The sequence below is a fragment of the Gymnogyps californianus genome, chromosome 3 (genome assembly GCF_018139145.2).
Source record: "Gymnogyps californianus isolate 813 chromosome 3, ASM1813914v2, whole genome shotgun sequence".
Lineage (NCBI taxonomy): Eukaryota > Metazoa > Chordata > Aves > Accipitriformes > Cathartidae > Gymnogyps > Gymnogyps californianus.
This window is the reverse complement of record NC_059473.1, coordinates 68,763,887-69,052,244: the sequence shown is the minus strand read 5'-3', so window position 1 is coordinate 69,052,244 and position 288,358 is coordinate 68,763,887. Positions and strand designations below refer to the sequence as shown.

Here is a 288,358-nt window from a genome sequence, read left to right as displayed (position 1 = left end):
GCACACCCTTATTTCACCCCATTTCACCCCCATGCTGCCCTTCACCACGTCCTCACCCCCTGCATGACCCCGTCCCTTTGCTGGCAGCCTCACGGGGGTCTGAGTGGCTCATCCCTGACTTTGGAGCCAAAATACATCAGGGGCACAGTGAAGGGTGCTGCCTTTTGTTTAATTTCTGTTCCACAAGTAAGCAGGAAGCTTTATAACATCATGCTGTAGCACAGATACTTAGTTTGTAAACTCCTGCCCCATGTTCATACAGTGCCTGCCCATCAGGAGGTCCAGCCCATAATAACAACCATACCGAAACCCATATGGACATTGCAAAATACGTCTGCGTGCAGAGTGAGGATACTGGAGCTGTAGAAAATGTTATATCGCTTCGAGAGATGAGTTGGGCAGCTTGCATAGCTCCTTGTGTGATGAGCAGAGTGAATTCCCTGCCCAGATGTCAGGAGGGTCTGACTGAAGTCTGAGTTCAGCAAGGAGAAGCTAAGAAGGACGCAGCAACGTATGACAGCAGGGCGCTGCAAAAAGCATTGCTCGTGAATGCACACCAAGTAGTTTTTACCCTCTTTCTCACAGCTGCCAGCTCATTTAGGTATATGGCTTCATCCTGCTCTATTAAATCAAGGCTTCGCTTTTCCTTTTGCCAGGAAGACAAGCTCAGCATTGTTTTTTCCTCAGACATGCTATCCAGCTGTCTTTCTGGTTATTTGACATAGTCTCGTTTCCACAGTCACTGCATTTAGCAAGGAAGTATCACCCCCATTTTACAGGTGTGAATGTGAGGCACAGAGTATGCTGAGAGACATCACCATGCAAGGAACTTTCTTCTGTTTCACCAGCTCTCTTCAATCTGTTAGATTGCTCTTCCTAAAAGCAAGAGGGGATGCTAAACTTCAGAGGCAGTGGGCACGGAAGGGAGTGAGAAAAGAGGAGAATAAAGGAAGCTGTGGCATTGACTGAATGCCTATTGCTTGCCACGCTTTGTTGTGCGTTAGCTTTTATTTAGAGGAAGCTACTGAGGCTGTCAGTCCAGACTGTCAGAAAGTGATGGAAAAAAGTGCATGATAATCTACAGGGGAAAAAGCCTCAGTCAGAAGGTCACTGATGGAATCACTCCAAGTGAGCACACATGGTTCACCCCGCATCTGCCACAATTTATACCATAAACAGGTGCAAGACTCATTTTCCCATGCACATCCCTTCAGCAGAGACTGTGGGCAGGGGAAGGAGGGACTTGCTCTCCTCTCTCTGCTTCTTGCAGCATTTCTCTTTGCCCTCCTTTCTCTCTCAGTTTATGCAACTAGGTCCTGCTGTGTCCTCACCTTCCTAAAGGGTGAGAGCCTGCTCTGCCCTTTCAGCTGCTGGTTCAGCCTTGACTTTGGGGGGGGCACATTATGCTGTAGCCTGGTCTACAGTCATAGCTAGCTATAGATTTGCCTCCAGTGGAGAAAAGTATTTTAGCTGCTGGGCTTGCAAAAGGCATGCACAGTGAGAGTGTCAGCAGCTCCTCGAATTGCTGCTGAAAGATGAGCTAGCTGGCCCCAGTACATCAGATGCCAAGACTGTGGGGACGATCTGGGAGAGATGAAAGAAAGAGATGGAAAAGTGGGAGGGAAGATTTGCTGTTTCTGTGGAAACCAAGACTTTACTCAAACTCAGGTTTTTGCATCCCTGACCCCAAGGTGACCTGCTGACCTCTCCTCCCAGCCTGACTCCAGCCCAGCTGTTTCTCCTGAAGGAAAGGGGCCAGGCTCACCTCCTGCTCTCTGCTTGACAGAGTGTCCAGGCAGACTCCTTCCTGCCAGAGTAAATACAATTAAAAGAGCATCGTGCACAGGGTTCAGGCCACCTAATACCAAAGAGGTCAACAGGATAGGTGCCCCAGAAAGCCCCAATGTGACAATGCCATCATAACAAGTAAATAACTGCACATGTGCTACCCTTTCGAGTTTGCTGACGGCATAGGTAAGAATTGTTGAATGTGGCTTGTTCTCCACACATATGTAAAAAACTGTAAAATAAAGATCTGAAGCAACCCATGAGGTTATGAATCCAGCTTCCAAAAGATGTTCGCTAATCACTTTCCTAGTCAAAAGGCCCCTAATAAAAAAGTTGCGGCAGCATGTAGCGTGAAGGCTAAACCAGCACAGACTAGCAAAGAAGCGAGAGATGTACGGCGAGCTCCTGACGGGAAAAATTTATTTGAGAGGAAGAAGCAATATTTAAAAAGCAGTAGAGAAATAATCTAGTCCACAGGCAGGACAAAGCAACTACAATTGTGTGCTTGTATTAGGAAGGAACAGTGGTTCCCTTGCTAAACGCCTTCCTCAGGCAAGAGATCAAAGCAAATTACACCCATAAGAAGAATTTCTACAATGCCTTGCTAATTAAATAGCAGTTGGTTCATGTAATATTGAAATCAAAAAACATGTAAACAAACCTTGAGACAGGGTTGAATATTTTCCATGCAGACATGAGCCTGAACAAACTCTATCTTGCACTGTGCCTGAATTTTGGAGAAGTTTGAATCCAGAGATGGATCCAATTTTTGTGCTCCAGACACATCTCCACTTAATATTAAGAAAAGTCAAATCCTTAGCAAGGAAAATACAGTAGCTTGAAGGAAAATGCAGAACACAACCAACGACTGATAACAAAATGTAAAATGAGTCCAACTTCAGTGATGTTTCAAAACTAAAAATGAGACTGACTGGTGTCACATACTTAGATGTAAGTTAGTGTAAGATATTCAGTAGTTTTTAAGCTCCTGTAGTTAAGAAAAGGAATGAGCATTACAGTAACAAAACTAATAGCCGTACCTTCCAATACGACTAAGAACGTTCCCAGCTAGTAGCAAGGCAGCAGCAAAGACCAGCAGCATCCTTCTTTCACCCTCCCCTCTGAGTGAATTTACCTCCAAGAAAGTGGACGAGTGCTGCAACATATGTGGTGCTGGGCTGGTCAGAAAGGGACAAAATAATAACTAGAGCTTGCCACAGCTTTTTATAGCAACACTGCTGAAAGTCTATGAGCCCTGACTCTGTGACACCTACAAATCTCTTCCATCTGACAGAAGCAGAGCCTGTGTTTTGAAGGGGCTATCCCTGCAGCCGCATGTGTTCACCTAAATAAAAAAATGATATCTAAAAACAGGCAGCTGGGGATTTCTTGGCTCTTTTCCATTGTGAGTCTGTAGTGGGAACTTGCAGCATCTCTGGTTTTCATTACCAGTTTCGTCTCTTTGATTTAAGGATTACCTGCAATGCCTTTGTCCGTCAGAGACCCTGCTGGGAACACTGGGAGTGTTTCCCCTCCTTCATGGCAGAGATCTCTCTTCTCCCAAAGCAGCTTCTGCTTTGTGTGTGCCGGTGTTGCTCTGGCTATGTCTGCTCCAGTAAATGCAGCAAGGCCAGGGAAAAGGCTTTAGCCTCCCCTCTGCCATTTGGCTCTCAGCAGACTCCTGGGAGCAGCGCCGATGGCTCCCTCCTAGCCCGCTTGCATTGCTTGGGCATGGTTTGCAAATGCCAAGAACCATTTTCTTACAGCAGAAGTAGCCCTGTAACCTCCCATCCCTCCCAGTCACTGCCCCTTCCCCATATTCAAGGACCATCCCACCTCATCCCTGATTCCCTTCCTGCTAACCCAGGTCTGCACATATACACACAGCGTATTACCACATCCATTGCAATTCCTGTTTTTCACTTTGAATCATAACCCTGGAGCCCTGCATCTCTAGAACGCCAAGTTTCTCTCAGAAAGAAGATTTACAAAATGAGAATTTCCTTCTCAAGAGCTCATCCGCTCAGTCCCCACCTGCACTCCTAATCCTACCAGTGACATCAGGGGGAATGGGCAGACATTTGAATTTTCAGTAAAAGGCAAAAGTGATTGGTCTCATATTCATTTTCTACACCCACACCCATCTGCTCCCAAAAGAGCAAAAGAGAAGTTTAAAAAAAGAGAATAAGCAGAAATAATAGCCGAAAACCCTGCACACCCAGAAATATGACAGAATCACACTATTTCTGAAGCTAACATTTCTGAGTTTCCTGTAACGACAAACTGGATACACAGTTCAAGTACCCTTTGGATGTGGTAACCGGGAGCTGGAACAAGCAGCCAAATGTTCGGCACGGACGTGGCCTCTCGCCAAGGGCAGGGTAGGGGATTCACAGGGGCGATACTTTCTCCCTCCAAAGGCAGAGCGCCAGGAGAGCACGTCTCCCTCCCAGGGAGCCAGGGTGGCCACAGAGCTGGCCCAGCTTCACAGGCAGCCCGAAAAATCCTCCCGTCCTTGAGGTTTCGCCCCGAAAGGACATTCCTTTCCCAGCTCACCTGTGCCAAGCGCTTCCCTCTCGGGGCAGCTCAGAGCTCTGCTACCTACCACAGACATCTGCAGATGGCTGTTCTGCAAACAGCTACTTCTAACCAGCTTAACCTGCCCAGACTTTTGCTTCGCTGCAAAAGGACATCGCTTTTAATTACACGTTTGAAAAGTCCTTGCACACACACATACGCTCACGTATACGCTCACACACACACATTCACATGTACACACACACATTCACACACACACAAGGGGGTACCAGCCGTAGCCTGAGGACAAGTATATTCAGTACTGGCTTAAGGCTTAACTCCACTGCATCCCCTCATTTTGTGAATAAAAACTTAGCAGAAAAATGTCTTGGGAGGAGAAGCCACGGGCTGTTATAGCTTTAACAGACCCTGAGTGCTTATCTCAAGCTGAGAGAGTGATTTCATGGCAATAATTTGTTTAAAGTGTTGCTGATTGCTTCCTATTTCTTCCTAGCAAATGACTTTTACACCTTTCTACTGTTGCTTTTATATGAGCTGCTATGGCAATTATTCTGCGGGAGGCTGTGTAAACATCACACAGACCCTTTTATCTGACTACTAAGGGCCATAGAAGACACTCCTGGGACCTGATAAAAAGTATTTTCATACATTTTTCCCCTTCCTTGAAAAAAATATTGTTACGAAGTTGCTAGCAGAGTTTTCTCTATTCTTACAGAACACATTCAAGTGTACTTCCAAGAGAGACTGACTGATCCCTGTAAGTAGCCTCTTTGAAGGGAACTTCAATAAAGTAATAAATAAAATTACTGAGAGTTCCTGGGGGCAAGGAATCTCCCCTTCTCTGCTAAAAGAAGAATTTCTCTGATAAAATTATTTCAAATCAAGTTGACTCTTTCAGAAGAACCGGGGGTATACAGTGATTAGGGCTGATCAGAGGAATCTCTTTCTGGTTCATCCTTTTATTCTCAAGCGCCAGTGCTAGGTGTCAGCTATCCGTTTCTCCTATTCCTGCTAGGAACAGGTTGATGCAATGATGTTCAGGGTCTGACCAAGGTGCTTTGCATGTTTGACTGGGGCTCCAGCCCAAGGATTTGGTTTGGCCCATGAAAGTTTTCTGCTTTATCCCAACTTCAAAGTCTCTGCATCCTCCACTCTGTGTGTCTCAGAGATCGGAGCCCTGTCAGATCACCTGTGAAGCCCAAGCATCATCACACAACCATATCTCTGTCAGATTAACCAGAGCACACACCACGGAGTCTACGCCAGTTTTAGGCTTTTTTCTGCCAGTTTTATTCTGACTTTAAGAGGGCTTAAAATAGCTGAACCAGCACAAAGTTAGAGCAGCACAGGAAGATAATACAAGATCTGACGTAAATCCTGCTGGTACAAAGTTGGGTTGTCGATGTTTTTTAGCACAGTTATGCTGATGATGTGAGTTCATTCTTGATCAGCGTTTTGTATGATGTGAGTTCGTTCTTGATCAGCGTTTTGTGTCATGTGACCACAGTGGGGTTTTTTTCTCATCAAGAAAATCATTATATTATTCAATGAAGAGTGAGAAAGAAACTCTGATAGCAATTAGTAGAAAGAGAATGACAGAACATTAAACCTTACAGGATGATTAACTCAAGGATTCACTATTGTAGCTAGGATTGTGATACAGGTTCCATTTTAATCCCTGATTTTCAGTTGTTTGGGGGATTTGATAGTTTAACTATAACTTATATAAAAAGAATGATTAAACTCCTACATGCTTACCAGCAGATTATCTTTGAGTTAACTTTCTATGAGTTAATGCAACATAGTCTAATATAAGTAATATGATATTTCTTTCCCCAGTATTCCATATGAATGAGATGTTTCAAATGTCTTATGGATGAAAGCACCAAAACACAAAAGGAAAACTCGTAAGACTTTTACCTGTAGGCAAAATGGGGAAAACATTCCTCAGTGATGTTATCATATATTCTTAATTGTCATTTTCCATTTTGTATATGGTTTGTATTATTACCCCATTTCACCATCTCTGAATTCCTATTTGCTTTGGGACAAGGTAAATTTGAGAGTCAGCACATCAGTTTACTTCCGAAAGCTACCATTTCCAGTCACTCTGTCCCAGGGCTAAAAAGCATACATACAATGTTGTGAGGGTAGCACTCTTAGATTCATCCAGTTGTGTTCTTTACCTTTGGTATAACCAAGGAAAGTTTTCTGAATTGCAGGTAGTATTAATCTTCCAGAGCATTTACTGCCATCCTGGTCCCTCTGCTGCTCTTCCACCCCTACTGATACACCGTTAATAATACACAATGACAGCTTCTTATATTAGTCCCCCACAATAAGTTACGGGTGGTTTTTTCAGTGTTTAAAATGTGGTATCAATACTAGCAGAGAACAGGACTCTGGTAGATACTGGATCAAACTCATGCTCAATAAAGGGAATAAAGGACATTATGCATATCCTTACCTACACATGGAGTTCTCTCTCCTCATTTCTACTTGCACTTCTGGGCAGTGAAATAACTCCCTAGCTTTAAGAGAAGAGCAGGTACTCATCAATAGCCTCTACAACATCTGTTGAAAGACGTGCTGTGTGCAGCATGATGTCAAACAGAGGGAGCGTGAGCTCGTTAGGAAGTTATGAAAGAAGCTTCCTTGTTCCTTGGACTGAAAGCCCATTTCTGGCTCCAGGTGGTAAAAACATTAAAATAAGACCGATTGTGCATTATTCTCAGTGCTTATTTCACACAAGCACGAACTGGTCTGGTGCAAGAACTGTCTGTCAAGTAGGTGAAATGAGATAAGCAGGACTAACACAGTATTATGCACTTAGCGTAACAGTAACTCCTGTAACATTATCTAGATGGCTACATAAATTGCTCTTAAGTACTCCAAGTGTTGTTACGTGCATTTTCTTTACAAACAGGCTTGGTAACATTGTTCTTCCCAGCCTTTGCACACCCATGTACACACTTCTTCAGCCCTTAGAAAGCAAGAACTGTAACTGTGTGAAACAAAAGCTGAAATGATTATTCACAGCAATACTATCTAATTGAAGCAAAAGCCTTCTGAGATCTATTTGCTACATATGTCCATGGGTATATGAAAATACAATGCAATACCGCCCTCTATTAAATGAACATTCATTTGCCCAACATAAGCCAGATAGTGGAAAATCTTGATTCAAGCCCCAAGATTTGTGTAAGAATACCGCTTAGACCAAACAAAGAGGAAACTGTTGTACAGTATCTGATGTTCATTTGCAACCCAACACGGAGCTAAACAATTCATCACTGTTCCTTAATGTTATCAAATTCAATCCTAAAGCCTCACTTGGTGTGAATGGTGGCACTATTCCACCACAAAAACTTGTTTCAGATAAAAAAAATACACACTGTGTCAGTGTCTAGTCGAAGCTGCTTCCCAAATACAATCCCCGTCAAACCATTTTATACCAATGAGACTATTTTTGACCTCTTTAAGTGGAAGAGGAGGAGTACTTAGAAAAATCCCATCTCCCCAGCTAGCTTTAGCAATTTAACTGCCATCTGGTGTGGTTTTACAGCTCCTATAGAGAGAGGCGCAGGGCCCCTAACCTGCCTTACCCACCTAGGGTGCCCTTCTGTCTCCCTTCCTATCGAGGGACCTTAGAGAGAAGATCATTACAAGGGGTTCCCCTTGATTGCCTGCCCATAGACACGGAGAGATGCTGGAGCCCCCCAGGACACTGAAGACAGAGTAGGAGGCTGGCAAGTGGGACTTGTGCTGTCTGGGTCAGCAGCGGGAGCACCCTGGGTGGCACTGCACATCAGTGCCCATGAAGGTGGTCATCTGCTAGTCCCAGGGGAAGCCTTGGGATAGCACAGGCAGGGACAAGAGGAAACGGCCTCAAGTTGCGCCAGGAGAAGTTTAGATTGGATATTAGGAAATATTTCTTCACCGAAAGGGGTATCAAGCATTGGAACAGGCTGCCCAGGGAAGTGGTTGAGTCACCATCCCTGGAGGTATTTAAAACATGTGTAGACGTGGTGCTTAGGGACATGGTTTAGTGGTGGACTCAGCAGTGTTAGCTTTATGGTTGGACTCGATGATCTTAAAGGTCTTTTCCAACCTAAATGGTTCTATGATTCCATGACTCTTCCCACGAGGCAGTAAGGAATGTTTTCGCTGTGCAGACACAAGTTACGCCATGCCACTTACTTCCAAGGGTGGAAAGCAGCCCCTGGTCCATTTTATTTACTGGTGTAGGTGTAACCCTCGGCTTCAACAGTGACATTTCTTGAAGAACTGCACTGTCTACCCAAAAGGAGTGAAATCATGGATACCGAATTGTACCTTACTCTAATACATTAATATTATCATGACTTACTATGAAATAAATATCCAGATGTAAATTATCCAGCCTTCTCCAATCACACCTGAGTAATCACAAATCTCTCCTTAAAAAAAGAAAACAAAACAACACATACACAGAATTAAAATTTGTCTAACATTCCCGTCTAAGCTATTTCTCTCACTTCTCTAAGTTGTTTAGGATTTTCTGTTGCTTGCTTGTCCATCTCTAACTGTCCCTTCAGAAGCTCTGGGAATTCGTGGGACAATAACCCCTGAGAAGTTATTGCCCCCAGGGATCTCCCCACCTCTGCACCCAGCCTGCCTCAGCTGCCTTCTGCCTCGCAGCCTAAACGAATTCGGGTTAACAGAGCTGGCTGGGAGCAGCCAAAGAGTGGCCACATCATCTGTCCTGCCATCCCTGAAAGAAGGGAAGTCACTTCTAACCTAAGAGTGGCCACAGGGAATGCTCATGGGACTTGGGCTCCTAAATCACTGCTGTGAAAACTTGACCCCAAATCTGGAGCATGCTGCATAGCCACTCACTGCAATGTGAGGAGACTTGGATTTCTCTGTTCTTAGTGGTTTGACTTTGGTTCCTTGTTAAAACAAACATTTTAACAAGTTTGTTTCTGGAAGCCTTTGAATTTATTACCCTTGTAATGTTTGTTCTTAAAATGGCCTGTTGCAGAAAACACTTAATATTTCACATTCTTTTTGTATCTGTTAACATATAAACTTCATGCCTATAATCCTATTCTTTAGAGTAATTGTAAATCATTACATCTTCTTTCACACTTCCATTTCTCTAGTACTGCTCAGATAGCAATGGTTATAACCCACAATTTGCAAGATATGTGGAGAAGAGTAGATGACAACCAGTAGAGCCAGCCACATTGCTCCTCACACATCCTTCTAGTCTATGCTCCTCTTCCATTTGAAAATAAGAAGCTGTTGTTCCTTTTTTTTTAATAGATTATTTTGTTAGGTCTGCTCAAATGATGCAGTGATTGCATACAGTCTATCCGTGAACACTTTCCACTGAGACTCCAGGGACCATATGGTCTCCAAATTGTCCATTCTAGGAGATATTTGTCTTATTTTCTATTTCTACAGAAAAACTACAAACCTGAGAATATAAAAGGCAATAACAAATTCTTTTTTTGTTTCCTGTTATATTCAGTATAACAAATTCTCCAATCTAAAAGCAGCTGCTGTAACATTTTATACCACTTTCTACTAGGGTACTTTTCAATTTACTAACTTCAATGTAAGACTTTGTTTTCAGTTTAATTATAGAGATTTGCCGTGTGTTACATGTAAATTTATTTCCCATTGTGTAAGAATTTTTATAACTAAAACTTATTGTCATAGCATCATAGAATCATTTAGGTTGGAAAAGACCTTTAAGATCATCGAGTCCAACCATAAAGCTAACACTGCTGAGTCCACCACTAAACCATGTCCCTAAGCACCACGTCTACACGTTTTAAATACCTCCAGGGACGGTGACTCAACCACTTCCCTGGGCAGCCTGTTCCAATGCTTGATACCCCTTTCGGTGAAGAAATATTTCCTAATATCCAATCTAAACTTCTCCTGGCGCAACTTGAGGCCATTTCCTCTTGTCCTATCACCTGTTACTTGGGAAAAGACACCAACACTCTTAGTGTAGCCATCTTCGTCCTGGAGGGATTCATAAGACTATATGTTTCTGGTCCCTGTAAGCAAAATTATTAGTTCTCTGTCATCTTTAGTCACTTGGTTTCTCACTACATAAATGTTCAGTACAGCTGTCAAAATAGGAGTATTTTCCATATTTCTATGTTTACTTGTGTTCTTTTGTCCCAGTTTTCTCAGGAATGTAAAATCATCCTATAAATCTTTATCTACTGATTATTTCAAAGTCATCACATGCTTTTAAACTGGACCACAGGCAAATGAGAGGTACCTGTTGCACAGAATGACCAAGTTAGTGGCATTCCTTGGAGGAACGATGCTTCATTTCTGTTTAGGAAAATAAAATATAGCAAAGTATTCAATCTGCATATCAATCAAAATGACAACACGATCCTTACCTATATGTAAACGAAGAAACTCCCTAATTTTACATTCTGTGCTGCTCCCCTTTTTGCGTATTGGAAGTGCTTATCAGTTGAGAAAAATGTTTTCTTTCAAAGGCACAAGCTGTAGAGGACTTAGACAATTTGGCACTACGTCTGGCAGCAAACAACATAATACCTATTGTTCTTAAACCTCTTTGAAATATGAATGAAATCCAGCAGAAAATTAGAAACCCGGCTGACTTCACTCATCATCAGTGGTTTCATATAACCAAGCAACAGTCAAAGTCTGAATCCCACTCCTGGAAGGAAATACCAGTTACCAGTATATTACCTTGAGGCAACTCCACTCCTAGCAAAATACAAAGGTCCCTCAGTTGCAATGATGCAAGGTCACAGTGAGTGAAGTTACGGAGAACAGACAAAGAAACTAACTCTTAACTAAAAGAAATGAGGTGGGAATAAAGAAACAAAGAGCAAGTGAAGATTTCTCTGTTATGAGTACAAACTACACAGGTGCCTTAGTTGCCTTTCTTCATGGGAAAGAAGAGGTGGAGGGTGAGCTGGGAGGGTTGGAAACTACATGTTAACAGTAAATGAATTTTTGCCTAGAGTGTAGACAGCTTTGGCCAACACTCAGCCAACACAATGACCTTTATGTTATCGTTCCAGTTGGCTCGGATTGACTCTTGGGCTGCTCTAAATTACATCAGAAGCTGGAACCTATAGGCTTAGGGAAGCACTAAGTTTCTGCAAAGCATCCTGCCTCCATGTTTGCTCTTTACCTCTTCAGCAATCCAGCTCAGTCTATACAAGCTTTTTTGTCTGCTCCTACAGTGCCTCTGACATGTTCAAGCAGGAGATGACAGCCATCACAGCAGCATGTGCCATTTTGTGACAGAATCCGTGTTCACAGACCTTGGCAATTATATTATAGGCCTTCATCTGTTCAGTGTTCAATTTGTGAAACATTGTTCAAATGCAGAGGTGTACTACATGACTCATACCACATGATACAGCAACTTTAGCATCCTACAGTAAGAGTTCCTCTGAGATGGTCCATGACATATTGCCCAAAACATTTACTAAGCTGTTGATAATCTGTATTTCACCACTATCCTATGACTTATATTTTTGGTAACCTAGGCCAGTAACATATTACCGAACCTTACATTCAGAGGAGCCTTCAGCATCCTGTCCCTACATCCGGACAGGAACAGAACTGATTGGCAGTACAGTCCCAGTTACCCTGCCCTCCTCTTGTGCAGCTGGGGAAGAACAGGAAAGTTAACCTCTAGCAGGATAACTCTGAGCCTTCTTTGCTGGAGTTTACCAGAGACATCATTTTTTGAAGTGTAAGAGTCAGTCTCACACAAATATAGAGGCTTTCCCAATTATTTATATGCTAGTATAGCATTTTCAAATGGGTTAATAACAAGTTACTTCTTGCAGGACCTTCACCATAAGCTTTCTCTATGTTTCTGATTGCACAGCTCTGTTAATCAATTTTATGCAACTAATGTTCCTGATCTGCTACCCAAATGTGCCCTAGAGAGTTCATATGATCCGCTGTAAGCCTGATAGTATATTTCTTAAGTTAGTTTGCCTTAGAGGGGAAAAGATGAGGGCCCTGTAGACCTTTGAGTACCTACTTTTAGGTCTTTGCCAGAAGATGTATCTCTTTTATCTCTCTTGCAGAGAAAATTTCTCTCATTTTGTGACACTGGAGGTAATACTTCAAAGCCATCCACTATAAATTGAAGGACAGAAATTTGAATAGTATTAGTTCATGGCAGCCCTGTTATTGGCTCCAGGGAGGAGAACAAATTCTGATACGATCATGGTGCAGCTTTTCTTTGCACTAAATCTGGGTCCGCCTCAGAGGATGTACTGATTTAATTACTTCCACTGTTATTACTTTTGGCATAATGTGCAACAGGTTTTATATCCCAGAATGCTTAGTGCTTTATCTCTGCCTTGAATTTTAAGTTTGCATGGAGATGCAAAATACAAACTGTCACAGATATTTTCTATGGTCAATAAGTTAGAGAGCTAACCATATAATGTGTGCTTTCTGGAACCAATTCTCTCCTGCAGGATACCCCCAGTATTTTAAAGAAACATTTTAATAAAGTTACATTAGCATAAACAGATGCAAAAGAGAAGTGAGCATTTGACTGTATTTTTGCATAAAGGTCCCCATTATCTGGTTCACTTGCAGCTTAATCATAAGTCCTCTGCAGAATAACAAATATTTGTAATGCAATTTATATGTTGCTCTACTTATATTTTTTCCAGAGTTTCTCTAAAAATCTCTGCTGCAGTCCTATTCACGTAAACCTCTATACAGGTACTTTGGAGAAAGCAATATGTCCCTCAAACAAAACAAAACAAAAAACTCAGAGCAAAACCTGTTTTTTCTGTCTCCATGACTTGAAAAGCAGAAGAATTTATCCCAAATATAAAGCAGTCAAAATCATATCTATAGTCTTAATTAAGTACCTATGCCATGTTGTTTACAAATTTACCAACTGTAGAAGCTGCAAACATCCAGTGTAGAAATAAATAAAATGCATTTTAAATCATATTTATAACTACCACAGAGTAAGCAAACAAATTACTTTGTGAAGGTTGACATCTAATTCTGTACTATTCATTTTAGCTTCCTGTAGATTTCTGTTTTAAATTATTTTTAAGATGGTTTTAAATTATTTTTAAGATGGGAATTTACTGGTTGTGATTAACATCAAAATTTCATCTTTTTCACCAGGATGTCCCTCACTTCTGGCAACTTTATTGGAAAGCTAACCCATCTTAATTTAAACAACTCAAGTGACAAACTAAGAGTCTATCATGGTAATGGACAGCCTACGAGGTACACTCATTACATGCCCCCAGATTGTCAAGTAGTGAGATAGATAGCAGCCTTTCTTATCAGTGGGAATACTATATATATTGCCCTGCTGCCAACTTGGGACCCTGAGAAACCGAGTCCAAAATTCTAACTGTTTGAAGGTCTGGCATCCCCTTCTTTCTGCAGTTGTCTTTCTTGATATCCTATCATGAAACAATACTCAACTTGCAAGAATTAATAGTATTAACTATTAACCCCAAGCATCTAATGAAGTTTTCCAATAAACAGATGACATATTCAAGACTCCATCTTATCTTCCTTTGAAATATCTATTATTATGAAGGAATCCCAGATTTCCTTAATATATTTATTATTCCAAAAGATATTTATTATTTCTCAGGAAAACACAAATTTTACTGCACCAAACACTGGTAAGGTATTAGAAAGCCTTTTGGAAATTTTTTTGCTCAAAACTCTTCTGTGCCAGCCTGGATGTGAAAGCTGAAATGAGCAGACCTTGTTCTGCTACTGGTACACCACAGTGACCCAAGAGTATTGTAAAAGTGCCCCAAAGTCCCTGCTTCTGGGCTCTCCACAGGGGTAACTGGGAGGGACTTCAGGAGGACACTGCAGCCAAAATAGTTTTATTCAGTGCTATTATAGACTAAAAAAAAAGAAAATTTGTAAACTAAACCAGAACATTTTACCTATTGATCCATTTACGTTTAAAATGTTTCTGTTCACTTGTAGCTGTCAAAAGTGGTTATGTCCTTCTACTTTTGATGTTTAGATTAGATTTGCATTACAAAATCGACTCTAATGCCTATGTTTAGTATCAGGAATTAAACAAAAATCAATGTGTTTAAGATCATATGAGATTAAGAAAATACTCCCAGGCTTAAAAGCTGTTATTTATTCTCAGATAGTACATTGTTCGCTTCACACGTTTGCCTTATATGTATACAAAATAGCTTTACTCTTAAATATTTTTATACTCTTATACTCCTGTGTTGGCATACAGTTTTTTATCCAGCATTATATGAGAGTTTCTGGCATGCAGTTGCAAGGTACATATCCTCATAGATGCAGTTTTGTCCATCGAGACCACAGACCACATGTGGAAAGTAAAGCACAGTTTTAACAAGAGGGAAGTTCTCTTACTCCCAGTCAATAATGCATCACATATTCTACATAAACTAGCCTTCCTACATTGGAGCAGGCTTTATTGTCTGCACCTGTATCTACAAAAATCCTCCATGTTACCAATTTACAGATGTCTGGGGTTTTTGCCTGTTAATCATATGCTCCTTTACAATGGGTCTTATTAGACTGACACCTACTACCACAGTTCCCACTGAGCCAGGGCAAGCATCAGACAGGGACCATGGGGTGGATCCTTCTCTCATCCCATCCAACACTGGATGACTTGCAGTGCTTCGTAACGTAGCTTCATACCTTGGCATGTTTGGGTACTCCAGTCATTTGTCCTAATTTTTCAGTCCTAACACTGGCTCTGGCATCATGCATCCTATTTTGGGTAATCCAAAAAACAGAGCTTTCTAGCGCCAAGGTTACTTTGAAGACAAGTTGTGGAAACCTGCACTGAAAATCTAGCCACCTGCAAACACGCTGTCTTGTTACTAGCTTTCAGGCTTTTCTGTGATGCATTTTATGTACCTTCCTACAAAGACTCTTAAGACTTTCCATGCTTCACCCTCATGTTTTCTTAAGGCTCTCTTCAAAAGGAAAAGGTATAGGAACTTTAGAATTTAAGATGAAAGCCGTGTCTGCTCCAGTGTGCCCGAATCTGGCTTCTTTGAGAAGGCACTGGTAGGATATCCCATCTAGTACATTGGGACAGTGAAAAACATAAAGGTGGAGCATGATGTTTTATTCCGTTGCATGCAGGTTCTTATGGCACACTCATTACTGTGTGTGCCATTACCACACTCTACACCTTGGAACAGTGCATTTAATGTGGTGAGTGTATATCAGTCATCCTGGGCTGCTTATTTTCTCATCTTCTCCCCAAAGGGACAAGAACCTACAGGGAAGTGTCTTTTTCGATTAGCTTTAGGAAGGTGGAAAAGCTCTCTCTTTTCCTTTAACATATGTACGGTGGTGTGTGTAAAAGAGGGCAGAAGAGAAATGCATTTGAGGCAAAAAAATGGTGACATGAATGATGGCCTTTAGATTTTGGGGAAGTTTAATATAGAATGTCTGATTTGACCCCCAAAGAAATGTATTTTTGTCTCACAAACAATATTTTTTCTCTTTATGCAAACTGTTCTGTTGTATCACAGGCTTTATAAGATAAAACATTAAACTTTTCCTGGGTGAAGCTCACTTTAAACCTCCAAAAATAGCCTCAAACCTTCCATTGGCTTTGAAATGCTAATAGAAAATCAGCATAGAGAGATGAAGGTGCCCACAGGTGCCGTGGCTGCTGGGGAAATGAACTCAGGACTGGTTAAGGTGCAATGCTGGAGCTTCGGGCCCAGCTAAATGATATTTACATCATCAAGGGCAGGCTCCTCAGAGCACAAGAATGGTCTAAGGCAATGATGTGCAGAGAGTTGAGCAAGCATCATGGATGAATATGGTGAATATGATGGATGAAGGCCATCATGGATGAATATGGTAATCCTGACTGAGCCTGTGCACAAAAAGAAAGCACACAGAGACACGAGCAGAGACAGGATACAGAGACATTGGTTGTACATGTAGGGATGGAGTAAGAAAAGCCAAAGCTCAGCTGGAGTTGAAGCTAGCAAGGGGGGTGGAGGACAACAGGAAAGGTTTCCTCCATAAGTACATTGGCAGCAAGAGGAAGGCTAAGGAGAGTGTGGGCCCAGTGCTCAGTGGGGTCAGGAACCTAGTGGCAAGGGAAAGGTGCACCTCTGTGCCTTTTTTGCCCCAGTTTTCACTTGTCCCCAGGCCTCACAGGTCCCTGAGTCTGCTGGCAGAGTCTGTGGGAGTGAGGCCATAGTCACAGGAGACAAGCACAGAGTTAGGGCTCACTTAACCACTTGGACGTGCGCAAGACCTTGGGACCAGCTGGGATGCATCCAAGGGTGCCGGAGGAGCTGGCTGATGTCATTGTGAGGGCAGTCTACATAATTTTCAAAAGGTCATGCCACTTGGGGGAGGCTCCTCAGGACTGGAAAAAGGCAACGTCACACCCATCCTCAAGAAGAGCGAGAAGGAGGATGCGGGGAATTGCAGGCTGGTCAGCCTCGCCCCAGCCTCTGGGAAGGTGATGGAGCAGATGATTGTTTTAGAAACCATTTCCAAACACATGAAGGACAAGAAGGGGGTTGGGAGCAGCAAACATGGGTTTGCCAAGGGCATATTATGCCTGGTCAGTCTCACTGCTTTCTGTGATGACACCCTGCGGACAAGAGGAGGGCAGTGAATGTAATATACCTTGACGTTAGCTAGGTCTTTGACACAGTCTCCCATAGCTTCCTTATCACTGAACTGGTGAGATATGGGCTGTACAAGTGGACAATAAGGTGGGTGAAAAATTGTCAGGGCTGCCAGGCTGAAAGTTGTGATCAGGGGTACAAAGTCCAGCTGGTGGCCAGCTGGGCTCTACAGTTGAAGATCACCGTTAACGATCTGGATGATGGGCTGACAGGAACCTAACGAAGTTCAACAAAAGCAAGTGCATAGTTTTACACCTGGGATGGAATAACCTCCCACACCAGTACAGGCTTGGGGCTGACTGGGACACAGCTCCACAGAAAGGCCTTTTCAGTGAAAATTTAGATACCAGGTTTTAGGTTCAGCAAAGGACTCCAAGAGCTTTTTGAATGGTAGGCTGTATCAGTGTAGGAAAGCTGGCCTGAACTTTTGAGATTCACCAGGAGAGTGTTTTGGGCAGTGTTCACTGTCAGATATTTATTGGTCAAGATTTAGGCTTTCACTGGCTGACATGAACGTAACAAGTACTTAGATGAATAGAAGTAGTCTACGTTTTGCTTCTCAGGGAACAGAAACCACAGCCTATGCCTTCTCATTAATATCTCTATATTGCTTGTTTAGAAAGATAAAGGAATGTTTGCAGGTAAACGCCCTGCCCACTTCCAAGCTCTTTTAGCGATCCCTCCCAAGCACGTCTCTCTGCTCTCTTCTGCTTATTGTTGCTAGAACCTGACCAGGACTTTCCCCTGTAGAGAAACACAAAAGCTCTATACTCTGGTGTTAAAGCTATTCAAGCTTACTCAAACCTATCTCAAATGTCAACAATATTTACAGAGCTATCAAGAAAAAAGGTGGGGCTGGGGCCAGCACCATGCCATGCACGCGTCCCTCCCTCCGCAGGATGAGGGTGCATCCTTTGCCAGCCAGCACTGGGTGGAGAGCACTTTGATTCTCCTTTACCAAGTCCCTATCTCCAGCTAACCTACTCAGTTCCCCTACTCACTATGAAGTAGAGAGGAAGGAGAAAAACTGTTTACTCTTTTTCTCTCTTCGTTATGGTCATGCTTAACAGTTGTTTCTGTGTCATCTAGAGCGCTCCCACGATCTACCAGGTTTTGAGGTGTTGATGTTGCCGCAGGACAGCAGTGTGTTAAAGACTCCTGCTGAGAGGAGAGAAGCTCCTTCTCATTGCTGTCCTCTGTGCCTATGAAGGCAGGGGACAGAGAAGTCTATCTCCTTCCTTCCCAAAAGCTGTGCACTGGTGGGAGAAAGAGAGAAAGGAGGGAAGGTGAAATGGAAAGAGGGGAGAAGAGAGATAAATTGTGAGAGGAAAAACATGGTAAGGAGAGAAAAGCCTTGCATAACCTTTGGTCTTGTTGCAGCCAAGTCACATTTTTTACAGTTGCAAGCTTCCATGTCTTGCTGGGCCGTTCAGAAAATGCTCCCACAACAAAGGGATTTTAACTTCTAAAAAAAGCCTTCATTGTTACTATTTATTGTTACATCCTGATAATTTCCAGGATTTCTGACAACATTCCAGTTTCCAGGGAGCCATAGAAATCCATATAAGAAATTAATAAAACAAGTAGTACATATAAGAAATTAATAAAACACTGGCTGTTTTGCCTTTTGTTTCCTTTGATAAAAGAGGTCATCAGCATCTTTCAGCTAAACAGCTTCCACCCAGTTCCTGCATACGAGAGCACACATCAGCGGCACCTCCATGTGAGACGGATGTATTCATCAAAAACTCTGAAGCAGGCACAGTGCACCGTGGGCTGATACTGCAGACCTCCAAGCCTGCTGAGTGAAAGTTATTTTTTACATCTTGAACAGTAAGCACACATTACAATATTGTCTGTTACATCAATTAAAGGGAGAAGTCCTGATCCTATTTAAAAAAAAAAAAAAAAGCCTACTGCTATTTCAATTGGTGAAACACTATGGAAAGACAACAGTCCCAGATTAAAAATGGCACCTTTAACATAGTTGTTCAGTGCTTGTGATCTGAGGACCTGTAGCCTCCAGAAAGCCACTAACATGCAGAAAAAATGCTTATACCTCAACACTTCAGTGTCACAGCCTCTCAAAGTCAACCTCTTGTCCTCTCCTTTAGTCCTGTCTTTCCTCTATAGCATCTGTTTGTTTGTGTAGAAATAAAAGCAAAGCCATGCCGGATTTTCGTTCCTCCCCCTCCCTTTTTCTTTTTTGATTATGGGCTAAAAGTTTGAGAAAGTTTGATATTTCTTGATCTAGAGCTTTAAGCTTGAGAGAGTGAAACAGAAGGCAACGGGAAGCCCCAGTGAGCACAGATCACCCTATGTAGTCTATGTGTTCGAAGAAAAAAGCAAAGCTGGAGCACAAGCACAGTATGGCGTGCTCTCCCTGTTTGCTCTATAATATCCCAGATTTACTAACAGCACAAAGACAAAGCAGTACCGTATTATTTATAATGTCATTTGTCAAGAATGCAATGTCCCACCCTCTCCCACTCTCAGCTTTAAACCCATTTGATGAACACCAGTTTTCCAGTAAAGACAACATGGTATTTGGCCAGAGTGGTGGAATAAGAAACATGATTCTTTTCATGTTGGACACTTGCATATTTCTCAACATCCAAAGTCGGATTTATGCAGGATTACAGCAATCCTTATATTATTTATGAAAGATGACAGCATGTCGTGTGATAATGTTTAGGTTAGTCATCATGCAACCTATAATAGCCTATGTGGAGGGAAATATGAAATTTTACTTAGCAAAGTGAAACCTTTAATTAATTTCATCTGTCCAACAGTTGCGCTTTTTTTCCCAAGCAGTAAATATCTTCCAATAGATTCACAGAGCAGTGACTTGTCTTGCAGTGACAGCTAAGAAAAATGCTTATTAATGCTCTGAGCCTGCCATGTACGTCTGACACAGCCAGGTTTGTCACGCTGTTGATCTCAGATCTGCGTGAGAAAAACAGATTGCACACAACCCTTTGCAGCTTCTCCAGGCCTGCAAAGGCTTGCGTGGTCTATGCTGGAGAATGGCGTCCTTCTCTGGAAGAGGGAAGGAGAAAACTCTCAGCCCATCGCCATCATCTCCTCCTGTATTGCTGCTACCTTCACCAGGGCGGGTGAGACATCCTTCCAGGGAGAGACAAGGAAACATCAGGGAAAACCACACATGAGACCTGTTGAGATTAACATTTCCAAAAAAATCTCCAGCTGACCCTCTGGGTGCTATCAATAATGTTAATCGTAGATGATCTTCTAAAGGCAGCGATATGAGGCATAGATGGTTTTTATTGCAGTACAACCATAAATAATTAAATACAATGTAATAAATGAGCCTGTCAAAACCAGCTGGCATAAAGTTAGACCTACTAACCTGATCTGACTGCCAAAATCAGCACGCAAGCAAATCTCCGTCTGTGAGCTGACTGCCCAAGGTGCTTAGGGGGCATGTTGTGCATGCCCGTGTCAGCTACCCAGAGCAAAGGTGCTGCTCGGAGGTGCCCCATGATGGCAGATGGACGTCGCATAGGACAGAGGAGTGTGAAGGGCAGTACTTAATGGCTACTGCACATGGGTATGTGCCATAAGTACAGCCTATCACTGGATTTTAAATTTTTTTTTTAGATAGGATAAAATGCTTCAGGGAAAGCTGACTCTCCAGTAAAAGCTTTTTCTTGTATGCACATACACCACTTTTTACCTACATGAACTGTATTAATAAAACGCCTCTGGTTGTGTGAAAATTTACTAAGAGCCAGGAAGTTAAAACTACAGCCTTAACTCAGAGGCTTGAGCATTTATAAAATGTGACTTTTCCCCTCCTTTCATTGTGCTAACAAAAAAAAAAAAGGAAATTAATCTGCAGCTGACCAAAACACACAAAAATGTTTCATAAAAAAATGGCATTTTTAGAAGATGACTATTGGCCACACATTGGTGATGTTATTGGAGTTTTTCCTTCAAGCTCAGACATTTAATCTAAGTATTATTAATGCTTAAATAATTTGCCAATTTTTCCCCTTACTAAGCCTTCTTTTTAAGATAGTTATTGGTTGGTTTCCTTTGAAATTGTGTTTCAAGTGTGATTTTTAATGAAATTTCAATAAAAATATCTCTTTAAAAAGTCAAATACTTTTTTGGGAAATGAAAAATGGCTCTGAACGGAGACCTTGCAAACTCAAATCAGCCTCAATGCTTTCTATGCTGCTTTGTCCTATTTTTGGCTGACTCTCCATTTCATTGAATCTAAAAAACCAAACAGTAAAATATGTGTTTGCTGTGTATGCACACACATACATGTGTAAAAGCACACACGAATACACACACACACGTACATACTATTTGGCTGAGGCCAATTTGAAAAAAAAAAAAAGTTGCTAATGCCTGAAAATGGGGATCTCTGGTGGGAATAATTGTGTGGCTACAGCAGGCATCAGTGCTACCAGGAGTTTGCTCTCTCTGTCTATTTGTGCTTAACATTCAGGGGAGCTTAGAGATGTTGTAATCATAATCTGTCAGATCGAGACGATGATTTCTTGATAGTCTGTTCCTGCTGTAAGGGAAAGCATTCACTTTTTTACTGTGCAGTTGGATGGGTTTTTGAGAGGATCCTCCACCCTGCAGCAAGACAAGAGCTAAAATAGCTGACAAGCATTTCAATGCTTAAATTTTTGTTGACGTTTACACACCCTTGTCTCCCTCTGTCTCTTTTACATGAGGACAATAAAGAGAAGGGGATATTATCCTTGCATGTACTGATACCACACAAATATTTTGAACTTTATCATGTAGATAAGGAAAAATGATCCTGTTTCCACCTCCCTTTTTACATCAAATTTTGCCAACAGCAGCATCATTTAGCTATTGTCAAGCACACTGCATAAAAAAATGCATGTACTCTGAGGGTGGGTTATGCCTGAGTGACGTTAAAGTCAGAGCAAAAGAGTGACAGAATGGATGTGGGTACAGCTAAGGAAGCTGTGAAACTATCATCCAACAGCTTTCAAGGATCTTCGCACTTGTGATCTAATCTCGGTCGCAGGACCTGCGGCTCCAGAAAGGCCTCCAGCCTTGACTTTAGAGACGTCAGGAGATGGGTCCAAGCACCGCATCTCTTGTTTTTCTCCCTCCCCGCTGGTGGCAGGTACCCACGGGCGCTGGGCTGCAGTGCGTGCCGTGGGGCGGCGCACCTCCGCATGCCTGCCAAGCGTCCCCACGGCCCAGTGCCGATAAATACGCCAATAAATCTGCCACCCACCCACGCAGGGCTGCAGGCTGGCACCCACCTCCTCCCTGCCTGCGTTACGTGCTCCTAATCAGTCTTCCTGCAGGAGCAACAATACCGGATCAGACGGCGGCACATTTTTGTGCTGGGTACCTGCCTCAGTGGAGGCCTTTTCTTTTGAATTGCAGCCCGCAGCCAGCTAGACAGAGTGGCAAAGGGGCTGTCGGCGCTCGGTAGGAAAGTCTGGGAGGAAGGCAGCCCCGTGCGGAGAATGGCAGGAAAGCCGCTCCGCTTCCCGGTGGCTCTATCTGCTGGGAGGCAGCGCGGCGCCTGGAGCCTGCCTGCCCTTCAGGCGCTTCCCGGGATTTCCGAGTCGCAGCCACGGCTCCCGCTAACAGCCAAATATTTCACTCTTGAGACATACTACACTTCCTGATATAGGATGCACTTGCATGTCTCCCGGTGACCTTCAACACTAATAAAGGAGTCATAATATGACCTAGACAGGCCTTGAGAGCCAGTCGTAGTGCGAGTGATTGAAGGGGAGGTTGAACGGGTGGGTGTCCTTGTCTGCTCTTTGTTCGGCAGCTTTCGTGTCGTGTTCCTTTCCTTTTGATTATGCGGAGGAAGAGATTTTAAAATACATTCATGTTGCCCTTTTGCCAGCAGCAAAAGTTAATCCACTGTGCTGGGAGAGAAAATCTAAGCATGCTGACAGTCAGGGCTGACCAGTAGCTCCCGTAGCCTTGCTCTTGCACCCCCCAGCTGCGTCCTACCAAAGAAAACAGCGATGCAGTGCAAACACTAATCCTCCTCCACAGTCCCTAATTCCCACTGCCTGCGCAGGCAAGAAACGGTTGTGCATGTGTATCATGGACCTTTTAAGGCCTCTTTGCTGTTGTAAACCAAACAGAGATATCCAGCTCCTGTCCAAATCACAGACTGAAGGAATGGTGGGGTTCTCGATGTTGTTGGACCAGATTTTCTTCTGCTGACAACAGACTTATCTGCATTCAAAACAGCGGAGGACTTAGCCCCTTTGGTGTAAGGAAACACAGCAGCTATCGTTTGCTGCTTCCTGCCACACGTTGAGTTTTGTACTGCCTTGGCCCTACAGGCTAAGCAAGAATAAGCAGAAAGAGGCTAATTTTGGATCATGCTGGCAATCCAGCTATCAACCATAAAATGTGCTCAGACTTGCTAAGTAATGAGTGAATGATGACTTTGTTACCAGCAAAATGGTCAGTGTTACAGAGATCAAATGCAAGTGGAGGAGAAACAAGAGACCACCAGGAAAAGAGGCAGACTTTCTCGTCAGCAGAGAACTGTTTTAACTGTTTTAATAGCTCTAAAAATACTTAATTTGACCATGAACTTACATTATTTAGATCTGTTTATTTGTAAAAGGAAGGATAACAGTCTGTCTTCAACTCTATATTACATAAGATCAGCTGACATTTGCTATGATATCATAGACCAACAAAATGAAATAACTTGCAGAGAAAATATTGACTTTCTTTGTCTGAAATGAAGCCAGCAGACAGAAGAGAGATGAATATGAAATAAAAGAAAATATTAGAGCAATCATATCCAGGCTAAATTTAGATACAAGTGATGCATGACCTAATTCAGGAAAGCTCAAGAAAAAAATCTTAGGCATTATTATCATTAATAAAAAAGCTTTAAGTTTCAGAAACCGATCCTTAGCAAATGAACAATGCAGTGAGACAATTCTCACAACAGATGAAAACTTAAGTGCACCATGATCTCATGGTCCTCCGATACTTTCACATAATTCCCACTGATTTTGACAGGAGCTATGCACACATTTCGGAAAGAGGCTTTTAGTGGCATGGAGAAACAGGAGGCAGAATCTGTACACATGGCAATTCTTAATGCTCGCTGTCACTGCACAGCCCAGCAACTCAAAACATTATAGATCTGCTCTCAGCTAAGACCCTAATCAAGTAACCTCACATCTGACATGCCCTTGGAGTATCAGTCTGCCTTCAAGACTCTTTCCCAGGATCTGACTGACAAGGGCAATTAATCAGGGCTGGGTCCGCTGTAGCCAACAATGTGACACCAGTGCAACATTGGTGAGAAGTCCACACCAGACCTCTTTTTCTGCATCGACTTTATTCTTGACATAGTGCTGTTGCTCACTTACCACCTCATTTTTTAAAGTAAATGTACGTTTTTGAAACTGTTGGTAGGATATGTTTCTCAGTTTGATTCAACTCAGCAGACTTTAACTGCAATTTCTACAAAATCTTATTCACTCATTCCATTTCTGTACAAAGAGAACAAAGCAATGATGACTGTCGTTGAATATTTCTGTCTGTCCCAGCGACCTGTCCAAAATTTCCTCTGTACGTTCAGCACAGTCCCCTGTATAACTCTTCTAGGGTCTGATGTGTCCACTTTGCTATTTTAATTCACCATCATGGCTATGGAAAATGCTTCTCCTGACATTTTCCCAAATTCTTCATTTTTAATCTAATACATCTAAATAACAACTCATTATCTCCCCCTGATCCTAGACTTGGAGGGGATGAAATGCTGTCTCCCATGTGCTCTAGGGTTTTAGAATGGCAGAAGTTTTGAACATTAATCTTTCTTTATAGGAAATGATTCATTACACTACAGCCTAACTCCTGAGGTTACACTCGTGTTCAGAAATCATGCCGGATCAAGAACTGTGTTGAGGATCTGATTCATTCGGTGTCTAACCTGTACATAGTAAAATCAGATTTAAAAGACTTTGGAGACCTTGCCACTTCTTAGAGAATCCTGGATTTTTGTGTTATTTCTGTTTTTTCTGGCATCTTATAAAGCAATACTTTTGTCTCCTGTTAGGCCTTACCAGATCTATGCAAGCAGGATTGTCCAACATCCCCCTCCAATGCTCCAGAGCTCTCCACTCTTTACTTGTCCCCATTGGCCTTTTGCCTGCTGTTTCTGTCGTGTATTTCTGCACAGCATTTCAGTTTCTGTAAATGCACCACTGTTGGAACCTCAGCTGATCTCAATTTGTATGTCACACAAGAAAAAAAAAAGAAAAAAACCGTCTGAAATACCATTTGCTTTTTACTGTTTAAAATGCACCATAAGTTCACCTCATGTCGTATGCGTGTTTCCATTCTCCTTTGCATCAATTTTTCCATGGAAACTTGCACCAGCGTCATGCAGGATAGTAACACCCTGTGTCTGGGCTGCCCATGCGTGAGAGGAGGAGGGGGTTGCTGGGAAGGTAAGTGTGACAGACAGACAAACGGCCTGCGGCTCTTCGGCACATGTGTTTCTCAAACTCCAGTTGTGAGTTGACATGTTTACATTTCAAACCACTCACAGATTGCAGTGGGTGCAAACAGGCATCTTCAATTATTCATGTGGCCTCTTCCCCATAAATAAAATATTAAGAAAGAAAGAAAACTGCCTTCTAGCCTGTTTACTGCCAGGATTTATCCCATCTTGTTGTACTCGAGCAGAGTAACTGCGAGGAACTCCTTGGCTGTCATGGAAATAAGAAGTTATGACAAATAAGCCCAAACAACAGTCAGGTAGATGCACTCCCCCTGGGGCCAGGAGAAAGAGCCCAAATGAAAGGATGGCTCTGCAACAAGGGGGAGGTCAGGGCCCTGACTGACACGCAGGCACACTTCAGTACGTCATCACAGACTTGCTGTCACCCCAAAACAGAGAGCCGTTGGCTGCATCAGCCCTGCTTGCCCTGGAGGTGGGGTGGGATCCGGTGCAACAGCTCTTTCAGCCTCCCCGGCTGCTGCCAGCACTCCCGCCGGTTTTGCATGACAGTTCAGCCCAGGTGACATCTATGTCACATCCAGTTCCTATGTACCCTGCTGAAACTTGGTGCCAAGGGAGCTTCTTTTGGGCCATAATGCACATTTGTTTGTTCAGTCAGACATTGGTCCATGATGGTAACTTGGCACAAACAAGATCATGTGCAGAGGTTATGTCCTATGTGAATCTCACGTAGATTTAGAAATAGCTTCGGTCTAGGTAGTTTTAAAGTGGTATTTTTTAAAGCACCCATTTGAGTTATAATCTAAATGCCATTTTTCAAAGTAACTTTAGGGCCTACCTCCCTTCAGCTTTTGGTGAGGCTAATGGCTTGTCCAAGCTGGCAATTACAGCACTTCACATGAGGTTGGGCTTCACACTTCTTGATTCATAGATATCACCTCCACAATGGACATTCCTGTTTGGCATACGGCAACGTAGACAGGAACGTGTGATCATGGGCCCCGTGCAGGGCACGACGCGACTCCTATGTCTTTGCCCAATGCACAGGTGAAAGCAAGCATTTCAGTTCATGCTGGGCATATTAGCAAAGAGTGCAGGGATAGGTTTTGCCAGTTCCCATTAAATTTTGAACTTTTATAAACTAATGAAAAAGAAATTGATAGGCAAATAAACTAATGAGAGTAGAGAAAATCCACACATTTGGGAAGACCAGTCTCCTGCAATAATCTATGGTTCAACAATATTGAGATAGTTTTCTTTTTCACTATTCCCTAGGAGTTGTAGTCATCCTGCCTTCAAGAACTGGTGCCCCTGCTTAATCAGATTTATAATAAGCCTGATATTTAAGTTCTCAAGAACAATTTGAGATTTCCTTCCAGTGAACATTAGAAAATGGTACTGTGATTAGCCATGATATCTCTCTGACTGAGACTGCTAAACAAAACAAGTGGCTGGCACAACTATTGGATTTGGGAAGAAAGAGAAGCAAGAGTAATGACAGCCAGTTTCCAGGTTTTTATTAGAGGAAATGTTTTTGATACAGAAGTCCCATCCCAGATGTATTTAAGTTCACATACTAAATAACACAAGTTGTTTCTAAAACATGGAAAAGTTCATAAAAGCTGATTAAAATTATTTCTTACAGCCCTCTATTCACTTTTTTCTTTATGTAGCCCCCAAGAGTTAAAAGAATTATGACATAAAAGATAACCAAAGGGTTAATCCTGCCCAAAGATATGGTAGTCAGTAAAGACAAGAGCAGAATTTTGCCCTGCTTTACCTTTGAACCGTAAGGACTTTGTTAGCATAAAAAGAGACAACCTTATTTTTCTGAGGAATATGATGCCACTAGAGCTCTTGAAGAATAAACAAAATCTTTTCCTGCATTGTGCCATACAGTCTTAGAAAAACAGTGAACTGGCTTTCTTCTCACATTTTTTACCACAAGTGATGCACAAGGCAGTAAAAAATTGCCGAGTAGGTTCTGAAATTTCAGGCTGAACTGACAAAAGTTAGAAAAAACTTGCAGATTTAACCACTGTGACACTGAAACAAGTGACAGAACAGAACTGTGCAACTTTACATTTTGGTTTTCCATGGTTCAGTTTAATCTCTCTTAAGAAGAGTAGTCCTAGAACTGACTAGAGGGCTCTTGCTTTTTCTTCATGTTGCAGAAATTCAAATTTCAAAGTGCTTTTTACTCTGGTCTGAAAGTGGTTTAAAAGTAAACATCTGTCTTTCATTGGCTGGATGGCAATTAAAGAAAATCTATCATTAATCCCCCAAGTAACTCTGCAGATTCTGGGTCACTGGGAGCAAGCGATGCTTGGGGCTCTCGGGGGTCCTTGGGTGCAGAGGAACCCAGTGCATCTGTACCTCTTTCTGTGGAGAAGGGAATACGGCATTGGGACTGCCTTTCTGCAATACAGCTGGGAAATAGGAAAAAAGTCAGAAACAGATCCTAAAACAAAACATCACCTACAGTACATGTCTGTTCCTACATGTGTTCCCAATAGCGTCCTGAAGACAGACATGCGTATTTGTTTTTAAAAAATGAGAAAGAGTAGCATCTATTACAACTGAACAAAAAATGTACTTTATGGTATTTTTATGTGTAAAAACACATTCAGTCCTTCCTGTCATTTGCCTTCTCTCATGTTTAGCACCCAGGGCTATCTACTGTTCTCTTCTGAAGCAGCCTTACAAGTTCACTTTCTAGCAAATACTTGAGCACATTCAAGGTGCAGGTCCTTGGCACGCCGGGACATGATCCAATCTGTGAAGCTGGAAGAAAATGCATTTCCTCCTTTCTTTGACATGCCACCTAATATATTTCAGGGAATATGAAACGCAGACGAGAGGAGCCAGTCTGAAATCCCTTACTCAGTGCCTCCAAAGAGGCATTTCCATGTGCTTGGGATGAGTGCTGGATACCATTTCTTCAGAGCGAGCGATGACGCTGAGCTTTATCCCATCCCAAACTGGCTACCCCAGGACGTGGAACATCCAGACTTGACAGCCTCAGGGAATTTAAACTATTACCTGCCAAATGACTTCGTAGCCACTAGGGCAGGGGGTGGTTTGGGTGTTGGTGTCCTCCATCCACTCTGGTGCTTTTCAGCCAGGACAGCAAGATCCCTTTGACCAGCGAGTAAGCCAAAAAGCGATGGTGGTTAGGCTTGGGGAGACCCAGGTGCTGCGACCCGCTGCTAGGACATTGTGTGTGTTGCATCCAGCATTTAACACAACACATAAGCATTCAAGGGACAAATACCTAAGTATGTTTCAGCCTATTCTGTTTTGTTTTACAGGGATTATTGTGCCACGCATATTACCACGGCATCTGAGTGGTGCATTTCCAGTGGTACACAAAGCAGCCTACTTCTAGACCTATTTTAAAAAAAAAGGATTTCAGTTCACAAGTCAACTAGACGCTTTTGAAAATGTTACTCCCAGTCAGACTAAGCTCCTCAGGCTTCCCCCAAAGAAGCAGCTGAGGTGCCTGGGACCTACCAGCACAGAAGCAGTTAATTTCTATGAAGACTCTGAGAAAGAAAAACAGTCTAAGAACAGCCTTGTGTTGGGAGGAGGGCTAGAAAACGAGGCTGTTGCTGTTGTTTTCATTGTGTGCACTCTAATCAGAGAGAGTAAGAACAATAATGCATGTAATGCTGATTTTGGACCGTTTCCATGCAGCTTTTCCCAGGCTAGGCAGCCTTGGGAACCACTGATAGTGTGGCACACCAGGGGCACAGCCTCAATCACCAAGCACAGGGCAGGGCAGCCTTTTCTGCGGATAAAATATGTGAGGGATGACAAGAATCTTCCCAGCATGGGAAGTGGCAATAAAAAAAAAAATATACAAGGGGCTGAAGCTGAGTGCAATATCCACTGCAGAGCGTGCCTGCAGGCAACACTCAGATTTGAAAGGTAGACTGCTATTTTTCATTTCCTCCCCCATTTTGTGTTTGTTTGTTTGTTTGTTTGTTTTCCCTTCTTTCATTAGATGCCCCCCTCCCCCTCTCAGCACCACTTTGAAGCCAAGATGAAAGAAATGCTGTGGCTGCTGGCACGGAGCACACACAGGGAAACTGACTGAAGTGTGCTTTAGTTTAAGATGCCATGGCTTTTTTTTTTCCTAAGTAGGGGAGAGACAGGGGGAGGGGAGAAGAGGAGAAGAAAGTTATTCAGCTAAAAACAATATATTACACTTCATTGAAAAGCATATTGTACAGCTTGGATTGAAACATGGTCCTAATTTTTCAAAGCTTTGCTCTTCAAGGACAGCGGGTTTGGGGTAGCTAAGATGTGGCATCCTCCCAGACAGCAACTGCCCATATTTTATTCATAAAACCTGTCACATCAGTATATGATGAGAATTGACACAACAAGCGGTAGCTTCGTGACCTGTTTTGAATAAGTCGGTCAAATCAATGATGTTTGTCCCTTAGTAGCAGAAATTTATATAGCCACTGTGGGGTGGAAAAAAGTCACTTGCCACCATTTTTGTTCCTGAAACAAAGAGATGCTTTTGAACAGTAACAATAAAAGGCTCAACTTGTTTTCTTTTCTTTTCTCTAGGCAATTGATTCCTTTTGACGTCCACTTTTAAAAAAAAGAAAAATCTGGCAGGGGAAGGGGTAGAATTCACACACCTCTGCCTTGACACTGTAAATACTGGAAGATGCGATGAACTTTGAGTGGCTGAAGAATTCAGATCTTTGCGGAAATCCTGGTGCCAGTGACATCAGCAAGGGATGTGTCAATGACTTCAGCAAATCAGGGAGTTCAAATCCCAGCAAGTTCACTACGTGCCATCCAAGCCTGCAAGAACAAGGCCCTTCCACCAACCCAGACTTGCCCCGATGCTGGGAAAGTTGCGCAAAGACTCTGTAAAATCCAGGGGGAAAGGAAGGTCACCATGGATGGTTGCAATATTTTCTCCTGCCTTCAGCTTCCAGCCCTTGCCCCTATAAAAGTGTCATTCACCACTAGAATTTCATGCTTATTTAATATCTGTTAGTCACTGTTAAACTGCCAACAGCTAGCTAAATTCACACTAATGTTCTTTTAAATATGCAGCAGTCCTACCATTTACAATCATTATGGAATTAAACTGTAGAATTAAACTCTCAGGTCAAATACCTTAGTATATATCTAAAACAGCATTAATTAGCATGTCCAAGGATTTTTTGGAAGCCCTTGAAGAGAGCAATTACAGCAATTGGTGAATATCCTTTGAAGGGTGGATTGCATGCAGCTTAGCAAGTTAGAACTTCTGACTATTAATTTATTTTGAACTAATTCTGACCCTGCTTCTGTCTGCTAACTGCAAGCCAATTTTCAAAGGCCAAGTATACTGGTGTACAAAGTAAGCCAAGTTTTCTGGAGAATAGAGAGCAGTAAGCCGGCTCTCAAAGGGATGGGGCTGGTTCAGTATCAGAGATTAATGGAGAAACAAAAGAATCACCAAACAGGTTCATGACCTGTAACACAGAAAAATAATTTTAGAGCAATATGTTTTGTATATGGAGCAATCCAGGGTCCATGTTAGGAAACAGCACAGCCATTGTAAGAGTTTCTTGTCACACCAGTAACAGAGAGGATTTGTTTCAAACTAAGCAGTTTCCAAGCAAGTAACAAGTGAGGGAACAGATCCATTTGCAATTGTGGCATCGCAAGAGAATCATGAGCAGACCTTTAAACGACAGACGAATTATAGGGCTTAAAGAGGTTTTCTGATTTGACTCCAAGGAAGAACCAGTTATATCTAAACTATTCCAGGCATGTTTATGGAATCTCGTCTTTAAGATCTCAAATGATGGAGATTCCTCAGTTTCCCCAGGTAACATAATTCAGTGTGTAGCTGGCTGCACATTAAAAATAATTCCTAAGACCTTCCCCAGTCTCCTTTATTACTGTTTGGTATGCATGCATCGCATTCTTCTGGAAGGCAAAACGCATTACACATTAGGTTTCCATTTGGGCTGCCTTTATCCTTATCGTTAATAGGTCCGGTCAGGCCCATCTTTCCTCCTAATGGCTCCGGGATGGTGCGATTAAAGCTGTAATATACTCCAGCTCTTTCTTTGCTGCATTTTGTCTAGCCAAATTCTAATTGTAGGACTCCCTTTTGTGAGCACCGTGATACACTTCCTATCGCCATTGTTTTAAAAACACAGGCCCTTTCAGAAGCGTAAGTAGGAGGGGATCAGAAGAGGAAACGTCCAACATTTAAATCAATCGCAGTAAGCGGGTGCCAAGACATTGGGCAGTGAACTTTGCATATCAGACAACCACATGGATCTCCCTCAGTCTGAATTGACAGGTGAATAATATCCCAGAACTGAAGTAATTTTAACTGAAAGATAGAAAGAATCAAACAGAACAATTCTGCATATGATTATTCTCCTGGTACTACACAAAATCCTGCTACAAATCAGAAACAGCAGAGTGAGGAAAAAGCTAGGATCCATAGAGTTATTTTTCAACATGGCGAGATTAACAGAGTTCTCCAAAATTCTCTGTTCTTAAATCAGTGGGTTTGATGTTTTCTTGGGATAATTGTAAAGTAGTGACACAGGAAAAGCACAGCAAGTTGTAATTTTTATGTAGCATCCAAGAAATACTTCAGTTATTGTAACCACCAGAAAGAAGACTTGGGTACCTTCTGGAAGGGCTCAGTAAAAATATCTGTTCAATGTACCTCTGAGAGAGAAAACTCCAGTTGTTAGTGCTTCTGGGAGAGTTAACATTTGAAAAAGAGATTGGGCAATTATGTGAAGAATAAAAATATATGGAGTTATAAAAGATAATGCTGAAAAAAATCCAGAGGAGACATTAAACCTATTACTTCAGGATTTAGATGGCTCTAAATATTAGCGGTAAGGAAGAAATGTGGTGGGGAGGAACACGAATCTGCCTGCCTGTGTAAGGTAAGGTTTTCTCACCGAGTGTCTAGTGCTGACTGGTTTTTAAGGTAGCGTATTGAACAGGACGAACCATATACTGGTCCAGTATTCCTAACAAAAGAGATATTTTTAATAATTCTAGAATCAACCTCAAGGTAGCATCTTTTCCATTTTTACCATCATATCTGGCACAGAAATGTTTGCGAGTGCTGGTCACTCTTTAACATCATTCACTAACTTATTCTTTTTACCAGCTGAGCTCTAAGTGTCAGCTGCAACACTTCACTGCTATACTCCTGGCTTCAGCGTTTTAATTACAGCATCCTTCTCCCACTACACCTGTGTGCTCACCAGCCACGGGAGGCTTTTCCTGGCTGTGTGCCTGACCCCATGAGGCTCTGTGTGCAGAGCCCCATAGAAAAAAGCAGAACCCCCTGCCTCCAGCACCTTTAGTGTAAGTCCCTGTACTGTCCTACAGATGACACAGCAACCACGATTTCTATGAATTCCTGAGCTTTGCCTAGCTTAACTGGCCTAAAACACCAGACAACTGAATTCTGTTGATTAAACCTATTAGTTCTGTCAGTGAACTTTGAGTTTCATTTGGTGTCCAGCAAATGATTTTGGGAAGTCAGTGCTTGTCTCTGCTCCACAACAAAGTCAGGGGCCAGATGCAGCCTGCACGCTTGTTCAGCAGCCTCCTTGAGCTCTGTGAGGATCACTCTTACTAACAAATTCATGGCCGAGTGTCTAACAGGAAAGTATCGGTTGAAGAGATTTTTTGCATTAAATAATTAAACATTCTTCATTAAGTAACACTGAGATACTAAAATACTAAGTTCATTTTTCATGCCTTACAAATGCCTTTGACAGGCAGCAAGTCCACATGAGTTACTGACTGCCTGCAGTACAGGGCAGAGGCTTTTTAAAGGGTTACAGGAGAATCCTGGTATTGGTTAACAAATTTGTCCTCTCCTGTGTATGACTGGTATAATCAAGGGGAAATGGATTACTTGTAAGAAAGAGAGTGGGTGTGGTTTAAAGCACAAATAAGTCTCCACCTTTGCAGTCTCTCAGCAGATTGCAGCAGGAAGATACAAGGTTTATGTCACTACTTGTGAGCTGTTTGTAACCGGCTTGAAAACTTTCCCTCGTAACATTAGTCCAAAGCTAAGGCTTACTAGCCAGAGCAAAACCAGCTATGTTGCCACAACCCACAGCTTTTAAGGGAACAAAACAATTAGTATAGTTATAAATAACTACTTTTGAAGCGCGTAAGTTGTACATTTCAGTTTTTCCTTTGTGTTCCTTATAAACAAAATATCCCCTGAAATAATTGTGTTAAGAGTAAAGACACATGAGATGTATGACTGTGACAAATAATGGCCTCTTGTAAAAATATGGGAGTTGGGGTTTTTTTTACATTCCTAGTATAATAAAGAAGATCATGGGCTTTTTTAAGGAGTGTAACAGCATCTGAGAGGAGGGTATGAATTGCCATTGACGTTTGAATCTCTCAGTCAATTATGTGTAGGCATAATTCATAGTAACGGCTACACTGTCTTCGTCTGACCCTGCCAGTAGCAAAGAGAAGCTCAGAGAGCAGGAAAGCTCAGCCCCCGGCGCCCTGAAGCCGGGACTTGTGCCTCCAGCACAGTGGGAACAGCAGCAAGCAGGGACGGGGAGCAACGTGGAACCGATCTGACACGAAAAAGGTGGCGACGCTGATTTGGTTGAGAGGTCAGATCCTTGCAGTCTTTCCCAACTGCTCTCGCTCACTGAAACTTTTCTGCTTTTGTACTTTTCTGGTGCGGTTTAGTTAGACGTGCTACACCAGCTGGAGTGCTGATCTAATGAAGGCTATTATGCTTTCTGTCACGCTGCTCTCCTTTATCTGAAGCTCCCACCAAAATCACCATGTTATTCTGGAACAAATAAGAGGTCTAATAAAGAGAATAAATATCTGAAGGCAATAATATCATATCTGAACAGATGCTTTCAGCAAAGGAATGCAGATTCAAAACTTAAATAAACTAGCAGGCAGAACTGTGACCCCCTCTCTTGCTGCCTGAGCCACGACAGGGGTGTCACAGAGGTGGAAGGATGGTGCAAGAGACCAGAGCAAGCTCTTTTCCATCAGCAATAAAAGCAAGGATACTGAAAGGATTACTGAAACTGGAACCAGGGAGTTCCTGACATGCACCACAGCCTTACTGAGAAGGGAAGTGAGTAACACCTGGTCTCTGGCTGATTGAAAACTTTCTTTTGGCTCTTTGGGCTTGTTGACTGAAGGAATGAGAGACTCCTGAGCAGGTACTAAAAGACTGCCAGAGTGCTTTCCAACGTGCCCCTGTAACAAAATTATGGGTCTTACCTTGGCTGTAGATGAAACTGCTGCCATCAAGAGCCCCAGCCATAATCCAAACAGGGGATTTTAATAACTTTTTTCTTCATCACTTTTTTCTTCACAGGGCAACAGCTACTGATGCCAGCATGGTGTGAACCAGGGATGCTTTTGTGGGTCCCAAAAGATGATGAATCCTAAGTGCAAGGCAAACCGTGTAACATTGCTGCTGTTTGGAAGCCCCCAGGGCAGAGAGGTTCACTTTAAAAATCTGTCACAGATGTTACAGATTGCTAAACTAGGGGCTTGGCTATGAAGCCCACTTTTCAGCTCATGGAAATAATTTAACTGTCTAGTCTAGCACTAAGTAGCCTACCTCTCCTCTCTTCTGGATAACAGTATAAGGGGGATGTAGCCTTGAACATGGGGAGACTGGGGTTTAATTTTCAGCTCTGACAGAGTCTTCTGGTCTGAATTTGAACATAGCATTTGAATGTGTATCAGAATGACAGGATGGTAAATGTCTCTGCCCTCCAACCCAAGGCTGGTCATGAGATCAGCGACAAAAACATTTGGGCCCAATGCACTTTGCTCGAGCGTGGGTCCCTCACCGTCAGCACATTCCCATTGCAAGGCAACTGCTAAACACCTTGCAAACACGGCTGGCAGCCCTGGGAGGACTCAGCCAGGCTGGAGACCTCTCTGCGAGGCCGGAGATGCATGCTGCTGCCAGAGGGGCTATCGGGACATCCTCGGGCTGCCGTCGAACGAGTCACTCCCTACGGCCATCCGTGGCGGGGTGACTGGTTCGACGGCAGCCTGGGGACATCCCGGCAGCAGCACAATGGGCTGCTCTGCTCGGACCGTGTCTGCTGTCCCTCCTACGCTCTTCCCCGACCTCTCACGTGGAAGCAGCATTGACAGTGGGGACAGCGGCAGATCCTGCTCGGCTCGCTGTAGGTCTGAGAGCAGACAATGCTTGTCTATTTTTATTATACCCTTTGCCATAGTGGGTCTTGGACCACAGACATGGAGTAATTGCTGGAAACATTAATCCCGAAACTATAATGGCTAGCGCCTTGCATAAGAGAGCTCTGTTATTGCCTTCACCCTTAGTATAGATAGATAGCCTCAACAGCAGGGAAGCATCCTCCTGTGCTGGCATGCTGGTGTGTGTTTAACTCTGTCTCTCTCGCATTTTTTTGGCTGTACTGTGAGCAAGAGAGTCGGCGTAGAAGAGAGACTGTGGTTCAAAGGAGAAGAGGTTTTCTGATTCAGTGTCTCTGTCTCTGCCTTTGTCTGTTGCTATCACACAGTGATTGAATTACAGCAGTGCAAAGGAGGCTGTGGGAACGTCTCCATCCGCTGGCCACAGAAATGGAGAGGCCGCCCTGGTGAGAGGTACAGCAGGGATATAGGGCAGCGAAGCAGCCCTCCACCTTTACAAGCCCAGGTAGGCTCTGCAGCAGCTTTTCTACATGACATGCTGTCGTGATTTAACCCCAGCCAGCAGCTAAGCACCACGCAGCTGCTCCCTCACTCCCCCTCCCCGCTCCCAGTGGGATGGGGAGGAGAATCAGGAAAGAAGGTAAAACTTGTGGGTTAAGAACAGTTTAATAACTAAAAAGTAAAATATAATACTAACAATAATAATAATGAAATATAATAATAATAATAATTGTAATGAAAAGGAATATAACAAAAAAAAGAAGAGGGACAAAAAAGGAAAAAAAAACCCAGTGAGGCACAACGCAATTGCTCACCACCTGCTGACTGATGCCCGAGCAGCGATCCCCGCTCCTGGCCAACTCCCCCCTGTTTATATACTGGGCATGACGTTCTATGGTATGGAATACCCCTTTGGCTAGTTCGGGTCAGCTGTCCTGGCTGTGGTCCCTCCCAGCTTCTTGCACACCTGCTTGCTGGCAGAGCATGGGAAGCTGAAAAAATCCTTACCTTAAGAAAGATAAGCGCTACTTAGCAACAACTAAAACATCGGCATGTTATCATCAACATTATTCTCACACTAAATCCAAAACATAGCACTGTACCGGCTACTAAGAAGCGGATTAACTCTATCCCAGCTGAAACCAGGACACACACCATTACTCCCAGCCTTCCTGCCTATGTGACACTACCACACAACACCAAAGTTTTGCCTTTTCCTCCTAAATCTGATTTGCCGCATATCACTTTCGTAAGTAAGTCACATGGATTAAAGTGGCCCTCAGTTTGCTAGTGTCTATGTTAAAATATATTAAAGCAGCCTGATTTTCAAGGAGAAGGTTCTTGAAACTCTTTTGCAATCAGCTCTTCTCCATTCGTCCCCATAAAACTGAGGCACTGAAGATTAGCACTTAGCTAATACAAGGATCCCACCTTGCCCATGGTCCTTCTACAAAGCCTGTAGAGATTGTGTAAAAGCCAGTGATGTTTTGAACTTTAAAAGCATGAGCTACCTTCAACATGGAAATAAAAGCAATTCTATGAGCTGTTCTTTAATTTTTCAGGTATAACTGGCAAGCTACTGGCAAGCTACTCTTGATGCCAAAAGCTACTACAGGTAGGGGCTACCGTATGATTGATATAGGGCTTACTAATAGTAGGGTAATGATCAGGAGAAAATCTGATTACCTGTTATTCAGACACAGCAAAGGGAAGTAGCTGAATTCTATAATACTTATTTCGATAAGTTCTGTTTTGCTGTGTTTACTCTCACCTCTGGCCAAAATGAAGTCCTGATTTTCAACAGATCCTTTGAAAACAGCAGTATGCATGTCAAATAATAAGAACAGGAAGTTGGCTGCATTTAGTTTTTTCCTGGTCATCATTGCTTTAATATTTGAATACTTTACTCTCTCAATACATTTATCCTCACAATTACCCCAGGAGATCTGACATTTGTACAGTACCAACTAAAAGAGGAAATAAGTGTTGTATCATGTTAGCTGAACATGGCTCCCTCAAGCCTTACCTGGCATCCTAATCACCAAACCAATCTTTTTCTGTAAACTAAATACTTGTGTTCTGAACAAGTGTGTTGTAGAGATGATTGTTTCAGTGACTGCAAAGCGATGTTTCAGTGGCACTCCTTTGTGACTCTCCATATATGCATGTGTGGGCATAGAAATCCGTGTGTGAAAACAGAGAAAACCAAGACTCACTTCTTCTAATCTAATCTATCTCTGAATGATTTTACACTCCTTCCTCCCATCTGCTTTCTCTCTGATTTGCTGTGGCTCTCCAAGCTGGTGGGAACTTCTGACAATTTCTGAGATCTTGAGCTACAGCTGAGCCAGCAGTATGGTGATGTGCCATAAAGACTTTCAAAGAGCTGGCTGATGAGAACAGATTGGTGATAGAGCAGTTTTAAACACAAAGATGTGAAATTTGTACAGCGGAAAGATCCCAAAGCTTTTCAAAAAGCTTTTACCAAGGGATTTGCAGGCTAAATACATGAATTGTTTTGACATTTTCACTCGCTATGTCAGGAGAGAGTAAAAGCAAGAGTGAAGGCTAGCCTGGAAAAAGAGTGTACTGCAAACTCATAGGATCACTTCAGCAGAGTGTAACCACCCCAAATTCCGATATGGTCACAATACCAGAGGCATGTCTTCTGGATCTATAATGGCCATGTAGGCAAAACAGAATATCTGAGTCTAAGCGCTGTAGGTTCGGTGGCACAATGTCCAATGCTGAAAGAAGAGAAAGTCCTTATATCTGATCCAGCCTTGGTGCTGCCTTATGCTGGGTAAGCAGTGCCAGAGCATGGTCAATTTATATGGGGAGACTGCAAGAATCCAAAAGTTTTGGTATCTGATATTTCTAGGATTAAAATACTATTCATTCACTTGTTTCATATGGCAGTCCTATAAAAAAAAAAAAAACCGAACAAACAAAAGGAACCATACTACAGAAGCACAAACAACTCAGAGACACACTGTGATTTTTTTAGTTTTCCTGTGATGCAAGGTCTGTTGATCTGCACCCTGGCTGTCATAATTTTCCTCTTGGCAGCATTTATCCCTCTCCCTTAGCTGCTCTGAATTCCTCCTACTTCTCCAAAGTATGTGCTCTCCATCAGCTTTCTCATGGCTTCTTCACCATTTGTATTGTGTCAGCCTAGCCTGAGACTTTCAATTGCAGCACTATGGCCTTATAAACTAGAGAAAAGGCCTTTCTCTCAGCCTAAAACTTCCCTCCCCGTGCTAGGATTGCTCTCTTAGGAAGACAAGAAAAGAAAAGAAAATAAGGGAAGAGGAGAGGAGAGGAGAGGAGAGGGAAGGGGAAGGGGAAGGGGAAGGGGAAGGGAAGGGGAAGGGGAAGGGGAAGGGGAAGGGGAAGGGGAAGGGGAAGGGGAAGGGGAAGGGGAAGGGGAAGGGGAAGGGGAAGGGACGGGATGAGACGAGATGAGAAAAAAGGGAACAAGTCCTTTAAGTACACCCCACAAAACATATTTTCTGGGATCTGCTTAGCACTATCTGTACACATGTTACCATGGGAAATTTCTCACAATGAATTTTGATGTATTGAAAAGGGAGGGGGGGGGGGGGGGAGAGGAAAAAGAAAATAAAAGAAAAAAACCTGTGGCGTAATCCCCATGGGAAGGCCATGTCCAAGAGTGACATTCTTGAGGCTAATCTTCTCATATGTCCTCTCTAACAAGCACGGTATGAAATAATTGCAACCATTCTTGCTCGAGTCACATATGCTGGCAAAAATTATTTCACCAAAAGAGCATTCTTTTGTGTGGGTCCCCGAGCGCCTGCTCAAGGCTGCAAGGCAGCGCTCGCTCACTTGCTCTCCAACATTCCTGCTCTCGAGAGTGTGGCATTCAAGTACGGAGTGGGTTGCGCTTTCTGGTATAGCGAGTAAAGGTGACTCTCGCTGTTACTGTAAATTAACCTGTCAACACTAGCCAGAGAGCCGCAGCCAATAAAAATAATGGGCCTGCTAGTGAAGAGCTGTTGACATAGCATTTCAAAAAGACAAGTTCAGCACTTGAGGCTGCAAGGGCACCAAACGTTTTTGTTTTGGTTTTTTTCCAAGTTTGCTTGGAAAATGCAGAAAAGTGGGGAACGTTCAGCATCATTTCCAGCCTGCTAGTGTGTTAGGGAGGGCATGGATAGCCTGAGGTTTTTCAGCCCCAGAGGCCACCTGAGATTGTGTACTTAGTGTGCATATCTACATTGCATGAGAAAATCAGAAACCAGGGGGTTATATGAGTTGCTAAATCATTTTCAGCCATGATGCTCCTTAAAGTGGGCCTTTAGAACCGATGATTGAAAATTCAGCCCCCAGTGTTCTCAACCATTGCAAAATTATCACATAATTCATGTTCTCTCCTTTGATTGCAGGAGGCACTCATGTATCTCCATATGGAAAGCACTGACATCTTCCTTTTCTCTTAAAACTCCCCTTTGCTGCAGGATCAGAAGTACAGGTAGACTTGAAAGTGGAAAAGCATAAACACTTCTTTGTTCAGAGTGGTTTTTGAGTAGCCATTGGTCTTCAAAGCTGTTTATATTCCAGCAAGTTGCATTACAACTACTATGAAGTGATTTTATAAGTATTGTTTCAGTACTCAGGAACAATTCCTGCTGTGCTCCTCACCATCTTCAATTAAGCCAGTACATGCAGAGCTTGTCCTGCCAGCCGGATTAGGGCAGTCCCTTAACCAAAGGGAGCAAGTACAAAGGACAAAGGAGCCTGTAAGCAAGCTGTGTGGTGGAGTGTGGGAGGGAAAGGAGTAATCCTCTCTGCCCTGGTGGCTGGGACAGAAATTGCCTGTGGAGTGACTGGGACTCAATTCAGTCATTCTTGCTGTTCTAATCGTCCTCTGAGTCTTCCTGACACATGGCCGTATGGTTAGACCACTGATGTTCAGGTGGTTTAGGGTCAGTCCCTGCCTCAGCTAGAGACTAACTGAAATGCTGGATGAGCCAAGAAATCTTACCTGAATGGGATGACAGCTCTTCTGTTTCCCCACCCGGTATCTGCCTTATCTGTGTGTCATAGCTGTGGGTCCTCAGGCCAGGAGTGCCTCTCTCCCTATGTTTACGCGGTGCCTGCCACAGGGACACCAATGTCACTGAGACCCTGTATGGTAGCCCAAAAAAATAAGCAGATAGATGGATGTCCACATATGACTTCCCCTTTTTATCTTTTAACAACAGCTGCTGCCACGCTCAGCTTTATCACTCTGTACCGCCATCCTCTCCGGATAACTACCTGGTATGAGGTAGTACTCTCCTGCCTCTTTTTGATGCCTTCGGTTTCCTCCACCAGAGTTTGGCAGACTCTCCATGACAGGCAGAGGTACTGATTGGTCCGTAGGCCAGAAATACCTTGCACAACTCATTAAGGTTTTACAACTATTTGACTGCAAAAGAGTTGCCTAATACTCACACAGAGCTCTACACCAGTGAGGTGTCATCTGTCGCAGACAGAAACGCAGTAGCATGATTCCCATCTCAAAGAACCTGCTGTCTAACTAGCTAACTCTTTGTACAGTGCTAGCCCTTGCCTGCGCTAACTTGCAGTACAGCTTCCTAAAAAATTATTTTAAATTCAATGTTTGACTCAGAACTATTTTAAGTGATTGTTTTCTGAACCATGATTTGATTTTGGAGAACTTTAACATAAAGAAATTTGGAAATTAAAAGCTAGGTTTACCAAGTGACTTTAATAACCTTGAGAACGTGTTGTGCCCTGAGCCTACATCCTTAATCAGGAAAGTTCATTTGTTGTAGTATTTACCAAGGAGACACAAATTCAACACTCCTCCTTGTGTCTCTACTGCAGAGGACAACACACTTGAATTTGGACCCTTTGCTTCTCAGGAGCTTGTCTCAATACTCTGAAAAGGTGGTCTGGAGTGGAGCTCTCCCAACATTTCTAACTGAAGTTTCATTCCAATTTATAGAAAGCAATTAAAGTAATTAATTACCCACTCAGATAAGTGTTGTAGACACCAAAATATAAGAATGGGTGGCAGGGGAGGGACGTGCAACCATCTCTTTCTTCTCTGCATTGTGAAAGCCACTAAGTCGCCTCATGAATCAAGCCTTCCAAAATTCAATGTTTCCTTCTGAAAATGTCGAAATGAACCAGTTGGGCATTTCCAGAACTTTATTTGTTTGTTAGTTTTTGCATCAGCCAAAATTAGTTGTCCTGCTTGACCCAGTGTCACAAGCCTGAACTTTTTTGGGAGAAGGCTTGATTTATTGGGGAAAAGAGAACAATTGCAAAGCCCTGGTCTGTGCCGCTTCCTTCTAAGCCAGGTCCAACAGCTGGGGAGCAGAGCCCATGCTCCGTCCCGCCTGGGCATAACGGGCAGCCTCTGACCGGCAGCAGGAGGTTAGCTACTTGTGTGGCAGCATGTGGCATTTCTTCTTAATAAAAAAAGAAATCACCAAAGCAAAAACAGATGATAGAGAGTAGCCGTTGCTGAGATACTACAAATAAGTAAACAATCCTTGGGCTTTGTGCTGTTGTTATTTTTCTTTAATGAGGATTGTGGGTGGGAGGCCCTGGCACCTCTTCAGTGCACCCAGCCTAGAAAAAGAGCTCTTTCCTACCCTGATCAGCTTGACGAAGCGACAGGAGTGGTACCTCCTGAGCAACTCAGCTCACAGCTGGGGAGTATTCCTCCACTTTGAAGGTTTCTGTTGCTGACATCAGAATAAAATATGAAAACTCTGTCTCTTCTCCTGGATCAAATCATGCCACGCAGTTCTGCTCCCACGAGAAGAAGCTGCTGTCAGGGACTTGGCAGGCTTCCCAAAGCTCAGCGGTTGAGTGACAAGGAGTAGGGAAGGGCACTGTACCAGGGCTAGTAATGATTTTTTAGCCTATTATTAGGTATTAAAAACTATAGAGAAGATGTCCTCACAGGCGCAAATCATCTCAATTGTAAGCTGATGGTAGAGCGCATAAAATGTCATTTTGAGGACAAGCCAAACTGTACCACATCAGTCACAGGCTTTTTGGGCACACTTGCAAAATATTTTCCTGCACTCTTCTAACCTCATGTTGGTCCACTATGAGACATGTTCAACAAAACATAATGATACCAGTGGGAAGGAGGTACAGAGTTGTCCCTGGAAACACCTTCAGGCTACAACTTCTATATCCAAGTATCCTCGTACTTCAAGAAGCCTCATTCTAATTTTTTGCCAACTGCAATTGCACTTACACATGGGTTTAACAGTTCTGCTGTCTCTGGACCTCCATGTCTACTTCTTTGCACAAAACTGGCCCCGTTACTGGAAAAGAAAAATGAGATGGTTATTTGAGATTCCAGCTGGACACCGAATGGATTGTTCTTCTCCACGATACAAACCCAGCCTCGTGGGAGCCCACAGAAAAGAGGGCAGCATTGCTTTTTTCGCTCCTCCTGTACACTGGGGCACTGCTATTTCTTGTGTGTCTTTCTGCATATACGGCCTGATGTCTTATGGGTTTTTTTTAAAAACTATCAATAATTCTGTTTATGCTCCTGTGGTGAGGGGATAGAGTATTTTGTGCCTAGTTCAGGAGAGGAACTGCACTGGGTAAGGACTGCTTTCCTTGCCAAACATCAGTTTGAATGTAAAGGTCTGTAGCTGCTCCTTTGGAGTCCTATGTAGCCTGTGTAGATTGCTTCCTCTTCCTGATAGCTCAGTAAAACCTGTTGCTATTGCTGCCACTTATTCCTTTCCTTACAAGTAAATGTACAAAAAGTACTAACTGCAAACATTAATGAATGTACCTTTATGTTCGAGGGAAAAGCAAGAACAATGTGGGCTGACAAGACCAGCCGGCTGCTCACAGTCAGCTGCTGCCAAACGAGGTGCAAGGGGGGAAAACTGAAGTGCCCGCCAAACGCATCGCTCTGGGTGCCAGCTCAAAGGGCACGCGGTTTCCCACAGACTTGTGTTTCAAAGCTGGTGTCCAGAGGGGGGTAAAGTTTCTTCTTTGGAAAGCTCTGTCTCCAGTGGATTCTCAGGTGTCTACTAGGGTTTTGCTCCCTCAACAGTGTTTCTCTCAGCTGGGGTGATACAATAGGCTTGTGTGATTTCATGAAGCTTGCGGGAATATCATTAATACCTTGGTGACCCCTACCAACTCCAGCTGGCCAATTGCCAGCCAGTTTGAAAGATATTGAGAGATGTGAATATGAACAAACACACACATGCATACCACATTGGGTAGTATGTTGGGAGCCTTATTTCCTAGAAAACCCAGCTACTAAGTAAAACAAAACCACAAGTAATGTCATTGGCAGTAGTGTCAGCAGTCCCCTTACCTGTCATGGTGCTGAGGGCACTCACAGGCCTTACTGTCCCCAGCCAGCCTCCCTTGGGGTTACCCCTACCCTGCCCACAGCCCAGGACTCCATTTCAGCTCAGCTTGGGGCGGTCAGTCCCTGCCCCAGAGGCACCATAGCAATGCTGGTTTCCAGCCCTATCTCCTGGATGGACTGGACCTACGCCATAGATAGCCTGTCTCCTGGATATACACTGCAGCTTGTCTCCAGTCCTGTCTCTGGCCCTGGATGGACTTTGGACCCATGCTGTGGGCTTGCCCCATCTCCTCTTGCTTCTGACGGCAGCACCTGGATGGTCCCTGGCCCTGGTTTGTCACTTGCCATGTCAGGGTCTGTTGATGGATGCTGTTACAGCCCCCAGATCTGCCCACTGTGATCAGACCCTGTGGGACAGCACCCATTGGTGAGGGCATGACCTGCACTGGGGTCTCCCTCGCCTCTCGGCTCGTCCCCCTTCGGGAGCTGACTCGCTGCACCCTGATGTTACCCGGCAAACAACAAAGCACATGGTGGAGCTCTGAAAGTTATTGGAAGACTTGCATTAAAATAGGCACTATAAAACATGTCTAAGAGACATATCTCAAGAGACTGAGGTGTACAGGAGTCTTTTTTCAGGTCAAATAAACCATCAAGATAATAAAATTACTGTAAATGTTTTTATAGCAGATAAGGAAACCTGATCATCTCTGGCCAGGAGAAAGGGCTCCATCCATCCTGTTAAAGGAGACTTCTAAGAGCCAGATGGCACCCTGACATGTCTAATATGGATCATCAAGCCAGTTAGGGCTAGATCTGTAAATATCACCTCTTAGAAGTGTAAAAACATATGAAGTACATTTATACAACCTTTCAGTAGATAATTTGGGGCTCACAGACTTGGGACTACTGTCACAAGCTTTTGGGGGAGGAGGAATAGTGCAAAAAATGAGCAATGATATCTCTGCTTGTCAAGGATTTATCAATTCATGTGTTCAAAAAGTACAAATACTTGAGATGACCTTAGCCAACAAGCTGATATTCCTTGGGGCATCTTCCCTGGCGAGGAACTACTGATAAAAATTGATTTGTGTGGTGGTGGGGAGCCTTTAACACTAGGAATTATTTCTTATGAAAAAGGCTAAATAGTTCACATGCAAAGTCACAACTCTGTATTTATACAAGTCTTATCAAACTAATTCATGAACAATGGTTTTTTAGCAGAAGTGCTTTAAATAACAAGTACAGCATTGTGGCATGTGTTAGCAAGGAAAATATAATATTAAATAACTCCTACAAGGCTTAAGGCCATGTAATAATCACTGGAAGCTGAACAAGCTTCCCTGAAATGTAGGCATAACAAATATGTTCCTCCTGCTGCAAACAAGATCACAAACACTGGAGTATTCCCAAGAGTTTGTTTATGGTAGCTATCTACATGATGCTTTAGCTTGGCTATCTGGAGCCATGGAGAAAAGGAAGAAGAGCTGAAGTCTACAGCTGGTAGCAAAGAAAATGGGAGGTTAAAATCACAGAACCAGTCTCCAGGGAGTTGAAGATGGAAGGTGAAAGGTGCTAAAGGGTGGCACAAGGAAGTGTAAAGTGCCAGTGAGGGAGTGTTTGTTATCTCAGCCCTGTTATGGGAAAACTTGCAGAGGGACAAGTTGGAGCTCTAGCAGGGGTGTGCCTGGAATAAGCTAAGGCTGCTACCACCCTGAGAAACCAGCACAAGGGCTTTTGCGAGGATAGTGTGGTACTCTTTGGATGATCAGAAGCCAAAATGCGTTGGGATCCTGCAGTGCCCTCATACTCCAGTACTAAAGGTGATGAGCATCTTATTCTATTTTGTTGAGTCAAAATCAGCGAGTTAGTGTTTGATTTTCTCAGTCACTGTGCAAACATTTGGCTGAATGTCCACTGTAGTGCTATTATCACATTTTACAATCTGTTCTTTGATGCTTTATAGGCACATCCTTCAACAGCCCCTAGGTTTTGTCCTCTGTGTCAAAATCGTCTGTAAGACCTATCAAAGTTACCTGTGGGCCAAGCCTAGAGGACAACAGCTTCCCATGACAGCTTCATTCCTGGGGACAATGGAGCTGTCAAGACCCACGAGTCCAAGCCTTGTGCCCGGCTGGCAGGGGCTCCGCAGCAGCCAGACTTCAGCTGCAGCACGTGCTCATCAAAGACAGCAGGAAGACTCAGATATCAACATTCACAGCCTTTGGAAAGAAAATGTAGAAACATAGCATACCATTAATCCTCCATCCACTTAGAGCTCAGAATTAAAAACACACGAGAAAATTTCTCTCAAAAAAGGGAGATGGAGAAAGATGCAGAAATCTCCTTCTGTTCTTGTTTTTTTTTACAAGTTGATGAGCTATTCAAAAAATGACATGATGAGCACAGTAAAAGAAGCCAGCAAATGACTGTCAGGTTATTTTCACAAAATCACAACCAGATCCTGCCTTTCTTTTTGAAAAAGAATTGCTGCTATCATTACCTATAGATGATGAAGTAAATCTGTTCATTTGTGTTTTTAACTGCAAACCTAGGAAGAAAGGTTAAAAAAAGTGTCATGTTCCTTACCTGACATAATGCAGAAAATAATAAAAGGCAATTAATTTTCATCATAAAGGCACGCAGCTTGCACTTACAAATATTTGTATCCAACCAGCCAGATACTTTGTAGTATATACTTGATGGATCTAGTCAATTTTTCTTTCAGTGATCTCAACCTGTAAAAGTCCAAACATCTCCTTCATGCAACAGGACTATAATGGAGTCCCAGTACTCCAGTGAACAGAACGCTGAAACCAGCGCCTAACATGTGAGCACTCTGCTCTGCTCCCTCCTAGTGTAATGTTGAATGGTTAGCTTAAAGCACCTGTGTTTTATGCTGCAAAAACATCATTGCTATTGCTCAGTCCAAATCAGTGCTTTATTGTGATTTTTTTTTCTCTTTTTCCAGCCAGAGCAAACTAGTGATGGCTTAAATGAGGCTCTCTGTCTTTGTCCTGAAGAGGACTAGAGCGTGGTGTGTCCTTTCAAACCAGCATGTCAGGAAGATTAATTTGTGAAACCTTCAACTTCAGTGCTTCTTTAGTTATGTTTTTTACGTGTGCGACTGTTCTCTGTGTAACATGTAAGCACCATACCTTCCAGTACTGCTTTAAGCAACCCACAGCCTTGAGGCTGGGACTCTATAGGTACAACCGCAGTTCCCAGTTCAGGCCTGAGACCTAGCACTGAGGAAGGAGGGAATATGATGATTACTTTCAATAGTACATACTCAAACAAGCACCCAGAGTAGCCGAAAATGAACGCTTCAGCTTCTGCGCTTTCGCAGGCTTGAAGACCTCTGATCAGGAAAGCATTTATGGATGTGTTTAATTAGAAACACATGCTAAAAATATGGACTTCAATTATACTAACTTCAATGCAACTTAATTGAAAATGTGCTTAAATATTTCCTGTTTGAGGCCTAAAAGAACAAGAACACAATTCTTCAAAATATAGGACGTTTCATTGTGTGGAATCTTAAAGGACTTTATGTGCTGCATATGCTGGCATTATTTATCCCTGAAAAGCGGCTGCTTCTAAGGTGGAACATTTTGTGTGCTATAAGAACAAACAGCGACACTGCAACAGCTACAGACAATGAGTATATCATGCCCAAATAAAACCACTGTAGGAAAACAGACAACCAGAACATAATTTCTCAGCTTGAAATTTAGAGGAGACACTAACTGTTACAAAAAGCTCTGACAATGAGCATGGAGGTCTGGAGCCCTTAGCTTCATGCCGCGACACTGATTCATTCCTTACCCCCGGAGAAGAATGACCTCTTCCTTAATGAACTACTGGGAGAGTGTTATTCCTTGTACAGCATTTAGTCTTCCTGCAAGGTGTCCTATCCCAAAGCCATGCTTAGCTTGCAAGACTGTCACACCCTGGCTGTCGTGGCCGTAGGGAAAAGGCTGCCTAGCATTTTAGAAAATGTCATACAAAGTTTTGTCACTGTTTTTTGCTGCTGTTGTTGCCTTCCACTTAGGACACTTAATCCTTTGTATTTATGTCTAAAAACCACTCTGTGCCATCACTTCTTCAACAGTGCTTAAAAATTGATAGCACGGTGTGTTTCATGGCTATGTGCTTTGCTTTACACGTAGCATCTGTCTCGTCTGCTTTCAGCAGCACACGTAGCAGCTGCACAGAAACACAGCCTGGTGCATGTGAGAGGTTCACAGGAATGCAAGGGGCACTGACATGGCTAAGGGTGGGCGCTGCCCTTCCCACACACACAGGATGCAATGCTTTAGCTGTTGTAGTATGGTAAAACCTCCAGATACAGCTCCATTAGCCAGAGAAGTATTTTTGGCAGTATAGCTCTTTCCTACATGGCTAGTATATAATGATGTCAACCGCCTTTATACTGCTTAGCTATATTTGCAGTAGATCCTGTACCAGAACATTCATGCTCTTTCTTTAAATTCACTGCGTTAACTACCACCATATTACAGTCAAAAAAACTATGTGTCTTAGATCTTCAGCTCAAAACAACCTGCTTGCATGATCACAACACAAATTTGTTCTGGAACATATACTCCAAACAGTGTCAGTCTAGAAATATGGAAAAAAAACCCCACCCAAAAAATCAGTTAACACCATTTGAAGTTAAGAAGAACCTCATTTCTTCTCAGTTTTGTCTCAGTTGTTTTTCTTCTTCTATTGCTTGATGCCCTCTTTGAGGAGGGATATAAAAGACTTTTTAAAAGGACATTTGCAGCAGATTAGTCTATGATGTGAATTAATCCCAGTCTGTATTCTTAAAACATTCGACATGTCAGAATTTACAAGGCAGCTATGCAGTAATCATTCAAAATAGATTACTACATGGCTGAAATTATAATTCTACAGCATACACATACCAATAGGCACAAAAGGCAACAAAGGAACATACTCCAATTACATTAGTAGTAAGAGGATGGGAAAAGAGCTGGACCACCATGCAGTGTAGAAGGAATGACACCACTTGATCACACAGGAGAAGGCAAAATATTAAATCTTTGCATCAGCCTTCAATACAAAGATCATGTGCAATCACACAGTTAACACAACCTACATCAGAACTCAGCTCTCAGGCTGAAAGGAAGAAAGGGAATATTTAGAAAAGTTAATTGTTGAGTTGTGTTGTTTCTGAAATAAGCTTCCTGATTAATTTTATCTTGGAGTGTTTAAAGAACTAGCTGAAACCACCTTGCAGGTTCACAGGACTCAGACAGGCAAACACAGAACGGACATTCACGCCACCCAGTGTGGATCATCTGAAAGTCAGGCATCATTAATAACCCACATTGCACAGTCATTGGAGACAAGTGTCTTCTCCAGAAGGTAATTTTCTCATCCTAAAATGGTTCCTAAAATGACTCTCTTGAGGGACCCATCTCTCTCCCATAATTACAGAGCAAACCTTGATAACTATTTTAAACTGGACATCTAATGCTCCAACATCTCACATCATGTAAGCCGAATTGCACTTATATCTTCAGAAAAAGGAGAAGTTATGGGATTGTAGGGCAGTCGTTATCTTTAATGTAGGAAAAATACTAGAATGAAGAATCAAATAAACTCTTTGTAAGTCACTGCAAGATAATGAGGAAAGGAGCACAGTCAAAATGGATTTGTCAAAGCCTCTGTATTTCAAAGCCTCTGTATTTCAAACCTTCCTGGAGAGCACTGTGGCTACTGGGTACAGGCTGCTGTGGGGCAGGTTTTCTCAGTCCATCCCTGTATTTCATATTGCATCTATAGTAAGAGGCTAAAAACTATGTTCCCCACGTGCTCTAACCCAGGAGCAATTTGTGAAAGGATAGCAATGGCAGCTGGCTGTGCAGGGAGCCCTTTTGGCACCCGGGGACTCGCTGGTGCCTGCTTGGGCAACCTCCTTGGTCACCACAGTGCCATACGTCAGAGGTTAGGGGCAGAGAGAGCAGTGACAAGCTGGAGGGAGGACAGTGCTAATGCTGCTGCTCTAACACCTCCTCTCAAATAGCCACATAGATTAGGCAGCCAGCTCTATTTCACCCCCACTGTGGGCTTTGGCTACAGAAACTTAACTTGCTGTTTGGCTGCCTGGAGAAACAACTCGGGCACAGCAGTGGATGGGGCGAGGCCACTGAGAGCTGATACAAGGGGAGAGAAAAGAGTGATGCTTCTGCCAGGGAAGGGTATGAGAGTGGTGTTGTAGGAAACACTTTTTTATACAGCAAGAATACTGTCTGTTATTCAGACTTTTCCTGAGCAACAGCTTGCACGGAATGCCCGTAATTGTTCTCTTCTTCTTAGTCCTTTGATATGGTACCTATTGAAGCCACCTCTGAGCAACTCTTCCTCTGGTCCTGACCCATCACCACATATTCTGGCAAGTCGGGTGCGTGAGGTGCAGACCACTGTGTACGTCTGCTGTGGGAAGCACCCACCAGGGCAGGCCCCGCAGCGTGTACCAAGCAGCAAGGTCGCACATGGCTCTCCACACCCAGGGCCACACAGAATTGCAGGCACTCAGGGAATTTTGCTGGTGGGAATGCAGATTCCTCAGGAATTTAGGTTCTTTTGGCCTCCAGAAGCCTCTGCATGAGAGTCCTATGCAGCTACCTGACAAGCAGATGTCTTTACTTAGCTATCCCACACACAATAAAAAACAGTGTTTTTTTTAAAAAGATAACAGTACAAATGTTTCAAAGCCAAGTATAAAATCACCTATGAAGAGATGTGGTTGAAATAAAACACGTATGGACAAATACCTATGTTTTAACACTGTCACATTGCTACTGATCCTATTTAGAATAACGTATTACCGAAATAAATTTAAATACAGAGTCAGATCCTTGGCTGTTTGAAATCAGCTGGTTGCCTGATCCCTGATGTATTTTCAGCACAATTACTGTAATTGACATTTTCTCAGGCTGCCTGACTTTGATTTCTGTTCCTTTGTGTTCCTGTGCCACAGCCCTCCCTGTGAGGACTGAGGAGCATCTCTCTGCTGTGCAGCAGAGCACAACACACAAAACCCAACACAAGGGTGCACCCAGCATGATGTGCCACAAAAGGGTAGGGCAATCCCATGCAGCCTTCTCTGAATAGATGTGGAAACAGTAATTTATAGAATTACATGGAACTGTGAAAATAATTATTTTCAAATATGTCTTATTGGTACTGAATGACCATATGGGCACTGGTTTTGGACCTGTCAAACTTCCACGGGTCGAGGTCTCTGCACTCAGCGTCTCTGTAACTAGAATACTTCACACCTGGCCCTGACTCAGCCAACCCAGCTTGGGTATTTCCATTCCCACAAGTGGATGTTCCCTGAGCCTCTGGATTTAGAAGTAGTGATGAGTAAAGAATTGAGAGCAGAAGAATATGCTGGCTAACATACACACAGCATTAGCACAAATAACACTAGTTAAATAAGGCAACATCTCCTAGACTCAGCTGTTCTGCAGGCTCCCTGCACGGCAGCCATCAAACACCAGAAGACAATTCAGAAATCGGCATGTTCTGAAAATCTTTTTGTGCTGTACGGCACCTAGCAGGGTGGGGTGCTGGTCCATGTTAGGCTCAGAGGCATGAGTGCAGTGAAAAGAGTGGATCAGTTACCTCAAATGGGGGGGGCAATGCTGCTGTTTACTGAAGCAAATGGTGTCATCCTCACTGACTCTGCCTGTCTTCTAGAGAGGCAAAATGCAGCTGATCAGATGCTTTTTAGATTATGCAGGGGTCTCCAGCTCCACCCTGCCATACATCTTTTTCTCCTCTTCTAGCTGTCTCAGTAAGCAAAACCAAACCAATAACAAGAATGACAATGATGGCAACATGTAAAACTGCAATTTGGTCTTTAACCAGCAGTTAAGCTGTATTGGGCTGGACATAGGACTTGCCCATAGACAAGGTGTGATGGACCAGGTTACCAGGTCTTGCAGCGTACCATCTGCAGAGAACAGAACAAGCTTTTCTTGCCTTCATAGCTCTCAGATGGGGCAGAATGCATGAGCATCTCTCTAACTTTAGGTTAGGGTTTTCCTTAATGATTGTGAGGATGAAACAGAAATTACTAGTTTTACAGAGATACCTAAATACAAATATATGGTGAAGTACTGTGCTACGTAGGATCCTTGGTTCTCTCACAGAGGACACATATAATGATGACTTACACTGTCACGGCTGTGTTAAAATTGCACTGATGATAGATTAAATCAGTGTCTGGCTTTGTTTGATGCTCTTATTTTCAGCACTAACTTTGGAACTTAAATTACCTTTCTGTTCCTTTTGCTTGTGCTTTCCAGTTTCTTGTATTTTCAGTCATGGGTTTATATTTTGGCCAGTCATGCTGCTGTGCAGTTTGCAAGGTACCAGAAGAAAACACTCCAAGTACAGCAGAAGTGACCTGCTTCCAGGATGCTGTGTGTTTTAATTTCATTTTTTAGATTTTCTGTAAACCACATAATTTTCCCACAAGGTGAAACAGATGTAATAAATTTTCAGCACTTGCTTTTGTGAAGGGATTTCACTCTCATAAATTCAGTGCAGTGTCAGGTCAAACATTCCCTGGAGAAACCAGGGCATAGATTACAGTTAAAGCCATCAATGGCACACGCCAACCTATGGGTATACCTCCAGCATTCATTTTGAACGTATGACACCTTGAACTTCAAATAATAGATCATTACAATAGACACAAAAATGAACAGCGAAGAGGGCAGTGAAATACAACACTCACTTCTGCAGTTCTTAGGTACAGGGCCAGCAGTGTTTTCCCACATGATTATAGAAACAAGGAAGTTTTTGTAACAAAAACAAGGAAGTTTTTGTAAACTTAAACGTGGTGGGGAAGCATAGTTACATCTCATTATACACTGAAGAAGGGAAGGATAAGTTTTCTATTAGCTGTGAGTTTTTCCTAGGAGAAACTGAGCTTTTCCCCTTCTTTTCTTTCCCAGAAAGTGGTCAAGTTAAAAAATAAATATATAAGCAAATATAGATGTGTGTGTATAATTTTCTATATATCTTATATGTAATTTTAGAGAAGTTCTACTTTAGCACCTTGCCATCATTGGGGAAATACTCTGTACTTTTGCATTCCAGACAAACCCTCCCAACATCCTCTCCTGTACTTTGATGGGGAAATCCAGTGCTTATAGAGATAATGCATGTTTGTATCCCACGAGCTGCGCTTCCTGCCCACTTGAACCTCTGGTGAAAGCTGCAGGTTCTTCTCTAAAATAACTAGATCGTCCCAGTTCACTAGTTTCTCCCATTCCTGAAAGTACTGCAGAAACTCATGGGTTTAAACAGAGATTAATAACAGTTTTAAAATGTATTATTTTCCCAGTTCTGATAGGGATGCAGCAGCGCAACTGGATTGTTGGCAGAGGAATTCAGAAATAAAATGCTGTAAAGATAGCTGAAAAGTGGCAAGTAAAACCGACATAATGTGATCGGCACCAGGGATACAGGACATTGCACCAGTCAGACAAAAGGGCCTTTAGAAGTGTATTTTAAGCCTCTAGGGTTGATTTAACAGAGACAAAGTTTACTGTGGCGGAGAGAGCACTCTCGCTCCATGGAGGCAGCAGAAAGCAGTCGGCGGGTCCCGCCCAAGCTGCCAGGGGGAAGGAAGGGAGAGAAAAAAAACAGGATCGGTGTATTTTCTGAAATGCTGTCTCTTTCCACTTCTGGTCTTTAGCTAGTTTGTGAAGTTTCACCCCAACAGAAAAAAATTATTTAGAAGGGCAAAAGGCTGCCCTGTGGCTGGTTTCTCCAGTCCCTGAGATAAGCCCTGGGAAGCTGTCCTGGGAATGTGCCGCACTGAACAGCCTGCGAAGGGAAAGGGCTGCCTGAGCGTCCCCCAGCTGCACTGCCACCAGTCTGTGGCTGCCCACCCTCTGGGTCCCTTGTGTCTTTTAGACGTTAGCATCTGTGGGGTTGTCTTGTGACAAATACCAGGATTGGTTCAAGACTAATACAGAAATATGGGGAAATTCAGTATTCCCTCCCTAGGACTATTCCCCACATTACTTATCACATTCAAGTACACCCATACTCCAGAAACAAAGTCTTTAGAAGAGGATGGAGAATGCAAGCATGAACTTCGGGGGGGGGGGGGGGGGGGGGGGGGGGGCGGGCGGGACACGACACAACAAAAAACAAAAAACCCCACTGAAATACAGTGGATAAGGTAAATGGAGTACCCCTCTCACATCTTTATAATGCCTTTGGTAGAGATCTCTCTCTAACTCCCTTTTCCCTAGTGACAGAGACTGTCCCACAGCACCACCACTTCTCACAGACCATATCAATGCAGAGCAGTAGCCCAGGTTTCTCTTGGCAGGTCTACCTCTAGTCCTCGGGGGTCCAGCTGGCTTAGACTACTGTGGGAGCATCACTCCCGTACTCAGACAGTGTCCCAGCCTCCTGGCAGAAGAGGCGAGGAAGGTACTGCTGTCCTGTGTGCCACCTCCCGCTGCAAAGTCCTCCCTACCATCACCCACACTAGCGTTCAGTCCATTGAACAGAGACCCCAGAAATGGGGACCTCTGCAGCAACCTCGACCAGAAAGTCTTGAGAGCATGGAAATGAAGTCTTTGCTACAAGATAACACTTCCGTTTTAAACTCCCACAGCACAAGTGCAACTATGACAAGCTACCTCTTGAATTTCTGTTTTGCAAATGAAGCTCTGCATGACAGCACTTTGCCATTTTTATCAATAGAGGGAGTAGATAGCTTTTTCCTCCCTAAAGCTTCTGGCTGTTGGTTTGCAGGTACTTTACTGACAGTAAGATTATAGCAATCCCTAACACCACAATCTAAAGACAGATGCTGAAGTCTCAGTCAAAGCTGAAATGATTATCTTATGTTGTATATCTTGGCAATCCTTTCATTCCTGGCTTGGTTGTAAGCCATACCATTACAGTGATCACAAGGATCAAAAAGCCAGAACTAAAACCTGTGGAACTAAAACCCAGTGTTCATAAAAGCAGTCAGGTTTGCTCAGCCCTTCACAACATAGCTCATGAAGCGTGACCCAACTTCTCCAGTATGGCAGCAGTGATATTTAAAAGCATGTGGTAGCATGTGGTCAGCCTGTAGACAGAAGTACCACTTTAACTTCCAGCAACTCCTTATGCTTCTAGAGAAAAGGAGAACTTCATCCTTGCCTTTATCCATTAGAAATGTGTAGCATCCTGCATTCAGCCCTACCAAGATGGAGCACTGGAAAAGAAGAATGGGAGAAAGAATGAGTCAAATGTTGCAGCTGTATAGCCACGCTTAAGGCATCACTAGAAGACAGTTGAGTGTCTCTCACCAAGAGAGATATGTAAAAATCTATGTCAAACCAATGAGTCGATCCTGAATCCAGGCAGCCACGGATCACTGACAGCCTGGAGACCATCAGGTACCCCTGTCATCAAGTTCTTAATTCAAAACATCATACAAGTGAGGAGATAGTTCCATAGGCCAACTCCGGACAACAAGGTGTCCACACTTGGTTTGTAAATCAGTGGAATAAGAAAAATGTTAGCTTCCTCAGTATTCATAGCTTTTGCATTCTTTATTTCTTAACCCCAGAATTTTGAAGACAGAAAATCTGTGGGGCTATCCTTATTAAATGAAACCACAAGCAGGTCTCCCCGTGCAGCCAAAAGAGTGGAGTTCAGAAGACATTCCATCCTTAATTACGGCTGAGTCTTCTGCACACACTTATCTGTGAGACAGAGAAACAGATCTGCATTCCTCCAAAAAAAATGGGTATTTCAATGCCTTGCTGCTCATGTACAAATGCAACTATAACCTTATGCTTTTATACTTCTTCTTATCTATCATATCTTTTTTAGATTCCTAAGCATTGAAAATACAATTCTTTGGTCACAATCCTTTGTCTTTATTGCAGCCAAATACCGTTCGAAATATGAGAGATCTGAAGCCCATCCAAACTTCTTCTGACATTGTTTTTCCGAGCATGGCCCAAACTTTGCCATGAATCAAGTGAAGTTTAAGGCATAGTGGTGCTGAACAAAAATAAAGCATCATCCAACAGTTTGCATAATGTAACGATACATGAGATAGAGATGAAATCAGATACTGCAGGGATCAGTAAGGAAGATACATCCATAGCCAAAGTTTCAAGCAACTGACAAAGACCATCAGGATTTTGCAATGGAGAATGATAGCCATGTGTTTTTCAGTGATGTTAAAGATGAAAGAGATTATTATAATTTTCAGCTGTTACTAGTGCAAGCCATTTCACAAACTCATTTCAGCCAGGAAAAGGACCCAAATATGTGCCAAACAATCCCATACAAAGCTTCCCATGTAGCCTGTACATTTATACACGTCTATCAGAAGCACAACATCAGATTATCAGACAGACGATAATTGCATTTGCCGCAGGATATCAGACTCTGTAAATACTCTGTGTGTTTGGCCCAGCCAACCAAAGATAAGGCTTCATTCTGAAGATTTTTCCATCATGGACAGTAAGCAAATCTGATGACCTGCAGCTTGGAGATGGGAATGGGAGGGGTAAACTCAAACCAAAAGAAAAGTTTGTATTAAACTTCAAACAGTAAAGAAAAAAAAAAAAAGTTCTTTAACTATAGGAGGGAAAATACTAAAGTTACAACATGCCAAGTCAACTCTTTGCATACTAATATTGCTGATTCTTTTTAATATGTATTGTTAATGCTTTCTTCATCTTCATCAAATATGTCCTTGTTTTCTCCCATAAAGTCTCAATAGCACTATTACATATTGGTGGCTGTTATGAAGTTGTCTTTGTCTTAATATTCCCAAGATGACTCCATCTCTGTAGCAAGCCTCTCTCACTCTACATTATCCACTGCTAATAACAATCCAAACAACTCCTAGACTTCAAATATTTCTGAAAAATTGGAAGAGCATCCATGGCTCCATTCTGCAGTGGGAAGAACCGCGGCACAGAGAGATAAAATCGTCTGTCCTTGGCGGGAAGCCACTTACAGAATGCTTGCTTTTTGTTTGCTTTTTTCTCCTGCCTTTATATTCCAGATACTTCTTAGATATTTCTTCTTTCTCTTTCTTGCCGGTATTTTGTTTGATTTTTTTTTTTTTTTAACTCTTTGCCTTGTTTATTGAGGTGCCTGTATTTTTAATTACTTCTCCCTACAGACTATTTCATAGGAGAAAACCTCCCCCTGGTTGCACAAAGTCCCTAGTGAAACATTCAGCAGGACCAGGACTAAGCATACCTTGCTCTACTTTTGTCCCACTTTTCTCCGTCCTTTGGATCCGTTTATCCCTAGTTCTATCCATTTTGTGCTAAGCTTCTAACCCTCCTCCCATTCCCTGCCGCCGCCTTCCTATTTTCTTTCTGTCTCCCTCTCCTCTTTTCCCACCAGCTGGACATAAAGGGACCAGGATTTGAAATACCAAACAATAGCTTTTCAGATCTTGGTATGTTTCCTAAGGACTTCACAGGACTGGAGTCTATGGGAGGGGGGAGTAGCCTTTAAAAAAATAAGTAGATGTTCCTAATCATTGCCAGGAGATGCACTAAGGGGAGCCTAAAAGGACTCAGTCACAAAAAGGGAGTGGTATTTTCCTTGCCATGAGCCCAGTATTGCACTAGCCAGCACTCTGAGTCACTGGGGGGAGCTTTGCTGGGGGAAGTCATGCAGGATGTTCAGTCCAAGAAATCAATCTCAGAACAGCCATTGCCCTATTTTGGAGAATATCAAGTATCAACACAGAGTTTCAGGAAGGTTGTTCAAGGTAATCTTCTCATTATGGGGAAAAAGCGGCAGCTATGCCTAAGCAGAACAGTCCTCCTTAACAGTTTCTCCCTGGTATCCCTTATTTCTCTGATGTTAACATGGTCACTGTGACCCAGGGTCATCTGCTTAGTACAGATTGGTGGCATATGTTCAAAATGTCCCTACATTCCTTTAAATAGTTCAAGAAATATTTCCCTGATCTCTATGCATTTTGGAGACACCAGATCATAGCTTAAGTCAGTCCCTGTCCACATACTCCTTTCCCAGCTCCCCGCAGTTGCTCTTATTTGTAACATCAGCATCGTTTATCAATTTCCACAAAAATTACCTAACAAACAAAGATCAGTAAAACTGAAACACCCCGAGGTGTCCCTCTGCGTCCTGCAGCCTGTGACATAGTTGGAAGCTCAGGGAAAAAAATCTTGTTCTCAGAATGCTCCCTTCAACAGAGACAGGAAAGAAGAAAGAGAGGACTATAGAAAATGTTGGGAGGGCTTTTAGCAAACTGGCACAAAAAGTAGGAAATAAACTATGGACATGCTCTTGTCTCAGCTATCTACGATGGATTTCAAATCAAGCATTAACCATGATGTATTTGTATTGGAATAGATGTCCCACAGACATTTGAGACAGGTCCTTTATTGCAAGAAAAGCAGAAAATGAGAGGTAGCTTCCCGAAGACCACCTTGATTTATATTTGTGTATCTTGCATGGAAAATGGAATAATTTGGTACAGAGTCACCATTTGTCACTTTGTCATTTAAAGCGTGATGTGCAAAGAAAGTCACAGAAGAGTGACGTAACAGTGACAAGGACCAGCTTGTCATCTATTGCTTTATATACATACCCTTCATCACTTGCACTGCTGAACCATCACATTAGCTAATCTGTAAAATGTAATGAGAAACAGCACTGTAACCCAGGGCTTCTCTTCATATGCCTCTCTAATCATGGTGAGCCTTTCTGTTTCTGAAATCCACGAGTGGGTTTTCATCTTGTGGTATGAAATGCATATAAATGAAGAGTGGGGAGACTATATGTTTGGTCACACAAAGGGAAAAATGTGGAAAAAAATCTCAATATCAAACATGATGTTGATGAGTTCATTGCTTATTTGACTTTATTTCTGGGTCTGGGGATAAGGTTTTCTAAAGTCTGTCACCAGACCTGCCACAGCTTTGGGCAAAACAGGTGTTTTCTCCATGCTTCTGATGCTCCTCCCTTAAAATGAACTTTACAAACCTAAACTGCCACGAGATGAATTGATACTACACACAGGTGAGAGCCCAGATGATAGCACCAGGCTACGCTGTGGGACCAGCTCCCCAGTCCAGGTCCACACCTGAGGCATGTCCAAACTCCTCACTCTGACTGTGGGGGAAGCCAAAACAAGACCCAGACATACAGCCTGCCTCCCTCCCTCCCTCCCGCCCTTGGTCCCAAGGGAAGGAAAGCCAGATGCATTTGCTGGAGACAGCTCCAGCATTTTCCAACAGATCCCATATCTGATGAACCAACAGACCAGGACAGTGAGGGGAAGGAGAGGACTCCGTACTCAGGCTTCCCTCTCTTCAATGGTAATGTAAAAGAGACCACAAACGCAGCCCTACAATCACATGCAAAAAAAGGCTCTGTGAACTCCTGAAACATAAGCTCACTGGGAGCAATACTTGCCAAGCAATTACTACAGATCTGCCCAGGTGTGTCTTACACTACAGGCGTACAAGATTAATGCAGCTTTCTCAGAATCTTAATAGGAGGATCAGAAAACAACCAAGCTGACCTGACAAAATGTAGACGTAGCAGATAGTATGGCCCAGATAGTATCTCCCTCTATCTAAAGAGGAAGGCATTTGAAAACCTTCTGCTTAGGGAGTGTTGTGTCCTTTTGAAATATCTCAAAGACAGCCTTGTGCAGGCTTTACAATTAGCAAGGGAAAGAGAGGATTGTGAAAAAAAGAAATGAAGGAAATGGAAGGAGAACACGAAGGGCATTTTAAGAGGTTGGAGGCAAACCCCCCCACCATGGAGAGTGGGCAAAAAGGGAGCTAAAAATAGGCAGCACGAGACAGGGCTCTCCGAAAGAGAGCGGGAAGGACACCGTGTTCTGGAAACTGGTGCAACGAACCACAGACGAATGTGCCAAGGCTCTTGTACATTTTGTTGGCAGTTGCTCAAGGCTGGCACGTAATCCGTACCAGGAAAGGTATCACCAAGTAGGCAGTGCCCTTCACTGGGGCATGCATTGCCAGTACAAACTCCTGAGGGGCCAGAGGCAAATGGCTCATCAGTCAGTGACAGAAAATGATAAAATGAAGATCTTCCTGGACTCTCTCTTATCACCAGAGGAACTGATAGAAGCAAAGTTTTATGTACTTACCTAACTCCATCAAAAAATGGGGGTTTTTTTCTACCTACTCACAGTCAGTTTATAGCTATTTGTTCTTGTGCTTACGTTGGCATTTAGTTTCTTTCTAAATTAGCTTTAGTTCACTTATCTTCTCCCCCCACGTGTCACTTGTGATTTTCATCAGCTTATTCCTGTTTTCTATGCCAAGCTCATGAAACAAACATATTAAGTGGCACCAGTGCCAATACAGGGTCTCAAGGCACCTCCTTGCAGCCTGACAGGTTTCTTTTCAGCACAGCACGTTCTCCCTTCCCTTTTATGTGCAACTCAGGTATCTCATATTAATCTCCATCTTCTCCAATCTGACCGTTTCTCAGGTGGTACAATATCAAATACTTCACTAGAGACCAGTAATATCGGACATACTATATTTCCTTTAGCTAGAAACTCACTTATTTTTCCAAAAGAGAAATTTTATGTCAATATGGAATGCTTTATGCAACTGAGGCAACGTTTTGTCCTGTTTTCTATTTACTTCCATTTCCTTAATTATTCTGTATGTCAGCAGTAAGCGGTGCTAAAAATCCTTGCTGCTAGAACTACACTTCTCCGACTGGTCTCACAGGTGAAGATTGTCCAGTGCCTTGACTTGAGTACATCGAGAGGGCTTGGAGACCACATGTTCCTCACTGTCTCTTCCAATCCAAGAGGCAGGAGACATGTTCAAAGCAACCACAAGGACGTTGTTCTTCAATCAAGCTGCAGGTAACCTCTGGAATTTCTTGTCCTGAGATGTTGTATATGATTAAAGTTAACAGAAAACAGATGAGGGGGCACATGAATGAGTCAATGAAAGAGGAAGCAACTGAAGGTTAATAGCTACAACCCTCCCCACGCTTACTCTGGGTATGTAAGTCCCTGGGCCACAAACTGCTGGAGGCTCAAAGACTAATCCTTAATTGGCAAGCATGGCGAGATGGATTTTCAGTCAAACTCAGTGAACTGACTCTTATATAGTTATGTAATCTACCATATCTTATTTGAGTAGCTTATCTGAGTCTTATTTCCATCACACTCATTCTAACATACCTACTCCCATTCACTTGCCCACTTTTTACCTCATGGCCAACATCATCATTATTGAAACCTGAGACACGGTGTTTGTTTAGCTTTTACACAATACTTACATTATCTTTAAACCCTGTAATATCCTTATAGCACAGCAGATGCACTTTTTCTTTTTTCTTTTACGTTTCTTGCTTTGCCTGCTGTTATTTGCTGTAATTTCTTTTTTTAAGTTAAGAGCTCAACTTCTGGAAATTCTCACTTTGTCCCTACATTTTCTAAGATCCAGAAAAAGGTTTATTTCTTGATAAGTCCTTTTTCTATTCCTTGTAGCCTTCAAGTTTCATTCATAAGTTCTTGTTTGACACAACAATTCATTAGGCCACAACTAGACCCCTTTCTGCAAGTTCTTCCTTGTCAAAGATGAAATAGATTTCACACCTTTGAGGTAGATTTTACACCTTTTACACCTAGAGGTAGATTTTACACCTTTGATTTGAGGAATTCCAGCCCTCTGCTGCCTCTCAGTTCTTCACGATCTCTAAGTAATGAAAGTAAGGACAACAGCTCAGGAGAGAATGGAAAGTAGATTTTGTCATCTGAAGCCCCTTCCAAGCGTCTAAGGTACTTACCTTCAACAGTTGCAGCCATCTAGTGGGCAAATACCAGAAACAGTCACTAGTCAGTAAAAATGTGGTCTCCTGTTACTTGCAATTGTTCACTTTCTGAGCAGACTGATATTTCATGGCTAAACCAGGCAATATGAAAAAACATGTCCCAAAATATCTTTATCATAAGCTTGTATTACACCGCAGTTGCCCTGGCCACCCTGCTAAGACCTCAGGAATGACCACGCCTTGCTACTGCTGAACGTTATACCACAAGGAGTCACCTGGGCATACAGATTTATTCTCTTGCATTTCCGATATCACAAAAAAGTTATGACTTTACTAATACTGCTGTGCACTGAGAGTGACAATATATACATAACCAGAATAGTTTCTGCAGTGGGCCACACAACTGGCTCACTTGGATGCTTGACAAGTGAGTGTGGAGTCCGATTTATGTACGTCAAGGCCTTACCTTACAGCTGCGATTCCCAACCTGTGCTACACCTACCTGATTGATGCACCGATGACTCTATCAAAGGGAATGTCAGCAGCTGCTGATTATCCCTGGTGTAAATGCTTGCCATCACAGTAGGTAACTCTGCATAGACAATTACTACTGCACACTCAATTAACTCAGACAGCTAGGTAATGGCAATCCAACAGCAACTGCCTTTTGGGGTATGGGAGGTATGGAAGGAAAATAGATCAGCTGGTGTGCATTTAGTGGAGGAGAGAGTGCAAAGTTGTAGGAAAAGGAGGAAAGGAATGTAGATATGTCTTGACCTGTCAAGAGCCAACTATGGAGCCAGAAGTTGTTGCTATTGCTGCTGTCAGTGGTAATTACCTCTTTCAGCATCAGTTGTGGTGGTATCCATGCACTCTGTGACCACAAACTGCTTTGCTAAAGGGTTTTTTATGCAGATATATCAGTCACAATTTGTACATCATATAAAATAAGGTACTTCCTTAAGACTGACCTTCATTATTTTTTCAAATGACCACATTATCATAGAGTGCATAACACCCAAAATGCTCTTGTGTCAAAAAACCATGCACTTGGCAACATCATTATGATGATGTCCTTCTTTCCCTGCCAAAAGTCATCCTTTAAAATGCTGCTACTTGAGTGCAAGGCATGACTATTCCATTTTGTCAGCTAGGAACTCACCACAATTTTGATGCTGTACCACTGATAAATGCTTCTGAACACACTGAAGAAATGACTTGTTGGAAGCACAGTCATTTCAGTTTTGTTTTAAGTATTACCACAAAACTTAGTTGAACCCTAGTGGTTATTACCAAGATAAAAGACATATGCCCATAAAAGAATTTGCCAAAAACAGAACCCTGCGAACCTAACTGATATACTAAGCAGGTACCATGCAAAAACCTTGCTTTTCCACACCCTGCACCCACATTATGGGTGCTTTCAGGTGTCTTATCATTGTCAGTGTATGCCTGCATTATTTCTGGCTATTTGGAATAAAAAAATTTAAATAGAAATTTTCTAGTGAGATTCAGTTCTTGTAATTCCTTGAGATCACTGTTACGAAGCTGAGTATGAAGAGAATAGACGTGATAGGAGAGGATCAGATCAACACGGATGAGAAAGAAAGTCAGAAACATTCAGCCACTGAAGTTCTCTTTCTGTGCATACAGTGTTTTCCCTCTCTTTCTCTTCATTCAGCTCCCATTTTCCCTTGTCCAAGTGTCTGAACTGATGCACAGAATTTTGTCCGTTTTCTGCTACTCCGTCTCCCAGCAAAGCATTACTGCCAGGTACTCACAGCTGCCTCTGCTTTTTCTGGAGCAGCAGGTATTTGTCTCCAGAGCATGAAGCATGACTGCTCATGGGGACATCTCTGATGTTTCATATTTTATAGGCAGAGCAGTTTCTGTCAAAAAGCAGAAGCAGCTCTGCACCCCTAACCCCCAGGGCAAAGCTGTGAGCATGCAGCAGCACCCAACAGTGCCCAGGTAGGTGGGGGGAGATATGTGCCAGAGGAGATACCATGCTCTCCACAGACCTCCATTGCGTCCAGCACAGCTTCTGCAGCTCCTGGAGCCGGACACCGTTTGGACACTAGTGTAACTAACTACCTGGCTGATTCAACACCAGACCTAAGTAAACTGTTTGTAGCCAACAACATAACAAATCCAGCTCTTTTTCCCATTCATAAACTATTTTTGAGCTCTGCATTTTATCAATTTGTTTTACTTGTAAGAAATTCACTGTAACTCTTAATTGAAGTATATGCTATTCATGTTAGACTTAACTCACACGATATTATTTCTATCGCCAGATCAACTCTCTGAAACCTTTCATCAATAGACAGTGGAACTGAAACAGTCATTTCTGGTTGGATCTTTGAGCAAAGACAGACTTACACACACATACAAAAAAGCAGCAGCCAATGTTTGTTTGTGTGCATGGCCTGGGGCAGCAGTTTTCAGTACTGAAACCCAGTGGTACACAAGAGACAGGAAAGCAGATGTGCTGTGAAGTTCCCACCATCGGCAGAGCATCCTCTGCTACATATTCCAGCGATCAGTCCACCCCAGGGGGGCTGACATCAAACTGATGTTGGATTTATTTCACATTCCATAATAGCGGCAATAATCCTAAATTACATAGGTCTACGCTGGACTTTAGCGCCTGACAGTCGTTTGTCAGCTGCAGTCTTGCTCCACATGTACTCAGTCCCTGCAATATTTTAGCATGTTGCCTTTTGGCAGGATTAGTGTACTGGACGTCCCCTGAGAAAGCCATAGGAAATACATACTGGTCTTGTGGTTAATTTAACAAAGCTCTTGATGTCATTATTATTTAGTTGAAATGTAGTCAAACACTTACTGGGCAGCCAAAATTTAAATAAATTCCCATGTTCTTAAGTGGTCATTTTCAATGTTTGACATAAAATGCACATCTCTGTTTAGGACACATGGCATACGCAGATGAACTTACACACCACTGTGGGTTTTAACATGCTGAAACGATTTGCAACTCTATTTTAAAGTTGCTGGCTTCCAAAACCAATGGTGATAAGTAAAGTGAGATCTGGAACAAATTAATGTATTTCCCAATAACCTGTGGGTTTTTTCAGGACTGCTCATAGTACTTAATGGGCAGCCAGAGCTTCCCATAACAATAACAAAACGTAAAAGAAGAAAAAACCTTATGAACATTGATAAGGTGCAAAGTCAGGCACTTAAAATTTAGGAAGTATAAAAATAAGGTTCTCTGCAAGATGTTAATTTGAGACCCTTGTATACATTTATTCTGATACGAACCTGATATTCAACTTTTTTCCACAGGATTCTTCTGCGGCCGGGACAGACTGGGAAGCTGGGAAGCAGAAGCAAAGGGCTGCTTTCCAAGTAGGACACAGCTGGCTGTCAGCAAATGCCACACCAATACCACCTTCTCTGCTGCAGAGAGAGGACCCCAGAGGACTTATCGGAGGCACGACTGACTGAGGTGCACGTGCTTGTGCAGAGACACTGGGTGTGCAGAAAACAAGTTAACTCCTCCATTTCCCACCTTTCCCAGGAGGCCCTTAAGAGCAGATGTAACCCAGCTGGGTTGCTCAGGAGGGGCAGCCTCATCCTGCTGCCCCCTTCCCTTCCCTTCCCTTCCCTTCCCTTCCCTTCCCTTCCCTTCCCTTCCCTTCCCTTCCCTTCCCTTCCCTTCCCTTCCCTTCCCTTCCCTTCCCTTCCCTGTAACCCCACAGCTGGGTTTCTCACTCGGGCTGGGGGACAGACAGACCCGTACCTGTAGCCAGCGGTCCCTTGAAAAAAGAGGGCAATGAGGAACAGGCGGCCAGAGTTGTTCCATGCGTGCATACATTTCCTTGGCCGTCATCTTTCTAGCCCAGGCATCCGTGGGGAAGCGCCAGGTCGGCTGGGCTGGTTGTGCCCCCGGCTGCAGACCTGTGGTGGGAGAGGAGCTGGCCCCAGCTGGGCACCTCCCAGGAGCCGGTGTGCATCCATGGGAAGCACATATCCGCAAGGCACAGTGCAGGTAACACCCTGCAGACATCCTCAAACCACTTCTAAATGAGCTACTGCAGGGAGAGGGGATTAATCCTGCATTAATGCAATACTGCACCCAGCCTAATGAGCTCTGTTTCTTAAGCCATAAGGCCACCTTACCATTCCTTTCCCCCTCTGCGTTATTCTCTATGTGGCTGCTATATATTGGCCCTTTTTATTACAGCAATTTAAAATGGAGAGAAAAGACTTTACAATTTGCACCCATTTTATTCTGCTTCCTTTTTTTCTTCTTTCCAGAGGAAAAAAAAACCAAAGACCAGCTCTGCCATTCAGCTTGTCCGGTTTTGTACTTGGGCACTACAATGGTTCACATTAACAGCTGTAATATTTTTTATAGGAGGTAACTGGAAGTTCAGAGACACTGAGTGACCTCTCCATGCAGGAAGAAACAAAAGCCTTTATTTCTAGCTTCCTCTTCTAACAGCAAAGCTGCTCTCCCACCCTCCCTACAGTTTACTGAAAACTGTTCCTTCTCTTCAAAATGTTTACTCCAAAATACCACAATTGTGTCTCAGATTCCCACAAAGCTCAGAGTAGCAACACAACAGACCCCAAATCTGTCAACATAGCTTCACCTCAGTGTTGCTGCAGTAGCCAAGGTTTGGATCAATGCACCTCAGACTGCTGCACCACCTATACATAGAGCCCAGCCACTTGTAAAGGATGCACAGTGAGCTATGGGTGACAAACCAGCATACAGATTTAGGGACATACAGGGACTAAGCTTTAAAATGGCAACCTAGGGAGTGAAGAGTAAAAAAAAACTTTTAAAACTACCCCATACCTAAAATGTCAGAGTATTTCTTTCAAAGAAGTCAGACAAAGAGTCTCACTCAAATAATACAGTTGCTTATGACTCAAATTTTCCTCAGCCTCCACATTCCTAAGTACTCAGCTGACTTCAGTATTTTTTAATGTAAAGCCAGCTCAAGGCTTCTCAGCAGCATAGGCAAAAAGCAGTTTTGGAAATGGTGGTAGAACGGGTCCAGGATAGGGAGGACAAAAAATGAGGGGCTTTGGTATATGGTGAAGAACCAGAACAGCCTTTCTTGCACTACAAGAAGCGTGGTTCAAGCAATGTGAGCCTGCTCAGAAGCTGATTTCAGGAAAGCATTTTTGAAATCTTCCAGCTGCTAAAGAGGAGAGAGAAGAAGATTTCTGCCTCTTGGGCAGGAGTGCTTAAAAAGAGACACACAGAGTTGTTCCCCATCTGGAAAAGGCTATTCGCCTAAGAAGGACAGCAGGGCACAGGTTTTCATTGCTCACTGGGTTGAATTTCCTGGCCTTTTGCTAAGACTGGCAGCCAAATAGTTGTGGCACTCACTGTCCCGGTGCAGGGATGGTGCTGCCAGTGCCCGGGCTTCCCGGGGGTGACACAGGGGACCACAGTCACTCCTCACACAGGGTAGGTGTGGGGTGAGTCTGTCCTCACACTTCTCACAGGGTAGGTGATGGGAGGCTCTGCCTCTTGAGGGAATAGCTCACTGAGGCCAAATCTGCAAGACCAGCAATGCCACAGGGTGCTCCTGAGCACTGCATTTTGGTCAGATTTTTGGGTTGGGGTTTTTTTTGTCTTTTACAATCGAAGGAATCTGTTTTGTCCTCCCTCTCAATGCACCTACATGCTGGTTTTGAACACCAGCCTGTGTACATAGGTACGGTGCTAGATGCTCCCTCCACAGACTGATTAGCCTGCTCCCACCTTTACATGATCCTCAGAGGGACATGAATGTGGCACTCAGCACTCAGCTGGGGCAGTCCTCTGAGCCCCAATCAACCTCCTGACTTGTTATGGGAATGCTTCGTAAAAGGGTAATTCATGGCAGTCTGTTTGCAGAGGAGATGTAACGGCTGATCTTCTTTACACAGCCCTTTACTGGTTACCACTTACAGCAATGTGTTCAACGATAGCCCCAAGCAAGCTCAGTGGCTTTGCTGAGGACTGATAATGTCCATGACATCTGCTAGGCACCTACTTGGAGCCCAAGCCCTACTTTCTGAAAGCCATGCATAGATAACTGTGAATGCACAGCACTACAGCTTAGAGGGACTCACAGTATGAAGGTGTACATGGCCTCAAAGACAGGAACGACAGCAATGAGAACGTTTCACGATGCATGGTCTGAATGTATGTTACGCTCATTTCCCTCTCCATCAGATGCTTTTTAATCTGCTTCTTTGGGGACATGGTGATCAAGATGGTGCCATGTTCATGTGCATTTAGCAAGCCTGGGGAGATGGAGGGAGGCTCAAACATGAACCAGTGTATCTACTTTCACCCACTGAGTGCTTGTATATAGAGACTGCCTATTTCAGAGAGTGCTGGTTACTGGTAAGTAATCTGTCTGTTGCCTTTTCTCCTTGCTTCATTCTGTGTAATATTCAGATTAAAAATGTGTTAAGAGCTCCGAGTTGGTTTAGCCAGCTCTTTCAGTGAATCTACAAACTGTATTGTTTTAACATGTCTCAACTTTCTGTTACAATTTAGGATGAAATGAGTTGATTCACTCCATGAAAACTACAAACTCAACCAACTTTTGCTTGTCGTGGATGTAACTTGCCCCAGTGCCCCATCACTCGTGTACTGCAAACCATCATGTGGGAAAGCAGGAAGGAACTTCACTCAAAGGCTGACTGCTAGTCCCTTTCTTGACACTCTGAGGGAGAATGTGATGTCCCCCGGTTGTCAGAAAAAGCAAAGTTAGTCCATTTCTTTTGTCAAATGTGTTTGTTAGTACTCGTGCTGCTGCCCCAGGAAACTCACGATTCCAGGATCACCAGAAATTGCTCAATGAATCATCACAGATCTACAGATTCATAGGTGTTTCTGAATAAAGGTACCCTTCATGCACCGTGTACATGGGGAACTTCTCCTCATGAGGCTTATGCAAGACTCCAAGTCCTTTGCTCATGTCACAGAGTCTTCATGAGGTTAAAGATTAAGTTTTGCATAGCACTAATATGAGCAAATATTTATCATTCTGAGCTGAACTAACATGTAACTGTGCCTACCTCAGTTCAACAAGGATTTTAATCTGCTGCCTGCTTAAAGCAAGCCATAGGCTTAAGCAGCTTCCTGAATAAAAGCCAAAGGGAAGAGACATTGAAAGAAAAGGTTAGGCAGTCATAAATGATTACATAAAGTTTTCAAAAAAACTTGTTTTCCCTTTAATTCTGATGCCTTACTTTTCCTTAAGTGGTATTGCTTTCCTAGTAGAATCTCAATGCAGCTCTCATCTTTACTATAGAAAAGAAAGAAAACTGAAACAAAATTATAGTTTCCCATTTAATTGAGTACCAGTTTTTAATTGGTAGACTCAGGTCCAAACACAGAATTTCTCAGACAGACTCTGAGTTCTTTATTTGCAAATTCCAAAAGCCTTGAGCTGTTCTGCAAATGTTTTATCTTATATTAATTAAATGAAAATCAATCATTTCAATATAATTTCAAATGATACATGGAGCAGACGGGGGTCTTGTAAACATAACAAAACATTACAACATCTGTTATTATTAATGCTCTTTACTTTCTGCCAAGTTTATCCATGGTCCTGTCGAGTGAGGAAATCCCTCCTCGCTGGTAGAGGAATCAGATGATCAGAGCTGGGCTCACTAGGGAAGAGGAGACACAAGGATTCTGATGCATTTCAGGATGGTGTAAAGGACTTGTTCATACTCTTCTTACTGAAGAAGAGGAGTGAAGGAGCTATTGCCTGTGAATATGACTGAAAGGACTGAGTGCCATATGAATCTCCTTACCAATGTGTTGTGATCTCCTGGGCAACCTTAATGTTGGTGGATTTAATGGGGTGCAGTGAAGGTTCATTATTCATTTTCTGTGGCTTGTAAAGAGAGGCACCGTGTCCTGCGTCACCCAGGTTCTGTTTGTCCAACATGCCGCAATTACATATATTTAGCCCAGAGATAGCAGTGTTCAAGTACCCCCTCAGTGGGGATGTTTCAGGCAAGAAAAGTATTTTTTCTGGGTTGAATACCAAAAAGTGGTAAAAACCAAGTAGGGAATCATAGTAATAGTGCAAAATGCCATGGGCAAGATGAGATTGGCAAGCTATTTGCATGTCAATATACAGAAAGCTGGGCTGTAGCATGCCAGCTAACATCTGGAGGAATGAACTGCAAGGTTTGAGCCTCATGTTTCTGAAGGCTCAAAAAATGTTTTCTGTGACATTGATAAAGATTAGGAGAAAAAAAAAATCTTCTCACTGAAATCTCCAGAAAAAAATACATTTGACACAAAAAAATGATTTCCCACAATCTAAATCAGTTCAGACTTATCCCAGAGGGAGCTGCTCATCCTTTCTGCCTATTTCCACTCCATTTGTTTTATGCCATCTCTTTCTAATACAACCGGGGAAACTGATCAAACACATTCTATACATACCACCCAGCCCACAGTCTCAGCATCCCAGCTGTATTCCTAACCTCACAAATTCACAGTGAAACCATCTCCAGGGTTTCAAAAGCATAGCAGCTTTCATGAAGGGGGGCAGTGGGAGCTCTCTTAATTAGCTCAGCTTCTTTGTGCATTTCTAGACACGTCTCCCTCTTTGTTCACCTTCAAGAGTTTAATGCCAGGGTAGAAAGAGAAGATTTCTCCTCTGTAAAGTAGCATCACATTCTTTTGGGTCTTCTTTTTTTCCTAGCAAAGTTTTGGCACTTGGAAAAACAGCTGGGGCCAAGCATCTAAATGGAAAGAGGTGAATTTTAACCAGTCTGCACATTTATTGAGCACTGAGGAAAATTTGGAAGCCCAGCCAGTTAGGTGAGCATTTCATTACCAAGAAGTCCTTCACATGTTGTCCCTACAACTCTGCCAGGGAAAATTCAAACACAAAACCATCATTAATGTAATTCAACCCTTTCTGGAAGTACAACAAAATGAAATTCAGTCTGGATAGCTTAATTCTTTTAATTTTTCCTCTTGAGACATAACTTACTGACCTGACAGTCATTTCTAGAATGCAGGGAAGGCAGCAGGACTGTGAATTTTCTCACCAGTGCTCTAAAGTGCAGGTCTATGCAGAGAAGAGAGTTGGGGATAAAGTCATGGAAAGGTGGGTTCCAACTTTACTGTGTTCCTGATTTCATTATCAAAGGTTTGCAACAAGGAAATCACATGATCCCCTGGCACATTCAGCCTGGGCTGAGAGGTCCTGAGACAACAAATCACTCAAGGATGTGCCTAATCTAAACACAGCAAGTTTTTCTAAGGGGATCCTATGCAGATCAAGTTAGAGAATAATTGAAAATGTTATTACAATTTCTCTCTGGCTACTAATAATAAGGTTTGAAAACTGAGATTCTTCATTAAAATTTGCATGGATCCCAAAATCTGAAGTAGTACATGGCTGGATAAGAGGGAGCAGTCAATTTAAGTTTGTAGCTTCTGAGAATTGTTTTGTCTTACATGCTACAATATTTCTATTGCTGGAGAACTGAAATAAAAAGGTTAAATTCTGGGTGTTGTCTAGTTTTTATGCATTATCATGATGGCTTAAAAGAAAGATGAAAACATGAAAGAAACGGAGAATTTTAAAGCGCGCCAAAAGTGGATCTCCTCCTGAAGGCAAGGCAGCTATGAACACCTATCTATCTCTAGATGTTTCCTCATTGCTATGAAGAGGCCATCTTCCCTACTAAGTAAGCTATATTTAAAGAATTTCATACTAAGCCACTGCAATATAAAGGAATATAAACTAATTCTGGTCTCTACCTCAGCTCTATCTCCCCTTGAAACCCCCCTGGACTGGTACTGGCAGACTGTTGGGATCCATCTCACCAATGTCCTCACCAATTTCCCCTTTGAAACCCTTGCAGATCTCTCCTGATGATTTAAAACACACCTTTCCTGGAAGAAAGGAGGCAATAATCTAATTACAGGCTACTTACCTTTTCAGTACATGCATATGTGCACATCGTACATCTTACTGCATATGTATCCTTTGCTTTTTCAGTGTATTCTGTCATCTCCTTTCTCATAAACAGCAAAGTTTAAGGGGGTGGGTGTTATCCAGAAATACATCAGCATTGCTTTAAAAACCTATAGTAATAAACTGCTTCAATGTCTGAAACAACTGTACAACTCTCACTGTAAGGCCTTTTGTGTTTTATTTTTCCCATGTAAAATATGGTCTTATTTTTATATAAAAAGTTTGAACAAAAGTTACACATGTTAAATTTGGCATACTGTACACAATTCTACTGGTTATAAGGTACCATTCCAAAAGTCACATTTTGGCTATTTGGAGCTTTAATGTCAGTGAACCACTATAACAACCACAAATACATATAGTTAATGCACAAAGTGAAGCAGGTATAATATATTCACACTCATGGAGCCCAAGGGGTAAGTGGTCTCCTCATCCTCAAGCTATTAAGTTTTGCAAATCAGCATCTCAATCCACATTTTAATTTAATTGTAGTTAATATTTAGCTGTTAGGCTGTGTGCTGCAGGGAAGGGGATGAGAAAAGGTCCGCAGGAATATATCCACAGTCAAGTTTAGACAGCTAATCACATCTGTTCCCCCTGGATTCTGCTGTTCATGGTAACTTAACATAGTCCCAAGCCTCATCTCTCAACCATTTTGTTGAACAAAGGTCATAGACTTTGCATTCACCATGGAAAAAAGAGGCTCAATTGAATATGTTGGCCAGCTATTCATTCTCATTTCTTTTCAATGTAATATCTAACATGTTGATGCTATTTAACAAAAATTGAATTTATTAACACATTAGTCAATATACAAATATTGTTTGATGATTAACTTCTTGTTCTTTTTCCCAGGCATAAAGTGATCAAACTAAATCTCAGATGTTTTTTCTTGTTGCTTTACTTTCTCAGCTGTTTTTTTAACTATCATTTTCTGTAGATAATTGGGTAAAAGGAGATGCTTCTGTAATTATTGTCTTTTTGGATGGTCTCTTTTATGTATTCTTATTAGAGCATTTCTGCTGTTTGAAGGGACTGTGGCCATCCCTCCTACTGAAGGGCTATACTCAAAGAAAACAATGGAAAACACAATTCTACAACCGCCATGCACAGACTTCTCTTTATTTGTCTGAATAGAGTTTGGGCTGCAGGATCCTGGAGGATAATTTTATGACTTTTTGGACATAGCCTCACTGTCCTGCCTAAGCACAGCAGACTGTGGGGCACAGCTCAGTTACATCTGTGCTAGCAGACAATGGCTCTGCTCCTGCTTCTGATGTAGTCACTGAGAATTTTGCCATGAACTCATATTACTGTAATTCAGATGTGCTACTGAAATAAACATGATGTATATTTTCCATGATATGATTACTGGCTTCAGTTCTGGTCAATTAAAGCAGCCTGCCCAGGGCTATCAACAGGGTAACGATTAATGTCAATAAGCAACCCTTCCTGGCATCTGCTGGCTGCCTGTAAAAAAAAAAAAGGGACAGTCGCATCAATTTGCTGCCTTCAGCCACGTTCAGACTAAGAATACACAACTGCATGGAGCTGAAGATGTGTATTGTGCCCAGCGAGAAACTGGCAGAGGGAACACATATTGCTAGGAGTGTGTCGAACCTGCCATGGCTGAGGCCCTGGTTCAAGGTGAAGAGTTTGGCTGTAGCACCGTGCACATCACCTGTGAAAGACCGTCCGGCAGCACTCTGCCAGTGCATTACAAGACAGCCGAACTAGACACGAGCCTCGCAGCACAGCAGAAACAGGCACAAAACATAACAGAGGTAAGAGAACTCTGTGTGGGTGCGTGCGCACTTCAGTCGGCACAACTATAACAAAATAGCCCAAGTGCCAACCAGGGCTTTGATGTGCGGCGGGCAGCCCGAGTGCCAGCCCTGCAGAGGACAGCACGAGAGCAGCTGGGCTGGGACCCTGCCACGGAGGGAGAACTTCAAAACAGAGAAGCTCCTGGTGAACTTCCTGTGGGTCCCTGGCTCCCCTTGCTCTCCTTCCAGTTAGCTCCCAGTACACCCACGCTGACCCTCAATGTTTCAGCAAACATGAGACATCTCTTTTTCCATCTTAGCTGGGCCTTCCTAATCATCCAGTGGGTTGCATCTCCGAAACCAAGGCGCTTCCTCGCACTCCAGCTCCTCTCCTAGCTCCTTCTCCCGCGGTTTTGATGCCACCCTAGAGATTGTGCTAAACAGATCCCCCACACTGCAGGGAGAAAAGATGGGCATCTCTCATTCTCCATTGTTTTGAAGCAGGAAATGGCTGCAGAAAAGCCTCTTCTCAGCTCGCCCAGGCTGATGACATGGGACTGGTGGGATCCCTTCTGGTCAGAACGTAACCCTCACTGGAACAATCAGCAATTTGGACATCCGAAAATTATTTTATTAAACAGCAGTTGTTAATCAGTAGGAGGTCTTTTTCCACAGCCATTTCCATGTTTCCTGTAATACTTGTGCTTAGTCACACATTGACAAATACAAGGAAAAAAACTCAGATCTGTATGACAGATTTTTGGAATGGCCAAAATAATCTCTTTGAATTTTGCAGTCACTTGACAGCAGGAGTCCAGGAGGAGAGCATTGAAAACAAAAACTTGTATTTATTCACTGGAGTTTTTACTGCTTTTCTCTCCCAGAAAAGGATACCTATCATATTCTGCTAAAAATACGTTATCAAATAAACAGACCACAGACCCCGTTAAAGTTTAAAAGTTGCCAAGTCCACTTTTTGCTACCCAGCCTGTAAGTCTGACGGAGAGAGAAGGGATGGCCCTTGCAGTTCAGCCAGAATTTAACACACTCAGGTATGGAGACCAAAGGCTCTGCCAGAGGACATCTTCTGCAGAGCATCCTGCCATCTTGCAACTCGCACACTCATATGAGCAAAACATCTCCAGCTGAGTCTGGCCTCCCCTGCTGTCATACATCACAAGAAGAGAGATCCCTATGTCAAAATGCCTCAAAATCTAAATACTTCAGAAGTATTAAGTACTATAATCAAGAGTTATTAGTATTACTCTGTAAATACTTAGAGAAGAATGGTTGTGCTGGTTGGGCAGAAGGCCATGTGTCACTAATCCATGAAACTTTCCTCCTCCACGCCAGGCTGTCAGGAGGCTGGCAGCGGGTCTTGTTCAGAGTGCTGTCCATAGAAAGAGCAGGCCTGCTCATTCATTTTTTTTTACAGTCATCCCAAAAGGCCATGACTTCGATGGAAGCGAAGGTGAATATTCCCTCCCACATCCATCAGTTTTGAGGCATGGAAGGAATAAGCACTGCATCTCTAAGTAGATTTTGAAAGAAAGAGATAAGCCTGGCTGTTTTTCAAAGGACTGGCTCTAGCACAGAGCTGGGACTGGGCGTACGCAGCTGAGGAGGGCCATAGCCTGCTGAGGATAGCAGCCCTGTGGTCTGCTGTGCTGGTGGCACAGGCCTGAGAAACTGGGTTTGCTGCTTGACCTTGCATGACCAGCTCCTGCTGGTGGGATCCTCCCTCCTTCTCTCGCCAGGCGTGCACCCATGAGCAGGAGCAGCAGGCTGGGTTCTCCCCCAGCTCCCTGCCTCAGATTTGGCCTTTCCTTCTCCCCCTTCTCTTTCCAGGGCAAGTCCAGACCCTCCATCACTCACCTCAGGCCAGGCTGGCTGTGTTGCTGAGAACCCTGAGCATGGGATGCTTCCGGGTCTGCCTCCAGGGGAGAGCTTCAGGCTGTGTCCCACAGCAGCCCTGCATCAGTATCAGACATCCAGAAAGGCCTGGGTCTTGGACATATACCCATATTGTGTCCTACTAGCCTGCTAAGCAACATGTAAACATAATTTACATCTACTACACATGCCACTACACATCCCAGAGTGTGACTGCTGTTCAGAGGTACTTCACTCTCCCCATGACATGCCTGCATGTCCTTGGGAGCTCAACTCAAAGGCATGGGTTTCACCAGCCAATGCTGAGAGTCAAAACTTCAGTGTCCCATTGTGAATCTATTCCTTAGCCCATCCCATGCCCATCTGCATAATACGAATAATATTTTTCACCAGATAAAACATCTCTGCAGCTTGGAGGAGTACTGTGAATATAAAGAACATTAAAGTCCATGAGGTGCTTAATTCTTTGTGTCTTTGGGGTCATTCTGCTATATAGCTATAGGTGCTATAGGGAAATGAGCACCCCTGCGCATCACCTTCACAGCATACTCTGAGGTGGCCTTTGTAAATGAAATGAAAAATCAGACTCTCCAACAAATATGGACTGAGAATTGACACTTTATAAAATCACAAATATTGTCTCACAGTAAAGACAGTATTTATGCTAAAGACTGCCTTTTAAATTAATTTTGGCCAGGTGAACATGGTGCTGGCCATGATGGGGTAAAGTCTCCTGGAGAACCAAATAACGGTAGCTGGATGTGCGTGATGGGTGCAGCTGGGCACCACCAAGCCTTCGTGGTGACCTCAGCGGGATGAGTAAGTAGACGCAGTATTTTCCATGCAGCAGAGAACAAATTTTTTTTACTTTGCAGCTTTCTCCTGAGGCTCCCCAGAGAGCAATTCTTTTTTCCAGCCTGTTTCCAACTGCCACAGAGCTTCCCCCAAAATCCCTGTAACTCCTGCCTTATCAATACAAGAAAGGAAGGAAACATAAAATGTTCAGAGTGACAGGTTCAACTGTTTTTCTTCTTAACTAAAAATGTGGGAAATCTGTGGTGGTAGGAGAAAGAGGTGGAAACACGTCAGCGCAGCAAGGTGACGTGTCTTTGCAAGCCTCCTGCCTCCTGCTGCCCTTCCACAGGCGCAACCAGCCATGAACACGGATGCAATAGGAGCAGGCTGTTGCAGATCCCCCGTTTTGCCCCATTATGTCTTCTAGCAGCTCCTCTCGGCGCAGACCCCTTTGATGAGCAATACAGGGAAGGTTAGATCTGAGCTGATACAATAGTTCATTGTGGGACAAGGCACGTTTGGCTCCTGCCTGTCAGTGCAATGTGCCATGTCTGTGGGGCTACTGCATCTGCATAAGAGCGGCCACACTGAGCTCCTGTGATGCACAAAACTCATGTACTGAATTTTCCTTCTTTGCCTCCAGCCATCCCTGTTCTGCTTCTTGCTAAGTCAATTAATATCTACCATACTAGCAGTAAAGGGCCCTTGGGAAAAAGGAAACCAGGGAGTAGGCTGGTTGTTCCCGATCTAGGCTCGCCCTGTGCCAATACAGCATATTTTCTAGAGTGTTTTTTACAATTCAGTTTAAATGACTCAGCTGAGGGGTTTTGTATAACTTCTGACCACAGCCTAACAGTTCTCACAGGAGGTAATATTTCCTAGTGTTTGGCATGAGCTTTTCTCCTTTTCATCTTAGCACTTGTGCTCCTTCAGCAATCCTCACCCACTTCTTTCCTTTCTTCGTGCTTACAGCCTACAACTTTGTAAGTGGTTACTGGATCCCTCAGCTTCCACCGAGCCCTTCACCACGCAGCAAAATATATCACATTCATTACTGTTATGCAAGTACCTAGACAGACAGGCTTTATCTAGCTGTTTTAATCTTTCCCATAAACCAGTCCTTTAAGTCCAACAGTGGTTTGAGTTATTTTATGTGAATTGCCTCCAGTTTGTCAACATCAATCTGCAATGCTCTGATCTTTGAATAACTGGATTGTTGCAGTGCTGACAAGGTGTGACCATTTTCTTTTTGGTAAGTAACCAACCACTCATTTGTTGCATTTTACTAATGGCACTTAATTTTACCTCTGTTTTTTCCCAGTTCCGTTATACTCTCCGTATTACACTTTTTGTGGTAAGCAGCACCAGACACAATCAGATTCCTTAGTCTGTAGCAGCAAAGGTAATCGCCGTAGCTATTTAAACCACAGCAAACTCTGATATATGAAACAATTAAAACCCTTTCAAAAGCATCCTCTCTCCAAACCCATCTCCTGGTAAACTGAATTTAAGTGGCAGCAAAGCAACCAAATCAAAACATTGCCTTTCATTTCTGCTGATGTGAAATATTCTCCCTCTCTGCTCTATGTTCTTGCTCCTCACAGAGTGAGTAGATATTTGATTAGGTACAGATTTAAACACAAAAAGATTTTCCAAGCCTTGGTTCCAAGTTCCAAGCAATTACCCATTTGCTGGGTGTAACTCACTGCAGGGTCGCCCAACTGGAGAGCAGAACAGAGAAGGCTATTTACAAAGAAAAAAAAAAAATATTCCAAGTGTTTCACCTCACAAGGAATTCTTGAAAAATGTGCTTTCCCCCAGAGACCTGGCGTTGTTTGTCTCATTCGAAGGCTGAGTATTTTCCCCTCGCTAGCAGGCTGGCAAAGTGGTGGAGGGCTCATGCTGCACAGTGAGTGAAGAGCTGTCCTGAGCTGACACCGCATTGGCATGGGAGCTCCTGAGGGCTCCACTTGTGTCACCTAACAGTGCTGTCTGCCGGACACAGGACCCTTGCATTTGATCTCAGGTATAGCAAGCAGAATGTACTCACCTTGTCTGCTCTCCAGCAGCACTGGCAGCAAAATAACTTTGCCATCAGCACAAAAAGTCTCAGTCGCATGCCTAGGTCTGCCCCCAAAGCAGCCTTTCTGAGAGGGAATACAGTTGTTAAGGCTGGTGGCCCTGATCGTCCGGTGACCCTGCAATGCTGTCTCTGAGGAGCTCACCTGGAGAGAATAAGAGCTAGTATTGGTCCCCCAGGTCTCAGATAGTCAAGATTAAATGTGATTTTTTTAACGCTAAAACCAAGTCTAGAACAAGAAGCTAACTAACTAGCTCTGACTAGATGACACCAAGTGGTCATAGCAAAATTTACATTTATTATTACTGGAACACTTTGCAAAACTTTCACCCTTTGAACTGGAGTTTTGCAGCTTTGCCATTTGAACAATTTTATTTTTTATGTGGGAGCCACTAAGTCTGGGTATTTTGAGTCTAGAGCGCTTAATCTGTTAAAAAATACAAGGGAAATATTTCAACATGAATTATTGACTTACTGTATATTAACAAGATGCAGATTTTTAAGCACTAGTTATTAATTTAATTAACGGTTAATGAAGTGATTAATAACTAGGCTATGCAATGGTGCTAATATAAAAGTCAATGAAAAAGTTCCTATTACTGAAACATCAGAGGTCTTTGGGTGAGGCGTTGTGTGGACTACTCAAACCTACTGAAGTATAAATTAGCAGCAGATCAGTTACACCGTTATTTCAGAACAAATGTTTATCACTCCCTATGCTCTTAGGGTTATAATATCTCTCACAACAGATATTTGAACATGCCTTTACTGGACAAGATACTTAATGATGTAGGAAATGCGACATCAGTGGTGCATTTTCTCATCCATTACAATTTTGTGTATGATGTAGAGTTGTATGAGCAAATATCAAAATGTATTTTTAAAAGTTAGTCATCTGCTGCAATGTGTTCTGTTAGGATGTTTTCTTTTCTCCCTTAGATGACTCTGTGAAATACTCCCCTAGTCATTTTGCCAGCAACCATGAAATCCCAGCAAAACATCAGCAGTCCAGCCAACCGAAGACTGCAAAACTGGCTACGCTGAAAATTAACTCAACAGGTTCTTCCATTGTTTTTGAAGGGCTTAAATTCTCCCCCACTAAAGAGTCTGAACCTGCGCAGGCACACCTGAAAAAGGAGAGGGGTGGTGATATGAAAGCAAATGCTCTCTATGCCCACAGGGAAGGGGAAGGCGAGAAGCAGGTGTGCGGACAAAACTGTGTGGACACATGCTAGGGATCTCTAGCAATGAAATTCTGTTCTCTTTCTACACAGGGTTATCATCCTCCCTAAATATTTCCCATTTTGACTCTGATCCCTGTACAAGGCATGTTCTGAGTCAAAAAACTGTGACTTGAACGAGAAGGCAAGAACAGCGTGAAACACACAACGGAAGGCAACCCGTGCCATCGTCTTTCTTCCTGAGCTTTCAGAGTGGGCTAAATGGCCTGCTTTTGTCACTGACAGGACAGCAACTCGCTGTACCATGAGGTTTTACTCCCCTGGTACCCGTGCAGGCCTGCCCCACAAGTGCACGACCAGCTGAGCTATGGTGGCCACTTTATAGACTTGCTACGTTATAAATATTCTGTGCCCCTCCGTTCACTGAATGCACCCGTTTCTCATGATCCACCTTGTGCCTTGGGCTGTGTTTCCTGAGCTCTCCAGGTTGCTTTCTGTCATGCCCATGTCCTCACTGCTATTGCAAGGTCTTCTGAATTTTAAATAATCTTATATGCTCCCTTTAGCATCACTCCAGTAGTCTGTTTACTTCCCATTTATAATCAACACAGAAGAAATCAATGGACAAAACAACAATTCCCTCAGGCACTTCTCTCTAGACCGTAAAGCATTGCTGGCATCTCCTCCTTGCATCTGGTCTGTTAGCTGTCTTTCTCTCTTTATAGCAGTGGTTTTATCTGAGATAATCTTAATTAGCAGAAAGTTAAGATTCCTGGAGAAACTCTGCTTGGAAGAGTGGTCCTGAAAATCTAAATACATATTACTTGTCCTATTTTATGTTTTGCTGTATGGAACAAATGAAATATTGGTTCGTTAATAACACAAGTGATGGACTTCAGATGAGCCCATGGACTCACAGAGCACAAGGACTCTGGCCTTTTTGAAACCAGAGCAAAAGCCTCGCTCTAGATGAAACTGCCCTGAGCCCCTGAGCCCTGCAGGGTACCTGGCTTCGGAAGCAGAGCATGAGTGACATATACCCATTGTGTGGGCACTAACCTATTTCAGATAGGCAGGTACTTGGCAACTGCCTCCAGCAGGGCACTTGCTCTGCGTGACAATCCCCTCTCCTTACTCAATACCAGCAAGAAGATTTTCCCTTGTTCTCCTTACTGTCAGACTCCATCTCAGAGCAGGAAGGTTTGCCCAGCACATTTCCTCAGCACAGACTCTGCCTGAGGAAATGTCCTACTCTCTCAGAGGAAATGTCCTACCTCCCTTCACCCTCCCCAGCCCCATGTCCCCACCTGGACCCCCCTCCCCACCCGCAGCTGAGGAAGGGCAGCAACAGGGAGGTTTCTGGAGCTTGTCCCTCTCACCTCCCTCCTCCCTGACAGAGCCAGCGGGCTGCAGCACCGGCTTGGAATTCCCCTATCAGGGAAGAAAAATCCCCCCTGATTGCGGGAACCCAAATCTCCCACAGAGGTGGATGGGTGATGGAGTCCAAGTGCCGTTGCTCTGACATGTCACCTCACAAAAAAAGTCATGCGCGTCGAAGTACCTCGGCGTGGGGCTCCCAGACAGCAGGAGCTCCAAGGCTGAGGGGAACATTTTGGTGGACGTGGACATAGCCAGTAGCCCTGGGGGCACCCGAGATTTACAGTGCCTATGCTTAGGCTCAGAAACAATATAAAGGTAATACAGGAGATAAACTAGCAGTGCTATTGTAATATAACCTGGAAAATACTGCAGCTAGTCTGCACTGGGGAGCATCTTCTGAGCCTGGAAAATCAGTGTGGTGAGTCTGAGCAGATGTCACAGACAACCATCATAGCCCTCATGTTTGGGAGCCCCACGCAACCACCGCTAACCCTGAGCGTGTTTGGAAAATCCACTGAAATGCTTCGGAGACTCTGCATGCACAGGAATGGGGAAGGCAGATAAGTCTGACTTGACCAGACTAGTAGAAGGGAGGAGAGAATATGGTAAGAGAAAAGGCAGGGGTGAGGAAGGGTTGGGGAAGGGCCAAGATGGTGAAGGCAGGGTATTTCAGACAGAGTAGGAATGAGTGAGCCAGAGGGAGTGACAGGAGTGATGTGGCCAGAGCTATTAACCAGAAGGATGAACAGAACAGCTTTTCTAACAGTCCAGAAGCAGAGAGAGGAGATATACTTGGGAAGCCAGGCAGAAGCCTGAACAAAGTTTAGTCTATCTGACAGAAAAGTCAGACTATTCTCTGCTTTTGTCGGAAGACCTGATAGCTGCACTTGGAGACAACCTTCACATCTAAGCAAACAAGAGGGCAGAGAAGGCACCAGCATTATAACACTTTCTCACCAAGGCTGGAAGAACTGATGCCCTCAGCCTTGTCCGAGGAAGCAGAGGAGATGAGAGCTTTAGGAAGGAAGAAGAGAAGTTCAACACTGGCTGTGTAAAGGCCAAAGGTGGGAGAGGGACATAGGAAGAGGGAGAGCCTATCAAAAAAAGACACCACGTAAAAGCCACTTCTGTGACTGGGGAGAAGTCATTGCTAGAAATCGAGTTCTGAGAGCTGCGGTCCATAAGATGTCCTCAGGCTGTTCCCAGAGATGGAGTTGGCAAAAAGGAAGGGAGCAAAGGTGGAGACCTGAGCATGTCTCATGAAGAGCAGTAGAAAATAAAGGGATAATCAGAAGCGGGAAAAGAAGCTAAGGAGCAGGGCTTGCAGAAGGCCAGGGAGGGCAGCTTTCCAAGCAGGAGTGCTGGCCAGAAAGAAGAGAAAGATTCAGAGACTTGAGATTTGGCTCAGAAAAGGAAGCTAAAATCTTCAGTTAAAAAAGCATTCCATGGTCAAAAACAACGCAACAGCGACTAAGGTGGGGGCTGGAGGGAAGAAACATGAAATAACAGTGTCTGTTTTATCCTTAACGCTAGGAGAAAAACACCCGGGGACCTCATGGTGTTTTGGCAGGGGAAGCGTCCATTTGCTGCGGCTCCAGAACGGTCGCAGGCCTGAGGAAGTGGTGCCAGCTGCCTCAGATCCTGTGAGGGACCCCAAAACGGGAACAACATGGGTCCAAAAATGAAACCTCTACTCCTTGCAAAGGTAAGCACCAACACCCACACAGAACCGGCGAGCACCAAAAGCAAAGTGCTCTCTCACAGTAATTGTAAACGTTCTTTGGTTAACATCTGCCATAAAAAATAAAACACAAGAAAACAACTTACCAAGCAAAAGAAAGCATTTAGCGTTTTGGAAAGCCTTCAGTCTGCACAGATTTTTTCATCTCTTGCGCCACAAAGAACAGTGAACACTTTTTAAGTCACTGACAATTAGTCTGACATGTCCTCAGAGCTGCAGAGCTTTCCTCTCGAAGAGAAAGCCTGATCTCTGTTTCCTGTAATATGACATATTTATTTTCAACCGTGTATAAACAAAAAAGATACACAGAATAAAATTAATCAAAGATGTTAAACTAAAATACTACCAAAGTAATATAATATTTTGAAGGAGAGAAAAACGTTTATCACCATAAATCAAAAATACCTTGACAGTATCCTTTTCTTTTAGAAGTGAGAAGAAAATTGGAATTAGGCCCAGCTCCTACAGAGAGCTCTTCAATTTCTTTATTGAAGCAAAAGTCATATTCAGTCAACACAGGTTTTCCTGATTAAGCTCAGCAGGATCAAATGCGATATTAACTAAAGAATCACAAAAATATTTGTTTAAGCACAGGCAGCCGTAAGACACAAGACTGAGCACAACCAAGACAGAGGCAATTTCTCTCCCTTGGAAAATGAGAGTGATTGACAAAATGGAACTTTCAGCAATTTAGAATAACTGTTCTCTGCATGGACACACATTTATGGCAGTATTTAAACTCCCAGTGTGGGGAAAACGAGTTTCTGTCTTTGGCTTAAGATCCTGATCCAAACTCTTCTGTGGTGGAAGACTCTGGCTCTTGACTGGATTTATGCCTGCTTAATTTGGGTACAAATTTTACCAGTTGAGTATTCATTTTGACCCTACGTGGTTTATTGCAGAGATTTGGAAGATGTTTTCATTAATAATTTTCTTTTTCCAGAGATCATAACTTCTACTTACAAGCGGACGTTTAATGTGTCCTTTTACTTACCTAGCTTTACGGGATCTGTAGTTTCACGGTCACTTCCAGGTGCCAACAATGACTACTGTTACTGAGCAAGTTCATTAAAATACCATGGATCTAGCCAGAATATCTGGGGTTGCTTATTTTTATTATATGCATAGTCTATATACAGGAGTATTTTTAGAGCATTAAGTGATGTGCTTTATTACTAACAGCTAGGTTTGAAGCCTGAAGACGATACACTATTTTCTCTCATAAAGAAAACTCGGCTAACGCCACTGCTGTTTCCTTAGCACTGCCGGAAAATTGGTTCCTTCCTAACTCTCTGGAAAGCATCTTGTTTTTTATTTTAAAAGAACAACCAACAACAAAACTCAAATAATGACAATTCTCCAGTTTTTGGCAACCAAAAAGCACAAAAGAAGTCCCATTTGGAGTGAAAACATTCAAGAAAGAAAGAAAGGAAAATGCTGAAGAAAGCTGACTAGGAAGAAGGAACTAAAAATGATAGAATTCCTTTAGTCCAAAACCCACCAAGTTTTGATAAAAAAAATTCAAGAAGGTCCCCATTTTTGACACAGGATGTGTTTCTCTAGCCTTGCCACAGTTACTAGTGAGTCAAACCATGCTTCACCACTGTGAAAATTTATTTAAACAGAAATGAGTTTCAACGAGAAAGCTGTGCTTATGTGCTAATTTTTACAAGTAAGTACTCTATTTCCTTTATAATAGGATAATTTTATTCTTGCTACAGCTCTATGGATTTTAATAGAGCTACCTCTAAAACAGATTGAAGTTCATAATTCGTGTTGTGCAGAAAACCACGAGACTAGGTTCTGTATATTTTAGTGAGGTAATTAAGTGGCCTGATTTCCATTAATAAAGACAGTGCCCTAGTTCCCATTAACACCATTGAAGCCGTTCATTAAGACGACTAAAGTTAGAGAGTTCTTAAATCTTGGCCCATAGTCTTTGAAGAAAACACTGAGCCAAAGCCAAGGAGATGTTCAGTGAAAGTTTAAAATGCTCAATGAGGCCCTAATTCTCCACTGCTGCATGTCTCCTGTGGTCATGTACAGCTGGGTACAGTCCTTGTAAAATACTACCAGGCAAAAATTTTGCACATGTGTAGAAAATCAAGACCTGGCTTTTGCAGAACATATACGCTGAGTATCAGGCAAAATGCTGCAGTTACCAAGACCCTTCGACACAATGACTTTAAAACGTTAGCAGGCAATTACTGTTTCCATTTTACTGATAGGGGACTAAAATAGAGAGACAAAGCAAGCTAGGCTAGATGGAAGTGCCCAGGAAAATTAATAGAGTTAATTTTTAGAGTGGATTAGTTAAACCACAAACAATTCTATGTAGCCATCCATTCAAAACTAAAGCTGCTTTTATTCTATTCAGTGTTATTTTATTCTGAAAGTGAATTAATTTAAATCAAATTGCAGCCAGTTCTGTTGTGAATAAGAGCATGCAAATTGAGGTTCAATACAGTTCACAGACACTTTTAATTTACACCTTTTGTTAATTTAATTAATTGTCCTGAGTGCCTGAGCTCACATAGGAAGCGTGCCAAGGTGCAAAGAGTTAAGGATGAGGCTCTGCAACTGCAGGGTTTGTCCTCTCCAGCAACCCTTCCCTGGGGTGCTGCTCAACCATCCTCATTATCAGCAGATGGCACAGCCCTGGGTCCTTGATTCTGTGGGAGCCAGAGGAGGTATTCCTGTCTTTCCCTGTCACCTACGACGTAGTGACAGCTCTCAGGGAGAGCATTTCATGCATTTAATGGGAGGACCGGACAAACATGCAGCACCTATTGACTAGGGGCCAGGAGGAAGCACTCGACCCAGGAGGGTGCGTTCATTGACCTCTGTAGGCACCGAAAGCAGGGAAGTAGTGTGACACATCACAGGGGACGCGGAGTTATGTCTTCAGTGGTCAGCCTAAAAACCCGATAGTCAGCTTCACTTACTTCACCAAGATCAGATTTACGGAGGTGTAACTCAGTGATAAACATTAAAAGATGTCGCTAAGAAAGATCTATAAATACCCATTGCATCTTCCTTCCTTCCTACTTTTTTTAAAAATCATATTCAGCAAGTCTCTGTGCAATTTTTATACTTCCCAAAACTGAAGTAAGCTGAAGTGATCTACTGGAGTGATTGCATCCACCTCAGGGCAGTGCAATACTATCAGTATCTACGCAGTTGTTGTAGTACCGCAGCAACCACCTATGGATCAGCCCCTACTTTGCCCCATTGGCAAGAGTCCTACAGCCCAGCCAATAGTCAAATACTCCTCCACGATGCAAAAAAGGGTGGAATGCCGTGCATCCACTTCCACCCGTGTGCAGCCACTGTCTAGGCAAAGCCACACGTTTTAAGGTCTCTCCACCTTTTTTGAGCATTATTTCCATCAACATTGTAACGTATGGTTTCCTTAGTTCTCTGCTCTTTCTTCAGTCTGTCAATCCCGCCTTCGTATGAATTTAGCCAGAAATCATCTTAACGTTTTAGTTACAATCACATCAGAGACAAAAAATCAAGAAGGGCTTTTCTCTCGTTTTTCAGCTTTTGCTGGCAGTTAATGATGAGTCCATTAAGAAAAAAAATACAGCTTCATTGCTCGTAGTCCATGAATGCGGATTGTCTTTCTCTACTGTTCTTAGAGCTTCTTAATAGGAGAAAGTAACTTAAAAGTAGTAGAACAGTTATCCCTAAGAGGCTACTTACCGGGTGAAGGAACTGGGATGCAAACGTTTGTTTAAGCGAGGGAGGATAAAGTATAAAAAAACAGCTGTAAGACTAAAAGTTTGAGTGCCTTCTGTGTCCAGTAAAGAAACTCGGGACAATCTTGAGTCCCCTTGAAGAGAGCTGCTGGGTAAAACTTCAGCTGCTTCAGGAGGCCACGCTCATTTTTAAAATGTTCTTTACAACTCCTAACTATTTAATCTTCAACTTCTCACAGCTGCGTAAAAGGGGCAATCCTGAAATCTCGGGGAAATGGCAGATTCATTTTCGGGGAGGGGACGGGACGGGACGGGACGGGACGGGACGGGACGGGGGGGGCAGCGACAAGCGTCGCTTCTCTACGGCAGCCGGCTCTATCGACGTAGCGAGAAATGTCCTGCTTTCCTTATTTCGCAAGCCAACTCTCGAAACGCCCCCACCGTTCAGCCACTCGCGGGGGGCACCGGCCCCACCGGCCCCACCGCGCCCCGGAGCGCCGCCGGCGCCTCCCGGCCGGCCGGGTCTGGCCCCGTGTGACCCACGGGGGCGCGTCCCACCGCCGCCTCCAGGCCCCGGAGCCACACCGAGCTTTTATTCGCACCATGTTTTTCAAAAGGGGAAAAAAAAAAAATAAATAAAAAAAAACAAAAAAACCCCAAAAAAAACCCCAAACAAAACCGAGGGAGGGAAGGAGAGCGAGCTGCCCCGGCGGCGGGACAGGGTGCCTGCGGGCCGGGGAGCCTCCTGCCGAGCCGCTGCCCGCCGGCCGGGGGCTGCCTCTCCCGGGGGGAAAAGCTGTTCGGGGGGCTCCGGGGAGAGGGAAAGTACAGGGGAACGGAGAAAGATGCATTTCTCTGGGCTTCGAATGCATGCCTGTCAACGCTGCTTGCTGCTCGCAGAGCGGGCAATCCCACTGCAGCAAACGCTCCGGGGAGCCACGCTTTACGGGGCCACTGGAGAAAGAGACACGCGAGTCATAGGACATATTTCCACCCGGGACCTAAGCAAAACAAGAGGCTTCGCCCCGCGCCGGCGGCTCCCCGGGCGCGGAGGGCCCGCCGCAGCCCCCGCTCGGCCCGTGGGTCGCGGTGCTGGCCCAGCCCGCGGGGGGCCGTGGAGCCCCCACGGAGCCCCCGTCTGCCGCAGCGCACCTGCCGCGGCGGGCAAGCCCGGGACCTGGCGGGGATGCAAGGGCCTGCCTTCCTAGCTGCGTCCCGGGAAAGCCCGTGATTCTTCCCCTAAGGAGCAGGTAGAGCTAAAAAAAAAAAAAAAGAAAAGAAAAAAATAAAAGAAAAAAAATTAATCTGAGCAAAATGAAAACAGTAATTGCCCGCTGACATTAGGAGCTTCCCGGAGGAGGGACTTCAGCAAGGCTGCCAGGAGGATTTAGTAGCCGGATCCACGAGAAACAACGCTTGACATAAGCCCTAGTCGAGGAGGTAAACATAGGATAGCTCAGGTTTCTGTAGGAGAGCAGCACGGAAGACTTGCGCTCCAGGGAAAAAAAAAAATATCGTAAGGCAGCAGGAACTATTTTCAGAGCGAGCAGAAATTACCAATCCAGCGGCACCGACATGTGACATTAAAGATTTCTGTGCAAAACCCCGAGACAGCTCGGAAACGCACCAATATCCCCGGGTGACTAACGTATTTTAGCGGGGATTCAAACACCCACCCTCGAGCCTGTTGCCCCGTTTCGGAAGTGTTTGCAGCCGCATCTAGAGCAGCCGCAGCCCCGGCGAGGTAACACGGACTTTAACTCAGACCCACCAAATCTCGCCCCCCCTCTGAAAGGCGATTGCTGCGGCGGGGCATTGTTTCCCGGCCGCTCCCGGGGCGTCCCGGCCCGAGGGTCCCGGGCGGCGGCGGGAGCGGGCCCGGCCCTCGCAGGTTCCCCCGTGTCGTTACAGCGCAGACAACGAAGGGAAGTTTTTGGTTTTGTTTTTTTGTTTTGTTTTGTTTTTTGAAATCTAGAAAACCCCACGCCGAGCAGTAAAACTGCTGAGTCTGCTCTCAGATTTCTAAAGCGGTTGTGCTTCAAATCGCAGCCGGGCGCCGCAGGCTGCTCCTGCTATTCGACTTCTCCCGAAAGGTCCCGATACTTTTTGGGGTTTGGTTTTTTTTTTTGGTCAGATCCCATCAAAGGGACCATTGTGGGGAACGCGTCCCAAGTTCCCGGGAACTGCCTTTGCCTTTCCCGCGGGCGCTCGCTTCTGTGGTGCCTAAGCAGCCGCGGAGCTTTTAGTAACTCTGCAAACACGGGCATGAAAAGGATGTCCCGGTAGGGCAATGAGGCATGAAATCCCGCTGTTCCTTTACATAGTAGCAACATCCACATGAAAGAGCAAACACCCGACGTGCCACCAAATATAATTGCATAGAGGGAGGGTATTAGCGGAAAAAAAGAGCTGGCGCCGGTTTCTCTTTCGCCACGGCCCTCTCTCGCACGCACACCCGCAAACGAACCAAACCACCTGTACCTTCAGCAGGATTTAACCGAGTGGAAAACTGAGTCATTGGCACCATCGGCTGCTAAATAGAAGCCAGCCGGGGCAAACTCCGCCCGCGGGCAGAAGCGGCCCCGGCGCTGCCGAGCGGAGCCGCGCCGGGAAGGTGCCCGCTCTCCGCCGCCTGCCCCGAAAGGCAAGCCGGAGCCATCGCCCCCTCTAGCTCTTCTTTCCTTCTCTCCCCGACCCGTCGGTCACCCTCTCCCTCGGGCCGAGGCAGCATCGTGCCGTCGCCCCTCGGCAACCCGGAGAGGCGAGAGCACGGCGGCCCCGGCGCCGCGGTGAGGGTCGCGGGGCCAGGCCGCGCCGACGGGGAGGCCTCCCCGCCACTTCATCGTTTTGCGGCGATCCCGGCGATTGCTTCCCGCGTCTCTCTCCGGCAGGTGCTCTCTGCCGCCGCGCTCCCCGAAGCCCGGGTCGGGCAGCCGCAGCCCCGGGCGGCCAGGCGGGGCGGCGAGGGGGCTGCCCCTGCCGAGCGGCACCGCTCGGCAGGGGCAGCCCCCTCGCCGCTCCGCCTGGCCGCCCGGTTGCCAGTCCTCCGGGCTGCTGAGCCACCCGCGGCACCGTGTGTCCCCCCCCTCCATGGGAGACAGGATAACGCGGCGGTGCCCAGGCTGGTGCCGGCACCGCAGCGCGCCGGCCGCCCCCGGCCCCTCTCGGCCAGCCTCCCGGCAGCAGGGGCGGGAGAAAAACATCCCCAGGAAGGTGACAAAGGGGACGGAGCGGGGACGGGACAGTCACCGAAGGTGAAAGATTAAATTTCTGCGGAGAACGTACCGCTTCGAATGTATTTTGTCAGGAATCCGGAATTAGAAAACACAAGACAAACAAATGGCGGCGGGGGGGAATCCCAAACAAAAGCGAAATAAAACCCGCCTGCTACAGATCCTCCGGTAACCGAGCCGCTAAGCTTCCTCCAAGTCCTTTCCAGCCGGGATTATCGCCGTGCTTGGCTCCCGTCCCTGCAAGTGCCCGCTACCCCTCGGCGCGCCCGTGGGAGCCCTGCGGGACGGAGCCGCTCGCCCGGCCCGGCCGGGATTTATACCTTTCCCGGGATTTACACCTTTCCCGGGATTTACACAACCCTCAAACTCATGCTCGGGTGCCCTACAAGACACCCCGCGGCACCGCAGGAGCGGCGGCCAGGGCTGCCTGCCACGGCGGGGCCTTTGCAAGACGGGGCAGGGGGCTGATCCGGCTCGGGGCTTAGGGGCAGGGGCAGCAAGGCCCCCCCCCCAAATGCCGGCTGGGATAGTGGGGCCGCCCCCTCCCCCTCCCCTCCCCTCCCCCCTCCCCCCTCCGGCGGCATGGGAGGGCTGGGAGCCAGAAGAGCCCCGAGGATGCCCCGGAGCCCCGCGCCCCCCCCGCGCCCCGGCCCCGGCCCCGGCCCCGGCCCCGGCCCCGTGCCGGGAGCATCTGCCCCGCTCCGCTCCCTGCCTGCCGTGGGCCGAGGGCGGCCGGGCCCCCCGCGGGGCGGCCGCCCGCTCCTCCGCGCCGCTCCGCGCCGCTCCGCGCCTCCGCGGTGGGCGGCCCCCCCCCCTCCCCGTCACCCCCGGCGGGGCGGGCCTTGCCGGGGGCGGGCCGTCGGGCTTGAGGCTGTGCCGCGGCGTGGGAAAGCGCCTCAGAGAGGGTTTGCTCTGCTGGCGGTGCGGAGCCGAGCCGTGCCGTGCCGGAGCTCCCCCCCCCACCCCCCCCGGATTTATTTATCTCTGCCCCTACCCCGGCTATAACCTGCGCCGCGTCCTGTGCCCACGATGAAGCGACCTTGCGAGGAAACTACCTCAGACAGCGACATGGACGAGACTATAGACGTGGGGAGTGAGAACAACTACTCGGGGTAAGTGGGGCACCCCCGCCCCCCGGGGCCGCCGTCTCTGCGGGCGGCGGTGGGGGCCGGGATGCGCCCCGGGATGGGGCAGAGCGAGGGGGAAACTCGGCCGCCCCGTCGGGGGGTGGGGGGCTGCCCCCCGAGTGCAAAGCGGGCTGTGGTTTTGTCCCCCTCCAGGTCAGCTAGCAGCTTGTTGATAGCCCCCCAAGAATTTGCCCTGTGGTCTAGCTGCCCGAGCCTTGAAATTAAGCGGAGCACTCGAGCACCTTGTGAGCCACCAGGCTGCAGTTCATTAGCTCCGCTTAATTTGCCATTTTCAATCAGATCTTTGCCAAAATAGCTCCTGAGCAGGCCGAACAACCTAAGGGAATCGGCGCCAGTGGGACATGAGCTGTGGAAAGTAAGCAGGGATCCACAGTAGTTGAATGGGAACTTCAGCAAACCCCGCGTGCAAGCCAAGGGTGAGCCGTGGTGTTTGCCAAAGGAGGGGACGGCCTGGGAGCTCCGCGGGGTCGGCGCTGGTCTTCAGAGCTGGTGTTGCCAATTTAGAGGCACATGCACCGGAGCCCTGTCCTGTCCGCATCAGTAGCTAAATGAGTATTAAAAGCTACTGGATTTTTTTGCTCGCTCATGATGAAATAAAAGCCTTCTCGTACTCGTGGGTAGTGTAGTTTTAAAAGTGGATTTTGAATTTTGCTCCTGATGCGGGACACGCAACACACCTGAGCTGGGTAACTGGGTTTGTACTCGAGCATCTATTGACTCTTGCAGCAATGGGAAGGAATGTCAAAACCTAGCAGGCCAGGCAGAGGTTGTGGCATCAGATACATGCACTTACCACTGCTGTTAGCATATAGAGATGGTTCACATGGTTTTGGACTTGGTTCTTCAGTTTGTATTTGGTAGGCAGGGCTTTATATGCAACGAAAACGAAATCCGCTGCGCTGGACAGTGAACTGTCTCCAGAAAGGGACTTTATTTCCAACAGAGTCAATTGTCAGAATTGTCAACAGTCAATTGTCAACAGAGTCAGAATTCTGTCAATTCAAAATATATGCTGGGGCAATCAAAAATGAAATGTCTCTCTCTTTAAAAATACTGTGCGGTGCAAAGCATATCTTCTAAGCACTGAAAACGGCATGACAGGGACTATGCATACTTAATATGGTGACCTAAGGTGTCTTCAAAGAACAGTGTCAAGTTGTGCAACCCCTGACATACTTTTATTGTTTCACAGGCAAAGTAATAGTTCTGTCATTCGATCAAATTCCCCAACAACAACATCTCAGATTATGGCCAGAAAGAAAAGAAGAGGGGTACGTTGCGTTTAATTCTTTTCCCGTGTGACAATTTGCATGCATGCTGTGATTTTGCCCTTCAACATTTTTTATAAACTTCATGTGTTTTGTTTTTTTGGGAATAGATTATAGAGAAAAGGCGCCGTGATCGTATAAATAACAGTTTATCAGAGCTGAGGCGGCTTGTGCCAACTGCTTTTGAAAAACAAGTAAGCCCTTTTTTTTTTTTTTAATTCTGTATCTCATCTGGCAATGTTAGTTCTCTTGTAAAACTCATTAAAATAATATTGTATGTGTCCTGATCTGGCACAAAGCAGGCATTTCAATAAAATGCTTTCTTGTGGCGAAACTATTAGAAACATAATTCATTATAAGGCTGAAAAACATTTCCATTCTTTGGCTTGTTTTTCCCTTAAGGGTAACTATGTTCATGTTGCCTCTTTTCTTTCGATGAATTCCAGTAGTGGTTTTGTTAAAAATGCGCTTTACTCCAAAAAAAAAGCCAAACCCAACACAACTCCCCCAAACCTGTGTGTCAATTAGCCTTCTGTCTAAATCTTTAAATATAATCTCCTTTGCCCCTAGTTTAAGAAACCTTTATTTTTTAATCTATAGTTTCAGTTGCAAACTAATCAATCCATTTTCCTGAAAAGGGAACAGACAGTCTGGATTATTCACGTTTTAAAATGACTCTTTAGAACCAGGGCATTAGGAGAGGGAATAGGCCCATGTCATGTGAGCTAGTGAAGTCAGTGATACGTTCGAAGACTTTCAGTGAGGAAGTATTCAGTGGGAAGGCTGGAAGGATCCAGCTAACTTTGGTTCAGCTCCCTGGTCATGAAATTACAGACCAAAAGCTTAGAATACAATCTGTCCTGTAAAAGAGGGCATTTTGTTTATGCCATTCAAATTAAATTGTTTATTTACTTTTCCATATCTTGATTTTTATTTTTTGGGCTTTGATTCAGTATTTAGCCTTGTTCCTGTTTTGCTGGATGTATCTGAAGATCTATGGATATGTGCGATGATTGACACTACGTTTCAATAGAAAGGAACCAACTGAAAATAAAGAACCTGACTTCCTTGTAATAGTAAAATAAAAAACAGAAAGTAAAATTTGAGAGCAGGATTGCGAGGTGCTGAATGTCAGTGGTAACTGCGTGGCAAGCGCCACACTGTATTAGGCCTGTTATGTCCCTGGTCTGAACAAAAGCTGGCCAGAAAGAAGTTTTAAGTATTGTAATCATGGTGAGAGCATCACCTGCAATATGCTTTTAATAACTAGTAGTTGCAACTGTGCCCTTGTGTAGGTTCCAGCAAAACAGTGATGGAGGTATTTTCAGCTAGATAAACAGGGGCAAGAGACAACAGTTGTTTGTCCCATTTTATTGTTTACTTCTTGAAAACCACAAACATTATAAAACAAGTCCTACAGAGCCTTTGGAAATTACCCAGTACCATGCAGTTTTTAGCTATTAGTCACTCTCACTGAGGCAGCTTCTACTGTGTCTATGGAAAAGATGAAGTCTGAGAAAACTACAGGATGTAGTCGCATGCAAAATGGGGAATTCTGACCAAAAATTCACACACGCACCAACCTTTGTATGAGGAAAGCGCCGAAAGCAATAAGCAGATTGAAAAAAATGTATTGGTGTGAAAATGACCGCGCGCCGTATTTTGTTCAGAAAGCCCCACCATTTTTTTGCAGTCTGCCAAGGACAAAGTCATCAGTCCTTTTCCAGCTCCTTGACATTCAGCTCACTGAAGTTTCCAAGTTGGAGGTTTAGTTTCACTTCCGCCTCCCTCCCTCCTTCCCTCCCTCCCCAAATCACAGCTCTGCTCTCCAGAGTCCCTCGCAGAGATTAGGGCCGGCGAAGCGGGGCCGTGGAGGAGGGTGTAAGCCTTACCTAACTTGCACGTGTGCAACCTGGGCGAAGCTGGCTGAGGCTGCAGGAGGGCCGATGGCAGTGAGGCGGCCCGGATGATAACCGAGAGAGAAATGTGGCTTGCAGGATGCGATCCACCGGTGGCTGCAGCTTGTTGAGCCCTGGTTTTAACTGATGCCAAGGGATGATCTCTTGCACTGGAATAACATCTGCGTGGTAAACTCAGTCGTCTGGGCATGCTCCAGATATTGAAGGGAATGCTACCATGCAAAATAGTTTTATTTATAGATTAATATATTAGTACTACCTTTTGAGTTGTATTTTATACCTTTCCAGCACCTATTGTAGCTCTGTGAGCCACCCTCAGTAACAGAAAAGATTTTTACTGACAGAGGAGCTAAACTTTCTTTTTCGCAGTAGTTAGCTTCATGTCCCTGCAAACTAGGCCTCTTGCTAACTTAAAATACTGTGGACTGTGCGGTTGTTTTTTCAGCGGAGCATGAGAATAGAATATTCGGCAGCCAAATGACATGTCGAAAATTAACAGGCGATTAAGAAAGAGGAATACTTCTGGGTGTGTGTCCACAGGGACACCTACTGGTAAAAGCAGAAAAAAAAATGTTGCAGCAGGGTCTTCATCGGTAACAGTGCAGACCTGTCCTGCCAGCTCTCCATTTGTGTTTGTTGTTAAAAAGAAAGTCCAGAAAGTTACGTATTTCTCTCATTTCATGAAGATGTAATCTCTACACTATCTTCAAGGCCAGAGCTATGCTGAGCTGTAGCCTTAATAAAGCAAAATTGTGCTGCTGCAGCTTGTATTGCTAGAGAGGAGACGGCATTAGTCCTTAGACAAAGTCTGGGAGGCAGATGCTCACGAAAGAATTAAGCTGAGAATGTCCTAATGATAGGGGAAATTGAAACCATAAGGCTGTGCTCAGTGGAAAGTATATCAAATTAAAGTTTCTAGTACTTGTAAGCCTTTATTTATATGAGTCTCTTATCTCAAAGGGATCTGCCAAATTAGAAAAAGCGGAAATACTGCAAATGACAGTGGATCATCTGAAGATGCTGCAGGCGACGGGAGGTAAAGGTAAGGACCTGACGGTTTCTTTTCTAATATTTGGGGAAATCTCAGCGAAAAAAGTGCTTTGAGGCGCTGTGATAGGCGTTTCCAGATTAAAGGAGTGGAAATCAATGCTAATGGCAGGACTGAACTCGTGGGAAAGAACTACTGGGACAAAAGAAGCACTTGACCCTGGGCTTGTGTTTGCTTTCATAACACTGTGGGAGTAAAGGCTTCATTCACAGGCAGCCCAGTCAGAGATTTGTTTGGGGTTTCCAAAGAGCACTGAAATCTGCACAGGGAGACAAAACAAATACACAAACACCAAACATAAACAGGAGGTTTGTGGCAACAATTGTGTAGCACAAAACCGATGCTAAACCTCATTATCCAGCAGCTATACCGAAGGAAGTGGATGGAGAGGAACTTTCATTATTGTTTATGTATTTTCTTTGTTCTGGAAAGACTTTTAAATGCCAGGTTAGACTGTCTCATTCACCCGAACAAAACCCAGTCTTGCTCTATGCAGCTCCAGGTATCTGATAAAGCAGACAGGCAGACAGCTAGCACTCTGCACTCATATTTATATGCTATATCTGTGTGTCAGAAGTCTGGGTGGCTCCCTGGTAGTGGGTGCTGGCATGACGCAGGGGCTGCACTGGCTGACCCATTAGATCAGCCGGCTGCTGGGAGTTGAGCATACCTCGCTTGTGCAAGCTGACAGTCCCAAGGCTGGAGGCCAAATGATTTCGGCCTCCCACGAGATATGCTGTATAGTCATGATTTTGGAACTTATTGGAGTGCAAAACTTGCTGGCCTGCTGTAAGCACGGTCCCACATCCCGTGCCATTGACTGTGGTTGTGGTTCAAACTGGTGCAATGGAAACCAGCCGATTTTTCATTGACTCATTCTGCCATATAGGTAAAGGCTAGAAAAGACGCGGCTGCTGCTCTCTGTCTTCCTTTTTGATGAAGCTCAAAAGTTTTTAGCCCATGACAGAATTACTGCTCCGCTCTGTACCTTACAGCGACTACAGAATTCAACTTATAATCAGTGCATGCTTAACAACAAATGGTTATAGGAAAGGCTGGTATTCTGTTATTTGTGAAAATTAACACCAAGCTGACATACGTATTTTCTAGGTGTTAAGAGGCTTTTGCTAGGAGTCCATTTAAGCTTAAAATTTATGAGTAATTTGTTCTATAAGAGGTGAAAGGAATTTTGTTGCCCTTCGTATAACAGACATGCCTCTTGATTCCTCGGAAAATGTGCAAAATTAAAAAAAGAAGTAAATTTTTATATCTGAAAACATCCTTTAAAAAGCACTATTGAGTTGGTAAAGCTATGCTCTTGAAAGTTACGAAACGCCAGAATTGATCGTGCTTGTGCAATTTGAATTCAGATCCTCTGTGCGTGCGCGTGATGGTTGCCGTCTTTAATTGCGTGGTTGCGCGCTGGCTTTCCACAAGCTCTGTCTCACTTGGTGCACGGGGCGAGCAACGCTCAGCTGCTGAGGGAAGCGGTGGTTGTTTCACTTCATCCTCCCCGCGCGACGTGCAGCTCAGCTGTCCCAACCTGACCCCCGCTTCACGCTGCACATCGTTCCTCTGAAAAGCTGCAGCAGCTCCCACCCCTCCGATATCTGCACCGACAGCGGGAGGGCCAGGAGGTGAACCCGACGGGAGGCCTAATTGAACAGGAACCCTCCTTCCCCTGCCTCCTCGCCCCAAAAAAGTACGTGGGGGATTATTTTATAATTGGTCAGATCGGGTGGCCCAGCTAGTGCGGCCGGGGACGAAGTGCCTGGGATGGGAGCTGCCAGGCAGAGAGAGGTGTTGGCAGAGCCCCGGCCTCCGGCTGCAGCCGGGCAAGCCGGATTTTGTTAGCAGTCCCAGGTCCTGCGGTCTCTTCCTTGGTCTGCCACCGCCGCCATGCCTCTCCCTGCCCCGGCTGACACCGGCGTGCCTGTGGCTGCCGGAGGGCGGTGCAGCAGAGGATGAAGCGTCGGGGTGCAGGGAGAGGCGATGCTGGCTTGTACCCGCAGCCGCCTTTCACACCATGGTCCGTAGTGGGTGGCACATCAATATAATACCCAGTCACTTCACAAATACTACGACTTTATCTTCTCGTTCTGAACCAGAGATAAGAGTAATCTCATTGCACGGATTAAGAAACTTTAAGAAAAAGAGGTTTGCGAGTTAGTACCGGGCAAAGTTTAAGCCTGCGTTTCCTGCTTGCTTAATGTTTTACTTTGCAACCTAAGTAACAGCTTTAAATATCATTTCTTAGGGTGTTTTTAAGGCAGATGTTTGTTTTATTTGCAAGTGTAGTTATTCCCACTTTGTAACTCCTCTTCTGAGCCAGAAACTTTTTTGGATCAGCAAAAAAAATGCATTCCATCATTTTTCGTATGGGCAAAAGCTATTAGCACAGCAGGGAGAAACGGGTCCTGATACACTTTTGCTCCCCTACATTGAGGGATGGGGAGGGCTCATCCTCTTCCTCCTCACGCAGAAATGGAGGACACCCACGATGGGGAATGCCTGGGGCTGGGCAAGTCGGGGTGGAGTCGGCCACTGCTCTGCGTGCTGAGCCCGAGGTGGGCACAGCGGAAGAAAACCTGACGTGGCTCCTGTCCCTTGTCTGCTTTTCGGAGCTGCCTGGGCAGGCAGGCTGCCGCCTCTGAGGTCCTGTGCAGACTCCGCGTTTCCACCGCCCTGACGCAGGTGCAGGCAATGGTCTCCTGTTCGCATTGAGTTATTATTTTGGCCCGGGGCCAGGGCTTTTTGCTGACCGTGCAAGCGAGCACAGGGGAGGAGCAGTTTGTCAACAGCGAGTCGCTTGCTGGGACCTCGGTGTGGTTTTATTGCAGCTTCACTGCAAATTTAGCTTGGGTGACTGACACCTGGGTCAGCAACATGGGTTAATATAGCTCAAATGACTTAGCCAGTGTCCTGCGTGCAGAGCAGGTGGGTTACCAGGATAGCTGAAGTAAAACCGAGACTTCCCATTTGCTACAAAACACTGGCGTGTGCACGTGTGGGCGGTGGTGGAGCATATTCTTCGGTTTTGGAAAGAAACAAGAAACAACATTTTAAGTCTCTCTCAGAAAAGCAAAGGGGAAACCTGGAACAGATAACCATCAAAATCAAAACATAATCAAGTCTGGGAGTCCCAGCTCTCATCTCCCCTCTGTTTTCATGTCTCGGCCACCATAGGAGACTGAGAGGGAGCCAGGATCACCAAGGCTTTGGGATGGCTTGTCACAGAGCCAGCAGCTCAGACTCAGGGGAAGCTGGTGACAACCACATCCCCCACGTCTCCTCCAGTCCGGAGGGAGGGAGGCCGGGAAGCCCTGGCTTGAGCTGTGCGCTCTCAGGACTCCCAGGCTGGCTGGCTGACTCGTGGCCAGAGCTGGGAGGCGGCGTTGGCTGCACGTCAGCCCCTCTGAAGTCGCAGGAGGTCCTGGAGCCTCCGGCGCGGAGGCAGTCCCCACGCCAGGCCGGCTGGCACCCGAGCAGGTACCCTGCTAGCTTGCCACCACTGGCCTGCCTGGCGTTTGTTTCTTGGGAGTTCACTCAAACTGTGGTGTTTCCACAGATCGCTTGGTTGCAGCGGACCGGGCAGGAAAAAAGCTGCGAGGAGTCAGTGCTTGCTGAGACGAGTCCTCAACCCCTCGTGCTCACCGATCTGCTGGCTGAGACGGCGTTTCTCTCGGGTTTTGTACAGCCTCAGATGAGCAAGGCAGCCTGTGTCAAAATCGCTGTCATAATTTGGCAAGAAAGGGTATATAGCAGGCAGGGGATTTGGGGTGACATCTATAAATATGCCCAAGTTAATTCTATAATGCGGGTGTGCAGCGACAGAAAGGCTCTTTTCTTGCTTGAAAGTCGATAAAAGTGAAAACAACCATCTAAGGTGCTAGCATTTTTCAGAAAGACTGAGATTATTTCATGCCAGAGAGTGCAAGGCCTAATGCAGGTATTGCTGCCACATTCCTCCATAATAAAGGCACTTGATCTTTATATACTAACATACATCATAGTCACGCATACCTAAAAATTTTCACTGAAAGCAAGAGGGAAAAACACCATACCAGCTTGGGAGTGGATAGGACATTATTCCCCAAGGAAACTACTTTTAAACTAAAATAAGAAAATTCAAAAAACTGGAATAGGTTTTTGTGGTTGATGAGCTGCAACTTAAGCGCTAGTTAGATTTGATGCTAGACCCTTTTAGAAAGGGAATATCTTTTCATGTGCATTTAACAAGACAATTTTTTTTTTTTCCAAATGCTTTTTTGTCCCAAGCCTGTGGAGCTCCAGTTGCTGTTTGTTGAAATACCTCATGGGCCATATGACTGTCAGTCTTCCATCTCCAAATTAGCAATGGCATTACATAAAACGTTTTCTCAGTAAAGCTTTTTATTGTGTGTGTGCAGAGTCATGACAAGATGTTTTTAGTTTGTAGTTAAGTAACACCGTATGTCATATTGTCTTAATGACTCTGTGAAGTAGATGGGACCCCGGCAGCAGTTACAACAACTATCTCACAGTGTCGAGAAATAGTTTGAGAGCGTTATGATGAATGTCAGGGCAGGGAAGAAAAGGCAGGGTAGTACATGCAAGCTCTCTGATCTCCAGCCTGTTTCTTTGTGTGGATAAACATCTTGTTCACACACGCGCGCAGGATCAATACTGCACTGCAGCAGCTTGCTGAGGAACTTCAGGAGAGGCATCATGTATCTTTTTAAATATCGCAAGTACTTACGGACTTAATTCTTTTCATTTGTATATTGTCTGCAAAAACAAGTGCAGCCTATTGCATTACAGGGATGGTCACACAAATCATTTACAGATCAGAGAGCAAACTTTTCGCGTTGCAAATCTTAGCCCGTAAATGGGAGATCCGGTGGCTGAGCGAGGACCGGGTTAGCCGTGTCACCTAATGTCGGCTGGGAAGCCGGCTCGACACTCAACGCATCTTTTGCCCTCCCCCTGCAGGTTATTTTGACGCTCATTCCCTGGCCATGGATTTCATGAGCATTGGCTTCCGGGAGTGCTTGACAGAAGTTGCGAGGTACCTGACTTCGGTGGAAGGTCTCGACACGTCCGACCCCCTGCGCGTTAGACTCGTGTCTCACCTGAGCACCTGTGCCTCTCAGAGGGAAGCCGCCGCCATGACCTCCTCCATGGCCCACCACCACCACGCCTTGCACCCTCACCACTGGGCAGCCGCCTTTCACCACCTCCCGGCCGCTTTGCTGCAGCCAAACGGACTCCATGCCTCCGACGCTGCCCCGTGCAGACTCTCCTCGGACGTGCCCCCCCACGGCTCCGCCCTGCTCACGGCCACCTTCGCCCACGCCGACGCCGCCCTCAGAGTCCCCTCCGCTGGCAGCGTCGCTCCCTGCGTCCCTCCTCTCTCTACCTCCCTCTTGTCCCTCTCGGCTACCGTTCACGCCGCAGCGGCGGCAGCTACGGCCGCTGCCCAGAGCTTCCCCCTCTCCTTCACTGGCGCCTTCCCCATGCTTCCCCCAGCGCGGCCGCCGCCGCCGTGGCTGCGGCGACGGCCATCACCCCTCCGTTGGCCGTATCAGCCACCGCCAGCCCTCAGCAGGCTGGCAGCGGGGGCAGCAGTAAACCGTACCGACCCTGGGGGACTGAAGTTGGAGCCTTTTAAGTCCCCCCTCTCCCTTCCCGGTCTGGCTCCCTCCTCTCCCTCGGCACACGCGCGCGTGCACACACAGCCCCACGTGCCCACACGCACCCACACCCACACCCGAGCCTCTGGGACTCGGCGTGTCCTTCCTGCTCAGCCCGGCCGAGCGGCCGCCTTCACCCAAAGGGCCTGAGAGGTGCCGGCAAGCCCGCCGAGGAATGGCACCGCTATCCTCCTTGTTTCAGGCGTCGGAGAGGACACGGGGTGATATCTTCTTCTTCTTCTCCGTTTGTTTTGCTGGAGGCACCTTGAGGGAGCAGCAATGGCTTCCGTAACAGCGTGACCATATCGGCATGTAGAGGTTTCCTGGGAAATACGTAGAAATACGTAGACATTAGAATTAATAATTCTCCAGCTATGCATCCTTGTTTGGCAGAGAGGTGAGGGATCACACCTACCGGGTCTCCCCAGGCTAGAAAAAGAGTTCGAGTTTCATAAGTGCCTGACATATTGAAAAAATAATAAATAAAAAAAAAATTATATATATGTGTGTTCTGCTAAAACAAATAACATTGCACAGGTATGGAAATGGTATGGGAGAGAGGCAAAATCCTGCATTCAACTTCAGAACTGGGATACCTTTCCAGGAAAGAGCATGCCCTTGAAGGGGAGAGGGTTTTTTAGCCAAAAGATTGCCGAGGAAGAATGTTCAATTTGACAGGCCTAGTTCTCGCTTCCTTAGTTCACTTTCTTTGTACAGACTTGCCAAATCGTGACATCTAGCATAGCATTGGTAAAAGCAATTATCTTATCAGTGCTGGGATTAATGAACGTTTCAGCACTGCCTGTGAGCCTTGAGGCACCCTTTTTTATTGCTTAAATATGGTGCTAGCTCGTATCTGCACAAACAGTGAATTTGTCATGCACCCAGAAGTAACCACCTATTTAAAATGTGCACACTTGGATACAGTTGATTCATGCCAATACAAAAGACTCAGTGTTGTAAGAGTTCAAATTAACTTATTTAGCTGTATTTGGACATTTACTTTTATCCAATTCTGTGCAAGATCCCTCTTCTTTTCACTATCAACTTCTGGGAGAACGATCACTCTGGGTATGAATGAAGTTACGGTAGGGACAATTTTTAAATTGGCTATTAACACGCCAACATTGTAATGTGGGTTTGATTCCAAACCAAAATGAATGTATTAAAGGGAATGTGAGTAAATTATTTTGTCAATACCCAGACAACTAGTGCTGCATAAAATGGTTTGCTTTCATTTTTTATTACAGTGACTTAAAATAACCTAAGTATTTTAATACATCCAGTCAAGAACTAGAGATTTTATGTAAAAAAAAGTTAAAAATAAAAATAAAACACAGCATGTATTATTATGCACTTGATTTCTCTGCTGTGTGGAGAAAGCAATAAGCATTGAGAATGTTAAACATTATGCAAAATATACTTTAAAATATTTGTTTTAAAAATACTGTACCTAGTCGGTCTTTTATGCATTACTTTGTTAACCTTTTTTCTATGCAAAAGTCTTTACATATCACTAATTAAACGAAGTCCTTTTTGACTGCGTTTTATGGATGATTTGTTGCAGTTTTTGCTTGCTCTTGAGGAATACTTGTGGACTCAAAGTTAGTTTCTGCCACTGGTAACAAGCCTGTCAGCTCCTCCGTCCTCTTCTGCTCCCCTTGCTCAGCCAGGAAGCCCGTCTCGTGCAGTGTGCTCTGAAATAGGCAGAAAAAAGCAGTCAGTAAAGCAGCATCGGTTTTCAGGCTTGTAAACTGGTTCTGCATTGAGGGTACGCTTAATGATAGAAACCCATCTGTCCATCGTGGAGAGCCCCCAAAATCGTTGGGGTTTCTAGGTTCAGCTTTCCTTCAGATCCTCACTAGGGGCCTGTGTTTAGAAGGGGAAAATTTTAACCCGATGACATCATTAAATATCTGGATTGCGAGAGGGTAGTTTTTCCTTCCAGTTCTGATCTTGTAATTTACTAGTTCTCACTGAGGCAAGAGTTTGTTATTATTTCATCTTAGATCTGCAAAGGCCCTCTGTAGAAGGCGTGTAAAGCTCTGTCCGTAAGGATAAGCACAAAGTCTTACATGTCCGAAAGACGCTAAAAGATTATTATGCCCAAATAACAGCTGACAAGACTGAGGCACAGAAACGGGGTGACCACCCTACAGCCAGACAGAGACTTCATCTGTTGCCGAAATGCAGCCTCAGCTTAGTGGCTCGCTCCCCATCGTCCCATTCTGCCAAATGTTAAACATGTAACCCATCCCCGCCTCCATCAGCCGGTCTCCAGCACCCAGGCGAGAAGGGATTGTGATTTGCCTGAATGGCGTGCTGTCCCATGGAGAAAATGGACAAAAGATGGGGAGGAAGGCTCTCTACCCCTGTGCTGTAAATCATGCTTGATCTTCTTTGAAGTTTTGTTGTTTGTGGGGGAATTAGACATTTTTTTGATTCAGGGGACAAATGCTGTGCTGCTGTGCTGGCATATTTAGCAGCATCTGGTTCGGGTACCGTTCACTTTCCATATGAGCAGTTTCAAGAATAAAGATTACATTAGTGAACTGGCAAGTAGATAAAAAGTGGGCTTTATTTACATGAAAAAGAGCAGGTTGCAACCCTACTTGACTTTAAGCTGTTAACTATTAACCTGCCTTCTAAGAGCCTGGTAGGAGGTCTCCCATGCATCATATCATGTTAAAAATGGGCCACCACTGACTTGGTTCCACCTAAGGGCTTCAATCTAATTAATGTGCCCCAAAACATTACCATTTGTTGCCCCAAACACGACATTTTTGCTTCATTCTAAAAAAAAAGGGAGTTTGAAATCTAAGAGACTGTTTAGATGAAAGTGTAGTTATTTTAGCAGCCTGAAACAACGCATCACAGATGGATTTGTGCAGCCTGTGTGTTTGGGCTTATCCCATTTTCACTCTCGCAAAACAGGCCAAATTCATGGACGCTGAGTTGCTGATGACTCCTCTATTTCTTGTTTTGTTGTCCTTTGTTTCGTTTTGTTTTGTAATCTGAGTCACCTAAAGGGACCAGGACATGAGGCAGGAGCTCAGCCTTCATGCCTGTTTATTCCTAGCCTCCCTTGGGAATGTTACCTCTCTGAGAGTGGATGAAGATTTCCCAAGTGAGAAGTTCATGGAGAAGAAGTGTATTTCACATGTGCTGTTGGAAAGACATCAGAGGGTAATAGATTCTGATGGCTTTGGTTGTAGCTGTGCTAACAGGTCAGAGCTGAAGGGGTCTATGCAATTTTTAAAACAGAGCAAGGGAAAGCTGTTTCCTTGGCATAACCAAGATCCAAAAGGTAGGACTCGTGGCTGTGCACACGCAACCTTACTTCAGCCCTTTTCTATCTTTATTCTGCATTCAATGATGAATGGACCTGGAGGAAGAAGAAAGTTTGTAATTTATATAATTTAGGACTAGATTGTAGCACATAGCACAAGAAGGCAAATCAGGCTGCTTGCTCAACAGTAAGCAGTTGGCTTTGACTAACTTTTCAATGGGTGGGTTTGCAACCTTAAATTCCAGTTATCAAGAGGATCAAAGGAGGTTATGCAATTTCCTAGAATGTTTTTCTTCAGAGGAAAAAACTAAAAACCAATTCTGTCACTCAGCATTAGCAGGCTTGAAACCTTAGCCCTCAGCAGTGCAAATAAAAAGCACTTAGGCTGCTGTAGCTGTGGGACTAACTGTGTCACACAGCACTGAAAGAAGATTATTACCCTAGAGAGGAGACGGGCAATTGAGAGGCGGTGCTGCCTGTCCTCCCTTTGCTCCGGAGGAAATCCGGCATTAGGTATTGCCCCAGAAGAAAAACCGGCTACTGTGGCCGAGGGCTGAATGCATATATTCAAAGCAGAATAATCGTATCCTGGCTGTGACTACATCTGCCTGAACAACTGCCAGGAGATGCCAGTTCATGCTGCTGCCTCGTTAGTGTGAGTCTTCAAGATATTTGTTTGCAGCTATTCTGAAAGATGATACTTCAATCAGGATGTCATGCGATAAGTAAAGGGCATTCACCAAAGCCCGGGACATGGATATTGGCAAATTGTTAGGGCTATTGTAAATGAGAAATTTGTTCTTCATAATAGAAAAAGGTCACAAGTGTCTTTTCATCAGAAGATACTACATCAGAAAATATTACTGAAGGGTGGACTGTTACCAGCTCTGTAGTCACCAGTCTCATTAGTCATCTGCTTCTATAGGCACAGATAGCCTGAGATCACACAAATGAGGACCTGAGTGATATAATAGTCACAGGTAGTTTTGTCCAACATCAAGAAAAGATGAAGAAATGGGTATAGCTTTGTTTGCAAGCTTCATGTGCTCAGCCTCATTTGTGTGAGGCTACTGCCTGAACCTGAGTGTGATTTTACACAATCCTGACATTTTTACTTGTGCTCTGTTCCTCTGTTTCACCATTTTCCACTGGCAAAGACTTGTGTTTTGGAAGATAACGTGTAAAGGTCTCAAAAGGGATGACTGCAGCAACACATCTGACCATGACCAGAAATGATAAGCAGAGGAGCACCAGGCAGGTGCTAGAAATGCCAGGATCTCAACTTGAGGGTAAACCCAAGCTTTCCTGATTTACAAATGAAACAAAATTTTGACAGGTAATTATCTGAAAAGAGGTGGGGTTTTTTGCTTCTGGTACTTGCTACTACTGGAAGTTGTAGTTGCTATTAATGTGTAAATACAATCACTTGGTCTGCATTCAGTTGCCTAAATATTTGCCATGTTCTAAGCTGGGCTCCATCTGTCACTCTGGAAGGTGCAGGTATCCCTTGTGTCCTGTGTCACCTCCTCCAGCCCTGTGCAAACGCCTGGGAAACCCAAGGTTGCTTAAGTGGCACTATATGCATATGGCCAGGCAACTGAATTTCTCCTTCTCTACCTTGCATCATCTGTGGAGAGACAGGATTTGAAGCTTAATAATATTTTCACGTGATCTAATTTCTTCAAAGAATCGGCGTCCTTCTCACCTGAAGAAGCAAAAGAACAGTATCAAAATCATTTGATGATAATGTGTTATTATCATCTATCGATCTTGTAAAACTAAGACCGGTCAACACCTCATTCAACACTAACTTCAGAATTTCTCTTCATGGTCTGGCTGCAGCAGTGGCGGTGATTATAAGATGATGTCAATATAATTTCTTTTTAAAGGGATCTTTTTCTGCATTCATGGTGGCAGTGCAAAGCTGGGACACACGAATTAGTGTTGTACCCTAGAAATTCAAAAATCAGAAGCAAAAGGAAATGAATGTGGGAAATAAAAGGAAATATGTCTGGTTGAATTACTTTCATGGTCTGGAGAGGCAGACTCCTTTTTTACAGCTACAGCTGCTGATATTGCATTCAAGCAAAGCTAAATGTTTTAGACGATGCTTATCTGAACACTGCTATTACTTATTCTACAGGAAAGTCCTTTTGAGGTCTTGACTTAATTTTGCTTTCCACACAGTCCATATGGAGTGTTTTTCTCTCTTACAAAAGGAAGTCTTCAGGATAAAAAAATACCTTGATGCAACATTGAAATTGTGATTGCAGTCGTCTAACAGCTGGGAAATTTCTAACTCTGCCCATGTCTTCATGTATGTTACACTGCAAGACCTCCTTCTACGGAATCAGCACGCTGCCCCAGGAAACAGTATATTACTGGAAGATGTAAAGAAAAGTGTTTTACCTGTAAAGAATACCCATAAAGAGTATTCTGTATTACTGTGTGGTAGGCAAAAATCTAATAAATTACTACAAGGCAATCCATAAACCTAAGGAGACAAAATTATGATTACTTAAAGGCCTACACTTTTTTTTCCCATTAGTTTTGATTTAACTCTGAATGCTGTATTTTTTTTCATATATCAGAGAGCCAAGTAACTTTATTTTTCTTTAGGAGGAGGACTCTCCTTTGGGGAGTTTAAAGCAAAGTGTTATGCATTTAAGGTACACTTTTGCAACTAGATTAACAAGATGAGGTCTGTTGTGTGTGGATAGTTCAAATAGTTTTTAATGACACTTCGCAGCACAACCCTTGGGTTTAATATACAAGCCTTAAAATAAAATAACATTGTTTCTCTCCCCACTCCCTCTCTCTCTGTTGCTTTCTAAATGTATTTTGGTGGAGGAGAAGGGAGTTTATTTTGTTTGGGTTTTCTTGGGTTTGTTTTTCTGAAGAGGCACCAGGGTGGCAAGGGGGAGCGATGGCGGGGCACGCCGGCTCCTTGGGCGCGAGGAGCATCTCCTTTCCTCTGGGTAGGCAAAGCCGCTTCCTCGCCTTTTCCCTCCCCTGCCCTCTTTTTGGGCAGCCGTCCCACCGGGCAGCCCCCTCCCTCCTTTCCCGACAGAAAGGAAAGGCAAACGGGTTGCAACCACAGCAAAGACTGCGGTTTCACCAGGCTGTCCTGGTCTCTCTCACTGCGCTCTCTTCCTTTCGTCGATCACAAAGGCCAAAGTGTGTGTTTTTTGATAATTACCTCAGATCTTCAGCCGTGATCTGCCATAACCAGTGTCTGCTTCCTTCCCTCCTTGTGTTGTCACAAGTCCAACACTTGCCCAGCTACAATGACTTTGTCCCTTCGATTTATTATTGCAGTTAGCAGACACAAATGCTACAAACAGGAATCTCAAAACAAAACAAATAAAAACGTTTCTCGATACTGCTGAAAACTGACCTTCATGTGCCGCCCTGTCCTACTTCAAGGCCTGCTAAACCCACAAGAAAGATTCCCATTAGTAAATCACTATTGGATCATTAAACCTTTTTAAGGCAGTATGTGCCTTACCAAGAGAATGAGGATTACGACACAGCAGTGGCTGCTGCCCACTGACAATCATGGGAACCGACCTCAGTAATAAATCCATTAATTATCTGGCTCACTTTGACCGGTTCTCACGCCAGAGCAGCTCCTTTGATGTGACCGTCAAAACCCAAGGATGCCCGATAGCAGTAGCCACTGACAAAACAATAGAGAAGTAATAATTCAATATAAATATGTAAAACCTGCTTGCCCGTATGCCCAGCTTTTGCAGTGGGGTATTTATGTGCCTGTGGTTGAAATTGGAGACAAAAAAGGGAAATAAAGCGCTTCTTTTTCTGTATATAACCTTTTAAGGGAAGAAAAGCTGGGCATGTTAGAGAGATATTTTTTAGCTACCGTTGATGTGCATGACTTTTTCAGCTAAGGGCGGGAGGGTTCCCTCTTGCTTTTCAAAATCAGTCTGATAGTTCATCACCAATATGCACTTAAGGACTGATCCTGCAGAGGGACTAAGGATGTCCCTCTGAGGGACACAGAGGAACTATTCCTCTTCAGTGGGACTATTTGTATAAATAAAGTTATTCATGCTTTTAAGCCGCTGCAGGACCAAAACTTTAGAGGATGCATTCTGATTTGTCCGATTAGTAAAAATACTTAGGTGTCAAGCTCCTTTTGAGTGTTTAAATACATCAGAAATACAACTGTTTGTTAGTCTGCTTCTTGGCTGCCCACCTGTAAAGTGGGAATAGTGTTATTTAGTTTCTTGTCTCTGATCTTGTCTACTTAGACCACAGACTCCAGGGGAAAGATTGTCTCCAAACTCATGATCATCTTGTGAGCACCCTTAACCAGAGTTTCTGGCCCTTACTGTAAGCCTCCAGTTAATAGAAGATAGTAGCTGTCCTGGAGCCCAGATGCTAGTGAGGGAGGCAAATTTCTGATGGCATAAGGGATGACATGGAAGAAAAATCCCCTTCAAATTGCATGACCAGAGGTGAAGCAGAATTTATTAAATTACTTTTAACCATTCATTTTTTTACTCTTAAAGCAGGATCAGCAAACTAATAAACACTAGGTACAAAAGATTTTTAAGATACCTGATTTTCAAAAGCATTGAAGTACCTGTAAGCATACAAACATGACGGGAATGAATAAGCATAGGACACTACTTCTGGGTATTGCTGTGCTGACCTGTCACGGGGGAATCGCTGCCGTGCTGGGGGTGAGGTGACTCTTGCCTGCCTGTAGGCAGACGGCCGCCCGCTCCCGCTGCCTGCGGCGTGTTTCTCTCATGCTGCCGTGAGTTACCCACTCCAAGCAGCCCAGCAACGGAGTGCAGTCACCAAGAAAGCAGACAGGGCACCTCTTCTAAACCTTTGTGTTTCTGAAGAAGTGCGGCGGTACAGCATGTCGCAGTGAGCTGTTGCATATTGCCTGCATTCACAGCCAGAGCCACCAGCAGCTCCCGTCACTCCTTTCTCACCAAACACAGACTTGGGGAGGTCATGGCGGGAACCCCAAAGGTGAGCACTTCAGAACCGGGTTTGCCATGCACACAAGGGCTCCCTGTGAGCCTTGCGGCAGGCAGGGGAGTCACAGCGATAGGAGCCCGTGCTCGTCGTCTCACGTCCTTCACACTCAGCTTCAGCCTGCTTGCTTAAGGGGAGATGAGTGCAGTATGGTTGGAGGGATGGAAGCCACCCAGCAGGCTACAGCAAAATGCTCCATTTTGATTGACCCAAGGCTATAGTCCAAACAAATCTGAAGCTGAGACTTTATACCCAGCTTGGGGTAGAGAATGAACAAACTGAAGATCATATACTGTAAAACTTCATCCTGATAGAATTAGACAGGTAGTCTCTTACCTGAACAGAGGGGAAGATCATTCCTGTTTCTTTCATTTATTTTGCTGGATCCTTTGCGCAGAACTGCAGCTTGCACAATACCAATTAAGCCACTTAGGAAATACAGAGCTGTCATTTATGTCAAAAAATCCCTTGCAAAGGATGCGGGGCCAGTTTGGGTGCATAGCCGCTCAGCGGCAGAGCTGCAGAAGGCACCCTGCCGTGGCCACGCTCCATCAGCCGCCTTGGCCTCGCCTGGGTCACTGCTATTCCCTGTTACACACAGCGGGCAGCACCACCAGCCAGAGCATGTGTTGTAATATCAATTTATAGTCTGTTATTATTTTCCTGCTTTTGGGGGAAACTGGCACCTCCCGGCTCCGTTTTCCTGCCAGCAAGACAAAGATTAGGCACAGCATAATAACGTTGTCAATGTAGTTTACTAAAGTGTGATTAATCAAAAGAGCACATGGGAAACAAAGCATGGAAAAGCAGAAGGTAATGATTGACTGTAGCCACAAGGCAGTAATAAAAGGGGTCTAGAAAGCAGATTTTCAGCATGTAAGTGACAAAGTTCAGCCTTTGAAAAGGATCAGAGCTTTCATAATTTCATGATCAGAGCACTTCTTAATAGGACATGGCAATTGCTCCTGTAAAAGGACTTTTTGGAAAATGGCCCTTCAATAGAATTATCTAGATCTGCGTGTGGTAGTTAAATCTGCATTGGACTTTCGTTACCATCACCTTAAATAAAATGCCTTGGTTTGGATAAAATAATTTCTCTTAAAACATGATTCAGAGTAAATTTTCCAACTGTAGTTCTGAAGGGACAGTCCTAGCAGGATTTGAAATGAGGTTGTTACAGTTTTTTAGTTTATCTTACAGTCCAGGAGGTGTCCCATATTGATCTGTACCTAGGAAAGAGATTTACAATTATGTTTTAAGACAGCAGTATTTTACAGAAAGGATCTTGGGGAGAGATAATAGGAAGGGGGGGAAAAAAACAGTCTGGAGAAGGGATTGTGTGCCTGACAGCATCTTTTTTTATTTTTCCTTCCATCTCCAGCAGTTTAATAAACACTTTGCCTTGTTTGTGTCCTTTGACTGCCATGGTGACAACAGCACTAATGTCATAGCACAGACTGCTCCCATGGTTCACCAGCCTTGTGTATCCGTGCAGAAGGGAATGAAACCAGACCCTTCTTGTCTCCCCAGGCAGCTAGATGCCCTGGGATCCTGACCCGGGATGCAGACATTCTGGTTCCCTCCTTTGCCTTGGCACAGACTTTCTGCATGATCTTCAGTTCAAAATCTACAGGTGAAAAGCAGAGATGCCACTGGCCCCTGACAGAGCAGCTGTGAGGATGAACACATCCAAGGCCATGTGGCTCTTCCTCACTCTGGTAATGGCATATATCATCAATGTATAAATGCCACGGATAGACTGAGGTGTTGAAGAATCCAAGTCATACTCCTGATAATCCTTTGTAACTTCTCCTTTTGAAATGCTACATTAAGGCTGTTTAAAAGACAGCTTGTAAAGCTTCCATGTACAGCCTTAGACTTAAGGAAGCACGTTGCATATGATTTGGCTTAATAACAGCTTCATCTGTACATGAAGTTGGCTTTATCAACAAATGCAAAGCCTTCATTACTTTATAGCTCATTGGAATTAAACGGGCACAAAGTTAACCTACGGAATTAAAGCTGAAACCTTCAGAGCAGGGACCGTGCTGGGAGGCGCTGGTGGGTGGTGGCAGACGCGGGGCCGGGGTGCCACCTCGTGGCATGTTCAAACGATATTTTTATCAATAAGCAGAGGCTCGTTGCCATGTAGAGGATAGCATGAAGTTGTACTTGTTTATGTCCACAATAAAACAAAAAATAAGGGGATAAGCGGCCACCAGAATGTCCTGGGAACAGAATAAATCCAATGACTGCATGACTGCATGTCCTTCAGATAGAAGTGAAATATGAGGGCAAGTAGAAAATATGCCTTCAGAAAAAAACTGGGAGCTTTCATTTTCTAAAGAGTCTATTGGTTGTAAAAGTCATGCAAAATTTTATGTTCACTCACAGGCAAGATATCTCATACAAGACTGGAAAAAACTTAAGAAGCAGAATTAATGTAGGGTTATAACTTAAAGGAGGTAGCCAGAAAGGAAAGTTAATGCCAGAGATAAAAGATCAAGTTTGGATGTGAAGCTCCTATTCCCGTATTTTCCAATAAAGTATAAAACGTAAGACTTAACAGTCTTAACCAGAAACTCAGCTGCTGGTTTAAATTGATCTACAGTTAAGGTACTGTCTTCCTTACCTTCCTTATTTTTAATGCAGTGCATTCCCATCAACCTTTGCTGTGAGATGGAAGGCAATTGGTCAAGCTTTTGAGGAAGAACAGAAATGAAAGTAAAAATACTTGTGATCCAGTATCTCAGAATATATCACAGTTAGAAGAAAATTCAGCTACCCTTTGAGAATGTGATGTTTCAAGTAGTAATAATAACAATAATAATAGATTGAATTTATATTTGTTTGAAATAAATACCTCCATTCTAGCCTGTGCAGCCATGTGCCAGATCACTTTTGTAATGTGCTTTTGATTGTACTGCCAGTCCTCTGCAAAATAGTCCACCTTTTCTGCGGCTTCAGCATGCCAGTGTCATGAGTTACTTATCATTTAAAACAAAAATATCGACAAAGACTCTAGGAAAGATGCTTCTTCCGGCTGTTAAAAACAAGTACCCTGTTCCTTCCCTCCATCACGTTAATCTAAGGCCCAGGAAACAGGGAGTCAGAAACTGCCGTAATTGTTCAACCCACGCTGAAGGTAAACACTGATCCTGGAGTCTTTTCACCCCACACCAGGACACCTTTAATCACAGTGGGACCTGAAGTGGTAGGACACCAGCAAGAGGACTGGTTCGCACTTGCTCGGTGGCTACTTGTCCTCTGCATGAGGGCAAGTTTCAGGTCTGGCATTGGGCTGAAAAGGGATTGGGAAGGCCATTAGGTAGCCTCTTCAGAGACTATGCTTCCATTCCTAGCAAAATACTGGAAACTGTACTCTTTATTTGTGTGCCAGAGCTATTCTGGTGACTTTTTCCAGGTTTCTAAAATCTTACATATGATTATCCTTTCTCAGATGACTCTAAAGCTGGACTCATGGTGCTAAGAGTGTTCAAACATACTACTACATAATGAGTTAAAACCAAAGGAAATGCTTCTTTGTTCCTATTCTGTAAAACCATACCTTTACCTTTCTGGGAAACTAGTCAACACCTGAGATTCACTTTAGCTGCTTCTAAAATGACCCATCATTTTCTGAGGTAGAAAACAGCAACTTCTTCCACCAACTGAGGCATTTCACTGAGACCAAAGAGAGAAGAGGGAATCTGAGAGCCCTACACAGCTATCTCAGTGCAACTCATGTAAACTGCTAATTATAGGAGAAAGTCCAAGACAAAATAATAAAATTAGGACTTCCAGGACCTTAGGAGACCCACTGAGCTATTCCCCTGGCCCAGTCTGAGACCCTTGATGAGATGCTTGCCTAGCCACTCTTAACAACCTCCAGCCATAGGAATGCAGTAATTCGTTAGGTTACATGCTTTGATCCTTGTGTTTAACTATTATTTGGCACCTTTTCTTAATATCTAACGGGTGACGACAGCCCTTTTGACTGTTTGCTTTCTGCCTTAACACAAAGGTGATCCCATCCCTTTGCACCCCCTTGAAGCTTCTTTATCATAAAAAATACAGTGGAGGACCTTGGGATTTCTCATGAGACACTCCTGTCTGCATTGGAGGGCAGCCCAGACAGCAGTTCACCTCCGGCACACCCTGGGAAAGGCAGCCAAAGCCATTATTTCCAGTGGTGCTTTCACATCAGGGAAAGTACTCCTGCATAAAGCGTGGCCTGCCAGTGTTATGGGTGATGCAAGGGCCGTGGCTTGCTCCTGGCAGCAGGGAGGATCCCTGCTAAAGCATAATCTGCCACGTGTGCTAGCCTCTGTTTTGCAGTCTGTCTAAGCTAACTATTATATTCGTTTATTATCAGTATTTCTTGTTTTACCTGCAGCAGTGTACTGGGTCTGGCTGGGATGGAGTTAATTTTCCCCATAGCAGCCCTCATAGTACTGTGCTTTGTATTTGTAGCTAGAAGGGTGTTGATAATACACCCGTGTTTTGGCTACTGCTGAGCAGTGCTCCCACAGCATCAAGGCTCTCTCTCCAACACTCCCCCCTCCCAAGGCCAGTAGGCTGGGGGGGGAGGAAGGGGGCAATTTGGGAGGGGACACAGCCGGGACAGCTGACCCAAACTGACCAAAGGGGATATTCCCTACCATCTGACTGTCATGCTCAGCAATAAAAGCTAAGAGAAGGCTATGGGGAGGGATTCATTTTTAAGGCTTCCAAAGCACCTGCTATGTGTACTGGGGCCCTGTTTCCCAGAAAGTCAATGGGCATCACCTGCTGATGCAAAGTAGAGAATAAATCTTTTTTTTGCTTTGCTTCCACACGTGGCCGTTGCTTTCTTTCGTTAAACTGCCTTTATCTCAACCCACGAGTTTTTCATCTTATTTTCTCGCCCTGTCCTGCTGAGGAGTGGGGGTGAGAGAGCGGCTGGGCGGGCACCTGGTGGCCAGCCAAGGTCAGCCCACCACGGCACTGCTCCAACATGAAAGAAGAGGTCCTCCCACTGCCCTCTCTCTCACCCCACAAATCATGGGCAGGGCTGGGAGGTGGGGGGCTACAGGTGAAGAAGAGCAGCTCTTGCTGGGGCCCTGGATGCAGGTTTGGATGCGCAGCTGATGTGCTCTGCTACAGGACAGAGCTGGGAGTACCAGGAGGAGGAGGGGAGGCACCCCACTGCCACAGGACTAGAAGAGGCTTTACCCTGTTCTCATCACCTCTCTCCTCCCCACCTGCCAGGGCACCCGCACCGTTTTTAGGAGCTGAGAAGGTGTGGTGAGGGCTTCATTGCAGGAGGGAGCAAGACAGATGCTAATGACATTAAAACTCCCTTTGCCCTCTCCGTTTATTTGTATCCACCTCCCGAAGAATATCTGGGATCTCTCTTGTCCCCCTAACCATTTACCCAAGAACCCTGCATGGTGGGGGCTGTGCAAATACACTGCAAAGAGACCGTCTGTTTGCTCCTCAGGTGAGCAAACACCATGGAGAATTGCAGCCCCCCTCCTGCCAGGAGAGAGATGCAGGGGACAAACCCTTCCCACCTTCTCTGGGGGAAACAACACTCGGTCAGAGAGGCATGCACACACTAGTGACAGCTGAGGGGGTCCCCGCTGCCATGGCTCAAAGATTTGTGACAGCACCAAGTGACCATTCATCTGTGGGGGGAAAGGTGTGGGAACACCCTTAGCTGTCAGGGCAGCCAAAAACACCGGAAAATATGGTATTTCTAAGTGCTGACCAACAGCCCTGCCTGTGCCCCTCTAGGCAGACATTGCTCAGCAGCCCACTGCTCACTCCTAGAAACCCTATGGGTGGGCATGGGGTGCCCATAGGCAGTTTTGTGAAGGGAAAACTTCCAGACAGATGCTAGACCTGGGCAGGCTTCCCCTGCCTGCCTGCACCTGCACAGGGCGCTGAGACTTTGCACACTCTCTTCATGCACGACTCCTCCAAACTGCCAAATGCGTCTTAAAACTCGCTGCTGGGCAGCAACGCCGACGCCTCGGGCTCGCAGAGCAGCCGGCCGGACGCTCCTGGAATTGTACAGGCAGAAAGAGAGGTTCGGGAAGAACACGAAAAAGCAAAAAAAAAAAGACACTTTCCCTGACCGGGAATCGAACCCGGGCCGCGGCGGTGAGAGCGCCGAATCCTAACCACTAGACCACCAGGGATCCGTGTGAACGCTTGCCAACTGCTTCCTCAAGAGCTAACTCCAATACCCACACTCCCTCGCGCCTTACCGTTTCTCCTCTTTCTGCTCCCACCTTCCGGGCAGTACCAAGTTCCGGAGGCAGCTGTGTGTAGGGACGGACGTTCCATTCCACCCCACGGAAGGGGGGGGAGGGGGGCGGCGTGGTGAGGAGAAGGGGCGCCTCAGGCGAGGCGGGTGAGGGCCCCTCGCCGGGGGCGGAAGGCGGAATGGCGGTGGGAGGCCGGGCGGGACAGAGCGCCGGGCCCCGCCGTCAACCCGGCGGTGCAGAAGCGGGAGCAGCCGCTCCCCGCACAGGGCAACAGGCAAGAGCTGCACGGCCGGGGCAGAGGGCGAGTCGTTAGGAGGAAGGCTCCGGAGCGCGGGGCGGGTCGGGTCTCCCTCCTCCCGCCGAGGCCCCTCCCGCCGCCCCAGGCCGCTGGCCGGGGAGCAGCGGGCGGCGGGAGCGGGGCTGTTTTACTTCATTTCGTGTTGCCTGTTCACGCTGTTCCTTACAAGATAGTCTCCCTACGGGGTGTTGCTGTACCGGCTCCAGGCAGGGCCTCGTCAGCCAAGCGCTCTGCACTGCAAATCCCGGCCGGCGGCTCCCGGGAGGGGAGGGACGCGCGTGCTGGTGGCGCTTTCCCCCGCTCCCTCTTCATTGCTCTTCAGGCAGGCTGTGGAAACAAAAAACCCACAGCTTCTCTGGTTTTTGGTATGTGGTCTGCAGGGTAGAGCCGATCAAAAGGCCTGCCTCAAGTGGAAGCCCGTGGCTCCACAGAGGGAAACCAGATTGGCGGTTCGCTTGCCTTGCGCTGCTCGGGCATTCTTACACGATAAATGTGAATCTGTGACTGCTTTTTTTTGGTAAGGTTTCTAGGAGAGGAGTGAAAACTCTGCCATCGATGCAGATGACAGCTGCATAAGCGCTTTTTCCTCTGGCATGTTGATTTCATGAGCAAAGTAGATCTGCAAGCTGTACTAGCAAAAGTAATTTTCCCTATTTAAGCAGTGACCATAATATGAGAGGGTTTGCTCTACACAAGCATATTTCTCTAGTTCTCAAACCCTCTGCCTCTGAAATGCAGTATATAAGAAACCTTTTCCATGTTAAAATAGATAAGCTTCACACTTCATGCTTGTGGACTCTGCAAAATATGCCTTAGCTTATCTTTAAAAGCTTTAGAGTCTGAAAGCAAACTTAAGGAGACCTCTTTCCTCAGGGATGTACTCAGGAGGTTTGGGTGTTTGGTTTCCGTCTCACCAGAATCCCTGTTCAGCCAATGGTTCATTTCATCCCAAACCCTTCACAGTAGCAGGCTTGAACAAAATGTGTATCTTGATTGCGATGGAGCTTTCTTTTGTCCAATGTGAGCAATTTTACTGTGCAATGATGTAGATAACTTATAAAATGTGAGGTTACAATCAGGCCCTATTAGATACAGTCAGATACCTTACATACTGCAAGAACTGCACTTGACATGCGTATAGCGATAGCAACTTCTTTGGTAAGACCATGGCATTTCAGTCCTTGAGGAGACAAAGCTGTGGAGCGCTGGTGGCAGAGCACAGCTCAGACTGAGGCACCACCAGGGCCTGAGGCCACTGCAAACAGGGGGACGTGGTTAGGTGAGAGAGGTCACCTGGTCCCAGCAGGTAATCTGTGCCCCTTGTTGAAGAGCAAGGCAAAGTGGGACCTGGTTTCCCGTAACTCTGAGCCAAGGGAAAAATTGCCAGTCCAAATATAGCGATAATTTCGGCCCCAGAACCTGCAAGGAACACCAACCAAATATGAAGGTGGTTCTATACTGCAGAAACAGCTAGCTTTAAAGGAGTTTGTATGCTTCACAAGCTCTGTGGTCTCATGGTTAAAAGCATAGGCTTCCCCACCCTGGGTGCTTCTCAGGTGGGTTTTGGAGGGGTCCTGATTTCTGTGCTTCCGTGGCTGTGATGCTAGCACCACTTGAGATGGCTAAGTTAAAACTAGGGTAGGTTCATGTCAGCTGCATTTGCAGTGTTGAAGACGTGTGTTACAGAAGGGTCGTTGCCATTGTTGGTTCTTAGAGTGCCTCTGTTGTGTGACACCTCAGAGGAATGCAGGGGTGAGCCTCCCGATTCTTAAGCTGCCTGAGTGATACAGACAAAATATTCCCTCCGACAATTTCAGAAAAGTAGCCGACCCTATGAAAGATGGGATCTCATGGCTGATGGCAGCGCGGGTGAACGTGTTTTGTCCATGTCTTAGGAAACTGTTAGATGTAGAAACAAATAATTCTTGCTCTGTTATCATAGAATCATAGAATCATTTGGGTTGGAAGGGACCTTTAAAGGTCATCTAGTCCAACCCCCCTGCAATGAGCAGGGACATCTTCAACTAGATCAGGTTGCTCAGAGCCCCGTCCACCCTGACCGTGAATGCTTCCAGGGACGGGGCATCGACCACCTCTCTGGGCAACCTGTTCCAGTGTTTCACCACCCTCATTGTAAAGAATGTCTTCCTTATATCTAGTCTAAATCTACCCTCTTTTAGTTTGAAACCATTACCCCTTGTCCTATTGCTACGCTTGACAATTAGCATGTTATTTTCAAGATGTGTAATGTATCGTACTAAATTTCTATTGACCAGTGAAAGGGTCTTATGCCTCTTCTCTGGCTTCCCATATCCAATAGAGAAACACATCAGTGAAACTGTCAGCGATTCAGCCTCCTGCCAGCGCAGAAGCAGCCAGTGCCTGTGCCTGCATCCCTGCGATGCTGGTTGGAGAAGAATGATCTTCCTGAAAGCGCCGGGGAAGGAATGTCAGAGGCTGGTGTTTCTTTTCACTTAACGGAACGGCAGCGTGTCAGTAAAACCAAGTGAGTAACATTCAATATTAGAGGTACTGTATGCCAGCTTTCAGAGTTTGGTATGCAAAGCTGAATTTTGGAACCTGAAAAATCAGAGCGATTACTTTAAATGCAAGCGGTAAAGCAGCATGCAATTAACTTGTCTGTTCCATATGAATATATTACATATTATTATTACTTTAATTTGCCATGTTAATTAATGTGTGACAGTAGGCTTACTATGTAAAAATGAGTAAGAATAACATCAAAGTAATGTGCTAATTTACTGAAAGTATATTATTTGGGTATGTTTCTGCTATGTAATGGTAAGTACAAATTGTCTTTAGTACCTGGGGTACACGCTTCAGCAGTAGTGAAAATCCTCAATTTGCACAGAAGCTGTAAATTATATTTATAACTATGTGTTTATTACTCCTCTCTTTCATCAACTGTGTATTTAATCTGGAAAGTCTTGGCATCAGCTTTTCTTCTTTAATTTAGCCTGGTTTAAAATGTACATCATCTCAGTTTCAGGGAAGTGGAGAGGAGAGGGAAGGAAAAGATGATGCACAGTCTTTTGCTATTTTATGTTTAATTTCCATGTATGGTCAGAATGGTTACTTAACTGTTAGATTATAATGGTTTTCTGGGGGAAAAATACTATTCTGGCTTATATTTCTTATATCTGTTTTCACTATAATAGTGTTTTTATGGAAAGAATCTAAGGAAAATCTCAAAAGGCGTTGTCCAAATGGTACAGCAGTTCTGATACTCCTAGCTCCCAGATCATCTTCCAAGCTGTACAGTGACTTGCTCTATCTTCTTGTAATTTAACGTCAATAGCGCTGGGTGGCAGTATGTGAGAATTTGCAGTGTCATGTCTTGCTACTGCGCAGACTAGTCATTTACTATTTACAGAAAGTATTTTGACGGTCCTGAAGAAATATGGGGGAGTAACCAGCAATATTTTTATGAATAATTTTAAAAGTTCTTGTTCTGTTTTCCTTGATCTTCCGTTCTTCCCCTGACACCGTATTCGATCCAGGAAGACCTGTGTCAGCTTTCTTTCTCTTAGCCTGTGTTAAAATGCACGTGATTCTGAGGTTCGGGATAAGGTGTGGCAGTGGGGTGTCCACTGAGCTCAACGGGATACCTTAGTTGAAACAAACAAGACCTTTTTTTATCATCTTCTCATGTATCTGAGCAAATTCCTTTTCTTTCACAGTCTTTCTTCTGCAGAGCATTTTGGAAGCAACTTCTGGTTTGCTCTACTAGACAGTAGAAACGGGTGCACAGAATCAGTTATTTGTGGAGAACTTCTTATAAAAGTTTCAAGCTGTGGTCTCTTTCTCTTTCGTGTTTGTGAAACTTGTAGAAATTTTCAATACCTCTGTCAAATTGAGTTTTATCTAGACAATCAGTTCAAAGTTACAGGGTTAGTTGGGGACACTCAGAAAATTCATCATTACATAAACTGAAGAAACCAGGCTAAAAATAGCAATGTTTTGTTACAGAAGTTTGAGTGATTTCTTCCCCATGCCAGTAGGCTAGAATATGTATGTGAAATGCTTGGGGCAATGTAAATAATGTAGAAATGTGTAGTTTCTTTGTCTGCCATATGGAATCTATGCATTGTCCACATGGAGCTTTCTACACAATACAGTAGAGGTGCTTGGAATGATGATGGACAGTGAGCTGGTACATTAGGACAGAGACAACTTTTCCTGGAGCTAAAATAAGGTATTAGTCACTGTCATTGTTGTGCAAGTTCAGCTAAGAGATAAGAAGGTTTTCTACACTTTGATGGATAGGGCTGCATATCTTCTACTGCAATTTGGCAAATCCAAAAGAAGTCAAGTAAGTGGTACTATTTTAGGTCTGCAGTTCTCATCCTCTTTTTTCCCAGTTTTGTTACCTAAGCAGTACCAGAAGAGTAACTGAGAGCAGGGCCCCATTCTTCTGTGCTGTGTTAGAGAACCCTTGTGCCAGTGAGGTCTTTGAGATTTTAACCAGTCTAACTTTGGGTTTGCCCATCTTCTGCCTGGGTAATAATATAAATACAACATGTGGTAACTGCAGTTTGCTATCAAAATGTATCCTCTAAGCAGGAGACTATGTTTTAAAGAAAATCTGTATCTTGTAAAATAAACTGTTTTGGAGAAAAAACCAAAGCAAAACAGATGCAAACTTCAGTTTTAGCTGGAAGTACAGCAGCAAGCGTAGTGGAGGAGTCGCGACAGTTACTGTCCCAGTGCTGACACTGAGTGGTAGAAAGCATATGCTACGAGTAGGGTAATGATAGTGGTGGGAGGTGGCTGTGTGTCCATATTGGAGTTGCATTCGGTCCTGAAATCGACATATATGATTTTGAAATGGATCTTTAAGCAGCTGTTAGGTTAAAAAAGTAGGCTGTTGACAGATACCTCTCTTACTTAAAATTAAAGCTGGTTGGATTTGTAACGTTATAACTACTAAGAAGAATGATTCTTATCTTGAGACACATGCGCACCACTTGCTGTTTTATTTTTGCACATTCTTTTAGCATCTGTATGTGTATGTATACACTTGGTGTTTTTATTTATGCAGGTATCTGCCTATCTTCAGGCTTTTGAACTGCAGGATTGGGGGTTTAATGGTGTTACAATACCGTAGGCCTTTTCCTAAGCTTTCCAGTCTTTAGAGCTGGTTACTGGCTGAAGGAGGGAATAGGAAGCTAGAACTTGTTTAGGCTAGCCGCAAACCTCTAGAAGGGTTGGTTACCTGGAGTTATCTCAGGTAAGGGAATGGAGTTTCTGGTACCTATAGCGGGTTTTGTGTTTTGGGGGTTGAGTGAAGAAGCCTGCATGCTGGCAGTGTGGAAACAGCAGATAAAGTTTGCAGGGTTTTCAGTTTCCCATGGCTCTAAAGGCTTTGGTTAACCTCAATTTCCAAAACTGGTTGTTTTGTTTTAGTACTGCCCTTGAGAAAACTCCTCTCCAGAGGCAGAGCCCGGCGCTTGGGCTTTATGAAGAAATACGCCATACTGGGCTTTTTTTTGGCCCCAAAGACAGACCCCTTTCCCCAGGACAGGGCTTGCCGGCGCCACGGCGGGTGGGTGCATCGGCCCGTGAGGCGGCTCGGGAAAAGCGCGCCCTTCTCTCCCCGCCCAGTGCTCCGGTACGGGCCCGTGCGCCCTGCCAGCGCCCACCGACCCCCGGCCCCGGAGTGACCGCGATCCGCTGGGGCCGGGCCGGGCGGGAGGCGGGATCGCCGGGGCGGGGCGGAGCCGCGGGCCGGGCCGGCGCGGGGGAGAGCGGCGGGGTTGGCGCTGACTCTGGCCGAGCGGGGAGCGCTGCAGCCGACGCTCCCGCAGCGACCTCCTGCCGCCGCCCGGCAGCGGGGCCTGGGCGCAGCGCCGCGGGGCCGCCATGCCACCGCCCGCCCGCCCTGCAGGTGCGCGCCGCGGGGGGGGCGGCGGCGCGTTATTTTCCTGTTTACGCCGTGCCGAGCGGGGGGCGGCGCGGCGGGCAGGCGCGTCTGCTCGGCCACGGCCTTCTTCCCTGGCGGGGGGCGGCGGGGCCGGGCCGGGAGCTGAGCCCTGGCGGGGCGGCGGGCAGCACCGGGCCGGTGTCGTGGTGCCGGAGGAGCCGTTTGCCTGCTCGGTTGTTTACAGAGCCAGCCCGGCATCGCAGCACGGGAGGTGAGGGGCGGCCCGGCGCTCGCGCTGTGTTTCTGCTGGCGCGTGCGTGGCCGGGAGGCGCGGGGCGGCTGCGGTGACCTGCGCGCCCGCGGCGGCTCAGCGCGGGCCCGGCCGCCGGCCCAAGCGGCACTGCCTGCGGTGCTGTTCCCGCGAGCCCTGGGTTTCGCCTCTGCTGCCGCCTTTAACGAGCCGGTACAGCTGAGTGGATTGCTTTGTTGGCTTTCACGGCTTCAAACCTCGTTTATTTCCTCCCTCCCCAGATCTTGCATGATTTACTGGAATGTTCCAGGCTCTCTATATATTAATTTACAGTCTCAGATTATCATGATTAAGAAGTGGTGCCGGGTGCCAGAGGTGTGTTAGCAACTGATTTTTGTCTCTCTCATCTGTGCGACGGACTTTCCTCTCTGTACCTCATTGTACACTACTTCACAGTTGGTTTGTGGCTGGAGGGGCTTACCTGTGTGTTGGTGATGTGTGTGCAATATTGTGGTGCTAAAGGATGCAGTAACTGTTTGTCCTCTAGGTGATGAAAAAAGATGATGAACGCTTAGACTTGATAACAGGCTTTTACCATGTGTTTACATGCCACAATTATTGTTCTCCCATTAAGTAGTCATACATTTCTTGTATTAATGCATAATGATGGACTTTTAAGATGGGTATGTGCCCATTAATCGATTATGGTTTGCCTCAAATGCTGTGACCCAGACTAAAGGCCTGTGTTTGGATGATACTTAAAATGCATATTGATGAACTCTCCCAGCATATTGTATCAGCAAGTGTTTACATAGTGTGGAAATCATATTGTGCTAATGTTCTTTTGGATGTGTATGTATACACATGCAAACTTCAGAAAACTAGTGGAGAAGGTAATAGAAAATGCCAAGAGAAGTATGCGTGCATATATACTTTCTGAATGAAAATTACTTTATCAGGAATATATGTCTTTAAATGTAAGTCGTGGTTAAAAGTATATGTCCTAGTGCATTTTAGGCTGCATTCTCTTTCATCCTTTTATCTGGAAAATGTCCATAAATATACACAAAATATTTTAAGGATCTGAACAGGCGAGTAGTGTTGGTCCTGTGAAGAGCTGTATTGAAGCTGATGGGACTGCTTGTAGACAAAATGCTGTCTGATGGTTTTCCTCTTTTTTCTTTTTTTTTTTTTATTTTTTCTATTTTTTAATCATCAAAATCTTGGGCTTGGAAGGAAATTCTGTGCTTCAGTTAAATTCAGTACTTTTTTTTTTCTTGTGTATTATGGTATGAAAAAGAAACACTTCTAGAAAACCTGGTTTGTCTAAGTCAGTTGTGAGGCACGGTCTCTGAGTCTTGCTCCTCACCTTTGCCCAGTGTCCTGTTCTCACTGCGCTGGCAGCCACACTCCCATTTGGATTCGTCATGTCTACTGCCGAAATGATAAATGATTCCCTTTGGAGTTGAAGTGACTTAGAATTGATTGGAACAGTCCTTGTCTTGTTAAGGAATACGGCTTTGTTGCTTTGTGTATCCAGGATTTTGAAAGAGAAGAGTAAAATTGGCTGGGGATTGGCTCTAGTAAATATTTGGCTAGCTTATGGTCCTGACTTCAGTGGACAGCTTGCAAATCCCTTACAGCATTAGGGAATAAGTCCCTCTATTCAAATAGAGGTGAATTCATTGGAGGGTGATTTGAGTTGGAAAATAACATTTCTTCAAAAAGGTTATTAACAAAATTGTGAGAATCCTATAGATGGGTTCTGCAGCCAGAGTGGCTCCCTGCAGTGACCCACCTGGGTGAGTGTTTCAAAGGTGGGAAATTAGTGTGAGCCTCTGCAGCATGATCTGACACAAGAAATTGCTGCTCCAGGCAGCTGGAGATGTTCACAAGTGATAATTATTGGAAGTGAGGGACAAAGGGACTGAATTTTCCTTTGCTTTCCAGTAGGCATTGAAGGAAAGCTGGAACATAACCAACGTCGAGAAAAACGGTAAAACTCCCTGTCTGGCGCCTGGCTTGTGCCCTCTGTGTCTCAGCAGGTGCCCAACACAGCAGCAGGCAGTTGTGGTCTTCAGCTCTACTGGCAGAGTGAATCTAGTGTCATCACCCAAGAAGCAGCAGACTGACAAATCTTTTCCTCCTCGTGATCAGTAAGCCAAAAAAGTCTAAGGCTTTAGGGGTGCAGGTCTTGTTTTAGTGAGGTATCCACTCGCTGCTGTAGTTACTGACAGTGGGGATGGCCGCCTGCCACGAAGTTGGTGGTTTCTTGCTCCCTGCTGCGAGGGAGCTGGGTCTCGGGATCAGTGTCCTCGTGGAGGAAAATGCACGAGTCACGCTGCTGCGAGTTTGTCCTGGGGGTTAAGATCACTTTCCCAAAAAGAGGAAACATAACACTACAGTTGAGGAGTAAAGTCAGCATTAAGAGCACTCACTTAGGTGACCTCCTTTGACCAGGAAGAAGAACAAGGTAGGAGAAACAAGTTTTCAGATTTTATTTTTTTTTTTTTTTTTTAAATCTGACTGGTTTCCTTATTCCCGTGTCATTTTTCCCTAGCTGGATTCATGAAACAGTGAGGCAGTGACAAAATTCACAGCAAGCTAGAGGGATTATATTCCCCCCACAAACATAATGTTTCAGATTGATACATTAAACACATACACAGGTGTATTCTTTTTTTTCCCCTTTTCTTTGCAAACCCTTCTGATTGTAGGTGGAAAGCTATACTTCTTTGTTCTTGATCAAAATGCCAGGCAGGCATGAGCGGCTGTGCTGCTGCTGGAAGGTGTTTGTTATGAACAGTTTGTTCAGTTTTGAGGTGGGCAGCGCGCTGCAGCGGGGCAGGGGGCTGTGGTTGTGCATCTGCAGTCTCTCCTCTGCTTGCCTGCAAGGGCAGGGTGCAGGCAGGCTTCGTGGGGTCTGTCAGTACTTCCCGATGGATTGCAATGCAGAAGGTAGTAGTTAGTGCCAGGAAGGGTGAGTTATTCCAGGTGCAATGCTTTGCTCTCGCACCTGTGCTGCTCCCAGTCTCTGACCAAGCTTGGAGAAATAGTACCAGTATTTCAGCTTGGTACCATACAGCATCCTAGTGACATGCCTGTGCTTACTTGAGACTTAATGACTTGTCGTGGAACCACAGTTTGTCCTTTAAGAAAACTTCTGGCTTAGACTTGGAGCTCTGAATGGATAGAGTACTCATCATAATCTTAATAAGCCTTTCTGATTGTTATTTGTCTTCTTTTTAAGACGTGAGCTGTGCTTTCAGTTGCATGCCTCAAATTCCTTGTGTTGTGTTGTCCTATGGCCTTGTCAGCTAGATGAATCTGTTCCCTGCTTCCAGTTACTCTGTCCCCTGTAGTACTCATGCGTTGTAATTAAGCATTAGGCCTCCTCTGATATGCTACATGTAGATCCTACTGAGGCGCCACTTTTTTCTTTTGTTGCCTTTGTTATGGCTGCTATGTATGTTTTACAGGGGTTTTTTTTTCAACATCCTTTTTGAAATGCAGGCTCTGTGACTACCCATCATATTTCAGTAATGGTAGTATCAACCTGGTTTAGAAGAACAGTAAACATGTAAGCTGAGCAGGGGAGTTATACCTGTTTATACAGGCAAGATTTGCGTTTACCTTTTGGTTACAGTGCCAAATTAGGATTGTTTATGTTTCATTCTGTGTTCACTTAGCAGGATTTAAAAGCCTTTTATTAATAGCTACTGATTTCTAGAAAGGAAATTTTCCTAACAGTAGTCTCACCCATTAGTGACTGGTTTTGGGATCTTCCCATAGTGTTTCCGCAGATATCTGAGAGCCATTTCCCCAAAATCTAAGACTCCCCGGGCAGACAAAGAGCTGTCCCAGTGCACCAGTTAGAGGAAATCACAGCTTTGTTTTACAGAAGTTCACAGTGAGAGCTACTGCTTCCTTGAACTCAGCCTTATCTTAAGAAAAGGTAATTTATTCCCTGACTCATTTTTCAAGTAAATTTAACCTTTTCTAACGGTGCTCTCTGTATCTGCTGCTACTCCTGTCTGGTTTTTTCTGCTTTCTGTCCCACATGCCATCTGTCTTATTTTCTGGTTTGTTTTCTTTTTAAATACTCTAAGCTAATGCAGCACATAGAAAAGAAGTATGAATATTTATGAACCATCACTGCCGCCTTCCTTCTGAGGGAGAGAGGTGTGGATGGCTTCCTGCCAGGTCAGGTGATGCTGTGATTGCAGAAACTAATTGGGATCTGCCTAGGTTGTTACTTGGAGGGGATGCTACAAGGAACAACTCAGTATCGTCAGTGGCTCAGCAGCGCTTGTGTGCTGTGTCAGTAGTCGCTGTGCACAAATAATGTAGTAGGTAACGCTAGTCTATTGCTGTAGTTAACTCTCTCCTGGTCAAGTAATGCCCCAGTCTGGTGGCAAGGGCTTTATTTTACCGTCAGCTTAAGAAGTAGCATTTCTATAATGCTCTTTAAGTAGCTGTACTGATGCCAAAGACCTGGGCACTTCTGATAAAGCTGGATATAATACTGTATACAGGTTTTGGTAGCTGTAACAAGCTCGGCAAAGCTTTGTAGGCCAGAGAGTGGCTTGAGTTTTCCTTTCATACCTTCGCACAAAGGTTCAGATAATTCAAAGAAGCATTGAAGAGTATAGTAAAGTAATTTTACACATTAAGATTATTTGTATGATATTTAGAATATATATTAAAAAGAAATTCTTCACTTGTAATATATAAGCAATGTTCTTGTACTCCCTTTTTTCCATCCTGGTTGCCAGTCAAACCTTTTGCAGTGAAGGTGCTGAAGACTGATGGCTAAAGGTAGCAGCTGTGATAACCCATGACGTCAAATCTAGGCAGTTCCATCTGTCCCAGCTCCAAAAGCTTCTGAAATGCAGGTGTTGTCCAGTAGATGCGTGGTGCGAGTGGTGACATCCTGGTGACAGTGGGTGGAGAACCAAGGAGATAAAACTTTGACTCTTACTTTGTTATGGACGAGTGTGCTGAAATGTGTCCAGGTATGTGTTGAAAGATTGACTTTGCCTGCTGTAAGCCAGTCACTTGTGCAGATACGGCCCAAATGATTAACAGCTGTGCAACAGCTGATCAACATGTAAGTCCCCTTGCCACCTGGATGTGCGGGTCGAGTAGCAAGCAGTCCGAGTAGTCATCAGAGCAGTTAGGAGATGAATTGAGAACCACAAAGGAATGACAAGGGTGGCTTTCTGCCAGTGCGGTGAGTTCTCCAGTCCTTGTGCTTCGGTATCAGCTGAAGAAATTTCATTTGATTTGCAAGTCATTTGTTTTTTGGTTTTGGGTTTTTTGGTTGGGTTTTTTTTTTTTAGTGTATGATGCTGAGCTGTGTTGGTTAGGTATGCCTTGTTGTTAGGGGTGAGTAGATGGTGGGAGGTGGCTGGCATCATCACATCACTGTACAGAGGCTAGGCAGGAACTTGCATGACATTTACATTTGTGTCCTGCTACAGTCATGCTTACTGGATGGGAAGTAAAATGTCCTGTCTTGGGCTGGTGCCGATGTGGTTGCTCATGGGGGCACACTGGTTTCCTTATATACAGGAATTCTGCGTTCCTTAAAATTGAGCCCTGCTGCTTAACTGATCACTCGGTGTTTTTTTTAACCACCAACCCAATTTTTAAGTGGGTTAGTTGTTTTGAAAATTGGATTTCCCTTTGTAATGCATAATTTCTGTTAGTACAAGTAACACATTGGTTGTCATGAAAAGAGATTAAGGAGCTGGAGATTACTTTTCTTTTCTGCTGCTCTGTTGACACTGTGTACTTGACCCTATTGTGTGAGTAGTAAGTTTCAGTGTTTTGTCAACTAGTTGTGTCCTTTTCCTGAGCCCTGCTCAGGTAGTTCCCAGTCCCAGGCTGAGTCTGGCAGGTAACAGGCAGGTTTTACGGGAAGGGGACTAGAGACTGATCTTGAGACCAAAATGGTACAGCAAGTACAAGAAATCCAGAATCTTCTACAGGGAGGGTGGGAAGAGCAAGTAACGTGAACCCCAGGAAACAACCAGACCTTATGCAGTGGTGTGTGTTGGAGAGTTCTCCTCGGCTACATGGGTGGCAAGCTGTGGAAAAAACACTGCACGTAGGAGGGTGGTTCCTAGCCCTTCTGCTCAATTCTGAGTGTGCTTTGGATTAAGCTTGTGAGAAGAGCAAGGAAGGTGCGTTCCCTTGTTTTCCTCCTGGGAAGGAAATGCAGACCCAGACCCAGCAGAGCAGAGGCACGCAGCTCCTTGCAGAACAGGGCCCTGCTCTGCTAGGAGCAAGCCACGATTGAAGAGTGCCATGGGCAGTCTGTGCAAATGCCAGCGGAAAGCCAAGGAGGTTTGCAAAAGGAAAGCTGGCGGAGCTGAAGGGGCCACCTGAGGCACCAAACCTGGTTTTAAGGTGCTTCTGAGAAAACATGTATTTCTTTGTACTTGGTAACTGTAATGTGTTCATTTTGCCATGTGGACCAGTGTAGGATTTGGGATGTAAGGGCTTCAAGTTATAAAATGTATTTCTTGGGCAAAATTATTGTCATCCCTCAGTAAATGGTAACAGGCCTTTAAAAGCCTCTCTTCTGGCTCTATGTTTTTGTGGGGGTTTTTTGTTTTGGTTTTTTTTTTTTTAGTATCTAGAAACTTTGTAAGCAGTCAAACTTCCATGGATGTCACTGAAATCAGGACTTCAGTAATGAGTACAGTTTTCAACTCTTAACTGCTTTGCAGTCAGCATTATATTGCATTTAAAATAGAAATTTTACCTGGTACTGTGTTTTGTAACTGTTGTTTAAGTTTTGATTTCTTCTTAATCCCATGTACTATTTGTTGTGAATTCTATGATGAAAGAGCTGTGGATGATTATTTTCTCGCTGAAAGGCTCTCAGATGACAGCATACTGTGTTATAAATTGGAATTTACTTTATCTGGCCTTGAAACATATCTTTCTTCCTGCTTCTCTTCACTTTTTTTTCTTTTTTACTTCACTGAGTCCAGCAAGCAGATAGCTCAGAAAAGCGATTTTGACCTGTGGAAGCTAGTGCCAGGTATTACCTGCTCATTAGGTTAGCCTAGCCATGTGTTCGAGATTGGAAGTGTGCATTTTAATCCTAGGTCTTATAACAGTTATTGATAAGAACATGAATCTAGCTCTGGGGTAATAAACTTCCCACAGGTAATGCGTCAGTCCTTTTTAACTACAAATCACTAATGCACCTAGATGGGGTAGGTGTAAGCTGCTTTTCCTATTTTTTTTTTTAAGATGTAAGTCTCGACCCAGTTTGGACAGACTTTCAGAGCAACTGTGAAAAGGTCTGAATTGCTCTCTGCCAAATCTTAAGTTTTAACACCAAAACTGGAAGCACTGCAGCCCCCTCAAAAAAAGAGGCTTCAACATGGACCAAAAAACCTGCAAAAATCCTTAATACATGAACTGTTTTGGCTGGCTTCAACTTGAGAAAGGGCAAGCAATTACTTTGATGTAGCTGTAAACAAGTGAAGGCAAGGTTTTGTTTGAAACGTGTTGGGCAATCTGAAACACTAGCCATTACCAGCTGTGTCAGGTGTAACTTGTGGTGGATGGAAGGTTAGCAGCTTTCATCTTTGGGCCGCAATTCTGCAAATGTGTGCTTAGGTATTACAAGCATAACTTGTGTAAGTGAGTAGTCCCTCTGAATGCACTTGGTACATGAGTAGAGAGCACAGCGATGTTGCAGTACCTGGTGATGTGGCTGAGATGGCTTCCATGAAAATGCAGCACTGGAGGAATGAAACTATTTGTAAAATTAGGTCAAATTTTGTGAAGGTTCCCACCCCCCAAAAAAAAGAAATATCTAGCTTCAGAAGTGCTGAGTTACTTTGTTGATACTGTCAGTGTAAGATGTTTGAATTTTAGTTTCAAAATCAGCCTGTTTTGTTCAACAAGAGCACCTCAGTTCAATAATAATGTTTAAAACACGTGAGTAATCTGAAAGTAAAATATATACTGCTCTTGTTTTACCAGAAAATTCTACAGTTCCATTTTTTGTGCAACAGTACTTAACCTTAATTTAAGTATATTTTTTACTTTTTTTTTAACTAAGCCCTGAACCATCTCACTGACTGAACACATCCAGAGTTGAGCAAATAAAGTCCAGATTAGATATGCTGAAAAAAAGGATGGCATATAGCTGTTTTGTATGAACCATTCCATTGTTCTGCCTTTTCTGCATACATAGAAATAGGTTGCTAACTTTATTTACCTGAATAATTTTGAGCAGACACTTAGCTGTGCACAAATGGTTAGAACATAGAAAAGTAGAGAAAACTTATTTTTCTGTTTCTGGGAAGAAGCAAGCAGCTAGTCAGAGAGACTCTCTAATTAGGTAGGTAAATGTAACTGTGCTATGGTATATAGCAAGGGGAATTGAGTTTGAGAGGGGAGTTTTTGCTTTGTATATAGGACAAGGTGACTCGGTGCAAGGCCAGAAACTGTGTGTAGTGTTGTACAGGAATCCAGAGGTGGAGGAAGGAAAAATGGTAAGGTAATAAAGGTTTTAAGGATGTTCCAGAAGAGCAAGAGAACTAAATCATTCTCAGTTACACAATATCTAAAGGAATTTTGCAAGGAGGAAGGAAATAATTCAAAACATTGCTGCTTTTAAAACAGGCTTCAGACTATGCAGCGGGTAGAGGGTATGATTTACTGTCGATCGTTGTAATTTTAATGCACCTAACGCTGCCAGCATCTGAGCACCTATGAAGCTGCATGTGCTGGTGTAATAGAAGGTCACACTCAACAGACTGTAATGCAATAAATGTTGCAGGTTAAGGAATTGAAAAATAAAAAATGAAGGTTTACAGTGTTAATTTTGTACATTACAAATGTACAGGATTTTCTGTTACAATTAAACTGTTCAATATGTTACTTAATGTACAGTGTATGCAATGTGACACAGTTAAGGTTGCTATGGAAACCTGGCATTTTGGTTCTGTTAACGGTGTTTCAGATAGGAGAACATTTGCATTGCATTACTGCGCGACTCCATTCTACCCCCACTCCTGAGCTCCTTTGCTTCTCAGTTGGGAGGTAGGTGACAGAGAAAAAGCCATGGCCTGGAATTCGCATGAGTCAGGATTGATTGAAAAAAGGGATGTTGAGCTGAAACTTAAAAATTATAATTCTACCTTCAAGTAGCTCTTGTGTCTTGAGTTGCTTTTTGAAGTGAGGAAATATTTAAATGTTAATCTTTCACAGTGTAGTGTCAGTGGGCTGTTAATTCGAGGGTCTTTTTCTAAAAACTTGAAAATGATGGGTACTTTCTAAAGAAAAGTTTCCAGTAATTTTCACAGCGTGATTATGAATATTGTTGGAAATGTACTTGACCTAAAAAGCGGTGACCAGTTCTAATACTTCCTGTTAGATTGATGGGTTTATTCGTATTTTAACACTTTCTTGTTGCCCGGTCTTATTCTGTAAAGCATTGAGAACATGTTAACCAAGTCTCATTGAGTACAATGGGAATATTTACAAATATAAGCCTAACTTTATGCTTAAGCATTTTGGGACCTAAACTAATTGTAAGTAGAAGGTGATTTATGGTACCTGTGATGTGCGGTACAGGTATTTGTGCCAAGCATCAAGCTGCATCTTTGTGGTTTAAGTGACTCTTCAAACACCTGTCTCTCTCTGCTCTACCTCTACTTTATTTACTGTCAGTATAAATGTCTTTACTGGGTTGGTGAGAAAAGAGCTGAGAAGTGAGAGAGCAAGTTTGCTTTGAAGCTGAGAACATGCACTTGTCTTTCGTAGTCTCTCATCTCACGAATGCTGGCCGTAGGTCTCAGCAGCACTCACCTTGCAAAGTGTGCGGTTGCTGAGGCCCACCGAACGAAGTCGCTGCTCAAGGAGTTATGTCGATGGATATCTGCCGGAGCTTTCTGCTGCAGGTCCGCCTTCTGTGGCGGAAGTAAGGGTGTGCTTGCAGTTCAGCTGTGTGCAGCGAAGCCCGCTGGAAGTGGGCGTGAGCTGGCATGGCAGGATATAAACTGAACTGCAGATACAGAGCCGCTTCTGCTGACTCTGCTGCAGGTAATTTGTGTGGTAATTTTGGGTGGAGGAGTGGTAGCAAATAGCTGAAGTAGGTGAAAGGGAGGAAGGCAAAGGGCAGTAATACTTCAAACTGGCAGCTGCTTGCTGCATGGACGTATTTTAACAGACTGAGAGAGGTGAGCGAAAGCCCGGTTTCTTTGGCTTGGTACTTCGGCTGGCCAGGGTCCCCTTGATCACTAAAGGACGTTTGCTGTACATCTGTCTGCAGTGGTGCTGCTGTTTCACCAGTGCAAATCCTGCTTGAGCCCTGTGTAAGCTAATTCATAAAAGCAACTCTGATGTATGGCTGGGCCTGGGATGTGTGACACTGTGGATCCAATGGCCCTTAGCAGCATTCTGTGTATGGGATGTAGGACAGTTCTTCTGGTTGCTCACCTGGCATGGAGGTGGCACCAGGCAGTCGGCTGATTTTGTTTGCTAACTGACTTGCTCTCATAACACACTTCTGCATAGGAGTGGTGAGGATGGAGTGACTTTCTGTTCGCTGCTTCTGTCCCTTTGCTTGGTTCAGAGAGGGGAATCTAAGGAGGACTTGATTGTGTCCCTTAAAAACCTGATAGACAACACTTAACTCATTGGCTCTGGGATTGATGTGGTTATCTGTATGCATATGTTTTGACCTCGTCAAAACAGATGTGCAGATTTCCTTTGAAATGTTTCTAAACAGATCACGAAACTAGCAGTTTTTACGAGCAAGGAACATGCTGGTGTCAACTGCCAAATCAGCAAGGTAATGCCAAGGCGATTGTCTAAATGCTAGTTGATGTGCTGAATGTTTATCAATTTTTATTTTTTAGAAAACTGCAAGTGCTTGGTGTTTTAGTTGAACGCTGCTAAGCACATACATAAAAGTCCTTTGTGTGTATGCCTGTGTGCTCCAGGGAGAGGTAAGAGAACAGTGACATCTGTCTTATCCTCTCTGGATATGGTAAACTGCATCCTCCTTGTTCTGTGGTGGTGGAACTATGATGTTGTACATCAGTTTAGGATCTGACTCGGAAATGCAACATAAACTGAGACAGAAATGCCTTAGTATGTAGCGTAAGCACAGACTTCATTTCATTCAGTAGATGTCCCAGGAAAGAAGGGCACAAAGGGTAAGCCATTTGCCTTGCAGTTACAAGATCTGTGGTTTTGTAATAACTTTGCAGAATGACCACAAGGTCCTTCCGGATCTCAGTCTCTCACCTGTAAAATGAAAGCAATGTTCTTGACGAGGAATGTTTGAAAGGCTTAGCTTTTTAAATAAAAGTAGCTAAAATTTACTGGAATCTCAATTAACTGGAACCAGCACCCTGCAAATTCTTGGATGTTTCTGTTGTTTACATGTATGAGGTTTTCTGTATGTCAGTGGCTACAGAATTCATTCTGTTTATCCAAATGCTAATGTTTTTCTGCTGCCTTGTACCTTTTGTTACAGTATTTGGTAGGCAGAGACCAATGTTTTCTGTCAACAGTCCATGAAGATGCAGGATTTGGCATTTAAACTCTGCATACTGCGTATACCTGTACAACGTGAGTGTGAAAGGCTGCAGGGTTCAGAAGGCTTGGGCTTTACACTTAGTTGAACTGGGGTAGGTTGAAACAGGGGCTACAAGAAAATGAAGGTGTTAATTATTTTAAAACTTATGCAGCAATGTTCTTGTTGACTTAAAAATTAAAATCTTCTCAAGTGGCCTGATTTCAAACAGCACCGCACTTTTACATTTGGTATGGCATAGCAGTCTACCTATTAATAGTTTACACTGTGTTTTGTAACCAGTTTCTGTCTAGCAACTGCATCTGAGTTACACAGTAAAATACCTTGTTCCTTATGGAAAATGCATCTGGTGATGTTCAGCTGCCAATGAGGGAAGATTAAATCTGGATGTTTTTCTCTCTTGACAACCCTCACTGGTGATGTGGAATTTCTGGTAGCTCTTTTGCTTCCCCTTATTGTGTGTGAAACATGACAGCCTGAGTTAGCGGATAAAAGTCTCCTCCCAAGCAAGGCAGGAATAATTCATCTGGGGAGTCCACTGGAGCTGAATCGAGTTTTGTTATTGTTCTGTTTCTGAATCAGAAATGTTTCTGTTACATTGATTCTCATTTATTTTATTTGAACTTTGTTCATGTGGACAGGCTGTTGCAGATCCAGTTTGTGAGTTGAAGGTGATCTAAGCTTAGCCTGTTCTAACTGCGTTAGTAGGGAGCAAAAATGCTTGGACTGTTAGCCTACTACACCTCTGTAGTGGGGATAACAACCTCCTAAACATGGCACCCAGTTCCTCAAGAGCAAGGATGTTTGTTTCCTTTGCCTATTTTATCTCCAGATCTTATCTTCACTGTCCTTGAGAGTCCACAGGGTGCAACAGCCACATCGAATCTCTCTCTCTCTCTCCATTTGGACACAGAGAAATTGTGATACTGGTCTGTGTTTAATCTGAACAAGAAGTCCAGAAATTGCTTCTGCATGCAAATTTATTTTCAGTCCCTTAATTTTTGCATTTTAATTATTTGGGGATTTTAAGAGTGCACCCTTGTTACAAGAAACATGACAGGCTTAATACTTTAAAGGTCAGTGGAGTTGTGTGTATAAATAAGGTTTACTCACCTAAGCAAGGGTTGAGTCATCAGCCTCAACTTCACCAGGGTGGAGAAGCTCTCCTAGGTTAGTTTAGCACCCTTCAGTTATGTATAATGGACTGGAACTTCTTTATAGAGTTTATTAATGTTTTAGAAATAACATTACACTTTAAATGGTAATTATAATGTAACTATATAATTGTATTAAAATAATTCCATATTTATCTTAAGATAGCTTTAGAATAAACAATTTTTTGTCCATTCTACTGAATCTAACTTAATGTTATTAGTCTGTGCTGTGTTTTATTGGCTTGTGCTAGTGCTTTCCTGAAAGCTTCCAATCTCACTTTTAGCTAGGTCATTCTTCCTGAAGAAAAGACTAAAAAAGTTGTAACTTATTCTCTTCTTTGCTGGCTGTGCATTTCTGTTGCCTTTCATCTTGAGATGCTGTAGTGTTTATTCTGAAACTTTGATCTTTACTGTTACACCAAATGAAATACACTAGCAGAATATAAAAGCAGTAAAACTCAACCTAGTTAGTCCAGTCAGTGAGGCATTAATGAAATACTGCAAAGTTTAGCATTTCTCATAATGTGCTAATGTGCTTTCACCTTCCTGTTTTTAAAAATGGGATGTCTGTTGAAATGAATGCTAGAGTTGATATTAGTGCTTTGGCTTGTGAAGCCTAATCCTATGCATTTATATGACCCAGTAGCAAATTATAACACGTCTCCTCTTCTGTGTTAACCTGTTTCTGTTGCCTTATGCTTAAAGGTGTTGTGTGTGATGCTATGCTGCAACCTTGTTGGTGTGTGTTTGTATCTATTTGCATCTGCACAGTGCCCTGGAAACTGCTTTGGGCTCACCAGAGGTGCAGGCAGCAACCCCCAAGGGTTCGGTCTCAGATCTAATACACTGAAAATGCTTCCCCTCCATCTGTGATTTGTTCTACAATTTCTTATTCTGCCAGCTTGATAGACATTTTTAATATCACTCTTGAAGTACTACATACATATCTTTCCTTTTTTTGGTCTTAATATTGACTTGTTGGTGTAATCCTTGTCATCTCTCGTGTATTTTTTTAGGGGTCAGAATTGGCACATGTACACAGAAGACTTCTTATTTGTAAGATGACACTCTGCTGCAGAGTTGCAGATCTAAGTAGAATCGTTAGTAATGCTTCATGTCCGAAAATGACCGGTGGCAACATTTGAATGTTCATATTACAGCAGATGATAGTAAGGAAGTATGCAGTGTTATGAGCAGATGTGTGTGCTGTTTGTCTCTAGTCTCAGGGGCAGAGGTAAAATAGAGAAGCAAAAGTAAAAAACTAATGTTGTGTGAGATACTGCACCAGAGAGCCGGTGAGAGCTACGTGGTGTGTCTGGGCAGCATCCTGTTCCCTCGGCACAGTGGGGGTCTCCCTGTTACATCCTTGGCGTGACCATGTCTGCTTGGTTGTCTCACTGGGAGTCTTCTGCCTTATTCTGCTCCATCTTCCTAACTGTGGAAAATTTGTGCTTAGGCTGCTCGCCTTCCCTGCTTGTTTTTCACAGTATGATCACTGCCACCATTGCTTGCCTTGTGGGGCCCCTGCTAATGTACAGGATACTATCGTTGACTTGGTTTCCCTAAAGTCAGTTCACTGCTTTTTTACATATTTCCTGAAGGAGCTGAGAGAGCCACTTAAACATAGATCCTCAGAGGAGTTAGGTTTCTTATTTCCTTTTGTGCATCTGAGCTTTAATTTCTATGCATAGGCCTGCAGAGCCAAATAAAGGTGAGACTGTGCTATTGGTCTCCAAAGCTTGTCAGTTTAAATTTTACACAGAAAATAATAACTGGCTCCTTGTCAAAGTAGTCTCTTCCCTTGTTCTTATTGCTGCTGGTTATTGAGGCTGGTTGGATTAAAGCTAGTGGGAGGATACTTGCACACGTTGCTCTTCCGCTCTCATTTGAGCCTGTGGAAGTACTTCACGTAGTTCAGTTCCTCATTTGCAAAGTCGGGAATTACAGCATTTTCCTACATCATGAAGGGTTGAGTGATATTGACTCTACAGGGTCGTGAAAATATATCTAGAGAATTGTATGATCTTGAATGTTTTTTTCTCTGTATGTCTTTCCAGGACTTGCAGTGGGCACAAATGGCCAGAGACAAGCTATCAAGTCCATTGAATGTTCTAAAAATAATCAGATATTTCATTGGCTTCTGCATTGCTAGTGCTGTTGGATGTGCTGTAGTTCATGTGCATGGTTTTGGAGAGTAATGCTCGCAATTGGAGGATTGATTGTTGATGCTTTAGAGCCAGCAAACAGGATTTCTGGGTGCTTACCCCTCAGTACAGCAAGCAGATCCTTTTGTTGTCTCATGAAAATGTAAATTACTTAAACTGCAAGTAGCAAGATATATTATTCTTCATGCCTGAGAAGGGAGGGAAAAGAAAGGAAAAATAATTTTAAAAAATTGATAAATTTATCAAAGTCTTTAGGGGACTTAAGATGCTCTGTTCACATTTATTTATTTTTAATGTTCCCCTCTAAAATGCAGTTCCCTTCCCCTTTGTTTATCCTCACACTTAGAGCATCTGCTGCTGCTGCTGCTTTGAATGTACCATGACAGGAGGCTACTGTCCGGCAGAGCAGGCAGCAGGAGCTGGAAGCAGCATTTCTGGAGGTCTTGGGAAAGTGGTGGCCGTTGCAGTGGTGTGGGTACCTACAGTCAGGAGTTCAGTCTGTTCCTGTGCTTTTTTTTTTTTTTTTTTTTTTTTTTTTTTTTTTTTTTTTGGCCTTGCTGGAGCATTCCCACCCTCATTACAAACTCCGAGTAGCATCCCCAAAACTCCCTGGCAGAAAGCCTAAACAGACAAAGCAAGTATCCAAAAATATGCTAATATGAATTAAAAAATCCAGAGCAATAGGACTAACAGCAAAAAGTATGGTATATTTTTATGTATTTTGTTCTTTTCTTCATATAATTATCAGGTGCTGACATTGGCCAGATTTGGAGAGTGGCAAATTTTTAACAGGATCCTTACTTAAATGCATTGTTTGTCCATCAGGAATATCTTTCCTCTTTAAATTACCTAATAAAAGAATTAGCATGTTACTGTAGACATGTAATACAAGCATTTTACTGTCTATTTCTGTTTCAGTGTAGAAGGGGTTAAACTGAGCCTGAAATTTCTATAAAATCAGCTTTGTCATCATTTGAGTTTGGACTGTACTCATGATATATGAGTAAGATGTCTGTCTCCCAGCATACAAATATCCCCCAAATATGTACGTTTTTAATAGTCTGCCTGATTCAGTCTTCGTCTCTACCAGAAAGGAGCTACCAGGAAACCAAGATTTGTTTTAATCATATATCCTTAATAACATTTTAAGCAGTTAATAAAGAATACCTGGGATATCTTTCTTGCGAGATATCAAAGGACAGGTAGGGGGGAAGTGTGGAGTAGGATTGCTTTTTTTGATGTAACTTTAAAACATCAATGACAACCTATAAAGTAAATATGACTTTTGTACTGTTACTGCTTAAAGAACTAAAAATTGAAAAGGACCTTTCAGAAATACTAGTTTTCAATAGCAATTACTGCAGGTTATGCTGTGGTCCTCCTAGCTTTCAGGCTTTTTTTTCTTTTTCCTTAAAGCCAACTAGTACATGAAAAATGCCCAACAACAAAAGTAAACTCAGAGGTTATGAAGTCAGCACTCCTAATCAGTTTGCCTTTCCTAGCACTATATTTTCAAAGTATAATTTTCAGACTTAAATATGCCTTCCTAGAACACCACATTGGTTTCTTCTAAGAAGGTGAGCTAAATAAGTTTTAAGTCAACAGAGTGGGACCTGATGTTAAATTATTTTACTGTGGAAATTTTAATTAATTGGTGACTGGATATGAGATCCCTGTGTATTTTTATTAGCAAAAGAAAAAAAAATTCACCTGAATGCCTTTGTTACTTCTGGTCTGTGGATAACATTCCAATTTTCTGAGTGCTCATCTGTTCTAAATATAATTATTTTTTTTTTTAATGTTCTTGATTTATTCCCCCTCACCATGTGAAAGGACTTGGAGTTGCGTTTAGTTAATGTGGGAAGAACAGGCTCCATACCTGCATTGTCATTGCTAGGTTTGTTTAGCGTTGATGAAAGCAAACAGCAAACCTTACACTTGGCGAGCTGAGCAATGCCACGCTGGTTTGGTGCTGGCACCTCCTGCAGCATCTGCAGTTAGGTCTAGGCTTAAGCCCTACCTCTTCTCTCTTTGTGCCCCTCTTTGCTGAAGCAGGGGGTGGCTGCGCTGGCTCTGGGCAAGACAGGGCTGTGGGCAGGCAAGGTTTTCTCCGCCTGGCTCCCTGGACAGCAGCGCTCCCTTCATCTGTCAGCACCGTGCCAGAGCAGGGCTGGTGTTCCCCTGGATGGGGTCGGTAGATCATGGGAGAGGAAGAGAATGAATGGAAGGAGCTTGCCACCGACTCTTGCACGGGGTGAGGCCCTGAGGACAGCTCTCGCTTCCCTCCATCCCAGCTGATCATGTTTCAGTGAGGTGAGAGGGGCTCTCCCCGCTTCCCTCTTCTCGTTCCCGTGGGTCCTGCTGTCCTCGTGGTCGTGGGTTTAATATTATTTCAGTGCTCCGTGGTTATTGGGTAGTTCTTGGTGTCAACATGAGACTCAACTGTGGCCCATCAGTGCCCTTGCACACACATTGAAGAGAGTAGTGAACGCAAAGCAGGCAAAGGGGAAAGAGAGATTCCTCTTTCTTTGAACTCTTTGTAGTTCGCTATAGAGGTTGTAGTTGTATGCTTTGAAAGATTTATTGTAACTGTAAATGCAGTGCTAACAATGCCGCCATTTTTGATCTTCTGAAGATCTAAGGACCTGCCCCAACGGGAAGATAAGGATGCATCGAAATTCTCAGGAAGTATGTGGTATCTTCATACAGACTGGACATCTGAGCAGGACAATTTGTTTTGATGCTATTCTTATGCTACTATCATGTAGGTTTCTGTGTCCGGCTGAAGACTGTGACATGCATTAACTCGCAGAGATAAAATAGTATGCTCTTTATAAAGCCAAAGGTGTCATAGGCAAATTTGCCATTTAAAGAGTGACCATTACTATAAGACTCTACCTGATGCATAAAGATCAGAGAGACTAGATTCTTTTTGATGCACTGGATGTATTCAAAATTAATGAGTAAGAAAAAGTGCATTTTGAAGCAATGGACTTTAATTGCTGTGGACTGATGCTCCGTAAATATGGAGAGAAAATTATGGCAAGTATTTCTGATAGAATCTAGCATGATAGGATCTTGGGCTTTTCAAGTAGATTATTTTTGCTACGTTATCTCTTTTGTTGACATCTGGCATTTTGTAGCTTATGATCTTCTAATGCAGGGGGAAATAATGGGAACTGATTAGGTCCCAGAGGAATTTTTCTTCTTTTGCTATGAATCATAATTTATGTGGCTTCCATTTCTTTGTTATACAGCCCATTAAACTAAAACGTTCAGTTGTAACTTCTGGTTTGAACTTTAATCTGGAATACTGATAAAAACCTCTTAAGAAGTTGACTTATTTTGTGCATGTGCACAAGCCATTGGGGTAGGTTGAATGTGTGTTTGAGAGGGGAAGAGGATAAAACATCTTGGAAGGCAACTGATGTGGTGTATCATTAATTGCAGTAATTGCCAAGCCGTTCTGAAATTCCCAGCTTCTGGTTTCCAAGTATGGCATTCTGCAAAGAGGTAGTGATTTCTGTGTCATAAGCCAGTGTTACTGGTCTCCCTTTTTTTTTTTTTAAACTTCTCAGAAAACCTTCCCTAGTCTTGTCTGTCTCGAGGTGACTGCAATTCATCTGGAGAGCAGCAGGTCCATTGTGTTTCTCCCTACATACTTATTTGAACATGTGTATTGTTCACAACAGTCAAACCTGTGTAAAGAATGTAGAACGCTCTTTTTTTCTTCACATTGTTTTACAACCTTCTTATTTCTCACTATTTTACAGAATTTTTATAAAGTGAACATTATGCGTCTTTCTGGTTGTACTGTTTGTACTGGATATTTCCAAAGCTTCTCTTGGATCTTCCTTTCTATAAAACACATGAAACCAGGAAGATGTTTTGGTATAAACTATTTAACAGCTTGCAAAAGATTTTAATCCTTCCAGGGTTTTAAAACTTGCTACTGCTCTTTGGGTTGCCTGTTTTGCAGTATCTCTCTTCCTCTGCTGGACAAACTGGCTTGAGTGCATTTATTGGTTTTTGTCTCATTGTATACTAAATGGATATCACATGGCAAGCAGTGACTGGTTAAAGTTTTACTTTGCTTTGTCACTGGGTCAATTGCACTTCCACAACCCTGTTGGGTTTTGTAGGTGGTGTTGACATGTTGATTTATGAACTTCCTGTTTTTATATGTTTATATACAGGGGACGCTGTCTGGATATGAGATACTGAGGGGAAAAAGAGCATCACGCTTGGCCGCTCACCTTGCCCATTTGACTGTACATAATGGAGACCAAGGAAGAGAAGAAGGAACGAAGACAAGGCTATTTTGCTCGGTAAGGTTACAGGGTTTATTTCAATGTTAGAATTGAAATTTGAGTTCCAAAATATGGAACTCCTCATTCTGCCTTTTTCCACAAGGCTTTATGATTTTTAAAGTATGTATAAAAATGAAACCCATGCTGCATTATGTATCCAGAAGGTGCTTTCCTTGCTGTGTCCCTAATGTTGGAGTGGTAATTTTTTCCTTTTGGGTAGTGGAGGTAAACTTGAATTATAATTGTTATTTGTAACACAAAACTGTTCTTGGGTACTCAGTTGCAAATTGCAATGTATTTGAGCTTCCAGCATCCAGTTCCTGAAGAGTGTTTATAAAAACAAGCACATCTAAAACATAAATGTGTCTAAACCTTAAGTTTATCTGATTTTAAATAAAGCACAGACTGAGTAGTAGTATCTCATAGGATAAGATCAGCTAAGAAAGGGTAGTTATATACTGATAGGTTAAGCTGCCTAGACTGTATCATCTTTATAAATACAAGCAATGTTTTTTTCAGTCAATCATTTTTACCATTTGGAATTCATGATTGGTGATTTTTAAGAAATAAGTGACGATGACTTCCTAATAACTTGCCTTTGTTAATTTAGCAAGTCTGTAATCATCTCTGAGCTCTGATGTACAAGAAGAACCAAAGCTCACTTACTCTTGGGGGGTTAGGAGGGGGAGGAAATCAGTATAAAAACCATCTTTGACTCAAAGACACCTTCTGCACTGTTGAAGAGGAAAAACATATACTCTCTCCACTCTGTACTAAGTAACTATTACTGGATCTGCACTAAAACACTAGCCTTCGTGCATTACAGACATTAGAGACATGCCTGTCACACCACTTGGAAGTAGTAGCGTGGGGAAAAGTTGCAGCACTTCTTTATTGCTGTTCAGGTGGTATGTAGTGGTGGCTAAAGACTTGAGGAAGTTTTGTGGTGAAGGACATCTGTTAATGGCAGGTAACTTGCTTTCCATTCCGAGAAATGCAATTACGTGGATGTTGGCGGAAAGGAATGTTGCAGTTTGGGATTTTGAGAAGGGGAAATAAACAATGGCACCTATAGCAGAGGAGGTATCAAGTAGGATAAAGCAGAAGTAGGTAAAGAGATTATGCCAAAGAACAAGTGATTTCCTGTTAAGGAAGACTCAGGCTTTGAGAGAGATGTCCGACTAAGATGCTTTAGTATTGAAGAGAGTGTTTTGAGTCCTCTCTAAATGCTGTCTGCTAAACAAAATGGAAAGCCACAAGAGGCTTTCAGCAAAGTTCTTGACGTTTTATTTAATCTGTTTTGCAGCTTTCCTGTGTCATCTGTGGCTATTCTCTTTTAAAAATTCACAGAGGCATTGTGTCTTGTATGGGCACAAGACATTAGGCAAGGATCAAAAAGACCTGAAATCAGTTCTTAGTTCTAGCACTTACCTATGCTATGTAACTTTGGGGAGGTCATCTGTCTCTTTTCCCTCCTGGCTTGCGTCTTTTTTTCTTTATGTAGGTTGCAGGCCCTTAAATGAAGTTCCCTCTCTAAGCAAATCCATGTATGATTTCTACAAGAATGTTCTTGCGGACCCTCAAGTCATGTTTTAATAGAAGCTAAAGTAGGTCAGAAGGTGGTATGCCCAGCTTACCTTCACTTACACTGTCTGTGTGTGCAGTCAGGGACAGAAGCAGAACTGAATTTACATGTCCTTGATTTTAGTCTAGCATCTTAAGTCTAGCATGCTTCCTCTAGTAAACAGGTGTCCCAGCATCTTGCAGATGAATGGTTTGAACGCTTTACACGATGACCCATGTAAATGTCATATGAGTACCTGAAAATAATAAGCACCTTATATTGCCTTTACTACAAAGGCAGTTCTAACAATGTCCCTACCTGTTCTTTTAAACTTTTTAAAATTTAGCTTTTGACTTGATGTAGACAGAAGTTCCCAGCTTAGGTGCCTGATACTGGGACACCGAGGTAGTTTAATCAGGTGCGTGCTTTGATGCTGCTGTCAGTTTTGGTTGTTTTGTGTCTTAGAATCTGTGGACACCTGTTCTGTCCTTAAATTTAAGCACCCAAGTTTATTAAGTTTTGGCCCTCATGCTGTGTTGTGTGCTAATTCAAACACTCTGCTTTTCCTGCCAGCTTGGGCTCATTATTTATTAAGCTAAGAGCAACCTCAGTTGATTCCCTAACACATGCACCCCTCTACCTCCATTACTGTTTTTTTTCCCCTTACCTCTTATTACTGTGTTTTGTGAGCCTAAGATAATAGTAGTATTTACAAAATCTAAATTTATGTGTAGTAAATATTCTTATGAGACAAGGACTCTCCCCCCAACCTTTACCTGGATCTTTTTATTTTTGCCTATGATCAGATATTCACGGGAAAAGACTCTACTGCTAACCAAGGAAGAGAATGGGAAATGGGTTAGACCTTTTGCCAGCAGGAGGTAAAACTCTGCTCCATGTCAGGAGGGTGGGGAAAAGGGCTCTGCTCCACCCAGGGCTGAGAAGAAGGATCCTGCTTATGTCCTGGTTAGAAAGGAGAAAATGTATATATTCAATGCTGATGACATAAAATGTTTTATAGCTACCTTGTGGACTATATTAATGAAAATACACAAATTTTAATAGAAAACCTCACTCTTTAATGTGAGGGGAAAGGTTATTGTGGTATTAATAAGGACAAAGGCATTAACTGAAAAATGGGAGATGATAGCTTTTTCTCTTAAGCTCCTGATAACAGGAACCCAAGTTCTCTGTTGGCAGAGCAAAGGAGCACGTGGGCATGAACAGCCAGACGAGCAGCGGCCTCTCCGCCCTGCCAGCATCCCAAAGTGTCTGACTTCCCATCAGAAGGCGGCTTTTGGCCTTCAGGCTAGTGTAGTCTTGGCCCCTCCTGGACAGCTTTTGGTAGAGGCGGTGCTCAGTGTCTGACTGGTTATGCTAGCAATTGTTGGAAAGGTTAGCTTGAGAACCACAAAATATTTGAAGTGGTTAGCATGGTGGTAGTTATGTGCTGACAAACCAGTTCCTGAACTGCTAGAGAGGAAGCAAGATTAACATGAATTAACTGTCTGCGTCTGTCCCCCAAATTTAGTGTTGTAAATAAGCTGGTTTAAACATTTATCATTTAAAATATTTAAAATTTCTCTATAGAAGAGAGCCACCCAGCCATTGTATCTTTCCACTACAGATCTTCATGGTCTGAGTGCCTCAGTTTTCCCAGGTCTGTTCCCCTCCTTATGGCAAGTAAAGCTGAAACAAAACCCTCACCATCCATTTTTGCTTCTTCCCAAATGCTCCTTTACCCACTGTGTTTTGTGGTAAAGGGCTTATTTTTTGCCTTGGTTGGCAAGAAATAAAACAAGTAACTTTTCGAACAAAGTAGAAGTCTCTACAAAACTTTTTAAAGACCAATTTAGATTCCTTATGCAGATAAGATGTTACAGCTCGTGGGAGTTTAACAGGCAAGAAGTAAAAGTATGAGAGTAACATGCAAGCATAAATTTCTCTTATGCAATAGGTCCTTATTTAAGACTGCTACTCCTACTTAAAGACTATTCTGTGTAGTTAAGTTTTCTTGCCTAATTCTTCAAACCTTGTTTTTAGGCTCTTCTGTTGACTTCTGTGTCATTAGCTCCCAAATGGACCAATATTACTCCAGCTCTTGCAAAGAACTCTGTCTCTTCTTGCTGTGAAGTCTGTCCTGGTATCCAGCAAGTTCAAAAAGAAATGGTACACTGTAATATGGATGTACAGTGGCACATCTATGTGTATTGGGTCCCTGACTCTACTGTAGTGACATTTGGTGCTTTCTATTGTGAGTGTGTGCCTTTGAACCCTGGTACAACTTGCCGTTTCCCTCTGCCTGTGCTTCCTTTATCTTCCCTCTCTCCTTACAGAATGGAGAACCTCTCGATTTTTCCCTGCCCATTGCATAGGGTCAAGTTCAGAGGTATTTAACCTTGAGAAATGAATAGCTATTAAAATTTTAACTTAATTTTAAAAGAAATTACCAAAATGAGTGACATGTGTCACATGGAAAGAATTGCCTTGGATATAAATTGCTAGTCTGGAACGCTGAATGTACAGCTTGAATCTGGAATTGCTTTGCATGCGCTATTGTGTGATACTGGATATATTTGGACAAGAAGTTCTAGGAGATGAGAAATCACAAGGCAAGAGTTTGAGTAGTTTTCTGAAAGAATGACAGAAGGAGCTCTTTTAGTTTCAAGTTTTCTGTGTCCTTAGCCTTCCTCACTGTGAGTTACTTAGCATTTTCCATGCTTTATATGCTCTGTCTATGATCTATGTCAAGTAGCTCTCTACTACTTTCTTAGCAGAGAACAACAAATAAGTAGTGGTTTATTTGAAAAATGTTACTTTTCAACAAGTAGACTGAGATGCTGACATTAATTTTATCCATAGCTATGTCTCCAACTTGTGACCTTAATCTGAAGAATGCTGTATAGAGATGAATGTTAAAACTGATACTTACATTGAATGATTTTTTTTAATAGTTTCCAGGGAACTTAAGAATTTTAGTTCTCAGTCTCGGTTTTTTTGGTCACCACTGAGAGCCAGATTTCTGAAGTCAAAGATGAAGTGCTTGTATTAGGGAAAATATTCTCACTGGGATTTGGGTGCTTTTGTATTTATTGAATTTACATTGGTCTTGTTACCATCATTCTTTTGAAAAAAGTACATAAATGTCTGGGACGTGTTCCAAAGCCCATCTGAGTAGGCAGAGACTTAGCTCCAGATTGCTACTACTCTGTCAGAACCTGAAGCCAGTGGTACAACCTGATGTTCACCTCGTGTTGCCTTATGATGTGAATATTTAAGGGAAATAAAGGAATTCACAGCATCTTTTAATTTAATTTAGATTCTTGACTTGGATACCTTAATTTACATTCATACAGGTTAAGATTTGTACATTAAGCCCAAGATTTACAAAGATATATATGAGTGTTTAGTACGGTTATCATTTACTTGTTACCAGGCTCTAATTTCCAGCTTCTTTCTTCTCCTAATTATTTTTTAATACCTAAAAATAAGTAAAACAAACCATACAACAAACGGTGTACGGTGTTCCAATCACATTAGTTGTTTACAACCTAACCTTAGCTTTCCTTTTAAACATTCACAACCCATGACAGTAGGAATCATTAATACATAGTTGCTGAGCTGTAAACAGCTAGAGTCTGGAAAGCTTAGCTGGAGAAGGAGTCATACATACTTGTCGTATTGTTATGGTCTTTCCCTGGTCCTTGCTTTTGGCTGCTGGTGGAGGCAGCATGTTGGTACGGACCCTTGGTCTGATGCACTATGGTCACTCCTTTGGTCAGTCTTTTGCGTATTACAAACTAACAGGTTTATAAGCATCTCATTTGGAACTTTTCTGGCTTTGTTCTGTTTTATTGCCATATTCAGTATTTGTACGCTTTGTATTTTTTATTCCTGTGGCTATTAAGATGTGGGAAGATGATGAAATGAGAAGAATGCAGCAAGCACAGAGGGAATGTGTGGAAAGAGAGGATATCAGTGGTGGCTAGGAAGGAGGGAAACCCAGATAAGGAGTATATGCACAAACATACTTTCTTGAGGGTATCTCCTATACGTGAGACTTTGTCATAGGTTTTTCTGTTAGGTGCTTTTCTTGTTGGCCAGACTTATTATATCCACGCAACAGGCTTCAAATGTTGGGTGCTCCTCAGATCACTGTTTCGCCAGCAATCATCTTCTTGCGATTGTTCTTGCTCTGCTGAGCCAAAGTGTTGATGTTTATTAAGATTTCCTGTAGCACCCAAAATTTATTTTTTTGCTTTTAGAAGGAAAAGTTTCCACACATTAGTTTTAAAACAAACCATCACAAACGTTTATCTTCGGCGTGAAGAACAATCAAGCTAAGATCCTGGAGATGCTTAAATTCTTTTAAATGACTCTAGGAAATAATACATCATTTCAGCTCATCTGTATAATGGAAACTTCTTAGCTCTGCTTCCACCTATATAAACATTACCTCATAATCCTGTTATTGAAACTAAAAAACAGTATTGCGTTTTACTCGCATTGTTTTGACCAATAACATGTATGCCTGAGGCATTTTATTTTCTAAGAAAAGGCTGAAGATATCACTACTTTAGATTTATGGGGTGCAACGGATATTATTTGCTCTGTTATTTAGGGGTGTATGTGTGAGATAGTTGATTTGCTGCTGGATGCTGAGAGAAGCCATAAAATATTTTCTGGAACATACACTATTGTGATTTGCCTTCCAGTTACTTAAAGTGGAGGAGTTCCAGTGTTTTTTGCAAGCTTTCTGCCTGCTGCTGTGTAGGTTAGTATTGCAGCTGTCCTTTGCAACTGTTGTAGTTTTCAGACATTGAAGAATGTCTAGAATTTCACAGACAGCAGCACGAGGAGCTTTTGAGTGGAGCTTTGGGAGGTTGGTCAGGTCCTTCAGATGCTTGAGAGATACTTGCTGTTCATTGCTCATAAACTTACTGTTGTATATATAAAAAAATACGAAAGTTTTCTTTTTATCATAGATGTAAACCTGGAGAATGAGAGTTGGGGGGAAAATTGAACTTGCTTTTTCAGAAGAGTGTTGCAGTGCAGGGGAAAAGTATGTTGAACAGCTGCTTATCTTGGGAACTGTTTCCTCATCTCACGTTGCTGTTGCTTTCTGGACTCTGAGGTTTTCATATTAGCGGTCTTGTAATTCTGTGGTGCAGGATGAGAGTCAGCAGAAGAGCATGAATTACCATCCTCTACTTAGCCTGTGAATCACAGAATTATTCCCAATGTGACTGCTTCCTCTGGGAAGCATAAACAAGGCAGTGGTTTCTGCAGCCTCGGTTCTTTCCAGTGCTTTCATCCTCAAGAGTAGTGGAGTCACTTAGGATTGAAGAAGAATTTTGTTATTGGATAACAGAGTTAGTGAAAGTATCTAATGGGGCCCTGAGGCTTTCTTCAGGGTTTTTCAAAAATTTCCAGTACCAGAAATGCTATTTATGGAGATACAAAGCTTGCGTAAGACGGGAAGCATGGTTAATCTCCTCACCCGTTCACTTCCCTCTGCATGTGAAGTGAGACTGGGTAACAGTGTGGGCTCTGTATAAAGAGGCTTTTTTTAGGAAAGAGAAGAAAGGCAGAGTTTCATGATGTTCTTGATTTCTTTGAGGGCTATATCACAGAATGTACAGAGAAAAGAGTTTCTGTTTATTTAATCTTCAAACATGCTGTCTCACACCAGCAATTTCAGACTTTTCACTCATCACCTTGCAAGACACGTGTAAGGCTGGCTTGTTAGGCAGCAAGCATACAATGACCTTATATTTGCTTGTCCTGAGGGGACCTTTGGGTGTCTCTTACCAGCCTTTAAAAAGAAACTGTAAAAAAAGAAACTTATATAGGCTCCTTTTTAGAATGTAAATAGTTACACAATAGGCCTTTTGATGTAGGAGTCTGTGCAGTTTTGATAAGAGTTGCTATTAACATAGTTGTAATGTATTTTGTTGTCTTCTCCTTCCCTTCCCTGTTGCCTGTAGTTGCTTTTGCCGGGCACGAGGGGTGTGCTGGAGGCTCCTGGTGGGCTGTGCCATTTACCTTTTTGCTCTTGGAGGAATTTAAAGATGAGACGTATGTTAAAGGCTATAAAATTTGGGGGCTTCAAAAGATGGCTTTCTGGATAGGCGAGATACAGACTTTTTACTGTTGTCTGTAGCAAACTGATATAATTACCTTTTTAAATTACACTGTCTTTCTGTAGTGTCTGCATGTATGGTCTTGTCCCTTCAGCCTCCCAGATGTGTCTTCTCTTCTGCTCTTAGAACCTACTGCATAAAATTCTGCTTGATCCCAGTGAACTGTTTTAAAATTAAGCCTAGCTTAAACGCTTGTGGAAATTTAGCATTAATACTTGGCAGATGTGTGGTTCCACGGTCAATTTTAATGCAATGCTGTGTAAGATGCTACTGGAAGAGGTGGTCCCACTCAGCCTTCTGGTTTTGCTATGTCTCTTATGGATGGCAGAGCTGCTATCAAGGAGCTGCTGTGGCATGAAGGCCCCTTCCAGAAGCAGCTACAGTTTTGTGTAAGTGACAGGGAGGCACACACCTAAAAAGATGCCTAATGGTACTGACTTTTTGGTGGTGCTATTAATCATCTCTTGCTTGTACTCTGAGAAATCCCAGCTGCCTTACCACCTTGTGGCAGCAGTCCTGGTCAGCTCTCCTGTGCTTTGTACCCCGTGGTGGTAGGGAGTGGGGTGTGCAGTATTTTGAGAAGAAGAGTCAGCATCGTGAGATATGTTGGAGTTTGCTGGACTGAAGAAAACCCAGGTTGATAAGAAGCTAGACATGCCCCTTCAGGGAAGGTTGCTGGTGTTTCTGGCCCACAGATGAGGTTGGCTGCCTTGTATCTGCTGTCGTGATTCCAGACTTTTGCCTGTTTGTTTCAGCCATGTGCCATGCTACATTGGATTGTTGGTTTGCATGGTGGGATGGTCTGTTTCTGGTAACAGTGCTGCACGTTTAAAGGGAAAGATATGAATGATAGCTGCAGGAATATGCTTTTGGAGAGAGGCGTTTTTTTCCCCTCTGTCCGAGGGATTGGAAAGCATTATATGGCTAACTAAGGGAATTCTGTCAGTAAGAAAAAAAATGCTGTGGATCCTGTGTGGGGACACTGGATGGTTATCGGCTTGCACTGCATTTGAACTATTAGTTGCATGTTCTGCAGTTTCTGCTGCATGCCAGTGAGCATTGGGCTCCCCACTCCTGCCTCCCCCAGGAAATGAAGCTTTTTCCTTCTTCCCTGGGGCTTTGGACAGGGTAAGAGGCTGTGTGGATATTCCTGATGGCATTAGGTTCCTCGTGGTGCCAGGCTGGTAAGCTCTCATGCCCTCAGCATTAATCCAGCTTCCAGACTGGGTTTGGAAGGGATTTCTCCCCACCCTGCCCCGCTTCTGCCAATCTGATTATGGGCAGGTGGGTTTTAAGTGTAGGTTTGTGGTGGTTTTTTTCTGTCCTACTCTGTAGTCTGGGCGGGGAGTGTTTCCTAGGATCATCTGAAATTTAAGCATGTGTGTTAGCTATGCCCTAAGTCTCACGCTATTCCATTGAGGTCTGTAGGATTTGTCCTGTTGATTTGTGTGAGGGAAAATCCCAAGGAGAGCAGCAGAACTGGTTAGAATATTGGGGAGGAGGGAGAGAATTGTCCTTATGCTGGAAAACCTTTGTAATGTAAATGAGCCATAAATCAGCTGAGTGTCTTAATGCACTGAGTATTTTCCTGTCAGACAGCAGTCTCTGGCACAGAGAACTTGTCTTGTATAGCACTTAATGTACTGATGATAACTCTAGGTTTCTACCACTATTTTCTAGAGTAGCTGTTTTTATCTCAGTAGGTGTAAACTTAACATCTAGCCAATCACAGGTAAACTTAAATTATATTTTATGTTTTAGACATAACAGTGCATTTCTGTCCGCTGCTGGATTTTTGCTTTCAGTAATGCTTCTATAAATACATGGCTTCAAGGTGTTAATCACATGTTTCAATCAGACAATCTTTAAAAATCAAATCTCCTTAAGCAAAAGATTTATCTGTATGTTCAATATCTGTGTTAAGAAGATGATGCTCCTCTTTCCACCTGGACCACAGCAGGAGCTGCATGTAGTTCTGCTTACCTGAGGTTGAGAAGGGTTTTTTGTTATTATAGAAGTGTTTTGTGTTACAAATGCTGCCAACCCCGCCTCACTTCCCTCCCCCCTCCCCCCCCCCCCCCCCCCGAGTCCCACAGAGTGTTTTAAAACTACAGCATATGACTCTGGTCCCGTGAAGTGATGCATTTGAGCAATTTTATGCCTATGAAGAATCATACTGTTAGGTTTCACAGAAAGATGAAAGTTGCTTGTAGGAACAGAGCTGTAGCAAGGGTGGTGGGAGCAGGTCCAAGGCACTGCTGCTGCAGGGTGATATGCTGGGGCACTGGAGGGGAGGGGAGGCCAGCAGCTCCTCACCCACCTGCCATAGCAGGGGTGGGACCCAGAGTTCCAGGAAGCTTTGCTTCCCAGCGCAGAAGGGAATGGGCAAGGTGGGACAGTGGCAGGCAGCAGGACAGGGTGTTGCAGAGCACCTGCCTTATCTGGCTCCAGCTGGGGTTGCTAGAAGGCCGTTGTCCTTGAATGCAGCAGGGGATTGAAGATAGCTGGCCTGCTTCTCCCTGCCACCCTCCTGCTCTGCTTCTGTGGGGAGGAGGCAGCACTTAACCCTGCGGCCGTGCTGCAGCCTGGGTGTGTGTGGTTGCTGCCAGGAGCGAGGCCACTCGGTGTTAAGCAGAGGAGCTGCCTTACAAGATCAAAATCAAGGGCACTGTAACTTTCTGGTTTCCTCAGTTTATTATTCTAGTTTGGCATCTGCCTGAAGTGTGGTGGGACCTTCTGGACTCTCAGAGTCCTGAGAACGTGGAGAGGGAGCAGAACCTCTTGTCCTCCTGTCACCGCCTCTTCCATCATGCTGATGGAGGGCAAGGTTTACTTCTTGCCTTTGTTTTTTCCCCTGCAGTAATTGCTTCTTCCCCTTCCAATCATAAACATTTTGATCACCTGTTTAAAGTTTCAGCTGAAGAGTAGATGAAAAAATTCAAACTATTTTTCAGCCAAAAATATAAGCATAAACAATTTGATGTTTGATATAAAAACCACAGAGAAATTTTAAGGCATAGTAATTAACACACATTTTGTCTCTTACAGTAAACATAATGGAGGACCTGCTGCACTAGTACAATAGTATGGCTACCGAAAAATACCAGACCATGCAAATACTCACGTTAACATAAGGTGTACACATATGAGAAGTTGCATTGGTACATGCATGCCGTGTGACTGTCCCATGGAGACAAGCCATACCCTGTCGTATCATCTTTATACTTATGGTTAATGATCTTTTGAGCATAGTATTAAAAAGGTAGTGCCATGTTATTTTGTTTAGAAGCATTGATGCAAACACCTCCTCTGCGTGGAGGGGGATTATCATTCTCATGAAGTATCCATTGTATGAGACAATATCGCTCCTTATTCCAAATGCTAAAGCTATAGATTCCTCTTTTTCCCACCCATTATCAGCATTGCTGGGTGTTTCTTTGAACTTTAATCCATATAACAGGACTTTCAGTATGCTTGGGCATTTCCTCTTCTGTGCTGAGTGAGTGTCAGTTAATGGGAACTCTGTTCAGGAAGCCCATTAAACTGCTCAACGTGCAAAATAGATAACGAGTTGTTTGGGGACAATGAATGCAAACGCAGAACTGAGACACGCGGTGAGTTGGTTGAGATTTGTTTTTAACAATTACTCTGAAATACTTTAAATAGAACCTTTCTCCACTTGTGTCACGACACTTCGTGCTGTAAATTTGTTGCTGAACGGATGAGTTTGCAACCTGTTTGTAAGCATGTGCACAGCGTCTCTTATGTTATAAGCTCCAAATGTGATTAACAGAATCCTTGAGAAATACATGGCAGCATTTGGATAATTGTTGCGTCATCGTGAAAGTTAGCGTTTAAAACCATTAGTTTGGCTTCTGTCCTGGTTTCGGCTGGGATAGAGTTGATTTTGTTCTTAGTAGCTGGTACAGTGCTGTGTTTTGGGTTTAGTGTGAGAATAATGTTGATAACACACTGGTGTAGTTGTTGCTAAATAGCACTTAAGTTAAGGATTTTTCGGTTTCCCGTGCTCTGCCAGCAAGCAGGTGTACAAGAAGCTGGAAGGGAGCATAGCTAGGACAGCTGACCTGAACTAGCCAAAGGGATATTCCATACTATAGAACGTCATGCCCAGTATATAAACAGGGGGGAGTTGGCCCGGAGGGGTGGATCGCTGCTCAGGCATCGGTCAGCGGGTGGTGAGCAACTGCATTGTGCATCACTGTTTTTTTCCCCACCCCCCCTTCTTTTTTTTTTTTTTGTTTTGTTATATTTCTTTTCATTGCTGCTATTTTTGTTATTATATTTCATTATTGTTATTGGTAGTATTGTATTTTACTTTAGTTATTAAGCTCTTCTTATCTCAACCCACGAGTTTTACCTTCTTTCCCAATTCTCCTCCCCATCCCACTGGGGGCCGGAGGGGCGGAGTGAGGGAGCAGCTGTGTGGTGCTTAGCTGCTGGCTGGGGTTAAACAACGACAGGTTCCTTTTTAGTGCTTTTTTTTCTCATCTTGGTCTTCTCTATTAATAATAAGAAAAGAAGAAGTTGTGTGTTTTTTCTTTGTGTTTTTCTTTTTTAAACTACTTTTTTTTTACATCTGTATTAAATCTGTAGTTTCATGCCATACAGAATGGTGCAATGATGCAGAGAGCCTTGACATTTAAATGTTAATTTTCAAAGTAACTTTTTAAATAAAAGCAAAAGCTAATGCAGACATGTGGTTTAAATCTCAGTCCCCTCCCTCTCTAAGATATCCCTTTTAGTGGTCATTTAAATAAAGAAATAATTGAATTTTTGACTTTACTTTGATCACTGACGACTTGACCATGGTTACTTTGGATCCCCCTGATCTTACGGGTCAGCAAAGTCAGCCAGGTGACTTCACTTATCGAGTTGAGTCAACTTATTCAACATTAAGATCCTCTTTACAAAACAACCATGTCTTCTCTTCCCTGCTGTTGTTGGAGAAGCAGAGTCACTGTTTCCTTGCTTTTTGCAGTAGGGGAAGCTGCCTGTCTCCCAGCCCTCGCAGTGCAAACCTTCATGAAAATTTCCCATCATCAAAGCGCCTTTTCTGGATAAGTGGGAAGAAGCTGCCACAACCGCTTCAGTGCTCCTGTCCAGAGGTCTGTTGGGCATGGCCTGTGTCTGGTTTGGTTTTCTGAGATCAGCAAAAAGAGGAAGCCAGCCTAACGTTACAGAGAACAAGGGAGGCCATAGCTTGACAAGCCCTTCAGTATGGCAAAGTGCCTTTGAACTGGCACTGCTGCTTGGAGGAGCAGTCCTGTCTCCTCTTTTGGCCTTTTCCTTTGTGTTAATACAAATGGTAGCACAGCCAAGTGGGATCTAATGGGGGAGTGATCCAATTTTGAAAAATTAATTTATGTATTGGCACTTTTGCTGGGCTATCTTTAACATAGAGAATTTCCCAGATCCGGTCCCTATGGAGCCGTGACAAACGCTTGTGTGTGATAATGGGGACAACTCCTGGGGACAGGATCAATGGTGAGCAGAGAGAGAGGCACCTCCTTTTTCTGACAGAAGTGGCTTAAAACGCTTCTTTGAGCTGCAAACTTTGAGCTACAAGCTTTGAGCCAAGTCTCCTTTTCCTCGAATAGTACCGGGCTCCCCCTGAATCTTAGGGGTTTGCTGTGCTTTTTGCCCCATTACCACTGCACTCACCATGCTTTATCTCTGACAGGGGCCAGTCGGGGATGCTTAAGAACGAGAGAGAAAAAAAAAAAAGTGAGTGCATGCAAGGATCCTTCATGAGTATGCCCACAAGTGTACTGGCTTCTAGCAGTTTGTGGTGTAGGTATCTGCTGGGGGGGGGGGGGAAGGCTGTATCCCTGTGACTGTTCTCCATAGCCCTTCATAGGCCCTGCCGTGATGAATTTTCATAGTTGCTTTTTGTACCTGTTTACATCTTTGGCAAACACAGCATGCCTAAGCTATTTATTTTTAGCTGCTTTTCACCTTATCTGAAAGTATTTCTTGAAAGAATTTAAGGTGGTACCCTTGGTACTTCTCATATAAGAAATACTAAAATACCATTCCCTGAGATTTTTTTCGTGGAGGTGGGTTCCAGCTATGTTATTGCTGCACAATGTATGGCACATTTCCCATGGATTTTGCTTTAAATGACCGTTGATTTTCATCGACTGTTTCATCACTTCTTGTAAATGTTTATTGCCATATGAGTCACTGAGCACTAAATTTCCTTCTGACTCTTTTCAGTCAGTTTAATCAATACTAAAACTGGCTCTGTATTGTCGGGAAAGTTTGGCACTTACCTGATCTGAGAAAGTGGGTGTGCAGCGATGACTGTGTGGAGCAGTACGCATCCCCCACAGCTCTCCATGTACCCTGTCGTCGTCTGTCTTTTTTTGGGTCGTTCTCAATTCTTGCACTTTGTTTGCCTATGTGAATCAATTACTAATTTAAAAGGGCCTTCCTATTTGTTTCATGGAAGGTGAGTTTCTTGAAGAGTGTTCAATTGAGGCAGGGAGGGAGGAGTTCATCAGCGTTTCAGGGAGAACTTGAGATGTGTTTCAGCCAGCCTGATTACCATGTGTTTATTACCCTCATCAAATAATTTTAATAGTTCTAATATGGTGGGACTCTCCTGTGCAGAATCCATGCAGCTTCCCTGTAACATCCTCCTTTGCTGTGTAAATGCAGTTCCCTTTTTCTTACAGTTTCAGCCAGCTGATGTCAAGGGGAGTGGTGGCTTGGGGAGCTGGCACTGAGCGTGGGAGAGCAGCTGGAGCCCAGCAGTGGCTGGAGGTGACAGGGCAAGGCCATTCCCCCCTGGCCAGGGTTTTGGTGCAGGGAGAGTGTCTTGCTGAGCCACTTTGGGAAGAATTCGTTGCATGTGTGGGAGAGGTTTGGGGTGATGAATGAACACCACAGTAGGAGAAGGTATCCGGCATCATGGAAGAGGAGGAGCAGGATGGGAGTGTGGTAAGAGTCAGGTTGGTATTTGTGACAAGATAGATCTGTGGTGCTGGTTTAATTGAACAAGCCTGTTAAGTGAACTTCAGGCAAAGTTAAAGGAGTCATCTGAAGGGAGGGATTTCTTCATTTTGCCTTCTGCCTAAAGCTGTTCTTTGAGAGCCTACAGTAACTGAGAGTATAAGAGAAGGACTTAAATAGATGTCTAAATCAAACAAAACAGCTTTCCAAAATCCTATCCCTATGGAAAAGATTTTATTAAATTGTTGTCATGGTAATGGAGTGCTGAATGCATCATAACCTCTTTTGCTAAGTAAACAGAAAAGATGGGGATGCTTTTTGCCTTTGAAAATAGAAAGTTTATTAAGCTGCAAGGGAACATTGTATTCTTAAATTTAAGAAAATAAAAACTTTCTGACAGCTCAAAACTCTCTCGAGTTTTACCCTGGGAAATTGTGATTATTTTTTTTCCCCCTAAAATAAACATTAGAGAGCTTAAGTGGGATATTTAAAATTTCCTGATGTCAGTCAGAAGACTGGGGGAAAAATTAACAAATCTTCATTTCATCTAAGAACTGTTTTCTATAAGGAGGTACAATCTCTTTAAAATTCCAGAACAGCTTTACTACAAATCCTTCCCTCCACATTACAGATGATGAAAGAGGTAGAGTGACTTGTTTTTGTAAACTAATGGCAGTATCGGGAAGAAAACGGACATACCCTTGATTTGGAGCATGCCAGCTTTCTTGAGCGTTGCTGATGACTGACCATGTGTGAAACCTGATGCTGGTATTTATTGTGAATTAGTAACAGGAGTTCCAATAAAAGTGGAAATTTCCAGCTTTGACCTGTGCTACTAATATCAGAGCTTTCTGTAGTTGCCGTGTGTCATTTGGAATGACCAGACTATGGACACTTTTCAGTGTCTGCAGCCACCATACTGCAACCACACAGTTGTCCTTTATAACTATTTCAGAGTTACTTTTTCATAGTTTTTTTTTTTCCCCCTGCAGTTAATTGTTTAAATCTCTCATTAAAAAATATGTGCCATCCCTTATTTTTACCTTAATAGGCAATCCTGTTTTAATAGTAAATGTACAGCCTTGTGGCTTGCTCATTTCCAAAACAGGATGCATACCAGCCTGAAATGGCTGGTGTTTCATGGAGCGTGCTTTCTTGCAGGGTGGATGCTGTTTAGTTTTAGGAAGATTTCTCACTGAGGATGAACGATTTTGTATTCATTTCTGTTGTGAAGTAAAAGTAGCTGCACTGAGGAAGTCAGGAGCAAAGCATTACAGTCTGGCAAGCAGTCTGACTTCCTTTGGCTTTGCAAGCAGTAATGATTTATTTTTGCCTGAGGTGGCTTATTGGTCAGGTTACATTCAGATGGGATGAGACCACAGCCATGCCCCGAGCTGGCCAAGTCGTGCTGGCACCGAGCTGGATGAAGGGGAGATGGATGACCTGTGTGGGCCCGAATAGAATAGCTGACTAGGATCAGACCGGTGAGTGCCTAACAGGGATTTTTACTGTAAGGTTTCTGTACCTAGGTTTTTTTAATGTCATAAATTTGATTTATTTAGCTGTTCTGGATGGGTGGAGAAAGGCATGTAGGGTACAAAGAAATTAGTACGTATTATATAGAGTGCAGAGATTTAAATTAAGATGAAAATGATTAATTCTGAATGAAATAATTGAGGTGTATGTCATTTTGTATACAAAGTAAACTAACAAGAATCTTGATGGGAACAAAACATTAAGATGTTTGAAATGTTTTAAAGTTCTTTTTTTACAAACTCTGTTAATCTTATTGCATATATGCATAAATGGATTAAAAAACCCAGCATATGTAGAACATGATCTGTTTGTGCTGTGCAGGATGTTAAGCTGATTGTATGCCAGATGTCAAGGCACATTTTAGAGGATACACATTGTGGAAAATTTCCCAAAAGGAAAACTGTGTCAGCTTCAAGATAAAACGAAGATTTCTTCTCCCTTCCCCCTTCTTTTTTAATACTTTTTTTGGAGCGCCACTTTGTTAGATGCTTTTGTTTCTAAAGCGAGAGTTGTCCATGCTGTATCATTTTTATTAATCTAATACATCATAAAAATCATGCCTTATTATCCTAGGAGTTTTTTAGAACATCCTACGATGTGGACCTAGTGCTTTTTGTCTGTGATTAATTATTATATATCAAATGAGGTCCTATTCAATTGTTTGGTAGGCATCTCTGTTGAATAAGTGTTAACCAAAACCAAATGGAATTTCTAGAAAAAAAATTTTGTCAGATTTCCTTTTCTTTATTACCTCAGTGTCAGAGTTGCATAGCTTTACTGGTTGCTTGTAGTCTTCTAGTGAAAGTTGTGCAGATAACATCACCCCTCCTTTCTCTGATCAGTTTTCTTTTTACTCCAACCACCTGCCTTGTTAGTGTAATGGGAAGTTCAGGCTGTTTTATTCTAAAAATGCAGATTTATTTGCCTTTTGTAGACAGTCAAATAGACTTGGGCCTGGAAGATAAAGTAAGCCATTTTTTGAAATCTTTCCTAGCTCTTTTCCTGTAAGTCAGTGCCCAAGATATTAAGCAGTCAGTTGCAAATTAAGTTAGCACTGCTAACCTTGTATTTTTACCTGCCTGCTCTGAGATTATGTCCATTTCAGATCGTTAGTCTTTATTAAATGGTATGAGAATGGTCTTTGTGTTGCAGAAAGTTTCTGCTCCCTGTTCCTTCTGTAGGGTAGATGCCCAAAAGATCTCTGCAGCCAGCTCACAGTGCCCATTAAGAACCAGTTCCTCTGATTCTCATGGGCCTTAGTGGAAAAGTCCCCATGCCATCTGCTGTAACAGGCTGAAAACTTTTACTGAGAAACTCTGTATTTGGACAGAATTAGAAAATGGCTTATCAGTTGTTGCTCAGAAAACACTTTGAGGAGCTGTAAAAGGATGCCTCCATATAAATTCAGAAGAAATGTTCTGCCTGTCACAACCAATTAGCTTGAAAAACGTTATCTGGTGTCTAAACGAAATTACAGATCTGTAAGACACTTTCTTCAGAAATTGGAGTGTTTTTGCAGATAAGCTGTTTGTTTCTGCCCTTCCTTTTTCTCTCTCCCTCTTCCTTCCCCCAGCAACTTTCCTAGTGAAACATAACATATCCATTGACTCTGATACTGAAAAACAAACATCTTCTGCAGTAACACCTTATTCATTCACTGGAAAAGATGCTTATTGTTTTGTCTGAAAGGCTGATTTAATTGCAAAACCTGACACTGGTCAAACTGAGGAGTTTCATTTATTTATGTATTTATTTGGCCTTCAGCTACCTTTTGCTCTCATAACCATTAGGACAAGACTGAATGTTGTTTTTATTCAGAGAAATGCCCTTTAAAACTGAACAAAACCACTCAAAATCTTCCAGAGTAGTTGAAAAAGGAAATAATATGACAAATGGTGTTCTTAAATCCATCTTGCATGGCAGTTCTTGCCGTGAAGGGTGGGAAATACGTGAGAGCTGGGAGAAGAGTGGATGAGACCTTCAGCCTCCAACTTCTTCAGGAAGTGATGGGTTTGAAATCCGAGCAGGAGAGGGGCTGGCAGCTTGTGTGGGTGCCCAGTCTGCCTTGCTGGGATGTGCAGGCCAGTGTGAGAGAAGGGCAAGTGGAGGCTGAAGGGGGTGCCACAAGGGGATGGAGTTTTGTTTAAGATGCAGTAAACCCTCCAGCTGTGCTCTTCACAGCCCAATCTCTGCTGCACCGTACCAGTACATGTTAATAATGAATTGCCTTGTGTGTATACAGGACTTTGTATTTGCTTTACTAAGAGGGTGCACATAATGTCAAAAAGCACAGTAAATTCGAGGCTGCTGTTACGATTTTAAATGCTGTTGAAGGCTTGTTTTGGTTCCTTGGGATATTATAGTCGAGGTTTTTCAAGAGTGAGTGAAGTGAAGAGTTTGGGGTAATTTTGGCCAGGCTTTAGAGACCTCTAAAAGCAGCATCTTCCAAGTAGAGATCATAACCCTAGGCAGAGTTGCAGTAACTCAGAGTTCTGTGATGGAAGTCATGGATACTTGGTCCTCATCTGGTATTTTTTCTAGTGCCAAGGTTGCCACTTTGAGAGTTGGATGGTCATTGCCTTGAAACGGAGCAGTGGGCAGGAGGAGCAGGCTTGGCACTATCTGAAAATCTGATGCCTGCCATGAGGACGGAATAGAAATTACGGAGTGCCCAGGTTCTTGATCACTCTTACTTGAAAAGCACCTGGGGCACTGTCCATTTGCAGCAGCAGCAGCTGTGTGCTGGGGATGCCTTAGGTTGTGTGATGAGCTCTCAGTGGGTGGTAGTGTGTGGGAATTGGGCAAGATTAAACACTACGGGGAGAAGCATCAATCAGTTGCAGTCAGTCAGTTCAGACGGTCATTTCTGCTTTCCTCTTTTCTATCACTAATGGACCAGTTCTGCTTTAGCTCTTTATTCTTAAAGTTGCCTGGGGCAACTTTGAAAACTCTAGTTCAAATGAGTATGTTTTAAGGAAAGTACTGATGGAAGCTGTTAGTATCGTCATGAGGACTGTTGACCTCTAAAAGAGAAAAACCTATCATTCTTTTTTTTTCCCCTCCAAAAAAGGGTTCTATGCTTCCATTACCAGCTTTTTTTTGTTGTTTTGAAAAACTACATTTATACTACAGAAAGCTTACTTAACAGAGTTTGTGATCAAAACAAGTAGACTAGGAATCTGAGAACAGAAGTCTCTGTTGCAATGTGAGTAGAAATGGGGCTGCCAATGGGTGCTTGCCAGTTCTCGTCTATTGAAGCAGATGATTTGGGTACCCTGTGATATGTACATGTACAGGAAGGTCGTTGAGTCACTGGAGTAAAAAGTCAGGGATGTGTCTCACTTACAAGTCTGGAATCAAGTACAACCATGGTAAGGATGTGCCATTTCAGTGTAGAGGGTTGCTTTACAAAGATTTCTACCAGAGCTAAATATAGACATTGCATAAACAATGTGACTGTAATGTTTTGCAGTTCCTCCAGCAGCCTTTGATCAGGACTGTGGCTTATTAGTCAAAGATAAGCTTCCTTTGCATATGCAAATTTTCATTAGTCTAAACAAAACACTTCATTTGTTATATGGATGTATTCACTTTTATTTTATAAATCCCTGTAGGTTGTTTTCATATGTAGTCAGGACTTGATCTGTAAAGTTTCACACACACTAAATTTCTTTTGCTGTGCAGAGCATGAACTACTACTAGTTGTCTTATAAATCAGTGAGTTTGAATGAATGGGGAACCACAGCATCCTCACTGAGTTGGCTGCAGAATTTGAATCTCCTGCTATCGTATTTTGGGAAGCATTTAAGAAATATGTATACATACATACGTGATAGACACAGCTTCTGCAAGACAATTTTGAAATGTTTCACTGGAAAGTGTTGGTCACGTGGTCTGAAGGTCTCAAGACCTTCTCAGAGGTCTCAAGCTGGATATTCTAAACTTGAGAACTGGTTTTAACGTTTTATTGAAAAAAAAGGTGTGTAGCTTGAGATGTCTTACTGTAATTCTCAAATGCTCTGTGTATTTATTTTTATGTTGTAGGCTGAAAAAATACATTGATAGCATATAAATGTAAAAGGTGGAAGGAAGAATCTCTGAAATTCCTGCATTATATTAATAACTTAATACATTAAGTTTTCCCTTACGTAAACTACTGCTGTGAGATAATACAACCTTTTCCCATTTGTGGTGACGCATTGATTGTCCATATTTTCTATGCATAATTCTTCCTGTGCACGTAACAAAGTTTTTAGCATCAACAAGATTAATATACTACTCCCTCCCTTAGGTACGTTGTAACCCAGAAGTTAATGTACTAAAGAGAAGGACCGTTAGATAGATTAGTTTTTAATTTTGTGTGGTACGTGTCAGTGATTCTCAGCTGAGGACTATTTTAGTGACACTGACTGTCAGCCCGTAAAGCCAGCCTTTGCTCTTGCTAAGCAAAGTCAGTGCTAAAGATGGTGATTTAACAGAAAATTCCGCGTTAGGATTCCTGAAGCATCTTTCTCACTTGAGCTGTGCTTTAAGGAGTCTTCTAAAAAGAAAATACTCTTGTTGCTATAGTATTGGAAGATTTGTAGGCAGCTCGTTAAGATTTCTCTCAGAAGAGCTGTAGCAGCTGGAAAATGTTCCTGCACAAGCAGTTTGCGGCCACATCGGTCGTGTTGGGGAAGGAGCTGCTGGGTGACACTTGGAGTACCAGGTGGTATGGGTTGTGCAAGAACACATGTGGAGTGGCATGGCTGGCTGCTGGGAGATAACCTTGGACAAAATGGAAAGAAATAACAAGTTTATACCAAAACAAGTAGCTTTATAAAGCAGGAGCAGTTGACTGTGAAATTATGTTAGCTGTTGCATTATAATACATTATGATCTGCGGTTTTATTGTATCCTAAGCTTCATCTTGAAAACATGATTCAGTGTCTTGTATGGTGGTTTAAAACAAAACAACTTTTCAGTGTTTTTTGTTTCTTCTTCCCCGTTCCTCCTCCTCAGTAAACAACAGTAAAAACTTTATTACCTTTTTTGTTATTCTTGAGAAGATATCCTTGAGATGATGATATGAATCAAGAGTATGCTGTAGCATAATCTTAGTTACCAAGGTACTGATGCAAAGTGTGTAGTTTTTAGCGAGTTGTAAGGAATTCTGATACTAAATTAATTTGAAAAAAATCAAGTTAGCAAGTGAGTTAACTTGTCTGTAGAGGTTGGCTACATCTTAATGTTGTGGGTTTTTTCTTTCTGCATAGTTTGAAAAAGAAGAGGCAAGCCAAACAAAACACCGAGAGTGTCTCTGCCAATTCCCCTGGATCTCCTGTTTCCAAAACACCTTCTGAGAAACATGATGGAAGTAAAGTTATTTTGGAGCAAATCAGTTCCTCTGAAGACAACTGTAAATTTGCTGGGGAAAAGGAAACTGCTCCAGACAAAGAAAAGAAAAAAAAAAAATACAATCAACTGAAAGACATCAGACGCACAGAACTTAAAAGATACTATAGTACTGGTGAGTTATGTTAATGCTATAGTATTTTGAAATATGTTTGTTTTGATAGCTTGTTAATGTACTTTTCTCATGTTCTGTAGGCCTTCCTTAAAAGGATAATTGACTTCGGATATCCTTCCCATAAAAACAAACAAAATTACGTAGTTCTGAATATCATCTGCTTCTAACTTTAACCTTGCAGTTCTCAAAGACTTATTTCTTGTTTCTCAGTTCTAAAACTCAGTGTTGTTATAGGCAACAGTTAAGTTTATTATTGTATTTTATTTTAATTATTTTTAAGGTTTGTCTTCAATGTTTTATGGCATTGGGGTTCAGCTTTTTTTGGTGGGGTTATTTGTTTCATAAATTGATGTATACTGTTTAAGACTTCAGTCTTAATTCGTGTTCATTTTTTCTGTTGAAGTGTGAACAAGTAAGTAAATTAACTACATATTTTTAAAAAAGATGTCAAAAGGCTTGTGTGCTGGAAAGCTTGTTTCCCCCTCACACCTCCAACTGTATCAGTACCTCAGTTAATCATAAATACCTTTTAGATTTATTCCTGCAAGTAATTCAGAAAAAATTCAGTTTGTGCATAAATATGAGATGAGTCATATACACATCTGCAGTTCTGGATTGTAATTTGTTAGATACTCTAAGTAATTTTAGATATGATTTATGAAATACTTCTCCTTCCAAATTTTCTCTTGGTATTTTGTAGGGATGAACTTTTAGATTAAGAGAACTCTAGTTCCATCTTGTAAGGAATCCTTTTTTAAAGAGAAGGAAGGGAACAGAAAATTGTAGCTATCCTGAAAGCAGACTTCTTTCCTGCTCATGCAGGGTATGCATGAATGGCTGACTCCTAAGGAGGAGTCCTCTTTAGGAGAAAGAAATGAATCCGCAGTAAAAATGTTGTTATGCATTGATTGGCGCATGCAGACTAGTCCACACCTGAAGATGGTCTTTTGTGAGGCAACACAGGCCTTACCAAAAAGAAGATAAATCTTAGAGTAATGTTTCCTGGCAATCTCAAAAGTTTACAGTGATTTATTGATCAGTCTGTAATTTTTGGCACGTTTGAATCTGATGAGATCAATAATTTGGAAACTAAAAGAAAACTTGCTTCTCTTTGTCTGAAGTTCTGACCACACTGTTCTTGAAATAAAGTTTGGAGAAGGAAAACTGGAGAGTTGTTAATGAATGAACCTGTGAACTCTTTCTGTTTTGGTAGTATGCTAATTTAAAAAAACCAAACACACCAAAATATAAACTTCTGTTGCATTCCTAGTAAAGTGCTTCTGCTAAAAGCAGCGATTTATTGTTGGTTTGTACCTAGAGGAATTTAGGGGTTTGTGAGGTAGCTGAATTTTGTTTCTCTAGTGTTTCAGTAGTTTTGTGAAAAATGCTGTGACAGTTGGCAGTTGTGGTGGCGAGATGGGGGAGGAGGGGGGGTGATGGCATCCTTCTCTCTAACTGTGGTGGGGCTGGCGAGGGAGAACGTAAAGCTCTCCAGTCATCTTTGGCTTGTGATCCAACAGTCAATACAAACACAGGTTTTACTAATATTTGTTTCATAAGTGTTCCTGTGTTTCATGTGGACTGGCATCGTTGTGGAGGTGACTTGAAATGCTACTGGCTGTCATGCGGGTGTGCAAAGCCTCTGGGTTCTGCAGAAATACAGAATTTCTGTTGAGAAATACAGTAATTTAATGCTGGTGTTGAGCTGAGTACAGACCTGACTGACAAAATCCATAGAGAGAGAAACCCCTTTGTTGTTTAAATGCCTGCTTTCGGTTGTTCCTAAATAAAGACTTTTTACTCAACTGGAACACCAAAATTGTGAAAGTTTAAAGAGAGATGGAAAACAGTTGATTGTGAAACATGCGATAGCTCCATGTTCCCTATGCAACTCTCAAAATGAAGTCATTTCAGTGGAATCGTTAGTTGCCATAGTATTAGTCTGTATGTCTTACATCTGCCTTCGTCCACTGCAGCTGTAGCTGGCAGCGGTTACCTGCTTAGCCTTTTGTTACTGCTGTTCTCCTGAAAGCTGCCGCCTTTGCTAGCATCCCGAGCAGTTTCTGAGAGCTCTCCCTACACCCGTAGCAGCCGGTAAGAACTGGACTTGTTTGAATAGTCAGCCTTTTACCTGCATGCGGCGGAGGACAAAACCAACTGTCTTGCTGAGCTAAGTTCTGCCAGAAGGTGTGCATTCAGCAGTTCCCTCCTGGAAGACGTGTTAGCTGCGGTGATGGGAAGGTACTGCGAAATCTGTAAAGACTTTATTTTTTAATTGTTGATATGCTTTCATGTGAAAATGGTTGAGAGGGATTATGCATGCATATACATCTGTCTTCATTATTGAACATTATGGATGCATATACCTCAATCTTTTTTTTTTTTTTTCCCTTCCACGTCATTTTTTCCACTCTGAGTTGTCCCTCTATTGATGTTTTTGAGGTGCTCTGACTAAAATAGTCTCTCTCTCTTATGGTTAACCATTTTTCCAGGTGTGTTTGCACGAGTGCTTGGAGGTTTTGTTTGATGGTTGTTTCTTCCCAGTTACCCAGCTTTGACTTAATGTCTAGAACTTCAGGAAAATCTGATACAGGAATTACTAATTCTTTTTCTAAATGCTTTCTGCGCTTTGCCAAAATGCTTAGTTTTCCTAGTCAAAAGAAAAATGCATTAGATGTAGCAACAGTCTTGCATATTCTCATCTGTGTTGATATGATGATGGATACATACTTTATTTTGTGGCTTAATGGAGGTCTTGTCATAAGATGCTTTGAGCTTAGAAGGGTCATGTCTGTCAGTCCAACAGAGCGAAGATCCCTGTCCTCTGAATAATCTCCCTTTCATATTTTACAGGACTATAAATCCTTCTTTATTTATTGTTCTAAGAGATCGGGGAAGGAATATCACATCTCACTACAATTTGTTCCTTGCACACCACGGCCCTTCATTAGAAGTTGTGAATGTGTTTGCCTTTATGAATTTGTAAATGCTGACAGTGACATCCTTACTCTTTCACTTTGAATGTCATGCCTTTTAATAGACTTATACAAGGACTGATACTCTGTCAGAAGGATTTTGTTGACTCAGTAAATCCCTCTTCTCCAGTGGAAAGACTGTAATGCAGTTTCCAAAGGCTGCGGAGAACTGGAGGTGGTGTGGTGCTGGTCCCTGCCACGCTTTGTAGAAAAGAAAGTGGTTATAAAGGCTTTTCTTATTTGAAGAAGATGGAAGCGCAGCCATGGAGCGGGGAGGTCCTCGCCTGGTACCCAAGTGCCGTGTTGCGTTAATGCCTGCAGCCGGCGGGTGGCATCGCCGAGCCGAGGAGGAGGAGCTGCGACTCGGGCATCCTCTAGAAAGGGATCCTCCGGCATCCCTCTCCCCAGCCAAGATTGTTCTGTACACCATATCTGCTAGCACTGTGGTGGCACCGTTAGAAATAACCTAATGGTATGAGGTACTGATCATTTCTTTGGAGGCACTGCTAAATGGCTGAACAGGTCCCACTGCCAGAAGGTTTCTCCAGTGTAGCCTCATATTTTCCTTTTCTCTTAGCACTTGTGTTGTTCTTCAGTGGCGCTCTAATTCTGAAATAATTTGTACCATTCAGTCTCCAAACCTGACCCTACAAGACATTGCTTTGCAGATGTAGCCCTTGTTTTCTTGCCTTAAGGCAACAGAGGCGCCGATACTGCTTGTTGTTCTTTCCTGAGGACGAATGGAAGTAACACTCCTTTCTCCTTATTTTTGCCTCATCTCTTGGCTTATGTGGTAATCAGCTTCTTAACTTTGTCTTACACTTCCTGCTGTTGTTGCTGTAGTAATCTGCTTTCAGACTTCCAAGGATGTGTCTGTCTGGCACAGTGCAATGGTTGTGTAGGCACCCTGACTGCTATACCCAGTGCCCAGGATGCTCTCCCCTTCTTTTTGGGATAACCTAGTTGAGCTACTTCTGCAGCTTGGCTGCTTGGTTCAGACACACTTTCTGTGGGAAGCCTGTTTTTGTTGGAAGATGTTGACTTGCTAAGCTTTGATTCCCCTCCCCCCTGCCCCATTCCCCGTATGTCACAGGCTCTAAAACACGTTCACAAACATGAGGTGAGTTGCAGGAACTCAGCAGTGGAACTGTAACAACCTGGAAGCACCAGTTTATTGACTCTGAGGCAGGATGCACATCTCTGGGATAGACTTGTTAGGTAGGCTCCTGTGAGACTAGGAAACCAGGATTCCTGTCAGGAATTGCTAAGCTGGGTGACAATGATCGTTTGTGTTTTGCTGCTGAAGACCCTGAAACAGGAAAAACTGTGACCTTCTGAAAGCGGGCAGTGTAACAGTGATGTAAATTAGGGTCGAGTACAACACTCTGAATTTCATCCATGTATTTATTTCAGCACGATATAATGTGTCTTTCTACCAGAGGTGCAGAATATTCCTAGATTGCACTGAGCTTGCTTGAAAACATAAGCGGTCGACATGTGTGAGGAATTGGTCTCCATTAAAGAATGCATCATAAAGAAAAGTTTGGTTTAGGTGACTTGTCCCGCGTCACACAGTTACTTTTATCAGCAAAATAAAATCCAGTTGACTAGCTTATCGTTCTGCTCTCTAATCATAAAGCCATCCTTTCTCATTCACTGTGTGGTGTTCAGTTTCTGCAGCAAGAGTGTGGGAGGTGAGACTAACAAAACCTCCTCTTACTGTAGCTGTGATTTCTGTCCAAAACAAGCAGGAGTCCTAAACGCCATGAGAGGGAAAATGGTATGTGCCCATTTAATGAGATAATATATTGTATGTTGAACAGGAGGTGCCAGAGTATCTCCCAGAGTCCAGAGGCAGAAAATGGGTGCCTTTTTGACTTGTCCTCCCTGCCATCACTCGGGCAGGGGGTGATACGGGAGCAGCGCAGCATGCGTGCAGTTACCAAGCCTCTGAATGTTCTGGGTAGCTGACCAAAAACAAATGTTACTAAATAAAACAGAGAGGGCATAGCAATTTTCATCACTCATAGTGTGGTGAGATTTGACTAGCACAGAGCCAGCAGAGGCGGCTCCCATGATACCAGCAGTACTTACTCTGTTTCAAAGTTGAAAGTTGCTTGCCATCAGTGAAAATCTCTAGAGAATTTAAATTTAATAAAAAGGTGGGGCACTTACTGAACCCGCTTTGCATAATAGTTTCTAATAGTTAGGTCGTTTGCTGAATAGGTGAATAGGCTTAATCTGAAATGGTGGACTTTTCAGTATATATTGAATTGAAAATTGAAACTTCCTTCTGCTAATGAGTCCTGGTTTTGTCTTTTGTACTACCTGGTACGGTTATTCAACAGTAGGATGCAGTTGAGGATTTAATTAAGGTGCTAGTCATAAAAAGGTAGAGTGCACTTAAAATACAATAATCCATGTAAGTTCTTGCTTGTAATTAGCTAACTGTAATCAGCCCTAATCTCTGGGGGCTTGATTTGGTCAGCCCTATTCGTGTAGTAAAGTACTTTGTATTCTAAGTAATCCAAGTGATTTACAAACTGGGCTACTCAGTGTTGTGTTAAGTTGCTTAATACAACAGTAAGAGGAACAGGATCTGAGTTTTCCCAAGTTCTGAGAGCTTGCTTTAGCCTTTGTGTTTCAGGTTGGCTTCAGAGAGCAAAAATGAGAGTAGATATAAAGAGGGATGAAAAGGGAAAGAATTTGTTTATTCCGGAATCAAGATCTCAAATAAAATTAAAGCAGCATAGGAAGAAGTTTATTTGGTTGTAATTGCCTGCGTAGAATAACAAGGGGTTTGGAATAACTTACATATGAGTGTAAACTGGACGTAGTGGGCAGTGACTGGTTGGGAAGCTTGAGGCAGTTGGTATATTAGCATCGGTTGTTGAAACCATGCAGAAAGAATGAGGTGGACGAATGATTGAAAGGCAGCCAGTTTCAGATCACTTGTTTTGGAATAAGAACAAATGATCTCGAATCCCAGTGGATCAGTGTTAAGGCCACCAGATTATATTCAGGCTGGGTTGTTAATTGGTGTTTACTAGAAACTGTCGCATGCAGAAGGGATGCCTTGTCCGCAGGCAGGAGAATTTGATCTGAGCATTAAGTACCAGAAATAATGCTGTTAGCATTTAACTTCTGAAAATTTGGATTGAAACGTCTTAATGCTGCTTGAGCTCCCCATATGTGGAATCCTCTTCTAATTCTCATCTTGACGGATAAGCTCCTGTTTGTTGTAAAACTAAGTAAAAGATACAAATAAGCAAAACTTGGTGTTTTGTATGTAATCCGTAGGTATTGCCTATCAACACATGACAAGTTGCCTCAAAACCTATAGTTAAGACAGAAGACTGAGCTGTTTTTAAGTCTTCTCTTAGATGGAAGTGAAGCTATATGGATATATAAAACCAAATTGTAAACTTGGCCATGGATAGTCAGTAAACTAATGTACGTTTCAAGTGGGAAGCAAGGGAATTGAAATGGGAAAGTAAAGGACAGAACATGAAAACTGTGTCCAGTAACATAAAAATAAAGAGATTTCTTAACAGTGTTAAGAACAAAAGAGAAACTAACAATAATTTTAGCTCATTATGTGATGCTAGTGGTTGAATTTTCAGTAATTTTCTGATGTGCTTCTGGGCAGCAGGGAGGAGGAAAGGACGTAGAAGAATGGATGTATTTGTATCCTCTGGTGTGATTTGCTCCACTCAAACAGTTAGAAATGAAGGTAAACATTAGCTTAATAGATGTAATCTCTTTTTTTAATTGACAGAGCTGCTTTTCACGTAGGAGTCCTAAGAGTTCATTGATGAACAGTCTTGATCACTGAAGTGGATTTTCTTCAGTAAGCCTTTAAAAAGGGTTGATACAGGATTTTTATATTCCTTCTGTAATTTTCAAATAGTCAATCAAGGCCAATTGCATTTGTAAGAATTATGTTGCTAATGTTACATGCTAGTGTTTTGTGAGGCTCTTGAGTTTATATTCTAGAACATCATGAGTTTTAAATTTGGACTGTATCTCCCTCCAGTAGGATGACTGAACAGGTGTGTTTTAGCTCTGAAGGGATCAGTTGTGTGCTGTGTGTGATTTAACACTTTTATAGGTAGGGAAAAAAAGTGCCCATCACATTTGTACAAAGTTGTAAGAATTGTAAGCAGCGTGAGTTACCGATGCTGAGTTATGTGAATTGATTGGTAATTTGAGCACAGGCAGATTACATGTTTCAAAGGTAGGATGAACAAAGATTTCCACGATGAGGGGCCTGTTAACTCTGAAAAATTACTTGGGATACTTGATGTGCATATTTATTTGAGCATAAACTTGCAAAACATCACTTTGGAGAAAAAAAAAATAGTACAGGTACTTGGAAGGTTTATGCAAGGGAATAATGGGAATTACGGTGTGACTGCTGCTGAACCACTACATCCAAACCTGGTGTCCGTGATTCTGGGGCGAAGAAGTGCTAGAGGGGCCATAGGAATAGCCATGCTGTTTCAGACTAGGGCCCATTTAGTACAGCATTTGTTCTCCCACAAAGGCCATACCTGGATGTCTGGGGAAGATTTAAGAACACAGTGGATTTTGTAAAATTATTGGCACTAATGTTCTCCTGTCCTCTGACGATTTTCAGCTGTTGGGGATCTTCTGAGCTGCTTGTAGTTTGTGCATTTAGAGAGTTTTCTTCCATATGCTTAGCTTGTCTCTCCCTGGGCCTGTGGAGGTTTCTATGATATGTTTTGGTAGAGAGTGCACAGGTTTGCTACCACTTGCATGAAGAGCAATCTTGCTCCTGCTGGCTTTGGTGGCCACTGGTTCTTGTAGAAGTAACGGAAGAGTCAATTCCTACTTACCATCTCCAAGCCTCCTATGATTTTTTTTTTTTTTTTTTGTACTCTTCTCTCTATAAAATACCCCCCTTCCATCATTTCCTTTCCAGGCTGAAGAACTTGGGCATTCCTTATGTGTAAGCTGTTTCATGGCTTCACTTGTCCTTGTTACCCTTCGCTTGTCCTTGGTATCCTTCTCTGAACCTCCAGGACCCAGGATGCTGGGACAGGGAATGTTTTTGCTCTTAACTCAGATTCTCCGACTTGATTTACTGTAAGCTCTGTTTAGCACAGCTCGGGGAGGAAGCAAATTTTTGGGGACTAGAGGGAGTTGTGAGAGACTCCTTCAGTTGTAAATGTTCTTGAGGGGGAAAAAAAACCAGAGCCTTATCCTAAATTACTTGTGTAAGTAATTGAAATATCATAGCAAAGAGTTTTGGCCGGCTGAGCAGGCTAGGAGATGGAGAGAAACAAGTGGGAGATTAGAAATCAGAGATACCTTTTTAACAGTGACAGTAATTATTGAGGCAGAAAATTAAAAAGGGTTACAGTGGAATTTCTGTCACTGGGGAAAAAATACCAGGATTTGATATTTTCTGAAAGTTAAGTTCTACTATAGCAGTTACTCGAAGTAAGATTTAAGATAGTGACGTCTTGTGATCTATTCCACAAAGGTCAGACTAGGGAATGAGACAACTAGTGTTTGATCAGCAAAAAGTGATCTCACTGGTGAAAGAACCAGATGCGTTTCCAAGGGCTGTCTGTTTTCCCAGGGCCTGAATTTTCAGGAGGAGTAACCACTTACATTCTTAATTATATTTAAATGCAGATGCACTTAACACCTCTGAAAAGTGGCCCCCGGAGGAAGGGAGGAAAGCTGTGGAGCAATTGGTCACATAGCACACCGCAACGCTGTGGCAGGTGTGTGTGTGCAGGAGGGGAAAGGGAAGGTCGGGAGAATTAATGAAGAGAGATGTCATATTTCTGCTGGGCATAATGAAGGGAAGTACGTCTGCGTGGTTAGCGAGTCCTTCATTTCCAGTATCCACTGGCTGATCATGTTTGGGCTAGTCTGAACTTTCCCAGGTCGTGCCAGCTGCCTGTTGGGTCTTGCACTTGCTGAGCGCGGGTGCCCTGTGAAGTAATTCTGAGTGCCTGCAGGGGATGTGCCGCTTGTTGGAGGTGATTTTGGTACCTGATATCTGTCCTGGGGGGGAAAGGGTTGGACTCTCTTGTTTTCCACGTTTCCTGGGAGAGCTGTCAACCAGGCAAACTGGATCCTTTTCCGCTTCCCCCACTCAGGTTTCCGGGACTCACGCCCCAGGTGCCTGAGGAGCAGTCCTCTGCAGCACCCAGGTACATCAGTGCTGTAGTCTCTTTCCCCTGCCCAGTGACTCCCTGTAGCTCTCTGGGGATCTCTGCCCACAGGGAAGAGGTAGAACATTCTCTTTGTAGTTTCAGACATGAGGCTTACATTTGTAAGGTTTGTATCTCTTTAAGGCAGGAATATTCATAAGCCAAGTACATAAGGAGCACGAGATAGTGCATTTGAAATCATTGCAAATCTTTTGGTCTCCAAGCAGAGGCTTGAGGGATTAATTCTCAGGGAGTCTGCATAACTCAAGCCTGGTATCGTCAAAGCAGGCTTTTAATTTCTCTTCAACAAGTTCCCATATTGTGCTTGAACTACATGGTTGGAAGTTAACCTAAATGCTCTGAAAAGCAGAACTCCTTTCACCTGCATTTAAATAATAATACAAAGTTAAGCCAAATCTTTTTGATTTTGTAACGCTCTTGCTCCCAGCTTTCCACACTGACGTTTGCTCATGTCTTGTCAGTCTGTTGTGATGTCTGTGATGTGACTTGTCAGGTCGTGCTTGGGAGCAGTAGCATGTATAAACTGAGTTGCTCTTTTCTGTGGCTCCTGAGGAACTGCGTGATGAAGTGCTGGCAGTCAGCAACGCATCAGATGCTGATGTCATCTCTGTACATGAAAATAGGGCGTGTGTCCCGTATCTTTAGTGTCTTTGATTTTCGTCTATATTTTTAACCTATGACCTTGTAATCACCAACCAATAGACAAGGCAGTACAGCAGGTGATTTGAAGAGACGTTGTCCTGGTTCACTCACATGGCACAGCCTTCCCAGGCAAGCTGCTGTGTGTTCACGCAGCAAAATGAATGAAGGAAAACAGCATGCGTAGCATTAACAGTTTTCTAAAATGCATGTCTTCTTTTGTGATGCCTAAGTATTCCTTTCCTCAGCCCTGCTCTGTTGACAGGCTGATTTTCCTCACTCTGTGTTGTCTTTGAGTCCCTGATGTAGTGGATAGTCAGAAATTTTATGGTGATACTTTTGTGATAAGGTAGTGACACTCACCTGAATGGGATTCACAGGTAATACTGTCTGTCAGACTACAGAAAGACCAGTGGGCAGCTTCTCGTCCACCCATGTCCAAAATGCTCCTGAGCCTACTTACAGCCAAAGTGAGTAATAATTCACTGAACCTTCTTTTTCTGCATCCCCCCATCTCTTGAAATAATCACTGACCCTTTTTACCTCCACCTTTGTATAAGAAACCTGGAACTAGCTCTAATTGTCACCATATCCCTCCCAGGGTGCGCTTTCATAAACAGTTTAAGCCAATTTAAGGTGTCCACACTGCTGCTAAAAGAGGATGTGCTGCCCATCCTCCTCCTGAGCCCAGCTGGGTGGTCCCAGTCCCGGCCTTCAGCCGTCAGCAGCCCAGAGAGCCAGGAGCTGCTTTCCCTAGGCTGGCATCTAGTGACCTTGGTGTCGTGGTTTAACCCCAGTCAGCAGCCAAGCACCACACAGCTGCTCCCTCACTCCCTGTCCTCCGCCGCCCTGCTCCTGGTGGCATGGGGAGGAGAATCGGGAAAGAAGGTAAAACTCATGGGTTGAGATAAAAACAGTTTAATAACTAAAGTAAAATATAATACTAACAATAATAATAATGAAATATTATAATAATAATAGTAATGAAAAGGAATATAACAAAAAAAAAGGGGGGGGAGCCCAGTGATGCACAATGCTCACCACCTGCTGACCGATGCCAGAGCCGCAAAAGTCCTTGGCTTAAGATAAGCACTACTTAGCAACAACTAAAACATCAGCATGTTATCAACATCATTCTCACACTAAATCCAAAACACAGCACTGTACCAGCTACTAAGAAGAGAGTTAACTCTATCCCAGCTGAAACCAGGACACTCGGCCAGTGCAGGGCTGGTGGCAGGAACCCGTGGAGGAAGAAGGTCGATGGAGTCGCCCCTTTCGTCAACAGCTTCATCGTAGGTTGGTTTAAGCTGCTCGTAGAGCTGTGCCCAAATCCAGTACTGCTACAGAGGGACTAATGTTGGGTCTGTTTTCAGAGAGAGCTGTACAGAGTCGTGTGCATTAAGCCATTGTCACTGTCAAGGTAAATTTGTTGACAAAATTAAAGTTAGATGTGTGAAAGGGTTGATTTTTAAGCGTTGCTTAGTCTGAAAAGTGTATCTGGTGTTTTTTCTAAAAAAACCAAACAAACCCCCCAAGCAATGTGCAGTTTAAATTATATGTTGGGGATTTTTAGTGTTTCCTAATGGAAGTCTTTGCTTTTTCTGATTCCCACCATTTTGTTTCTTAACCTGAATGAACTCCATCCAGCAGAGGTCTGAGAAAGGCAGTGTGAAACCTGTCCTTCCTGTACCTGGATTTTCTTCAGTAACTGAAAACAGGATGTAGAATTTGCCTAAGAATTGGGTTCCTGACCACACAGATAGATACCGTGTGTCTGAACAGCTTGTCAGGGCAAATGACAGAAAATAAGAACGACCTTCTCTATCTGATCTAAGGATACGTGTGGCTTTCTTCTTGCAGTTCCCAGTAATGCAGCGTATTTCTGTAGTGCGTTCAAAGATTGACATACTTCAGCTATGCTGTGTGGTTTGATCCAGTTTGAGTTGATAGCACAAACACCTGCATGGAATATACATTTGCAAGTGAGCAACTTAGCCAGAAAAGCTTTCACATGCAGTGAATAATGGGGGAAAGTGCTATCCAAGGGAGCACTTACCAGATGCTTTATTACTGTCTTTATCAATCTGTAAACGTAGAGATTTTTTCTCCCTGATTTTAAAGAAAACCAGGGAAAGTAATTTGTCCTATTTTTTTCATGTAATTCACCTTGCTGTTTTTTGGAGCGTAGACTTCTTCTCTTGTAAGTCCATAGTCACTGTTGCAATGTGGTAAGGCAGCTGAGACCCTACTGGCTGATAAATCTGGCAAAGCACAAAATCAGTTTTGTCCTGCAGCTCCACTTAGCTTTATCAGTGCACCCAAGAGGGCCTTTCTTCCTACACAAATACATAAGGAAAGCAGGATATTTTAGAAGTAGACTGTCAAACACAGGGATCTTGGGGTAGATTGAATGGTCTTGAATTAGAAACCGGAAGCAGTGACGATAGATGGTATTAGCAGCTTCTAATCTTGAGTCTGTGCATTTCTTTTATAAAAGTAAAGCCGAACTCTGGATGGTGAGGAGGTTTCTGGACACTGAGTCTGTGAATTATCTTATGCAAGTTGGTATTTCTGTGGAAGGTTGACTTAACATTGTGTATTTGTATAATGCTAATCATGCTAGTGGGGAACTAGACCATACTGTTGCCAAACGTTGCCAAATGTTGGAGGATATAATAATGCAGTTTTGGTGTTCTTTTTGTGTACATACCTAGCGTACCCAGCAAGTTGGTAGCAGCCCATGCTGAAGTTTCTATTGCTGCATCTTTGCTTTGGCTGTTATTCACACTTTTTAGGTTGAAGATAGCATGTGTACCTGCACGCTATGTCATTACTTCCCTGGTAGCTGTAGACCTCATGGATGGTAGCAATTTAATCTGCCCTTAGGTAGTAGACATCCATTGCTTGCAGGCCGTCTTTTGTGTGGCTGATACATGTGGTTCATAAACTTTTGCTCTGAAGGAGGATAAAGCACTTAGCTGAAGGTGCGGTATTTGGCTGCTGACAACGGTTAATCTAAGGTGGTGGTGATGTGAAGTAGGACTTCGGTCTGTCTTGTGGATAGCTCAGGTGAACAACGTGCTCCCAAGTCCATCTTACATAGGCTGTTGGAGGTTGGTGAAATAGCAGTGGGGAGAGACAGTTGTTAGTTGTAAACGAAAAGTAGGTCAAGAAGAGTCCACAGTTTTGATGACACCACAAAGTATTTATCCAGAGTGTGTGAGAACAAGCTTTTGTGACAGAAATGATGATCAATTCCTATTGTTACAGGCATGTCAGTATTTCACTGTGACTATCCAGGGCCAGAATAAATATATGGTTACAAGTTCTTGCACAGTAAGTATAGTTAGATCATGTATGCAAAATGCAGGAGAGCACTTGCAAATATTTTCCCATCTGAAATTTTCTGTGGATTTCCTTTTGAATGTCACACTTAAAGCTTTGTGTAACAAGATCTCTTTTTGTTTCACCACTGCTTTGTCTATACACAGGAGTGTGCAGAAGGACACCTGGCTGTGGAATGAAAGGCTAAAATTATCACACATGTCTTTGTATGCAGACAGCATCAGTGGGAACTAAAGACAACCTTCAGAAAAATAATTGCAATAACATGTATCAGACATAGGACTGATAATGAAGACAGAAAACAATTGTCCTTTTCTAAAGGAAGGAATAGAGATAGGACATGGATCTACCACCCAACTGCTTCAGCTGTGATGGGACTGTTTTTTCAGACACTCCTACCCTTCCTGATTCCCACCCCGTCCCTCCCTCCCCCCTCTCATCCTCAGTGCTGACACCAAGCTTGGTTAAATGCCACCTTGCTCTGGGAGGATTAGGCAGGTTGAGATGGGGTGAGAGTTAATAGACTAATGTAGGATGAGCATAAACTAAAGCTAGGAAACTCTTTACTGTGTTAAAGCATAATCCAAAAAATTAAGCTCCCTAGAAGTGAGGAACTGAAAACTTGTTTTTTTATGATAATATGGATAGATCCAAATTGTACACTGTTGCATTTTGAAATAGTGTTGCTCAGGCTGAAACCTCACATATGAATGTGATTCATGGTGAAGAGCACTCTATAAAATGTATGGAAAGGTAATAGGAGCAAGATTAACTCTGCTGTTAGGATGTATAACCTGTAATTCCATGGTTCTTACATTACCGGTTTGTTCATGGTACTAGAGGAGCTGCTTGCATCTTGGATCTTGTTCTCTGATATAGTAACGGTCGTATAATTCCTTAGAGATAGTAATTGTTGTATAATTCCTTATAGAGACTAAACTGGTCAAGCTCCATTTTAAAACTAATGAGGGCTTCCTTCCCTCTTGTATCTGTTACTCCTCCTTACTGCTCTCTTGTCAACCAACTTATTTGTTGCTAAAACTTACTGATTTTATGCCATCTGAATCTTTCTGGTTGTCCCTCGCAATCTTTAAGAGTAATAAATAGGTTTCATATGTCTAAAATGGTTTTCTTTTTAAAATTTCTTCCTTAGAGTGACCCAAGCTAGATTAAGACTACGTCCATATGTCTGGTGACTATAGTTTTCTTAGGCAATAGTTTCAAAGTACAGCTGAGTGCTATGAAGAACTAGATGTTCCACAGTGTGAATTAACACCTTGCTGCCACTGAATGAGGAGGTCTTGTGCTTCCTCCCCCTGCTCGGAACTACAGTTTTTTCACTCCCTCTGAACTGACACTGGCATTTATCTGACCACAAGGTAAGATGAGTCAATTTACTAGACCAACAAAGAAAAAAATTGAGATGATTATTTTAATCAGTTGAGTAGTCTCTCTGTGAGATCAGATGAGAGCCAGAGTCCAAGGTAGAAAGAGATGCGAGGAGAGAACAGCTCCTCTCCTCTCCTCTTAGGAGCTATTGATTTGGCTTATGAAACCATACCCCTGTGTCTGCCCTGAAGAAGAATTGGGTGTCACTGTCACTGCTGAATAATGTGAGATTGAAGGAATCCAGAGCACAAAAGCCGTACACTTCTTTGTGGTCTAACTTTATAAATCTTTTGAAACTTCAGTCCTGGATATCTTTGTATAATTGTACTGCATTACAGAAAATCTTTCTGCCTCAAGTAAGCTATGCTTAGAAGTAAGTTGTGTTTGAAAGTAAGCTACCGAACTGATTTTCTAGGCTAGTGCACTTTCGATGAAGTCAGTTCAGTAGCTGTGTGAGTTTTGTTCCTATTGCGTCCCGTAAACCCAAATCAAATGAATCTTGACGTGTGATTCTTTCATTTTCTTTCAGCTATTTGCATATGGGGGAGTTTGGTTCATCCTGTAAACACTTTCCTCTACGTAAGCAGTAGTGACTCTGCTTTTGAGCTCAAGGTGTTGTACGGTTACTTTTTGATATTTAATATGCTCTAAATACCCTCTAATTTAAGAGCCGTTGACATTTTTTTTTCTCTGTTCTCCAAAGTATTCTCCTTTTGTGTAAGGAAAATGACTTTACCCAGTTTAGGTTTTTAATTCCTGTACCACTTTTATTTCTGCCTTTCATTTGTATAGCTGCCTTGAACAAATATAAATTTGGGAACAATATTATCTCCTACAAATTTAAAAATACTAATCTGATTTATAATATGAAGTAAGACTACCTCTGCAGTGAAGTTCTTTGCCTAGCTGCCGTCGTACAGTCTTGGACAAGTCAGAGGTCTACAAATGTACAGCTTGTGTTGAACTTTAAGCATCTGAGCAGTCCCTTTTGGTTTTGACACTACTCTTTACCTATGTTTGGTGTTTTGAAAAACACTTTCTAGTATTATCGTATGGCAGTGTGAACTTTCAATTCCAATAAATTAAGGAATAAAACTTCAGAATGCTCTAGTGTAAAATCTTCAAGAGGGATGCAGTTACTTCAGTGCCCTAAATTGCTCTTGGAAAACCTGACCCAGGCACTTAGCAAATCCTACCCAAAATGAAGCAGTGATTGGTATCTGTCCTGGTTTTGGCTGGGATAGAGTCAATTTTCTTCCTAGTAGCTGGTACAGTGCTGTGTTTTGGATTTAGTGTGAGAATAATGTTGATAACACACTGGTGTTTTAATTGTTGCTAAGTAGCACTTATCCTAAGTTAAAGGATTTTTCAGTTTCCCATGCTCTGCCAGCAAGCAGGTGTACAAGAAGCTGGGAGGGAGCACAGCCAGGGCAGCTGACCCAAACTAGCCAAAGGGATATTCCATACCATGGAACGTCATGCCCAGTATATAAACAGGGGGGAGTTGGCCAGGAGGGGCGGATCGCTGCTCGGGCATCGGTCAGCAGGTGGTGAGCAACTGCATTGTGCATCACTTGTCTTTCTTGGGTTATATTTCACTCTCTTTTTGTTATCTTCCTTTTCATTACTATTATTGTTATTGTTTATTTTTTATCTCAATTATTAAACTATTCTTATCTCAACCCACAAGTTTTACTTGTTTTCAATTCTCCTGCCCATCGCACCGGTGGGGGGGAGAGGAGACGAGTGAGTGGCTGCGTGGTGCTAGTTTTGCTGGCTGGGGTTAAACCACAACAGTATCTCAACATGAGTTACATCTCCTCCAAGAGCAAAGCCACGTATAACTTAATAATACAATTAACAACTGTTAGTTTTTTGCTCAGTCTCAATATGTTTTTCACCCTTGTGTAAGGAGCTGTTCAGTTGTGTCTGCAAGAACTTAGCTTACGGAAGCATTCCAGTTGCATCATGGGGACTTGGTTTAAAAATTGTATGAACTGTTCCCCAAAACGTGACTAGCAGAAATGAGAGTGTTTTCTCTTACCTGTTTTCCTTTCGCATCTTGAAAGACAAACCACTCTCTCCTTTGGAGAAATGCTCAGGGTAATTACATTTCTGTACATTACATTCCCTAGGGACATACAAAATTATTTCTTGAAATCTAACCAGCTGTTTAAAAACAGTCTCAGTGTGTGTTATGGTTCTGCCTCAAACCCAAAAGGGAATGTGATCTTTGTTTTGATCTGCAGACAGCTGAAGATGATGTTTGCTCATGCACCCAGTCTATCTCAGAGAGGCTTAGGACACAAAACATTTGCACCATGTAGGACATTTTCCCCAGCACAAAAGAAAAGCATATGTAACCAGTTTACTTAAGGGTAAAGAAAGACAGATACGATCATTGCAGCTGGGAGCTATTCACCTGTCCAGCTGATACATATCTTAACTTGTTCCTAATGCGTATTCAGCAGCAAAGCCTGGTTCTTGTCAGACCTGAAAAGCTTGTTTGTGGTCCCTCCTATTCACTGCTCTATCAGAAACCTGTTACCTCTCACAATAGCCTTGTCTTGCCTGTTTTTGGCCACAAGGACCCCCACCCCCTATCTTCGTGTTCTCTCCTTCCTTCTTCCCCATGACTCCAAATATTCACATTGCAGATAGGCTGCTTTACACCTGGAAAAAGGTGGGAGAGAGCTCCCTGGGAGTCACTCATCTCCCTTTTCCCAGGATAAGTTTCACAGGAGCTGGAGGCAGAGGCTGTCCTGCCAGCAGCATCCCCTGTTAGCAGAGGATTGGTTGTGCAGTCTCCCTCAACAAGGCATGTGCATCTAGAATGGCTTTCTCTACAAGCTTGCTGTGCTTTGGCAGACATCACCATGACCTATTTCTTAAGTACTGGTCTCTACCCGCAGAAGTACATCTGTTTTCTGATACGAGGTTATCGGGTTGATCTGAACCCTTCCTGTGTCCTCAGGAAGCACCTAGAGCAAATGCCAGGAACCCTCCACCTCTGCCTTTATTGGACATGCTCTGCACATCCTCCCTGCTCACAGCACTGCACATCCTCTCCTTTAAGCTTCCCTTCTAGCCGTAGCGTTCAATATAAAGAGTCTTCTAGTCACCACTCTGCTGTGCTGCTTTCTGGGTGCCCAGCGACACGCTGCTTCAGCAATACTCTAGTTTCAGTACATTTCAACTGCTGCTGTATTTTTTTCCAGCTGAGATTTAGAGCTAAAGCACTGAGCTGTTGGCTGCATCTCACTGTTTCTTTACAATAATGTGTCAGATTTTCCTCTTGATAGTTGGAGTGCATGAACTATGTCCCTCTGAAATTGAGTGGTGGGGTTTTTTTATGGGTGGTTTTTTTTCCCCCTTTTCCTAAACCTCAGCAACCTTTTAAACTAGATCTTTCCTCCTCTCACTTTTCAAGCAGATCCTCACAAAGGAAACTTTGAATGCAGCGGCACACATCTTGCCGTCTTAAACACAAGAGCTGCGTAGCTGCCTGAAGCTTGGCACTGTTGGTGCGTGCTCATCCCCCCTGCACTGTCCCTGCAGGGCTTGTGTCCTCCTCCTTGGTGCCCACCTTGTTCAAGTGCCAGCAAAAAAGTGGCAGTGATGCTGCCCTGGACAATGTCTCCTTGCAAAGGTCCTGATGGGAGGAACCCTGCTGCAGGGAGGCCCTTCGCCCTCGCGCAGCTGGAGGGCTTTCTGGCTGTGCAGGTACTTCTGCATGTCCCATTGCCTAAAAATGTCCCATTGCCCAAGTGCGGGTGCTGTCTGTGCTCCAGCCCTGTGCACGGCTGCAGGGGAAGGTTGGCACTGGGTCCTCTGTTGCTTTGTGGTGGGAAGGGGTCGCTTCATGTTTCAGTGCAGCATATTCAGGTGGTAATAACTTGTTAAACATGTAACATAGCATCGCTTTGTGCCTCTGCAAAGGAGCTAAAGCCACATTTTGGGGAGGAAGGAGTAAATAAAGAGGGAATTCAAGTTCCTTGAAAATATTTGCAGTTTTTCACGTAGAAGCTTCAGTATATGAATATTGCATGAATATCAATAGCCAAATTCTTATTTAAATGTGCCTTAAAATACCTTCTCCATTTATAGCAGAAGGAGTTATTACCTTTTTTATATCAGTTCTTTGAACGGCTTGTCATTTTTGTTGGGGCCCCGTATTTTCTGGTGATCTCTTTATTCCTTTGAAAGACTTGCTTGGAAAATAGCTAGTGGAGAATCACAATCAATTTTTATTGAGAACAGGGAAAAGTTGTTCAAGGCGTAGATATTTCAGAATCATGTGCCTGGATTTGTGTCAGTCACGGAATTGCTATTCTCCTATGGCAGGAGAAGTTTCACTAATGAAGGAACACAAGTGTGGTTGTGATGGGTGACAGCTGCCTTTTTGTTTCAAGTGACTTCAGCAGTAGAGAAGGAGGAAGGCAAATGATAGTATGATTCAGTAGAGGAAAAATATGCAGAAGTAAAGGTGAGAGCTTGGCAGGAGGCTGTGGGAAAAGTGTGAAGCAGAACAGAAAAACAGACGCCTGAGATGGTGGGATGTTGTGGGGGGTTTTGTTTGGTTTTGGGTTTTTTTTTTCTCCTCTTTTAATATGGTAGCAGTCCACTACCCAAATCTGAGCAGTGAATGTTTCTGCCTAACTTGCTTCCTTTTCCTCAGGGAGATAGGTCTGATCAGATGGCCAAAAAAACCTTTTTATGGATGTGCACCCCAGCTGCTGCAGCTAGCTGAAGGAGGGAATGGGGCTGGGAAAATGTCTCTTCCTAGAAGGTTGCTGCAGCCTCTGGGAAGTGCTGGAATGTCAGAGTGGGTGGAGGGTGTCCCAAAACAGGGATCTGACCCCTGTGGTGGTGGGGTTCACCCGTACTTGACAGGAGCTGAAAGACAGACTTTTTATTTAAAAGTAGTAATTTTAATGTGAACACTGTTCAGCTCACTTTGAGAGCCACGAGAAGAGCCAGAAAGGTGTTTGTGGAGACACGATTAAATCATCCTATACACAACTCTGCACATAACAGCATTGCTGAAAGTTATTAAAATGTCAGTCTAGAAAGTAGAAATGGAAAAAATTGTTTGGATGGACTGATTTGTCTTCCTCCTTCCTCCTCTACCAGCCCAAGCAGGACTTTCATATTTTTGAGGTCTCTGTGTCTCTCTAGAATGACTTAAGTGATACTTGTTGTACTGCATCTCTGTCAACATAGGTGGTATCAGGCCTCATTCACTGATAAGGGAACTACCCCAGGAAGCCTTGTTTGCTTAATTTCTTATCAGTACTCTGATGAGGTTACTCCAAGTGATAACTGTTCTCCCCTGAATTTATTGCATTTCAGATTCTTGTAAGCTGCCTTCAGGTTTTCACTCCTTGGCCCTGGTGCTTGGCTAGACTGTAGTAATATAGTTTTATTTCTTCTAACAAATCTGTCATAGAGATGTAGGACTGGAATGTCCTAAAACAGCAGCGATGTACTCAGTGATGTGGAAAAATATGACTAGTATCTTACAGTTTTAAGGAAACCCTCATTATGTCATTGCACAAATGAGTGTTTTTTTTCCCATCTTAAAAATCTGCATTTGGCTTTCCTTCCTCCATCTCAAAAAGGATATAGTAGAAGAAAAACTAATGAGAAGGACGGCCTGTGTGATCAGAGAAATAGGAAGGAGTCTGAAATATGCTAGTGTTAGTCAATCTGAAAAAGTGAAATAACTAAGAGATGTTGGAAATCTGTGACATCATGAATGGTATGCAGAAAGTGAATAAGGACTGTTTATTTGTTCACCCTTAAAATAACATTAATTAGGGTGCTCAGTGAAATTAATCAAGTATAAAGTACAAGAAAGGAAGCACTACTTTATGTAGCACATCATGGTACTGTGGGGTTCATTGGCATAGGACCAGTGTGGAGGTCTTGAAGGGACTGGGCAGTTTGATGAATGCTGCTCCTTTACCCTGGGAAATCCATGATTTCTAGAAGCCAAGGGGACTAGTCAGGGGAAAGATTTCTCTATTATGTGCCACTTAAGTGTTTGGTAAGTCAGAGATTAATGAGTAAAATGGACTTTTGGTCCAAGTATGCCATTGCCTCTATTCTCTCAGGCTACTGAGTTTGTTTACCTGGTGTGGGAAGTGGTCAGTCCTTTGGCCCCTTGTTTACTTCAGCATTCCTGCTAGCGTTACCAGACGTCGGCCTAACTGATGGCTCAGGAACTGTCAGGCAGGTTCAGCTGTCACTGCCAGCACTGCAAAACTTCGCACTGATTTTGGCCGACAGCAGGTTAGTCTGTAACATTGGTGGTGATGGTATTGTCTTGCAGTGGCACGTCGTACGTCAGTGTGAGCAGCCCAGGATTCTGTTGATGCTTCTTGACCTATTCTGTCAACTTACACAGCTATTTACATAGTTGCAGAGGTGTAATTCTCCCATCATGCGTCAAGGTCTTTTGGATGATAAACTGATTGACCTCTTTGTCATACTCCTTCAATAGTTGCTTTCCAAACTATTCCTAGGTAACTCTTTTTTGTAAGGTTTCCCATAGCATTGCAAAATGAAATACGAACAGCCTGCTAGGAAACAGAGTTAGGTATAAATATATCAATAAGGGCAGAAAAATTTCCATTCTGGACCTACCTGTTTTCAATAGGCCTGTATTTTCTTGCCTGTTCTCATGGCATTCTTCTTCTCATTGCTCATTAATTTTTCTGTTTTTACATAATTCTTATTTTACGTGTTTCCTGAAATCACAGAGAGGTTCAGTCCACCCACTCTGCCCTTTTCCGAAAAATGCAGTGTGATCAAATTTGCATTAACACCTAGTCAGTTCTTATGGTTGTATGATTCCATCTTCAGTGTACATGCAGTGCAGGAAAATTTGGGAGGCAGAACCATGAGTCACTTCACCACTAAGCAAATGTCCAAGTTCGCCAGTGGCATTTATTTTAAAGCCTGTGGAGAGGTGCAGCTCTTCCATCTAGTTCTGTCTGAAAGAAACGTGGTTACTGAGGACTCCATCACGCCTGTGTGTGCTCTGGGTGCCTTTGGGACTACTACTAGAGCTAGCTGCCTTCAGATCATGTCAGAAAACGTTTGGCTTCCTGAAGGAGGAATGAGAGAGGATAAGGGAACTGCAGAAATAGTATATTGTGGTGTTTTGCTTGCTTTGCCAGGCTTTCCACCCCCTCTGCTGTAACCATTCATGTAGAGCAGAATTTGTGACCTTGGCCTCGCTACGTGTACAGTAAGTGGGCTGAGCAGTACCTGTCACATTTAATGGATTCATTGCAATTTTTTCCTCTGAAGGTCTGAATTTTTTAATTTATGATTTTAAATCTTTATATGCACAATTAAAAACATAGACTAGTTAAGACTTTCCACTATTCAAAGTGATACGATGTGGTTTGGAATTGCCAAAGCCTGCCAAGTAGTTACACTCAGTGTAAGGACAGTGTCCAGAACCCCTTGTTGTTGGGGTTAAAAAAAGGCAGGGGGGCAGGGGAGAAATAAGTATCCAAACAAGAAGTGTCAGATTTTGGTTTCAGAAGACAGGTAGGTTCACAGGCTGTGACTGCTTCTTTTAGCCTGTAGCTAAACAGGCTATACAACATATATTCTTGCACATAGATGTGAAAGAAAAGCAAGCCATCTAATTGTTGGGCTTATTTAGGATTTATTAACCTTGATTGGCAAAAGGAGGTCTGTATTATGTTTAGTCTAAAATCAGCTTGTCTTTTGAACTTTTTCTCTTCTCTGTACAGTTTTGGGTTTTCAACTATGTGTGAATATCTAGCTCACTCTTCTGTATTGCACCATGGTTGTGTTGGGGACCCTCCTAAACAAACAGACCCACAGTCCTGTCAGCCAAGAACTAGAGCGTATTATATGTCTCCTTGCAACACAGTATCTCAGGTTATAACTTTTCACTGGATATTATTTTTTAATCTCCAAATTTTGCAGCCAGTGCAATTAGGAGGACCTGAAAAATACAGTGTATTTCACAGAGTGGGGGAGAGAGGTGTGAGAGGAGCATCCCCTTCCGGGTATGAAGCTGTAGAGGAGAAAATTGTCCGTATTGCTAGAGTATTTTGAGGTCGTCTTGTGCCACAGTGGCATAGTGGTTGTTGCTGTCATGGTCAGCTCTCAGTCACAATCCCACCTTGCAAAGACAAAGCTTTGGAACAAAAATGTTTAGCTAATACCAAACATCATAAGCTCTGCAGAAAAACTGCTTTCGTGGCATTTTGTATTCCTCCCATCCACACACAGACTTAAACTTTTCCACATTCAGCAGGTACAAAATCTCTCCTTCTCTCTTTCTACATCTCTCTGGGCTACTTTATTTTTATTTCCCCCACCCACCCCAAGGTCTCACTGATGCACGTCTAGTTAGTATAAAGTAATTGTTCTTACTGTTTCCTACTTTGTGTGCTGTTTCAGAGCTAAGCAAGAGTTAATATATCTGAAAACTTGTCTACATTTTCCAGCTAGACCAAATGATTTACTAGAAGATGAAGTCTGCCTATAAACCTTTCTTGTCTCTCTCCAGTGATAGGTCGCAGGCAGCTTAGGTAGCTTGCCTGCATGGGTGTGATACATAGTTCTAGTTATCCTGGAGTAACTGAAGTGGTATCTGCTGAGTAGCACAAAATAGTGTGAACTCACTCTTTGTTAGTTGGGGGAGTTTCTTCAGGTAGGATTGTGTCCATATCGGCAGTTGTACGTAAATAATGGATTAAGGAAGCATCCACTATTTGCCACTTCTTTGTCTGTCATATTGGCATTGTGTTTCTGATGGTTTAATACTGCGCCCTGCTAATATTGTCATTACCCATTTTTTCATCCTTCACTGTAGACTGATTTGACTTTGATCAGAGGAAGATGGTGTAACAATGGTGGAAACACAAATGGTCAGAAAAAGGCAGCAAGAACGCTAATTTTAAAAGTTTTACTGTGGGTCTCCAGTCTCAGAGATGAAATGTCTGAGGTCATTGAGTGATTCTCCGTTCCAAAATGCTATCAGGGAAAAGCTAGCATCGTCCTGATCTTCCTCTTCCTACCTCTGTCCTTCGTGCCATGTGTACTATCGACATGTACTTAAATTGTGTGTGTTAAGTCCCTGCATGCTTTCCGCCTCTGTTACATTGTGGGAAAAACGTCTTTGCTATCTGTTGTATCGCTAACCATGGCGCTTCTCATGACTGCATCCCTGGCAGGTAGTGGGTGGGGTACGCCTGCAGTAACACCTGTATGTATGTTCAGGGCTCTTGTGAGTCTGTTGACTGAAGGAGACGGTCTCTGACCATGTAGCCTCTGGAAGACGCTGAGGCAGCCCCCAGCATTAATCTCACTGTGGAAATGGGCTGGCAGAAGGGTCAGGTGCAGCACGCTTCTGGGCCCCTCCTTTCTTCTTGTGTACATTACAGTGGGGCAGGCGAGTCCTCACCCTTCTTCTTACTATCTGCCTCTTGCTCTCTGGAAATAGTAAAGGTTGCAGCAAAGCCTGAATGTGAGCCAGAAGCCCTGCGCTGCCATTGCTTGTCCTTTCCTCCCTGATCTCCTTCCGGAGCTGCTGCTTGGACCGTGGGAACGGTCCCCCCAAGGAGGGCAGTGTCTCCCCACTCCTGGTCCTGGCTGCTGGTTTTGCCAGGCCCAGCCCTGCCTTGCCTTCTTGCCTCTCCCCATCTCAGCCAGGCTGCAGCACCCTGCCGGAGGCAGCAGGACCTTTCCGAGGGGCCGGGGGCGAGCAGGCTGGAGTAGTGGGGCAGCCATGCATGGCCTTTCCGTGCCCCAGCCCCGCTCCTGGAGCTGGGGCTGCGCGCCACCCTCGCCCCCTCCAGGTACGTGGGTCTGGGCTCTGGGTGTGGAGGGTGAGCCCCGTGGGGCTGGGGCTGGGGCTGGCTGGGCAGCTGGCATCCTCCCTGATCCTCGGCTTTGCTCACCCTCTGCTGTGGTAAGAATTGGAAATAGCTACCCTGCTCATGCTGAGAGCTCATATGCGCCTTTTGGGTCCTGCAAGGGTTTCTGCAAGCGCAGTGAGTTTTGCGTACTGCAGCTGATGGAAAACATTTTCTGAACCAGCTTTATGCTTTCTAATGCTTGACTGTATACTGTATGCATGCATGTTTTGCAGGACTCTTGGCATACTTTTACCTTCAGAGTTTAAAATAGTGTTTAAATATGACGTACTGGTGGTGAAGTGGTGATTAACCAGTATTTGTTGTGGTTGTACTGAGGCAGTATCAGCACGTACATTCATCTGCTGCTTTCTACCTCAGCCTTGATAGCAGCTCATCACACAAAGTATTTGTATCCAACACCTGAATTGTGTAGGAATCACGGAGAAAAACATGGGAGCAGTTCTTTATTGATATTGTATCATGTATACATTACTCTTGTGGAGTTCCTGAATGATTACTAAACCTGCTGTACTTGATGAAGTTTTGCTTGCCTTGCAATGCAATTTTAAGGCCTAATACATACTTTTGATGTGTCCTCTTGTTCCTGTTCACAGCTGCAATTTGCACATCCTGTAGATCTCTTTCAAAACATGTTGATAGGCAAGCAGCTTGAAAGTCAATTACTTCAATCATTTTTTTCTCTTTAGATGACAATCAAAACAAGACCAATGAAAAGAAAGAGAAAAAAATGGTTTCTCAGAAACCCCATGGTACCATAGAATATACTGTAAGTATTGGTGTGTGGTTTGTTCATGTCTGTTTTTTGAAAGTGGAGTTGTTGAGGTCAAGAGGAAGCCAGTGGCACAAAACTGAAAGCACTAAGTGAATACTGGCTGCAGTGTGTACCTATCTCAATAGGGATTGCTCCAAATATCGTTGTGTGGGGAGAGCTAGGCTCACGTCCTGAACCACTGTTTGACCCAGGTCCTCTGCCTCTTCTCGCAGCTGCCAGTCCTATTTTAACTTCTGCACCATGGCTCTTTAGTAAAGCAGTTGTTTTTTGTTATTCTGAAAAATACTTCCATTCCACAGTGTTGCTTAGGTCATGAAGTGGTTGGCCTGTGCTTGGTCCTGAGATGATGTAAGACCTCTTTCTCTAAGCCGGAGCAGGGTGGCAGCGTGCTGCCACGGCCGCTCAGAGGACGAGTTCTGCCCAGAAAGTCTCTGTGTGAGCCGGCCAGGTCCCTGAATGGGGGCTGCACCCCACTCTCCGTCATGCAGAGTGACTGTGGAAGGCGAGTGTCCCAGCTGGGAACAGCACAAATGCCTGATGTGCTGCAGCTGCTGAAGGTGTAATGGACTTCCCAGTGTGTCTCCTTTCCCCACGTGGCAGTCCAGTTCTAAATAAGGTGGAGCTGCTTTAAAGTTTTATGAGAAAAGGAGAGGGACATCTGTAACACCTTTCCATTTTATCTGCTGTATAGTATGAGAGAATATTTTTTTCTTTTTATTGATACTGGCTTATCACGTAAGCTATTAAAAAGAGGATGTGTTGAGATGATCAAATCTATACCCTGCAAACAGTCTGTTAGATGGTTTTAGTTCAGCTGGTGTGCTGAATGTGTTCACTATAGTATCTTAAGCTTCAACTCTTTCTTCAGGCTGGAAATCAGGACACCATAACCAGCATAGCGTTAAAGTTTAACATCACCCCAAACAAGCTTGTGGAGCTCAATAAGCTTTTCACGCAGACGATTGTACCAGGCCAGGTAAATCTTTTATGTTTTTTTTAATACCTGAAACCTGATTATTTGCTATGTATTGAAAAGCTTTTTACTACTTTCACATATCTTTTAGGTACTTGGATACAAGGATAATGGACAGTAATTTAAATCCCTCAAAGGGGAACTCACTAGATCGTTACCTGGAGTTGAGGGGGAGCTTTGTAATTGCCATATCTGAATTTTGTTATTTATTTGCTGTCACTAAAGCGTAAAGATGACTCTGAAGCTCAAGAGGGTAATGTAGCTGTTGCAAGAGAGTTAAATTCTTGGGAAGCCTAGATAAATGCCATATATAATACATTAAAGAATTAGAGAGTTAGATACAGTAATTGAAATGGCTCTTTGCCATTATGTTGGGGATGAGTCAGCCTCCTGTAAGATGACAAATAAATGGAGATAGACTGTTTTGGGGAGAGTCAAGTAATGGAAATGCAAATGTGAAGGCTAACACCTGGTTCATGAAGAGGAGATCTCTACTTCTGCTTTACGGGCATGAAGAGATTGAAGTGTCCTGATTTGCAGATGGGGAAACTGAGGCACAAAGAGATGGCATGACTTGCCTAAGAATACCCAGCAGACAAAAGCTGGGATAAGGAAAATGGTTTTATTTTTCTGAACAGTTTTAGTTTAAAACTAAACTGTGAACATTTTTTTTAACTTTAGGAGTATCTTTCTTTGCTCTGACACTTGCAACAAGTGACTCCGTGTTTTTATTTGGTGTGGAGGTCCAAAGCTGTACTGCAGTTTTAGTACTGCTGTACTAAAAATCTGGGATGTTCACTGTGAGGGAGTGTGAAAATTAAAACAAAGCATTGTATTTTTATATACACTTACATTAGTGTAGGAGGGGTTTTTTTTGTTTGTTTTAAATGTAGTACATGATGCTAAAATGCTGGTTCATATAAAGAATGTTTTCTTCAAATTTGAGATGCAAGTATGGTTTTGGGAACAGACAACGTATCATGAAGTGTTATAAACTTCTAGCACTAAAAATCCCCCATCTTCAGCAATGGCCTTCTCTTTGGACCAGAGTTTGCTGTTAGAAGTTAATGACTATTAATAGTAATTTTACAGTTACTTGTTCTGTAGTTGCAATAGTTGCAAGACAACCTGGGATTGTAAATTTGCGGAAGAAAAAGGAGGTTCTCGTTCTGTGGAAAATGTTTTATTTTCTTGCCTGTGCTGCAAAACAAAACGTAGAGCTAGATCCTGTAACTAATTAGACCTGCATGTGCCCCACCATTACCACCTATGGAGAAGGACTCTAGAATAAGTAGTTGTTAAAGAGTGCGTTGCAATCACGAGTGATCAATATTGGGTTGTCTTTCTAGTAGAACGTAGTATTTATAGTGAATAACTTTTTAAAGCTTGTGTCTTACTGTTTTGACATATGTGTTTGTATTCAGATTCTCTTTGTGCCAGAAACAAGCGCTGCGAGGCTGTCTTCTTTCAGTCCTGGTGCTCCCGTTTCTCCTTCATCATCAGATGCTGAATATGATAAACTCCCTGTAAGTCAAACATTGGTTTACTGGTCTTAAACTCACAAAATAATTTCTGATTCTGAAGCTGAGATTCAAGGCTGTGTAAATAGCAGTTTTTTGAGACCTTGTGTGTAGTGTATTGAGTAACATTAATTTTAATTTGCTGCACTACAAATTTTACCATCTCTTTAAAATATTCCAAATTAAGGGAATTCAGTCTAAGCATAGAAACCCAGTACAAGTTCAGTTGGGCCCAGAGTCTGTCAAAGCAATTGAAAATGGTGTAGTGTATAGTTTTTAAAGAATACAAAGTTAAATATGAAGAATTATTTAGTGTTTCACCCTGGAGATTTCTATGCTGCTCTGCAGTCCAGAGCCTTGATCCTGCATTGGGATCCTTGAGCATGGAGGCTGTTAGTTTAGTCTGAGCTGTCAGTTTCTTTCTAGTTAAGCGTATTATGGTGGTACCCATGTATAGACTTCTCTTATATAGACAAGACTGCTGGATTTAATCTTTGTGAAAGGCCTTGGCATAACTGATCTTTCATTTTCCTTAGAAGGGTGATTGGCCATGATGATTTTAGATAGTAGTTTTAGGGAGTTTAGCTGTCCACCTGCTGATGTTAAAGCAATTAGACGTTTCAAATCCATAACTAATGAAAAGGAAAGCGGAGAGAAGCCTGGAGTGAATAACTGTATTTAACCTTAGTCTTATGCCTCTGTGCCACCTGCATGGGTAATCACACCAGTGCACTGTGTGCAGAGGTCTTCAGTGTAGATGACATGGCAGGACTGGCCCTCTCCTAATGAGAGTACCTCATTGAAATTCGGTGAGCTGACTTGCCTTGGCATTTTTTAATTTCTTGCCTGTTACTTGTATGGAGGTTTGTTGTAATGTTACGAGGATTTTCTTCCATACAGGATACTGTGGGAAGTGTACATACATACATGACCACCACTTTTCTTCCTTAAGCAAAAGGAAAATAGTTGGTTGAATCTGGCCTTTTAGTTGCCCATCTAAAAGTATATGATTCTGCTCCTGTTGCTCTGCACTGAACTTTTTCTTTTTTAAGGATGCTGATTTGGCAAGAAAGGCCTTCAAACCAGTTGAGAGAGTCTTGTCCTCTACTTCAGAAGAGGATGAGCCTGTGGTTGTCAAATTTTTAAAAATGAATTGTCGTTACTTCACAGATGGTAAGGTAGGTGGAACCTGGCTTTTGGACATTGTTTGAGATTCTTTAAAAGCAAAATCTGTTTGGATAAGTGAGAGATGAATACTGGGGGAGTCAAATGTGCTCCACGTTTGTAAAGAATGTAAATGTTATGGTGGCTTTATCTATCACTGCTGTGTTTATTGGTACCGTGGTAATATGCTGTATTCTTTCAGTTGTTTAATCTGTTATGATAATTGCTTTTTGAAAGAATAGCTCTTCTACACATCTTCATTCCCTTACCACGTCAAAATTACCTGTTTAAGAGTGTATTGCTAGATGCACAGAGAAAACTGCACTTTAGAGTTATGACATGTCAGGATTAGTTGTCCAGTTCCATCAAATTGTGCAATAGCTTTATAAAATGAGCACATGCCTATCTATTTCATTTATGACTTCAAGCTAAATTTTAACTGTTTCCAGAGTGATGTTTCCAAATATGTCCATGTTGCTTCTGCACTTGCTAATGAATGTCATGCAAACTCTAGTAAAAAGATAAATATTGCATGATATAAGCTTTTCTTTCTTTTTCTTGCAAGTGTTATTGTAACATACGTGTTCCCACTGGGACTGCAACCCTAAATTTTACAGCATCTGTTTTGGAAGCGAAGGCACAAAGCTTGGGCAGTATTTTAACCCTCTTTTCTTCCCAAGGTTGCAAGACACTGTCTTCTTGAACTGTCTTCTTTGATATATCTGCTCTTGTTGACTCTGGTTTCAGTTAGATGTCTGCATGTTTGGGTTTTCAAGTTCTCTGGAATTTATAACACTGGAGATGCTAACCATTGCAGTTTAAACGTATTTTTCCCTTAGTCCTGACTTTTGTAAGATGGATGTGTTTACACCTACAGTTTTTGGCTTCTTTTTGCACCGAGTGGATGTAGACTGTATTTAACCACTCTGCAATTTTTCAGTCTGCTATTTTGTAGAAAGTAATAGAGGACTACTTGATGTCTCGCATGTAAATTAGGGCAATACTGTCACTTTGTTATGTGATGCTTGCTAGCTGCAGAGGATACAGATTGCTAATTTTATGGCTGCAGGACTGAAAAAGTAATTTGCAGTCAGAACAATCAAAAGTGGGACGGCTTCTTTGCCAGTGTAGCTGAAATCCCTTGTTGCCTTGCTTCCTGCAGTGGCTGGGTAGGAAGCACAGCCTACTGATATATTGCTCTTCTGGCTAACTAGAGTTACATACCTGTGGGATAAGCCTCTGCACTTCATTTTGATTCTTTCATCCAAACACAAACCAGGCATGTGTACCTGAGTCATACAAGAGAAGCAAATAGGGAATACCTACAGACTTTGCTTTACAAAGGAGCAGGCACAGGTGTACTCACTTGCCAGTGCCAAGCTGTCAGCTTGGCATCTCCCTGATTTAAAAAAAACAAATCAAGCTTGTGGTCCTTTACATCCCTATTTGTTAGCCTTCCTTGGCTTGCCTTACGGATGACCTTGGATAATTAATAGTATCTACAGTGTAGGTCCCTCCTGTTGATTTGTGGCTCCTGTTTGTCAGAAGTCATGAGTTACGCACAGCTTCTGAGTTGGTCTGGTGAATTTTGTAGCTCATCTGGAAGAGAAGGGTGCAGGAGCAGGACATTGGAAATCTCCTTTGTAAACCTTGAAAAATAGTCAGTTGTCACGGGTTGGACGCTGAATAATGGCTGATGCAGCCTCTTACCGAATCCGTGGCTAGAGCACGTTTTGCAGAATTAAATGTGTCTTCTGCAGCTGTGCAAAATATGTTTGGATCAGTGGTAGAAGCTGCTTCTAGGTCGGGGAGAAGCTGTTTCATATCAGAATATATAGAAGTGTTTTGCATGTACCTCTGGGAGGGTAGATCAAGGAGACCTGTAATGTAGCTTAGCATAGTAACCTTGACATTTCCATGAGTAAGACTGCCTTTAGGTGTGCTGGTTGTATATAAATTCATGTATCAAATGAAGGTGGCTGCATCTGGAATGAAATGGTACTTTTTATTTTATTTTATTTTATTTTATTTTTTTAAATCCACTAATCTATTTTGTCTGAGATTGATTAACAATCTGCAGTTTCAGCTTGCAGCAGCCAGCGCTGAAAGTTGAATAGTTCAGATGTTCTTCCTTATCAGCCAGGAACTTGGGTGTTACTAAGCAATTTTTTTTCTTTGCTCTCCTTACAATGTCTGACTTGATGCAATTGGAAACCAAAATGTTTTGTTAGCAAACATTGCATGACAGGGTATAGAGAGGCAGGGGAGAGGTTTTTCTTTTAGGATAGTAGCCTAAAGTCCAATACCAAATGGTAAGTGAATTACATGTGATGTTCTAACTTTCTTCTCCTATTTTAGGGTGTAGTTGGAGGAGTCATGATAGTAACTCCCAACAATATCATGTTTGACCCGCATAAGTCTGATCCTCTGGTAATTGAGAATGGCTGTGAAGAATACGGGCTCATCTGCCCCATGGAGGAGGTTGTCTCAATAGCTCTCTACAATGACATCTCTCACATGAAGATTAAAGATGCATTGCCATCGTAAGGAGTGTTCTTCCCTGAATTTATGTTTACAGATTTTCAGTAAGGGTCATGGAAAAGGAGGGGCAGGGGAATGGAGGGGAAGAGTTTTAAAGCAGCAGAATAAAACAAATCAGGGGAGGAAAGTGCCAGCAAAGGAATGATTCACTTATGTTGTTCTTCCGCTTTCTTTTTAGAACACTTCAGTGGCAGTAAAGAGAAATAGGTCATGAATATGAGAACCAAAGTGCAAAGGAGACCAGTAAAAACCAGTAATTAAAAGCATTGGTGGCATGCCATGGTTGGACTCTTGCACTGACCCGTCTCTAGGGTTATTTCAGCGGAAGTGAAGAGGGTTAGATTTGGACCATTTGTTGTGTTACCAGGACTGTTCTGAGAGCAGTATTTAAAACTTTTGAAGATAACAGCACCTTAACTGCCATCTTCAGGACTTACAGAAATACCAGTCTGTGGAATACTTCCACTTCAGAACCAGAAATGCATGGGCTACTTTCATTTATGCATAGTCTAGGCATTGCTTATGTATTCGTTCTGAGCAAGGTTTTGTCTTTACAGGCAACACCTGTGTGATCAGTGAAATTCATCTACTTCCCTCCCATTTTCTCATTTCGAGAAAAACTTTCCAGATATTTGTTACACTCATTACTGGTGTTTAGTAACTTGTTAGTAACTTTTAAGTGATGAGAATCTTGTATTCTCATTCACCTCAGACTTTTTAGCAGCAATGAAGAGCTCAAGTTGTATGCTGTTAAGTTTTTAAGAATTTTCCATTTTGAAATGTTTTATGATTGTCCTGCTTTGAAAAGAAATCTTGGGAGAAGTCTGCATTCAAACAGCACATTTGAGTAATGGAGAAAAATGAAAAAAATCCCAACTCTGTTGCCTGTTACTGTTTTGCAGTAAACATGTTCAAACAGGGTACGGCTTATCTCCGATTTGCTTTCTTCTCAAAAATACACTTGTACTGACTAGGGAAGCATGGATGGTTGTAGAGGTTGACTCATTGTCAGTTGTGGGAAACAACAGTATTAATATGGTATGAATGAAATTCCAGCAGCTAAATACATGTCCTGTGTTTTTTTGGTGACTGAACTTCTGATGAATTGCACATTGTTATTACATGTGTACCATTTCTTCACCCATGTGGCATATTCTGCCAAGTGGTTTACTCATATTATTTCGGTATTATCGTTTCCTCATTTTTCTCCATTTTCTTTAAAGTCACTTATTTCCACTGATGTATGTTTATTTTTGAGAAAGTAATTTTTCGTTGAGTTTCAGAGCTTAAGTTAAGTTGTTATATTATTTAGTTTTTCTTTTCCTTTTTTTTCTGTTTCCATTTTGCTTTTAACATCCTATGTACATCCATCATTTTCCCTGACAGTGACATACCAAAGGATCTTTGTCCTCTGTACAGGCCAGGAGAATGGGAAGACCTATCCTCTGAGAAAGATATCAATCCTTTCAGCAAATTCAAATCCCTTAGCAAGGAAAAGAGGCAGCAGAATGGGGATCCATCCATTGCTCTGGGTGCCAAACAGATAAAGCCTTCAGATAAGGAAAAGTCTGCTGATTTTGAAGTTCTTCAGTCATCTGAGAGTACAGGCTCAATCAAATCAAAGTCACTGGAGTTTTCCAACAACATCACTGCCACTGAACATTTGGAAAAGTTTGCTGCGGATCCACGTGCCAAGGAGCCTTCTGGGGAAAAAAATGCTTCAGATATCAAAACCAAAGAAAAATCCCTTTTGGGAGAAGGAGAGGATGACTTCATTGAGCTGGAAAAGACGTCATCTCGTATGGATAGAGGGTTGGACAGGAAAATCTCAGTAATGCTGGCTGACCCCAGGGAGTTGGGGAGAACTAAGCAGCAGGTAACCAAACCCACTACAGAAGTCCAGGAGCACTTGACAGTTGATTCCTTGGAAAAAAAGGACAGTGTTGAACCTAAAGCTGACTTAGACTTAGAGCTGTGTGAAAAGCAAGATGTTATTCCAGAAGTAAACAAATGTGTCAGTTCCCCGACAGGTAAGGTGGAGACTGCATTGGACACTAAGAGCGAGCTAGAGAAAGATAAACTTATTGAATTTTACCTCAATAAAGATGGGAATGGGTCTCAGTCATCTGAAGACTTACACAAGGCTGAAATCCAGAAAGGTGAAAACAATAAAGCAATTGGCATAGACCTTACACTTAGCTGTTCAAAGTCCCAAGCTAATGAAGTCCATACACTTAAAAGTATGGAGCTTGATTCCTGCTGTGTTGAAAGGAAGGCACCTTCATTAGAAATCAGCTCAGCAGCAGCAGAGGAAAAGGATCTGAAAGAGTCTGTGGACTCTTCATTAGTACCAGCCATAGACAAGACCTGTCAAGAAACACAGTTAGACAATCAATCAGAAATCAGACTGTGGCTGCTGCAGAAAATTCAAGTGCCAATTGAAGGTAGGTCTCTGGTTATCCTTGTTTCCTCTGAGACTTGGACAGCATTATGACGGTAACCTTTGAATTGATATCCTTCTGCTCTAAATTTCCTCTTTCTATAATACCTGGTCTTTTGTTTTTTCACTCTTGTATATTATATTTTTATATTATCTACTATTTAGAAGTAAAAAAATACCTTCAAATTCCCGAAGCTTCTAGTTTGATAAGTAGCTTGTGTGCTCTTTCCATATTCAGTGATCACTGTTTATATAAGCTTCACTTCTGTTTACTGGCTTTAAGGAGGACAGTGCAATGTTATCCAGTTGCAGTATTGACAGGGACACTTCATGGCCTAGGAATTGTCACTCTGTATTGGTAACTTTTGTTGCTTCAGTGAAGTCTGTCAGTGTATTTCTGATAGTATCCAAAGTAGTAGTGCATTGCTGTAAAGGGGGGTACCAAGGTATTCTTGACACTATTTGCATCTGTCTAGTGTCTTTCATGCTATGGAAACCCTTAAAGAAGTGATAAATAGGAATATATGCAGAATCTTACTCACTGATCATTTTGTCCCGATTGGTTGTTGGATTATCATAAATAAAATTCAGGCTGTTACTGGAAAGCATATAACAAAAAGAAAGCTCAGTTTAGATAGAGTGAACACGTATTACTATTTCTACTATAGCCCAGTGCTTCTAAGCACTAGCCCATCCTGGAGCACTGATGCTCCTCTCTTGGTAGTTTAATGAACCAGTGGACATACCCTTGATTCGTATCGGGTGGTGGGGGATGATTAGAGTGGAAGTCTTTATTTTAAAAACAGTTGTTCTTAAAATGATTTTTCCTTTCTTTTGGAAGGGTTTATATCTCGCTAGTTGTATTTGGTGTTTGTTCTCATTGGGAGAGAAAGAAAAAAAAAAATGGCTGTATGTGTACTCCTAAAATGAATGAGGTCACTTCAGTGTGATTGAGGCTATAGTTTAATAAGCAATTTTTTTGTCGCACTAGCAATTTAAGGAACTTAAACTGCTCTTATGCTTGACCTTGTCTTGTGCAGACAAAAGGGGTTTGTATGGCTGTCTGACTGTCAGAGTTGAGGAACTGATCGGGCTTTGTGTGTGTCTGTGTGTGCAGGGTTACCCTTTGACTGGATGGGTTTCCTGGACCCAGTCAAACACTGTCACCTTTACGTGCCTGCTTCGTGTTGCAGTTTGCACCCACCCTGATCATCTTACTGAATTGCTTTACAGGGCTATTCTGTTCATAGCTGTACAGCTGAGGGGGATACAGGCTGTGACAGAATGGGAATAAACGGCCACAGTTTAGGATGAACAAGGATTTATTAAACCAGTTTTGCTATTGAATGACATGTGAGGTTTAATTCTGTGTACGGTGCCTCTGAGTATTCCTTTGCACAAGATTATTAATCTTTGTGCCAGTGCTTTATCAGCTGCAGTATTTTTACCTTCCTGTAAGCAACCCATTTCTTTTTGTCTCTCATTCAGATATGCTTCCTTCAAAAGAGGAGAAGAGCAAGACTCCTCCAATGTTTCTGTGCATTAAAGTAGGCAAGCCCATGAGAAAGTCGTTTGCGTCTCAGAGCACCACCATGTCTCAACAATACAGTAAAAAGATAAAGCAACCAGAGTACTGGTTTGCTGTTCCTCGGGAAAGGTAAGCTGCAGTGCATAGCACAAAAACATGTTTGTCTCTTATTTTTTTTTAAATGTGTAGTGCTTTCTAGAGTTGAATCTGTTTCCCTACGTGGTCCAAGGTGCGAAATGCAGCAAGGATGCTAAGATGAGGAGAGGAGTGCCCTCGTTTCATTGCATGCCAGAGAGATAAAGCAGTGTTTGTTGCTGGTCTAATATGGCTCCTTGTGGGAAGGAAGAAGGGATCAGGTGCCCCTTGGAAGATGAAAAGAGGGATATACGTGCAGCTAACATATGATAAAAGCACTGGAGGATGATCTGGGTTTCAGCCGTAGTCTAGGAAGTGAGGGAGAGGGGAAGAGGGGAGCAGTGGCAAGAGAGGCAAGGAATCCACTAAGGTGCCAGTGCTAAAAAATAGGTATTTCACATGAGCAAAGGGCATGATGTGGAAAAGGGAGACACTCCTAACTGAACGGGTGAGGCTGTTTCAGCCTTCAGGCCGGTGAAAAACCATCCCTTTGTGATAAAATCCATTTAAATGTTTTATGTGCCTGTAGGTGTGTATGTATGCATAAATAGTACTATAGCAAAAAAAAAAAAAAAAACAAAAGTAAAGGCCTGTGATGTTCCACATAAATCACCCAAGAATCTTCACGGACTGTGAGGAATCAAATCCCTGGTCCTTCTTTTGCTAGAAGGCAGCTAGAGCAACTCTCCAGTCTGGTGATGAACCAAAGTAGGGAAATCAGTGATCATACTTCTGGTGAATTAGATACCAGGAAGGAAGAATCTGAACTGGTGATCAATCTCAGAGGTGTCTCTTGAAGATGCAGGCAATTTTTTCTTTTTTTTTTAAAATAATTTTTCAGAATATTTGATTTTGTTCTCAGATTTGTAGCATGTGTGTTGATTTAAGTGTTTATTTCTCGTACTTTAGAAATGAGTGTTTTGAGCGGACCAGTAGTGTGGAAATTGCTGACCCAGGGGAGGAGGGGGAGAGGTTTAATCCAGCTGGAATGTGGCCATTGGGAGTGTAGCTGAAGATAGCTTTTGGTTTGCTTGCTATCTGCTGAACCCGGTCCTTGGCTCCTCAGGGATTGCAAAAGGGTGGGTTCAGAAGATTCTAGGTTGAAGCGTGAGTAAATACTTCATGGAGTTGGAGTGATGCCGTGATATAACACAAGGTCAGTTATTGATTTGGGGATAGTGTATCTAACGTTGAATAAAGCTGCTGAGCTGAACTGAGGTCGTCTCTGATTGTTGCTCTGTGCAACAAGTAAATCTACTAGGCTTCTTACCACAAACTTGGAAAACAGCTTCTCTACTTGTCATTTTCTGAATAGTGAGCGGACCAGACCTAACCCGTATATAAACTGAAGTGTCGACAACTGTTTTATACTTCAGTTTTTAGAATGAGGAAAAAGTAATTTCTGCAGTGAGCTGTTGCAGCAGCACTTGGCTGTGCTGGCTGACAGGCCAGATCTTTGCTGTTGGGGCTGCTGTTCAGATCTTGATCAAAATTAGTGGTGAATGTAGTATAAGATAGGGTCATTTCGGTGCTATTCGTGCATGTCTGTTTTAACACCACAGAGCTGCATAAAAGATCATGTAGAACTTGGGGCAAAAATTAAATGCAAGATCCATGCCTTCGTATTAATGCAAGACATGTCTTTGGCTAACAAGTCAGTGTTTTCTCCAAACTCTTGGATGCCTTCTCAAAGTAAAATGCATCGCTTCCTACCCTCTGGTGATATTCTTGCACCAGTATTGCATAGTATATAATTATCAGTGTTGCATCTTGAGAGTGGGATGGACAGTGGGTCATTTGGGATAGCTTTGCAATGTATTTTTGATACAATATCAAAATAATTTACTAAGTTTAAAAACATTTGGAAGGCAATTTATATTCATGTATGAAAATATCAAGAATACCCCTTTCATCTTGTTGGCCATAAAGCAGTATAAATAAAACACTTTCTGTCCAGTGCAGTCACAGTAGCTTGTGCAGCATCTTAATATTTCATAGTAATTAAAAAAAACCCAAACAAATCAAACCTCGATTGAGATTGTGAAGAAATTGGTATGCATGTCTATAATCACTGTATAAGTTAAATCTTCCTCTGATTTGCATTTAGTTACATTTTTCCATGGTCTCTTAGTGTTTGCTGTTAAAACAGCTTCTGTCATCAGTTGTGAAAATGGCTCCATATTCAGCCTGGACCCCATAGCCCGCTGCTCCCAGCAGAGCTGCTCATCTGTCTGCAGGCTGCTGCTGCTTTCCTGCACTTGGCAGCTGCGGGAAAGCTGCACTGGGGGGAGACGTACTTACCTTCTAAAATTTTAATTTTTTTTTTTTTTTTTTAAATGGAAGCCTCTGGAAACGTTATTAATACAAAGAGAAGACTGTTAGGCTGTTAGCCTTTATAAAGAATGTCAATAAGTCTTAAGTCTCCTTTGCCTTTTGCAGCTGTTGTAGGTCTTCTCTCTTCCTACGTGGCTTCCCAGGTGCCGAGAGTGTCCTGTCGTGCGTAGCCCCATGACCCGCACAGCACGGCTTAGTTAATCAGTGACTATAGGGCTGCTTTGCGCTGCCTGCTTCATCACAGCGGCACTTGCCTTAGCACGTAATGGGGGGAGATGGGCATCTTCAGTTCCCTTATATACAGATTACTCAGTCTAGGGCAGCTTCTTGTCGGGTTCAGCTGAGCAGAGAGGCACCCATGCTTTTGGACACTAATAGATTGATTCTTTTGCTGAGACGTCTTGCAATGGGTATAGCTTACAGTATTAGAGGGTAAGTTTGTGCATGCTCTTACTACATGGATTTATGTTTAAATGGTATGTAGATTTCCACCCTAGTGGATTTTGAGTAGTAGTAGGTCAGTAATTATGTCATAAATTTCCTCAAGGTCTTGCAGAGGAAAATGCCTTACACTGGGACAGATACAGTAATGCAGAATTTCTTTGTTTATAAACATGTGTCCTAACAAATAATTTACTCATTTTAGCATTGACTAGTTCCTCAGTCAAGAAGTAAATCTCATTGATTATCTGTAATACAAATTTGACAGACAGGTTTGGTTTATGAATGCATAATTTGCGTTGATGTTGATGTAAAAGACATTGCACTGAGATCATGCTGCTGAGAGGGCATCTGCTTTTTTGGAAGTTTCTTTCTTGAGAGCAGGCAGATTTTCAAGTAGGAAAAGTGACAGGGGTTGAGCCTTGTTTCTCTTTTTCAGTCTTAGCTTCCTGCCCCATTGATTTTTGGGGGAGGGTTGGTTTGGGGAGTTGGGGGAGTTTTGGTTTGTTTTTTGTTACTGTTTCTGTGAGGTTTTCTTTTGTAGAGCAAGATGTTGCTTGGTTGTGACTCCTGTTAGTATCTAATGCGTAACACTCTGTAGTTAATATGGCTGAAGCTGAGATAAAATCATAGAATCATAGAATGGTTTGGGTTGGAAGGGACCTTAAAGATCATCTAGTTCCAACCCCCCTGCCATGGGCCAGGGACACCTTCCACTAGACCAGGTTGCTCAAAGCCCCATCCAACCCAGCCTTGAACACTTCCAGGGAGGGGGCATCCACAGCGTCTCTGGGCAACCTGTTTCAGGGTCCTACCACTCTCACAGTGAAGAACTTCTTCCTAATATCTAATCTAAATCTACCCTCTTTCAGTTTACAACCGTTACCCCTCATCCTATCACTACAGTCCCTGATAAAGAGTCCCCCCCTATCTTTCCTGTAGGCCTCCTTTAAGTATTGAAAGGCCGCAGTAAGGTCTCCCTGGAGCCTTCTCTTCTCCAGGCTGAACAACCTCAACTCTCTCAGCCTGTCCTTATAGAGGAGATGCTCCAGCCCCCTGATCATCTTCGTGGCCCTCCTCTGGACCCACTTGAGCAGGCCCATGTCTTTCCTATGCTGGGGGCCCCAGAGCTGAACACAGTACTCCAGGTGGGGTCTCACGAGAGTAGAGTAGAGGGCGAGAATCACCTCCCTCAACCTGCTGGTCACATTTCTCTTGATGCAGCCCATGATGCGATTGGCTTTCTGGGCTGCGAGCGCACATTGCTGGCTCATATTCAGTTTTTCATCCACTAATACCCCCAAGTCCTTCTCTGCAGGGCTGCTCTCAATCCACTCATCGCCCAGCCTGTATTTGTGCTTGGGATTGACCCGACCCATGTGTGGGACCTTGCACTTGGCCTTGTTGAACTTCATGAGGTTAGCACAGGCCCACCTCTCAAGCCTGTCAAGGTCCCTCTGGGTGGCATGTCGACCACACTGCACACAGCTTGGTGTCGTCGGCAAACTTGCTGAGGGCGCACTCAATCCCACTGTCCGTGTCGCCGACAAAGATGTTAAACAGTGCTGGTCCCAATACCGACCCCTGAGGAATGCCGCTCGTCACTGGTCTCCACTTGGACATCGAGCCGTTGACCGCAGCTCTTTGAGTGTGGCCATCCAGGCAGTTCCTTATCCACCGAGTGGTCCATCTGTCAAATCCATGTCTCTCCAATTTAGAGACAAGGATGTCATGCAGGACAGAGTCAAATGCTTTGCACAAGTCGAGGTAGATGACGTCCGTTGCTCTTCCCTTATCCACCAACGCTGTAATCCCGTCGTAGAAGGCCACCAAATTTGTCAGGCACGATTTGCCCTTAGTGAAGCCATGTTGGCTGTCACCAGTCACCTCCTTATTTTCCATGTGCCCTAGCACAGTTTCCAGGAGGATCCGCTCCATGATCTTGCTGGGCACAGAGGTGAGACTGACTGGCCTGTAGTTCCCCGGGTCTTCCTTTTTTCCCTTTTTAAAAGTGGGGGTTATGTTTCCCCTTTTCCAGTCAGTGGGAACTTCCCCGGACTGCCATGACTTCTCAAATATGATGGATAGTGGCTTAGCCACTTCATCCGCCAGTTCCCTCAGGACCCGCGGATGCATCTCATCAGGTCCCATGGACTTGTGCACCTTCATGTTCCTTAGATGGTCTCGAACCTGATGTTCTCCTACGGTGGGCAGTTCTTCATTCTCCCAGTCCCTGCCTTTGCCTTCTGCGTCTTGGGTGGTGTGGCTGGAGCACTTGCTGGTGAAGACTGAGGCAAAAAAGTCTCAAAAAGAGCTCTGGAAGAACTTGTAGCACAGCTAGCTGGAGTCAATACCTACATGATGCTTCCATGCACTTACGCAGGACTTTGCATAAAGGGATGATGATTAAGATGGTCCTGACGGTGAACGATCACTCTTCCATGCTCCTGTTAATGTAATGGAATAGGTAGCATAAAGCTTAGATTTAGACTCCTTTTGAATTAGCCTTCTACAAATACAGTACTTCTAGACTCCTGATAAATAAAGTATCAAACTATACAGATGAAACCTATGAAAACCTGTTTGTATCTATAGCTTAATGTCTTACAATGAGGGCTCATATAAGTTTATGTAAGCTCACATAAGCATATGAGGGCTTACGATACCTTAGCCCTCATAAGATTCATGAAGAATCATCATCATTATGTAGTCAGGCATGTTTATAACAAAGTCATAGGACTTCTCTGCATTAATGCCTGTTTCTAGGCCAGGAGCTGTGGTTGGACTTAGAGCCTTTGTACATGTATCACAGGATGCACAAACCCTCCCCCATCACCCAAGCACACAAATTTGGAAGTAGCCCCCCTCCCACCTCTGACTGACCTGAAGACATTCATTTATGGAAAACTGATTTGCCTCTGCCCTCTAAGAAGTCAGATATTGTTGCTGTATCAACAGAAACAGTGGTGGTGATGATGGTCAGTTTGGGACTTCCTAAATTAAAGTATATCTTTTAGAAGAGAAATCATTTACGGTTCCCCCTCGAGAATCACCTGTAACTTGACAAGTTGTCTGGTGTATTTTATTGATAATTACCTTTGCTCTTTTTCGGTGCACTGTATACCTAGTTTAATGTTCCTGGCTTCCGGTTCCTGGTTGTGGTTTTATCTGTATTACCAGGAGTCAGTTCTTCTTAATGTACGCTATCACAGGCTATTGCTCTTGCAAGCTAAATAACTCCTTTTGCCTCTTGCTGTATGGCAGTTGGTTTTGCATCTCTAAGCTGCAGCACTTGGGCATGACTTGGGAATGGTGCACCAGAGGTGGGCAGAGTATTCCAGCGGTGGTCACCAAAGTGTCAAACACCAAACTAAACACAATCTCATTCCTTCCGCTGAATGTTACTTTCTTGGTACATTCAAGGATCACACCAAGTATTGTCATCAGTGTGCTGGTGCGGAGCTCTTGCTCCAAAATTCAGAGCCATTATCTCAGGTCTCTAGGGTCTTTCTGCCAAGGGTCAAGTACCATCCTGCAAGCATGGCCTCTGCTCATTGTTCTTCAGTGTGTGTTCCTCTGTTTGGATGCATTCACACATACAGCTGATTGTGCCCAATTTATTAAGCAATGCAGTGGTGTAAATACTCCGTGAAGCTTTTGTCTTACACTGATTTTATCGCTTCGCTGTCATAATCTTTATGTCCTGTTTTGTACTCTCCAAAACTGATTTTCTACTGAACGTATATCCTTCACTATAAACACTTATTTTTACATTTTTGTGCCCTCTGCGTGTGTGTTACTATGAACATATTTGTAAGCATATTCACTTTCCTTTTAATCTGGCTACAGCGGGGGAGGGTCCCTCTTTAGTCAGTGTTCCATCTTTCATTTTTGTTTTGTGTCTCCTAGGTTGTTTTTTTGTTAAAAAAAAAGTTTCCTGTTATCATCTTTTCCTTTTGAATAATTTCTTTCTGGAGTGATTAACTTCAGGTCTCTGAAGTTGTTCCTTTCCAAGTACTTTTATGTTTTGTTGATATTTCTCTGTTAGTGCATGTCACACTCATAGGCATGTGATCACCAAAACAGCTATTGAGTTCTAGGATAAATTTCCTTGCAGCTGTCAAGTTGGCTGTAAGAGAGTTCCTCAAGCAGTGGTTTTTCAATTTAAAAATTGTCTCCAATTTTTTCGATTTGGTAGCTTGGAAATACCACTATAGCATAATGTTATAATTTTATTAACAGAGAAGGGACGCTCTGCATCCCCTTTCAGAATGACCTCGCTTCTGCAGTCACTTATTTCTCATTTTATGCTGCTGCTACTTAAATCTGGAGTGTCTGGATTTATTTAGCATCTGTCCATTGTAGAGGAAAACTTAGTTATGGACTACTTAAATAAACTGAGCATATACAGGTCCGTGGGGCCTGACAGGAAATATTCTGGGTGTACTGAGGAAGTTGGTTGATGTTATTGCAATGCTGCTTTCCATCATCCTTTGAAAGGTTATGATCACTGGGAGATGTCCTTAATAATTGGAAAGAAATGCAGCAACCATCTTCAGAAAAATCGAGGAGGATCTGTGGGAGCAGAGGGCAGTCAGCTTCACCTCAGTCCCTTGGAAGATTATGAAGCACATCCTTACAGACGCCGTTTCCAAGCACATGAAGGGCAAGAAGTGATCAGGAATAGCTATTGTAGATTTACCAAGGGCAGATTGTTTTTCTACCAACCAGATCACTTTTCTGTTTGAGATGGCTAGCTCTGTGAACAAGGAGAGAGCAAGGGATTGTTGTTTTTGCCGTGATCTTAGTAAGGCTTTCAACACAGTCTCCTATAGTATCCTTATAGCGAAACTGGAGAGATGTGACCTGGACAGGTAGACTACCAGGTCTACTGTAGAACTCACTGTACCATTGGGCTCAAAGGGTTGATAGCTAGTCTGAGTGGCAGCCAGGTGCAAGTGGTATTCCTTGGGGACTGATACTGTTTAATGCCTTCATCAGTGACATGGACATTGGGACAGAATACACCTTTGTCATTCTGGGGAATGACACCAAATTTGGGGAGTGTTCATACATTGGAGGGCAGGGCTGCTGTTCAGAGGGACTTCAACACGGAGGAATAGGCTGACAGAAACGTCAGAAGTTCAGAAAAGGCAAATGCAAAGTTGTGCATGTGGGGTGGAGCAATCCCTGCAGTGGTACGGTCTGGGGATGGGTGGCCTGGGGAGTAGCTCTGCGGAAAAGGAGCTGGGGAAGTTGAGAACAAACTCAGCATAAGTCAGCAATGTGTCTTTGCAGTAATGAAGGTTTCACTTCTTGCTGGCCCACATAAGGAAGAGCATAGCCAGCATCTTGGGTGGTGGTTATTCCCCTCTTCCTTTTGGACACATGGTTAAAAAAGGGTGGGGGGAAGAGCAAAAAAAAGTAGGATGGCGCCAGACCCTTCTCAGATCACATGCTGCGTGCATCGGAGGAAATTGTGATTAGGTAGAAGAGAAAAAAAACATGAGACTGGTTATGCATGGAACAGGTTGCATGGAGAGGTTGTAGAATCTCTGCTGGAGATTTTCACAACTGCAAATGGACAAGACTATGTGACCTCCTCTAACCTGGAAGTTAGCTCTGCTGTAAACAGAAGTTGGCCTAAATGATCTCCAGAGGTGCCTTACAACCTAAGTATGTTCTGCGATTCTGAGATGAGAGTATGCTGCTCTCCTCCACCCACCTGCATGAATGTGCTTTCAAACTGATCTTAGCCAGACAGCAGCAACCACTAGTTTTATTGTTCTTTCATAGGGATTTGTAGGAATTAAGTAGTTAGCTTTCCAGACTAGGACTACTGCACATAAAATACACAGTGCTCAAGTTAAATGTCTCTTTCAGTTAAAACTCACATTAGTTAGCAAAGAGATGATCATACTGCTCTTTCTGAAGCCTCTGTGAGCAAGTGAAGAGGAACAGGGCATGCTGAGTGGCACCTGTTGATGTGGGAAAACTTCTGCAGTTAGAAGAAAAGGTCTTGGCTAAAATGAGGTGATATGGCTTTTAGAAGTGCCTTCCATAGTTCACTGGTTTTAGATCTATGCAAACTTGTAAGCAATCACGTGGCTTCTCACAAAGAAGGGGGGAACCCTCGGCAATGGGAGTGTGACCCTCGTTTAGCCTTTTCCAGGCAATTATTGGCGAGAACTATCCCAAAGACAGATTGTTTGCACAGTACTACCTTGATCTCTTTTGTGTGTGTGTTGCTTCAGAGGAATGAGCAGCAGCTAAAATTTTTACTTTAATATCAACATTAGCTACCTTACTTGTTCTTGATGAAGGGAGGCTGCTGATGCCTCAAGAACTAGTGTTGGGTGTTCATAAATTTAGGACAATTGTACTAAAACCGTATTTGGTTGTGTATATTAAAAATGTTTCACAGGTACAGTTGTTATTTGATAACAAAAATTTGAACTCTGCTAGAACATGTTAGCCATGCACCACAGAAGCGTTTGTGAATATGCAAAGGAGAAGAGAAAAAACTGATGGCAATGCTCATTTGTTCCTTTTTCATGATTAAGAGGACATTTCCATGATGAAGCAAAGTCAATTCTTTATTCTTTCTGAGGGTAGTGGAAATTAGATCCAAATTTCTTGAGGCCAAAGTGAGTCAAGCCCCTCCAAATATCTCACTTTGACTGTGAATTAGTGTAGCTGTCATGAGCAGGCAACAATTTCAGGGCTGTCAGTTTATGCAGTTAGAACTGACATCAGACTCTAGCCCTCGTTGGTAGGTGTAGAACAAAAAAATGTAGACTTGATTGGAAAAATCTCTGTAGTTATATTAGTGACCCTGAACAGAATCCAACAGTGCTGAAATGGTCTTTTAAGATTATTTGTGCATATATATAAATCTAAGTAACTTGAAATATAGGGGGAAAATGTCTAAATTTCTCTTAAGATTTTTCTGGTTTTATATTGATCAAGGAATTGCTGGACAAAACTTTCTGGTGAATAACTGGAGAAGGATCCAGTGTCATAAGTACTTACTGTCTTTCTATCTGCTCTCTTTAATTGGGGTTTGATTTTTTTTTTTTTTTTTTTTTTTTTTTGCTGGCAATTCAACTTCTTGTACAGTGGATCCACTGTCATATTCCTGTTTGAAATTGCATATGTTCATTTTAATTTTACTGTACGACATAAATTCCTTCTTCAGAAATTATTTCACTGTTTGTTACGGATGTTGTCAACAAACATGTCTTTAAAGACAGTGATTGAGAGCTGACTGCATTTATGGAAGTGCGTACACGGCTGGTAGTATATCATTAGCAAAGCTGTCAGTAACTGCTTATTTTCATTATGCTAATAGAATGAAGAATTGGTTCATGGTTAGTCTCTATAACTTTTAGAGGGCAGCTAGAAATGTGGTGCAGACTTTACTGGTGATCTCTTATGGCTTGTTTTATGCAGGAGATCAAACTAAATAAGTAAAGCGAGTTTTTTATGGACTTGACTTTTGTGAGTATGACCTACTACCAGTCAGTTTGACTTCTTGATATGGATTGTGTGGGACTGGACAAGCCACTTAGTTTTACCGTGATGCTTTGGCTGTGTGTATAGCAAAGGGAGGAGAAAAATATATTGTGGGGAGTGAAAGCAGAGAAACCTTGAAGTAATTCAGGCTGCCAGGCAGAGGGAGTTGTTGCCTTGTGTGGGTGGAATCACACGGGTATCCTATTTGTGTAGGTTGTCCCTTCTTTGTCAGTGGGCAAAACCTCTGTACTACATGACAGTACTGTGTTCATGGACCATTGAACAACAGTTGTCTCCTCCTCTTCTCTTTACAGGGTGGATCACTTGTACACATTTTTTGTTCAGTGGTCACCAGAAATATATGGGAAAGATGCCAAAGAGCAAGGCTTTGTTGTGGTAGAAAAGGAGGAGCTTGACATGATAGACAACTTCTTCAGTGAGCCCACTACTAAAAGCTGGGAGGTGAGTGCTTTCTGACTTTACGTGAAGCATGTGTGTATGAAGGATGCATCCTTTGTTAAGAATCTCAGCACTTGCTCTTTTGATGATTTCTATGATGTTTCTTTATAACACTTGCTGCTTCATATAGGAGTCTCCTCAAGGCTTGTATCTGTCTCACAAATGTACTCATATTCCTTCAGTCCTCCTTTTTTCTCTTCCTAGAAAGAGCAGGCAAACAACTGGGAGCTCTCTGGTGTGCAACCAGCAGAAGTTGTGTAAATATTTTGCTTATGTGATGTTAGCCTTTTGCAAAACTATACAGGTGTATGTTGTCAGTATTGCTAAATTCGTATTGTATTTATATGCTACAAATAAAATCTGCAAAATGTATTATGTACACATAAGCACCAACAGACTCCTGTGTGCTGGTTGAAATGGATTGGTAGGTGGTGATGTGCCAGACCCTTGCTTCTCAGGTGCACGCAGAAATACTATTTGAATATTGGTTGTAAGATGGATAAGTTTTATCCTCGCAATTTGGCTTTTTCATACGGGGGCTTTTGCAATCTGTTTTAACTACTTTGCATGCCTGTGTGTGTTATCGGTCTGTCTCTTGTGCATACAAAGCCTAGTTTATAAGGGAAATAAGCTTACACACGTTTTTAGATGATATTTCTGAACGCTGAAGCACTTCCTGTGCTAAGGATATGGGATAAATTAAGAAACAAATAAATCACTAAGTGGGAAATATCTTGATGGTGATTTAAAAAGTGATCTGATTATTTGTCTTAAACATAAACTTGTTTTTAAAATTGTACTGCCCTCTTTTTTTTTTTTTTTTTGAGCATTTCTGTCTTCAATGTATGTTGTCCTGTTCAAAAGCAGAGCTCAGGAGTGGGGCTTGTCATTTGAAATGTGGCAACATCACCGCTAAACCCAAACAGCCTTTATATTTACAGTTTTGTAGTTTCTTAATGTTGGTGCTTTGTGAACTGCAAGATGAAAAAAAAAAAAAAATCTTCATTCCTTGTTTTGCTCAGAGCTGAGTGCAGTCATATATTGCACTAGATTTCACTGTTCAGTTGTTATTTGCATGCCATTTTTCTAAAACCGAAATGAAGGAGGAGGGCCAGTGATCCAAAGAACAGAGGTGGGAGAGATCTGGCCACACTGGGAGCTTGTGTCTCATTGTTTTATTTAAATATGTATTGGGAGAAGAATTAGCTGGAAACTGCTTCTAAAGGTGTGTCTCTTATTTGTAATACATTCAGGCTTTACAAATTTAAAGTAGGTCTGCCAGGAAACCTCTATTGAAAGTCCAAATTTGGGCATGATTACTGTGAAAGTTTCACTCTCCCTTGTGGGGAAACAGAAAGTGTGATTGCAGCGAAGCATAGAAACAATTTTATCACAGCGAGCCACGGGCAGTAGCTGTCTGTCATGCTCGTGGGTGAGAGCTCTTGCCACTAGAGCAGGGCAGTGTAGTGGATACTGCAAAATAAACTGGTAGATGATGAAGGGGAAACAAACGCCTTTGACTATTCGAATTCTTTACTGTGCCAGACCTGACCAGGAGGAACCTTTTGTGGAGGTATGTTGAATTGTGTCCCTGTTTGAACAGCGTGGATCTGATACAGCACTTCTGTCCTAGTAAAAAATGTGCTCTGTACTCAGATGAATTTTAAGAGGGTATTTCCACCCCAGGTAGCTTCCTTTCTCAGTACTGTAAAATGTTTAAAAGATTTTATAGATCCAGTTTCTGTAGTGGTTGGTTCTTTTCACCTGCTTGTGCTTTTGTGTGGTCTGTAAATATCTGATCTTGCAGATCACTTTTTCTGCAGTTGTTGACTCTGAACTTCATTCAAATGTGCACTTCAGTTACAGACTGAGTCGGTATCTATGCAGTGAAGAGGGGGGCTTGTCTGTCTTTGGAGTCGATTTGCAATTTACAGCTGTGTTAACAGGTTTTCTGTGGTTGCCTGTGTCTCTGAGTTTGGTTGCATTTTGCTACAGATACCTGTTGCTGGTTCATTTACTGTGATACTTCCCCCCCGCCCCCAGAGGGGGACTATTCCTAGAAAATAGTCTTCGAAAGAGGAGTTGGGTACTCTGATTTAAGATGAAAAAGGTGTTCATTTTAAAAAAAAAAAAAAAAAAAAAAAAAAAGGGTAAAATAAAATAATGGCCTGGGAGATGAGGAGGAGAGGAAAACCATTCAGGAGGTGGAAAAAAACACAAGGATAAAAGCAGAAAGACCATTTTCCTTTAACGGTTTGTTGGTTTCTTTAAAAATGATCTTAATTTTGCAGTGCAAACCTTCCCTGAAATTGGCCATATGAAAAATTTTCCAGCACGGGATTCTCTGCAGTCTCAGAAGACCCAGGACTAGATCCTTCTGAGCCTGGGCTGGCGGGGCAGGATGCAGCTGTACAGCTCTTGCAGTATCACTGGCAGCAATACCTGTACTGCCCGGGTGCGCAGGGGCACGTAACAACATTAGTTCTGCAGGCTGGATTTTGCCCTGTGGTCCTGCCCTCTTCTCTTTTCCTAACCCTGCTGTGTGCATTGGAGTGCCAGTGCCTGGGTGCCCTGCTCGGGGTGGCTGCCCTGGGCTCGGCTCCAGGCGTCCGCAGGTCACTGCGGGCTGGACATGAGCGTGTGCAGCGGATGTGTTGCTCTCATCCCACTGGAGATGCTAGGTGTGACTGATGGTATTAAGGCTTTGTCCTACCCACAGTGAACTCCTCACCAGTCCTGGTCTTCATGAAAAGCGCCTTCTGTGCTTTGTGGTGTGGTTAAATCTGCACCTGGAGTCAGTCCAGTGCATTTGCTTTCTCGCCTGTGGGGCAGGTGTGTGTAGGACCTCCAGGCACTTCTTGGCAATTGTCTCGACTGTTGACAGCTTCTGCAAGTCCAAGCAGTGATCGTGAAGGCGTGGAGGAGTTATGCAAAACTTTATCCACGTGTAATGTGAAAGTTGTTTGGAAGCCATATTTGTAGGGAGGTGTGTGGCAGCGGCGCAGCATGCTCTGCAGCCACATCTTGAGGTTGTTGCTCCAAGATAAGACCTCTGTGGTGATATGCTCATGGAAGGAAGGCAGTTTAAGGTTTCCTGTTTGTTTTGGAGTTCGGCCTCCTTGCTTCCCCTTTTCTTTCTCATCAGCCCCATCTTTGAGTTCTTGCTGTTGCTTCCTGTTTCCAATGGTGACACCAAGCCCCAGCTAAACCCTGCTGCCGGGCACAGTGTGCCTCATATCACCTCCCACTGCTGTGTGGAGCTGAGGCTCCTGTTGCTCACTGAGCACCCTGAGCTGCCCTGAAGAGTTAGCAGCTTTCCGGCTGTGCCAGGTGATGCTCTCTGCCAGCCGGGAGGCCGAGCACCCTAGCAGCAGCTTGTTGGGAGCCAGGACACCCGGACCCCTGCCGCCAAGGGGTGAGGCAGTGTCTTCCCCTCTGCGGTGAGCTCTGGGCACCATGGGTGCTGCCAGCCTGTGAGCTCCTGCCGCGCGCCACGTTTGGGCTCCTGTTTGCTACCCATGCTGCGTGGGGTTCAGAGTTTGTCTCCTGTCTCTCTCAGCACCTTGTAGGCTGCTGAGTCCTTTTATAGACAAATATTAAGTGTATGGACTCACATTCTCATTTTGTTTCCAGCTTTATGGGAAAAGGTAGCGTGGCTTACCTGTAGTTGCTGGAAAGAAGTCTGTGCTTCGTTTTATAAGTATTTAAATTCAAACCTAATGTTAGAAATATTTATATGGACTCACTTTTTAAAATATTACAATGTGCTCACTTTATAAAGTCTTAAGCAAAGGAGTATATAGAAGTTTCCAAAGAGCTGTTTGATCATTTTCAACTAAGAATGTATTTTATAAAGACCTCGACTCTCAGAATGAGTATTTTCAAGAACTTACGTAAACTGGATGCTCAAAATCTTACTTAGTACATTTCCTGTAAGACAGAATCGAATACCTGTTCAAGTTGATTTACATTTTTACTTCTTGGCTATATTCATTCTGTTTCAGTTTGTATACACAAACCCATGTCTGAGTCAGTAAAGAAAACCAGGAAAAAGCTGCTGTTTTAATAAAAAGAAGTGAAATTTTAAACTTTTTCATATTCTCATGCATTAGCACCTGAGAAAATAATTAATGTACTCAACTAGCTGCATGAGAGAAAACAAGCTTCTGTGTCCTCCTCATTTAGACTCCCATAAGACATCTAGTTCAGATGCACGTAGTGTGCCTCGGAAGAAGTAGGTGCACTTTCGTCTTCTGACTTGGGACCAAGTATGTCTGAGACTGACCGCATGATGTCACCTGGTTACCTCAATGTTTATTAACCCCAAAGAACTCTACAGCTGTGGAAGGTCACCAGGGCGTGAAGAAATTCTGGCTGTGCTGTCTCAAAGATATGTTGCCAGGTTTTGCTCCACACAGTGTAATAGCTGAGGAGTACGTTGTTTTAAATAGATTTTGCTTCAACAGAGGATTGACAATGTAAGAGCTATGCTTTAGGTTGGACACTTGTTCTCTTGCCTCAGATCATTACTGTAGAAGAAGCAAAACGACGAAAGAGCGTTTGCAGTTACTATGAAGAAGATGATGATGATACTTTGCCTGTCTTAAAGCATCACAGTGCTCTCCTGGAGAATATGCACATAGAGCAGGTATGGCTAGAAAAACCTCAAGTTTCCTTGTTAGCTGTGGTGCTGTCTCTGCCGAGTGTGGGACATTCTGCCTTCTGGAGGCAATACCAATGCTTTTTAAGAGTTTGGAAAGTACTTAGTATGTTGGAGTGCCCTTGTGCAAGGTCTGTTTGCTGCAGCACTGGCTCACTTGGAGAGTTTGCAGCTCTGGAGCTTGAGTTGTGATATGGAGGACTGGCAACTCTTTCAGTGCTCGGAGAGGCAGTGCCAGTTCTGAAATCTCTTTCACAGGTGGTGTGAATGCAGACAGTTGGGCTCAGAGTGCAAGGCCACATGCATGTGGCAGAGGTGTTAAGCTGCTGGCATCAGCTGCTCCCTTGACAGCCATTTTTTGGCTTAGAAGCCCCTGTAGAAAAGGAATAGTCTGGGACACCACCTGTGACCCAGCCTCTTGAATATGTAACCGTTTTCCCCTGTTCATTACCCAGCTTGCCCGGCGCCTGCCTGCACGAGTGCAGGGTTATCCGTGGCGGCTTGCGTACAGTACACTGGAGCACGGGACTAGCCTGAAGACTCTGTACCGTAAATCAGCATCTCTCGACAGTCCAGTTCTCCTTGTCATCAAGGATATGGACAACCAGGTAAGGAGTGCTTGTTCTGCGGGGCTTCGAGGGAAAGGGCAACATTATAAAAAGTGAAGTGCTAGTCATAACATGAAGTGACATCATACCAAAATAAGACATTGGTGTTTTCCTTTATATTTTCTACTGCTTAAACTAAACTTACAGGCAGGAAAGTACATCAGCACTAATAGAAATATCACCCCCCCCCCCCAGCTTCATAATTGCAATGAGTGCCCCTTTTAATAGTGCCCATGGAAGTATCTTCCTTAGGTATCTCAGTTAATGAGCTGTCACAAATAATGCCTCTGTGGAGGTCTAGTACTTCAATAGCTCCTAGAGTCAGCATTCCTGTTGCCATTGTTGTCATCTGGCTTTTAACTTGCAGGATACAAAAGATTTGCAGGAGTACTTGCTCATCTGATGTACTTTACTAGTTGGTGGTTCTAACATGAAACACCAGCTCAGTTTTCTTTAGAAAGTATTTTGAAATGTTTAGGGTTTTTTCTCTTGAAATTTGTACTGTCCTCAAAAGTAGTTTAATCATTTTATTCTGACAGATATTTGGAGCATATGCTACACATCCCTTCAGGTTTAGTGACCATTACTATGGCACTGGTGAAACATTCCTCTACACATTCAGTCCACATTTCAAGGTAAGTGGGTGATCACTTTCTCAAATAAGGTTTTTGGGTTCCACTTCTGAAAGTGAGATTTTTATGAAGACAGCATATTTGAGTTTAGAAGACGTGCCGGCTGTTGATGAATGCAGTTAATCACTCGCTGCTTCAATGCAATGCTTTAAGCAAAAGTGGCTGTAATTATCTGAAGTGCCGAGAGGACAGTCTATAAGGGTGAGGAGAGGGTTTTAAGTGGATTGAAGGGGGAAGCAGGGAGGACTAAGGAGTGGACTGTCAAAGACTCACCTTGGAAGGCAGTGATATCAAGAATAAGGTATAATTTCACACGCACTTAGGATCACAGTGACAACAAACCAGAGATAAGAGTGCTGCTGAAATGCCCCTTAATGTTCATGGCTTATGCATTTTTCAATATTGAACAAATTGTTCCTTAACAGAATGCCTGTTGATTTAGAGATGCAAGCAGAATTTTAAAAAGGATTAGGGTGCCTTGTTCCTAGTTTTAAATATGTATTGTTGCTTTACTTTCTACCTATTACCTCTTCCTCTTCCCCCTTCAAGAAAAAAATAAAATAAAATATGATCACACCAAAAAATACCTGCTAAGAGTCTGTCCCGAGTAGCTTTAAAGTACAAGAACGCTCGCAGTCCAAATATATTTAGTTTTTTTCCCCTCCTCAGGTATTCAAATGGAGTGGAGAGAACACCTATTTCATCAATGGAGACACCAGCTCTCTGGAGCTTGGAGGTGGAGGGTGAGTGAATGTTTGGTTTTCAAATCATGTAGCTAACTTTTTTTTTTTAATGAGAATAGGAACAATGGTAGTTGCAAGAAAAACTGATCAGTAAAATGGCTGAACTTAGTTTTAGTAAACTGTTTAGGGCAGATACCTCAGCAATCTGATTTCTGTTATAGACCCAGAGCGATTTCCATTACTTAAAGAGAGTGACTGATGTTAGGCAAGTAGGGTTTGTTGGTGGGTTGTTTTTTTTTTTTTTTTTTAGCTAGAAGAAAAACATGTTTTGAGTAGATACATGTCTCGTTGCTGAAGAGGTTTGCCACTGGAAGATAATCTCGAATGGCAGTTTTGCCATCAGCTTCTAAGGTTTCTCACGTGGTCTTTATTAAATTGTCATTATTCTGTTGATACACAGAGCAAGGATACAGACAGTGCTTAATCAGGTCCTAAGTTTCAAAGGTCAGTGGGTATGAAAACAAGGGCTAAGGCTATACAACTAACTAAAGCTGACTGCAGGCGGCACCACGGAACATCTGGGCATGGTTTGCATCAGGAGTGTATAAACACCCCTCTTCCTCCTCCTAAGCCAGAAGGGGCCGTGTCCATATCCAAACAGCCGGGGAAGGGACCCCAACGTCCACGCCCTGGTGTCAGCCTCAGCCACAGCTGCCGGTGCGAACAGCCGAATGGCACGGGGGGCCACGGGCACACGCTCGGTCCTGCGCTTAGCCCCACTCGCTGGTGCACACAAAAGCGAGGGGACTGCTCTGCGAGCTTCTTGGCAAGCGCTTTGCCAGGATTGAGCTCTTCACAGTCAGTCTAAGAGGTCCTCAGAATTACCTAGATTCCTCCGTATCGCTCCTCTGGTTGTTTCTACAGCTTCCAGTATTTTTACTGTTATATATAACCTGAAATTTGTTGTGTATTTCCTTTTTAGTGGCCGGTTTGGCTTATGGTTAGATGCAGATTTGTATCACGGGCGAAGCAATTCCTGCAGCACCTTTAATAATGACATCTTATCTAAGAAAGAAGATTTCATAATACAAGATGTAGAAGTATGGACATTTGAGTGAAATACTGTCTGCCTTAAGGACTGGATCCATTAGGCACTTAAAAGCTAAATAGAAGGTGCAGGCTGCTTCACAACGTTACACGCTTTTTCCTCAAGTTTGTACCAGCGCATGACTACGCAAAAAAACCCCAACCAACCAACCCAAGAAAAAACAGAGCTGGTTTTGAGAGGCGGTAAGAGACAGAACAGTAAGAGATCAGTCTGAAGTGTTTTATACTTCCTCCTCCAATACCCCTCCATCGAAGATATGATGCTTATGAAAACATTCATGGTGTGTAAGTTGAAAACTTTTTCTGTAACTGTGAAAAAGATCCTGTGGGAAAACTATAACTGTCTAGTACATTCCATGTGTATTTATGTTCAACATACAAATGCTAACCAAAAATAAAATGTTACTTACCAAAATCTACAGCATACTGTTTGCCATGGAAAAGAATCAGAAATAGGTGTACACAGCACTTAAGGGAACATGTTTTTTAAATCTTTTTATTTATTGTTATTGTATAGCAGATTTTTTTTTTTGTAAATGTATTAGCTATGAGTTTTTTAATGTTTCAAATCTCAATTTGATAAATAATTACTATTCAGGTAGGTTTCTTATGCATTGGCATTTATTCTGAATCAATTTATTTGATTTCTGAAGTTAATTTTTGTATTTTTATTTTGTAAATGAGATTTGGTTTTCATTTTACCCAAATTAGAGGGTTTGTTTTCTGGCAGAAACACTTGAGTGCATAATTCTGTTTTGTTTTTTTTTTTTCTGAGATGAGGAAGAAGGTGGATAGTGCTTCTTATTAACTCTGCTGCCACGTTCCTGTTAATAATTATTTTGGCAGTGTATGGAGACATTGGGCAAATGGCCACCTGGTATAGACTGTATCAGCTCTGTTGCAGTCAACAGAATTGGGACAGCATGCTCTGAGCATCTGCCCTCGTATTGTTTGACTGTTTATGAAGGACATTTCTAAGAGAGGATTGTTTTTCTGTATCACCACCAAATGATTCAAAATAAGCCACCCACTGTGCTTTTTGTGAGCATTTCTCTACAAATTGAAGAATTTGTTAAGGAGAAAATACAATCGAGATTTAGAGAAGAATGCTATTTCCCTAACAGGCCAGGTCATGTTAGTGTAATACTTGTTTTCTTAGTAATTATATGTATGATTTCCTTCCCGAAAAAGACTTGAAGCAACAGGCTGGTTTAGGATTTGACAGGCAACTAAATATTCTTTTTTTTTCATGAAATAATCAGATACTTCTCCCCCTTCCCCCCTCCCCCCCATGCTGAAGAGAAAAGACTCCATGTTACAAAATGAAAATTTTGGTAAATAGGGAGTGTGACAGAGGATTGGCAATCTTCACTGTTTGCTAAGGAATTCTGCTTTCCCATTAAGCTGTGGTTTTGTTTACACAATCCAGGCCCGACCAACATTAGGACGCTGTCCTGCCCTTAGCCTCGAACGTGTCATTGTCCTGACAAAGGCCGGTTTTAGAAACGGTAGTGTGCTTCCATGCATTAAAACAATACAGTCTAATTTTGGAATATTATTAACTGAGTAATACAACTCCATTTAGTTACTGCTCTTCCCTTTTTGAATAGATTAAAAAAAAAAAAAAAAGCCAAGTGGTTTTTCTTTCAAAAGCATTACTAAATCTTAATCCTGCACAGAAATTTCACAGTCTAAAAATCAGTGCTATATACAGTACGCCTGTAACACGCTGCACGTGAGCTTTTCACACTTCCCTTCTATGTGGTCGATTACAGCCATAAATAAAGTTCTTATGGGTAATGCTGTAAAATATTTTGGAAGTCGCTAACAGCATAACGCTTTGAAGATACCAGGAATATCTAATACTGTTTGGTCTTTTAAATGGTGGCAGACCACTTAATAGTTTAAAAAAAAAAAAAATTCAAACCAACCAAGTTCAACATTTTACATACATTTCACTATTGCTATCTACAACTTACTCCATTATATTATCCTTGTCAGAGCATATCTAAACGCTGTGGTCTATATTCAAAACAGTCTTGTTCAATCAAAATTCTGTGACCCTTGAAACTATGAATATTGAATATATGTAATGCAGTGCTATCACAATATTTTCAATAAAGGAATTTATGCATTCAGAAACTTGTTACAGATGTTTTCTCTTTTATTCACAAACTTTAGTACATTTTAAAGATAGAAGGATGCAGCTTAAGTTATGCTGACAAATACCTACGCCTCCCCTCAAAAAGAGAATTCCAGCAATATCATATTTTAGAAACATGGCTGAGGACATGGGAGGTTTTGGGGGGGGGGGGGGGTTGTGTGGTATGGCATCTCCTAAAATAGACCTGTGTTTTGGGTTCACTCAAAGACAGACTGTGACAAAGGGCTAAGAAATACCAGTAAACAGTTAAACAGTTGACCTAGTAGTTCTCGTTGCTTCTCTTGGCTGTAGCGAGTGACACGTATTCCCTCATCTTTTTTGACCAACCTGTTCCCAGAAGTCAAAAGTCCGTGTACATCATTTTTGTATGCACCCATTTTATATTGCTGAATACTTGTTCATGTACTTTTCTTTCTGTCCAAGCAAGACACAGGCATACAATGTCTTCAAAGTACTTGGTTCTTGGCTTTTATTGGGTTTATGGTATACAGAGGTGGCATTAAGAAAAAACAAACTACGATTACGCGTGAAACAGAACAAGTACACTATCTGTGAACCTTGCTTTGAGTGAAATGGCGGTAAGAGTTTTCTTAATGTAAAGTAAGAGGAAAATTACGGTCACTAGTAATTTTTCTCTCAGAGGGAGAACAAAAGCTTGTTCTTGCAACATGAAGCATATGTACTTCAGTGGTACTCAGGTAAAGATTTTTGATTCAGGACAGTGTTGAAATGCTCATTCACACTAAGGCTTGTAAGTACCCAGGTAAGTGCGGATGTTTGATTTGGTGCTGGTTTCAGTGCAGTTTTTGCACCAGATGTTTTATACAAAGCTGGCTTTAGAGCAAAGTGAAACTCAGTTACTTTCAGAATAATCCTCATGTGTAAACTTTCAAGATGTCACTTGCCTGTTTATAGCAGAGAAGAGGAGCAGGTTAGCTCGTGGCAAAGAGATTGCCTCGTGCTCTGCAGGTCAGCAAATGCTGGCCAATGAGCTTCGTCAGGTAGAATAGCTAACCCTGTCCTATTTGTACAAGCAGAGCTTGCTTACTCTGAAAGAAATGCATTTTTGAAAAATCTCTAAATTCTAAATTTTGCAGCTTGTTACTTCTGTAAACACTACAGCCTGTCGTCTGTGGGACAGGTACTTTGTGCCATTTGGGTGCATGAAGAACATAAACATTGAAATTCTGTGGTCAGGGATTCTGCAACTCTAATGAACAGTGCAAGCAATTTAAAATACAAATTATTAAGAAAACATTTTTAGAAATTGAAGGTTAGCTACCACTTAGAAATACCCTCTGTTAGCTTTGGAAGCAGTTGATGCAATGAGGGTGGTGAAACACTGGAACAGGTTGCCCAGAGAGGTGGTCGATGGCCCGTCCCTGGAAGCATTCAAGGTCAGGTTGGACGGGGCTGTGAGCAACCTGATCTGGTTGAAGATGTCCCTGCTTGTTGCAGGGGGGTTGGACTAGATGACCTTTAAAGGTCAATTTAAAGCCTAAACCATTCTATGATTCTATGAATTGAATGAGCTCAGAATGCATTCACTTAATTTTATTCCCAGTTTGTACCTTTTTTTTTTTGGTTTTTTTTTTTAGTGAAAACTTACAGTGAGCAGACTTCACGTATTTTTGTGGACGCTTCAGGGGTGTAATTCAGTGTGCGGCTAGAGGTTTGCTTCAAAGCACGAAGGGTGCTCAGTATTTTACCTGCTTAGAAGAACCTGGCCGGCCTCAGGGGTGAATCTAAGACTCCGTACGTTCCTGCTTGAGCCGTGTAAGGCTTCGTTAAAAAGATGGGGCTTTATGTCGGAGTTCATTTGGAGCGCACCGTCCCTAGCACAGGAGCTGTAGGTAGGCGGGGCCGCAGCCCACAAGCTCCGCGGGCGCGCTGCCTTCCGCGCCCACTTCCCCCCCCGCGCGAGGGGGCACTTCCCGCGGCCCGCGCGCGCCCCCTGGCGGCGCAGGAGGCGGGCAGGTGGGCGGGGCGCCGCCGCGGGCGCCTGCGGCTGGTCCCCGGCCCGGCGCCCCGCCATTGGTGCTCGCGGCGAGCGCGCCGCCCCGCCCCCGCTTCGCCGCGCCGGCAGGGGGCGCGCGCGGGCCCGGCCGTCGGGCGGTGGCTGCGGGCGGCCGGCGAGAGGCAGGGGCCATGGCGGGGGAGGAGGCCGCGGCCGCCGGCGCCGCCGAGGGGGGAGAAGCCGGGAACGGTGGCGGCTACGACGGCAAGTGCATGTTCTGCAGGATCGCCCGCCGGGAGGAGCCGGGCACGGCGCTGCTCCCCTGCGAGGTGGGTGAGGGGCGCCCGGGCGGCGGCGGCCTCCCCCGGTGTCCCGCCGGCGGAGCTCCCGCGGCCGCTTCCGCCCTTCGCCGCTGCCCTTGTCCTCTCCCGCAGGTGCGGGTCCGGCCAACTCCCCGCTGGCAGCGGAGGGGCTTTTGTTGGCCCGGGCGGGTGGCGGTTGTTCGCTTCCGGTTTTTAACGAAGACCGAAATTGTGGCTGTCGCCATGCTGGTGTCAGCGCTCCTGTGCGGATCCCAGTGCCCGAGCTGCTCGACACCGGGGAGGGCGCGGGGCTCCGGGAGAGCAGGAAAGGGCCGACGGGGTTAATTTGAGAATGGAAGATCAAACCCTGAAGTATGTCGGTCGCCTGGTGCCGGCCCTCCCTCTTGGTAAGGCGGTGCCCGGGCTGCCAGCTGGCGAAGGGCGTTGCTTTAAAAGGCTTGGTGGGTTTGGGGTAGTCTTAAGGGTCCTCAACTCTTTTACGGAGACAGGAGTGAAACACGGATCAGAAGGAAAATACCTTGCCATCCTTAAATGCTGGCACAACAGCTAAAAACCTTAAAGCTGACACCGAGGAATCCTGACTGCAGAAGGTCACCTGAGGACACAAATCGTGCTTACAAGTCTTTCTGTAGGCTGGCTCCAAAAATCTTAAGATTTTTGCTAGTTACTTCAAATATGACATTAAGTATCACATTGGTGTGGGGAAGATGGACTTTGTTACCTACTCCTTGCCAATATCCTCATCCTAATCAGTTTAATATGTTTGCACCCTTTTTTTAGTATGAAGATCTTGTTTGCTTTAGAGATATCAGACCTGGTGCCCCCCACCACTATCTGGTGGTGCCGGTGGAGCACATGGGAAACTGCAAAACACTGAAGACAGAACACATACCTGTAGGTAAGGCTCTAAGTGTGTGTTTAACCTAAAGGAAAATAATTTTGCACAGCCTTAAATAGTGTGTTGTCAAGTAAATTACACCTTTGAGCACCATTTGGTTGTAAACATGGAAATAGGTGATGTGAGTGAGTGTAGGTAGGGACTTACCCTTCCTGGGAACTTCCATGCGCTATTCTAGAATAGCACATTTTTTTGTCCAATTCTAGAAAAACATTGCACTAGTGCATGAAATCTCTTTTGTTTGCATGGAGTATAGATGCCTCTGCACTTTGTTGGAACTGCAGCTTTATTTTTAAAGTGTTTATGTGCTGCTTCATTGCGTTTTCTTAGATATATATGCAATTTTAAATTATATGAAAAATTATAGAAGAATTTTATAAAATGTATATTTTAAAATAAGTGCTACGTTATTTTTCAGGAAAAAAGGGAGTGAGGGAAGAAAGAGGGAAATGGTGTTCCAATAAACTTCAATAATTTTTGAAAAGATAAAATTCTAAAATCTTGCAACTATGATTTATTGTTGATAGGCTTTTTTTTTTTCTTCTTAAGAAAACATTGTCCTGGAATTTGTTTCACAGGGAATGCCTAGCTAAGTGTGTTGAGTAACAGGAAAAACTACAGCCATACATGCATGAAGAGATTCCACCTTAGGGAAATTTACAGGTGATGCAAGAAAAGAATTATAGTTGTGTGTTGCAAATCTTGCATCGCTGTACTTATCTTCTAAACATAGTGTAGTTTTCTCCAGAAACAACTTCTGTATGTGTTTGGCTTCAGGACAATTCCTTAGACTTTTGCCTTGAGACTTTTTGTATTGGGGTTGCTTCTTTTCTCAGTGATACAGTAATGAAACTTTGTCCTAGTAATAAGTAGGACTGACAGGTTTATTTTATTTTAATTTAAATTTATGTACCATCTCTGAAACTTCCTAACTTATGCCAGGCTGCACAGGACCTAGAGAACAAAGTCCTGTAGCTTTGTAGAGATATAACGCTGGCATTAGTGTAAACGTCTGACCAATCAATATTTGTTGGTTTTTTTTATAAGGGTGTGGTGATAGCATGGCTTTGGCCAAAGTTCTTAGAATAATACCACACTTAAAAGCATCATTAGTGTGAAAACTGGTACCAGTGGCAATTTTCATGTCAATCATTGCACAACACTGTCTTGACAATATTTGTTTCATTATGAGTAGTTACGGTATTTATATTTTGAAAAACCCATGTTTGTGATCTCAGTGTAATCAGTTTGTTGAAGTTAATATTCTGAAGAATACCTTTTTAAAATTACTTGACGACATATAATGTGTAAAATATTACTTAAACATTAAATGAAATTTATTTGTGTTCAATAGTGAAGAGAATGATGGAAGTTGGAAAAGCTGTCCTCCAGAGAAATAATTTTAGTGACTTGAATGATATAAGGTATGTAATGGAAACCTGTGTTTATTATGTTTTTTACTTTTTAGAATGCTATTTTAGAGATGGTGGCAACAACTGCAGTATGATTTTTTTGAGGAAATGGGGTCTGTGTTCACTTATTGGATGACTTCTCCAGTAGAATGTGCTGACATTGAATATAAACTCTTTTTTTCTGATGAATTTCCAGCACAGATTGCATTCCAACTCTGAGATTCTTCCTTGACCCCATCTTGGGATAGGGAGGGCACTTCAAACAACTTACCTAAAAGGCTGCTCTTTCATTACATGCTGAAAATACGCTCTAAATCCTAGATTCCCGAAGAGAGGTAAACTTTGTCCTATTCAAACAGGGCACTGCATTGTCTTTCAGTCATACCTGCATTCATTTGATTTCAGTGCTGTACCCTTTAGTTTAAGTCAGTGCCTTTGATAGCCAAAGTAAATTGTAACATAATTTAAAGTGTAGGGAGTATAAATTTAGAGTATAGGGAGCTGGGCCTTCATGATTTAAATAGGTAGAAACTACATTCATCTAGTGGCAGTTGGCTTTCCAGCTGAAAGCTAGATATGATATATTTAAGATACATTTTATTTTTTAAACTCTCCTTTTTAACAAATGTATCTTAAATACAGAGAAGTGAAGGAGGAGGTTAATGGCTTTTGAAAAGGTTCCCTGAGAGCGTAATGAAAGGGCATATTTTTGTTCCTGCCTTTATGTACAAGGAAAATGCAATGAGTTGAGCTGTTAATTCAGTTGATCATGTTAAATAACTTGTGATGTTCCACTTCTTCCTGAATTAACATCACCAGTATATTTTACTTGTTTTCCTTTTCTGAAGAATGGGTTTTCACTGGCCTCCGTTCTGCTCAATATCCCACTTGCATCTCCACGTCCTGGCCCCAGCCAGTCAGCTAGGATTCTTATCCAGACTCATGTACAGAATCAATTCCTACTGGTTTATCACGGTAAGTGTAACGCAGATGAGCTTTTTGGTAGGTTTTCAATTGCAAGCTGAAAATGTGATGTCTTTCTAACATTTTAACTATGTCCAAAAATTCTTTGAGCAATTATTTTTGTCATTACTGTAATTATTAATTATGTATATTTTGCATTAACTATTTGAGAAAAATATAATGGTAAAAACCTTAATATTTATGCTTATTAAGGGGAATGGAGTGCCAATAACATTAAAAGCAAACAATACAGTAGTTCTGGATCTAATGCGTAGCTCAGGTTAATGTGATGTGCTTCTGAGGACACTTTATAAGTAGTTGTCCTTTAATTTAAAAGGATATATTCAAATGTGATGGACTGTATTGTACATACCCTGGTTCATCCAATTTCGGTGAAAAACATGTCCACTTAATGATTGTTTGTATCAGTTCACATGGTTTTTCTCATCTTGTCATCTTCAGACTAAAATAAGTGTCTGCTTCACAAAAACATCGTTTGTACTGATTTATGTCAGTAGAGATAAGCAATGAGACTGAACTGGCACCGATTAAATCTCTGTTTGAAAATCTCTCTCTCAAGGACTAAGGCTTATTCTCACTGCTTTGACGCAGCAAAGAACCTATCCTTGCAATGTAGCTACAGCATCCTGGTGTCATTGCACAGCCCCAAAACAAAGATGCTGAAAAAGGTCTGTCTCATCTAAAGAATATAGACAGCCTCTTACTTGGCTTCTTCCCAGTGGTGCCTTGCTGGAGATCTCACCTAGCTTGAAAAAAGCAGTTGTGTCTCTGCTGTATTGTAGAGCATCACGCAGATATTTGGCCCTCAAATAAGTATAGCTGTGTAGTTTTACTGCTTGCTATCTTGGATTAGCTCGGGGTGATCTGTGCCAAGTTTGGTTATCCAACATGGATGCACTTCAAAAGATATTTTACCATGTTGTCAAGTTGGAAAATGTTCTTGAGTTGTTTTTGGGTCTTTGTTTTTTTTTTTTAAATTATAATGGCTTCAATGTGATACTTGTTTAAGAATGCAAAACAAGATTCAGATAACTTCATTTTCAGTTGCTCCATGCTTTATCTAGCTTTATTTGCAAATAAACTGCAAGAGCTACTGAAGTCCTGTTAAGTTGTTCCTACCCTAAGTAGCTCATTGCATTTTTACTGTGTGTATTTAAAACACGCCAAACTTAAGCTTTTCACCTTTTAACATGGTTCCTTTGGAGACCCTAATAAAACCTCAAGCAGTCATTCAAATTAAAAGATTAATTCAGTGGGACTGGCAAAAAAAAAAGGCTGACAGTAAACTGATTTGTTTCAGAAGTGCCCATGTTAGTCTCCATGTGCCCAATTTGGCCTGCTAGAACAATGTTGGCAGACTTCCTTCTGCCCTGAGCCTTTCTGAGGGCTCTGTGGGCTGGTGCTGTTACATATACAAAATACAGCTGTCCCAGTTATGCGCTAGATGCATAAATAGCCATACGATGAGAAAAGTTTGTGTGAGCATAGTGACGTAACCAAAGAGTGGATGTGTATCTCGTGACATGAACCACGTATGTGAATGCATTCCATCCCTCAGCAACATATGTGGCGGGTGTGCAGCTTGTTGGGTGATGAGAGGCCACAACACGCCATTCTGGAGTGTCTCCCAAAGAATTCCAGGTCTCTCAGCTTGGTTGTTCTGAGCACTGCTGTATTCTGAGGTCTTTAAAACCACACTGCTTTGTCTGCTATTTATTTGCTCAAACGTCCTCTGACTTTCATAGGTTCTGTTTCCTCTTCTGATCACCTAATGGGAATTTGATGGAAACTGAAAAAGAGTTTGCTGTTTCAAGCAATCATTGTATTCTGCTTCTGTTGTGTGCTTTGTCTGTAAAAATGAGAAGTAAATGCTCTGTCAGTGTCACTTACTATTTTTCAACTGGAATTTTCAGTAAACTGAAGGTCAACGGTGTAGTTAATGCATTGCTTTCTCTCTCTCATAGGCTGAACAACTGATTGAGCGACTGCAAACTGAAAATGCTGCCAGTTGAAAGCACTCTTAGCCTTGTGTCGCTAGCCAGTCTGTTGTCTTTGAACTCTGATTTAAGGTTGCATAGTTTGATGTTGCCAATAATATACCAAGATAAAGCAAGCTTTAGTTTCTTATAAGGAAATACACACAGAATTTGTAGCTGCCAACCTAATTCTCCTATTTGGATACTTGAGTCTGTACACTTCTCTGACAATAAGGCCATTTATTTTAATTATAATTTTATATTTGTGTATATATACATACATAATACATACACACACATGCAGAGAACTTTTCCTAGTAAAAGGCAGGGTATAGCAGCAGAATGTATTGCAACTAAGGCAACAAGTTACTACTAACAGCATGTATGTGGTACCAAAGGGAATATTTGTTGCAGAATCAAGCTTTTATTTTAAAGATGCATTGTTCTGGGATTGCAAGTAACATTTAAAACATGTAAGTTTCCATCTGTGTATGATGTGTTACTTATGCCTAGTTATTAGCAAGTGCATTGCTGAAAGTACACTACTAACTTTCTGGTGCTAAACCACTTTAATATATTACCCGTCTTATTTGCATGACAGTAACATAGTAAATGTTAATACAATAGGTGCCCAAGATGTGATAATGCTATGTAACATAGAATATAGTTTAAATGTATGTGCAAGTGGTTGTATGTTGGACTTAAAGATTGTTTCCCTCTTGTGTGCACAATATTTTAAATTAGTTATTGTATGTTTACAAGAAATGTGAAGAGTTCAGAGGAACTGAATTAATATACCGCCCTTCTGCATGATGGTAGAAAAAAAATCCGAATTTTTAGATGGTTCTGATATTGTTCTCACTGGAAGTCTGTTGAAGATTACTAACGCCTTGGCTAAATTTGATTTCTAAATGAAGTCATAAGAGAAACAGGTCTTTAGTGCAGCAAGTATGTGGCAGGCTTGCATAATAGCAATGTGATTTGAATTTGGGATAGCAGGGACTCAGCCCAAAATTGGAACATGTCGGGTTGCTTAAGGAACCTGCTGAACATTTGCCTTTGCTGTATGACTCTAATCAGTAATGCTAGCACTCTGTTTTTCAATACCATATTAAGGCAGACTGTTTGGAAAGTTAAAACTCTAGAAAACAGAGTGGATTTTCTTCGTTCACAGAGCGTATCTCTTGGTGCCTAACTAATCAGGTGTCCTTGGCTGATGCATTTAGATGCAGCTGAGGTGGTGATGGTCTGTTGCACCTGCGAGCTTCCCTGAACATAATCTTCTCAGTGTTTTCCACTGATCCAGCACCCGTTGCCTTAGTGGTACAATGTCTCGTAATATTCTTACAGTAAACGGTATGTAATACTTCAGAAAGTTCACAGCCTTCTGAAGAACAACATTTTCTACCCAGAAGAGTTTACACCCCTCTTTTCTGTAAGACCTCGTTCCTGATGTCTTGTTATTCTTATTAGTGGACGGCTCACATGTCATTTGCAGCCCTTTAGGGTTTTAATTTGTAACATTATGTAGGAAGAGTGTGAATTAAAGCCACTGAACTTTGACTACTTCTGTGCAATAGATTAGGAGGTTTGAGCTGGCTCCTAGCTTTATGAAATATCTGTACATTAAGATCTTTTAAGAGTTAATACTGTGTGTGTTCTGATTTGTAGTTAATTTATGTAACTGTACTTAACTGTGACATGTAATATTTAAAGTACCAACATGAACTGTTGTCAAAAAGGATTAATAAACAGAACAAATGCTAATCTTGGAATCATCTTCCAGTGCAATGGAATAGTTGACTGTGGGGGTTGACCCTGGATAGCCCTTTCCTCGCTCTTCACCCCTGACCCCAGTGGGATGGGAGAGAGAATAGGAAGAGCAAAAGGGAGAAAACTCATGTGTCGAGATAAAGACAGTTTAATAAATGAAGGAAAGAGGAAGAAAAAAACCAAGGTATGCGATGCAAAGGTAATCACTCCTGACCTCCCACGAGCAGGCCGGTAGCAATGGCTGCCCACCCCCCAAAAAAACCCAAACCAACCTCTCCTCAGCTTTTATTGCTGAGCATGACATTATATGGCATGGACTATCCCTGCTGGTGAATTTGTGCCGGGTGTGCAGGTTGTGCCCCCTCCCAGCTTTTTGCCCACTGGAGGGGCAGAGCAGGAAAAAGGGAAGGCCTTGATGCTGTGCAAGTACTGCTCAGCAATCGCCAGAACGCTGGTGCGTGATCAGCACTGTTCCAGTCACAAACCCAAAACACGGCACCTTATGGGCTGCTCTGAAGAAAATTACCTCATCCCAGCCAGACCCAGTACGTTGTCAAATGTACACAGAAGCACAAAGGTCAACTTTTATATTTGAGAAGGGTCCCACTAATGACAGTGAGACTGGAAAGGTAAAAATCAGGATATAATCTAGCTTCCAAACTTTTGCTGATGAGCAAGATGGGGAATTCAACTTGTCTCTGACAGCAGCAGACAGGCCTGAAAACAGCTCAAACAAAGTGTTAAATGGCATGTTAATTACTGAGATGAATGCTCAGTACCTCATTAGTGTTTTTCAGCATAGAACCGTGTTCCATTTTCCTTCTGTATTGACAAGCATTCTCGGACTCAGCAGATAATTTTTTTAATTAGGCTAAGATATTTTCTGAAAAGCCTATCCTAATGCTTTGAATATGTTCCAGAATTACTGGCTAGCCCTTGGAAGAGGCGGTGGGCAGAGCCCATTAACTATATCACCCTCTTCTACAGCAGCATTATAGCATAATTTTAAAACTTCCAAAATCATCTGTAGAGCTTTCCAGTGCGCAAAGATCAATAAAATACTCTTGGAGAGTGAACTCCGCAGCTCTTACTCTCCAAGAGCCTGGAGAAGCAAAGGAAAGTTGCTTAGCCACTGCCCCTGGCTCTGTTGTTCTTTGATCCAGTATTAGCAGTCCTGAGAAAAGCTGCTTTTTTGACTACGTGTTTAGGAATGACAAAGCTTTATTTGTACTCTTTTGCTCAATTGTTTTACATAAACTGCCAGCCTAATGCGAACCCAGAGAATAATGCTTTTATGCTGAAGTACTAACTGCCCCCTCTGAAAGGATGAAACAGATACACATACAATGCTGTTAAATGTAGAATAAGGAAGTTTGTCTTTTGACTAAGGACAGCATTTTCAATGTGATTAAATTGGTAATAGCTCCTCAAGCTATTCTGAAGTCGTCTTAAGTGTGAGTTGTAAATAAAAGCATAAAAATGGGAGCAAACCAGTGAAAATCATATTTGAAATGTGACAAACTTGGAAACAATAAAATGCTGCATAAACACTCGCTGTCATTTCAAACTGATGTGCAACATTTATTGAAGTGCTGAAAGTGCTTTCAGTGTTTGACAAGACAAGATACAGATAATCCCTATACAATGCACAGTCCAAAACAGATGCAGAATTCACAGGCTTCAGGTGGAAGAAGAGGAAAGACCACGGAGGCAGCTTGCCACAAAGAAGGGAAGTTTAGGAGAGATATGAAGAGCTGAAAGTTGCTTAGTAGGGCAAGAACACCTTTTAGAAGGTCAGAGTTTACTTACTACTCCAAATAATCTGTAATACTAAAAAAACCTCACATGCTACAATTTTTGTAAAAATAATTTAATAAATTCTAGTCCATTTACTCTAATGGGAGCCTGTTGCAAAAAAGTTGCCTGTTGAAAAGTTTAAATTCCTGTTTCATCTGTAGATGCTAATCTAATCTCCACATCGCAGATGAAGAAGCAGAATTTTGTAAAACTTGTAAACTAGTAGCTAAATTGAGTCATGTCCATTAGATATGATGCACTCCTGACTGTACAGGCTTCAGGAGTAACTTTCTATTCTGGAGTGTACCAGTGGACAAGCTGACCAATTGTATTATCTATCTTTTAGACTTCTTTTGAAATACTGGCTATTGCTGGAAGCAGGAGATTGGATTTGTCAACCTGCGTGCTGACCCAGTTTGGCAGCTTGGTGTTCATAATCATTGCATGGGCACACAGAAAGATTTCAGTCACACTTTAGAGAATGCTCATCTAAAGCTGGCAGGTAGGAAATTTGGCCCTGTGATTGTTTTAAAAAATTCATCCCTCTATAAATAATCTTTTTTACAATACTCCTTGGTTTTATTCAAAATATCATGATAGGGCAAGCTTTTTTTAGTCGCTTACAAAGTGGGCAAGACCATTTCATTAGGGCTTACTCTGCTTCTATCTGTTTTGATCTGAGGTGTGCTTAAAGCTCTTGTAGATGTACTCAAGTGATATTTAAACCAACCAGCAGCAGGAGAGAGTGCAGCAGAGGCCATGCAAGCATCTAACACTAACTACTTACATGGCAGTGGAAGCCTAGATTCCTGACATTTAATGATTCGAGCCAGCCTTAATTAAGAACTAGTAAGTTTACATGAGCTGGACTTGCATCTTACTGTCCTCAGGCTACACACAGCCTCAACTGTGTGTCTTTTAATGTATTACTTGTACAGTGTCTAGCAATGTATTGTTTTTCCAGATATTACCATCCTGTTAGTCAGCTGGCGACACCTGAACCGCCTGATACTGCTTCCTGCAAGCTATGAACTAGTGCTGCAGCAGAATTCAAAGTTGTTAGAATTAAACAAACCGCATTCCATAGCTGTATTATAAAAAGCTTGATTCATTTTGAAATCAAAATGTATGTACAGGCTTTATCTAATAGGAGCTGAAATCCACTGAGGTGTGCTCATGTCATTTTGGCAAGAAATACTTTTCCAAAAAACAAAGCATTTTAAATGTGTTAAGATCACAAATTATATGTCTTGTTTTCAGCTGCAAGACATAGATTTGTTTAGGAAGAAGGAGTGGGTTTGAAAACCAAGGGAACACACACCAGCAGTGCCTGGTGCGGCACACATTCCCCAGTTTCCAACGTGGTAAAATTATGTGGTGATTAAAACCCACCCTTTGTTTCCTGCTCCATGCTCTACCTGCATCTGACTCCCCTGTCCCCCAGATATACTTATTTCAGAACATTAATGTCTTCCCTTTTTTCTATGTTCATTGTCTTCTCACTAGGAAAAGGAGGCAGAGGGATAATGAAATCCATGTTTTTATTTGCTCAGTCAAAAGGCTTATTTTGATGCAAATCCCCATTGGATGAAAATGTCAAAACAAAAAACCATTCTTTTCTATAATAGCATAAAATAATCTATCACTTTTATCAAGTTCATAATTTATATTAAATTTCAATATCCTTTTGAGGCAAAAGAATATCTTACTTTAAAGACCCATCAAGTAGTGTAGTTAACACCACATAAAAGCTTTTATTTGCACTGGTAAAAAACAGAATTTTATATTTCTAATTACACGGTTTTCTTGGTGGGCATTATTACAACTATTGTATATAACCAATCCTTTTTTTTTTCCTTTTTAAACATAGAAAAAGTTCCCCCGGAAGAACCATCAAGGAGATTGTTATCAGTCATCTCTCAGTCTCAATTTTAACTAGCTGATCATTTTTTCTCCCAGTTTGGAGAACTCAGAACTGTGCTCTGAAAGCACCACTCTGCCTCAGATAAATGAGGTATGGGACTGCACCGCTACACTTTTATTTATGCATTTGGCACTACAGGATCTCTACTCTCCTCCTGTTGTAAACAACATTGCTACATTTTGGTGAAAGAGCCTTTTTTTTTTTTTTTAGTCTTTTCATGAATGCACAGTGCCGCAATATACAGTTTCAGTTGTCTTTCATATCTTTATGTTGTGGCACCCTGCTTTCTATGAAAGGATATTAGCTGAATTCACCAAGAAGGCTGCAGAGCTTTGCGATCTTCTAGGGTATGACACAGCATTAGAAGAACAGAACAGGTAAAAATGGTGTGAGGCACAGAGGAAAAAGAAAAAGAGACACCAAAGGCTTGGAGAAGATATGATGGTAAGAACAGACCATTAAATACCAGGAGTAGTGCAACTCTCCAAAACACATGCAAGATGCAACTAATTTAGGAACCATCAAATATCCTTGCTGTGGTATTTCTGTAAATTTGGGAATTTTCATATACTTTATGAAAGTAACTTCCATTTATTCAGTTTCACCATGTGAAAATAACCTAAACTTTTGTTATGTACCAGGCTCTTTTTTTGAAGAAGTATATGAATTCCCATAAAAGTTTTCAATTCCATGTTTTACAAATCAAAATCCCACACACATCGAATATTTCACAACCTGCAAGAATCAGTGTTGTATGGTAGCAAGTTAGTAATTTATACTTTCAGTAACCTAAAGCAGTAAGCCAGCAGAGTTATCTGAAGAACCACGGTATACTTGGTAGTGGATGATAATAATGAAAGGACAATCCAATGGCAGCGTGATGGATTAGTTCATTATCTGTGATTTCTGTCCAAATCTCTACCATTTTTACAAAAATATTTTTTATCCTTCTCGCTCATTTTCACTCCTGCTCATGTCCCAATAAGTAGCTGAGTTAAAATTCTGTAATGAAAACCCCTTTCAAAATGGTATCTAGATATGTTTTTCCAAATGGAACTATGCAGCAGAATTCATTAGATGACAAAGCCTTATTCTAGTAAAGTGATGATCACGTCATCATCTTTTCCTTGCCAAAGCATTTCACCTTGAAAATGAACCAGACCGTGTTTTCTGGCTCTTAACAAGATTCCCACTACTTTATTGGAAATAGTCACGTATGTTTCAAACAGCTGCCCGAATGTCACACTCACATGTCCATCTTCTCCCACCTCTCCTGTGTTTCTAATGATCAAGCATAGCTCTTCTACTTCCTTTCCCACGTGTGAGTGAGCATCCTTCCCTCTCTGCTCTGTCTGAGACCCTTCAGGGGGTCTCCCGTAGGTAGGGTCTCCTCTGTGAGTATGCACAAGTTTAGATGCAAGCCTGTTGTCGTTGCTGAACGGGTTCTTTCTCTGATACTCAATGTGATCCTCTGCCCAGGTCTGCCAACTTTTCCTCAAGTCACCCACTGCACTGGTAGCTTTAGCACTCTGCCCTTTATCTTCTTCCATTTCTTGAAAATGTTTTATGGCACTCAAGCAGGAAACAAATCAATGGCTGGTTTTAACTGTGGTTCCTGGCTGCACTGTCAGCTGTGAAGGAAAAACAACGAATCAGCCTGATAATTTTTGGAAGAGTTTTGCCCGAGTGAGAGGCAAGGCTGCTGAAAAAGATGTTAAATTGCTGAAGGTTTTGTTAAGTCCACCCATAACTCTACAGCAACGAAGAAAGTAGAAGTGATTCAGCTGAAATTCAGAAGTCGTTTTGCAACACAGGGCAGAAAGTTATGCTGACACGGTTACACGACATACCACCGGTCCCACAGTAACCGTACGTACCCCGCGGCCTCCGCGCAACGCAAACGTAGTGCGGTACTTACTCTTCACGCAATGACGCCTTTTAAAGAACTTTATCCTTATGCCCGGCAGCCCCGCAGACTTCCCAAACGATCTGATGCAGTGCTGGCTGACCTGTTCGGCTCAGGCTTACTGACAGGCGAGAGAGCAAACCATTCCCCAAGAGGCAGCGCACCAACCCATGCGCAGGGGTGGGCAGCCTTCCTCCTGCCTGCACGCTGATTAAAGGTGGACAAACCCACGCTGTGCCGACGAGGTTCCCACAGACTGTGGAAGTTATTACGCACAGAAAACATTATCTGGAGCTGAAACGCCGCTACGTGGTGGGAGCAGGGGGATCTTCCTCATCAGGCACTTGAAAAGAGAAGTAGAAATCCAGTTAGCGAGCGCGGCACCATCTGCAACGCCCTATTGAGCGAAGAAGACAAAACCAGAATAGGCAGTTCTCCCTTAATAGGCTGTGCTGCACAGCCATGTCTGCCAACTAAAACCTTCGGGCAGGCTGCAGGCAAGGGAGCTTGCACTCGAGAGGCCGAACTGCCCAGGAGCTGCCTGCCACCTGTGAAATTACATGTGCTTAGATTATGGACTATCTGCCCAGTATGTAACTATTTTCATGAATTAGGGACAGACTTTTACATACCTACAGACATCCGACTGTGTTATAACCATGTCCTTGCTGGATCGTATCCTTCACCTGTTGGAATACACAAACTGGAGTTTCCATATAACACATTAGTAGAGCTGATACTTTTCTTACAGACATTTGGAGATAAAACAGAGGATTAGTGCTGGCTTTTCTATGGGGAAATGGACAGAAATGCAAATTCTGAACTATTTAATAACCGAATTATAGATTAGGTATTTCTATATTTTAAAAGCATTTTTTTTTAAAGTAAGGTTTCATGGGTATTTACCCATATACATATGTTGATGCTGTTGCATGTGAACCCCATGAGCAGTGACAGAGTTCCCTGAATGCCCCAGCAGAATGTGCAAGTCACAGTCAAAAAACACTTGTGTTGCCTTTTGGTCTAGAAGGGTGCATGGGGTGAGCAGAAGATGGCAACACAATGGCTGCGAAAGACAATTGAGAAAGATAAGCAGCAGCACACATTAAATAATGGCTTTTCATTCATAGTCTCTCACTTTTAAATTGAAACTCATGATTGTCATATGATCCTGTTGTTATTTTTTTTGTGAGAGGAGGGTGGTTAATTCTAGCTTCCTGGATAAATTTCAATTTCAGTAATTACATTTTGTGTACTTAAAATTCCCCCAAAGGCTAAAAAGGATAATTGTTCTTCCCTTCCCTCCCTAAAATAGTTATGTAATGTTGTTGACATAAGATGATGCCCCAAACCCACGCTAACTGCTTGATTCTCCTCAGTGGCAGTACAGGAATGTATGTTAAGTTTACAAACACAGCATCTGAAAAGCACTTTCTTTTTATGTCAGGATCAAATACTCTGTAAGTCTTACTTACTAATATACATACACTTTCAAACTGTGCTGAGCAGCATATAGAGACTGCCAGTGATTTTGCGTGGATCCTCAAGTCAAAAGGAGCAAAACCCAGGGCTTTAGTTAAATTCTTCTGTAGAAAACAGTATCACTGGAAAATCGAGGTATTCACCTTCTGAGAACAGACAGCAATGCTCTGCAGTAAAGTAGTGCAGATAAAGTAAGCGAAAGCCAGTCTCAAAGAGATTAAGCTTAAACAATAAGACCAATAACCCCTCCTAAGGAGTTTCTAAAATGGAAGCTATACAGCTAAGAAATTTAAAGCAAGACAGATTGGAAAAATAAAAGCAGACTTCTTATACTAAATCTCTTTCAGCAATCCCAAGATTTTGTAAGCAATCTCAGACTTGCAGGGTTTGTCAGCAGTTCAGCAATGTGTTTTTTACTGGTCTCAGCACTCAACTGCTGAGGTGAACAAGCCTGATCCACATCTACCTCTTTTCTTTCTCTTCTAGGAAAGTTCACGTTTAGCTGCCAGTTCACATTTAAATAGTTTTCTTGTCAATTGTCAGGGCTAAAGCTTCATAGCAAACCTCAGTTTTGATTACCGCAGGAAGAGATAACTGGAGAAGCTGCAGGATGAGATTATAGAGGTGCATAAAGAACACGGCCCGTGCAGTGCTCACAGGTCATGAGCGAAATCTTAGCCATCTACAAAAAAAGCTGTCCAAAAATCAGCACAGAAAATACAGAACATGAGTTCAGTGCTGAGCTGGCCTGGTTCTAATAAAAAGCTTACTGAAATCTGGATAAGCCGAACATTTCAGCTCAACATAACAGGGAGACCAGTGAGTACGGGATTATAAGTTACCAAGTCTAGATGTTAAAATAAAACAAAATATAAGCTGCGATACAAAAACCTTTTTTTTTCCCTGTTGGATAGTCACATCTCTGCCCCTTTCCTGGGAAATCTGTTTCTCGTCTCCGTCTGCTCCTACACCCTTGTCGCCGGCGCTGACCTCCTTCCAACGGGAAAACGAACGCGACTCCCTTGGCGTCTGTTAATTGTTAATGTTATTTAATGATCTGCTCCACCGATGGCAGCGAGGGAAGGTTATTGCTGGGGGAAGGAGCGGTCGCAGCTGCGCAGCCAGAAGGGCACGGCCCAAACCAGCCGGGTGCCCCGGCCAGCGCCCTCCTCAGCGTTTCAATCGCGCACCCCCGCCGGTAAAACGCTGTTGAGCACGTGTCCCCAGTATACATACATTTACTTATTTATAAATTATATACAGGTACTACTGTATAATGCACATGGCGTGCATTATAGAGCATACACAAAATATAAATTAAAAAAAGGATGAGGAGAAGATGAAATAAACACTAATTAATTAAGAGTGCGAGCAGTACTTTGTCCCTGCACCCCGCGTTGGCGGCCGCTGCTCTGGACCCCCTCAGCCCGCAGAGCCACTGGCAACGCCTGTGCCCAGCCCTATGGAACGGGGGGGACCGCACACGGGGCGTAGGGGGGGGAATCTTTTTGTCACACACCCCTCACCGCTAGCCGCCGTCGGGCCCGCAACGGCGCGGCGCCGCCCCGCCGAGGCGGGCGGGCTCCTCCCGCCGCTCCCGCCTCTCCCGCTCCCGCCGCCGTGCTGGGCCCGCCCGGCGGCGCATGCGGCCCGGGGAGGCGGGGGATGGCCGGACATGGCGCTGGCGGCCTCGCCGCTCCGGCGCTACCTGCTGCTGCTGGCGCAGGAGCACCTCGAGTTTCGCCTGCCGGTGAGCGCCCCGCGGGGCTGGGGCCGGGGCCGGGGCCGGGGCCGGGGGCCTGGCCCGCTGAGGTGGGGGGCCGGGCGAGGTGGTGCCCTCAGGAGCGCCCCGGGGCAGCGCGGCCCCGGGTGTGCCCCGGAGGCGGCCTTGCCCCGGCGGGACCTCGCCTGCTGCCCGCCCCGCGCGGTTCGGGGAGAGCCCGCGGCTGCCGGGGGCGAGGGGCGCCCGGTGCCCCTTCACTCCGCGTCCTGTGGCAAGCCACCCCCCGGCGCGGGGCTGCCTCTTTTCCCCTCGGCCTTGCGGCGGGCGTAGGCTTCCTCCTGCTGCCCGCAGCCTCCTTGGAGAGCCTCTTCGTGGTGGCTTTAAGGCAACACTTTCCTTGCCGCTTTCAAGAGCCTTTGGAGCTAGGAGAGGTTGCCAACGAAGTACCTGGGGCTCCAGATAAGAAATGGAAACTGGGAGGAAGAAATGGGTTTACAAAAATGTTTTTAAGGTCTTGTTTTGGAGACTTTTTAGTTTGCTTAAACTATGTAGCTGCTCCCGCCGGCGTGGTGTGGCTGCGTAAATGGTTGGTGCTGCCTGGCGACACGCGAGGTCCTCTCTGTCCAAGGTGTTTATGGAGCTGGGTGAGGCAGGAGCGTGCGGATATCTTCATTTTCTCGAGGAAGACTTGGGGAGCAGCGAGGATGAGGCTTCCCTGAAGTCCTAGGGCCTGCCGCGTGGCCCGGGATTGAACGGAGGTCTCCAAGGCCTTGGCTGGTGTTCGGGTCGCGAGCCTCCCTCCTATGTGTTGCACCGGTGGCACCGAGGACAGCTCGCTTTTGGCTTTTGATTCTGAGCGTTTGTTTCCATGGGGTCAGAAAGGTTTGTGCCGTGCTGGCCGATGCGGGATCAGAGAGAGTAGACCCGCTTCTGCGGTCGGATTGCAGCATGTCAGGTGTGGGAGCCAGGAAATCCTGCCTCGAATAGTGCAGTCTGCTTGTCATTGACATGTTTATGCCAGTCGGTTGCAAAATTTGGGGTGCAGAGTTTGTTCCCTGTCACTAAATTAGTTTTATCAAGTGGTATTCACAGAAATCATTAAAACAAAAATAAATTGTAACTTATCTGACGCTCCCTGGGATTTTTTTATGAGTCCCTGGTGTTTTTTATGGGTCCTTGGTGAATGTCTAGTTTAGCATACGCTCAATTTCCGTGTTTATAAGAAAACCCTCTGGTTTGTAAATTTAACTTGTGATTATTTTTTTTTCCCATTTTTTTTTCACACTGTAACAAATTGTAATACCCTAAGTGCTCTTCTAGGCACCATCTTGAAGAGCTAGTAATATGATATCCAGGGTAATATGTTATTGTTTAAAATAGTGCTGAAATGCAAAGTCATTTTGTTAAAATCGGTAGGTCATCATTACACGTTTTAAAATATTTGATGTGTATTGCATCATTTATTTTCCTTGTTTTCATTAGGCTTTCTTTTTTCCATTGCTTTTTACTATCTGCTTTGTGGGACTGGAACATGAATTTTATTTATTTATGATCAATTTTTATTTAGGCAAGGTCATCAGATTAAGTAAAAAAAAAAAAAAAGACGATATGTATGTAACATAGAAAGTTTTTTTTTGTTTTTTTTTTTTCCACCAAGGTTGTAGTTGCAGTTGGTTGATACAGCTGCTGAAGAAAGCAGTTCCATTTCCCTTGTCTTGTGCTCTGGTGACTGCTCAGCCATGTGTTTGGCTTTGTGATGAGCTGCACTAGGGACCCGATTTGTCTGAAAACAAAACAAGCAGGGACAGATTTTTCAGCCAGATCAGCTGCGTGATCATCTCTGCCACGCCTGTATATGGGATACGAGAGGACTGCTTTTCTTCTGGTGAAGGTGCTGGATCACGACAACTGAAGGTGTTTGTTGAAGTTCACATTCGTTGTTAAGTGTCTGTAGAATAAAGTTCTGTGTTTCATATTTCTTAGTTGATAAGAAACCATGCTCCATAGTCAGGGATCTCTCTTTGGTTAGGTCAGATGCTGAGGGGTAACATCAGGCATCCTGTTTTCCAGCACAGGATGTCTCTAATGGACAGATAGATGCATGTCAAATGTTTTCTTATCAATATCTTCAGGCAGATCTGTTCCAGTGCTTCACTGTCTTTACTCTTGGAAGGATCTTCCCAACCTCTCAGCCAGAGCACTGCTGTGATCTGAACCCGGTGCTTTCATCTCCTCCGTAGTAAATGTCGAAAACAGATTATTACCTTCCTTTATCCCAGCAACCTTTAGCATGTGTAGAGGTCATGATCGTGTTTCTTTCCAAGTCTTTCCGCACAGGCCATGTTTTTTCCGCTTCTCATTCTTGTCACTTTCCTGTAGATAATATTACCAGTAGTGTGTGGAGATGCCACTGATTCATGTGTAAAATCTCAGGTGCTTTTGCTGTCCCAGGATCATACAATAAAATAGTTATGCATAAACTTTTATTCTCCTGGAGCAAATGCCCTGTTTTTTTCCAGCGTTTCTTATGTCCTTTCTACGCAAATGGAAAGATGGAAATGAATGGAGTCATGTTGCACTAAAGCCATGTGCTAGTGTTATGTCAGGGTTTTCCTCCATTTTTTGGGATACTTAATGGTAATCTTTTTCTTTACCCACTCGGTTCAAATCTAAGCCAATATAAAAATTTGCTTCCATGTTCTTTTGCCAGTAATGTTCAGAGGCCGCAGCATGTCATTTCTAGCAAAGGGGCTGCATCAGAAACATGCCCAATGTTTACCTCTCATTTCAGTTCAAAAGCCTTTTTAGTGGGTGTTTTTTTTAATTATTACTTACTGGCTTGTTTCTTGGAGATTTGCCCTTTTGCGTGTTCAATTTACGGTCTTTGATTTAGTTTACTCTGGAAAGGATGCCTACTGAAGAGAACTGTTGAGATAGCTGTAAAGCAGAGAGGTAACAGAAAAGGAATTGATGCTTAGTGCTGGGCCCGGCCCTGGGTCAGAGTGTTACTAGTGAGACATCGCTTTTACGTGAATTCATCAGAAAAATATTTTAGGAATAGATAGAATAATATTGTAGGAGGAATATTGTTGTGAGAGTGTAGGATTGAACAGTAAAGATTTCAGTGAAAGAGAAAAATGCAAACCGGTGGGATTTGATTACTGAAATTTGCCCTACTTGATCTTATTGTGTGGTATACTGTACAACTTTTCATAACCTAACCATAACTTGTTCCTTTTTAACTGAACTCTGAGAAAGGTAATCAGCTGCTTTTATAGCAGGAGAGTCTAATTTTTTTCAGTTCATTAACAGTACATACAAGCTGAATTTAATTGTGAACCTGTGCCCTATCCACACAACTAAGAGGGTTTCACTGTCGGTTCCCACAGTAAGTCGGTAATAAACACCATTCTTTCTTCTGTTGCTATCTCTAACATTTTGTTCATAATCCCTATGGAGGTCACTGTCTGCGTTAGAATTTATGGTATGCTGCTTTTTTTTTTGCCCCTTTTTTTTTTTCCTTTCTTTAAAACATTAGTTAATGCTCCTAAAGCCTGACCTTTATGTTTTCACTTTAGGAAATAACATCTTTGCTCTCGCTTTATGGTGGACAGTTCAGCGGTGAGCAGGAAATTCGTGTAAATGTAAGTGAGGACCAAATATTTTACTTGAGTGCATGTATGGTGTTCAAGTGTGTTCTTTACAGTATTTTTATTAAATATGGGTAGCTGAATAAATTTTGACGTTTCTTAGGAAAATAAGAAATCTTCTAAAAACGAGCAATTCTGAGTTTCAGTACTCGGAACTGAGTAAAAGCTGCACAAAATGCACCTCAGGATGTCTTCATTTAACAGTGTGAAAAGAAACAGTGCCATCTGCTGGGAGGCTCTCCTTTCTTTTCAGAATAGCCGAACCATGAAAACATTCAGCAGCAGTTTGAATTTGGTGTTTGCCTCTAAATCAATGAGACAGCGTATCTGGAAGAGTGAAGCTAGGAAGCTGTATGATTCTGGTCTCAATGCTTAGTCAGAGAACGTTACTGGGTTTTAGTTACTACTTGTGTGTAACAAGGTGTTCTGAATCTTTAGAGGACGAATAATCTAGAGAAGCATAAACAAATAATAATATTTTACCAAGTCAAAGATATGGTGGGAAAATGAAATACCTAATAAAATTTCTCAGACATTCAAGCTGAGTATACAATTTTACCTCAAATTAAATGTTTTATCCTCATGTTCTCTGTACAGTTAACAGATTTGTTTTTTTTTTTTTTTTTAATCTTCAGCAAGCATATTCTGTTTTTATAGAACAGAATTGTGTAGTTGTGTAATTCATGTGACAGCCTCCAGCTAGGTATTTGCATCACTTATCTTCTCTTTATTTCAGTCTCCATTCTGGATTCTCAGTGTTCCTTCAGAAGAGATGGCAAGGGGACTAATGAAACGGACAGTATGTGCAAAGTAAGAGGTGAAAAATCTTGTAAATTATAACGTAGGCAGTGGAAAATTGTTTTGCTATATTGTGGCAAATATTAATTTTGTATGGAGTCTTAAAATAAACAGTCTCTGATTACCTCTAGAATTAAGGAGGTGTTCTTGGAGCCTGTAGGACTGATTATGTAGCATGCCTGCCCTCTTTACTTAGTGTACGGTCAACGCAGGGTCTTGAAACAGTGTTCTTCACTGCAGAGCCAGTACTTGTCTTATAGTGTCACTGATGGTTTAGTTGCCTTGAATAACGTTTAGTTAGTGGCTTGTTGTAAAATGTGTATGGAATTAAAAGATAAAAACAGTGATACATAAAAACTGAAAATCAAGTTTGGAAGGGAAAGGTAGTGATTTCTTGTGCCACCCTCCTAGTGCTGGTGGTATCTGAGCCCTCAGCCCAGACTGCTGCAGCAGAGGTCCTTCTAGAATATTCAAGAGCACAGGAATATGCCAGAGAGTGATTGTTCCAGTGGCTTTTGGTCCTTTTTAGAGGTGTCTGCATAACATGCTTTCCAGTGAGACTTGAGAGATACCTCGGAGTTATGGTTCAGGATGAGAAGCAGCATAGCTGTGGTATGGCACTCTGACCACACTGAATTTGGGGTGTCTGTGCTGTCCCGTTCAGGGTTAGTTTGGGTGCCCCTGCAGAGCGTTGCATGGTCCCTGTTGAGTGCTTCTTGTGTCAGGGATTCAGTTTTACGTACAATGACTTGGGCTGTCCGCTCTTGCCTCAAGAAACCCCATGTATACAAAATTGTCCTTATGGTAGTGTGTTTCCAATGGGGATAAACTGTACTGCACTTCAAAAAGCAGCTGTAGGCAACTAAGAAAGTAAAACATGACAAAACAGCTTGCAGATATTCCATACACCATGCTCTTTCAACTAATGTATGCTTATTTTATGTAGAAAGCATAACTGGACCACTCTTTTTTCCTGGTCTACTGCTGGTTGTGGGGAGATATGTTAGTTTTACAGTAAGATTGCTGGAGCATCTCCATTGCAATGCTAATGAATTTTTGTCCTGGTTTTGGCTGGGACAGAGTTAACTTTCTTTTTAGTAGCTGGTACAGTGCTGTGTTTTGGATTTAGTGTGAGAATGATGTTGATAACACTCTGATGTTTTAGTTGTTGCTAAGTAGTGCTTATCTTCAGCCAAGGACTTTCCAGTTTCCCATGCTCTGCCAGCAAGCAGGTGTGCAAGAAGCTGGGAGGGAGCACAGCCGGGGCAGCTGACCTGAACTAGCCAAAGGGGTATTCCATACCATGGAACGTCATGCCCAGTATATAAACAGGGGGGAGTTGGCCAGGAGGCGCGGATTGGCTCGGGAACTAACTGGGCATTGGTCAGCGGGTGGTGAGCAATTGCATTGTGCATCACTGTTTTTTTTTTTCTTCCCCCCCTTCCTTTTTTTGTTATATTCCCTTTCATTACTATTATTATTATATTTCATTATTGCTATTGTTAGTATTATATTTTACTTTAGTTATTAAACTGTTCTTATCTCAACCCATGATTTTTACTTTTTTTTTTTCTTTCCTTTCCTCCTCCCCACCCCACTGGGGAGGGGGAAACGGCTGCATGGTGCTTAGTTGCTTACTGGGGTTAAACCACGACAATTTTAAAAGCTCTGAAGCATACATTTATCTAAATAAAATCTCCCCAGGATTTTGTGTTTTTTTCCAATACATAGGTAAGTGTAAAAGTAAGAAGTGGGCCTGAAGGTGTTATAAGAGCTTCTCCAAGAGTTGAATAAAATTCAAAGATGAATATTCGGTTCTCTCTAGTACAGCCTATGCTGTCAGCGTTTCCATTGCTCCATCTAGAAATATAGTTTAAATTCTCCCAGAAACAGATGCTTTAGGAAAAAATTAGACATTGTGAAAAAATACTTTTTTTTCAGGGTAAATGCAGGTTAGAAATGTAGCCTTAAATAATTTATTCAGGAAAGGAATACTTTAACAAAATGGCTTACCACTGGGCCTTGGTATCTGCTATTGTCACTTAGTAAAATGTAGTTCCCTCTTATTTTTGCTTGAGTGAGCTAAACCTTTGAACATTTTGAAGATTGTCTTTCAGCAGTCATCTTTGAAAAGAAGGCACAAAAGATGCCACTACTACATGGCACTGCTAATCCTTAAAGGCTGTGTTTACGGTGCATTGCAAATGCACATAAGTGTGTCTAACAATATATGCAGTGACACTAGGACTCCTGTACTAAAAAGATTTTTTTTCTTTGATACGGGAAGTCCACTTGGTTGGGATATTTGAATGCTGGGGGAAAGGTCTATGATGAGGTGTTGTGCCTTCATTACAGTAGCATCGGTTCTCTCATCTTCCAAGGCAGTGCTTTTCTCAAAGCCAGCAACATGGAAACAAAACAAAAAAAGAGTAAGACAGCATAGTGTTTAAACATCTGAAAATACAAGACATCATAAGCACATCTTAAAATGGGATAGAACCTCTGATGATGTAATTATACGCAGGATGTTACAGTTTCACGATTTGTGTTACTCCAGGGTAGCATAACACTTTGAAAGTCTGTTCTTGACCTTTTTTAGCCTTTGCTTACCCCATCAAATCAATAGATACAAATGAGTTTTGTCTCATTTGCTAGTATCGCTGTGTGCCAGAAGAAGGTCTGGTGGTATCCAAGGGTACTAAGACTGAAATTTACCTTTTAGTATATGTTACCAAACGAAAAAGGTTCATCGAAATACCAGTTTAGGATTAAAAATAAGTGTGTCCCTGATAAGAACAGAACTTAAGCATGTGCTAAGAGTTAAATAATGCACTTCAATACTCCATAAAGCAAAGCCTAAATACATTGGGCAAGAAGGTTAAAAGGAGTAAGTATCTGGAAGGCATTTTCCCCCCCCCCATATGACTGCACTCTAAAAAACTTTGTAATTACAGGTCTATATTTGAACTGTGGGGTCATGGAAGATCTGCAGGGGAGCTCTATGCATCTTTGAAGAACTATCCAATGGACAAGATGGTATGCATATAAACAATCTGGATAATATGGTTCCTTAATCACACTGAATAGCACTGCAGCTGTACTAATGAAAGTGTCTTTGCCTTTTTTTCAGCTTCCGTATCTACAGTCAGACTCTACTTACAAAGTACATATTCATACATTTAATAAAACACTGACCCAAGCACAGAAAATAAAAAAGATAGATGTAAGTAGATGTTTAAGAAAACTTTGACATTTAATTTAATCTATTCACGTTGTTCTTATTCCATGCTATCAGTGTTGTCTAGAGTGTATTTAAGTTTGGGTTTCCTGAAGACCTTAAAGCAGTTAACAGCTTATGCCTTATCAGCTCTAAATGAGATCTTTGTGTCTGAATTAACATCCTCCTTAAAATTCATGACTTTGTATTTTTTTTTTCCTAAACAGACCCTGTAAGGCATATACAAAGACAAACAAATATCACTGCTGATTTCAGGCCACTGTGCTGGGGAAACTGAAGCTTATTGCCCAAAACTATAAGATTCAAATGGCTCGAGTTAGGTGCTAGATTTTTAGAAAACCTGTTGCTTGATCTCCATATTAGGCAGTTGTTGCAGAATGTGGGACAAGCCAGTCCAGTGACTTCAGTTGCAAGCTGTGGATTGTGTGCTGATTTCCTGTTCTGTCCTTATGCTCTTGTCTGCACTTTTGCTCTCCTCCTAACTGTATCAGTATTTTAATTAGGAAATTTTTCTAAATTACTGTTAATTTTTGCTCTTCCACATTCTGTGTTTAGCAGCTGCTTACCCTATTTACCTCATTTACAGAGACTGAAATTATCTGTGTTAATAGTAGCTACCCTTTCCTGTTTGTTCAGTTTTTGTGTACATGAAATAATGCTGAGTATGTATATTGGTGTAGCTGCACATCACTGAAATTTTAAATCCCATTGTTCATCATCAGTGTTGTTTTTATAACTTGAAAATTGCATAATTAATATGCACAGTTCATTTCCTCTAAAGTTGGGTTCTGTGCAGTTAATAAAAAATGTTATGGTTCCTGATTTCTAATCCTTAATCATTTGAGCTATCTTTATTCACAAGAAAGGCATTTCAAAAATCCAGAGAAAATTGACAATGTGCTTTTAGTACTAATCTATCCTCACAAGTGGAATTGTGGTTTGTCTTTTGGTTTGTTTTTTTTATTTTTATTTTTTTGTGGGGTGCATATTTCAAAAATTTGACCCTGTTATTTTTTATGTTTTTCTTTATTGTATAGGCCCTTGAATTTCTGCCATTCAAAGGAAAAGTAAATTTAAAGAAGCCAGAACACATCTTCTGGATTTTGGAAGATTATGGAATGGATCCTAATAATGTTCCAGAAGAGCCCTTTCACCTGTATTTTGGTAGATGGGTGCGTGAGTACGCTTGCTTCAGTTCTTATGAGCTTGTATTTTCAGGAAAGTGTTCTTCAATTTAAATGTAAATAATTATGTTGAGTTTTAATGGAAGCAGACAATATAATTATAGCTGAATTTGTCACTGCATAACACACTGATGCAAGTCTTGAAAGTCCTTATTGTGACTAGCAAAAAGCAGGTTAACTGAGCAATTTAGAGGTGGAAAAAATTGAAGTTGTATCTGGGATCACACCTTATCTTGCCCTCCATTGAGGGAGCTCAACACAGCAGTGAGACTGCACAGCTATGGTGGTGTATTATATTATTGTGGGCCCAGATGGAGCTAAAAGCACCAGCAGCTTGTTTCAAACATGAAGAAAGATTTACAGGAACTGTAGATGGCTTGCAGCCCCACTGAATTGCATCAACCCCGCTGGAGCGTTCTGTAAGTGCTTCAAGTGGTCCTGACAGGCGCCTCCACAGAAAGGCGCAGGCTGATCCCTGAGGCTTTGGACATCAGTGGATCCAGCCCACAGGTGGATGCTCACCCGGGGGGACACTGCCAGTGCAGTGCTGTACAGTAGGAACCACCTTCAAAAACTGTCTGGAGCACGTCATCTGAGGTCTTTACTACAAACTTTTCTTGCCTGTTGGGTGTATGCACTCCAAACCTGCTGCATTATTAGGATATCTTGAGGAAATCTGATCTGGTCTTTTACTTTTTGTGAGGAAAAAGTGGCTCCCCAAAGGACATCTTCCAGAATGACAGCAGCCACTGATGGGAATATGTGCTTGCAATGTCCTGGGTTAGAGGCAGCTGGAAGGAGGGAGAACCACTGCTGAGGTTGTACAGCTGTGGTCAGGGGCTTGTGTACAGAGAAGTTAGGGATCCAAGTGATCTGTTAGCACCTGTGAATATTCTCCATGCCTGTGATTAATGTGAAAGCACCCTGGGTTGTGGTAATACTGCAGAACATTGCAGCTGTTGTCCCATCTGTGCTGGATTCCTGAAGTGTTTAAAAATGAGTAAACCAACCTGAAAAAAATAGGCAAGTGTATTTTATTTACCCAGTAAGACTGATGTTGACCAGAGCTGGGGGATAGTGTTGGAAGAGCTTTTGAACGTGTTTTCTTCCAGACTGCTTTGGTCCTTTTCAACATATTTTGGAAGTCTGATGTAAAAATGTTAGCATTTGGTCTTTAGGTTTTTTCCCAGTAAATTCTGATCTGTCAACGCTATCCTAAATTTAGATTTTGAGTGTGACAGCAATGCCACTGAAGATGGAAATTCTGTGTGATCTTAAGCGTGTACGTGTGTATGTACACACATGTGTTAACATGCATTTCTACTCCTCGTAATTTTGAAATTCTTTTAACTCTCAATTGCCAGGATTGTTTTTCTGATACCTAGAATAATAGCAAAGTTGCTCTAATTGTTACTACTTCAGAAGAATTTTCCCTCTAAATTGTTTGTATATTTTTGACCTCTGTCTTGAAGAATTTATGTAGATGTTGAACCAAGATATCTGTTGCTTGGAAAGAAGTCTGTCATATTTTCAATGGCAGAATGCAAAGTGATGTGTTATGAAATGAAGAGTTACCTGTTTGTTGGATGGTGTCACTTAAGCAAATCTGTTAGCCTGTCTGCTTATATCTTGTATCTAAGACCTGACAAAGATTTTAAATGTTTCAACAGATTGCAGATGGCCAAAGAGAACTTATCGAGTCCTACAGTGTAAAAAAGAGACACTTTATTGGAAATACAAGCATGGATGCCTGCCTGTCTTTCATTATGGCAAACCATGGGAGAGTAAAACCCAATGATGTTGTATATGATCCATTTGTTGGAACAGGTATATTTTTTTTCTACTGGCGGGAAAAACTGGGAGATTGTGTTACTGCTCGCACCACACTTTTACCTGGCGCAGTGGCTTCTGGTGCTCGACTGATATTTAAGGTGATACCAAAAGCAAAATGGTGATTATAAAATGAATGTTTTGTTGACTTGAAAGGGATTTTGGGGGAAGGAGACCAACTTCAGAAGATGTAAATAGTTTATTTTACACTTCTGACAAGTCTGTCTTCACTGTATTGTTTTATGTAACATGGCTTAAACACCAGTTCATGCGTGTCATGGACTGTTTAAGATCCAAAGTCACTAAGAACAGAAATTTGGCTAGAGCACTCCCTGCAGCCACTTTCAGAATGTTACAAGGAGCAGCATTTTTGGAGGTGGCTATTTAGAGGCGTGCTGAGGGCACTTCTGGGCATATAACACAACACAGCCATAGTTAGGTCATAGCATTCAATAGTGATCAGTTCCTTGTACCGTCATGTCTCATTTTTGGGATAATATGATTCACACCATGTATTTGCCCCCACCTGAACTTTTCTTAGTTAAGCCAGGAGGGGGAGCTTTTATTCCGCATATTACTGTGTGTGGCATAGAAGTACTTTTTACCGAAGGGGAATTGAGCTGTTTTGTAGGTGAAATAGAAGATCTATTGTGTCAGGTTGTGCCATTTAATCATACAAGAGTATATTGTGTTAAGCTACCTGTAGTAGTTTCTTCAAAAGCATAACAAAGGCTATGTTTCTGACCTGGATTTTGCTAAACTTTGATCAAGAAGACCACGTGTGAGATGTGTACAATTAAAAATACTTACATTAATGGGAGGATGAAGAGAATTCACTGCAGAAATCACTGCAAAGAAGTTAAGGAGAGAGAAGACACACTATAGGGTGACTAGTAGGACAAATTCTTATTAACATGTGACTTCTCTGTACCATAGAAAACAGACCAAGGATATAATATTTTCAGAAACACAAGGCTTCAGTGAACTGTATGGTTTTTGTCTTAAATTTTTGTTCATATACGACCTGAATTTTTTGTGTGCGTAATAATGTCTTATGAAATTTCCTCCTCCTCCTTGTGCTTGTGATCCTTGCAGATGGGTAGAGGAACCCTTTCCTCGTTGAAAGGTTGAGGAAATTCGTCTACTTCATCTCTAAGCAGTTTGTTTCATTTCAGTGTCTATGGTTTTGTGTCTTTTTACAAAAATCTGCTAAACCTAAATCACAAAAAATTCTCTGAGAGCATTCATTCTCTTGGGAGTGAAAATTGAAGAAAAAGAAGGGTAAAGTTAGAGGAAGAAAAATCACATAGAAGTGGCAAAGCTATAGAAATTCAAGATAAATGTTAAGTCGTGTTTCAGTTCAAAAGGTAACATATACAAAATTCTCCCCAAATTGCCTAATGATTTGAATTGCAATTTTTGTGGGTTTATTGCACTAGACGTCTGTAATATATAGGCTTGAGATTAAAGGTACATAGGGACACTGGAGATACCGGGTGGCACACTGTTTCTCAGTAAAATGTATTTATGACTAAACAACTAAACAGTGGCTTTTGCACCTACTTTTGGTGAGTAAACCCCAGGAATTTCAATTGTCTCTTGAGGTCCTTAGAGGATTTTCAAGATTGTCAGTGTAGCAGTGCCCTGCCACTGGAATTTTGGGAGGTAGCTTAGAGTTGAGAGTGATGCAGTGAGTTTGAGCTGATGGGTTTGGAAAGGAGTATTTTGAAGAAACTGCATTTCAGATTTCTTTATTGGTGCAGCTTCAATACCTGGCTTGGTTTCTTCCTGTGTTTTATGCTGAAAAGGTAAATAGTACCAAATTAGAACGGCCTTGCAAAATGGTGCTTGCTTGTTGGAGAGAAACTGTTTTTGCCGGATGAGCCAAGTCACAAGTCTTCCACATTAGTGTAAGAGTAGACAGTTGGAATTTGTCCTTGGAATAAAAAGTGCTTTTGACCAGGCTGGTTTAGGAGACTTGATTCCCCTTTTTTGTAAAGCAGAGTTGGAATGGCCAGGATTGTTTTTGAGTTATAAAACGTAACTTCCGTAAACTGTTTAGATATTCTTTGCTCAGTGTTGGGCAGAAAGAAGCCTGGAGGTTTCTGGAAGAATAAATCAAGTCTTTTACCTGAATACTTTGTAATTCCTCCTAGACAATCTGTTCAGGTTATCTCAGTAAGCTTGTTGTTTGTACCTTTGGAAGATATTTGTCCCTACTTTCCCATTGCCAATTCGTGATACTGCGTAATTGCAAATGACAGGAATTTTTTCTTTGACATCCTGGAGGATAGTGGTATGACCAGACCCTCATCTGTGCTGAAGGTGGGGATAATAGTGTACAATAGAAAGGCATGAAGTTCTGTGCCATTATTGTTCTGCTAATAGTCACCAGGGGAGACAATGATTCTCTGATTTACCCTTTGTATACATCTGTTTGATATAGTAGGTCAAAGGGCTGGCCATATTAGAGTATTTAAGTATTCATGCACCTTCTGTGTGAACACAATTGAACTAGTATCAGCTGAGATTTGTTAAAAGCTGTAAGTTCATGTTTTCCTAACTTTTTTTTTTCCTTGTGATTAAAAACATTCTTAGATGGGCAAAGTACTTTCTTCTTACTTTTTTTATAGGACTGGGTGGTATGCCATACTTGGGGTCAGGGCTAGCTAAATTTGTCTTGACCCTCTGGAGGTACTGCCCATCTGTTCTGAGGGATTGCAGCCGAGAAGGGAAATGGGTGACTCCTCTGGGGTGAGTAACCTTGCTTTTCCCTGATCCATTTCACAAGAAAAAGCAGAGGAATTTTTTTTTTTTTTCTTTCTCCCTCACCTTCAGTTTTGGTAGAGTTCATTGGCATATGATGTAGGAATTTTCTAGTGCCCTGAGATGGGATCTTTAGCCTGTGCACGCAGTGCGTGTTAGGGATTTGTTGGTGCTGAGCAGGTGGCGTGGGGCCATGCAGCCACCTGAGATGCTCTTCTCCACGCTGCCGGTGAATGGGAGAACTGGTGTCATCCGCACAGCCAGCTTGCACGTTGTTCCCTGTGCTGGTCAACTCTTCGTTCTACAGCGATCGTCCCCTTTATTTTAGCAGGACTGTTTGTATCCATGAGCAGTTGACATCAGTAGTGTGGGGTTCACAGCCGTGTTCTCAGTCACTGTTCTGCTTTAAACCATTCTGTTAGCTACACACCTCCTTATTAACAACTCGACAACACAGCTCTTTAGTAATCTTCTGCTGTCCGTCTGTTTTTTTCATTTGGAAGCTGTTAAAGAGATAATGTCATTTGCTCTTTTCTGTGGGCTATTCAACCATTGCCCAGTTTCAAGGGGAAATCACACATGCTTTTTTGGTAGTTGTTTTTTTTAATTAGGAAAGCAGATCACAATAGTAGTGATTAAAAAAATTAGTTGTATTGCAGGATGAGTACGCTAATAAATGTATTGACAAAATAGGTGGCACACTCAGAAAAAATGCATCGATATAGCTTTCACACTGCAAAACAATTACAGAAATTTTTTTGATATTGCTGTTTACATTGGAGATATTTACATTTACAAGGTTCTTGACCATTGCTTCTTACTCAGGGAATGGCCATATTATACAAGAAGTTTGATTTTAGATACAGTTAAGGAGACTGACTTTGAGAACAGACACAGTAGAATTGCCATTTGTTTGGTGGTGATTTTTCAAATTTTCAATTTGAAATTCTGCTCCTTGCAAAGTACATGAACCAAAACTTTTAATTCTAGTGATTAAAGGATCTTATTGGCTTGAAATACAGAAAACCATAAACAAACTCCTAAGAACAGTCTCCAGAGATAAGGAGTGACATAGGGCATACCAAGATAAGGAAGATCAGGTATAGCAGACAAGGGATTTAGTGTTATTATCTCCGATTATAGTTGCGTAGTGATTCTAACTGGTTGGTGGTTTTAATTCTTTTTTTTTTTCCTTTCCTTTTTTTTTTTTTCTTGGGTCTAGCTTTGGGTCTAGTGTGCTACTGGTGTAAACTGCTGAAGTTCCTGAGCAAAAAATCCTAACACAGATAACATTTATGACAGCAGTTTATACTTTTCCCCTTTTCTTGCCTTTATAGGTGGCCTTCTAATCTCCTCGGCACACTTTGGAGCATATGTGTGTGGTACTGATATAGATTACAACACAATCCATGGATTAGGTATGTTGCATATTTCTAAGCCACTGAAATCTTACTCTCTGGAATTTAAGAATACTGATGGTAGCAGATGATACTTAGTGGATTTTAAAGCAACATGAATCTTCACAGGATTTATTTGGTCATGCTTATTTTTAATGACCAATTTACAAGTATCCTAGCTAAGCTATTCTCTTATTTTTTAAGCAGGAAATATTTAATAAAAGGAATGATGAAAACCAAAACAAAGTTCCAAATAATAATTACAACAGCTGTGTGCTTTCTTAGCCTGTGATGTAGGAATCTTCTCGTAACCTAACCCAGGAAGTCTAATCCCATTCGTACTTATCTGAAAAACTGCAGTGCAAATTATATCTGACTTATTGGACAGGATTATGACTGATGGATACTGAGAACATCTTACAAACCAACATTTTTATAAATGTGTTCTGTGACACCCTATGCAGATGGTGCAGCAGAACTTTTTTCATGTATTTTCATTATTCCTTGCTACTTGTGAAGTTTATCGCCAGTACTTGTGACAGTGAATAGAATAAGGCAGGAGATAAACTCTGGTTTTGTATGTGACATTTACTTCTTTTCCTTTAAATTAAATGATAGAGTATATGAAAGCTTTTCCTATAAAATAGTTTGTTGATGAGTATGCTTTTTTTTTCTGTTTCATGCCCTGCCCCCCACCCCAGGCAAGGCAAGCAGAAAGAACCAGAAATGGAGGGGGCCAGATGAAAATATCAGAGCTAATCTCCGACAGTATGGTTTAGAGAAATATTACCTTGATGCACTAGTTTCTGATTCTTCAAGACCAATATGGCGAAAAGGGATGCTGTTTGATGCAATCATTACAGATCGTAAGTTTGTTGATGCTTTTTGTTGCCTAATAACAATGACTAAAAGATTATTGCTTATGTCTATGCTTATGTACATTGATTTAATGTCTTGATGAGTGCTCAGATCTGCAGTTTCCATATTACAAAAGATGACTGTTGAGAGCAGCACTGTGGAAATTGGATCTGCATTTGACATCTCTACATTTATTTTAAGGATAGTTATAAATGTGTAACAAAGCTGGTGATAATACTTCCTTCCATGGAGAGAGTATTATGTTCACCAGCAGAAATCAATATGGCTGAAAATCATCCTTTGAAGGAATCTCATTCAGTAAAGGCATAACTTTATTGATGCACAGAGACTTCTTATCAGAATGGTCCATGTTGCTGTTAGGACTTGATCTGCAACACACTGGAGTCTGCCATGCATCTCTGATGACTTCTGGAGACTTATGTTAAGTGCTTACTGGAATGCTTCCAAAGAGAAATTTTAATGCATTTCTGGTACACTTTACTAGAAGCACTAGTGGTTTGAAAGGTTCCTCTGCTCTTTTAGAAGCCTGTGTACTTAACACCATTTGTCTTGCATGAGAGGGAGTAGAGGCTAAGGGAATAAATAAAAGACCTTGATACAGCAATTTCTGATCTCTAGTGCTGGCTCTTACGATGACACATTCATATTAATTAGGAATAGGGAGTGTGACTTTTCTTTGTGGGTTGCCTGCTGATTTTTATTTGGCCTGTTTGGCAGTAAGACAATGTAGAATATTAATATGACTTAGAACTGAGTTTGCAAATTGTGTCACAACTTCTGCGTTTACAAAATGGTTATGTTGGTGCTTCCATGATGCCAAAACAAGTCTCACAAAAACAAATCTGTTGAACATGAAATAAGTATGTTATGCTATTAGAAATGTGCAAAAATGTATGAGAAAAGGCCATCTCTGGCTCTTATCTGTCTGTGTGAGAATTACCGTTTGTGTAATGTGTTGGCAAGAAGTTCCAATATATACAATCTCATTTTGAAAAAGGTTAGCTAAGTGCTATAGGGGAGAAGTTTGTGTCTGTCAAACAAAAGAGGATGGGATTATTTGTCACATGTTGGAAGTGTAAGGAATATCTTTTAATGAACAAAACAGAAAAGCATTGTCCTTTGTAGTGTAGCAAACGTCTGGCTGCTAGAAGCCTCTTGCAGGTGAAGGGCTTTCTTTGAAACAGTTTTAAAGTAACCTTTTGGAGCAGGAAACTTTTAATAGATCTTGAAGAAATTACCCTTACCGACTTCTACTTTGTAAAAGCTTTTCTTTTTTTTAACTTTGTATAAGCCACAGTTTGTGCACTGTTGTGTATGTATAATATAATTGTATGTTTCTTGGACAAAAGGTGAGGTTCTCATTTCTGCATTATGCATTTGCTTTGTATAGCACCATATGGTATCAGAGAAGCTACTCGCAGAATGGGTTCACAAAAGGAAATAGTTAAGTCAGCTGAAAGAAGGTAGGTAAGCTCTCTTGTCTGTTGTAGAATATAAAGGTCTTAATGGAAATGCAGTCAGTTTTAGAATCTTTATTATTTCTTGGTTGGCTGTCAGCAGTTAAAAAAATGATAGTAATTAAATAAAAGCCCTTTTTATTCTGTTTGCAAAATTAGTATGTCACTTCCTGAAATCCTGTTTCTTGTCTCTGTGACCCACCATTACCTTGTGTTTCCTATTCTCAGAAAGTTCTCTTTAGTCCCTGCAAGCTGCAAAATCAGTCTAAAATGGAATACCTCTATTTTACCTTCTCTCTTGGATTTCCACTGCTCCTTTCTCTTCAGAGATAACACATGGCTTCTCCACTGCCTGGCCTTCCTTGTCTTCTGCCTTTTACTCTAAATTGCCCTTAAGAAAGATACTGTGTGAAATAACTATTCCCAACATGCTTGTGATTCTTTGACTTCCACAAGTACTAAAGACGATAGTCTAAAGAGCCAGTAGGGGAATTTGGGAAGTCATATTCCTCATAGTAGAAGTTGTACTCCTGGATTGTCCTAGGTAGTTTTGCAAATCTCAGGTAGTGCTATTTTGTGGTTTGGGTTTTTTTTGTTTAGGGTTTTTTTTTTTTTAATTAAAAATGCAGGTTTTACCTGGCTTTTATGTTTACACTTGTAAATTTTTTGTTTAGCACAGAAAATCACATCTTCGTTTCATCCAGTTATCATCTAAGTGACATCTTTTTTGACCTATTGAAGTTTGCGGCAGAATATCTGGTGATGGGAGGAAGATTAGTTTACTGGCTGCCGATATACAGGCCTGAGTATGTATTCTTGATTTCTGGTATGTAGTATGTCAGAACGGATGCTACATTCTCACTGTGCTTTCTTTTGGGGCATAGTACAGCTGGAACTTCCATAGTACTAGCACTTAAGAGTAATGCTCAAACTTCATATTTTAAAACTTCCCATGAGGGGAAGCACATTTTGAAATAAGGTTTTTGGATGGAGATAATTCCTGACTATTACCAAACAGAAAAAGCCTTCACATGTCCTTGCAAATGCATGTCCAATGGTTTGAGGTTTAAGCTTAGAAAATTAGACTTTCAAGGTGCAGACAGATTTCTAAGATAGTACTAGCAAGGCTCTCATTAATATGTGTTTCTACTAGAGTAGTTGATAGAGGTGCATGACAAGGTCCTGTAAGAGAACATTCTTGGCTCTTTGGGGTTTGGCACTACTAATTTAGCTTTCTTCTGAGAAATCAAAAGTCAAGTGACCAAGAGATGGCAGTGAGAGGCAGGAAGCATAGGGGAGCAGCCCTGTTAAGGACGAGAGAGGCCAGCAGAGACTGCAGGATGCTGTCTGCTTAGTAGTGCAGCCTGGGATTAGAACTGGGTGTAAAAGGAAAGACATCTGTTTGCATACCTTACTTCAGCACCTCTTAGATAAGGTTTTAAGGGGGGGGGTTGGTTGGTTTGGTTTTGTTTTGTTTTGTTTTTTCCCCAAAACTGTTTCACAGTAAAGTGGGGAGTTGATCTACAGTAGCTGTTTCTAAGTATCTTCCAGACGCAGATGTGCTCTGAAGCTTCAGATGTGCAGCTGGCCAGATGTAGATGTGCTCTGAAGCTTTGGATGTGCAGCTTCTACAATGTCATATGTTTATATGTACAGTCGAACTATACTGATATATAAAGTGGTTGTTGTCCCTGATTTCACCATGGAAGTGGCTTGTGACAGTCCTACATATAATCATGTATAATATATAATCATCAGCATATAATCACATGCTGTTTTGAAAATTTGGAAATCAAAAGGAGCCATTTCTGTTATGTGCTTTCGTAACAGAAGAGTGTGCTTAGTAGCTTGCTTTTTTTTTATTGATAGAATTTGTATCTTAGACTTTTTTTCTTGTAAGGCTATTCACAAAAAAAACAATGAATGCCATTAACAGTATTATAGCTAATGTTCAAAATGTCTGTCTATACATGCTTAACCCTGACAGACTGTGTGTGGTTGTGAATTCTTAGATTTCCATGTCAATAAACTCTGTTTGGAATTACTGAGTTTATTCTGTTTGTCAAGATACCAGAGCTTTTTGTCTGCTCATTGAACATTGGTAAGAGCATGCTTCCTCAGTACAGCATATAAAGTGTTTAACTTCAGATAACTATGAACTGCACATTCTGGTTCTACTTTAGTTGCTGTTTTGGGGAGGTCAGCTCTCTCAAGCTCTAGTTGGGTTGCCTCTTAAAAAGTGAATTGGTACATACTACTATGAATTGAAATACTGAAGTCACTATATTAGCATGGAATATTAGTACAGTCAGTTTATTTTCAGCTGTAATGATGAACACAGGAATAAACATTAAAGCAAGTATGTGGGGGCAAGATAAGATACCGTCTGCTAATATGTTGTGTTAACAAATATCCCTTGGCAACACCTGCCATCAGGTTCATGTGTTACTTGAGATCCTTGTGTATTACCTTAAATTAAAAACAGAACTGGATTAACGTGGATGTCTGTTAAAACCACTGCTACTATATTTCTTACTTGATAATGTTCTGAGTTTTACCTGAAAGAATGTGGAATTATATGCATTAATGCTAACAGACAAGGCTTTTTAACAAAGTGATAATGATCTCTCCCTCTGCAAGATAGCATCTCGCTCCAAAGTTTACTCTTTCAATCTGACATTGAAATCATTGTTGAGTCTGAATTCTTTTAATTCCTTTGCAGTCAGGCTTTTATATGGTTATGAAGAGAAACTTTCAAGATGTTGTGGCAGAGTGCCTACCTTTGTAAGAGGCAGTTGGTGGTACTAGATGCATCAAAAGTCTTGTGTAATAGAAAAAACAGTTGAGAATTAATTTGATTCTCCTTTGTCAAAAGCATGTTCTGACTTCACCTAGCAGAAGTAGTGACTTGATTCCACACATGAGAAGTGACTGAAAGGTTTTTTTGCGATCTGGAAGTTTTGGAACAATGCAAAGAGGCAGTACTGTTTGGGTTTTTTTCCTTTTTACAAGTCTATATTTGGTATTGTCTTGTTTAACAGCTCACTATTATCTTTAAGAAATGTCAAGATTTCCATCAGCACCTAGATGGGTCCTATTTTGAGTTGCGTTACATTTGACTTCTCTTTCTCCTAGAACAATAGGTTTACTTTGTAAAGTGCATTCAGAAAATCCACTTCTTTACAGGAAAAATAAGAAACTCGTCCTCTGTGTATCTTTTAAATTCAAGTGATAGGTGTGAAAGTTGTTTAGTTCTGCTTTTTAATGTCTGACTTCTCTTCACCCCCAAGCATTGGGGAATCATGAGAGCAAGCGTTTTATATGAAATCAGTCACTGACAATACCGTATACCATTTTCTGTATTATGTTGTTGTAACTTTTACAGGAAAGCTTATTACAAAAACTAAGACTAAATGGCTGATCCATATTTCAGGATATAGGAAGGATGTCTGATCTCATATTTATCTTATTAGCTAGGTCAATACTTCTTGCTCCTATAGTCCCATGCAAAGCTCTTAAATCCTTAAATTCCTCTTTCAGCATTTGGAGAAATAGAAGGATTGAAAGCAATCTAGAGAAAGCTGTTTCTATAGAAAATAGTATGCTTATGAGATGGGGGCATGTAAAACACTGTAACTGCTTGCTTCTATAGACAGGATTTAATTGCAAGCCAGTGTTGCTGCCATCTGATGTTAAAAGATAATGGATTTTTTTTTTTCTTCCCTTTAGAAAAAGGAATTACAATGTGATAAATTTGTAACACCAAATTCTGAAGTCCAGGAATGTCACTGTCTAGTAAGAGCTGGTTTAATACAATTTGGAATTGAAGTGTAATGGTCTCCTTTTAGGGAGCCAGAGTTAAGTCTCTTGTTCCTGCAACTTTATATATGTTGACTGTGGAATGCATTTTAAAAATCACAGCTCTGATTGGATAAGTTATTACTACTGATTGGCTGAGATATTTTCTACTTGAAATTATACAGGCAGGCCTGTGTGCATACATTAACATCATGTAAATACATGTAGAAAATGTGCATGGGGGTCTCTTTACTGTGAGGTTTTAATTTATTCTGCATATTTTGTGTCACAAGATGATTGGACTATATGATGTAAAAACTCTGGAGCAGCAATACCTGAATTTCTTTAATCAGACTAAAATGCACAGCAGCTTTCTAGTGTAAGTAATTTTGTGAAGAATCTGTTTGAATTTTGTTTCAGATGCAAGTCTTCCAATTCATGAGCTTACAGCTCTATGAATGTTTATTTCTTCCAGATATACAGAAGAGATCATTCCCCGCCACCCGTGCCTGAAACTTATTAGCAACTGTGAGCAGATGCTTTCCAGCCACACATCAAGGCGCCTGATAACCATGGAAAAGGTGAAAGAATTCAAGGTAAGCTTGAATTCTTCATTATATTCTGTACAATAGTAGCTATTGCATTCATGAAACGTTTGTGCTATTCAGCATTTGATCCTTATTTCTATCACACTTGAGTTTTTTATGATGAGAGTTAAAGCTTTTGTAAAATTGCCACACATTTCTTTAAAATAAATTGGGTAGTGATTTAAGGGACCATTCTGGTTTTGGTCTGTTCCTTTTTCTCCTCAGTTTTTTTGATAAACTTTTCATCCTGAGCAAGCCGCTTAATAGTGTGAAAGAGATCTTTGAACTTATGGTTACTTGTGAAAGTTGCATATGCTTGTCTTGGAAAACTGAACTCTGTGAATCCCGTCCACAGAGATGCCTAGATGCCTATGTTCTCATTGATTCCAAAGTGTAATTTGATGCCCAGGTAAATACTAAATGCCTTTGTGGGTCTTGCAGTACATTAAACTCTATTTAATTCTGTTACTTCATTTTTAGAGTGGTACTTTTTTAGCTTTTGAAATAATATTGTAGCTGTGACATAAGTACAGTGAAGCACATTGCCTTTTTTTTGTTTTGGGACACGCTAAGTGCCTCTCCTGAGGCATTGGGACCAGGGAATATTGCATTGGTCTCCTTTCATTCTTGCTGCTTCTCTCACCTAATACTGTTAAAAGAGATGCTGTTGTGGCTTAACCCCAGCTGGCAGCTAAGCACCACGCAGCCGCTCGCTCACTCCCTGCACCCAGTGGGATGGGGGAGAGAATTGGGGGGGGGGGGGAAACCAACCAAAAAACTCATGGGTTGAGATAAAGACAGTTTAATAGGACAGAAAAGGAAGAAAATAATAATAATGATAATAATAATAAAATGACAATAATAATATTAAAGAATTACAATATACAAAGCAAGTGATGCACAATGCAGTTGCTCACCACTCGCCGACTGATGCCCAGTCAGTTCCCGAGCAGTGATCCGCCCCTTCCGGCCAACTCCCCTCAGTTTATGTATTGGGCATGACGTCATATGGTATGGAGTATTCCTTTGGCCAGTTTGGGTCATCTGTCCTTGCTGTGTCCCCTCCCAGCTTCTTGTGCCCCTCCAGCCGCCTTCTTGCTGGCTGGGCATGAGAAGCTGAAAAACCCTTGACTTAGTATAAACACTACTTAGCAACAACTAAAAACATCAGTGTGTTATCTCATACTAAATCCAAAACACAACACTATACCAGCTACTAGGAAGAAAATTAACTCTATCCCAGCCGAAACCAGGACAGATGCTAAACAAACGTGAAGCAAATTCTTAATGAAAACACATGCAAATGGTGAGCAAGTGTTTTTAGTACATTCCTTGTCAGTTGGAAGAGCTATTTGAAATGACAGGAGATACAGTGAGATTGCTGTGTCTGCATGGTGCTTGCACTAATAACACAGCAGGGTTTTAGTACTGCATTCATAATGCTAGTGATGACTGAGATTCTCAAGCAACACCTGAATTTTTTTAAAACACTGTACATGGAGTTCAGAGCCAGAGCTGCTAACTTCACCAGTAGCGAACCAAGAGGGTAAATTATGGAAGTTTTTGACATGTATGTCTCGGGGTGTTCATGGAGGTTTTCTGCAGGACTTTTATTACTGCCAGTGCTGTAGGATAATATGTTCTAATTTAAAAAATATATCCACCTTTCTGCGAATAGACTTTCATCATTTGTTATTCTTGTTTTGTGCATCACCTGTTCTTCAGTACAAACTTTGAGAGGTTCATGTCTGGAAATGCTTAGCTCTGAGCACCTGAGTCTAGTTGGCAGGCTTACTGCTTAGATAAAACTGTGCAGGTGCTTACACTCACGACTCCAGATGTCTTTTAGGTAATTTAAAGATACCAGAACCCATGTACTGTTTCTGATGTTGCAAAACTTGTCCAAATAACAAAATACATACTGACTCCTTAGCTAGTGCCTGCTTGGTTTAGGGTCTTGTTGTTTGGTGTCTAACTATCTAAGATTTCCCCACCCCAGTGTCCCTTACCTGAGACATGTTTTTTCCTGTCTCAATGTCCTGAACAACCTTTGAATTGGATACTTCTGACGGACCAGATATGATCAGAAAATTCAATAGTTGGAGCTTTGGCCATTTTTCTTTTTCCCAAATGAAAGAGTGAATTTTTATGAATATACAAGTATTTATGTTTCCAGACAGTTCCTGTCTGCTTTACTAAACTGGTTTGTAACAGGCACTCACAAATGCCTTTTAATTCAGCTTAGTGTAGTACTCGCAAGTGGCTAAGAAGTTTTAGAAATCATGTAGTGTCATTATGCAGTCCTTTGTTTTCCCCAATGTTTGCCCCCAATAATGAATTGCAGATTTCACTATTAACACTCTAAACTCTTAACTGGAGATGAATTCAGTCAGTTACTGAACATGAAATTGGTCGTGCAATTTGATTGTGCTTATATATATATATATATATATATATATATATGTATGAAGGAGACCAAAGTGAATGTACAAAGGGAATATGTCTAGTTGATATTGATCTATCATAATTAATCATAAGCATGAAGATCATAAATGTTGGATTAAAAACCTCACAAAAGGTGGTATATAACTTACTGTCTTGCAGGCATCCAGTCTGTTCTATTTAAGTATACGATGAAATCATGCCAACTGGAAAAGATTTCTTACTGAACAGTGTTGATGTGAATAGACTTTTCCAGCATGTGCACAATATGAGCAGAAGAGTTGTTTGTTTTTTAACATTTAAGGCTTTTTTTGGACAGCCATGGTGGTCATTAGTAAGTCCCCTCCTCCCCAGTCTTAAATTATAGTGATAATAATAAAAGTGAATGAAGGTAGTTGTTGTAGAGGGCAGCTAGCTGTAGCCAGATAGCAACTTCTAGCCTTCTAAAACTCAGAAGGCAGAAGAATTAGAGAAGTGAAGAACCAGAGTGTGGAACGGGAGAGAAACAAAACAGAAGTGATACGAGGTGAGAGCTTACTAGCCTGATGTATTACTTTTTTCTGTGGACATTAGTGTCCCTTCTTCTGGTACTAAATGGATATGGATCTCCCCAATATCTCTCTAAACCTGAAATAAAACTCTCTAATTGATATTATAGCAGGCAGGACTGTCTGTGAGTCTACCCTCATTGAACTGTGAAGGGAAGTTTTTTTTTTAAGCAGTAGAAACACCAGTTCAGCTCTCCAAAGACTGTAGGCATTCATATGTAAGAACTGAAATACAGTGGTAGTGGAAGAATGAGAAGCTGTTGGCTGAGTAGATTCATGTTGTAATGTCTGTCGACTGTGTCTTCTGCTTTAGGTCAGAGGACGCTTAAACCAATTCTTCCAGCGTGAATCAAATGTATCTTCCATTGGGCCAGTTTATTTTTCAAAAGCCTTAAAAAATATAGTTATGTAAGGCTGAAAGGTCTCAGTCTGTGCCACCTATATCTGAATTGTCATTATTATTTTTTATTTAAATGTCAAATAACTGGTAAGTGGTTAATCAGTAGGAAAATTGGAGTATAAAAACTTAGAGCATTATTACCACAAGGGTTCTTGGGAATCTATATCTGGTGATCAACCAACTGTTTTCAGAAGGGGTGGACTTACTAACAGTGTTTAACTGTAGGGTTGTTTGGTATTCCCTTTCTTTGCAACAGTATGTCTAGCTTTCTGTTTTCTGAGGCTTGTTGATTTACCCATGCTGAATTGTTTCAGCTATTGCTGAATTACTTGTTTCATTCCTCTGCTGGCTGTCTTACAGAAATATATGGTATCTGTTTGGCTGGTAAATGCTACCTAGTTCTGAAGTTTCTAATCAGGACTTCTTAGAAAAAATATTGGAGGAGAGATCTGTAATTGGCAAGGGCTAAGAGAGACACCTAGAAATTATGTAGCAAGATGAGACAGAAAACTTGACTGAAGGACAAACTCTGAGCATATTACTGCCCATGAAAGGACTCTGGAGCATCGGGCATACAAATCCACCACACTGAATGAGTCCAGCATTTCCATGTGTCATGGTCACTCCGGAGTCATTACTGGTGTAGAATTTTCCCTGTTGAATTTAGCAGTGTCTGTTCCTGGATATGACCCTGTTGTCCCTGATTTGGATACTGCTCAGTGTTGTTTATAGCTGTATAACATTAGTACAAGTGGTTTCTATAGCTCCTGTCCAGCACCAGATGTAGAGTGGTAGGAAGCTGTGATAAGGCTAGGAAGGTTTTTTTTAAACAAAAACCGAATGTGGGTAATTACCCTGGGGCTGAACTGAGGCATGTTAGATTCATAAAAACCTTTAGAATATCACTTAATATTTGCCAAGATTTAAAGAAAAACAAAGCTTCCTTGTTATCTTTAAGCTTCCTCCTCTTTCTTCCACCTCTTTCATTATTTATTGAAGATTTGTAACACCTTTTTTAGTGTTGTCTTTAGAACAAGTTAAGTGTTGAGTTGAAAACTCAAATTAGCTAAAAGCAGTTTGGCAGCATGCACTTTGACAAGAGCTTTGTTGGTTTTCAGTTGTCACAGAAGTCATCGTAAAAACACTTCAGAGCAAAAGTTTTATGTGATAGCTGTTGTTTGCAATTAGTCTGCTGTTTTGAGAACTTAAATTATTCAAAGTGAGAACCAAGGATGATGATAAAGAATGACCAGGGATTAATGAACATCTTCAGTCCTGACTTTTACAAATAAGGGAAGAAGTCTTTCTCTTCTTGATAGTGCTGGCAGACTGGGGAAAGAGCTGACTTAGTGCCTAGTAGGCTGATCATGCCTGATCAGTCTTCGAAATGATTTCTTGGGAAGTCTCACTGTTTTGTGTTGAATAACTAATTACAAACTTCATGCCTTGAAATCTATTTACACTTGTTTCAAAGGAAATAAGTGAAAAAAGCTACGCAGCTGTGTATCACAAGCAGTACTCCTTATTCCTCTTCCAGTATGTCATGTTAAGAGGAGGAAAGAGACTATCTCCCTTAAAACACTGTGGTTCAACTCCATTCCCTGAATTTAAACTTCTTTTTAAAAAAGGCAAGAGAAAGGAAAAAACATCCATATTAACTGCACTAGACAGTTAATGCACTTGAGGGAGAGTTGACACTGCCACTGACACCCTCCATAAGAGATCATCTCTTACTGCAAAACATTCCTGTCAGATATTTAGAGTGCATATTGTACTGATTTATGCTACTCAAGATAGAGCTTAACTGAGGATGGCTGGCTTCCTTACTGAAACGAGCTGGTGCCTAATGCCCAGGCAAATTCTAGTGCAAAGAGTCACAACAAATTGTTTCATGAAGATGGTTTTTGGTAAGTTCTTATCTCTGTAGAGTTAAATGCAGCCTATCCCTAGTGTTCAGACTGTACCCATTCAGCTCCCCATGTAAATATAAAATACCCTAAGCTAGAATTTGTTCGAAAATCATTAGTCTCTGAAATCCAAGAATTCCTTTTAGTTTGATCAGTTCTCATGTTGCCCATAAAACTGTTTTGACTAGTAAATGTCAGCAGGGAGTGGCATCTCCAGGTAGTTCAGGATTTCTTATTTTCTTTTCCCTTTTTTAAGAAGCATTTCCCAATCTGTTATTTTTCTTTAAAGCAATTACCGTCTTTATGGGGCAGTCATGTCTGTACAGGAGCAAGGCAGGGAATGGAAGCTCTTAAGCTGGAATTATTGTGCTGTGGGACAGGAACTTCCTCTGTAAGCTCTCCCAAGAAATCTGTGCCTGACTGCAGATCTCCTCTCATCTAGCGAGCAATGATTTGCATAGCTGTTGATGAGGCCTGGATTTACAAAATGGATTCTGCTGTGGAGTGATGGACCAAACCTGTTTCCATTTGATGAATGCAGATGCTCCTCTTACAGCTGTGTTTAACTTGAAGTTTGTTTGTTCTCTTATATATCATATCCTCTCTCTGCCCTAACCAGCTTGGGGGTAGAGGGGGGTAGTTCCTTTCTTCCTTCCTCCCTTCACCCTGAATCAGCATTTTGTTACTTAAGGAATCAAGATGAGTGATGTACAGACGTGTGACCTCTTAGAGGTTGTGGCGATTAATTTTTATGTTAAAATACTGTTGACCCATATATCATTATGCTTCAGGGTCAAATATCCCATCCATTTCTCAAAACAAGCAAATTATGTAGAATTATCATTAAAACACATTCCAAAGGTATAAAAATGTATTATATGTTTAGGTCAAAGAAGGATTTCTGACCTGCAGATTCAGGGGAAGAGTAAGTGCTCTTTTCCTCAGAGTGGTCCTGTGTAAGAGACCTGGAGAAGTGGGTACAGGCTGGCTGTGAGAGGAGTGTGTCTTAAATCCTCCTTGTTTCCTGTCTGCCTGTAGTAATTTTTTTTTTTTTTCTTCCCCATGGACATGTTAAAAGCCTATTGATTATCAGCCTGAGAATGGTCTTGGAGATGGCAGTCTCTCACAGGTGACCAACAGATAGTACTGTGTCTGCAGTGGGTTTACTAAAGTAATTTTCTCCTGCTATTTTCCAACAATACAGTATTTAAATAGAACTAATTTGCTGCTACTGGTGTACATGCTTTGCATGTTAGATATCCACATGGCACTTAACATTTAGCAAGTTAATTTAAGCCAGTGGCATGCTACTGGTATCTGCTAGGATAGCAGATGAGAACAGCTTCATAGGAATATCTCATTGTGTCCAGAAGAGGGCACTTGTACATGCACACAAACATCTTGCTGTGTTGAAAAACCTTTTGTTTCACTCCTTTAGAATTCGTATTAGGATATCCAAAGCAAGATGAGGTGTTGATCTTGCTAGGTGAAAGCCTGGAAAGGCTACAAAATAGCTGAAGGGGGAGATTGTCCACTAGGATTCAGTTCATCCTTGCATTGTAATACTTTTGTAGAATGAAAATATTGACTTAAATCTACTTCCATGTTCCTGCTACTTATGCTAAAGCATTCCACAATAACCTTTTTTTCAAATATGAACAAATAACTCTGAACTGTAAACTTAAGTAATGAACCAATCTGTATGTCGCTGCATTGCTTGAAATAATTATAACAATGAGGATGCATTGAGAAGAAACATTTAGTGGAATAGAGGTTTAGTTCTGTCGTATGCTTGTTTTTATTTTCTCTTTGCACAGTTCAGTTGTTTTATGTGAGGCTGCTTATCTCAGTTCCATCTTGCTATTGAGCATAATAAACTGACAACAACCATAAGTGTCAAACTGTTCTTAAAAGTTGCCATCGGTTTTCTTTAGCACTCAGATTAAAGTTTGATGTATTGTTTATCTTACAGTATTGATAACATTAGTTGACAAGTATCGTAATTGTATAAAGCCACAGTACACAATGAACTAAACCTTTGTATATGTAATGGGCCGATTTTGTAAACTGTTCTTGGCTGATGTCAAACAGGTATTATGTGTAGGGATTTACTGCATCAACTTTAACTTTCAAAAGTACGTGAATACTGCACAAGAAAAAATCCTCTGTGCTTCAGTAACTGTAGGAACTAATTTTAGTCATTTGCGTTCCTCTTCTGTTTGTATCTGCCTTCCACAAACTTCTGAGTGATTGAATTCTCCAGATGATATTTTTTCTGGAAACTAACCTTTATATTTTCCTTTATAAAAGTCTGTGTGGCGTAGTACTTGTGCTCTCATTCATTCATGCAAGGGTTGGATTCTGGTGATGTTAGCTGAGATATTTCCAGTGATGCAGCGCTGTTAAAACTTCAGGTATCTGGTACTGACAACGTGCATCATCTTGCTGTACAGAGTAGAATAATGAAAATTTGAATGAGTACATAAAAAAACCCAAAACACCAACAAAAACCCTTGTCTGCTTACAGCTTGTATTTGATCAATGTCAAATGAGATCCATTGCATATGGATTTTCATTTCTGTTAAATGTTAAGACTTCGCAGTAGGTTGTATATATTCTTGCTAATCCTAATGGAAACCTTAGCATTCTGTTTTTGAAATTCTTTAATCAATCCAGTGACTTAAATGTTTGCCATTGAATTGTAAAAAAAAAAAACAAAACAAAACAAGAAAACGCAACAACTTTACTCTTGCTTGTAATTGTTTGAAAAAGTCTGGAGGAAAACCAATGGCAATACCTGCTGAACCATACTACCATAAAATCTAACGCTTGCATTTTGATACCATGCAGGATCAAGATCAGAATTCTTACTTGTTGGATGGTCAATATATGCCATACAGGGGACACAATTCTTTCCGTGAGAAGTATTTCAGTGGTGTGACAAAGAGGATTGCCAAGGAAGAAAAAGACAATCAGAAGTAAAATATTATAATATAAACAGATTAAAAAACGAGGAAAGAAGGAAGATCGTGTTTCTTTGTAAGGACATCTGGATATGAACATTCATTTGGATGCTTCAGAAAAATAAATACTGCTTTTAATTTTAAAACAAATGAAACCCACAACACAGGTTGAGAGCAGTTCTTTTTAATTAGCTTTGTTTATAGCAGATTTTATTGTACAAGTTTTTTGAGTCTTATTTAATTTATATTTGTACTTTCAAGTACTAATGATGATTGACTAAAACCATTATTATTGTTCTTTCACCATTAACATTTACAAAAAAGTAGTAGTATTTTTTGGCTTCTTAAACTGTGAACATCTGGCTGTTTTAGAAACACGTGGTGGTGATCAAGGATTGCTTATTAAGAAGATTATTTTCATTTGTTTTGTTTTTTTGTAAATGGTATACAATAAAACAAAAGATTGTTGTGAGTTTTTTTTTAATTGTTGCATGCAATAACTGCTGGTATGAATTCCAGTTGCTCTGGCTGAGGCCAGAAGTGTTTAAAACAAACAAAAACCACAAAGAAACAAATGTGTGTGCGCACCCACCCCCCACGCCCCCTACACCCCCCCCCCAAAAAAGCCTCTGTGACCTGACAAACTCTGGAGCCCCTATTAAACCCTGTGAAGCCTGTCCACATCTGAAGCTCATCTGTACCTTGGATTTGCTTTTGCATTCCTAAACCTTGACTCTTGGTCAAGCCAACTGTCTGCAATTTTTGGTTCAGAAACTGATAGTTAAAGCAGTAACAGCAACAGCATAAAATCAGTAATGGTTCCCTAATGGTATTAAGCCTAATCAAATCTTTGAAATTGAAGCTGTATTTGTTAAAGGACAAACCTTGCTGAATCCACACCATGTCCATCATGAAAATACCTCATTTGAAAACCACTAAGCCCATTAATTCAGGATGTTAATGGCTCTTCTCATTTTGGTGGTCAAATATTCTTCAGCAGGGCGTTGGTGAATGTATCTACTTGCTCCAGCCAGCGGAAGCCTTGCTTCTCAACTTGCTGCAAGTCACTGGCTGTGGTCATGTTACAGTCTTTGTAGATTATAATCTTTAAGTGCCTCTCCAAAAAATCAATGATACCTAGGAAGGCACGAGTCATTGTGTATATCTGGTCGAGTTCATTAACTGACTTTGCTCTTCTGTGTGTTGTGGTCCTCAGCTGCAGCAGGAAAAGCTCACATACGCAATGACAACTTTGTCTGACCTTCTGGATCTAATCTGTGGTGTGTTAGGAAGTTCTGAAATAGTGATTGATTTTCTGTGTTTCCATTATAAATCACTTTGTTTTGAGACTTTTAATGTCAGCCATTTAATAGTTGTTCTAGGCTAAACTTGGAGCAAGATCAAAGCTCAGAAAATTTTTCAAAAGCAGAATTTGAATTGATCACTTTCAAATATTACATCAAAAAATTACTGCTTCTAAAAACCTGTCTTCATATAACTTCTGACTTCAATTTTAGCATTACAATTTGGCATTCAGCTTTTATTACTTTACAAATTAAAATTACTTTCTGTTCTTCATAGGCAAGGAATTTTTCTAGATGGATTTATTATGCATTTATAACTTCATTTTCATAAAAGTTACCCTACATAGACATGATCTAAATGGTTATACAAGATGTAAGGTAGTGGCAAATCTGGCTCTGTCTATTCAAAGAGAATGATTTAGTTTATTTCTCCTCTGCCTGGTCCAATTTTTAGTCCATTCAGCAGCAGTGGTGTGGCCTCTGTTTAGCAGTTCATACATAACAGCTCTATCATTACTGAAGAATATCATTTTGAACAGAAACTGTAAGTGTATTTGGGGTACTGCATCAACATCCGCTAATCAAAAATAGTTTAGAATTGAAATCAGATGTGCAAGCTCAGCTGATCCCCAACTTTAAAGCTATCATTTGGAAATATTTCTGATCTTTAAATTTCTCCTCACTTAATGTGCATGCTCCAGCCTATTGTATGTGCAGACTTGCAAAGCGGAGGCGTTTATAGCTGTAGAGCTGTGACACAGTCTTTGCGCTCGCTCTAGCAAAGGACTGACAGGCGGGTGAGTTATCCTTTCGGCAGGATCTGGCCATCGATGGCCACGGTTTCTGGCGCTTTCATTCGATCTGGTTCCATTCAGTCTCTTTCTGTGAGGTTCCAGTTTCCTGTCCCTGGCAGGGAGGGTCAGTTCACGAGCCCGCGCTGAACTCATGCCGTTGTCATTCTCTCCTTTGGGGTGGTTCGTGCCATTTTCCAGTTTTGAAAAATAAACGTTATTTTTGGAGCGCTTTGTTGCGCTGCAGCAAATTGCATGGAGGGAGGAGTTGAAAACGGCTGCGAGGTCATAAGGGCAGAGGCTGTCTCTTGCTGTAGGGAGTGATTTGTTGAGCCAACAACGGGAAAGAGCCCCCTCTTTTCACAGAGTCCCTTTACGTGGTGGTGGTGTGCCTGGCTGCCAAGCCTCCCACGTATCTATGGGAAGAGGAAGCAGAAAAGTAGCGGAAATAGATTTTCTCTGCATTAGTTGTGTGCCCTACCTGCTCGCTCGCTCTCATACTTTTTTTAATCAGTGGCCAGTTTGAACAAGTTTGACAGAAGGTCAAGGTTTGATGAGGTCTTACAGATAACAGGGAGCTACAAATTTTGTTGAAATAGGCAGAGGTGTTGAAGAAAAAGACCTAGTTAATTTCTTCCAGGGAAAAGGTTGTAATATGAATTCAACTCTCATTAAACATCAGAGAACCCACATGGAAACAAGACCTGGAGACAAAAACTCTAACCCATGTTTTTTGTTGCTGCTGTGACAACCAGAGCCAGTCCTGCTGCTTCTTGATCTTCTCTTTAAAACAAAAAGACCCAAATAAAAGCATGCAAAGAGCTTTTTTAGAAGGAACATACAGGTCTTGGCTGAACTTTCCGCTTCTACTCAAGCTATGAGATCAACTCACAAAAACTCAGACTCAGTAGTTTCTCCTTATCACACTGATGAGAGGAGTCAAGCAGATGTATCAGCTTGCTGAACATCTCAAGGAGAGTGCAATCCTCCCTTTAAACCAACCTAAGAAACTGGTGTCTGTTGTTGGGACAACATCTGGCTCTCTGTCTCCTCTAGTAGAGCAGGCTTTTTGTTTCCACAACAGCCATTGCTGGACTTTGTGCTGGTACCATGCACTGCAGCAATGTCCACTCAATGGATATGGGCACTTCAACAGCAACTCTTGAAGTTTGCTTTTGGTGGATCCTTCCTTTCTCTCTACCTGTGTAATGGGGCTGGAAGACTGTGGTGGAAGTCCTTAACTGTTTGGCGTCTCTTCTTTTTCCATTAGACTGGTATTTTAGCTCAGAGTTGTGACTTATAAGAGGGTCATAGGTATCCATACACACGGCAGTTGGCAGAAGGCAGTCAAATTTTTGTGAGTTCTCAGTCAAGGCTCACCTGTCCAAAAATACTGAAAAACACCGCTAAGAAGATAAAGTACAGGCTTTCTCTCAGCCTGTTTTGATATTAGTTAACTGTAGAGACGTTACAGGGAGGAAACACCTTAATAATTCTGAATCTTCTCTTTCCTTCTGTCACTGCTTTTTAAGATTTCTTCTTAATGGTTTTTTCCACTGTCTCCAGGACAACTCCACAGCCTCAGGGCCACCAGCCAGAGAAGGGTGTCACAGAGATGGTGACCCTGTGACTTTGCACTGTCCTCTGGCCACAGGTTTTCCAGAGACAAAAATGTCCAGTTGGAGTGGGCAAGACTGGAGCGGATGATACGCAGCGGTTACGGGTTTCCCTGTCGGACAACAAGCAGCTCTGGGGTTAGCTGACACGAGGCTGATGAAGTCTCCAAAAGGCAAAGGTTGTTCTCTGCTGGCTCAGCTCCCGTCACCACCATGTTTCTCTTTTCTGACTCTCCTTTCCACCCCTTCACAGAAGCTGAGAAGAAAAATTTAATGCGTTCTTTCTTTGCTGTTTAGCTTGGTCTGCAGTTTAAACTGAGGTCCAGAGTTGAACAAGGCTGTCTTTTCAGTCTGGAAACTTCTTCCCTGCTCCTAAAAAAATAAGAGTTGTGGGTACCCAGGAGAATGAAGAGGCCGGTATCCCTCTCTGCCTTTCTCTTCTGTTTGCTATTTGGAAAAAATGTAGTTTTTAAACCTTGTTCTCTTATGTCATTGATTTTGGTGATTACATCATTTAAAACAGCAACATGTATCTTACCTGCCTTCATGCTACCCTTTTTAATATATTTCTCTGATGTTCTCTTATTGGCTTATTGGACTGTAAAAGTCTCCGTTTATGTATAGTTTTCTATCATGGCTGCTGTTATTTTGTACAGTACCTCTAATCAGTTACAGCTTTCCTGAGCCTATGGATGGGGAGGACACCGCTCAAGAGAGACGCCAGCTCTCTCTTAGCTAAAAGGCCTCATCAGACACAAGGTCGCAGAGAAAGGACAATCTGTCTGGCTATGCTAAGGGTATTGGACCTCAAGACACGTTTGCCAAGTAAGATCTTTTTTAATTCTTGCACGTTGCTTAAAATGAGGTGGGCAGCTGAAAGGTAAAATCCATTGATAGGAGGGAGGTCTTACTGTCTTTACTGCCACTGTTGCGATCTTGGGTATCTGGACACTCGGTGAGGTGCCCAGGAGATGCATTACAGATTGCTGACAACCCGCAGCAGAGCTAGGCACAGGAGGCTTCGACCCTGCATGTCAGGTTTGACAAGGAGTATTTTGAGTACAACTGGGTAGGAACAGGACATTTCGCTTCATTTAAAATTCCCCAAAAGTTAATTTTTTTAAAGTCAATTTTCAGGTGCTGGAAAGAGACTGTTTTGTACAAAGATACAATGATTGCCAATGATCATCTGAGATTCTAATCCCAAGTTTCTGTTGCTTTACATAAAAATGGTTAAAATAAAAAAAAATTCTTACCTTCTAAAGATGTCGGAACAGCATAGCATTATCACTGTTTTAATTCTCTCCAAAACTAAATTTTATTTTAAAATTACTTGTCAATTTTTTTTTCAATGAAAATGCCACTTGCTGTATAAAATTCTAATTTAAAACTTGTTCTTCACAGATTCATTCTAATAAATTTTTCACTAATAAAGTGCAAAATAACAGGTCATGTTACTGTATGTGATGGGAGAAGTAGTTAATTGTAATCAAATACATAACTCCTAACTAAACAATGTCATCTCCATAAGGAGATACCATTGGCAAAATAGTCGTATAGCAATTAATCATAATACTTCCTTCTATAAAAGTCTGTCCCAAAAGATGGGATATCTCTGAGTGATGACTAAGGATGGATGTTCAGTGCCATGACTGGACAGCCCAGAGTGTCTTTGCTTTATCCTGAGACTGATACGAGAGATTCCCACTGAACACTGGGAATTACGCTGATGATTGCATTTTGGAGGCAAGACTAATCCTTGATCTTTTTTTCTATTGAATGCAGCACTAGGAGAAATGCAAGTGGGTAATTTCAGTACAGGATAAATTTAGCTATGAAAGTTCTTAACAAGTAATAGGGAAGGTTCATAAAATATTGTGATTTTTGGCTAGAGATGAAACATAGCTATGTGGAGAAAATCCTGTGAGTAGCTGGATCTATTCACTTGGAAGGATAGGTCCTTACACACAGGCAGTCTTCTCCACTGAGTTGTGGTCCTGTTCTTCACGTGAATGTATGTGATGGGTGAAATGGTGCCTCTGGCCACAGCTCATGCCTTTATAAATTGTTCTGCTCTACAGGTTTGTTTTGAGGCTGTTTGCATAAAGCTGTGAGATCCTGAGATTAGAAGTGCTAGGCAAGTGCAGTGTGTTTATTGCAATAACAGTTGTGGCAGAGACTAGGATAACCCGAATCAAGAGCAGCACCATAGGACACACGCTCCTGTCTTGGAGAGAACCTTGTGTCTTGCTAATAAACAAGCGCCTAGCAATTTAGGAAAGTTTTGGGAAGTTTCTACTCTCTTCAAAATGTGTATGTGGCAGAGAATACTTGTATGCCTTTGCTTGAACCTCATTCCTTAACACTCCCTGGAAAAAGGTAATGAAATTACATGAGAAAAGGAGCTGGTTCGCTTAATCAGTAAATGTTTGTCAAAGCTGGCATTTGCAAAATGTCATGTTTTAGTCTCCACGGCTTGCAACAGGAGCTGCCACAGAGGTGCGTGTGCACCCATGGGTGGTTCTTCAATAGTGGTTACTGGAAAGCAGCTTCTTCAGTAGCGTGATGCCTCTGCTCAGTCCTGTAATGGCAAAGCAGCTGCTATGGACAGTGGTGAATATGCCTGTCCGTATTGGGTGAATATGCACAAGCACCCAAGCACCACCTGCGTTTGTTCTGCCTTCCCGTTCTGGTGTTCCCCGGAGTGACCTGACAAGCTGCAGGCTGAACTCCATAAACTACTGCTGTTTGCTACGGGGAATGACCTGCAAAAAACCCACACAGGCCCCGTGCCGCTGGGGCCAGGGAATCGGGACCTCCCCTCTCACCCCCAGCCCCCTTGCCTCTTTACAAAGCAAAGAAAATTTCTACCTCAGTAAGAAACTAGTTTTATAATAACCATAGAATAGCATTTTTAGCCTCATGTAAAGATGTCAAAGAAGACAAAGATATGGACTATTTCTTAATTAAATATAGGTCTTCTTTTGGTTTTTGTTCTTACTCTAAAAGCAAACCAAAACATGTTTGTGCCAAGAACTGTTGTATCCCACCCCCCTTTCTCTTTTTTTTTAATTGTATTTTTATATGCTTGGCAGAATTAATGATGGAAATCTCTCCAGCTGTGACTTTGCCAGAATCCCTTTCTGAAGCTCCTACTAATTTGGATTAAAACTGGATGGATGAAAGCCTCAAACAGCAAATCCTGGCAGTAGATTTGCTGAGGCCCCACAGCATATACTTCTCCAACTGTTCTTATCTTCTGAGGCAAAAAAAAAAAAAAAAAGGAAAGAAAAAAATAAGCAAACATAATTTTGTAATTACACAGTTGTTAGCGCTCTCCCTGTCTTTCTCCTCCCTGGGCTGGGGCAGCGGGTGTCTGCGTACAGGGCATGGAGCACGCTGCCGGCGGCTCCCACCCGCCCGAGTAGCCTGCTGGGGCTCCCCTTTGCGGGACGGACCTCTGGCTTTTGCAGGGCGAGGTTTCGATTGCGGGGTGGTGAGTTTTTTAAGCGCTATGTCATACCAGCTACTCTACGTGTTAACAGCCAGCGTGGATTTTAGAGAGAGTTGCCACGCTGGGAAGTAAGTGTTCAAAATGGCGAAGGTGGGTGTGCAAGCCTGTCATTGCAGGGATGCGAAGCCACCGAGCTTCCCGAGTCCCAGCTGTGGGTTGCTCACCTTGCTTGCTTAATTCTAGCACCGTTGGCACAGTGTTTTCTTACTGTCCAGGCTTCCTGGAGCCAGCAGCTGCAAGCTCTCCTGCTGCCACAAACAATTAAATTAATTTCTTTAAATTGCACAGATCGATCTCTGGCAAGTGGCCCATGTTCCTTCCCCTCCTCCCTCTCGCCAGGAGAGTCTTCTGGAAGCTTGTGAGCTTACCAAGACCTTGCTCAGTGTGTTCCTCTCTTCACGACCACGCTGAGACAGAGAAGAGGCAGCGCCATGGGACGCTGAGAGCCTCATCCCGTGGCCTTGCCAGAGGGTGCCCTCTCCACCAGCGCAGCCCCTCCAGGTGTGAGGCTGCAGCTCACGAGGGCATCTGAAAGCTACTTGTGAGCACGTTGGCTTAGATGCCAGCACTTGCCGGAGGCGACGCAAGAGCTCCTCGCTGCAGATGCTCTGAGCGCCTTGCTGACCTGCCTGGAGCACCTCCTGCATAGAGAAGGAATATGAATACTACCAGTTATATTTATGGCATATTCTGTTAATCATTATGAAAAACAGCAGCTTTCCCAGATGGACCGCTTACTTAACAATTTCTGGCAAATCTGAAGATTGTGAACGAGGTGGCCGCTGCTAAAGCATTATGGGGGACGGCGTAGGCAGCAGCATCTCCTGTCTCCAGGCTGTGCCTGCTGGCAGGGAAAGCCATGCAGCCCCTCTGATCTCCTGCAAGAGACCTACCTCTTCCACTCACTTCAACTGGGCTGAGGGCTTTGTTTTTAAAGGGTGTGCTCCTTGTCACCGTTAGCTGCTGGTTTTCTCCACCGGCTGTTCAGCAGGTATGAGCAGATGCTTGACAGGCTGCCTCAGCTTGCCTCCCAGCTGCTCTGAAGGCACAGGGGAAATGCACAGTGACTGAGCTCTTCTTTCCTTCTCAGGATGCCTTGAGGTAGGGATGAATGTAGACTCAAGGAGGCAGAAAGAGGAAAGTGAAATGTCTCAGCTGAAGTCCAGCCTGTCTTTCAGTCAGGAGAGGCAGCACTGGGGTGTATTTTCAGTCGTCATCTTGCATATTTCCATACCAAATGTGCACAGTTTGTGAGCAAGAAGTGCTTCTTCCCTGGCTGCCACCTTTGCAAATGCGTTCTGAGTTCTGTAACAGCAAGTGGATTTTTTCTACTCATCCTATTATGAGCAGAAAGAGTTATTCAGGATAACGTATTCTCCTTACAAGTTCTTTATAAAGCTATTGCCTTCAGATTGTGCCCTTGAAAACATCTGCCACAATCCACCTGTTCATAGTGTTAGTGCAAAAACAAGGCAAGAATTTGGACATGCTTCTTTTTAAAGATATATTGTTTAATCATCTTCTAATTGTCAACAATCAGCAGGTCCTGAATCCCACTTTTGAAATAATAAAAAAATATTTTAATGGGTTGCTTTGCTTTTCCATCAACTTGTAACTCTTAGGCTGGCATGAATCTAAAAGTCTGTAACATAAGCCTCAAGGAGCATTCATTTTTGCATGAGCAATTCCCACTGTATTCAGTGGAAATAACACATGCCATTCAGAGAAGAGAATTTAGGTAAAAGTTAATATAGAAAGTTCTTTGTTGACAGTAAGGCCTATGTGATCCTTAGAGCAATAATAGATTGAAATGAACTCCCTGAAAAAGCTAAAGCTTTTAACAAAGTAACCTAGTAAATGATGAATATTACACAATTTTAGTTTACTATGATAAAAGTTTTTAATTCATTCAACTCTACAAGAACAACAGGACATGGAAGATTTTTTAATCCTTCCTCTGATTTTTTGTCTTGCTAAGAATCATTTGTACTTTAGAAATGTGTACCTAATTAACAAGAGCTATCCATTTAACTCACTACCAATGAATGGGACAAAATAGTTTATTGTTTCCCATGATACTTCCTTCTCTCTTGATTTACGGAAATCAGGCATGGTTTGGGAATGACACTTCCAAAATTTGGGTGGTTAAAACATACAGTACTCTGATTTTTTAGAATTTCAAATAGCAGGCTTTCAGGAATTGCTACAAGTTTGAGAAGGTCTGCTTGGCAGATACCCATTTTGAGTGGTATTGATTGTTTTAATCTCCTTTTTTTTTATTAACTGGGTCTCATATCAGGATTGGTACCGCTGATCAAGTTGCAGGCCAGTACTTTGTCTTTCACCAAACTGGCACAACATTCACTTTATTCCAGGTATCTTAAGTTTCTGCAACACACTGACAATCAGTATTTAGACTGAGGTTTGACTCGCCTAATCTTTCATGTCAACATCTATATCTAAAGCAGTCATGTTAGTCTCCTTCTAGTCAATGGAGACGAATAAGTCCAAAGGACTTGTCAGTCTGCTCTTCTAGAGCTCTGGGATGTGCATGACTCAGACTTGCTCTCTAGTTGGTATCGTCTATTTTTTTACTGAAACTCTTTGTTTACAATGAGGCCAGTTAATTCACGTTCATTTCATATATGCATGTCAGCTGCTGCTTCTGTAATGCTGGATAAGAATATTTATGAAATAGTTCTGCCTCTTCATTTTCATCTACTTTGTCCATCCAAAAATGAACCAATTTGTTTCTGATATACAGCAAAAAACAAGAATTCAACAAACACACAGGAGAGCAAACACCCAAACTTCAAAACCTCTCCTTTCTTAGTGTCTTTTGGCGGTCACAGAATTTATTTCCCTTTGTCCTTTTGGCCGCCTTATCAGTTTTCTGGCTTATGATTTCTACGAGTTGCTGCCTACTTCTCCTTTTTTCATGAGTTATCTAAATATTTGTATGGCTAATTTTACTTCCCCTTTCACTAGATTGTTACTTTATGTGTATGATGCTTACAGGAGCTGATGGGTGAGATACGAATCCTGCTTGGGAGTACCGGATTACATTTCATGAAAGGTTCTGCAGATGAGTTATTGCTCTGCAGCAAGTCCTCAGCCTGCGGTTTCACAAGCAGGGAAGCTAATGTGACAGTGCAGTGCTGCTGAAAGGAGATGGGGTTTGTGCCTTTTCCCTGTTCCCTGGTTCTGGCTTTTCTCATGCTGTGCTCAGCAGAGTTGCCCACTCTTGCACCGGCTCTGGTTCTTACTGGAGCCTTTCTTGTGCCAGTTCAACTTACTAAGCCAGCAGAAAACTGTTCTTTTTGCTGAAAAAGATTACTGCAAGGGAGTGAATTTCCTCCCATCGGAGGTGAGCTGTTGGATCAGCTCACTGTGGTCATGAAACTGTGGTCTCTCACATTGCTCCTAGACCACAGGCTGACTGCGGAGACTCTGCAGCTCCTCGCTGAATTGCCCAAGAACCTCCTGGCAGGAGAAGGAAAGCAGCTGATGGTCTTTTGTGTCACAGTGGGCTTTGTTAAACGTAAAATTGTGGAAGGTTGAAGAAGAAGAGTCATTAGCTGCCTTTCTCAATGCAGATTGACCATGTCTTTGAGAAAAGGAAAGATAAACTAAAGTGAGAAGGATTGCCTTTGGGGGTTACTTACTCACTTGCGACTTATGCTTTATTGTGTTTTTCTTTTAAATGAAGAGCTATGTTGTGGCTGCTGAAAGCTTTCTTTTCTTGTTGTGATCCAGGGACAGGATGTGCCAAAGTTAACCCAGAGGAACTGTGAGGATCAGCAGTGGAGCCGCAACCGGGCTTTTTGTCCATGGGATTTAGCACCTTGGAGGGACGTGAAGAGATTTGCAGCTGTGGGGCACTTGCAGTCTCTCTTCAGGTTCTGGAAGGTTTTAAGGTGTAGAAAAGTCCAACCACAGTGTGTGTCACAGCAGCAAAAATTTCCTTTTTTTGTGTGTGATTGTGGATCTTTAGGTACTCAGTGCTCTCTTTTTTAATACCTCCTAATTATTACTTCTGTTTTCCTTTCAAAAATTCTCTCTCCAAGCTGATTTGGCTCATAATAGTTTCCAACCCTGTGAAACTGGCCCTTTTGGAGCATAATGTGTTTCTGATTTGGTCTTTGTCCTATTTGGATTTGCATCTCAGTGGCTGCTGATTTTTATGGAGAAATCAGTTCTTTCCTCTGTCTGTCAATGGAGGGGTGGCCTGCGATTCCTTTAATTTGGATGCTGCAACTTTTTGACCCAGGTGTTACAAAGAGCATGCCTGGGTAGCTGGTGTGAGGATGTGCTGGGGTTTTTTTGCTCTCTGAGCGTGGTTTGGTGAGACAGCCCTTGTCTGTGTGGGTAAGGTCTGAGTAGCAGGACATAAACCAGACTCAATGTGTGAAATCACTGACTAGTTAATCCCACCCTGAATAGTATGGAGGAACAGGAGTGTTGTGTAGCAGGTCAAGTCAGTTACGCAGCGAATAGCAGCACGCAGAGGAGTTTTGGGAGGTGTTTGGAACAAGATGCTATGTGTGTACTCATGGGGATATTTGTACCCTGTATGCTGAGATGATGAAGCAGTACAAGAGTGACAGAGCAGCAGTTGTGACTGCAATGGGTACCCCAGGTTTTTTGTCCTGCTTGAAGCCTGAAGGGGTTTTCTGTGTGTGAAATGCAAGTAGGCATTCATCTCTGAGGCTGAGAACATCTTCCCATGTGGAACATCTGCCTTCAGGAATGCAGGGTGAAGACTCCTTTTATATAGTGCTGTGGCCATCCTTTCTACAAATTATATGGGAACTTAGGACTCCTTATCCTGCAAAGCTTCCAGCCACAGAGCTTGCATAATTATTTTATGTATTTATATAAACCATCAGCTCTGAGGCCCCTAGCATAAGAAAGACATGGACCTGCTCGAGCAGGTCCAGAGGAGGGCCATGAAGATGATTAGGGGGCTGGAGCATCTCCTCTATGAGGACAGGCTGAGAGAGTTGGATTGTTTAGCCTGGAGAAGAGAAGGCTCCAGGAAGACCTTACTGCGGCCTTTCAATACTTAAAGGGGCCTACAGGAAAGATAGGGGGGGACTCTTTATTAGGGACTGTAGTGATAGGACGAGGGGTAACGGTTTTAAACTGAAAGAGGGTAGATGTAGATTAGATATTAGGAAGAAGTTCTTCACTGTGAGGGTGGTGAGACACTGGAACAGGTTGCCCAGAGACGCTGTGGATGCCCCCTCCCTGGAAGTGTTCAAGGCCAGGTTGGATGGGGCTTTGAGCAACCTGGTCTAGTGGAAGGTGTCCCTGGCCCATGGCAGGGGGGTTGGAACCAGATGATCTTTAAGGTCCCTTCCAACCCAAACCATTCTATCATTCTGTGATTTGAGTGTCTTGCATTCTTCAATGCATTTGTCCTCACAAGATCCTTATGAAATAGATATTATTCCCATCTTAGAAATGTGAGTTGCCCAAGGTCATACCTGACATCATAGTGGAGCAGGAAAATGAACATCTCCCAAACCTCAGGCTAGTTCCCAAAGCACTCCACTATCTTTTCTTCTAGAGTTGATCACAACCAGCTCACAATGCCATACATCCACTGGAATTTTTTTCTGTGCTAGGAGATCAGGGAAGCAAAATGTTCTGGATCTGTAAATCTAAATCTGGATCTATCTGTGAAACTAGTAATTTTGTAGGGTTCTGTTGTAGCATTTAATATTTTGGTGCCTGTGGGCACTGTTTACATTCATTTGCTTTCTAACTGGAAAGAACCAATGATCCATAGGAGTGTACTGAAAATACATACTGAAAGAAAGACTGATTTTAAAATTAGTGGGGAAATTCATGGTGAACTATAAAGTAATTGTCCACAATATCCTGCACGTTCTCTTGAACAAAATACAGGTTATGTAAACTGGTTGGCACCATGAGCAACAATGCAAGCGGATTTGTCAATGATTGTTAAATTTTTCTGGACAATTAGTATGATCTTCAAGTAAAACTTCAAAGGTTGTAATCTGCACAATTGGTTTCATTCACTCTGACTTGTCATTTGTAAGGAAGGTACTCTTTATTTTATACCGAACTACAGCAAACAGATCAAGACCTAGGAAACTAAGAGAATTAATCCGTTATTGTAGCGGTTATCTTCAAAGCTTGTCTGAAAGATTTTTTGCACAGAAGACCCAATTGTGTTAGGGCTTCCAAAGAAAAAAATGAATGTTTGTGATTGCTAAGGTCAAGAAAGACTAATTTATCTATGGAGCATTGCTAGTCTGTGAGAACCGATGGTGCTGGGACTAAAACGTACTCGTAGAATTTCATTAAAACTGGTAAGTAATTGGTGCTTATCACTCCACATCTAAAATAAGTGCGTGCCTTATTTAACTCAGTGTTGTGCTGAGATACTCAGTATGAGAGACACAAGAACAACATTTAATTTTTAAGAAAGCTTTATCTTATTAATGGCAGACCTTCACAGGAGTCATATGAGAACGGAGATGTCATTTAAAACTTACTGTTCTACCATGTCAGCTTCAGGCACGTTTTGCCAGATCTGAAATCTAGAGCAGTGTTGACACTATTCTCTCACTCCAGAGAGAATAGACCATTCAGATCCTCCTCCATCACTCAGCAGAGCTGTGACAAGGTGAAGAGAAAAACATCACAACATTTCAGAGAGTCTGTCTTAGCCTTCTTCACAGGATGCAACACATCAGCGCAAAGACAGAGGACAGGGTGGTGAGGTACCTCCAGCACATGCCTAGAAGATTATTTTCAAAGTTTTCTGTTTGTTCTTCTAGAAATGAATTCCCACTCTATGATGATGGATATTTTCAGTCTTAAAGGTAAGAGGCTAGACTATCAGATTACTGGCTACCAGATATGGACAACTGATCGTGTTGGCTGTTCCAGCAGCCTCTGTTTTTATGTCTGCACTTAACTACCTTTCTAGCCTTCACTGCTACAGATGGATACTGGACTGCTATTCCTAGATGAAATTAGAATAATAGATGCTAGAGATGGAAAAATACCTAATGGTCCATTCCCCTATAGCTGCCAAATAGACTTTATTAAAAAAAGTGCAGGCAAATATCTTCCATGGCAATCTTTTACCATGAAATATTACATCCTCTTTATAGTCTGGGCAAAGAGCAGGAAATCTAACCGCTTCTTGGCTTAAGGTTTAGTCTGTAAGCTTGGTACCCAAAGACTCTATTTTGGTACCGGTTGCCTTTTGCTTTGTAGATTTGGAGGATCTGGAAAGTTGGATAGGGCAGTTTTTAAAGTGTCCAACTAATCTGTTGTGTTAATACCTAAGTTCTGAAAAAGGGGGTAAAGAACATCTGTTGAATCGCAAACATTAAGCACCCAGTCCCACAGGTTGCTTTATTTATAACTCAAAGCACAAGTGCTGTAACTTTGCAGTAGTCCCTGCCATAACTGTAGGACGCCTTTGTAGCTACAATGGCTGAATGTACTTCACTTCGACTCGCTGTCAAAAATACAGCTGTTGTGAGTGGGACAAAAGGGGTGCCTTTCTTCGAAATGATCCCTATCTGCTGGCTGTCCTATCAGATACATAACTGCACTGTTGCTTCTGAGTTTCCTCAGAACTGATCTCAATATGTGATTTTATAAACCAGGGTTTTCAGCATTCAAAGGCTTGGGGGGGGGTGGGGTGTTGTAAATCTGGACTCTGTAGAAGTAACTAAAATGTCTCATTTAGGTTATTGAACCTGTAATGGAAAAAAAGCCCTGCAGACACTGTAACGGTTTAATTGGTATTCAATTGCTTGTACTTTTTCAGGCTTTTAAAGAAAAATATCAAAGAATGAACTATAAAACCAGATGTATATCTCCAGAGACTTAAATTGTCCAGTTTCCAGTGACATGCTTTAATTCTCCTCCCACTTAGTAATTTTACATTGGCGCAAGTCCTTTGGATAAGAAAGGGCAACTGACCCCTCCAAAATTATTGTTCTTACACTGAGCTGGAACCAATGGGATCTCATGAAATCTGTAATCTCATTAATTATAATTGTATATGCATTAATGTCTTGGAGGTGATCCAGAGGAAGACTTCAGTCTGTGCAGTTTTGCACATGCTTGGGTGCTTAGCCAGCTTTAGAAATTATTATAGGTAAGGAATTACTGACGACCAAGCTTTTCCACTCCTTTCCCTGTTCCTCCCCCTCTCCCTTCCCCACATCGTTACTTAGATTTCAGTTAGTTCAGGTGCTCCCTGTTACATAAATGTCTGCCCCCAAAAAAAACCCCAACAAAATCCCACCAAAGCCTGGGTTTATGTTCTGAAGGTCCCAAGTCTTTGTTTCAGCTGGTCCTTGTGGGAAAGGGGGTCCTGCTGCGGCTGGCTTTGAGGTGATGCACTAGCAGCCAGTGACGGGTCCCCTCTTAGCACCTGCCTAGATGGGTGTTTAGAGGGAAAGGGATCTGTACCTGGGTGTCACAGGCCAAGAAAGACACCCATTCTCCCCTTCTCCCCACCGTGGTGGGAAGCCAGCATTGGTGCATTGAGCTGCTTTATTTTGTGCTGTCGATACCTTTTCTGTTGAAGCAGGACATTGTGCCCTGAGGTGCAGGGCTTGGAAGGACCAAAAAGTGCCATGTGCTTGGCTCCAAACGTGTCTGCTTCATGCCAGTAAAACCGCCCAGCCCTTTGCAGGTGGTAGAGCAGCTGATCTCTTGGGCTGGGCACTGATGACCTGAGTTCTGGTGATAGCAGTTCTTCTGAGAACATATTGTGGTAATTCAGTTAGGTAAATGGTTGGGACCTCTACTTATAATGTGCAACAGAGCAATAAGGTGGGGTAGGGATTTAAACCCAAAGGAAATAGCCTCTGTTTATATGAACTGGAAGAGAGTTTGAAATCCCAAGGTCTCATCTTGTTCTGGTTTCTTTGTGGGTTCACCTTCCTCTTTCCTACTCATTACTTATGAGAGAATGAAGTTTACCGAGACCTTTCATTTTCCTGTCTCCTGTCCCAGAAGCAGAAACTCAGGATGAGGTAGGATCTATGCCAACCTCGGTTTCTTTTCTATTCTCCATCAGTTGTCATCTGAGTATTAACTACATCGATATACATACAATAACATATATATTGGAGAAACAGATACAAAGTATGGTTTCTACTAAAAATGATGACTTTATTATGGAAACCATGATCTTGCCTATTATCATTGGTTTAAAATATGACTAATTGTTTGGACAGACCAGCAGTTTAGTTGGATGGTTGGCTAAATACTGTAAGTTGTTTAAGAGTGAAGTAGTTGATTTTGATGATAAAATATGCTCAAATATTATTACAGTTGTATGTTTGCCTGAAAATTGAGGGGAAAGTTTTTTTTTTTTTTCTTTTTTTGGCTGAGTTCTTGGTTTTCTTGGCCAAGGAAATTGTTCTGTGTCAATCTGATTTGCAAAGAAATTGTTCAGTGGAGACCCGTAACTGTTTATTAGAGCTGTTGGGGTAATGCTGAGATTGGGGACCCTTTGTTAGAGATGGAGGACAGAAATTGCTTTTGTTAAAGAGTCTGAGGAATAGAATGAACCTAAACTTACTATTGATTTTACTTGCAAGAGAAGAAATTGGAAAACTGCAAAATAAAAGGTCACTCATATACTTCCAGCTCCATTTCTATTGCAGCTAAGATCTTGGGAGAGGTTGATCTGTCTGTTTTAAGGTTATATTTTTCCCTTCTTAATCTAGCTTTGAAAGTCATATGGCTGAGAGCAGGGGGATTTGTAATGTCTTTGAATATTTTGAATAAGGGTAGTATTTCTGAACCTTTCTTAACTGAAGAATGATGTAGTCTTATAAAAGTCTATGAACCTTTCTGTATCCCACTCTTTGTTGGATAAAAGGGTCAGTAATAAGTAAGAAAATCTTTGGCAATTGAGCTAATTTGCAAAATCCTAGCTTAATCTTGTAATCAAACAATTTGATTAGAAGTGTTGGTAATAAAAATGTCTTTACACCTGCCAATAGATCCTGCCAACCCATAAAAACTGATGGCTGAGTGACTGGCTCCCACTGTTTTCTCCAGCAGGCAGTGATGCTTCCCAGCAAACCCCCTTGGAAGCTGAGGGTATGTTTGAAGCAAGGTGTAGTCATTTTACCAGCCACCTCCTGATGTTCTAGAAACCTCGGTGTTCTGTGGACCTCGAGCTGAATAGCAGAGATGAGAGAGAGAAGAGCTGTGGCCCCTCACAAGAACTTTTCCTTCTTTTCTCTCTTTTATAAAATTTCTGCTTCTGAGCATCAGCTGGACAAAGTGGGGATGCATTAGAGTTGCTTTTTACCAGGAATTGGGAAGGAAATCCAGTGTTTCCCAAAGGAAAGAAGGAGAGCAATTCTAGAGCAGCAGAACAGTCTCTTTTCCTGTATTTTGCCTGGTGGGGTGACAGGCCTGAGCCTGGGGAAAAGGGTGGAGAATCCTTCTGTGGTTACATCTTGAAGGAGCGAGAGTGTTGAGAAGCACTTAGCATGCTTAGTTGCCCTTAGGCCGTGGCTAACGTAACGGGGCTGGCTGCAGGATGTGCACAAAGTGATAAGAAATCAGCAGAAATGGAAGCAATGCAGATTAACTTGTTCTACAAACCAAAGATTTTCAGGCTGATCATACTAGAAATCCAAGGCATTTTTTCAGCTAATTGCAGCACTACCATTGGCATAGCCTCTAGTATAAACTCCGGGAAATCAGTTTATAGGGCTATTTTCAAAGGTGATGTGTCAATTATACCATCTTCCACAGACACAGGTTTTATCCAGCCTTCAGCTGCCTCGGATGAGATGAGCTACTTTCTGTGACTCTTCCAGTTGTAAAATGCAGTCTAGGTTGTTGTCTCTAATGCGGCGTAGACCTAGAAGTAAAATTGGAGCTTTGAATGTGCGTTTCTACCTACATCCTGAACGTGAGGAGATCCAAGTCCTGCTAAGGAAGTTTACTGCTGGCTAAGTGACTGAGTGGGGTTAAAAAGGAGGCATTACAGTAACCTATTATTTGGAGTCTGGCACTCTGAGTATACTCATCATTTCTTAATCTGTCCCTGGGTCTGGTTATAATTTGCATCTTGAGCAATCGTATTGCATTCTGCATTTGCATTTGTGTTTTCTTTTTCTATTGTTAAACCTGTTTTCATCTTACACATTTTTCATTCTTCTGCAGCCCGTAGCCAGTGATAGATGACAAGGTTCAAATGCAGAAGGTCAATTAGATCATCCAGTGTCCATCTCTGCCAGCACAGGATTATTGCTTTCATGGTCTATTTGCTATTGTTTTGTCCAGCCGATTGCTAAATAGGTCCTGTTTATTCGACAAAGTTTTGCCACCAATAATACCCCACATAACCTTAATTATAACAAGGGAGTAGTCTGGGGTATTGTTGAGAGGTGGGAGATGGTCTCGTATGGTCAGAAAAATTATCTGTTTTTTGACTCTTCTTACTCAGATTTGATTCGGTGCGTTTTTCTGAAGCACATTTCATTAACTGGTCAAATCAAACATCTACATCAACAGCACTGTTTGAGTCCTGCTTATCTCAGTCCTTTCAGTCTAGAATATTCTCTTAGCAGAAAACAAGATGGCTATTGGCATGCTCCGTCATTAATTCAAAGGTTCTTTTGTTTATGGAGAGCATGTTTGCTTGTATGTTTACAGTCATTCTGAGCAAAGAGGTTTGCAGTTTGCTTTCCCGTGGTTTCAAATTGCAGTGGTTTATCTAGTAGGGAAGCCTGTCTTAAGGAGCTAGATAAGACATTACTGAGAATTACTTGGCTACAGAAGGAAATAGAGTTTCACTGGCAGCCACAGAGACAGAAATCCACTGAATCTGAGACTGGGAGTGATGCCGCATTGCAAACATAATTATGAAAATGACTTAGTGTACATTTATCTTAAATTTCAAAAAATCCATAACACAAGTCTAAAGCATATATAATGTATGCCAATTTCAAAATTATTTTCTAAGGTTAGACTTTCAAGATTATTCTAAATTTGACAATGAAAAGTATACTTTTAATTCTTTTAAAGCAAGTTTCTTCAGTGCCTTAAGGTCTGCATACCAACCAAAACCAGTGGAGAGGTTGCCTGCAAGCAATATACAGCTGTCCATATTATAATATTACATAAATAGATTCTGCTCATGCAGAACCATCTTACCGTTAGCTGGATAAAATCACATAAATATTCTTTGGGATAGTTGTTTTTTGGATGTAGCTCTCAGCTGATTTCACATAAATATTATTCTTGTACACTTAAGGGAGCATAAGGAGAAGGTAAATTTCTGGCTGAGTTCAACAGATATTGCATCCAATATAAAAGAAATACACAGCTGCACTTCTTTTCCTCAGGGAGAGCAGAGCCTTCTTTCGCAAGGTGGCAAGCCCAAGGGAAGATAACAAGAGTCTGTCTATCAGTTTTCCATGCCTAATACAGGGGTGAGAAAATGCTGACAAAGAGCTGGCTGTGAAACTCCTCCACATTAAGCTTTTACAAAGTTTATCTGCATCTTCACGTTACTGTGAGTAATATAGGCAGCTATGGGATTGTTGTGTTAGTATCAGATGGGTAGATTTCTCAGGGCACCTAAATCCTGATTTCTAGGCACAGTTGAAAGGCTGTGCTGTCCACCTAAACCTCTCTGTTGTCATGCTTACTGCAGCTTCAGTCTTGGCGTGGCTGGTCTTTTCAGAGCCCCACTTACCTCCAAGTTCTTGCAGAGCATCTTCTCAAATGGAGCGTGTCTTCCCCCATCACAGCTGTAGGTTGGCCTTCACACTTATCCTCAGACTGGGTCCTGCTTTTGCAAGCAGCCATAAATTAGGCTTTTCAGGAGGTATTGGACAGATGTTACCCAGTAGACAGAAGGCTGACCTGGGAAGTGGGGTGTTTTTGCAAATTCACACTCTCTAGCTGATTTAGAACAAAAATTTGAATGCCATTCTCTGACATACTCTGTCGGCATTCAGCTTACTGTTTGCCTCGTGTTTTAAGGTGAGCCTTTCTCAGTTTCTCCTGTTGAAGCCGTTTCACTTTGCATAGTCACCAGGGGAGGAAGGCATAGTCACAGGGGGAGGGAGAGGGTGCAGGTGAGCCTGATCTGATGTGGGTGCTCATATGTGATGTGCAGCACTCAGGACCAAATCCTTGCCGCAGATCAGGCAGCATGGAGGTCTGAAGCAGGTTTCCCTTCTTTGTGGAGAGTGATCTAGCTACCGAGATACTGAGTGCAATGGGAGGCGAAGAAAAGAGCAAAGTATCTTTTTGTGACAAAGGGTTAACTGGGCTTGAACACCTACCTTCAGGAGGAGATTTAAGACTGAGCAGAGAGAGAGATTTTTGCTGTCTCTGACTGTGGTCCTGTTCTGTTCTTCTGTGGTTTCTCCAGGCCAGTGTAAATAACTTCATGCTCAGTGTGCTGGTTTCTAGGAATACTATTCTAAGGCACCTAATTCTCCCTGGGAATTGTATCTTAACTGTCTAAATCCTGGCTGAGGAGTCTGCTAGGCAACAGGAAATCTGCAAATTAAAACATTGCAACATCTAAGTCCCTGGCTGTACCCCAGCTTTGCTGGAGGACCAGTTTTCATCTGTTTGCCTATGAAAAATATACTCAGATGTATATCGTTTCTCTTGCATCATTTAAATGATTCCTCATGTTTCCCACCGGCTATTATTTTTATTACCCACATGCAGTCACTTTGCTGCTCATTTTGTTCATTGTAATGCAGCCAGTAGCACTCTTGTTTCTTGATCCCCCAAAATGTGTGGTTTAAGGTCCCACATTAGCAAAAGTTGGTTAAAGTTAAGTGGGCTTAGCCCTCCAGCTTCTGCTATTTTGTGGTAGGAGCTGGACCAGCTCATTTACCCATTGCAGTGATGGACTGTCCATCCTGATTCACTGGGCTGGATGGCTTCTCCTCTTCCCCAGCCCTAGTCTTTTGTCCTTCCTTATAAAGAGGTTGGAAGGGACTGTGCTCTGAGTCACTTGCTGGCAGCAATCAGTACGAGACTAGTCATCTTCACTTCTTCTCCCATTTACTGACTGCTCCAGGGTCCTCTCTTCATGAATCCAGGGAGTATTTTCTTTTCCTTCCCCCACAGCATGAGCCCACAGCTCACTAAGAGCAACGCTAACCTGGTGTCAGGAGGGAGATTTGCTGCTAGCAGCGTCCTCTTTGAGAAGACAGAGTAATCTGTGGTGCCATGGCCGAAACACTCAGAAGTACGTAGGTGGAAGTGTCAAGTATTCCAGTGCATGCACGGGTGCTCAAGGAGCCCATAAATTATTTTTGGAAGTCAACGGTAAA

General features: G+C 42.6%; 4 protein-coding genes, 2 long non-coding RNA genes and 1 other non-coding gene across 14 annotated transcripts; 4 read left to right on the top strand and 3 right to left on the bottom strand.

Moving 5' to 3' along the window:
- Positions 1-75,534: 75,534 nt before the first annotated feature.
- Positions 75,535-83,179, bottom strand: LOC127014985 (uncharacterized). Its single transcript, XR_007766258.1, has 4 exons — positions 83,119-83,179; positions 82,800-82,969; positions 78,382-78,556; positions 75,535-75,686 (listed from the first exon to the last, which is right to left on the bottom strand). It is a non-coding gene; the product is annotated as an uncharacterized LOC127014985 (long non-coding RNA).
- Positions 83,180-90,613: 7,434 nt separating this feature from the next.
- HEY2 (hes related family bHLH transcription factor with YRPW motif 2) lies at positions 90,614-100,755 on the top strand. The gene is given in 6 exon segments (XM_050893762.1): positions 90,614-90,759; positions 91,988-92,066; positions 92,174-92,257; positions 94,943-95,024; positions 100,002-100,537; positions 100,540-100,755. Coding segments are annotated over 6 exon segments (1,005 nt in total). The 5' UTR covers positions 90,614-90,676; the 3' UTR covers positions 100,681-100,755.
- Positions 100,756-115,117: 14,362 nt separating this feature from the next.
- TRNAE-CUC (transfer RNA glutamic acid (anticodon CUC)) lies at positions 115,118-115,189 on the bottom strand. Its single transcript has one exon. It is a non-coding gene; the product is annotated as a tRNA-Glu (tRNA).
- A 2,737-nt stretch (positions 115,190-117,926) lies between these two features.
- On the top strand, positions 117,927-218,765 carry NCOA7 (nuclear receptor coactivator 7). 7 transcript variants are annotated; one of them, XM_050893392.1, is made up of 16 exons: positions 117,927-118,062; positions 140,784-140,915; positions 162,371-162,624; positions 187,806-187,885; positions 188,760-188,867; positions 190,289-190,390; positions 191,437-191,562; positions 193,907-194,091; positions 195,509-196,533; positions 198,018-198,186; positions 208,797-208,944; positions 213,464-213,589; positions 214,057-214,209; positions 214,749-214,844; positions 215,511-215,584; positions 216,507-218,765. In XM_050893392.1, the coding sequence occupies exons 2-16, from the start codon at positions 140,866-140,868 to the stop codon at positions 216,640-216,642; spliced, it is 2,832 nt and encodes a 943-aa protein (XP_050749349.1). In that variant the 5' UTR covers positions 117,927-118,062; positions 140,784-140,865; the 3' UTR covers positions 216,643-218,765. The 7 variants fall into 7 exon arrangements, with proteins under 7 accessions (XP_050749349.1, XP_050749350.1, XP_050749345.1 ...); XM_050893393.1 differs by having other exon boundaries at positions 195,476-196,119; XM_050893388.1 differs by having other exon boundaries at positions 195,476-196,533.
- A 2,178-nt stretch (positions 218,766-220,943) lies between these two features.
- On the top strand, positions 220,944-228,116 carry HINT3 (histidine triad nucleotide binding protein 3). The gene is made up of 5 exons (XM_050893809.1): positions 220,944-221,081; positions 221,856-221,973; positions 223,328-223,397; positions 224,234-224,360; positions 226,334-228,116. Exons 1-5 carry the CDS (start codon positions 220,944-220,946, stop codon positions 226,379-226,381), a joined length of 501 nt encoding a protein of 166 aa, XP_050749766.1. The 3' UTR covers positions 226,382-228,116.
- Positions 228,117-232,514: 4,398 nt separating this feature from the next.
- LOC127014931 (uncharacterized) lies at positions 232,515-234,436 on the bottom strand. The gene is made up of 3 exons (XR_007766249.1): positions 234,378-234,436; positions 233,758-234,088; positions 232,515-233,470 (listed from the first exon to the last, which is right to left on the bottom strand). It is a non-coding gene; the product is annotated as an uncharacterized LOC127014931 (long non-coding RNA).
- A 2,466-nt stretch (positions 234,437-236,902) lies between these two features.
- TRMT11 (tRNA methyltransferase 11 homolog) lies at positions 236,903-267,266 on the top strand. Of its 2 annotated transcripts, none has more exons than XM_050893707.1 (13): positions 236,903-236,977; positions 240,529-240,594; positions 241,337-241,410; positions 244,353-244,434; positions 244,529-244,621; positions 245,674-245,808; positions 247,491-247,647; positions 251,754-251,834; positions 252,515-252,679; positions 254,083-254,155; positions 254,824-254,955; positions 258,423-258,543; positions 266,682-267,266. In XM_050893707.1, exons 1-13 carry the CDS (start codon positions 236,903-236,905, stop codon positions 266,811-266,813), a joined length of 1,386 nt encoding a protein of 461 aa, XP_050749664.1. In that variant the 3' UTR covers positions 266,814-267,266. The 2 variants fall into 2 exon arrangements, with proteins under 2 accessions (XP_050749664.1, XP_050749665.1); XM_050893708.1 differs by lacking the exon at positions 236,903-236,977 and adding an exon at positions 238,738-238,864.
- The last annotated feature ends 21,092 nt before the right edge of the window (positions 267,267-288,358 follow it).

Excerpts from the sequence above, each read along its gene's own strand:
- TRMT11 (XM_050893707.1), top strand. The coding sequence starts at position 236,903 with ATGGCGCTGGCGGCCTCGCCGCTCCGGCGCTACCTGCTGCTGCTGGCG. Across the intron at positions 254,956-258,422 it reads CTGCCGATATACAGGCCTGA|ATATACAGAAGAGATCATTC; the intron begins GTATGTATTCTT and ends TATTTCTTCCAG. Across the intron at positions 258,544-266,681 it reads AAAAGGTGAAAGAATTCAAG|GATCAAGATCAGAATTCTTA; the intron begins GTAAGCTTGAAT and ends GATACCATGCAG.
- NCOA7 (XM_050893388.1), top strand. The coding sequence starts at position 140,866 with ATGGAGACCAAGGAAGAGAAGAAGGAACGAAGACAAGGCTATTTTGCT. Across the intron at positions 190,391-191,436 it reads CTGAATATGATAAACTCCCT|GATGCTGATTTGGCAAGAAA; the intron begins GTAAGTCAAACA and ends TTCTTTTTTAAG. Across the intron at positions 214,210-214,748 it reads TCAAGGATATGGACAACCAG|ATATTTGGAGCATATGCTAC; the intron begins GTAAGGAGTGCT and ends TTATTCTGACAG.
- HINT3 (XM_050893809.1), top strand. The coding sequence starts at position 220,944 with ATGGCGGGGGAGGAGGCCGCGGCCGCCGGCGCCGCCGAGGGGGGAGAA. Across the intron at positions 223,398-224,233 it reads AGTGACTTGAATGATATAAG|AATGGGTTTTCACTGGCCTC; the intron begins GTATGTAATGGA and ends CCTTTTCTGAAG. Across the intron at positions 224,361-226,333 it reads ATTCCTACTGGTTTATCACG|GCTGAACAACTGATTGAGCG; the intron begins GTAAGTGTAACG and ends TCTCTCTCATAG.